Source organism: Balearica regulorum, chromosome 24 (genome assembly GCF_011004875.1).
Source record: "Balearica regulorum gibbericeps isolate bBalReg1 chromosome 24, bBalReg1.pri, whole genome shotgun sequence".
Classification (NCBI taxonomy): Eukaryota; Metazoa; Chordata; class Aves; order Gruiformes; family Gruidae; genus Balearica; species Balearica regulorum.
Genome location: NC_046207.1, coordinates 5,451,424 through 5,695,216, shown reverse-complemented (window position 1 = coordinate 5,695,216; position 243,793 = coordinate 5,451,424). Strand labels below are relative to the sequence as shown.

Here is a 243,793-nt window from a genome sequence, read left to right as displayed (position 1 = left end):
GCGCCGGTTCCATCACTACGTACGACCGACAAATTGACAAAATGAAGTTAATGAAGGAACTCGGTTTGGAGCTAAAATTTCAGGATTGCATTAATGGGCATGTTTAGAGATTAAATTCCCCCCCTGCCCTTGCACTGAGAAATTAGTTTGGAAGGGCAGGACCCCCGGTGCCAGAGCGGAGCCGTCGCAGCCCTGCCAGGCAGCCGCACGCCTCCGGCAGCACCGAATCTCCGGCAGCACCGAATCTCTGCCGAGCGATGCCCAGCCCAGGCTGCCGGCTTGGCTGCTGAGACAAGCACGTTTTGATTCTAGTGCTGAAATGGCACTTGCAAAAGAAAAAAAAAAAAAAAAAGATTTATTCAACTATTTAAATCTGCCAAACCATGAAAACAGCTTTTTTTTTTTTTTTTTTTAAAGTATATAAATATTTGGCCCTCCCTCTTCACCACTAACAGGTTCAGAGGCGCAGGGGGGTGCGGACCAGCCCCTCACCCCCCGCATCGCTCGGGTAAAGCCTGCGCCGCTGCAAGTCCTTCTGAGAACTGGTTCCCTGAAACAAAACCAAACCAGCAAAACCCAACGAAAAAGCCCCAAAACAAACAGGACAGACACAAGGTTTGTTTCCACTACTGTCTCAGTGTACTTTATTCTCCTGCTGTCTACAGCTGAACAGCCACACAGGACAGAAACAGGTAGCACTGAGGAATGATCAGATTTCTTCCCTCCACGCCCCCTCCCCAACTTCAGGAATGGCTTTTTCTTTTTTTTAATATTTTTTTTTTTTAGGAAATCCCACCCCACCTCGAGAAACAAAATAAAAAGAAAAGGCATTACTAGAAACGTGACCCAGGCCTCTCCCTAGTCCGTGCTCCGGAGCTGGCTGGCTCTCCCAGTTCACAGAGCTCCTCCTCTCCTCTAAACGCCTGGGTTTTGGTTTTTTTTTTTTATTATTTTATTAATTTTTTTTTTTGTACACTGGTTCAAAGTCGGCACTTCGACTGCAATCTGAACCCAGCACTGAAAGGCACATATCTGATACCCTGTACAAGAGCTAGTGTGGATGCTGCAGTGCAGATGGGCAACGAAAGCGGACTCCGCTGTAATGGATCCCAGGATCAGAGTGGGAAAAGGAAATTGGGGAAATAAAGCAGATCCTTGCCTGCTTTTTAGGAAAATAAAAAAGAAAAAGAAAAAAAAAAAAGAAAAAATACTGGCTAAGGTTTTCTACTCTCCCTCCCACAAGCAGCTTTTAAAAATGCCCATGTTAAACTGCAGATTCAAATGCTGGTAATATCACAGCTGCATTAATAAAAATGAAATGAAAAATAGTCTCAAAATCCTGAACCTCTTCCATTTTTTGTTTTTTGTTGTTTTTTCTTGGCTTATTGCTGACGATCCTAGGATAAGCAAGGGACTGTTCCTCAAAAGCAAAAGTCTCATTTAAGAGGAAACGAGAGATTCTGATCCTTCATGTGAAAAGATGTTGCGTGATGGGGGAAGCAGTAAACAGCCAATTCATTTCTGAGTTGCCCATCAGACTGTTACTACTCTATTGAAAAAAAAAATTAAAAATAATCATTAATGGGTTCCCCTTTTACTGGAAAGACCAAGAATACAAAAAGGAAGTATTGGGGAATGTTTGACACCATTTTATTAATCTTCAACTGCAGTGGAAAAATATAACCTTTTACAAGTGCCGTCTTGTGTAAGCTCAAGTCAGTATATATATATTTTATATAAATTTCTTTTTTTTTTTGTTTTTGAAGTGCAGCAAGAGACCAATACCACATTAAATTTGATCAAATAAAGAGCACAAAAGGCCAAGCAGTTTCCAAATGGCATTTTATCAGATTTTGTTTGAACATTGAATTTATCCTCATTTTGCAATCCAAAATATTACCTGAAGTTTTATTTTGTTTTTCAACTCTTTGGCACAATTTTTGTGGGTGTTCGGGCTGCTACAGTACAAGTCAGGAGAGATCTTTCCCTTTGCGTTCTCACTGCCAATTCGGAGCACTTAACGTTTGTAGTTTTGTTTAGGTTTTTTTGTGGTTTTTTTTTTTTTTTAAGCCTGAAATCTCATTTGACAATTTGTTTCTATTCCCTCTAACGCAAGAGTTTTGTTTTTCCCCCATTTCTACATTCACAGTTGAACAATATAAAGGAAGGAAAGGCGCTTTGATGAAACGAGATCATGAAAAGCGTCACTCAGAATGGGAGCTCTGAACATTCGTCAGTGTTTCCCTAAAATAAAAAGCCCTAAAGAGCGACTTTCCTTTTTTTTTCTTTTTTCTTTTTTTTTCTTTTTTTTCTTTTTTTTCTCCTCTTTTCTTTTTTACATCTCTTACGCTGCATCAGTAGACTGAACTTCGGTTAGTTTATGAAATGCAACAGCTAACCCTTTTTTTTTTTTCTCTTTTTTTTTGTTTTGGGAAAAGATAAACTGCAATGACTTGAAGTTGAGAATGTGGATACCGCCTCATTCACACACACTCACTCCTAGACTGAAAATCCTTCACCCCCTCCGTTTATCCCATGCACCGACAGCATCGTGCGGCAAAGGTTAGAGCAGGCGGCCGGAGACCCAGGCTCCGTCTCTCTCCAGCAGCCAAAGCCAGACCTCAGACAAAGAGCACCACAGTTGAACCCAGTTTCCTCTCCTCCAAACCGGCCGGTTTTCCCCTTCTGCGCCGGCCACGACAGAGAAGCTAGTCCTGGTCTGTCGGAAGAAGAGACTTGCTCGTTACTCGGACAGAAATCGGGTCGTTTCCTCTTCCCGAAGACGGCCGATTCCAGGTTTTCTACGCAAGTCAGTGCTCAGCTCGCTAACAGCGCTGCTGCTGTTGCTGCGGCGGGATTTTCAATGTGGTGTGTTTCAAGCCTCACTCACTCATCCTCTCATTCCCAAACATTCAGCATCCGTGCACACTCCTCACTTCCGGGTTTTTTCAAAAGATTGGAGATTTCCAGTGGGGGTCTCAGGTGTCATCCCAATGGTAACAGATCTGCAAGCAAAGAGGGTTCGTCAAAAAAAAACTAGAAAACTCTACGTTTGGGAGCTAAAACTAGCAGTAAGTGGAAAAAGATGACTAAAAGAGAAGTAATAGGGATATTAAGGAACTTGTCAAGGCGGGGCGATGAGGCTGTAACAGACTTGCTCTCCCAAATGTAGACACACCATCACGCCCCTCTCTACAATCTGCTCCTTTTAAAAGGCGCTTCAGTAGAATCGGACTATCCGTAGAGTATCTAAGTTGGAAAGGACCCATAAGCATCATCGAGTCCAACTCCCCGCTCCTCGCAGGACTCCCTAAAACTAAACCACAGGGCTAAGAGCATCGTCCAGACGCTCCCCGAACTCCGAGCAGGGTCGAGGAGTCAACGGGCTTCAGTTACGCCGCGTTTGGAGGAGCGCAGGATCGTCCCCCTGTGAGCAAGGGCGAGGCATTTTGCCAAGCAAGAAGCCCTCAAGTCTGCGCCCGGTCTTCCGAAAGCCAAGCAGTTCACCGTGTTTCTGGGTTTGTATTTGTTCTGATATACAAGACCACAGATGGGGCTTGTTTAGAGAAAAATAAATGCGAAACAACCTTCCAGAGAACAAGGCTTTTGTGAAGCTTCTCTCTCAGACTCAGGAGTTTAGCCAATTTCATAATTATGCAACATGAAAAGGAGGTGGGTGTAATCCCTTACCAAGCTTGATTCTTCAGTTTTCTCAGTTCTTTAGTCGCCCAGGTAGCGAGGGTTTTTGTTTTGTTCGTCTTGGATCTTCTTCCTTCAGTTAGCAGTTCATGTATCATGGGTCTAGCTTCTACTAATTTCAGTACATCTTTTCCAAACGCTGTACACAAATCCCTGAAGAAGAAAGAGAGGCTGTGAGGCTCAGTGCCACAAACAGATGTGCCAGTACCACTCTTGATCAGCTCTCGCTAGCAAAAAGAAATCTGACTCACAGCTAATGTCCTTTTTAAAATGCTGCATATGGTCACTAATTTCAGCAGGAGAAGAGCTGAGCAGTTTTCTGATATTGTGACTAACTGGAGACATCCAATCTCCCGTCCAAAGACGGATCTCCCTGATGTTCCCATCAGCTCTCCCTAAGTTCAACAGAAAAGATTATAACACCCTGACCCGAGCTCCTCCATACCCAAGGAACTGAAGGTGAGGTGTTTTGTTTTTAAGCCCAGGTCATCCCTGAAAAAGAAAAAAAACCCCTATCCAGAATTTCTGTAACACACCTCCAGCTTTCACTGGTACCTACTGGTTTTCACCCTGTCAAAGGACCTCACCCACATAACCGCTTCACACCTTGGGTTAAACATCCACCGCTACACTGCAAAAACCCAGAACTGATGTTAAATACCTCAGACCGTCATGAAAACCCAGTTTCAAATATTAAGACTGTTGTACAAAGATTTCTATCTACCTAATGAGAGTGCCGTCGGCTGAAATAGGATGGGGATGCTCACCCTATCAGTCCTGCAGCACACGCCACTACTCCGTCGGTGTGATCCTCATCTCCAGCAATGTGGTCAATGTAAGACAGAATAAATTCTACTCTGGGCTGCACCAGCATCACATCGGCTGAAAGAAAACAACTTTATTATAGCAGGGGGAAACACAGTTCATGTCTAATAGTCTGCCCTTTAAAAGGGATTTCAGTGTAGCCCCAAACAGCCAGAATCTGCCCCCCCAAGAGCTCTCCAAGATAGGGAGGGCCCTAAACCCATTCCCTGCTCACAGCAGCAAAGCGTTTGCTCCCACAGGGAAGGGAACGAACAAGGATATGCCCATGGACGCGACCACAACTGTGGAACAGCTTGTCCAAGCAGAGTTCTTCCTATCTCCCTTTGCCATTTCAGGCACAGAAACACCACGGAAGGACAGAGTACTCACGGTGCACATTTTCTTGGTCTCCCTTCAATCCCTGGATGATGCCAGTGTAAGCTTCCAGGCAGCCCTCCCTCAACTCGTTCAGGTAATCCACCATGTCGTAGTCAGACTGGAAAGGCCACGGGAAAGCACGCGTTAGCAACGGCCCCGATGAGGTGTGCGCAGCCTTTACTTGTTTGGGATTTTAACGAAGGAACCGGAGCGAGCACCGCTGGCTTACCTTATCAACCTGCGCTTGGGATGCCTGCTGGAGGGTATTCAGTACAACATCTAGGTACTTCTTAAATTCTCCTCCGATGGCAAGGGCAATATCGCCAAACACCGAGAGAATCTGAGGCTTCACAGACCTATGAACGTTTTCGTTCTGGAAGAGATTTCAGCACCATTACACTCAGCTGCACTTCTTTTCAAGGGGGGTGGAGCTAATAAATTAAGACATTTACTTGAAATTAAATCCTAACCCCCAATAAATTTGGATTCCGTTCAAATAGTAAGCAAGATAGTTGTCAAACACGAGATCTTCAGAGCATGCCTAACACTTCTGCTTCTCCCACCTCCCACTATCCTCTCAGTGTGCAAGCCAACTGTTACTAACTGGCTAATGAGAAGGTAAACACTCACCCCCAAGTTCTCCAGGAGCAGCTGCATAACCTCATCACAAAAAGGCAAGATGTTGGATTGCAGGACTCTGCATAAGTCACCAACCAGGCCCACTGCAGCCAGACAAACCTGCAAATAGAACAGCAAGTAAGACACCCACCCAGCGAGTCAGTCTTCCACACTCTATCCTTACAGCTTCAGCTTATTAAAGCACTAAGTAGTGGTGAGAGTTCGCGGCCATTAAAGCATCGAGAATAACGACCCTCATATAGCAGCCGATGAGTCCCTGCTTCGTTAACCATTTCTATCACAAAGCTGCAAAGAGCTGAGCGTGCTTCACCAAGGGGGAGGGCAAGAGATCCAGGTGCCAATGAAGTGACAGGTACTCGCGCTGAACAAATGCGGCCAAATTCAGCAGCCGGGTGCTCTAAACACGCGCCCCACGGCGAGTACCGTGACTCGACCTTCTAATGGAAATTCGCAGCCAGTACCAAGCTCTTTCCTCATCAAGGCCAACTAACATGTGGCCACTGTGAAAACACGGGTGTCAAGTCAATGAAGCCTTCTGCTGAATTAAATACAAGAGAGTTGAAATTTGTGCGTGCAGCCAGTAATTAGAGAAAAAAGTCTACGGGGCTCCAATTTTGGTTTCATCACCAGAAGCTGTGGTATTTTACAGATGCACACCTGCTGAACTCAGCATCTGTGAGCAGATGAGAATTTAGAGATTGTGAACACAGGGCTGCCTGGTTCGACCTCTACCTGGTACTCAGCATAGTTCTTCAGTCCAATGCCAAGGAACGGTTTGAAGGCATCCATGTACTTCAGAAACTCTCCACCTAAGACTGTGCAGGGAAAATATTCTAGTTAGAAAAAAAATTCCAACCTACAACGTATTTGCTGGAGTTCAACAAAACAGAAACCCACCATTATATTCCACCCAAACCACCGGTAGCTGTACGTTCTGCAGCAGCACAACAAATTGATTCTCACACAAAAACTGAGCATCAGTGAACTAGGTCCATTTGGACTAAACTGAGATTCGAAAAAGCTCAATTCTTTGCAGGCCTCTGAAGACACACAAACCCTGTCTGTGCTCAGAAAGGATGCTGAGATCTCCCTGACTGAGCAGACCCGTCAGAGGGAGCGGGACGTGGCAGCACGCTTCAGACAGGGTTCGGCACTGTTACGTTGCTTTGCATCAGCTGAAAACTCTACGCCTTTTCACATCGCTTTACTGCCGTAACAGCTGTAACGTCTTCCTTTTGGAAACAGCTGCTCAACCTCTTCAGAGCTGCGCAGTTCAAGCAGGGCATTCTTCAGTATGTTTACATTTAAGCAGTATTTGATGTAAAATGTTTCTGCTCTTCTCTGCCAACCTTCTCCAAGTCACTTGCATTACTCAGACCACACACGCAGCCTTATCTATCCGAAAGTGAAAAGGCCTTTGTCCCAAGAGGATACGCACTTTCATTTTTACTTGCAGGTTAGCTTGTAATGATCCCATTCGGTCTTCTCCTTTGCTTCCCAGCTTCCTCGGGCAATCCCACTTAACGTTCCCAAGAGCAGAGGGGTACCCACTAAAGACCTGCTCTCCAAAACACACCAGCGTTGGCAGGGGCTACTCCAAAAAGCCAAAACTAACTCTGCTGCACTTACAAGGTGTCCTGTGTTCTCAGAGCCTCAGCAGTCTAGCCAGGATAACGGCCTCAGGAAAGAGGGAAGGCTCAAACGAGCCTCCTTACGGACTGACCTCCCTGAAGACTCATTTCCAAATCACGCGTGGCTTTTACCGGAGATGAGGCAGGGGCGTTAGGCAATGAGGTTACACGTAGACTTTCAACAGCACCAACTTTCACACCCCTACGTAGCATGTGACAACAGAGCATGTCCTAGAGCTCCAGGTGACGCCACAGCCACCAGCTTCTAAACCTGAACCACGAAGCTCAAATTGCCTGGAATACCACAACCCAAATTTTATTTTATTTCACCCAGTCTGACCCACTCTAACGCTGGTCTTTGCCACCATGATTTCTTTTAAAGAATAATAACTGTAAATCCACCACCGACAAAACTCCACAAAACACCCACGGGCCACAGGCAGCGGCAAGTAGAAATCATTACGATAATGTTCGATCTGTCCTGCAGCAGCACAAAGAGACCAGGTTCCCGTTGTGCTGGGCACTGTACAAAGTAGCACTAGGGTGGGTTTTTTTCTGGCAGGATTTGCATCGTAGCCAGGTTATTAACGGAAAACAAACAATTCATTCATGAAACACAGTCTAGCGTAACCGGCCAGTCTCAGAGCTTCACAGATACATGTGGTGAGATGTGTGGTCAAAACCATACCTCAAGCAAAACCAGGAACTAATGTTTTTTTGCCATATAGTCAAAAAGAGAAGGAAGCAAACCAGTTCTGTCCCAGCTTTGCCTTCCCCCACCAAATGCAACCTTGGCTCTGCAGCACAATACTGACCTTCTACCAGGGTGCTGACTGCCATCAGGGCATCCTCCTGCACGCCCCCCGAGCCCGCCGTGCTCTGGAACATTCTCAGCAGAGATGCCATCACCACGTCGGAGATTTGCAAAGCATCCTGGTGCTGGACCTTCCGGAGGACGTTCTGGGCGGGAACGGAGAAACAAATTGTAATTGCTTCCATCTATGCAAGGCTGAATCGTGCCTTTCTGTCTCCTGCGCTAGCTCCGAACACTCGTGACCATGTTGGGCTGCTAAAAAGGAAGCTGCTGTCTGAACTCTGTTGCTGCAAAAATATGCTTTGTCAGTGCAAGTGCAAAGTCCTATTCATTTTAGCTGCATTCAATGTTCCAGCTACAGAACAAGCTGAATTTACCTTTCCTGCTGCATAGGCTATTCTCTGGGCTTTCCATTTGTAAGGTGGCATTAAATGTGACCAGCCCAAATTTGGCCCTATAAAAAAAAAGCCCTTTTCTATCACAGCAATGTGATGGTAATCTCTTACTGCCAAATACGGGTTGCCTGTAAGCTTTGCTTCTAAATCACAGAATTAAACTTCAGAAACATAAGAATGTCCTTACTGCTAACTGCAGTCAAACCTCTCCTACCTGGGATGAACAGAGGATAAATTAACATACAACCAACACAAAATAGGTTTACAGGAAGACGGTTAGCACTGAGGGGTTTGAAAAGCAAAGCTGATTTCTGAATTTCTGCCTGTCGTACCAGCAGAGCAGGGTGGTGAGCACACGCGTGCTCCGTGTTATCCAGCACGTTACAGTGAGCAGAAGGGCCGAGGAAATCCCCAGGTAAATACCTGGGCTTAACCTACGCTCTGCTCCTACTGTTACGGTTCTGACCGTCGCTTTCAGCACGTGAACTACAGAACACAGCTTTGATGCATCCTTATTTAAAATAAACGTGCACTTTCTATGAAAAGGGAAAGACTGATTCCTTAACCTGTGGAGGAAAATAATTATTTCAAGTCTGATTCTGCAAACTGAGTCACTCCAAAGAGACTGACTTTGTTTAAATAATTGGGTTTGATTTTCTCATTCCATTTCAATATTAACAAATGTTTTTCTTCTGCTGGATGTTCACAACTGTATTTCCAGCAGAAGAGAAAAAGTACATAACAAAGTAGTACACTTGACTATGTCATGCTGAAAAAAATCTCCCTGCTGATTTTTACTTAGTGGTATTTAAGTATCTGCTGCAACTACTGTAAATACTTAAGGTTCAGATTTTGCAATAATGAAGAAGCAGACATTTACAAATTAAAACTAGCGGTTTAATTCCACCTGTACTACGCTTCCACAGGCAGAGGTGTCCTGAAAGATCAGCGATCGCTCTGTGCCAAAAGGAGAGATTCTGGATACCGAAGTCTCCCCATTAAAGCCCACAATAAGGACAGATTATTCCCATCTACCCATTATTTGAAAAAATTACCCTAAAAATTGGAGAGTGAAAGTAACAGCTGATGCTATGGGCTTTTGAACAAGAGGGATGAGTTAACGATTTCTCAAAACAACCTGGAGACAACACCCTGGAGACCTCCTAACCTCGCTTAAGAGAACAGGAAGCTGAAGCAGGCTGTTACCTGCGAGCGAGGAAAAGGCTCCTTTTAATGCGCTAATGGAATGGGAGAAGAAGTGCAGAGAATAGGTACCAGCACCCGACAAAGGAACACATCCGAGCAGAGACAGATACTCTGCTCTGCTCAGATTTCAGATTACATAGTACTCTGCTACACCTCCAAAGAAAATGCTCCTCTCTCCTCTGAGCCGCAGAGAGCTGTGCTGATGCTGAATCTACGTCTATGAGAGAGTTTTAAAGCAGCGCCTGGTAACTGTTAATAAACTAGGCACGACAGCACAGTACCACCCTTACTGCCATGCAAACGGGAGAGCTTCAATACCCAACACCACACATTTCAGAGGAGGCTCTGATCAATCTGCTGAGCCGTTTTGGGGGAAAAAAAAAAAACCACCAAACGGCTGTTTTCAGTGGACTTTGTAGGAGTAAGCAAGGAACTGCAACGCGCTAGTACTCCAAGTCACATGGGCTGTTCATTACCAGATGTTTAATTTCAAGGACACTCAGTGCATTTTAATTAGTGCCATTTTAAATAAGAACACCAACCACAAGAGGCAGATGAACAAATTAAAGCCCTTATGGAGTTTTTTTGTCTGTGCCAACCAAAGCGATTGTTCTGCCTGTAGCCAACATAAGAGCCAATCTGAAAGCATATACAATCTTTAACACGCGGTATACAGTGTTCTTTATTCATATTGCCCTAAATTTTTTAAGTCGTACTCTACCGAAGCCTTCTGAACCTTGTATCACCTCCCACGTGTCAGCTGGGACACAAGATCCAATTTCCTCATTCAGATCTCATCAACAGGACCAAGTCTGCATCCTTGGGGGCACAGAAATGTCTCTAAAACCGCCTCTTCCCCATAACCACAAACACAGGAGACAGGCACTTACCTGTAGAGTAGCACAAAGAAGAGACTGAAGATCATTGAACTGGATTCTGTCGGAAGTGCTCTGGATATGAGACTGAAAAAGAACAAAACCCCACACGTGAAAAGCCTGTGTGAAAAGCCTGCATCGCAGTTAGTGCAAACCCTGTGCATTTTGACAGCACTGCAAGATCCAGAGATTCAGTTTTAAACATCGGTTTCTTCAAATTTAAGACAAGAGGTACCGTTCAGAAGCTTAATATATCTACTATCTATACAAAAAATAAAATCACGATACCATAATATATGCAGTCAGCATCAAAACTCATTTTTCGACACCAGATGAAGCCACAGAACACCGAGGACATCACACCTACTTAAACCTTAAACCCCTTACCGTAACGGGGGTTTCAGACTCAGGTTTGCCTACCTCCATCTGCAGCACTTGCTGAAGTCGTTCCATGATGACCAGAGTTGTCTTTTGGACAGCAGGGTAACAGTCCTTGGCACTGTTTTTCACTATTTCCATCAGAGATTCATATGCAGAACTCCTCAAGTTATTCTGGTGTCCATCAGGTCTGTAACAGAAGGAATATATTTGCAGCTCCCAGTGCTCAGGCTTGCTTAGAAACAGCCTTTTTTTTTTTTTTTAGTAAATCAGTAACAGCTAAATTTCAGTGTTGTGACAAGCAGAAGCACTTGCATTCCTGTATTCCAAGACTTGAAAGTAAATGAAATTTGTGAAGCCACTTTTGGAACTTTTTTTTTTCATTTGCTATTAATAATGACTTCCAATATCTTCAGTCACTGGCAGCAAGTACAGGAACAGAAAAAGCCTCAAACCCACATCTTCCAGCGTGCCGTTACCCTGCCTCGAAAGAGATGGTCTCAAGAGGTGAGCAGCATACATTACTACCTCTCTGACATCCCTCCCAGACGTCGGTGAGGGTGTTAAATTTGAAATAAAGACAGCCGAGATCTGTGCTAAGATGACTGATGGGCTTCAGAGCCTTGAGCTAAACACTGCACTTCTGGTCGGATGTAAATTAGACAGGAAAAGTTTAGACTTTGAACTGTTCAGACAGGGACATCATTTAAGAAGAAGTAGTCCTGCAGCAAAGGGTTTCAACTGACGATTGAACTGATCCCAGGATTAAACTCTGAGCTGTCAAGATTTATGCGACCTTCAAGGCAGAAGATGACTTCAGCATTACCCTTATTTTTGCACCTGCAGAACTGAAAAAAATATTTTGCCTCATCTATTTATATTTCAGCTTAGTTGGGAAAAGGACGGTACCTGGCCTAACTAGGTCCTCAGCTCTTCGGGGAGCACCTGGCGCTAATGTAAATGGATGTAACACTACAACAACCGCCACGGCAGGAAACCACCACAGTAAAACGAACTGTACGACACACGCAGATTTCTAATTACGCCTTGCTGCAATCCTGATTATTCAGTGGCTTTGTAGCCAACCTTGAAGAGTCTTATGACTACTGCACAAAGATGTGCAGAGTCTTCAACTGTGCTGGGAGACTTGAAAGTAAAACATGAAAGAGGCGCTCTTGGAGGAAACCCCAGACTTACTAAAAGCAGATACGGACAAAATACTGAGAAATTATTCTGTGTGAATAAGCTTTCTTCTGGGGATTAGAATTCTGTATTCCATGTGATACCAAAAAAGCCTGGTTCTGATAAAACACCATTCAGATCTAAGCTGCAAGAGAAAGAGGACCAACAGCCTGAAGTAAAAAAAAAAAAAAAAAAAAAAAACAAAAAAAAAGAAAAAAAAAAAAAAAATAAAAAAGCACATTATAGCAGAGCTTAAGCCAGCCAGTTTAGCATTACCTATCTGCAGTCTCCAGAAGCTTCTGAACTATTAGCTCAAATGAAGAGGATAAGCAGTAGGTTGCTGGTTCTTCCTGATCATCAGCTACATCTGCAGCTTCATAGGCAGCTTCAGCAAGACTAGAGAAGGCCTGAAACACAGAACAACCATTGCTATTACTCAAATGAGTTTACCCTCACAAGTCCAGAAACATGTATTCCAACAGTTTTCATTCTAACAAAACAAGCCCCCAAAAACCCTGAACGTGCAGGATTAACAACTCCCTTCACTGAACTTTGGTCAACAGCGGTGAAAACATCAAAGACTTAAACCGTAACGTTAACAGGCACGGCAGTCACACTGTCTGCAGACAAGTGTCCACGTAGCGTTCCTGGTCTCAACAACCGGTAGCTGTCAAGAAGCAAACTGAATAAAGGCAGATTGCTTGAACCTTGCAGGATACAGACAGATTCATACCCAGCATCATCATCACAAGTTAAAATCCCGGTTTAGACAAGGCTGCGGACTGCTCAAATTCCCAACTGCAGAGCGATTGTCACTGCTCAGAGACAGGTGGATTAGAAGAGTTGAAAGCCTCCTGATTTTCATTTCAGTCTAACAACATATAGTAGTCATCATCTTCAGAAGACAAAAGCCATAGCTACATGGACTTTTGCCAGGATCAACGGATCAGGGAAAAGCTTCCGTGCTGACTAGAAGCCTTCAAACCTCTGGAATACTAAGAGAACAAATTCTGTCATTTCTGAAACTTGTTTTGACATGCAAATACTCATCTCAAGCTCAATTCTTATTGAGCAGCTCTCTTAAAAGGCAGTGAGGGACACATCCTCTTTATAGTGAAAGATCAGATATGCTACTTGGTAGCAGACATGCATCAAGACGATGATATGACTGAAGTTTGCAAACCAACCCAAGGGACTGCAGCACCGTAACTGAACAAAAAAAATCTCATGCTCCTCAATTTAGTTCTGGAATCACTGCAGCAGGCGTAGGTAACGGAAAACAAGGTCTCTCGTCCCTCCCTTAATCTTAAGGCAGCAATCCAGTTGCCCCCAAGAAAAAAACCTAAATCCCAACATGCCTTTTCTAAACAGCTATCACACCTGTGATTGAGGACAGCTTCCACAGCATTTTCAAACTGAAGGCAACTTCTACACTGTGAATACTAGCATTTTTCACCTTAAAATCCATTTCTTCCTTTACTCTTTCCTACCAGAGCCACAAAACAGACTTGAGACAACTTACAGTCAAACACAGTTGCGTTTGCTGGATGACCAAGGTGTGAGTCATCTCTGAAATCCATTTAGATGTCTAAGTATATATACGTATGCATGCATGTATATGTGTGTGCGTGTATTCACACATATGAACATGAGCTGCGTTCCCCTTGTAGATAGAAACTTATCCCATGTCCAACAGCGGAGGGGCAGCCTTACCCAGCACACGTTGGAGGCCACTCTGGGCTCGGCGCTCAGGCCCTCCATCAGACACTGCAGCAGCGGAGCGAGGTAAATGTCGTTGATGGCAGCTTCAGGAAGCATCTCACAGATCCTGCCCACGGTCCAAGCAGCTGTGTCTCGAACCACAACGCTGGGGTCCTTCATTAGTTCTATTAAAGTTGGCATTGCCTAGAACATCATTGCAGGCAGGAGAAAAGTGTGATCATATGTGATATATGGAAATAATACGAGTTTGCCACTTGTTCTGATTTTACTGTATTCCCTACAAGCTAGCAATAGATCTGAGAGGGGGAGGACAGTCTAGATCCAGTCAGGCCACGTCCTCTTATTTTAAGATTTATAAAGTTATTTCCTAGGGGAGAAGACTTGAGAACAGAATACCTGACTCTGTGTCAGAAGTCCTGCACCTCCCTGTGATTCAGAGCTACATAACCCAACTATCTGCCTGGGGCCTACCAAATCTCTCTAAAACATGATTAAAAGGTGGCATCCTTTCGCTTTTCCTCAGATTAAGAACAACGTGTAAAGCAAGCATTCTCCTCCAAATAAATCACAAAGTTTTTGCTCTACAAGCCTCTCAAGAAAACACAATGAATCTTACCTGTATGACTAGTGGTTTGAGCTGGTTCGGTTCTGGTCCTTCCAAAATGCACCCAAAAGCCATCACAGCTGCATCTCTGTATCGCCAGTCTGGATTTTTAATGTGTTCTTTAATAAAGGGCAGTACGTGAGGAACAATGTCATCTTCACAGCAGGTCGCCAGGAGCATGAGGCAGACTCCTGCTGCTTTGCAGGGGTTCCAGTCGTCGTCATCATCGTTTTCATCCTAGGAGAAGAGCACCCCTGGGTCAGTCTGGGGGAAAATATCCCTTATCACTCACAGGCAGTGCCATCCTGTTGGATCTACTGCAAGTAACGTTGCCTTATTACCAGGGGTTATATTTAGAAATTGATTCAGGTCTGGAAGCACTAGCTACATCTCTGGCAGAGAAGCAACCCAAGTTACTTGCATCATCTGTACCTTTCCACCCTGGTGCAAGGCTGCCAGCTCTTCACTGACGCACCTACAGTAGCCTCACACATCTTCCAAACTGCTTCTCTCTCATCTAGGTTGAGATTTTGTTGCTTTGATCCATGCCATCGCCTCACGGAGTGGCCTGCCATAGCAGTTAAATAGCTTCTTCCCCCCACTGTTAGCTCAGTCACTTACCGAATTCCTTTGAAGCTGTGTACCTGTGATTCTCTTAGCTGTTTTATCTTTCCTGTTTTAACAAGCACTTTAGAACCTCTTGCAATTTAACTCTCCGCATCCAAGCGGACAGCGATACAAAACAAACAGGGAAACAATTCCCCGGATTCGCTAAGAGCACCAAGCATTTTCCCAGTTCATTGCAACAAGCCAAATGAACTCCATCCTGTATGGCTTAATTAACAGTTTTATTTTATAATTAGACCTGCTGTAGCAAGTGATTCCATTAATTTTGATTAGACTGTGAAAAACAGTCCAAAAAAGTCCCTGTGAAGTGCTTAACAGGTACTAAATAAACATGGACTTCACAGTTCAAAAAGTAAAGCTCAAGAATTCCAGAAATTGGATCTCCAGTGACGCAGAGACTGTATAATGGTTTTAATTTCACAAACATTTTGTTAGGAATACAGATAACTATCAAACCCCATCAGAAACCATAAATACAAGCATGTGTTAACAGAATTCAGCATAAAAACAACACCGCATGCAGTCTCTCAGTCTCAGCCCTAAAAAACGATGCATCATTCAGTCAGAGTGGTGCATGATGTCTCATCACAGACCAAGGACCGCCACGACACAGTAAGGACTACCCGAGGGGACCTAAACCCTCTCTGGGACCACCAAGCACATCAAGAAGTCACCTACGCAAGGGAGCAATGACCACCGCTGACAGTTTGCTCCTCCACGCCTCAGCAGCAGCGCTGTCCCAGAACTTGAAAGCAGACACGGTACGTATTTTCTGACACGCAGCAGGGATTTCTGCAACTCACCTGTTTTGTTAATGTTTGTGTAAGAATTGGGACCAAATACTGTAGTGCTCCCTTCGCATAAAATTTGCTAGTGTGCTCTGGAGGCCTTCCTTGCTCTGCTGCCTGGAAAAAAGAAAAGGTTACAAAATGATTTTCAGCGGCTATACAGGCATGAGGTCTGAATTACGAAGCCCAGTGGATACAAATTCTCTTTTGCGTGCTTCCCTCTCCTTCCCAACACAAACTTTAAGTTACCATAACACACAGGAACCTCAAGGACACCCTGCACCAATCTCAGTTAAACATTCAATAAGCAAGTTCAATTTGCCATTCCATACACGTACAGAGCCCCTCCTCACATGGTACAAATATAAATATTTTCAGTTTGCAGTTATGTATAATTAACAAGTGACCCCAAGCAGAAGCAGCAAAAGGTCTTCAGTGTATAAACTAAACCTACGTGCTGCTGCCTGTCCTTTTATCCTTGCTTTTTTGGGCATTCAACATAAATATATATTTAGCTACTTTTAAAGATGGATATGATTCATCTTCAAACTTTAAGCTATTATTGATCTGTACAGCTAATTTATGCAAACAGCATCCGCATGCAGAACAATACCCCAAATTCATCTCCAGCCCCATCCATTTTAAAGGATAACGATTATTTTTATTTCACCCCATAACTTTATACTTAACTCAGAGATAATGTATTACGTAGAACGGAACCAATCTTTTTGCGCACTGGGGTAGGGCTAAGTCGCTCACGCCCGTAGCAGACCCCAGAAACCTTACGTGTCAGTGTAAGAGAGTCCACTAGGCCTCCAAGACAGCAGGTAATTCAAGAAAGGCTTTCCCTTCAACGTGGCACGTTTATCTCAACAATTCGAGATGCCATCTTAACGAAGCGACAGCTCAAAGATCTTCACGATACTGAGAATTTTCTGGTATTATACTGTGCCTAGTATGCATGCTTAATGTGCATTTAGGTTAACCTTACAGGAGTAGCTTGAGCTGACTTTGGAATGCTAAAAAGAAATCAGGTAGCTGTCACGTACCATTTGCAGAAAACTAGCGCTTGTATGTCACAGCGTGTTCTCGTCAAACCTGTCAGAGAATCTTTATCTCAAGTAGTTTCAATTCCCAGCCAGGCTGGCGTTAAACCATTTTGCTCACCTAAACGGTAGTTCATCCTCATCTAATCTAGTAAGCGAAACGGATTATATTCAAGCTATGCTAAGAACTGTACATTAGGCCACAGAGCCTAGAAAACAACCCAAAGAGTCACTAAAGGGAATTCCAGCTGGTGACCCCTGTGCAATCTTAGCTACAACCTTTGCATTTACCTCGAACGGCACAACAAATTAATCGTAGCTGGGTAAGGCGGCTGCTAGTGCCCAGGCCAGCAGCTGAAAACTAAGCCGGGTACCACACCTCGTGTCGAGGTAACAAGCCTCGCGGGCTTCATGCAGCCTCAGCTTCCGTCACAGACACGCATCGCATCAGAGCGGCACGCGATGTCTCAGCACGGGGCCAGGACTGCCGCGCGAGGGGCTCAGACGGGCTCCTCTATGCTATTCCGCTTGGGAGAATAGAAGGACTTTCAGACGGGGTTCAAAGACGTGATTTCAGCAGTTTCACATAGATGATCACAAGCATTCGCTGCTTTTCAACAGTCATTTGCCAGCTCACCTCAGATGCCTCTATAGCCAGGTCCATCTCCTCATCGCAGACGTTTGACCAAAACTCTATCCCCTGTAGAGCCACCTCGTCTATGTCACTTTTCATTGCTTCAATAGTTATCTTCAGAAACAGGAAAGAAAGGAGGGGAGAGAAGGACATTTTAGCAAGTTATTTCTCCTAAAATACATGCCCCAAATTTTGGCCAACTGGTACGAGATTGAAGACTGTCTGAAATTGGATGCCACATTAGAGTTACTGTTCTTGAAGACAATCTCCTCATTTAGAAGTTTATCAGCCATCAGCGCCTCGGGAGCGCTGCAGAGCAAGCCAAGCGATCTGCACTGTCCTGACTTTTGGAGTCTCAAGTCTGAAACACCCGATGCCAGTTTTACGGATTTTACTAGGAGAAAGGGATTCACAGCACAGTCACAGCCAAAGAAAAACAAATCGGGAATGCAGGGACACTTTTCCTCTTGGATTAAGACAAAGGAGTACAGGAAGATTAGACAACTCCACATGAGAAACCTGAGTACTCACAGCAAAAAGCGCAGGACCCATGTATGTCTCCATATACTGATAATAAAGGGACATTATCTTCACCAAATTCTGTAAGGCAGCCACTCGTACCTGTCAAGAGTAGAAAATGGATCAAAGACGTGACCTTCCCGAGCGCTCCGAAAACCAAGCACAGTTGCAGCCTACCACAGATGAATATCCCAGCCTTTCTGCCAATTTCGTTTACTCCATGCCCAATAAGGTCACAACAAGCGGCGTAAATCCCCCTAGTAGTTTACTGTTTCTAACTTTAGGTAGAAACCACATTTTGTTAAGAGTACTTACACGCGCACCAATCATTTAACAGAATACTGGTTATTTCATGTAACACTTTTCAACTGTTTTTTGATGCTAGAGGTTCTAGCCAGCTTCCCCAGAAAGGCGCAGTGACAAATCAGGGCATTTATTTTCACCCACCCTCATATCATTTTCACTCACCCTTGTATCTGGACACTGTGTTGCTTCACAGACTACTTGCATAATAAAGTGCCTTTCAGACTAGAAGAAGAAAGAAAAGAACATTAGAACTGTATTACAAAAGCACTGAAGTCTCCGCAAGCCTTCCTACGGAGGATGTATTTTGAGTCTGGACTAGTACAATCGCTCATAGAGCACTTCTAAAGATCAAGGAATAGTACAGGTTACTATTCACTACTGTATTTTAAATAATTTCTATGGGAATCCCAGGCTTCCATTTTAAAAAGAAAAAACAAAAAAGGAAATCCTACTGTTTCTTGAACTATTTCAGCAATTGCTTCAAGAAAACCTCAAAACTCAGTCAGAACATAATTTTCTTGAAGGGCAGTACCTGGATATTCTCGCATTTCAGTAGGAACAGACTCGTGCCCAGGCTATTTACAGTACTGAAGCCCAACAGAAATACGGTCTGAATGGGTCACGCACCTCCAGTCTCAAATTTTGAAAGACTCTAGTTGATCCCAACCAACTCCCCTGCACTAGGCAAAGTTTTCATTAAAAGACCTTCTAAGCTGAAGGCTCAGTATTAATTCCATCTTCCCCATGCTCTCCCTGGTAGGATAGACTTAATCTGAGAAGGAAAAGAAAAAATCAACAGATTTTTCTGTACTGAAAAGACTCTGATTCCGAGGCCCCTATTCTGAAGGCTCTTACAGGCCTTCCTCCCCCACCAATTTTCAGAGGCAAAGTTAAATCTGGATTGCTGCCACACCACTTGAAAGAAAGTGCTGATCCAAGCTTGTACTCTTACAGCAGCATTAGAGAGTAGAGTTTGATTAGGAAGCAGAGCATCGAATAGGCTAAACTCTAAGGTCAGTTCAAATTTATCCAAAAAAAGTCAATGACGCTTCCTTTCCATTGATGATTCTCTGAAGATTTCCACAGTATTTCTGCACTACAACGAGAACGTAACGGGTTTACAGAAATGAATCCAAGTCTCAGTTGCAACAGAATTATGCATCAAAATTCAGCGTGGTGCATGATTTCTCATCACAGACCGTGGATTCAGCCCTTGCATTTTAGGCCAAGAATTGTTACTGCTTCCCCCTCACCTCTTTGTCGAAGTTTGCTTTGGTGAATTCCAAAGAGTTCAGGAGTGCATTAGTAGCTGCTAGCTTCACATTGTTGCTGGGCTCTTCCTTTCTCATTCCCTGGATGATGGCTGTCAGGATCTCATTGGATTTGTCCTGAAGCTGCTCTGGATCCTAAAAGGAGTGTTGATAAAGTTATTTGGCAGCCAAACAGCTTTCTCTGTATTTTAAAGTACCCTCAAAGTTTGATCCTGAAATCTCAAGCAGAAGTTTTAGGACCTTAAGGCCAAGAAGCTCTTTGTTTCCTGGGAGCACCAGAAGGCAAATACAAGGAATTCATACACCGTTATGTCTTTACGGCCTCTGGGACAGAGAAGACTGAACTGGGCGCAGGTATTCCAGATATTCAAGTCATACTTGCCAAATAAACTCCACTGTTTGAAATAATAGGTCAACAAACTTCAGACTACTTGACTTCATTCAACTAGCAAGTTAAAACCCACTGTTTTCCAGTTCCTTTAGATACTGGGCGGAGGTTTACACCAGCACTTGCGGTTGATACTTTTATTGGTAAAGTTACAAATTTTTTTTAGATATAGGGCAAAAATATATTGCCTGGACCCGTAGCAAGGACAGGTAACTGTTAAGCACTCAAGGCTTAAAGAATAAAGCTATGAACGTAGACTAAAGATTTAAATTTAAGACCGCAAGATCCCCAAATAACTGTATTAATTGCTACAGCAGAATTTATCCAGCAGTAGATTCCCAAACTATGGCCACAAACTGTGTCACAACACGACTGACACAAACTACAAAACTCTAAGAGGGATCTTGGTTACAAAATACCCAACCAGCAAGCCAGGGCATCCAAAATCCAAAGGCCACTGACACACGCCATCCGAGGAAACAATGAACATGTGCTCAAGTCTTGCACGGACTTGTAACGGACAACGCTGGACCTGGAGCACTCCCCTGTGCAGCTGTAGATTTCCTCTTTTATTTCATTGACCCTCCGCGAAGCAAACGACCTCCTCACTGAAACTAATCCCCTGCAGCCTGATGGAAGCACCAAACACAAGATTTCTCCTTCTACTCCACTACACCGAGGTTCAAGCCGCGATATGCCACGCACGCATTCTCTATGGCATTCAGTGGCACCAGAAAAGCAGCAGCTAATTTTGTTAGACAGCACACAGGGTTTTTGGAAGCAATTCAGATCAGATACTTGATGCAACACATCGCAATATTGCAAACTACACTGATAAAACCGTGACACTTTTGCAGAAGGTGCCTCAAAGAGCTACATATTCTTGCCCATGCATCAAAAATTCCTATATTAAGAATAAAGGGACTCCTCACGCGGGATGAGGGTAGTTGTCAGGTTTCCCCAACACAGAAAGGGATCAAACACTTATCGCTCATCTGTAACATTTTTTACACAATGGATGCTCAGCCCAAGTTTTATAGCAGCACCTCTCACCACCATACAAGCGCAGCGACATATAGACTTAAATCTGCACCTTACGAAAGGCGACCTGGATTTGTGCTGGGAAAGCAGGTCAGTCCTTTCAGCCACTGTCCTCGCGTGTTTACTGCCCATCCTCCTGTCAGCACAGAGACATCCTCCGGACAAGTATTAAACCACCACTTAAAATATACTCACGATATCCTGACAGATGTATCCAATGGCCTCCAACGTCGACTCTTTCATGTGCTCTGTACTGTGCTGATTCGTAACGTTCGTTACCAGCTGGGGAATGAGTTCGGGCCACTGGTTCATGGGGATCTCCGCACACGCGATGCCGGCCACGCACTGAGAGGCTGAGCTGGGCCGGTACGTTTCTGTACCCAACGTCTGCAAAACCTGCGGGACAGAGATCAGCAGGCAATGGTTTGATGGCAGTGACCAAAGAGAGACGGGCGCTGGCTTGGCACCGAAGCCATCGCTTGATGTTATTCCAAACACACCCCCTCCCCAATAAAGCAGTTTTCTCGTTCTGCTGTAAACGACCACGGACAAATAACATTTGAAATGAACTTGGCCGTGGCTGCCCCTTTGAGGAAGTGAGATACAGCTGTGCGATTACACGTACTGCTACCACATCCTTTAAATCCCATACACAATGCTACGCGCCATAACGTGCAACAATGACTCACTGAACAATTCCTCCCGGCTCGTATTATAAAGCAAAATTGCGAAAGCTAAACAAATTGTGGTTTAACCCCCCCAAAAATACTGGACTGTTTATGCCAAGATAATCTGAATAGGACTGAATAATTTTCTTCCATTTTAATTGCCATCAGATGAATTATTTTTTTGTATACTTCAATAACTGTTCCTAAAAAAATGAAGGGGCATGCGTTTGTTTCAGCATTTCCAGTTGTACGTCTTCGTTTTCCATATATCCACTTAACAAACGCTGTACTTCTAATGGTTCCTTACAGAAAACTGCAATAACCTGGGTTTGTAAGCTTCAGTACACAACACTGACAGCTCCTGTTAACAGCATATAGCTATCATCAATGTAAACAACAGACTGAAGCTGTATCACCATCACTCGCCCAACCTTAATTTTGCTACGTATGGATTCTATTAACACAAAAATGTCATAGAAAGCATACGGCCAACTTGCATCAATTGCACAACTCTTGTATATCCGAGCACACCTTTGTTCCCATCAGCCAAAACACACTAAATCCACTGGTTCTGCCATTGCAAGTCCTGAACTTTAACTACCAAAAAGCACAGGAGTCCTCAGGCAAATTCCCCACCTGCGTGAAAATTTGAGAATATCATTTTCTATTTGGAACTTGCAAATTTTTGACTATACTCTACTCTGAAAATTTGCTAGGCCCCGTGGAAATACGTGTGTTCAGACACAGAGTGTGCTTCAAAGATGTTAATATGGATTGTAAAACAGTTGAGGAAGCTGTTCAAGTAGAAGAAAAAGCGAACATCAACCCAGTTTCAATCACCCAGCGGGGAAGCTGTGCCCATTAGTTCCTGCAGTCGCATGAGACTATTCAACGACTATTTCCTTGTAAAAGTATTAACAGGTGTGATTTCAAGGCAGCAGCCTCATACCTGCTTCTTTGTATTTACCCAAATACTTCTATCGATTAAACATGCTACGAGCAACAAAGCAAGTGCAGAAGACATCGCCTGTCTCATCAAAGGGAGCAGCCAGCCAACAGAAGAGTCCTCAGGTGGAAAAGGATGGACAAGGCATTCACCACTCATCCCCCCCGCCCCCCGCAGGAAAACAACAGGCGGAGAACCAAAAGTCACCGAACTTACGTAGTTCTTGACTTCCCTGCGGGCGTTGGCGTCGATCGCGAGCCATCTCTGTTGGTACTGGGCCTTGATGTCGGGGTCCTTGGACGTCAGGGAGTTCTTGATCTGCAAGCCGGCTGCCACGCGGGCAACTTGGCTGTTGCCGGGGTTTGCCAGCACTCTGGACAGTTCCACCAGGAAGGTCGGCTGGGGAGAGAGGAGGGCTCAGCACCCCGCCGGCCCCCTCCCCACTAACAAGGGGAAAGAAAAACCCACCCCAACCACCCAGCAAAACGAGACCACGACCCACCGAAGCTCCTTCTCTACCAGGCCAACGGCAAACGGCCGCCACCGCGCAACGACGGTGGCTCTAGCCCGAGATTACGGGCGTTAAGCTCCTAATTAGAACCGCTGGAAAGCGACGTAAGTAGGCATTGACTTTGCTGGATTTTTTTTTTTTTTTAGCTCACTTGAGAGGCTGTTACCTTCCGTGCTCCTGCCGGCTCTAAGTATTCCTTTAAATAAACTACTCAGGTCGTATGCCAAGATATGTATTTTCTGGAAGGATATCAAACATGGCGAAGAGTAACTCACTGCTACTTATTCCCTTGCTTCGAGGCAAACACCCAAACTATAATCTAACACGAGAATTGTTAAAATGTGAAATCAGATGCTTCTCTGGTGCATTACAAATAGGTTTGTAAGATTACAAACTTCCTCCTCTGCAATCAAAGGTGCACAGACACAGATGAAATTACCCCCCACAAAAAGCGCGTACGTGCGGATAAAAATACCTGACATTTGTGCCACTTGCTTTTGGTGAGAGCTAGGGAGAAATGCCTCCGCACTTAAATCCTTCCCTGATTTGACAGCTTTACATTTCAGAGACTTCCGCTGTGTACGAGATACAGCTAAAGTTTCAGCAGCAAAGCTTTCTCATTTTGCCGACCCCGTGAAGCATTTTGCCTACTAAGAAAACCTTTCTAGGAAATAGTGGAAACAGCTGCACCGTGTTCAAACCCGTTTCACACCAAGCAGGAACATGGTTTGCCTGAAAATATTTACCACACGGTTATAAGTAACCCCCTTCTATAATCTCTGTAACAGACCTTAAGATGCATACAAAGATTTTAGGGCACCAAAATCAGCCACTTTTAAAACAAACTTTCAAAAGTTCAACAGAAACACAGAGTAAGTCCAGTACCTCGGACTCCACGTTTTCAATGACCAAGCGCTGCTCTTCAAACTAATTTTAGTTGGGCTATTCAGTACTCTTCAGCATTCAAATTGCAGAATTTGGAAACAAAAATGTGGGACAACTTAAACCAATGAGCATAAACCACCAGAAATACTCTGAAATTTTAATGGACTCGACAAAACCTGAACAAATATACCACACTAAACCACGTCCCAACCATCAAGATTGCTCACGTTTTATACACTGGTTTTATTAAAAGTGAGGAACCATTCAAAAAAGTTCACAGGACAAAATAAGTGTGTTGCTGCCACCTTTGAGAAGAAAACCATACTGAAATTCAAAGGTGAAGAAGCATGCTTGGATTTCTCACTCATAAATTAGCAAAAAAAAAAAGTCTTTTCATGGAGCTTTAAGAATAATTCTAGCTAAAAATGAGAAGCGTTACATTAAGTCTCTCAAACTTGAGACTCAAAGCACATGCAGATGCGTACGACCTCAGCTCTCACACCTACAGAAGTGTCAATGAAAAAAATCTCAGAGAAGGGTCTAAATTAACTACAGGGAGGAGGAGGGGATGACGAAGAACAATTCGCTCTGCGGCTGCATCTCAGTCTACTAACTAGGAGATCACTTCCAGCTCCGGGTGCAGCCCCGCACCTCCTAACCCTTCCCTCTCCGGGGGTCAGCCGGAGCTCTTCCCACCCCTCCCCAGCACATACTGCGATGGGAACGGCCCCGAGCCCCTCATCCTCATCCTCCTGCGAAGCCGAGCCCCTAACCGCCCTCGCAGCCTACCTGGAGCTCCTCAACCCCTGCCCTTCCCAAGGCTGGGCCGTTCCGCGTCCCCATCCCACAGCGGGGCACCAATTCTTAGCCCCAGCATAAGCTCCGCTTCCTCCACTCGCTGCCTCATCCCTGGCTCTCACAAGGCAGCAACTATAAATGAAACCCTGAAAAACTGGCGCGTCCCTCAGCCTGAAACCCAGGACAATGAGCAGCTTGAGTACATTGCCCTGAAATGCTTCACGTAACACAGCCCAGGAAGCTTCAGTCTAACCGGGGGGATCCTAAGACTTAATAAACAGCAATTCAGAGAATTTTAACTCAAAACTGCCATTTAGCGCAAAAGCTGCATCGATTCTGATTGAGGGAATGCTTCGCACACCTTACAACAGAGCAACATAAAGAGTCTGCCACTTTCCCACTTTACATCACCAGCATACGTAACCGCTTCAAAAATGAAGGATGCCAGTTTTGTACGCGACGATAACGCGTGGGTGATGCTGCTGCCGTGCCAGGAGCCACCGACCCCCCCCAGCCCCCCCAGGAGGGCCCGGTGCTGCCGCAGACCCTTCCCCTCCCCTCCCCGGACCGCGCAGCGGCTGCAGCACCGCACCTTGACTAAGCAAAAAATCCTACTCGGCCACCCAGGAGTTCAAGTTCCCCGCGCCGCCCCCGCTCCAGCGCACGGATGAGACCTGCTATTTTTTATTTTTCTTCTTTTTTTTTTTTCCCCCCTCCCCCTCTTTTTTTGCCTTTTTTTTTTTTTCTTAAGAAGGTCACAGGGACAACTCCAGGCCCAGCTTCCCGGCTGCCCAACGGTGCTCCCCTCCTTTTGCTCGGGGTGAAGCCACAAGGCCCTGACCTGCCCTGACCCCCCCCCCCTCCGGCCCGGCCCTCCCCTCCCCGGGCAGGCGGGGCTCCGGTGCTCCCCCGGTGCTCCCATCCCGCCGCCCGCCTGCGCGGAGGGGCGGAATAGCCGGATGCCGGTGCGGGGAGGAGGAAGAGGAGGAGGAGGAGGGAGCCGGGCGGCTCACGGGGCCGGGCGGGCTGGGGGTCGGGGGGGGGCAGGCGGGGAAGGCCGCAGGGCCGGGCGGCGCCCGGGGCAGCGATGGCCGCGGCCGCACATGGCCCGCGGCCGCTCCCGCAGCCGGTGCGGCCCCCTCGCCCGGCTCTGCGTTCTTATTGGCTGTCAGAGGTAAAGGACGCGCTGCTATTGGCCAGGCGCGGCGGCCGGGCGCGGGCAGGGTAGGCTGCGCTCCATGGCGGTTCGGCCTGGCCGGGCGGGGCGGCGGAGGGGGGGGGGGGGGAGGGGAGCACCCGCCGCCGTCCCCGCCGCCACCCCCCGGCCCGTCCCCGCCGCCCCCGCGCGCTCACCAGGTTCTCGATGGCCGCCTGCTCCAGGAACTTCTGCGCCGCCTCGAGCTCGGAGCGGTCTGCGGGGTGGGGGAAGGAGGGAAGCCGGGGGGGGGGGAAACCGGTGTCAGTCAGCGGGCGCGCGGGGCCCAACCACCCGGCCCTCAGGCGCCACCGGCGGACACCGCGGCCGAGCCTCCCTCCCTCCCTCCCCGCCCCGGTTCCCACCCTCGGCCCGGTCGCCCCGCGGCCTTTCCCGCCGCCGCCCACGCCCTCCCGGGGCCGGGGCCGCCGCCTACAGCCGCCCCAGGGGCCCGCGGCCCCCGCCCCGCCCGGCCCCGCCGGGCCTACCCGCCGCCCTCCCTCAGGCCGCCGCCGCCCGCGCCCTACCCGGCGAGACCGTCTTCTCCAGGATGGTGATGAGCTCCATGGCGGCGGCGTGGCGGCTCCGGCGCCGGCGGGAGGAGGGGGGGGAGGGGGGGGGGAAGCGGGACGGGCCGGGGCCGGAGGAGGGGAGGGAGGGGAAGGGAAGAAAGACGGGGCCTGCCCCGCGGACGCGGCCGAGGGAGCGGTCCCGCGCGGAGGCCTGGCGGGGCGGGGGCGGCGGGAAGCGGCGGCGGCTCCTGCTGCTGCGGGCGGCGGAGGGAGAAAAGGGCCGCGCGAGCGGGGCGGGCGCGCGCGCGCACACCGAGCGGGGCGGGCGGCGGAGGGATACCAACAGCGACCCGCCGCCCCGCGCCGCCGCTCTCATTGGCCCTCGGGTCCCGGCGGCGCAGGCTCTAATTGGCGGCGTCGGCCGAGGCGCGGCTATTGGCGGGCAGCGGAGAGGAAGGCCGGGGGCGGAGCTTCCGGCGGCGCGCGCGGGGATGGGGCGGGGCCGGGAAGGGCGCCCCGGCGGTGCTGGGGGGGGGGGAGAGGCGGCCACGTGGGGGCCGCGCCGCGGGCACCGGCACCGGCCCCGGCCCCAACCGCGGCCCCGGCCCCGCACGGCCGCTCCCAGCGCCTCCTGCTGGGCCCCGACCGGACAGCGGGAGCCCCGGGAGGAAACCGGCCTTGGCGTCGCTGCCGCCCCCGCCGAGGGTCGAACGCTGCGCAGCGTAAAGGGCGGGGGGACGGACGGAGACACGACGGGAGGCAAGGCTGCGCTGCCACGGCACCGGATACCCCGCGGGAACCGGCGGTGCCCGGGCTGCTGCTGCACAGCACCGCTGCGGGGGGCACCGGGGCCCGCGCTGCTTTAGGTGCTTAACTGGGTTATACATTTATTTTATATATATATATAAAATACAGTACCGGGATGCGCCCGTCGGGGGATGCAGCCGCACACCCGCGGGAAGGCTGGAGGGGGGGGGGGGGAAGGAAAAATGAATATCTGAGAAAGGGAAGGGCGGAACAAAGGTGCAGCTGAATAATTAACGGCAGGTAAAGGCCTCTCGGTGACTGGCAGGGCTGTAGCTTGCTCACCGGGAGAGCAATTAGGAACTCAATCAGGCTGCAGTGCGGGACTAAACACAAAGGCCAGAGGGAGAAGGGACAATTACCTGGGACCCAGCCCCGGCCTCTCCCGCAGGACACGGGCAAGAGACGAGCTCCGCTCGGGGCAGAGGCGTGTTGGCTCTGCCCTGCCCGGGCAGGCGTACTTCTTCGATTAATCATTCTTTGCTCTGAATATATTTTGGTTTCCTGGGAAAGGGACGCTCTCCAGAAACAGGATCTGATCGAACGCAGCCGTCCCTGAGCGGGTAAACAAGGGGAAGTTTATCTGACAGCAGCGGGGGAGAACTCTTGAGTTACAAATACTTGGGAATAGTTGACATCATCAGCGTGACAGACTGTCCCGACAGTCACGTTCCTGCAGCATACGGAGTCCCCTGCAGCTAAAGGCACGCTTTCATTTTAGCTGCAAACTGCGTTTCTCAGCTAGCTGCAAGAACAGTCGGTCACGCGTGAGCACCGCAGCACCTTCTGTGACGCCCAGCCCAGGACGCGGTGGTGGAGCAGCTTCCAGAGGCCAGCGTCACCACCGCTGCTCCCTCCCCTGGAAGACGGGGAAAAGCACTCTCACCCATCCCTGATGTCTCAGGCCTTCCTGTCCCACTCTACCACTGTTCTTCCCCGCCACGCGCAAGCTGTTGACTCGGGAAAGTCTTACGCTGCAGAGCAAAGACCCGAGGAACGGTCTTATTCATTGCTGAGGAAGCGGACTCCTGCCCGTGGCTGCAAAACACAAGAAAGAGTCATTCCCCTAAAGAAATTCAGGTTACAGGGACGGACCGGTACTCTGGGGCTCAGGAGACCCAGATACTGTCCTTACCTCTGCCAGGAGAGGATTGGGAAACTTAATTTTGTCTACCTATGCCTCGAGTCTCAGATTTTAAAATGGGGACGAATCTCGATCAGCTTTTGTAAAATGCTCTGAGATCTCTGGATGAGGAGTACTTAAACATACACACTGGCAGGTTTAATGCAGTTACGAGCAAGGAAGAAGGGGCTAAAAAAATGTCCAGACGTCAGGATTTGAATTCTGTTTGTCCTGCTGCTGTCATCTCGTCATGTGTTCGTATGGTGTCTCACCTACATCTGCCTCAGCCCCTCCAGCTGGGAGAAAAAAAGCTGAGACTAACCTCCAGAAGGTGGCTGGGGACTGCAAAGCTTTGAGATCTCCGAGATAAGACAGCGAGGGAGCGCAGGATGCGGAGGCACGGACGGCGTGACCATGGCCCACGGCATGAGGATGAGAGAGGGGTGCTGCTCCCTGGTAAATCCGCACCAGCGGAGGAGCCTGGATGGGCAGAGTTGTAAACGGTTCACATCACTGACTTGTTAAAGAGCAATTACTATTTACAGCTTGACTCACGGAACAGAACGGACACGTTATTCAGCCTGAAGGAATGGAGCTCACTTGGTGTACTCCTCGCCACTCTGAGGTACGCCTCTGCTAGCAGATCAAAGTCAACTCACTGAGCAGCATTTGGGTTGAAATCGGGTGAAATTCCCTCTCTTGCAGCTGTTCCCCAGAGGGAAGGCGGGACAAGGCAGGAACGGAGGAGCCTCACAGAGCTGCGGTTTGCTGCTGGGGTTAGCAGAATGCTGTCCTGCTCCAAACCGCTTCTCTACCCCCCTCCCCACCCCTGAGCTCTAGGACACAACCCAGAAGCGCACAGGGCGTCAAGTGCCGTTTCACTGACCCTCACCACCCCTCCGTGCTGCTGACCAGGATGACTTTCCTTAGGGACTGCTCCCATAGGAAAGCCAGGGGGAGAGAGAGGGAGAGAAGGATTAAAGAATTCTGTACAAATCTGGCCTTAGTAGCAATGAAAGCCCGAAAACCCAGTGTAAAACTCAGGGTAAGTGAGATTGCGGAGTCAGCTGTCCCCAGTAGTGCTTGGGCTGGAGCTGTAAACTTGAGCTAGATGCACCGTTTTTCTCCTCATTGCCATAAATGGCACTCTCAGCATTCACATTACAGAGGCTTATATCATCTCCCGCTTTCATAAACTGACTACAGAAACTGGGAGAGAAGTGCTGAAAAGCTGCTGACTCCAGAGACGGGGTACTTGGCGTTATTTTGGCAACTGGAATAGTTAGAACAAGAACTAGGTGACCAGGTTCCCCTTCCCGAGTCTGTCGAGGCTGCTCAGTACCTTCAGGTTTCTCAGAAAATCCTACCTAAGCTCCAAAGGAACAGGAACCATCCATGATTTTTATATATCCAGAGCTTGGAGTTCAGTGGAAACCTCTAAGAAACCACTTTAGATGATGCCAGGTTTAAGAAGTTAACACAGGAATCCAGAATAAGATTATTTACACTGAAAGGACGACACAGACACCAGGTGCGGCCTTTCCTCTGTGGGAAGCAAAACGTTAAAGGCTGCTTAACGCTCAGCATTTCTCTAACCCTGAATTGCAGCAACATGGTGGATTTCTGCGCGCTCCATCTCACCTTGCTGGAGCAGCGCGAAAGCTGAGTTATGCGCTGCACAGAGATGATGTATTTTCCTAACAGTCAGGTGATGAAATCCAGTTTTGAAAAAAAGAAAAACCTGGATGAAATCCAGCCAGCACAGATGACTGAATTACACAAGGCTGAGGAGAGACACTCACCTGGTCTTCCTTGCTTAGAGGAATGATTTCCAAGCACTTTGGTTATGTTCAGTCTTAAAATAACCTCACTTTTCTTTCCTGGTTTGGGTCCCTGTAAAAGAAAAGTTAATGAGTCCACAACATCAGCCTGGTGAAAAAGATGACAGTGGAGCACAGCACACTATCCTCTTTGGCTCTCAGTTTTGGCACATACGTGTAATTTTCCCCACACGTTTTTCACTTGAACATGAATAATTTTAACCTTAACCCACAAATTTAGCACAGCAAATTGAGCTCTCCTGGAATGAAAGTTGGAAAGAGCCCAAATGGAGCTGAGCCACTGATCTGCCTGAGGTTTGATCGCTTGTTACTGCTTGGTCCTTCCCTCTCTGATCCTCCTTCACTAACCACAATCCGCTCGGCAATAGAAGAGGGCTTCCCTCAAGCTGCTGTCGCCCCTACGGCTGCCGCGAGCCTTGTCCTGGTGGCCAAGACTCGTTGGTCCATTGCCTCTCACAGAGCGTTTTCGCTCATACAGGTATTTTGCAGGGGTTCAGGTTCCTTTAGCAGAACGCGGGTGGAAAGTCTCTGAACCACAGCGCTACAGCGGCTAATCCAGGGGCAGTCGGTGGTGGGTAACACCGAGACCTCGCTGCATCTCATGGCCCTGTACAGAAACAAGTGGGTATGGGTTAGAGGAGGATTTGGGAAGTCAAGTTTAGGGGTTTGCTTTTTTATTATTATTTTTCAAAGGGTTCACAAGCTTATTTGTTTGCTCTACACTATTTAATGTTATTACACTTAGTTTTACTATAATTTAAAATACGGAGCACATTCTTAATGTACGTTTAGGGAAAGACCCTGGCCTTTGGGGAAGCAAATACGCCTTTCCAGGTGCTGCAGTTCCCCTTATGCTAGAGAAAATTTTGGTCCAAAATCTGGGTATTTTTGGAGACTAAAGCGGATTCTGAAATTTTCTTTCCCAGCTAATTCCACATCCCCCTGGCAAGCTTGTGCCTGTTTCCCTGACAGATTAAATATTATTCTATCCCACGTGTAAGAGTCTTGCAAATATCGGCGCAATGACTACATATAGGAATGTATATTTTTGTTACTACAAAACTCGCCTTTTCCAAATTGCTTTGGAGAGTTCACACGTGCAATTATTATTTTTTAAATGGAGGGGACACTTTCCGAGCAAACCTGGCTGTGTGTCAGCAGCAGGACTGGATCTGCGTCAGCCACGGCAGGGCAGGAGGCCACCAGTCCTCCACCCACCATAACCATTCCCAAAAACAATTTAAAAAAATTCCATTTCCAGCTTATTTGAAGCTCAGCATTTCGGTGTCATGGGGCCAAACGCAGTGCAGGTGCCTGACCATTCCATAATGGCTCAGTATCAAACTGGCTTCCTATCAGCTTCCAGTCACAACCAACGCCAACTAGATTTCACCTGCTTTCATTATTTTTATTGCCCCTGCTAAGAAAAGTGATCAAATGAACACATTGAGATTTCCTTAAGCCTCAGATTCAATTACCTAAAGCTGATGGGGTAGAAGAAAAGGGAATATCTCAAACTGAAGATCCTCCTAGCCGAGGCTGCTACACCTAATGATTAGGGAGACAGTAAGGTAAAAACCAAAACTATCCCCCAAGCGTGCCCCCTTCCTCCAAGTCCCCACCAATCTAAGCATGGAGTTGTTTTAAATGGTTTAAAAATATGAATTAACCCTTTAAGCCCAAGACTAGAAGAACATTGCACAAACACCTCGTGCATCCTGTGCTCAAGACCAAGTAATTTACATTGCTTGGATATATTTTTCTTCATAAACCGCTGCCTTGGTTCACGGGTGAGCAGGAAGCAGCCCCTGCGGCGAGGGCAGCAGCCATCCCAAGCCCGATCACCTGATATTCAAGCGAGCAGCTTTGGCACAGCAGTAAGACTGCTCGCTAGGCAAAAGCCTGACCTGCAGCCTGGCTGTATCAACCTGTGTTTTATCAGACCAATGTTCCACCTTAGGAATCGAGCTCCTACTTTAAAGGGGCATCTTTACGGCAAGGCAGTACCTTGGGCACAGCACGGCCAACCTGTTTGCAACAGAAACCAAAAACGAGGTCTGCAAGGACTGTTTTCCTAAGTTTACCTGAAACTGAAGAGCGGGAGAAGGGCGAGGTTACAGCAACACACATCGTTTATTTTGGAACAACTCTGCTGCCTCCTAGGCAGGGGGTGCTCGCTACAGAAAGCTTTCTGTGGTTTTGTTGGAGGGGCAACAGGGGGGCAAACAGAAGGCAAAAGGACAAGGTGACTTGCTTGTAAATACCAAGATTAAAGCCAGGTACTAGCGCTGTATCAAAAAAGTTAAAGGAGGAATAAACCACAGACTCCTAGAATATCTCCAGTTGGAAGGGACCCATAAGGATCGAGTCCTCGCAGGACTCCCTGAAGCTAAACCGTATGGCCACGAGCATCCTACCAACACTCCCTGATCTCCGGCAGACTTGGGGCCCTCACCGCTCCCCCAGAAGCCCGTTCCAGTGACCGACCACCCTCTCAGCAAAGAGGTGGGTGCATGCAGTAAGTTTAATCGTTAAGAAAACCTTTCTGTTCCCAGACGTTCACCCCGATGTCTCCGTGAGGAAGTATCAGTGCAGAGTTTTGTCATCCCTCGATCACCAGGACTCACCCAGGCAGGACTACCTCATTACGCCTGACAGTGACAGAAGAGACTCAGAGGCAAACTCCTCCTGCTGCTGCCAGGAAAACTTGTGTCGCTTTTATTTCCGTTATAAGCCTGTACTAGGAATAAAGGACCCCACTACTACCTACCTAGTTTAGGTCTTTATCTAAGATTTGACACAGAAACTGGCAAAACTGCCTGAGAGAGAGGGAAGAAAGAACGTATCAAGGTTCCTTCAAACGTGTTTAACTGGAATAGATACAGCAGAGCCCTTGTTAAAAGCTAGCTTCTGTACCATTTGGCTATCCCTGACATGTGCTGGGACGCTGCACCCGGAACAGCCCTAGCAAACACACTCAATTCATACGGGTAATATCCTCACAGACCATCACATGAGCCCCATGTCATCTCTTTCCTCTTGCTGTTCTTGTCCTGCCCCTCTTCTGAGGATCAATTTGTCTCAAATGAAACAAACAAACAAATCTCATATTAAGTGGACACATCCCAAACTTGCTTTCATGAAGAATTAAAATCTACTTTCTTTGCATGCAGAAGAGACCAGGACTAATCAGTCTGCTGAGAGTATTCAGTTTGCTCACTGACCACAAGCTTGTTATTTTTGTCACTCTCCTTCAACTGCTTGCATGTCATTTGCATTGTTTAAAGTCAAAACAAGATCACCTCAACTTGCAGCTACAGTACTTCTCATTTCATACATCACCAGTCATGCTGGAATCACAACTTTGCTTGTTATTTTGTCAATGTGCAAGAAGCAGAAGAGAAACCAGCTTACTCTTCTGAAATGACATTGGCTCTGCAGTGCTGACAGCAGGAAAAAACATCAGTCAGGTTAACAGATACGACTCAGGACAAACAGAATTCCTATTTCAGTCTCATTTCTGACCATGCAGCCACACCAACCCCTGCGACACTGTTGGATAGCACTGTGCCTCCACCAACTATAAACTTGCCTGTTTCTAGTGCATATCCCCGCCCTGGCTCATCCTGGTTGGCATCAGCAGCCTTTGCACAATACTGTTCCCTCTTGCAGAGCCCCTCAACTTTTCAGGTGTTTGTTTAACAGAGATCTGCTTACTCACAATTATTTTCCCTTTCCTTCCCCTTCCAAATTCTGTCCTGGTTAGTTCTTTAGTGCTTGACTACAATCTTTATTCAGATTACACAAGATCTACTTACGATCAGTACGGTATGTGCTCACTCAGCTGCCCTAAGACCTAGCACTGATAGCAGGAGAGGAGAAGGATGAGAACAAGGGTTTCCTTGGGCCCGTTAAAGCCACCATCGACGTGCGACCTCCGCTGTTCCCTTGGAGGTTTAGGTCCTTTGAAAGCAGCAACACTCTTTCAGGCTTCAAACAGAACACAAGATCAGGATGTGAATTTCACATTGACATTTTTATTAACGCCAACTGTTTTAATTTTTTTTTTTTTTTAAACAATAGCACAAAAATGTTTCAGGGAAGCAGTCTGACAGTTAGTCTGATGACCTTCTGAAATACAGTTAAGCCACACCAAATATGAATTCCTGTTAAAGAAAAAAAATAAATATGGAACTCCAACCTTTGTATTAGAGGGTGTCGTGCCTGGTTAGTAGACCACGCTGCTTTGTGAAGTAAATGATGGCACACAGCTTAGACTTCATCATCACGCCAGTCATCACTAATTTAAGGCTTCTGAATCAAATTACCATCAACATCACAGAAAGGAATGAAAAGCTAGTGTTGCTACGGCCATGAGGAGATTGAACAAGCTGGATCTTTTAGACAAGTAGCGGTGTCTTGAATAGAAGAGACCTGCCCTAACAGCAGCCAGGAGAACCAGTCACATAGTAGTTATCTCCTCATTTGCATGCATTTTGAGGGTGCAATTTAGTAAGAAAAAAAAATAAATTGCATGAATCTTTCTCTTATTTAATGTGGCTATGAAAGATGTTTCCTTACAATTCCGTTATCTCTAAGAAGGACATCAGCAAGTGGAACCAAGGAGAAAAACCGAAGAGCAACAGAACATTTTTCTTTTTGCTGAGAGGTAACACAAAAGGGAGGGAACCTACTATCCTTGGATTGGGGGGGGTTGCAGGAACATCTCCCCAAAACCTTGCGCTTAGAATGATGCACAGACTCTATGTTATACCAGCTACCTGCCTTTCCGAGTGACCTGTTCCACACGACGCTTAGAGGCATTAACCCAGTCCTGCCCCAGACTCTCCACAAAATTCCACTGACCTAGGAACCACTGGTTTGTTTTTTTGGGGAGGGCTGGGGGAGGGTGTAAAAAACAGAACATCTGTCAATAAGAGTGTCAGGAGGGGGTTGTTAAATATTTTAACCACTGACAAGGCTTGAGGAAGTTTCACAGTTTTGTTATGCTCTATTTTATTACTATCATATTTACAGATTTTTCTCTCTCTTTTTTTTTTTTTTGCTGAATTGCTGATAATTTTAATAGAATTTAAATCTGGAGTGTGAGCAGGAACCAGTTAACTACATTCATTGTCCAATCCCCATTGGTTTGAGAAAAAGACTCCAAATTCTTGGCATATGAATCAGCTGTTGGGTAGCTCCTCCCTCTCCCCATGAGGCGGCAGCAGGACTGCAGCGGTGGCATGCACAGATTCACACCATGGCTGGTGGGGCCTTGCGCTGCAGAAAATATTGGTGGATGTTCTCGGCGTCCCGCTTCAGCCAAGCTGCATTCAGCAGAATATTTTCACAGCACTGCTGGACAGTGCGTTCTGCCGATGGAGCTGGGTGACTCTCAAAGAAGGCCTGTATAAAAAGCACACAACCATCCATAAGGGTATAAACAGGCATAGACAAGATCATATTTTTAAGTCGCCACATTCCCTAGGTTATATAGAAATGCTTTTGTGAACTATGTTCCTCGTGCTATCTGCTCCCACCAACGTCACAGACTCTTGACAAATTTGCAGCGTACTTGCAGAGTTTGCAGGATGTGTAAACCCCAAGTACAGAGTGGGAAGAGCAAATGCCATCATTTCTCTGCTAAAGGAAAGCCACGGTAGGATTTCTATGAACTAACCCAAACGCTGCCTCCTGTCCCGTCTTGTCCTTGCTCCCAGGGACAGCAAGTGGCACAAAAAGATTAATTCAGTCCCTCATCAGGAGGCAAGAAACGAGCAGCAAATCAAGTGTGTATTTCTGGATACTTGGAAGAAGACACTAAGGGAAGCCTAAGGCCATTTTGCAAAAGCATTTGCTTGGTATCAGATTTCTTAGCGCTCTACCTAGGCCTCTTTCCAAGCTGCATAATGACCTCCAAGCACCAGCAGCACTCGAGTTTTGCTGAATATTCTCACGTTTCTTTCTCCAGAATCAACAATATCGATCCCCTGCGAATAGCTGAAGCTGAAAAAACTACACCAGAGGCTGCTGTGACTTTACAATGGGTGAAGGGGTAGAGTAAGCTGGTACAGCCGGGAGTCACCCCCCTCGTCACTCAAGCAAGCTTTTCCCAGTACCTGGCGGATCACCTCACGCTAACGTACCCTACAAGGTGACGTGGAAACTCAGACGCAGCTAAAAGCTAGGCATACTTTCTCAGGAAGTTCTCTTGGTAGGTAGTTATGATTTAGTTATGGATGATTGTTCTGGTAAGTGTTTTGCAAAGCGTTCTTTAAGAAAAAAATTAACTGCAGTGCAAGATTTCTCTGTAAAATCACTTGTGCTACTAAATCTTTTCTAAGAAGAGATCACTAGGTGGTAAAAAAAGGATAGACGGAGCTCATGGCTCAGCATATCTTTGAAATAAGAATTCCTCCTGAGCATTTTCCTCACAGGAAAGTGATAATTAAGAGCCATATTTTTAAAGTTTCTTATTCCAAGAAAGAGTCCCTGTAAAAGCGCAGGCAAAGAGTAAAGAATAAAACCCACACACATTCTCAAAATGCCACAGAGACCTGCGCCTCCACTCTCAGGTCAGAGGGGATGCTCGGGTAATGAAATCACATCACCTTGAGCCACCAACTTCAAGACAGATTCTCTGCAAACACATTAATCTGCCTTGTGTCAAAGCCTTGCTCTTAGCATGCAGCACAAATGTCCACATAAAACTTGGGCCTATAGTATAGAATTTAGCCAATTTCTGCCATGTTAATTCCCCTGGGAGTCCCTGGATGCTAGCGCAGCCAGCCCCAAGTGTGCCATGTCGGTCTGGAGAGGAACAAAGTGGTGGTGTAAGCCTCAGCTTACTGTGGAGGTTGTAACAACTACGAATTTTGCTACGATTATCTTTAAAGTTTGTCTTTTGGGGAGTCTCAAAACCACTGTCACAAACTGCACAGGGGTTTATAATAGTTTATATTATAAACTAGTGAAACAGAAATCACTAGAAGTTGGACATTACTTTGTGAAAATGCTAATTTAAGACATTTCAATAAAATAACTCAGCCTAAAGCAGTGCAATTCAGGAACTATGCAACAGTCAAACTAGTTAGAGGTAGAGCTGCAGTTCAAAACCAAAAAACCACAGAAACTCATGGCTCTTCCACCAGGTGCTTACAGTCTAAAGCACACAATGGTCGTCACGTGAAGTTAATCACTTCTTTAATTAAAATTTCTTACCTTAACTTCTGTGGCCATTTTATCATTTGCAAATCCATCCACTGTTAGCTGAAGGAAAAAAATATTAACCAAGGGTGAGCTTTTAGCATTTCAAATATAACGGCTTAGTTTTGGTCATGTGTGTGAACAGGCCTTTTCTCACAGCCACACATACCTTTATTAGTCTGGATATTAAGAATCCACCTTGGTATCGATTATAAAGTTCCTCCCAATTGTCCCTTACAAATTTCCAAGCAGCTTTTCTTCCCTGCTTGCTGCCTCCAGCTACTCCACCAATAACAGATACCGTGTCCTGGGGACGTACCTCTTCCTGAAGATGAAAAAGTAGACAAATATTCAAGACTGTTTCAACAAATACAACACGTTGGCTTTATGCATTTCTACGCTGAATCTGCCAACGAGAGCTTTCCGCCTTCCCACTATTCCTCCTATTTTAGTGCATTATACACACACAGTGCTCTATCACCAAGTGCTCTGAACACACTTGTCCTTCTCACGAGGTAAGGAAGCGGCAGCTTCTCCAATGACTTACTGAAAGTGCAAAGGTGAGAACTTTTTGAATCAGTTCTGGTTGAGAGATGGCTCCAAGAACTCGTTCAATTCGGTTCTTCTCCTCCTGCATGTCTGCTTGCTTGTGAAGCTTCAAAGCCAAAGTGAATAATATTAGCGCCTGCTATTAAATGCCGAGTTCTTACCTAACACTGCCGAACTTGCTGTATATACTAGAGCAGCTAGATTAGTCCTCAAGCCTAATATGCGACAAATTGAACTTGTTCATGAATCATCCCGCAGCTATCCACGTTACGGACCTCGTTACATGTACATCAGCAGAAAGTGCCATTAGTAATAAACTGATCTTCACCACTGTTTATATAAGGTCAAGTAGGACCGTGCCTCCGAGTGATGAAAAATAATCCTACATTGAGAGATGCAGCAATCCACTAGGTGGCAATTTCCTACTGCACAGGGACCAGGGAGCACCACAACGAAGCCCTAGTGTTCACATCACACTGAGCTTGTCTGCAGATAAACTATGTCTTAGAGGAACTTGGAGGGTAGAATATTTAGCTTTTCGCTGCATAAGCTGGTGGTGTTAACAGAGTACGCACTCACCTTCAGCATAGTGTCTAAAGTAGTACTATCTCCGTGCTTCAAAATAGTTACATATACCTAAGATAGAGCATAAACAAGGAAGGTCCTTCAAAAACCACACTTTTAGAAACGCAACAATCAATTTCTATACATTTGGGTTAGATTTCAGACAAGTGAACAGATCTGGAAGATACCGGCACTGATCCTTTGTGTGTTTTAAGACTGGCTTTTAAAGGTGCATCAACTCCTTTACCTCTTCCTCAATTTCAGCATAATTTTGGTCATTTCAACCACAGCAAAACACCAGAACAAGAAATCTTTGTACCACACAACACCTAGCTAGTAAGCAATTCGCATACACCTGATCCATATTCACCATAGTTATACTTTGTGCTTTGCAGGGCCAAGCTGACACCCGCAGAGCTCTTCCACAATCCCTGCAGTTCACCACAGTACTTCTAAACCCGGAAGGTGTAGGCTAGTCACGGATGGATGTCAACGAATAGAAGTCAGCTCAGGTTCGGCACTGCACTTGAATAGTTTTCAAAACCCAAAAAGCAACACAACCTAGAGAGCAGTGTCATACTGCGGCAGTTAAATGTGGGTACAGCTAAGCTCATTAGTTATCACTAAGTATTTGCCACAACAGATGAGGCTTACTTGATTCAAGAAACACAGGGATGGTTGTACCATGCTCTCCAGTATCGTTTTCTTCATAACTGGACTTACCCAAGCTCCCACCACCTCTGCCAAAATCAGTTGGTCTCATACCTTGACACTGGTTTCCTCTAGCTTCCCTACTCTTGGAAATACAAGAGTTCAGCGTGTGCAGTGCTAAGCGAGTGGGGACAGTCTTTGGGGAACCAAAATTTACAATAACCTACAGGACTCCTCAGATCAGCTGACAGCATATGTTTTCCTTCCACATGGTCCTTAAATCGGCGTCGGGCTTCTTCTAATGTTGCCTTGTGCCCAGCTTTTCCTAGTTTGCCCAAGACCAGACCTCTCAGAAGGGCATCTAGATGACCTAGTGAGTGAGTAGGAGGGGAAAAAAAAAATAATTACTTGGAGATACAATTCAACAATTAAAATAATGAAGTGTTCTTCCACCTCAAGTAACTGGGGCAGAGCTGTATAACAATCCTTCCACATCCTTGAGGATACCTAAAGAAACTAGGCCTCTTCCCACTCTCCTTGGTGCCAACTGGAGAATGCATTCATTTTTTTTTAATTTTTTTTTGTTATGGCAAGAGGGTCAGGAGAAGATTATTCCAGACCAAACAAAACAGGCTAAGCTAAGTAACCTAAGTCAGTAATATTAACCATTTGCGTCTACAACAGGACTAACTAGGACAAGTAAACCTGCACATATGTGGCTTTCCATCCCTGTAGTCTTAATAAGTTTCATGCACTCCAATAGATGCAAAGCTAAGGCAGAGAATTTTTATCAATCGGTGACCAGGTAGGGAGAAGTTTTACCATTTTAACTTGTGCTTGATCCCAGAGGGTTGTTTTGGAGTTTTGTGTTTAAGTATAGAAATCACCGTGAATGCCTACTTCATAATTTCTTCTTCCTCCCTTCTCTCTCCTTTCACTAAATCTTGACATTTATTTACACAGTTTTCCAAAACCACTACTGGATTTCACAGCAGAAGTTTCCTACCCTCTCCAGGTTTGGGGTCCCATCCCAGTCTCTCCCCTATTGGTGAAAAGACATCTTTCACGAACACCTGGATTTCCTCATAGAAGTCTGTGTGGGACAGGAGAGTTGAGAGGATCCCCAGGTTACAGCTGAGGTCGCTCCACACAGTATAATTGGGCTCATTCACAAAAGCTTCCATGACTTTTAGAACCTCTACAGTGCTAATGATTCCAGCTCGGGCCTGGGAGAGGAAAAGACAGAGATTAATCTTACTTCCAAACAGAATTAAGACTTTTAATAACTCATCGCATTATTTTACATTCTTCCCTGTTCAGTTTGCACAGCCTGCATAAAAACCTCTATTTTTCTCCGTTGTGGGGTTCTGCCAAGATGAGTTAACACTAGTCAAAGCACCTTCGCTGTCTGCTCACGGTACACAATGCTTTTATACACAGGTAAGCACTTTACAAGGAGACAGCTATATAATTATAAGCACATTTTGCAAACAAGAAACAGACAAGGAGATTGAGTGACTTTACAAAATTGCAGCAATGCTGGCAAGAAAAAGCAAACCCCCAGAGTTATTCTCAGCTAGATACTACACCCACCAAAATCTTATTTTAACTAAAAACTGTAAAGATTTAGAGATTTAATTTTTGCTTTTCATTAAATTGAGAGTGTAAAACTGCAGAAGTAATTTTTCCTTCCTGCTTCCCGTGAACTAGTGCAAGTACCACCGCCTTTCCACCTCTGCCAGAAAAATTTTGTATTAACTGCTTCACAGCATCATCAAAACACTTCTGTGCTTAGTGCAGTTGATAATACCTACAGTCGGCATAGCCAACCAGGTTGCTCAGATTTCTGTTAATCTGAGACCAGACCAGTAATTTATGGTACCAGAGAAGAAGTGAAGCTGAATTTTTATTATCTAAGCTATATTCACCTACAATAAAAACATGATTAAAATGGAAAACAAAATAGGAGTCTAACAAATGTTTCTACGTGTATTATTTGCTCATTTTTTTTGCCCATTAGTCTTGCAGTATTTGGGAAATGACTCAGACTACAGTTTCAAACCCCTTCAACTAAGCTGTGACAAGAGTTACAAGCTTTGAAGCTGGAGAGGCAGGGTAGCAAACCCACATTTTTAAAAGTTACAGAAGTTACAGACAGACTGCTTCCATAGGGTTTAAGTCTTATAATACAAGTTAGAACTTGTCGAGCTAATTAATAGCTAGATGTATGCAGTAATCCCAAAGGCACTTTGCCTCCAGAAACTGAGAGTGACTCTTCAGCCACCGACTTCTGCAGTTACTGTAGCTCTCACTATCAGACAGAATAGCAAAGAGTTGCTTACCAGAGAGAAAAGATCGTTCTGCAAGCCAAGCCTGTCCACAGGGGGTAGGGAGAGGTCTTTGATCGCTGGTATTAAACTCTCCAGCATGTCAGGGCTATACTGAGTACGGTAAAACCCTACCGTTCCAAGGTTCAACTGAAATGCACCAAAAGAGTCAAAAATTAAAAGTAAGGAACAAATAAGGAAATTCTTTTTTTTTAGATTTTTGAACCACTAGAAATTCCTCAAAGCATCACAGCTCAGAGAATTTAGTCACCATAATTTAAATAAAAAGAAAAAACAAATTGTAAGTTAGGGAGAAAGACTTAAGATTTCAAAGAAGAAATGCTCACTAAGAGGTACAGAAGATGAGAGCGAGCTGACACAAAGAAACAGAGGCTAGAGTTAAAACTAGGAGCAAAGAGAAAAGAGAAACTTCTCTTCCAGGGGTAACTCCTAACTGAAGGAATGCATCGAGAACATAAAACGCAGGAGACTGCAGGTGCTAGAATCTTCACTTTTGTAACCTCTCTCTCACAACCTGTTTCATTCAATTTTGATAGAAAGAAACATTTTCTTAGGAAAGGAGAGCAAGCACCTCTGCCCAGCATAAAAGCAAGTCATGGTCAGTAAGCTTGATGAACTGCACTGGCTACACGCTGCTACCTACTAGCATTTTGGTGTAGGTGGTCAAATATTGCGGTTGGTTGAACAACAGTACCTAGCATAAACCAAAACCATTACTGAGCTCATCAGGAAGTCACGCCCTTTGCTGCCCCTATGATTTGGTCAGTCCAATCACCAGTCCTCAGGACTACAGCACCAAGTGAAAACCTCACAGACTGACAACCTTTGCAGCCAGCAGTTCCACAAATTCACCTTCGACTGAGCCAGCAGAAACATCTCATTTAGACAGGGCATTTTCAGAATTGGTCATTTCAGATTCAAGACCCATATCTGGGTCAGATTGGTCAATTCAGATTCAATCTTGGTGATTCAAGAGAATACGCAGGCCTGACAGCTGGAATGCCCATGTCAGTTAAACAGGAAGATTTGATTAATATTAAAAAAAAGAGACTAACCCTTAATGTTAATTTCCTGGAGCCGCCTCTCAGAGTATAGCTCCAGCTTAGAAACAATTACCCTATAACCTCAGTAGTTCATACAGCAACAGTCCCAGCCAGTTGCTGTCTTTCATTTTTTAAATTCAGTTTGACTGGTGCCTGCAGGAAACCGCAACAGTGAATTTTTTCACTTGCAGATTTGTACTTCTCTGGCAATAGCCAGTAGAAAACCTTCACACTAATGAAAGATAAACAGGACTATTTTTGCTCGGGACGGACTTTAACTAAACTGTGGTTGCCATGGGATACCAAGAAAGCCACCACATTTCAACTCAAAAGCTGCCTCTAATTGCACACTGTTTTTCCGGGCTTGGACTCCTGAAAGGTTCAAGTTTACATTGTCTAGACTCCTCTTGGAAGGCAAAGGACTACACTAAGCAAGCATTATAAAGAGGAGCCAACGTTCAATAGCAGCACAGAGGCCCCTCCATAAGAAATACAAGATTGCAAAGGGAAGGAAAAAAAAGAAAAAGAAAAAAGAGAAGAGGAAAACGAAATGCAAGGGAACATTACAGCGACAATCAAACTTATTCCCGGTAATATGTTCTCCTTTGTGACAACTCACCTTCACCCACTGGTCTGGTTTGATGTCTTTCAAAACCAAGGTGAGCTCTGGTTTGTCCATCAATATTTGGATTTTGGCACAGGTGGGGTCATCACTTGTACAAATACTTATGGGGACCATCCACATGGGGAAATCCTCCCCTGAAAGAAGAAACAATATAAAGGAAGGCCTAAGGAATAAAAAAGTATGCACTCAACACTGGGAAACTCTGCCTGATGTTTAAACAAGTTTCTGCAGCAGTTTAAGCAAGCTACTTTGATTTGAATCTGACAAGGCACAAATCTGAAGGAAAACAGCAGTTCAAGAGGTAAAAACCAAGAATCCCTAAATCACCTTTCAAGCCAAACATTTTAATTTCTAGAAGCATGGAAGATGGGTGCAATCTGTATCTTAAGATAGAGCTGGCTTCCACATGAGGCATTTTTATTTCAGTGGCACTATAAAACCAGCAGCTTACAGAGCTCCTCAGATGGCAGCACTGGCCTAAACCAGGCATCAGAAAAGAATGAATGAAAACTGAACCAAAGGCTGCAGATGAATGCTGTTCTCCATGCAAGGAGGACGTGGAAACCACATGTGTGAGAGTGTTCAACCTTAGATTTTTCTAAAGTTTTAACAAATACTTAGACACCTGAATCCAAGCAGAGCACCTGCCTGCTCTGCAGTGCAGCTGTTTCATCTCTCAACGTTGCTGCCATTGCATGAAAAGCAACAAATACTCCATTCCTACTCTTAGTACTCATCTTACCAGTATAGGGTCCACTGGCACAGAATTTCTTCTGGACTAACTTCAACACCTTGTCATCTTCTTGCTGAGGGGAAAAAAAAAAATGAAAAGAAAAAGAGAGAAAGGAATTATCAGAACATCTAATCTCAGCTTCTGTATATCACAATACATTCATGTGCCCTGTGTTAAACAGAATAACTTGTATTTGCCTCCAGAAAAAGGAACTACCTCAAGAATCATTCCAGCACATTAATCACTGTTACTGTTAAAACACACATGCCCTATTTCTCATTTGAATTTGTTGTCTGACTTCAGCTTCCAGTCAGTAATCTTCACTCACCCTGCAATCTTGTAGAATAAGCATAATTGAACTGGAGTGAAAAGCAAAACATGTGGCAAGGGGAGCTAAGTCAGATATTCCCTCCCCCCAACACACGTTTCGCACACAAAGAGCGAGCGAGCTATGTCAGCAAACTCCAAGCACATGATCTAGAGCGCTTGTGGAATAACTCCGTATCACTTTGCACTAGGTTCCTCAAGTGGGCTGCACTTCCCCTCCCTTCAGAAACAGAACTGTCACTAAGCAACCCACTGCACTGCCTCCTGATCAAAGAGAAGGTTTTAAATAATTGGATACTACTAAATTTGATCCTAAACCACATTTAAAGGCAAAACTCTTGATCTGAAGTTCTGAAAAATGCAAAATTATATTTACCTGTTCAGCCTCCACATAAATGAGCGGAAATCCCATTTGCTTGGTCCATGTATTCATCACAGCAGCAATAGGTTTACCACTAGCTTTTTCCAGGCTTTCCCAGAGGTCCTCTGCAGAAGAGAAGTCTGACTAAGCACTCCCGGAGTCTTCACACATCAGACATTATTAAGGACACTATATAGGCACTGGAGGGTGGGAGGCTGTATTATCACTCCAGTTTGCCCTTCATGTTTTGGGTTGTGTTTTTATCAACTCATAATAGATGATAGGCAAGAAAAAATAAATAGTTTAAACCACTCATGGGGGAGAGAGGGAAGAAGAAAGCTTCTTTTTACTAAAAAAATGCAATCAATACACATTGTGATAAAGTGTAATAAAAGTGAGCATTAAATATTCAAAATGGTAAATATAAGAATCTTTTCCTTCAGTTTTTCATATATTACGCCCAAAGAGCTGACCAAACATGGATTGGTTTTAGCTGCTAGAGCATTATGTTCCACTTCCACATTTATGCCTAATATACAAAAAACGTTTAAGTAAAGAAAGCGCTGTGAGATGTTATACAAGACTTTGAAGTGTTTAATCACACATGCAATCAATACTGCAAAAGGAAGCTTGCAAAAGGCTTACAGGGCAAATCAACATACTCTATTTCTAAATTAGATTACCACGCAGATGTGGTTATCAACGGTAAATGCGGACCTTTCAGATTACCTCAGCCGCATACTCCTGAGATAGAGAACCCCTACAGGATCTTGAATTCAGGCTGTGCAGGGGACACATTGCATGAAATGGGAAAAAAGCTGATTATTTCCTTGCATTTCCGTCATCTCAGGTGGAAAAAACAGCTGTTTAAGAATCCATCGCTTCAGCACTAAAAATTCTGTCTCCAGAAATCACTCTTCTTAAGCATATAACAACCACCCATTACCTGTAGCGGCATTCTTCTGCTGGAACTTCGTTAAATATAAATTCATTCCTTTCCGAAAGTCCTGGGAACATAAAATTGAACATGTAATGTGTCCTGGTTTCAGCTGGGATAGAGTTAATTTTCTTCCTAGCAGCGGGTATAGAGCTGTGTTTTGGATTTAGGATGAGAATAACGTTGATAACACACTGATGTTTTGGTTGTTGCTGGGCAATGTTTACACCAAGTCAAGGACTTTTCAGCTTCTCACCCTGCCCAGCAGGGAGGCTCGGGGTGCAACAGAAGCTGGCAGGGGACACGGCCAGGACAGCTGACCCTGACTGGCCAAAGGGATATTCCATACCATATGGTGTCATGCTCAGTATAGAACTGGGGGGAAGCTGGCCAGGGGCTGGACCACAGCTTGGGAACTGGCTGGGCATCGGTGGTCAGCAGGTGGTGAGCAATTGTGCTGTGCATCACTTGTTTTGTATATTCTTTTATCATCACCATTGTTGTTATTCTCTCCCTTTTCTGTCCTATTCAACTGCCCTTATCTCAACCCACAAGTTTTACCTTTTTTTTCTTTTCAGTTCTCTCCCCCATCCTCCTGGGGGAACAGAGTGAGCAAACGCTCTGTGGTTGTTTTAGCTGCTGGCCGGGTTAGACCACGACAAATGGCACCAGAACGGAGTCCCTTCTAGCCTCCCTCCGAGCTGCATTTATATTCAAGAATCGGCCAAGGAATCTTAGGATCAGTACATACATCTGTAACTCCTTCCATATTTTCCCACTATCTTATTTCTCCTAGGTGAGTTCAAATAGATCCCAAGTACAAATTGGAGAAAAGTTTTCAAAATACAGACTAAGCAGATTTATTATTATTTTTTAATTCTATTTTTAACTGTAAAAAGATTTGACAATCTACATTTGGCTTTTTAACAACAATCTTTTTACCTCATCACCAATGTAGTCATGTAGCATTCGGATTACAGATGCTCCCTTGCTGTAAGAAATAGCATCGAATATTTCATCTACTTCAGATGGATGGCCAACACTAACCTATAGTAAACAGGATAATTAAGAGTGAGAACAATTTTGACTGCCATAAAATATTGTGATTTTGCTTGTTCTAGTGTTTAAGGAGCTGACTTCTCACTGAAGAAAGCGCACGTGTATCCATCACTAAATTGTCTTAGTGGAATCTCTGCACCCAGTCAATTAAACTTATTCACATATGGCTGGGTTAGGATTGGTTTACAGGTTAAACATAGTTTAACTAAGCTTTTGGTATTTAATCAAATAGACTTGGGGATCTTGCTTCAATCCTTTGGTTCAACACTTACCCAAAAGGAAAAAAAAAAAACAAACCAAAAAAACCAACAAAAAACCCCAACAAAACAAAACAGTGGAAGTTGTTTAATTCTGGGACAGTGAACAATACATACTCAGGAAATGCACTCAGTGAGTAAGTCACTCTAAAATGACCCGTCGTACAAAGCAAGGTCGTCTCCCAACATCTATTACATCAAACATGGCCTAAGCCACCTGAAAACTCGTCCTTGGTGATCTCTAGGAATTAGAAGGGAGTCTTCTTTTAGCACAGCTCCCAGTTTTGCTGTAATTTAGCTTGCTGCTAATTACTGCCTTCTCTTCATCACCAAACTGCTGCCTTGTTTCCAAAGCAGCAAGCCTAGCTAGATCCTACTTATTTCAAGACTGTCTGCATCACGCTCACAGTTCTGGGAGTACAACACAGAAACACCTATGGTGCCCTCAGAGGGAAACCAGTACAAGCCCAGCAAAGTTGTAGCTTGGGCTCTGGGCTATGCTGCACTTTGGTTTATGTTGTTGAGCACCCGAGTAAGTCAGTAGCTACTGCACTGTGCTCAAGGGCCAGAAAACCACTCACTTTGATGAGAAACCAAACCCAACCACACATAACGATGAGTTTTGATCACAACTTTGCCATTTCAAGTCAGTAGAGCAGAAAATCTCTAGAAGAAGGCATCTTCACACCCTCAAACCTCACTTCTGAAATACTAACTCAAGCAGAGGAACATCCACAAAGTGTAAATGCAACCTTAGATTTTCCTTTGCATCGTGAATGCCTGCAAAGTTCCTTTTCTTCTTAATAGGAAAAAAAAAGCTTACATGCAGCTGACAAGAAAAAAAAAAAAAGGGGGGAGACAATCAATGGCAAAGACAGAACTTACTTCAATAGGGTGACTGTTGTCTAAGGCATCAAGCTCTTGAGCTCGTGTGTAATCAGCAGAAACAAACTGAGTCCAGATATCGTACTCTGGGAAACAGTGATCTACACATAGGTACTCAATCCAGGAGGCGAATCCTTCATTCAGCCAGAGATGGGTCCACCATTCCTGGAAAGATAAGGAGACAGAATAAAGAACAAAATTCCAAGAGCTTCATTTAATCAACAAGAAGTTTCAAGGAAAGATAAGCTGTTAATGGCCTGGTTTAATACAAATCAGAGAAATAAGTAACACTTGTAAGCACAAATTCCTCTCTATAAAGAAGTTGTCAGCCCAAGAAGAGTAATCAGCACCCAGTAACTTGCCTTCCCCTCTGTCTTAAGTTTTAGAAACTCTGCATGGAGGAGAACTGCATCAGGTACAAATGAAATTCCTGGAGACTAGACTAGAGGTCAGAGCAGAGCTGCCGAGGGAACAGCGAAGACGTTAGCTAGACTAGGGAAGAGTCGGCGACGTGCATGGTTCAGTAAAGCACCAGATTTGTGGGCAACACAATGACAATGTCTTTTTCAAACTGAATAGCAGCAGCAGCAGACCGATTTTGTTTGTGTTTGGTTTTTTTTGCAAAAGAGTATGCTTACATAAAGAAGAAAACCTGGAATTTGAAAAACTGTTCTAGACGACGGAAACCTGAAATCTAGTAAACAGTTAAAAGTTGTTTCTCACCACCCAAAGTTGGGCTTTGTTTTTTTTAAGATAAGAATGTTACACTGACATTTTCAAATTCTTCCCTTCATTTCTAATATTTAACCGAAGTAGGCAAGATAAGGAAGCAAGCTACGGATGCTGAGGAAGAAAACACCCTTTTCCATAACTGCACCTACCAACCATTCTTTAAATGTAAATGGGGAGGTTAACTCAGATGAGCATGGCTGTGATGATATGGACCGTTAAGTAAAAGAAACCGAACAGGATGTAGAATCAGCCCAGTAAGCCATTCTACAAAGAACTAGTGCTTCTACTATGAATGAAACATTTACCCCAGGGAGGGTGGAATTTCAATAAGGAAAGCTGTTACTGAAACTCTACACAGATAAGCCCCGCTTTATTTTTAGAGTGGAGACTATCCAATTTTCTTTTACATTTCTGATCGCATCTGTTTCCAAGTCAAGGTTCCAATACACACAGATTGGTGCCAAAGGATTAATGCAACTGCAAAACAGATTCCTGGGCAATTAGGTTGGACTTCTAAATCTTTTCACCTCTCTGTTTTTCTCCTTATCGTACTGGAACCTAACTGCTCACAAATCTATTTCTTCCCCTGGAAGTATTCTGATTTCATATATTTTTGCTACAGAAGATCTGGCATATTGTGCTGGCCAATAAGATCTTGTACTGGGAAACTAAACCAGTGATGCTGCTGAAGGTTTTGGATGTGCTGTATGCACCTCAGATTAGAGAGGAGAAAAAGCTGACTTTCTGGAAATTGAGAAGTAACACTGGAATGTCTTTTCATATTCCACAGTTGCATCACAGAATATAAAATGAGAAAAAATTCTTCAAGAAAAATTTTTGAAAACCTAGAGCTTCAAAAGGAAAATAAAAAGCTAATTTGATATAAATTCTAGAGATTCTTGTAAATGATACTTTCTCAAGCTTACTGCCACAGTTCTCAATGGTCAGAAGGACCACAAACGGTTCGGGGGTCACTAATGGTCCCCAAGGCACTTGCTGGCACCCTACAGTGGTGTCTAGTCACATGATGCTGGCTCTCCTTGCTTCCAGCTGCTCAACTGTACTAAAAGCTAAAAATATATTACTTCAATATTACTTTTCCATTTGAGTATTGTGTTGCTCTCACATGGAAGCTACCTGTGCTACCACAAACAGGAACGGACACAGTTGACTAGATTTTAAGAGGCACGGCGCTGTAGAAAAGTTCGACAAACTTGCTTAGTGTTATAATTAATATTTATACCAAGCTCTTCCCTCCATCCACTCACACTTCATTTAAGCAGCCTAAAAGCCAGAACAATGCAGATCTGGGGCTCCAGAAGCCATGCTTTTTTATGAAACTCGTTTCTTACAACACAAGAAACTTCCTAACTCAGGAAATACTTGGATTCATGCATCTGTTTGCAGGGTTTAGGGAAAAGGAATGTCAGATCTAATTAACAGAGTAAGCTGAAGCCATTTTTTAGGAGCAGAAGCTCTGACAGATACCGGTTTCAGTTTTTAGCACTAAATGGAATTTATTTACAGATTTCAGTCTTGCTGTCTCAGGTATGCTTTTATTCCCATCAACATGACTCCAACATCAAACCATTCAGTCAGACAGCTCCTCATATATCCCGAGTAATTCACATGAGTTACTACTGAGCAACTCTTCAGCTACTGGACTAGAACAATTTGCAATGCTGAGCTGGTACTGCTATGCCTGCTTGGTATGAAAGCCTGATGAGTGAATCATGCCTACCTGAAAGGAAAACAGTGGATTCTTGCTCCTAAGTAACCTGACTGGCCAAAATGATTTCCATGGAACACCTGCTCAACTCTAACTAGGACTATACTCAAACAATTGAACGCTACTTCACATAGAAAAGATCTAGGAATACTTTTAAAGAACACGCTAGTAAAGAAGAAAGTGGTAATAAAGTGCTACCTGAATTTTTTTTTTATTTTATTTTAAAGATACCATGCCTGCTATTAAGGGGCACTAGAACACACACATGATACGAAGCACATGTCAAAGAAAAACAGAAGAACTTGTAACTGTTAGATACCATGGTCACAAGGTTTCCAAACCACTGATGAGCAAGTTCATGTCCTACAACCAGAGCAACCCACTGGCGAGATGAAGAACAGGAATTTTTGGGGTCAATGAGCAATGCAGTCTCCCTGTATTTAAGAGAGAAAGATAACTGAACAGAGTGGTACATGCCTAGGGAAAAAACACAATCAAAAGTAGGTTAAATTACCTAAGCAAGCTAAAACGTGACCAGTACAACTGAAAAAACCAAAAGCTATTTCAGTTTAGACATTAAATTATTTTGGTAAGTTCCACAGTGGTTGGAATGCTTTGGAACAATAATTCCTTATGGCATGCAAGAAGATAAGTGCAAAAACTCAGGCAGGAACAGAAAGTTTATCCTTTATTTATAAAATAGCTCACCTACATAATCTAGGAACCTTAACTGTAACTCCCTTTGCACTGCATGATATATGCACAGCAAGTCTTCTCTGCCTCCCCCATCCCCAAAGGAATTCCAACTCTTCCAAGTGCACAACCAGCCGTGTTACACTCGCCACTGCAGAAGCACAAGATTCTCCACACAGGGCACACGTGCACACACACATACACACGCAAGTGCTCCCTAGGGCAGGCACACAACCTTCTGCTATAAACACCCCCATCATGATCAGGACTTAGTGGGTCAGTCCAAGACTTCTGGACTGCTGCAACCCAAAGGGGGAAAACGTGCATCTCAAAACATAGATGGTGCCTGCAGGTTATGCCAGCCTTCTGTCCCCAAAGGGATAAAGCAAGCGTGCCAAACTGACCATAAAGGGACAGGTGAAATTAACAGCACAATTAAGAAAGGCTTCCAAAAATTCTACTCATCCAGGACAAATATTTTTTTTTCCCCACAGGGAGTAAAATACCAGATTTTATCAGAATTGTGATAAGCAGACAAGTAGAGTTTAAACCTGGGCTCAAATTTCCATTTCAATTTTTTAAGGCCAAATTAAAAGCTTAGCAGAAGAAATTCAAACCATTTCAGGATTTAAAGTCTAAAGCTTACAAGACCAATGTTGTACAAAAAGAAGGAAAATAATTCTAACAATGAGCACAGATAATGTAATAATATCAAGCAAAAGTACAAAAGCTTGATCAGGTGAACAAAAAAAAAACTGAAAAGGAAGGCAAGTTAATATTTTTTATTTATTCGTATCCACATGGTTATACTGTGGTTGCTAAATTTACCAACTTGCCTACAACATAAAATAAGAAACTCTTCCAGCTGTGTCAGTAAGTATGTAACTTTTACATACTTAAAACTTTTACATACAAACTTTTTGGGGAAAAAGCGGCCAAGAAAGCTCTCTTGTAGAACAGGCAGTGCTGCCAGACACTTAAAAATCTCACACCCTTGGACAGTAGTTGTAATAGCTCATTCTTGCCTTCCTAAGCCTTGTACAATAATGCACGCTGCTGCAGAAGTCAAAATTATCCAAACTGAAGCAAGAGTTGAAGGTATTTACTCAGTCTTATTTGGGATGATACCCAATAATTACAGCTCCCTAAAACTAATCCAATTACTTCCAAGAATTAGTGAACAAAGAGGGGGAAAGACAGTATTTTAACAGCATACCTATAAGTAACAAGGCCCCAGTTCTCCATGGCACCTTTATAAAATAAATACAAAGGTTTATTGATATTGATACACACCTCTTCCTAAATGTTTAAAATTCAAATAAAACACAGTTCATCAATAAAGTGAGTTACTTTACCAGCAGCAAAGTCTGCAATAGCTATGAGATCAATTTTAGGAAGAGGGTAAGGAACATTGAAGTAGTCCTTATAAAAAGGCAGAGTTTTAGCAGCAACCTGTAAGAAACAACAGGAGAAATGTTATGTTAACTTGGAAAAATTAGTGAAACTTGAAAATTTATGCCTGAAACTAGCCTAAGAAAGCAGCATACATGAGATTTCTTCCAGAAGTCCCATTCCCAGCTTCCAGAGCACAATGGTTTGGAAGACTCCCATCCTCTTTTTCTCCCAGGCTGCAGCCTACCCTTCAGTACTTCCCGTCGTCTCACCAAATCAGAACTGAATTAAACCGTATGTTTTCATCATTATGGACATTAGCTTGTCCACAACTGAAATTCTGTTTAATATCAAGCCCAGTCTCTCCAAGCCATTAAAGTGAAAAACCACCCTCATGAGCTTTGCATGGAATTAGGTGATGAACAGAGGAGAGCGCTATGTCCAGCCTGTCAGAGATTGCTACAGCGATAACGAAGTCACTGTGGGTACATTTACCTCTAATGCAAACTTTCCTTGTTCCGCTTTGCCAACAGGCGTGTAAACACGCACTAAGACGCCATCAAGGGACCTGGCCTCTACGAAGTCATACTCTCCCACCACAAACGCTACAAGATACGTTGACATTATAGGGGTGCGAGCAAACTTCACCTCCACCAGATTTTCATCATCTGGGTACGGCTTCCGGTCGATGACATTCTTTCAACATGAAAGGGAATCAGTTAGTTTCATGGAAGTGAAACTGGATTACACAATACATTTGACTAACTATTCCATCACTATGAGTCATGCACTTAAAATAAAAGGACTACTTTTATGATTTTAAAATACAGACCACAGTGTAGTTCCCCTCCAAACTAAAAATGCCCTCTCACACATGGAGAGGTACTTTTATAATATGTAAGTTCTACTCCATACTGAGCATATCAGCTATCAGCTGCTGTCCTTTAAAGAGAGTATTACCCAGATCCCAACAAGGCATCGGGCTTTCACTTCAAATTCTGAAACAGAAACCGTAACCATGTGGTCAGTGGGCAAGGCAAGACTTTACAGGTAACTATGAAAGTCAGATACTGGGATTAAAAAAGTCTATTTTTAAACTGACTTGCTCTACTCCAACAACATAATCTAGAAATACATGCACCATATTTAAAGGAGCAACCTGAAAATGCCCACTTGTATTTGTGACAGAAGTACTTCTACTTGTACATTTTATCCCAGTTCCTAGTCAGAAATTCTCTAGAGCAGAAAACATGCTTATTTATCTCAAGTGCTTATGTAGCTATAACAGCTATACAAACACACAAAGGCTTAGTTTTTTTCCAGTCACTCTTAATCAAGCAGCACGTGGCTTGACATATGCTAAGACTTTATTTTTTTTAAGCCACCACCACTGTGGTTTGTACAACCTGTTTAGGTTTTGTGCTAGCATCTGACATCACACTAGCACCTTTTTAAAAGCGCTCTCAATTTTTTTACTGCTTAGTAATAGCTAGCAAGACAACCTATATTCCTAATTCTGTCTGTTAAACACTATTTAACTATCAAATAATCAGCTGCCATTATTACAGCTTTATTTAAAGCACTGTTTACTTGCACATCAAGAACTTACCATATTTGACAGAGCTACTCTGTCTTTAGGAACCACCAAAGAAATATCAAATGTTGCCTTAATAGCAGGCTCATCCCAGCAAGGGAAAGCTCTGCGAGCATCAGTAGCCTGAAGGAAATAAGAGCATTAAACAAATAAATCACAAGAGATTGTGGCGATAAAACACACACAAAAATTCAGCATATTTTACAGGCAAGATGTTGGGTGAGTGATGGCCAGTCATTGGTGTAAAGTCTCATCATAGACACTCTTGACCTCTGTCTTAGAGCATTTTATTCTTTCTTATTTCACTTGGTTTAAAAAAAAAAAAAAAAGCAGCTGAAAAGCACTCTGTGCTCCAATGGAATTCTACAGTCTGAGCAAAATTTAGCAGAGTCATGACAGGAGCAAAGCTCAGTCATGTGAAAGCAGAGAGGGCACCCAGGCGTTCACAGACCGTACACACAAGACCACCTATTTATATTCCATCAGTAGACTGCACCCAAGAAATGTTCTATTTGTACAAGGTAAGTACTCCATGTTTTTATGTAACCAGGCAGATAACTATGAAATTACAATATGGTATAAAATTCTGTCATTATGTCCAGGGTTTATGTAATACTTGAGACACAATCTGGCTCGCATTTTGGATGTCATTAAGCTACTGAGATAAAGACAGAGTGTCCTATTAAAAAAATTAATATACTTCATAAAGGAAAGCTATATAGAGGTATTTGGACATATCTAAATAAATAGCTATTCTTAAACATTGCAGCTATTGTATATATACGATGCATCACACATCAGCCTGATCGTTGGCAGGGGAATTTGCCAAATCTGGAGTTTGTTGACCTTGAAGTCACAATATAAAGGCTGCTTTTAGTATTACGCATCCACACTAAGAGCAAGAAGCAAAAAAAATAGAGATTTTTGAAATTTACCCGGAGGGTATAGCTAACGCTAGGAAATTGCGTCTTTGCTTCTTCTAAACAGAAATCCAATATAAAGAATGACATTCCCTCAAAACAAAAATATAGCCCATACCTCAAACTGAGTGACAGCAGCATAGCGTGTGTCTCCAGTAGGGGTGGTATATTTACTTCGGTAAAAACCTTTCATTTTATCATTCAGCTCCCCTACAAAGTCTATCTTTAGTGTCCCTGTCCCTGTAACAGAAACAGATGGGGCATTGTTATTTCCATGTGCCAAACAGAACGTTTATTTGGTCTGGACCTTCAGGCCAGGCTACTCAGTTGGCCCCCTGCCCTTCTGAAATAAGACGTCCCTTCAACTCATCTCCACCCATCACTTTTTTTGCCAGCCTCCCTCAAACCCTTCATTCTCCTTACACAAAATAAGCTCCAGCAGAGCAACGCAGGCAAAGTCGGACTCACCACAGCATTTTAGCACTTGATCAGCAAAGGCTGTTCCAGTATTCATTCTCATCTTCTGAACACAATACAATAACCAGGAGAGACCTACCTTAAGGCACCTGAGAAGTCCAATCCTACAATCCTTACCTTGGAGTAAGGTTTGAAAAAGTATAGGATGGCTACGAAGTAATAATAGCATCCTATGAAATCTACTACAAAAGCCAAGACGGAGCATTGGCTGTGTTCAAGCTTGTAAGTCAATTAGTCTCAGGATTTATTCTGCCCTCGATGTCTCAGTGCAAAAGGGGAAACCTGATCTTGATCAGAGAGGCAGCATGCCAATATCCCACAGAATCACACACTAAAGTTTTATCACCCTAGAATCTTTATATTTGTATTTGTCAAGATGAAATAAAACTGCTTTTTCAAATTGAAGAGCTGAGTTTCAATTGACAAACTCCTCATAGCAAAAAACCTGTGGTAGTTTCAAAAGAATTAGTACATTCATGCCTAGGAAAATACTGCAGTAATTCAGATTAGCTCAGTCTCAGTAAGAGGAAAACAGATCATCAGTAGTTAACATAAATAGCTTCTCGGCCTAACTCCCAATAGCAGGTAAATAATTAGAGTCACCTCAGGTGTTGGAAGCAAACATCACCATTAGTGAAACATTTTCAATTCCAGAGGCTCACAAAGTGACTTACAGTGGACAGACTCCTTAGGGAGCACTATCGTTGCAGTCAGAAACTTCAGGGAAAACAGAGCTGTCCTGCTCTGGCTTTTTCAAGTTCAAATATCTTAAACACAGGTTGAAACAAGCAGAAAGCATGAAAATAGCTCTTACCTTTTTGAAGAGTACTGGGAAAGGAGAGAGTAACCTTTTCATCCTCATTTTGATAGTTGAACCCTGTGGCATGTACCTCTGAAACAGAAAAACAGACTACTTTGAAATAAGCCCCAGAGGTGTTTGCAACTCATGAACATTTAAAATTAACTGAATCAGCTGAATCCAACAACATGCTGTAGTTACTGAACAGATCAATGAAGGTTTTGAATAATTCAAAGTGATATAAATGCAAGCAACCAAAGAAACACCACCCATTGTCGGAGTTCCACGTTACATTATCTTGTTTCAGACAGCTAAATCTACCACATTTACATCAGACTCAAAGCACCACCTCCATGCTCCTTCCACCTCTACCATACATCCCGTCCATCAGAACGCTGCACTCATACATGGCGGGGAAGTCTTCTGCTATGCAGAGTAATGAAAGCTGTACTGTTAAATTGTAAACTTGCAGTAAGAACTATATCCCGTAGAATGCCGGTAAAGCTGGTAATGACTACTACAATCCTGACAAACGGTAAAATATCGCACAAAACTTCCCCTCAATATTAAATGCTTACATCAGTGCAGCAGGCTTCTTATTAATTATTCCAAACAGGATGCTTATGATTTATTTAACTAGTTTGTGGCTCTCACTTTGAAAAGCACACTAATATCGACAGCAAGGTGGTTTTGTTTGGTTTTAACCACAAAGAAAAACACAATGTTGGTTTTATTTAAAAATTGTCTTCAGAACCAGGGCATCCAAAATCAACCAGAATATTAAGCAGAATGGCATTTGCACAGCATTGGATCTATTTGTGGATGCAAACATCTGAACTACGAGGCCAAGCTGGATAGATGGGGGAGGGAATCGGTACACAGGAATTAAACTGTCCTGCAGCTTAGACTTAGCAGAGCCCAGGGAGAATACCTGGTGTTGCTTCTTCCTTCCTAATTCATTGAGTCTCACTCGTTGCATCCAAGGTGATGTACATCTCTGCTCCTTCAACCAAAAACCTAAAATAGCTATGTAGGACCTCACTGTGCAAGTTCTGCTACCTATGTCGCTCCATACTCAACCACCACAGTAACCAGCTATCTTTAAGGAATGTAAATCTGCACCAAAATAAATGAGCAATGCTTTCTACCGCACATCAGCATCTTGAACTACCAAACTTGGTAAGCCTGGACACAACAATACATCCTTCTATGCAGATACACTGACGTATAATTCTAGATTTATAAATACAGTAAACATCTGGCAGTCCAGCACAGTTTTGGAAGGTTCAGGAAACGCACAGACCAGTTTAAAGAAGCAGCATTCCTAGTACAAGCTGCCTGTCCCATCCCACTTCTATCACTCAAATTGAAGTGAAAACACACTTAGGATATTGAAATGCTAGTGAGGGTCTAGCAATCTTTTCCAGGTATTTTCAAAATTGACCAAGGAAGAAAGATTCAGTAAATAGCTTCAATTATCTACTGAAATAGATACTAGTTTTGAATGGTTATAGAAAAAAGGACAAAAAAGAATACTGGAAAGTACTGTGACACAGAGAAGTGAACACCCCAAAAGAAAAACCTACCACTATATCAACTGCTTCGTTACATGAAATTCTGAATGACAAAGCTTGTTTGAAACAACAATTTACTTTACAGAATGAAGTGTTCCACACTCAAGTATCATTACAAGAATCCAGGTACTCTGTTTCAGAGGCAGCCTAAGCACATTCGCAAGATGTTCAGCTAAGTTGTTCCATATGTGACAGAAGTAACTGGAAACATGTTTTTATTTTTATAAAATTTAAAGAGCTATTTATTCTGGAATAGTATGATTTCAGCCTTAAGTCAGAGTTAATACCAACCTCTGCTCACAGAGAACATAAATGCAGAAACTGCATGAATGCATTAGTCTTAACTACTGGTTTCACAGTGCTCTGCTCAGCGTTTAATCAGAGTTAACCATCATGCTAGGGTAAAAAATTCTAGCTGTAAAACAATTCTAGCTGTAAAAAACAATTCTAGCTGTAAAAAAAAAATACAGTACAGAAACTAATTCAAGAAAAAAAAACTCTTTACAGGATCAAGTAGAAGAACTTTAGACTACTAGTCTAAAACAGTTAGAAGAAGAGTTCCAAGAGTTTTAAGATCAAGTGTAAGAGGGATGAGATAGACCATTTAAACAGAAGATATGCCAAGGACATCACAATGCCAGCAAGCATTGGACAATGAGCAACAAAAAGTAAAGGTTTAGCTTCTCTTGTGATACCTCTGTGGAATACTGAGGCAGAAAGGAGACATTATAAGAGAGCTGGAGAGAAGATATTCAGGGGAACAACGCTAGCATACAACACACTAGTCTGGAAGTGGGCTTCCAAGTAACAGAGAGTGGAGCTGATTGCTGACTACATCGTTTTGATCCAATGAATTTTGACCCCGGCTATCTTTAGAGTCCAACAGACAACAAATCTGTTGTTCTGCGATAGCATGTTAGTGACCTCGGTCAGACGGGCTGAATACCTGTTGGAAATTTATGTTAGCCTGCCTGGGAGGAATCCTGCTGCTGGACAACCTGCAGATGCTGAGCTGTCAGCCTGTGGTCAAGAGGCTAAAGGAAAACCTGAGAAACCTCTGATAAAGATCAGTACAAGAATGCAGAAACACTCCACTCATTTATTTTAAAATGACCACAGCAAACCAAAAACATTTGTATCTTTTTACAACTTCTAATGGAAACAATCTGATACTGAAGACAAACAATACCATGACTTCAGGATCATAGTTCCAACCTACTGAAACTGAGAAATACAGAAGAATGCATGTTATGCAGATCTTCTGCCAAAAGTTGACAATGAATATCAAGTTTCCCCCTCCTCCCCTCCCAAATGTGAAGTCCTCCTAAGTGTATTTGAATTTGTAGCTCCACTACTTTATAACCTTTTTAACCTCTACTAGGAAAGCCATAGGAAAGACAATTAACATTACCGGTGCTAGAAAAAGGTGAAGACCTGCAGGTTTTTTCCCCCCTGCAACAGGCTGGAAAAGCATATTAACACTTGCAGAAAGCAACCTTGTTTCAAAGAACTTCTCAACCTTATTTTACAGTGTTAGATCCCAATACCCTAAGGTTAGAAACAATGTTTAAACAAGTTATAGTTTAAATGGACTGGAAGCTGCCACCTCAGGAGCATACTGATGGCAATCTCCACTAAAGGAGTCTTGTGATACCCCAGGACTGCCCCACTTGCCATGACAACCAGCCTCTGATGAACACTAAAAAGCAACAGCAAGAGTACATCTGGAACAAAAGGTAACCCTCATTTACAGTTTCACAAGATGTGTAGTCATTGAGGAGTTGGTGTCTAGAACAGTATCTTTCCATGTTCAACTCCAGCAACTTTTTTTAATTATTAAAGCTGCTGCTTATATATCAACTTCTGAAACAGCAGAATATAAATGAAAGATTCAAAGTTGTTTGTTTTTTTTTTAAACTATTCAGTGCCAATAATTTAATCCAGAGCAAAAGAACCAAGGAAAACCATCAACAATACTTTTTGTTAGAGTTTAAGAGAACTGCTTATAACAAAGATGTAATTGCAGTAAAAGGCTGTCTGAATTCCTAACAGTGTTGAATACAAAAGCTCCTGAAGAGAACAACACAATTTTGGCAGCCTACTAACTTTGGAGAGTTTGGCACTGCAAGGTTGCAAGTTAATCACTAGCACATTAGTACACAGTCTGGACCAAGTCGCATGAGAAAATGAAAAGCTGCTAGTGCTCCACGTCTTTGGAAAAAATGCATAAAAATCAGATCGAGCCACCCTCCCAAACTCGGAGCACTACATATCAAATTTTACAACGGCATTTTAAATAAATTACAGTCCTTTTACAGAGTACTTCCTGAAATTGCACAGTAACCAGATGGATACATCAATTAATGATCCCAATTTCTGTATTACATGCTTATAAATGTGGATCCTAGCCAAACGTTTTAAGCAATGTCAAATGTGCACGTATTTCAAAGTGTACACAAAGCCAAGTGCAGTAGCCCTCCTTCCATGGCATAGAGAAGTCACAGGCAATTAAGGTATGGTAGCTTAATGAACTTGCATTCATCAACTGAGCTGCAGTGACTGTGTGCACTCTGCCTACTCTACCCGCAAATTAAACACGTTAGCTTAAAACATCTATGTGTTGACATAGCATACACAGTCCTCCTTCAGCATTAGCCACTGAACTATGGCGATGCAATTCCCGAGAATGCTAACGCTTTCGAGCCCTTTCACATCTTTTCACGTTTCAAACCAGTGGTTGTAAAATCCTTTAAAGGAGTCAGAAGTATTCTCACTTATCAGATATTCCCAAACTGCCCATCCCAACGCATCCCAGGCCTCCTTAAAAAACCCACCATTAAAAATTCTGTCACATCAAGTCCTCTCCAGAAGAAAGGATGAAGACAAGCTTTTCTACAACAAAGAAAGATTTCACAACTGGCTTAAACAAATCTAGCCTGCTACAGGCAGAGACAGTAGTCTCATTTTTCCCACCTGGCCCCAGATGCACGTTCCCATTCCCTTCCTTCCACTGGCATTCACATACAATCACCAGGAGCAGGAAGATGATCTGTCTCCAAGCTGCCTTTTTTTCTTTTTTTCTTTCCTCCTTGTAGAGGCAGTTTTCAGCCAGTGCTGTTTCCTGATCCACACGGCTGCTCAGCAGCACAAACACGAATGCCAACAGGAGTGGGCCAGTGCCATTGCCCCTTTCCACAGCAGCATGCTATGAGGCTGCCTTACGATCATAGTGAAATGGTAGTGCTCCCAGGCCAAGGGAAAGCATTGCTTAGAGACACTGGGGTCACATTGCTTAGCTTTCCAGAAGCGCTAGTCATCTTTTGTTAAACATCAGCTGAGGGTTTGCCTTAACCCCAGCATCCAAGCATGTTCCTACTATACTGGGAAGGAAAAGACTAAAATAATGAGTACTGGCCTTAAAACCTTTTGAAGGTTGAAGTACAAATCAAAGTTCACTTGATTATTTCTGCTAAACAAACATCACTGTGGTTGCTGGCTGTTTTCTACGCAAAACTGGCAACTGCTACCCTCCATGCATCTCTAAATTTAAAGAAGATGCTTTAGATCCCCCAGTATCTGGAAAACTTTCCAAGCTAAACAAAGGCAACGTGATTCACTGATTATTACTTCAGCACAATTTCACAGCTCCTTAAAAGAGAGATTAACAGGAAGCTCAAACTACTCGGCATTCAGTAGTATGAAACTCAATTCCCTAAAATTTAACTTAAGAACCAGCTTGCTTAGGAATGCCTTTTTAGTTCTTCATTTAGCTGAGCAAAGTCAACCATTTGGACAAAGGCAGTAAAGCACGCACGCACCTAAACACTAAGGCTGCACTATAAACGTTGGACTACAAATGCTAAAAACTAGCTTCTGGAAAAAACACCACAAAAATTGCTCCTTATGATTAGTGGGAGGAGCCAGTCACAACATCAGCAATGGAAAACTCAGTCTTTTTAGCAGCTTTGTTCCATTACAGCATACCTGGCACAAATGGCAAATCCACAATCTCCAGTTCCAATGACTAGACTAGTTTTATGATGAAACAGAGAATTTTTCTACTCCAAAGTACTGCGTAAGCAATCTTTCCTGGTTTATTATTCCCTATCACCCAATTGTGAATTATGCAGCAAAATTTTTTACTTTGACTTTAAGGCTTCAGAGATCCTCCCTCAGCTTCCTGTCAAATATTGGGCAATAATCTGATTTCCCTGCAAATCTGCATTAAAATTCCAAAGGCTAAATTCTACTCTCTGCTGTATCCACCTCCAGAAGAATGAATATGAGGGGAGGGAAAACACAGCCCACAGTTCCAGCTAAGATTTCTGTTGTTGTACAGCCACAGTGTAATAGGCACTCACGACTACCAAGAATTATTAGCAAAATAATAAACTATTCTGCAGGAAAGTCAACAGATCACCTCCATAAACAAGGGAAAGGTATCTGTCGAACAAGAAGGTCTCTTTCACACAGCTACTTTTCAGAACAGAACCACACTTGAAAGAAGATAAGTGACCGATTATCTTTTGTCTCACATTTACAGACAAGCATGAGACATTCTTCCCCACTGAGGTACAGAACCAAAAGAGGTAACGATTCTTCACTAAAGCCTCTAAAGGAGAAAACGTCACCAACTTCTCGCTCATTTTCAAACATACTATATAGGCAATTGGTGCGAGGCTCACCTAAGTAACTAAATCCAAATGATCTGGCTGATATTTCTGTTGGTTCATTGGACTATATTTCATACTCTGTTTTTGAGACCAGTTATACAATTACCAGGCAAAAGCTGTGCACAATAGAAGCATTAGCAAGACTGACGTGATCTGTATCAACAGGTGCCAGCAAAGAGTCTGCCAATTTCATGCAATTTTACTTCCAAAGCCATTATACTAGTTGGCAGTTTACCAAACTGAAAGATATGTTTTAACCCCGTGAAGCCTGAGTATAATTATAGTAAACACACAACAAAGCTGCACCTCAAATATTTATGATACAACAGTTTGAGAGGGGAGTGCCTATACCATAGCCAGAGTGCTGTACTCGTACTGCTGTGTGTCCAGAGCACCACATTCAAGGCTATCTGAAAAATCAAAACAAAGGAATTTAAGCCACAGAAACTCACTTCCAGTGTACTTGGTTTTAAGTCTCCATTAAGCTCTACTATTAATACTTTGAAGTTACAAGGAGAGTATATCACTGTTAAAGAACAGAAAAATAGATCCCTACAAGAAGGAAATCAGCTCTGAAAACAACAGAGATAATACATAAAATAGAGAGGATCTCTATTTTAGTGTATTTTTCATGATTTGACTGGAAAGAGACTTTATTCCTAGGTACCTTTCCCATTTATTTTCATTTTCTCAATGACAAAAATAAAAAATTAATAGGTGGTTTGGGCCCATGGCACAGTGGTACGTGGAACAGACTCCATACATACCCTGCTATTACTACCACTCTTGTTATCGCCTCATAACTCAGTACAAGAAATAGCTCCAGGAATGCTTAGCAACCCAGTGCATCCAATCAACTAAAGATCACTAACGGCAGCACGTGAAAGGCACGCAGGAATGGAGCGCCAGGGTACAACCCGGGAGTCCAAATCGAGCACGTAGGAAAGAGCGCTCTATTCTTTCTCTATCAAAATTCAGTGGCCAGGGTCCAGGCTCTTTGGTAATATTCTTCTCTGCCGCCCTCTCTCGCTGCGACTGCGCTTCCTGCAGTGAGCTCTACTTTTCCACAACACACCCACTGAACGCTACTTCCTCAGGACAGAGTTCCCCATCTACTTAAGCGCTGCTCAGCTGCTCTCAACTGACTTAAGAGTTCCTCTGGCTTCTTTAATACTATATTAAAAACAAAAAAAGTCAAACCAATTTAAATGCAAAGACTCATTGCAGATAATCCACCTGTCACATATAAATCTATCAGTCATAGGATAACATCACTACAACAAGAACTGAAATTGTCCCAAATCCAGTCCAGAAAATTAAGATTTCTTTTCTTCTTTGGGTGTTCAAACACAGCTCTTCTCTCCAACTTCCTTCAGCTGTTGCATAAGCATACTAGAGAAGTTTAAACCTAATCAAAGGAACACCTTTCTCCTATCCATCACCAAGATGATACCTTGAATTCACAATCATGGTTTCAACAAAGTGTTTCATGACATCATTGTGGCATTTTCCTTATAGAAACAGAAGCTCCGCAGAGCCTTTGTCTTCTGAATGACTTAAGAAACAGTTGTACACAGTGGATCAAATAGCTACTGTGTTTGAAACAGCAAAGGTCCATAAGAAATTCAGAAAGGCTTTGAACACTGTTAGATCATCACTCTGTTTCAAGGAGCTTATTTTCCACACCTTAATCACTTCATGTTTCAATTACTAAAACTTTTTTTGTGTCTGCTAAATCTCCTCAAAATATAACTGGGGAAGATATCAACTACTATAACTGTGTGTTACAAACAGGTAACGCTTCTTCGATTTCACCGGTAAATTCCAGCCTTTCACTGAACCAGACCCCAAACATTGTCGTCTCCACACAATCACTTTTTTCCATGTTACCCTTACACCCGGAACATCCTGCTAAATGTCAATTAACTGTCTTCTGTGCTTTTCCATATCCTTCCCCATGAGTATTTCCTACTGCAGACCATTATTGAAGCATTCCTTATCTAAGCCCTTGTCACAGATTTTGTCAGTATTGTGAAGTCCATAGGTACAGATCACGTTCATACACAGGTATCCAGTATAAAGACAAATAATCATGTCAAAACAGTCAGACATCCTTTTGTCTACAACACTCAGACATGATGGAGTAGAACACAGATTTTATGGAAGTTTGAGCTAAGTTTTTTTAAACATAATGCAAATGGTAGTGATGAGAAAAGAATAAAGGTTAGCTAATTAATTTGGGGCTTCTAGGGGTAGGTTAGTTTATAAAACTATTACATAATTTTGCAATCAAATTTGTTGGCAACAGCACCTCACATCAGAAATGAAATAGATCAACATGTAAAAACTCCAGCAAAAAAGAATTCCTACCTTCGTCTCCTTCTGGCGCATAGGAAGCTGTAATAATGTCAATGTCAGCACAGTTCATCACAATTTGGTTGGTTGCCTGTTTCACCTGGAAGAGAAATTTTATGAGCATCAGGAAGAAATTGTGTTCCCTGCTCTCTTAGGTAGGCATTCCCACCTCTCTTTAATCAAAAGCCCCCTCCATCATCAAGAGTTTGAAATAAAATTTAGTGCCTGAGACTGGTAAAAAAGATATTCCACTGACTGCTCTCATTTGTTCCAGAACACGCGTACTTGAATCGTGTTCAAGCCATTCAGGCCTACTTATCAACACTAAATTATTTAAGGGAATGAACTGCCTGTTAAAAATCAGTATGTAAGCTTGACAACAGGGCCCTTGTACATGCCTGGGAATCCAAGACCAATAAAAATAGATAGAAGAGCCTGTAAGCTTCCTTTTAGAGATGACCTACAGGAGACTATAGTAAAAGCCTTTGAACACAAACTTACATCTTTCAGAGATGATCAGAAAGAGAACCTACGGTACTGTGTTCTAAACTGTCGACACTGTAAGAACTTCTTAGGTTAAAAACATCTGCCAAGAAATTCGCCTTTACATTTTCCTGAAAGCTTTCCTTCTGCCAACTCTTGGCTACGCGCACTTTGCTTTATTTAACAAGTGGCCAGCTCCCAGCGTAGTAATGAACTGTCTCACTGTGCCAGCTTTCTATTTGGATGCAAGAGCTCAAATACAGAGAAATTAAAATTAAATATCAATTAATTACAAAGGGGTAAAATATTTGGGAATTAAACTAGAAATTATTTTAAAACTTATGGTTGAAACCACTAGAATCATCGCACTGGATTGAGCTGGTAGTCCTGCTAGTCCAGGATACAGTTTCTAGCAGTAGATAACGCCAGTACTTTAAATAAAGGAGAAACAATTTCTGTAACAGCCAACTAGAGTTTAACATATGCACAAATGAACTGCTTCCTACCCCAGAGAGTAAGCTCCTTAAAGCATAAGGACTTGTATCCTTTGGGTTTTCAATCTTATAACCTTAAAATGCCCTATTAACACCTGTACCCACCACTCTAGCTATCCATGCTTGAACACACAGCAGAGCCCAACTTCGTGATGGAAACTGGTTCCCATGAATCCAGAGCTCCTTTGCCCCTGTAGCAAAATCAGCAAAGTGCTCTCACCATTCAGGCATCTGAATGTAAACGCGTTTATTACAAGGAAAGCCAAAATAATAATCCATGAAGTTTTACAGCTGAAACAGATACTTATCACTCTGCCATAAAGGAGCTGGTGTCTACACAAGATGAGTACATGGAAGCAGATATTCAGTCTGAAGCTGTTCTACCTAGGCTCGCTACCTAAGGAATGGTTCCTTAGTCATTGTGTACATAAAAACCAAATTCAAGTCTAGTCAGTGATAAGAGAGGCTTAAGAAATTTAAATGTATAACTTAATAGGCGTACCCACATTCTAAGAACGGTCCATCTAGTCTGATAATCTGTGAACCGAAGGGCCAATACCAGATACTCCAAGGAAAGCCAACCCCCGCAGTGGATGGTTAACACAAGACAAACCTACCTCAGAAGTTTCTTTCTAACCTCAGCAAATGTCTTTGGCTTATTTGCTTCTGAAGCAAATGTCTATGGCTTATTCCTATTAACAGAATTGTTTGTCTAATAAACAGTACATAAGGGCTTATACTTTTTTTACAAGAGTAACTATTAGTGCATCTTTCCAAATCCTGCTTGTCAGTCCTCCTGCAATGGTGGGTCCTACAGAACTGTGCAGAACAGCTGTGGTGGTTTCACCATGTTGCCTCTTTATGGTAATAAAATCAAAACAATGTTACCTAATAAACTTAACCTGATTCTAAAACCAACATGCTTGCAAAGCATAAAACAAGCAAATGTAACAGCTGAAGTGACACAGGTTAGATCTGATGGTTCTAGTAGATTTACAATCTGGGCTTTTTTTAGGTTTTTTTTCCAATTTGGTGTGCATCAAACTAAAGGATTACAACACTTCCCAAAACCTAAGATCAAAGCCCAACAATTTTCATCACAATATTAGGGATTGAGGTTTTTCAAGGTCTTCTAAAACACAGAAAAACCAGAACGAGAAAAGCTTTTTATAAATGTCTAGCAGAGACCTTTATTCAATCTACAAATCCAAATCTCTCCGGATTAAGAATTCAAGATGCATAAAGAGCTGTCCAAATTGGAGACAATACTGGGTTTAACAATAGGCTTGATCTTTAAAAAACAACCTCTTCTGAGGACAGAAGAATTTTCAGTGTAGCACTGTGCCTGCAAAATAAGAAAGTTTAGGTTTAAGCAGAGGCAACTTCAGAAGCTCCTTAGAAAGGCAATTACCTATTTTAGATTTTTTTCTTACCTCCTACAAATACTGAGCCAGTTTTACAAAAGAGTGCAACATACTAGAAAACATTTAAAGGGACTGAGTGAACCAGTGAAAAAATGTTAGCCCTCCAACTCCCAAAAAATGAAGGGCAAAATTCAGCATGCAGATATGAATATCGACAGTGTACTGTACAGCACACTTCTGAGGCTCTCATAATTTAATTCAGTGAGGAAAAAAAGAGTTTTCATGTTGACACACAGGCTCTAGCATGACAGCCTCCTCCCTCTGATCCACTAAAAATAATGAAGTACAGACACACCTCTAAGAACAAAAGCAAAACAGAACTATAAACCGCCCAGCATACTTAACTTATGACCACTTTATCTTACAAGAACCTATAGCCTAATGCTTACATACACCATGTATATCATGAAGATGAATGAATGTGTTTTACTGTAACTGATACCTTGAAACTGCTTTTACATTTCTGCTAATACTATGTTTTGGAAGACAGATATTCTGCTCATGCAGTGCTTTTCATGAATGCAATCACATTAAAAGGCAAAAAAGCATCTCACTGCATAAGGTGTAACCAATTACAAAGCTGTATATATGCGAACTGTCACCCTGCTTCACCTTGCTCTATAATACAATAAATTTACTCTTCAACAGGAAGAGGCTAATCAAGGCAAGAGCAAGCTACAAATGTCCACAACGAAAGTAATTTTGCCATAAGGCTGACATGCTTAGAAGCAGCAGATGAACTAAGACCAGTATCTGGAATGAAGAAATGTTTCAAAGCTTTAAACCTGTTGCTTTGGATGAAATTCTAGTAACACCAATCAGAATTCAAATATCTACTGAGATTAGCCAGGCATGGATACCACGAGCAGGTCTGCCCTGCAATAAAACTGCAGACCTTTAAGACTTTGTAACCGTGTCAGTAAACTGCTGTTAGAGTAAGATGAAACGCTCTTCCCAACCCCCTACACATCCACATTCATGCTCAGCAGTCGTTTCTGGGAAGGAAAATCTCACCCAATAGGAGATAACCGCTAAAGTTCCCCCCAAACGTTTTCCAAGGTAGCATCATTTGAGAGAAGAAGAGCTAAAAAGGCTAATTATTTGGCCAAATAGGACTTAAAGATGCTGTAAAGCTTTTGATTTTCACCAGTTATCAGAGCAGGAAAGGACTTGGTGGAAAAACCTTTTTAGGACATAAGAAATGAGAATTTGAATGGCTTCAGTTGAACGACAGCCTACCTGAAATACAGGATCAGCTGCACCAGAAGACATCTTCTATAGTCAAAACTAATTCTCTAGAGCCATTTATAAGACTAGATAATTAAAATCTTGTCACTTGGCTTCACAGTCCTTTTCTGAATGTAGCATTATAACAAGCATGTATGTTTTTAGCATTTTACTCTCTAAAAATAGACAACTAAAATTACCTCAGTTCTGTTCCAGGATGTATCTTTTTAAGACTTTCAAACTTCAATGAGAAAATGAATAAAATGTTTTATTCATCTGCATCTCAAGCAAATTATGGTAGCCAAGTAGTAAAATTACCAATGTCACGACTAATTGGCCCACTGGAAAAATTCACTTCATTCCAAAGAGCATCCAACTACGTTCATCTGTAGCAGTCACACATACTTCAGAAGTGTCAAATTCACACAGACAAGAAAAATCCCTTTGCAACTGCGATCAATGCAATCACCTTAGCCTGATGAATTACAGAACCGAGAGAGGCCTTTCTGCGGGGAGAAGAGCAAAGGCGTTCCTATTTGTGAAGCTTGAACACTCAGCATGGTACCTTTAACACCCAAACTCAGATCCAGTTCTACGTGCCGGTGATGCAAGTTACAACGCTGGATAACACGGCTGTATATTTATACTAGACAACATCCCCCCCCCAGGAGATACTGAGCACAAATACTACACCCATTTAGCTTAATTTTTCAAGGTTTACATACAAGAGTGTCACAATTAATCTTTAACTGGCATGCAGCAGGATCAGAAGACTACACATTCTTTAGTCTAGCAGATACTGCATAATTAACCTATAAAAAGCAACAGATACAGGTTAAACATTGCTAAATATAACAGAGTATCCTTAAGACATATTAAGGGGACTGCGAAAGATATTTAAAAGGGCCATCTACCTCAGGTTGTAAATTCTTTAAAGATAGGTTGCTTTGCAACCAAGAAACACCTCACTGTAGTTTCCCATCAAGAAATGAATCACCACACAATACTCTCCAAAGAGGGTAATTTATATAGAGGTAAATACCAGGAAGTCAGAAGACAACCATGCACCTTTCTGAAGCTCTGCACCGCTGCACCCTGTGCCGGACAGGTGATCGTTTGGAGTCGTGACAGCGTTAAGAACTTCCATTTAGAAGCTTAAAACAACCGTTGAACTTTACCAGCCAGATGTTTGTTTCTGTTGCTAGTTACTCACATTTGCCTTTTCAGCACGATGCTGAAGAACAGAACGGCCACACATCCCCTCTTTGTTCCAGCCCTCGGTTAGGCCTCCCAGGAGTCAACGCAGAATGGAAAAAAGTTGACCTAGACACTGAGTAATATGAGTGCACTGCACTGATAACTAGACCCTGAGAATCAGGGTTATAATAATTAAATCTCAAGCTAACAGATGAATAAAGTAGATGAACTATTTAAAAAAAAAAAAAATCCTAATTGTGCTCATTCAGAAACATCCACACACACCCAACAAATCAACTGTTTAAAATGCTAAAAGATGACATAATTGACAGAGCAACCATAGGATTGTGAGCAGGCGACTATTTCAGCTCCAGATCTGCTACCGACACGCAGTGTCCAATGCTCCCACAATCACGTTTTGTCCTAACTGCGATAAGGGTTCCTTGTGAAATAGTTCATTTAAGGATTTTTGCTTTTTAACTGTGATAAATGGCAATTATATACTGTCAGTTTATATAATTGGTACACAATTCTACAGACTTCAAAAATATTCATATGACCACAAATTACATTCTTTAAAAAATCTTGAGTAACCGGACAAAACTTAATATATAGGTTACCAGATACTTAACAAGCACAGCTTCAAAAGGCTACGAAATTAAACTATCAAGAGACAGATTTCAGTATCATTCCTTTGTCAAGAACAAATACTAGCTGGAAGGCTAATTCCCTAACCTGAAAACTAGCAGTGCCACAATAAACTACAAACGCATATTATTTCTTTTTAAGGCTTTGAAATCAACCTGGTCACTGCTGACACTGAAGCGACAGCCTTATCTTTTGAATCATAAAAGGCTTTATCCTCTGACACTTATTTGAAGGAGCCATGTAAGCGTAACATTTATTATTGAGGCACAAAGACAAAATGTGTTGTTAAGTTACGTATATGTGCAAAAGCCAACAGAAGTGTACTGCCCCAAAGCCAAGACTGGAAGGTTATTTAACATTTCTTTAGGGCTTGGTGCTCAAGTCGAAAGACTTACCAAAATTCTACACAGAGGGCTGCCAAATCCTACTTAATGGCTGTGAGTGAGAAACACAAACTGACTGATCAAGTGTTTACTTGTAATATCTTGACTAAATATCACAGCCTTCACTAATTCCAGTTTGCTATTCAAAATGCAAAATAACAAAGCAAACAAACACTTCTGATGTACATAATGAAAAGTTTTCCTAATTTTGTGATTAATCACAATTGATTCTGGTGTCAAAGTTTCTGTACTCACCCCGCAGGTCAGAAAGCATCTCTGGTTTAAATACTTGATGTGGATTATCGCTTGTCCAGTCATTATCATATTGGAATGGAGCAGTGGGACTAGTAATTATTCTTGATTGGTTATAAAAAACGATACCTGGATCTTCAAGAGGAGGCAGTATATATTTCCCTACACAAAATCTGGAAAATTCCAAGTTTGTGTCCTAAGATAAAATCACTTTTAGCTCAACAACTGTACAATGTATGCCAAAGCTCTCAAGTATGCTGGAAACAGAATGTTTCTGATGAGCTCCATTCCACCTCGTTACAAGGTGTTAGCAGAAATGGCCAACAGGTCCTTAACTGAACCAATTAAATCCAAAATTTTTTATTTTCTAGATTCATTCCCAGCTCAGTAACAACCAACTAGTAAATGTTAGCATATTCTTAAGTAAACCATTCCCAAAAAGTATCCTGTCCACCTAGTTGTGTAGGTGAGCTGGTTGTTCTTCTTTCCATTAAGATGCTGAAGAGTTACCCTCTAATTTTCTGGAACGTGTCTTTACCATGCTTTGGACACTGGCAGCCACAGCAAACTTCTCCAGATTTCTAACTCGAGACAAGCATGCGAACACTCACCCCGTACACCTTCCTGCACCTCTCCTGTACTTGTTTGCATGCAGCTGGGACATGGCCTCACGATTCTTCGGTTCTTATGGTTGTTAAAAGGTATTTAAAAATAAAGATATATACACTTTAGATATGTTTTTAGAACCTTGCCCTGTATTTTTTTAATTCTCTTTACAGTGGGAGTATCAGATCAGCTCACCATGATGTGAACAAGAGCTTTTTAGAACCTTGAACCCGCCAGATCAGTGTTCTTCCTTAACACATGCCCTCAGCTGGTAGGAAAGTCCAGGATTTTGCATTGTCAGGTGGTATCCATTGGTCTAGGAATTCATTGAGCAATCCTCAGAACAGCAAACAATATTAAAAACATCTCAACAGGACTAAAATCTGCAAACCAGCTCCACAAGAAGCCTCCAAATCTTCGTTACTCCTGGATTTAAACTAAGTTTCCAAGGCTGCTGTTCAATACCACTCTCTCCTCAGTAGCAATGCTGGCTTAAAAAGGCACTACTCCCCTCCCCCCGAGTGTTATTTTTAACCTGGATGATTTCAGTGATCCCATTTACAGCACAGCCCCACAGCTGTAAGAGGACTGAGAAGCAGCAACTTGGGTGCGAAGACAGGAATAGGTGGCTAGGATTAAGACGGAAGAGATTGGGAATTTCTCAAGCTAGCATTTTCACCCAGGCTGACGCACCATCAAACTGAGACCCCAAAGACAGCAGCAGCCTGAGGACTTGAGCTACAACAAAATCCACAAGGCTGTTTACATTTTCAGTATTTCTTCCACATGACACAAACTTACTCATCTCTAGTTGTCTTCCTCCAGGTCCCAAAAGTCACAAGATTCACTATCATCCACAGGCTTTTGCCCTCCCCAACTTCCACAGACACCAGACACTTGCCCAGCAAGGCACTTGCTCTCTTCCGTACCTGCGCTTCAGATTCAGCAGCTTTGTTACCCTAATGCTATCTCATTTTAAAACAAGGTTTTAACCACCTCTTTAGACCAAGATTTAAGTCTGTACACATCTCAGGATTGAAAATCTCACTCAAATATTTTTGAGCTCTCAATACAGTCATGCCATTTTAAGAAAAAGTCCAGTAAGCCCTTACAATTCTATATCTATTTCAAATCATTGCACAAGGAAAGACGTGAAAGCAAATTTAGGAAATCTTGGCACAGCAGCCTGAGAATGACTATGAGACTTCAGGGCTTTCATCGAGCATTCTGGCTTTGAAGCACAAACACGGGGAAGCTTTTGTGTTTCAGAAGGGGCAGAAGACCCAGTGTTTTTAGTTTGCACACCCCTTGCCACTGTGAACCGAGCCTCTCCCTCCACTGACTTCAAGCTTTTCATGACACTGAGGCCTACCAGCTCACTGTACTACACCAGGGGAGTTCTTATTTAATTGCCTATCTGGTAGTTTGTCTTTCCAGCAAAATCCCGAGCCATCTGAATGGCTGGATGTAGGTAAAAGCGGCACGCTGGAGGCTGAAAACAGGAACAGGGTGCTCAACTACGGGATTTGGGGGAAGCCGGGGATACCAGTGAGGCAAATAGCCGTGGCTCCGACCGCTCCACGCCTAACCTACATAGAGACTTTTGCTAGCGGGGCCATTCCGGCAGCGGGCAAGCGGGAGAGAAGCCGGGGACGGTCCGAGCCGAGGGGCAGGGAGCGGGCCGGGCACCCCCCTGCGCAGCCCGAGGGGGAACCCCGGGGCCCGGGGGGAGGCCCCCAGCCCTTCCCAGGCCGCTCCCGCTCCTCTCGGGGGACGGAACGGGGCAGGGCGGAGCGGGGCAGGGCGGGGCGGGGCCCGCGGGCTGCCCTCTCCCCTTCCCCGCCGCCTGGCCCCGGCGTGGGGGGGTATATAGACATATATACGTATAGGCTGAATGGCAAGGGAGGGCGGAGACCGCGGGGGGGGGGGGGGGGGGGGGGGCAGTTCCGAGCGGCCTCCCTGCACCTGCCTGGCCGGCTCCACCGCACCGAGGGCCGGGCCCCGGCCGGGTGACGGGGCGGGGGAAGGCGCTCAGGGCTCGGCGGCGAAGGTGAAAGGGGGGGGATCGGGCCCCCGCGGGCTGACGGGGCTCCCCTAGGGCCCGGCTGAGGAAGGGGAGGGAGGGAGGGAGGGAGGGAGGGAGGGAGGGAGGGGGAGGCCGGGCCCGGCGGGCTGACGGGGCTCCCTCAGGGCCCGGCGGCGGGAGGAGCGGGCTGAGGGAAGGGGTCTCCTCAGGGCCCGGCGGGGGGAGCGGGAGGGAGGGGCCGGGCCGGGCCAGGGCCCTACCTGCACGGCGGCCTCCAGCTTGCCTTCGAAGGTGAAGTCGATGAGGTCGGGCTTGAGGCAGAGTCCGTAGTTGAGGGGGGACACGTCGGCGGGCAGCCGCTCGAAGGGCCGCTTCTCCGGCATGGCGGGGCGGCGGCAGGGGGTGCCGGGCTGCGCGCCCCCCCGCGGCGGGGCGGCGGGGGAGGGGGCGGCGGAGCCGGCGGCGGGGGGCGGGAGCGGGGAGGCTTCCTGCCGGCGACGCGGCGGCCCCGCACCGACACACCGAGAGAGCAGGCGGGCGAGCGGCGGCGACGGAGGAGGAGGAGGAGGAGGAGGGAGAGAGGGGCGGGGGCGCGCGCGCGCTCCCGGCACGAGGCGGCCGGTGACGGGGGGCGGAGGGGGGAGAGAGAGAGCGCGACAGAGAGACAGGAGGAGGAGGAACAGCGCGTGCGCGCGGCAGCGCCACGCGGCCGCGCACGTAGAGTGGCGGGAGCGCGTTGCGTAAGCGGCGCGGGCAGTGCGCGTGCGTCCCGCCTGGCTCCGCTCCACCCCCCCCGACCCCCCCCCCCTCCCCCGCGTGCCGGGCGGTGCGGGGTGCGGGTTAGCGGGGCTCGTGCGGCGCCCGGCGCGTGCGTCGTAACGGGGCGGGGGGGGGGGGGGCTGGCACGGTGCACCCCGTTAACGGGTCACCCGGCCCGGTGTCAGGGGGGCTGGCACGGTGCACCCCGTTAACGGGTCACCCGGCCCGGTGTGTGTGGGGGGCTGGCACGGTGCACCCCGTTAACGGGTCACCCGGCCCGGTGTGTGGGGGGGCTGGCACGGTGCACCCCGTTAACGGGTCACCCGGCCCGGTGTCAGGGGGGCTGGCACGGTGCACCCCGTTAACGGGTCACCCGGCCCGGTGTGTGGGGGGGCTGGCACGGTGCACCCCGTTAAGGTGCTCCGAGGCGGCTGAGGTTGCGGGGGGGGGGGGGGCCCGGCGCGCCCGGTCTGGCAGCCCCGGGGGAGGGAGCGGGGTTGCACCGGGGCTCAGGGTTCCCGGGGGGGGGGGGGGTGGTGCCCTGCGGGGGTGGGCTCCTGCACGGTGCTCCCGAGCGGAGGGGGCTGGGGGGTGCACCCTGGGGCCAAGGCCATGGCGTTGCGTGACAGCTCTGTCCCCCAGCAGCGGGGCAGGGCCCGGGCTCCTCGTGGCACCCATGGGTGCCCCCCGGGCTCCGAGGCCATTGGGAGCCTGTTCGGCCCCACGTCTCCCGGGAACGCATCCTGCCCCGCTTTGCCCCGCCACAGACCTGGCCCCAACCTGGGATTTGTCACTGCTGCTCCGTGGCGCCGTGCTGGTGGCAGCGCCCGGCCGGCCGCAGCAGCCCAGATCCGAACTGGGATTCACCTCTGCAAATGTTTGACGAGCTCCGATACGTCGTGTCCTGTGTTTTCCTGTTAGTTCTCCTCTATGGAGTAATTTTGTATGGATTATTTTTTCCTAGCACCGAGCGGCTGGCACGTCCCGCGCTCTGCACACCGGCCGGGTTTGGGTTTCTCCCGGGCTGCTCGTCACCCTCCCCAATCCTCCGAGCACCCGCTCAGCTCCACGCAGCGTCCGGCCCTTGTATCTGGAGGACGCAGGTCCCTTTCTCCCCGGGTCTGGTCATCTCTGTGCTCCCCAGGTCCAGATAAGGCGATGGGTGCTGGTCACGGACCTCGGGGTACAACTCTATTGCTAACCTCCAGCGTTAAAAAAAATGGTGAGATCGCGTTAAAACCTCTTGGACTTTGCAGCAAAAGTACAGCAATGTGTACGTGTGGAGCAGAGAGAAGGTGTTCTGTCCTCCAGGCTTGCTTTACCTGTCCGGACAGCTCTGTGGGGTTGCTTTTCTCCCCACCCTGAGCTAGCAGCCGCTCTCCTCCACCTCCCCGTGCTTGAACCGCAGCATCGAGGTGAAACCTGAGTGTTGCAGGGCTCCCGGTAAAACCCCAGGGCTGTCGCCGCGCGTGCAGCCCGTCGTGGCCAGGCTCACGTCCTCAAAAGTAAAAAAAAAAAAAAAACCAACAAAAAAACCCCCAAAACTTTTGAGCTCTTGAGCAGAAAGGGGTTTCTCTGCCTTTTCCCGTGGCCGGGCGGCTGCTGCTGCCTGCCCCGGGGTACCGCAGCCCTTCGGGGTTTTCCCGGCTCGCCCCGGGGGTCAGCAGCGCTGCGGAGCATCGCTGGGGCTTGTGGAAGATGCTATGTGAGGAATCCATCTTAAAAAGCTATGTACACAACCCAGCGAACAGTATTTACAGGGTAATAAATGTCCCAAGTGGGTGATGTTGGATGGCTGTTTGGGTTTTTGACAAACACCAGCAGGAAGTTTAAAAATTCTTAATAAAGACTTTATATGGGAAAAAAGAAGGGTGAAAATTTGAATTCCTCTGGAAGAGGAGAATGGCTTTCCCCACACCCGGTTTGCAGGGTGAGAGCCGCAGCCCAACCCTGCTCTCGGCCCCGGGACCTGCCACGCTCCGTATGGCGTTCAACGCGGACCCGATGAGGTCTCAGCCCCCCGAAAGGAAGCGTGCTGCGTCTTTGTGGGTGCCACAACCTCCCTCGTTTTAAGAAGGAAGCACGGCTCGCAGAGGCAGGAAATCATTAATTGCCTTCCACCGCTAGAAACTGCAATCGCTCCTTTTTTTTCCTCCCTCCCCTCCCCAAAGAGATTTATTTTTGCTAAGAGTGGTACCTCGCTGTTTAAAATATAAGTTAGCGCCGAGCGGGAGCGGGGGGTTCGCTGAGACCTGGAGGAGCCGGCAAGCACGAACTGGGGCACGGAGAAAGTACAGACAGCTCTCAGCACGTCGTTATAAAAACCAAACGGCTGATGAGCCTGGGTTCATCTGGGGCTTCTGCGGGGGCCGCATTGTGCTGCAGAGCCCCGAGGAGGGGAAGGGAGACAAGGAAACAGCTGGAGTCGCCGGGGGTTCGGGCAACCGCCGCCCTCCCCTTGCTCCTGCACCCATCCGTCCCGCCCCGCTGCCTCGGTGGGGTGCGAAGCCCCATCGGACGCAGGGATGGTGTCGGCGGGGACGCGTCGGTGGGGATGTCTCGGTGCGTGAGACCTGGGGAACGGGGAAAGTGGCATCGTTGTTCTTACGAGCCAGGTCACGCTTGCAACGGCAGCGGGGTGCTGGGGAGAAAGTCCCGTCTCGCGAGGGAAGGGCTGGAGCGACGACCCCGCGGTTCGTGGGTTGGGCGGGGGGAAGTCTCCGTGCGTGGTTTGCAGCCAGGTTGGACCGAGGAAGACTCAGCCCAGCCGTGCCACGGTCGCGCCGAGAGACCTCGCTGGAGCAAAACGCCCTTCTCCTCCGCCTCACCTCCGCTTTCAGTGCCGTGGCCACGGGTGACTCTTCCCCAGGCGGAGCCGTGGCCGGGCAGGCAGCGAGGTCAGGGGCAGGATAAACCTATTCCTGGAGCAGAGCCGCTGGCCGCTGCGGGAAGCAGGCGGGGGGGGGGTGGGGGGGGTGTGTGGAATTGTCTCCTCTGAGCTTTAATTCCTGCCCCCGATGGCTACGCGGGTCGCTGGGTGCCCTCCCGGTGTGCGCTGGGGGCAGCGAGGGGGCTCGGTGGCCACACCGGCCGCAGGGCTCGTACTCGGCAAAGGGCTCCGAGTGCCTTCTGCGGCTGCTGGTCCGTGCGGGAGATATTGTTAGATGATAGATGCTGCTGTCAGCAAGAATCCAGAAAGAAAGAAAGGAAGAAAGAAAAATCCTCTGCCCAGAAAGCCGGGGGGTGGGGGGGGGGGGAAGCCGCCTCCTCTGCCATGTCCTGACCAAACCAGGTTCTCCCGCAGCGCCAGACTGGGGAGGGCCGGGAACAAACGGACGGGGTGGAAGCCAGGAGCTGTAATTAGCCCAGAGTCTCTGTAGCCACCAACCGCTGTCAGTGCACCATTTTAATTAGGAAAACAAGGGAAAAAAGACGGGAAGAAAAGAAAAAGAAAGATCCCAAGAGAGGCTTTTCTTTTCTTCTCTCTTTTGCCGGAGTTTTTGCCATTCCTGCCGAGAGCGGGAGCAGCCGGAGGGCACCGGCTAATCCTGCCTCGCAGGTCTGGGCCGGCGGCTTAGGGCAGGAATCTCTGGTATTTGCGAGCAGAGGGACAAAACCGGCGTGCTGGAAGCTGCAAAGTGGCTCCCGGGGCCTCTTGCTCCTCTGGCTGTTCCCAGGGGCTGGGAGGCATTTTGCATCACTTCCCCCTCTCGCTGCGTGGCGGCGGGGCTGCGTGCACGCAGATCTGCCCTCCTGCCTCGCCGCGTACCTGGGGCGAGTTGCACAAGGATGGAGGCGAACGTGGCCGAGCACCTGCCTGGGGCTGCCGGGGACGGCTCAGTTTTGGGTGGGCGCTGAGCGTGTCCCGCTTCTGTTCATGCTCAGGTCCCTCCAAATCCCAGCCCTGGTCCCGTTCTCCGATGGGGCAAATCCCAGTTGTGGTGGTTTTGCAAAGGGAAGGTCACACGTGGGCTGGTGGCATCGTCAAGTGGCGTCTCCAGAGGCCACCGCTGCTGGGGCGAGCCCCGGCCCGAACCGCGGCAGTCGGGGATGCTCCCGGGCCGTGCTCCCCAGCAGCCCCCCACGGCGAGGACGTGGCCCCAGGGGGCTACCAGAGCCCTGAAATGGCTGCCCACGGTGGTAAAACCGGCTGAGGTGGCATCGCAGGGCAGCTCTGCAGCCGGGAAAGCCAGCGGGGCTGGGAAAATCCAGCTCCGTGAGTCCCGAGCCGTGGGAAAGCGCTGGGGCCATGGGGCGCTGGGGCCGGTGACTAAACCCCAGCTGCTCCGGGACCAGCTCCGCAGCCCTGTTTTCCGGAGGGGAAACCAGCTCCAGTTTTCCAGCCAGGGGCGCAGTGGGGAGGATCCCCCCTCTCCTAATTTTGAGCTCCCGTGAGCATCATGCCAGACTTTCGGAGCCGCTGCCGGGATGCAGATGCAATCTCCCCACCCATGGGTGCCTGGCTCCCCCCGTACCCCCTGGCACAGCCCCACGGGGCCGCTCCCGGCCTGTCCCGCTCACGCCGGCACAGATAACAGCGCAGGCTGGGATCAACGGTCTCGGGTACGGTGGAACCGTCACTACACATTAACCAGCTGTCGGATGGAGCAACGCTTCCTCGTAGCCAAGATCAACAGTCCCCAAAGCAAACTGGGAGCACGGCCAGGCGGAGCGAGCGCGGCCCGGAGCCTCCCAACGAGCCCCCCGCTCCTGCGGGGCCACCCCGGGGCTTCGCACCCCCACGCTGCGTTTGCCCTTGGGTCTGCAGGAGGGACCAAGGCCTCACCCTGCAGCTGTGGGTGGGTGCTGAGCATTCCCCGGCTGTCCCTGGGGCTGGAATTTCAAGGGAAAAGGGGTTTTGGGAGAAGCCTGGTTTGCTTCAGGGCTGGGGTGCTGCTGCACCCCGGCGGGACGTGCGGGGGGGGGACCCTGGCCCCTGACACCCCCCCCACCCGCCCCGGCACTCCCGAGCGTTGCAGCGATCCGAAATGCCGAGCGGAGCCGAGCTGCTGGGGCCGGGGGGGGTGCACAGGTCCCCCGAGAGGCCGGGGGGGGTTCTGGGGGGTCCGACACCCCCAGAGTGCGTGGGGAGGGGGGGTCCCTCGCCTGTCGCACGTGGCAGGGGGGGTCCCCGCAGCCCCTCTCCCGGTGCACCGGAGCAGCCTGCCGGACCCCCCCCGCACGGCACCAGCCCCCGGGGTCCGTCCCCGTTCCCGTTCCCGCATCCCCCCGCCGCGCGCTCGGGGCGGAGCCTCCCCCGGCCCCCGCCCCTCCCCCGCAGCCGATGGAATTTTCCACTCGCCGCCCCGGCGCGAGCTCCCACTGAGCCCCGCCCCCTCCGCGCGCTGCCCCCCTCGGCCCCGCCCCTTCCCCACCTCGATCCCGCCCACGTCCCGGCGTGCTGCGCGGCGGGAAGATGGCGGCCGCCATGAAGGCAGGCTTGGGGCGGCTGGGCCTGCGGGTCTGCTGGCAGGTGGGGCCCGGCGGGGAGGGACGGAGGGGAACGGGCTGAGGGGCCGCGGAGCCACGGGGAGACTGAGGAGCCACCGGGAGACTGAGGAGCCACCGGATGAAGGGATCCGGGGAGTCAGGGCCGAGGGCAGATGGGGAGGGCCGTGGGACAAGGCGGGGTACAAGTAGTGGTACAGGTAGTGGTGTTGGGTGTGTTTGCAGCCGCTCTGTGTTGGGGAGGTGTGAAGGGAAATAAATCAGTATGTTGGGGGTGTTTCTTGGCCGTTGGGCTAACTCTATGGCTTTGTTATTTTTCCTCCTTAGACTGCGAGGTCTGCGCTCCATCCTGCCGGAGCGGCTCCAGCCTGTCTTGTTGTCCCAGTGAGAACAAAGAAGAGGTTTTCTGTCCCCGAATGGGCCAGAGAACTGTCCCCTGAAGAGAAGGAGAAGAGACTCAAGTCTTCGGGGGCAGTGTTTCCCGATCAACGTATAGAACGGACTTTCTACTTGGCCTGCACAGGTGGTAGAAAGCCTGCTTTGTTCTCTTCTCAAGGGCAAAACTAATACAAAGTAGCAGCATGGAGCAGTTAGCGTAAGCGGCGTGACCGTGCTGACAGCGTCACCGAATTAGGCACTCTGCCTCCTGGTGCGGGATAGCAGCTGCCCCGCTTTACCTCAGAGGTGTGTCAGGCTGTTGGCCCCTTTGTGCCTCGGGACAAGGAATAGCCGGGGAGGTCGAGTTCCCTGCTGTCGAATGTGGCTGCCGCTCCTATCCTGGGGCTGTGTGGAAGAGGAGAGCAGAGAGCAGGCTCCCGTCGCTGCTGACAAGCTGTGTTAGACTAGTAATTCTCTGAGTTCTCATAATTCATCTTACAATGTTATCAGGGCAGAATCCTGCTTCTCCAGCCACTGGAAGCCAGGGTGCTGCCTCTTTGTTTCCTTCATTTTGCTGTTTTTTGAGCCTCCTCCTGGCCTTTCTTTTCTGTCCTGCAGCTGATATTATAGACCCTTACGTCCCTCCTGAGGGCGATGCCCGCTTGACTTCCCTATCCAAAGATGGGCTGAAGCAAAAGATGGAGAAGCTAAAGCAGACTGCCGCCTCCCAACTAGCGTACGTTCCTCCTTTTTGATTAATCTGTGGTGCACAAGTTTTGCTTGCTTCTGTCTCGCAGTGGTGAGATGGTGCGTTTTGTTTTCTACCCGTTTCTTCCATTGTTGGTATTGTACCACTTAACCAGGAGTCCCTGGTGTGAACACAAGGCCTCTATCCTGGTGTGAATGGATGCAGTGTGCACTCATTTTTTTGAGGATTCTTTGGGTTTGCAGCAGTATGATTGTCTTATGAACACCTAGAGGTTATGTCTCAGTGGGGAGTCTCCAGTTCCCAGTTGTTCCCTGGTAAAAACTGGGCTTGTACTGGGTAAGATCACCGTCATCCTCTGAAACACGTGAGGCACTTCCAAGTCGTTCTGTACTTACCGTAGACCTTTTCTTGTCTTTTCAGTCTGCGAAAGGTAAAAGATCACGATCCGGATTTCAGCACTAAAACCTTCCCAGAGAAGGCGCAGGAGATATTTATTGAAGCTCACAATTGCCTGGCAAAGTAAGACCCATTCTGTGACTGGTCTTATGTGGGACCGGCTTCTCTTTGCTTATACCCTCTGTTTTTCTACTTTGTCTTTCTAATCCTCGTACCTCATCTGCAACAAGTGCTTTATCTTTTTTTGCCCCCATCTCTGTGAAGAGTAGAGCGTTGGCGCCTTGATCAGTACCCACTCACTTTTGATAATGAAAAGCAGGTTGCAGAAAATTCATCTTGACCTGACCCGCAAAGGAGATGAGCTGTTGCACCACCAGTGCAATCAGCAGATGAGGGGGTGGTTGGTGCTGTTCAGAATCACGCTGCAGGGAATTGTTTGGATATGAAACGATGTTCCACTGGCTTGCTCCACGTTCCAGTAATAGAAAGGATTTCAAAACTGCATCATTCTTGGTTACGATGCCAAACATCAGTAAAACATTTAGGTCATAACTGGCTTCCAAAGGATGTTGTGTCTTTCCCTGAAGTCTCGTCAACTAACTTGCGTTCATGTTCTGATTGTGTGCTGAGATCACAGCTGAGAATTTTGCTTTTTTCTGTTTTGCCAGTAGATTGTGTGTCTTCTGGGGAGGGAGGAATTTGTGAGTGAGCCTCTTTACACTCACTATGTGTGTTCAAGTAACTGGGTGTGTTTCACTTGCAGTTTTAACAAGCAGAAACTTCACTCCCTGGTGACAGAGCGCTGCTACCCAGTAAGTGTTTATCTGGATGTAGCATGTCCTTGATCTCTTCCATGGTCTTTAAAGCTCTTTAAACCTGATCATCTGTCTCATTTTTTTTCTGGATAGGGTAAAGACAGAGCTGGGAGGGGAAGCACAAGTCTAAGTAGTAGCTAATGAATAAATGCTTCGTTGTATATAGTAGTTTGCTTGTCATTCAATTCACATCCTAATTAAGCTGGTGCTTATTTTTTTCCTTTATAGGAAATGGTCCGTGGGAACAGGTACAAGACCATCCGGTGGAGTTTTGTGGAGTCGCTGGAGCCTCCAAGAGTGGTTCATGTTCGATGCGACAGCATTATGAATCGAGGCAACCTGTACGGCCAGGTGACAGTGCGCATGCACACGCGGCAGGTACATCCCCTTGTGCTCCTTGCGTTTCCCAACTGACTCCAACCTGCTGCCAGCCCAGCATCAGTTTCTCGGCTCTGTTTACAGATTCTGGCAATCTATGACCGCTTTGGGCGGCTGATGTATGGCGGGGAGCAGGTGCCCAAGGACGTTTTGGAGTATGTCGTATTTGAGAGGTACTTGGTGAACCCATATGGCACGTGGAGGATGCACGGCAAGATCGTTCCACAGTGGGCTCCACCGAAGGACCCCATTGTTAAGGTAATGCTACCAGGAGAAGGCACCAGCATGACCCATGCCTGTGAAACGTAGGTTCCTAGTTAATTCTGGACAAAACCAAAGTTGAACTTCCTGTAACGGGAAGGTGGTACGTTCATCTACAAGCAGACCTATTTATTAACGTGGGATTATCAGCCTCTAGCACCTGGAAGCTGCAGTAGGAGGCTGCTGGCACTTGACACGTATGTGATAATTTAGGGGGTTACTGCTCCCTCTGCATAGCCCGCACAGCGGTGCAGGTGCTCTGTCTTCTTGTGTTACTAAAAACGGGTCCTAGAGAGGAAGGAGGTGAGGACTCTAGCGTAGTACAGGGCATGGCATCCCCTTCCCCCTCTGCGTCCTCCCCTGTGCTGCTGCCATCTGGTCATTGTCCTGTGCATGGCCTTTGCCTTGCCAGAACCCCCTGCCCACCCTTTCTCACGCTCTGTATCATGAACAATTCCTGTTCCAGCAGTTCAGAGCTGCTCTTTATTGTGCTGATTTATTTTCCTTGCTTTTTCAGACTGTGATGATTCCTGGGCCAACCTTGGATCCCTCACAGGAGTACGAAGAAACAAAGTAGGAAGTTCCAGAGCCTGTATAGACAGCAGTGCGAATAACCCTGGAGGGAAGAAGTGGAGAATGTCTGTGGAAGATATGGCCGTGCCTTTCCAGTGAGCAGTCAACAAAGCAGCTTCACAAATGGACTCCGGTCGCTAAGAAGTTGTCTTTAAAGGAGCGAGAGGGGACTGGGAGGGGAATTCTGATGAGCTCTAAGAAGAGCTTTACTCTGTCCAAGTAGACTTAATGTGCTGCAGCTTAGCTCTCTCTGTGTTTCTGTGAAGATGAGAAGTCTGTTCTCTTCAGGACTGCTCCCTAGGCTAACCTCTGTCCTGAACGTGCATCGTGAGAGCCCTTGGCAGCAGAAGTCTGTCCAGATGTGGGATATTTGGGAAATATCATAGACCTGGTGGCCTTTCATTAAAACTTGCAGCAATGGATGTTGACCTTTTCTTTTCCCATCTTCTCTCCCTCTTTGTACTGATTCCCAGGCTTCTTTTTTTAACAGAAAACAGGGAAGAGCGGCAAGCGCATTTCAAAACAGATTCTGCTGGGTGGGTGCTGCAGGTGGGCTCCTGAGTGGGTGCCTGTTAGTGGCCAAGCTTCCCAAAGGGGCTGCAGCGCAGCACTGGTAATTTAATAAAATTTTTTGACTCCTAAGGTCAGCGTTTGCGTCAACCAGCGTCTTCTTGAACGGCAGCGTTTCTCAGAACTGATGGGTTTTGGTGCGTTTGTTACAGATGCTGATGAATTCAGCGACAGGGTGTTGTTAGTGAGTGGCTGGCACCATCCTGTGGACGTGATGACACCCGCATCAGGTCCCCTGGTTTTGTGGGCTGTGTAGGTGAGGAAAACGCTTTTTCCGTGGCTGGGAGTAAACCAGTGCGCTCTGCTAATCTCTTCTTGTTCTGCTTTGCTGAGACAAGTTCCATTTGCTGCTAGTCACAGAGCAAAATATTCACTAGTCATCAAACAACAAAACATTTTTCTTATTCAACCTTGTCTTGCTTTTTAACTTGGCCATTTTCCAGAGTTTCTGAGGGTGAAGTGCGTTTTTTCTTCTTCCTTGAAAGAGATTTTACAGAGTATGCAGTGAAAGAATTATGGCTCTTTATACTTACAGAGTTGTTCAGTGTTTCCTGTGAAAGATGTTATTTTGAAAGGGCAGAATATCATCTTTATGCTCTGTTAGGAGAGGAGCCAGCGATGGAATCCCTTTCATCTTTTCGGAAATCGAAGGGGTGTCACAATCTGTCTGCCTTTCCTGAAAGAACCTACTATATTGAAGCGTCTGCCTACGCTTCATTCATGAGCTGAAGAGAGATTCAGTGCTCCAGCATATGCGAGCTGGGCTAGATCCTAAAATAAATCAGTGTGAGCTGCCTGGTTTGTGTCTGGTGTGACTCAGGCAGCGTATAAGCAGGTACGGACGTGACTCCTCACCTGAGACCTACAGACAAGGTTCTTCAGCTCTGGCTCTGAAGGAAGAGAGCGTAGAGAGCGTGTTTTCTGGCTTTTCTGGGAGAATGGCCTTTCCTTCTGGTCTAGCAGTGCGTGGCTCCTCATGTCCTTTGTCAAAATTCAAACCTCAGCAAGCAAACCACTTCTGTTCCTGGGCTTCCTTCACAACCTTGCTGCTCTCTGTTGTACCTCTTCCTTGAGCGTATTTAGTACCTTACCCACACCCCATAAATCAGCCACTAAGTGTGCGCTCTGTAGATAATACTTTTTATTTTCTGTATGTACACTTACTTACACAACCGGAGGATCGTTTGACGTTCAGCGCTGAAGACCACGGACAGCACGCTACAGCAACGTGAAGCAAATGACAAAGGAACGGCAGGACGAGCCCTGAGCCCCGGCCTGGCGTGGAGATCCGAGAACCGAAACCTTCACTTCTGCTGTCTCTGGGTTGTTTTTTCATTTCCTTCCATCTAAGTGGAGCAGAGGGACAAATCTGGGAGACTGGAGGCTTTGTTGGTTCCAGCTGCTGCTTTTCTGACCCTGCGGCTTCTCCCTGCGTTTTTGGCTGTGTCCCTTCCCTTGTGCATTTGTGGGCGGTGGGCTGGAGTAACGGTAAACCTGGGAGCCCCGTCTGATGATCTAAAGATCGTAGATCTGATCTAGAGATCGTAGTGCCTCCGTGGTTTCAGCATCTTCTCTGTCACACAGGAGTCTTTTCATCTCTGCCCCAAAGGGATGGGTCTTGCCAACACAGGGAGACGTTGAAACGGGGGGATGACAAAAGGCATCCAGCGCTTCTACAGATGGGCTGTAAAAGTGAAGGCTTGCTAGTGCCACTGGAAATGTCGATGGGGGAAAAACCCCTCTCCTGTTGATGGGAAGGCGTGTTTGCACACCTGGTGAACGTACACACATGCACACACCGTATGGGTGAAGAAGAAACCAGTCACGACAAAGTGCTTGGAAAAGTTAGCGGCATTGTTAGTTAAGACAAACGCCTTTACAGCTGAGTCGCTGCAAGAATTAGAAGCGTAGCAGTGCCGTAAAGTTAGAGAGGAGGTTAGAAGCAGAAAAAGCCATCTCAGCCTTCATGGATGCGGAGGTTTCTAAAAGCAGAGCGGCGGAGTGGCCTGAAGGTTGGTTTTATCCCTCCCAGGGTGAGTGATGGGCAAAGGCATCTGGGAACGGAGATGGTGGTGGGCATCGCCAAGCGCGATGTTCGAGCACTGGGCTGGTGTCGCTGGACCGGAGCAGAGCAGAAAGGTTTGCTTGGCACACGTGGAAGGTCTGTGGCTGGTTTGGGGACTTCAGAGGATGATTAAAAATAAATGACTTTGTGTCAAGGAAGCAAAATGTGTCGTGGGGCTGGCTGGGAACAGCAGCTCCTGCTCCCAGGCTTCAGAACCTGCCTGGTCCCAGCAGTGCTTATGGAAACCACCCCGGCCTAAAATGGAGGCGACAGCAGCGCTGGGGGAGATTGGCCGGGCTGCAGGAGCTCTGGAACGCTGTTTTCCTCCCAGCCGCATCGTTGCTGCCCGTGGTTTGCCTCTCCCCTCGTTTCAGTGCCTGTCTTGCTGAGGCTGTGCGTTTCGGGGTGCCAGGCAAGCCGTGTCTCGCTGTGCTGGAGGCACAAACCTCCCCACGATGGGGCGGGAGGACGTTCAGCTGCTGGAGAGCTTGTGGGCGAGCGTCTCTAGCTGGCAAGCCGCAGCTTTGTGTCCGCTGCCTTGGTGGAAGCGAGCGAGGCTGGCACCCATGGGTGTTTTACCGTATTCGGGTGCTCGGACCCAGGGGACCCAGCGCTGGGTAAATGACGGGCGGCGGTGGTGGGCTGCTATCAGGCTCGAGTGCTTCGATGAAGGCAGGAGATGTTAACTGTCCCCTCGCTGCGCTGGTCCCCAAGCCTGGCTGGCTGATGGCCGCCTCCGGAGCCGTTGGCTTTGGTGGACGTTTCTGTCCCCGTCCGGGAGGTGAGGGTAGGCAGCAGCCTTCAGCTCGAGATGTTCCGTTCGTGAAATCCATGTCTGCACCCAGCTGGCGGCTGGACGGAGGGAGCTACTCGTGGTCCCAGGGGCAAACGTCGGGTTTAGTTTCACCCGCACCCCTGCCTCTGTCCTGGGGGCTCCCCCCAGCTCTGCCCTCCCCGCCGAGGGTCGGGTTGGGATCCGCGCTCTCCACATCCCACGGACACACCTCGGAGGTTTTCCTTGGGTCTGTGCAGGTCTTGTCAGATGCTGGCGGAGCTTCTTCTGTTTCCCAGGGACAAACCTCGGCTATGCTGGTGCCTGGGCTGGGGCTGCTGCCCGCCGTGGGAGCCGTGCTTGCTCCCCCAGGCTCTGCCCCGGGGCTCCGCGGGGGCTGGATGCCCGGCAGGATGCGGCACAGGGGCTTGTGCTCAGCGTTGCCGTCAGATCTGCCCTTGGATGTTTTCAGCAGGGCTGCTGGACACATGGCGCTGGCTCCTGCCTCCGGCTTTGGCTTTCCCGTCCTCGTGGGGGATGCTCTGTCAGCTCCCGGTGGGTGCACGCCTGGTTTGAAGCTTTCCTTCTCCAAGCCGGTGGGCTCTGCTGCTTCCCAGGGACAAATAGCAGATCTCCTGCTCTCCGTGCTGTCGGACTTCTTGGACGGCTCTTTCCCCACTGCGGTCTTCAGGGAGAGCTCCTCTGTGCCCAGGCTCTCCCAGGGGCAGATGGCCTCACGCTCGCTGCTCCTCTTCTCCAGTGCTTTGGAGGAACCTGCTTTTTTCGGTGGGAGGCTCGTCTTACCCAGGGCTGCTCCCTTCTCCGGCAGAGCTGCAGCCGCCTCCCAGGGGCAGATTTCTGCTTTATCGGTGGGTTTGAGCTCCCAAGGACAGACCTCTGCCTTCAGGCTCTCTGTGCTCTGGGATTTCTTGGAAGGTGATTTGGGCAGCGCTGGGCTCCTGGCACGAGGTTGTTCTGGGGGCTGCTCCGTGCCCAGGCTCTCCCAGGGACAGACGGCCTCTCGCTCGCTGCTGCCCTTCTCCAGGGATCTCACCGGGCTGGCCAATGCTGCCTGGCGCGTGATGTGCTTGTCCCCCTTTGCAGCCCCCCGAGGACCCTGCTTTGCCTTTGGCTGATCGGAGGGAGCTGCAGCCGCCTCCCAGGGACAGATTTCTGCTTTATCGGTGGGTTCGAGCTCCCAAGGACAGACCTCTGCCTTCAGGCTCTCTGTGCTCTGGGATTTCTTGGAAGGTGATTTGGGCAGCGCTGGGCTCCTGGCACGAGGTTGTTCTGGGGGCTGCTCCGTGCCCAGACTCTCCCAGGGACAGACCTCAGCCTTTGTGCTCCCTATGGTCACCACGTTCTTGGCCGTGGCTTTCAGCAGCTCTGCACTCCTTGTGCCGTACCCCATGGAGGGGCCCCCTGTGTCCAGGCTCTCCCAAGGACAGATGGACTCACGGTCTCCGCTTGCTTTCTCCTTCTTTGCAGACTTTGTCTCTCCAATCTCTTTGCAGAGACCTTGACTTGTGGAAGGGCTTCTGCTCGCCATGGTCAGACCATCTTTGTCCGGTCTTGGTTTCTCTTTACTTGATGGTGGAGCAGCTGCCTCCCAGGGGCAGATTTCTGCTTTGTTGGTGGACTCGACCTCCGGAGCCTCCCAAGGACAGACCTCTGCCTTCAGGCTCTCTGTGCTCTGGGATTTCTTGGAAGGCGATTTGGGCAGCACTGGGCTCCTGGCACGAGGTTGTTCTGGGGGCTGCTCCGTGCCCAGGCTCTCCCAGGGACAGACCTCAGCCTTTGTGCTCTCTACGCTCTGAGATTTTTTGGATTCTGCTTTTGAGCACTCCAGGCTTTTCCTAATGAGCTTTGCAAAGATCCCGGTGTCCCTGCGCTCTGGCTGATGGCCACCCATCTCTGCCAGCTTGGCTTTGATATCTTCAAGTCCTCCAGATCCTGGTTTGTTTTCCCTTTTGGAAGTCCCACACGTGTCCTGACTCCTTCTCTCCTTCCCCGATGGAGCTGCAGGCTCTTCCCAAGGGCAGATTTCTGTTTTAGGAAGCGGCTGATCCTCCACTTCCCATGGACAAATGTCGGCCTTTTTGCTATCGATGATTCCTGCTTGCTTAGATGATGTTTTGGGCAGAGCCGGGTGTTCTGCTGCGAGCCCCGTGCCGGGCTGCTCCGCACCTTCCCCGGGGCTGGGGGATCCTCGCTGGCCGCTCCCCTTGGCTGCAGCCGGAGCCGTCTCTCCTGCGCCCCTCGGGGCCGCTCTCTGCGGGGAAATCCCGTTTTTCACTTGGGAAACTTCACCATCATCTAATTTTCCTGCATCGGATGAGCCTGCTCCCCTTTCCCCAGGGCAAACAACTTCTGCATCGCTGTCAGCTCCAGCCGCTTCCCAGGGACAAACCGAAGCCCGTGTGCTCGTTGGGCTCCTCGAGGTCACTTCTGGCAGCTCAGGGCTGCTGGGAGCAGGTTTTGGGGGGGGTCCCTCACTGCCGGTGCTGCCCCAGGACCAGCCGGGCGCTCGCGGGCTGGTCCCGCTCTCCTGTGCTCTCAGCAAACCCAGCGATTTCGGTCTGATGCTCCTGACCCACTTGGCCAGCCGCCTCCTCTCTCCTTCCTGCCTCTCTTGCTCCGGCGGAGCCCCCTCCACGTCCCAGGGGCAGATTTCTGCTCTCACGGTCCTTCCCTCTTCCGCGATCTCCCACGGACCAACCTCAGCCGTCCTGCCCTCCGCCCTGCCTGCTGTCTCTGCTTTGAGCAGCTCTGGGGTTTTTGCTGGTGGTTTCTCCGTGCCTGCTTCTTTCCCAGGACGGCCGGGATCCCCCTCGCTGCTGCCCTTCCCCACGGCTCTGCCTGGCCCCCAGCGCTCACCCTCGCTCCCCTCCCAGGGGCAAATTTCTATTTTAATGCTGGAATCTGCCTGGGTTTCCCCAGCACAGACCTCTGCCCGCCTGCCTGCCGCGCTGCCGGCTTTCCCCGCTGTAGCTGGGGCCGCCTCCGTGCTCCGGCTCTTTGCAGGGACCTTTTCGGCGCTGGGGCCGAGGGGCTCGGGCTGGTTGTCCCCCTTCTCTGGTGCCTTGGCCAGGCTCTCCCCGCCCGGTGGGACCCCGCTGTCCTCATGGGAAGCAATCGCCTCCTGGCGCAGCAAGGCTCCTCTTCCTCCTGGGACGCCCGGGGCTCCCCAGGGACAAACCTCAGCCCCCGGCTTCTCGGCAGCTGCTCTCCACGCACCGGGGGTGGACGGGTGGGGGCTGCCGGCGACAGGTTTTGCGCGTGGTTGCTCCGTTTCCGTGCGGTCCCGGGGGCGGATGGACCTGCTGTCCCCCTCGAGCCCTTCGGTCAGCCCGGCCACCTCTTCCTTCGGTGCCATCAGCCTCGCCACGGCCGCGGGAGCATCCTTCCCCGGCTCTGCCAAGGGAGCCTCGGCCCCTTGCTGGGGACGTGTCTCTGCTTTCCTGCCGCTGGCCACCACGGGGCTTTCACGGGGATGTTCAGCTCCTTCTTGGTGGCCAACACTGGGTGGGATCCCGTGCACCCCCGAAGGTGGCTCTGGGCCCCCACCACCATCCGTGTCCCCCCGGGGAGCACTGGGCTCCTCTGCCAGTTTCTCGCTGTCGCCTGTCCCCGGGGCTGGGCTGTCCCGCTGTCCTTCTGCCTCTTCCCGGCCGTACCCCCAGCCTGCGGCTTCCCGGGCCGTGCCGGCGTTGTTGTTGTGCTGGCAGGGGACCATTTCCCCCTGCCACGGGTGGGCAGTGGGCTCGCTGCCGGGCCTCTGCCTGCCCCACTCGGGGCTTTTGGCAGTGGGGTCTCGGCCGATCCCCCCGAGGGACACGGCCGATGTCTCTGCCAGGCTGGTCCTCTCCCTCCTGCTGCCCGCCTCCCGCTCGTGCCCCCTCTTCCCGAGGCTCCCCTCGCCCTCTCTCTTGCCCTTCAGGATGCTTTTCCCCCTGGAGCGGTTGAAGGCTTTGAGGGCGAGTCCCAGGCCCCGGAGGGAAGTCTTCTGGGAGGATGGCTTCAGGCTCGGGGGGGTGGCCGCTGCGTCACCGGGGGTCCCTGAGTCTGCCACTTCAGCGGCTTTTTGCTTCTGGCTCAGGATCTCCTCCTGGACCAGCTCCCAGGGACAGACCTGCGCCGGGATGGAGACTGCGGTCAGCAGCCTGCCCCTCCCTGCCAGGGGGGATGCACACCCCAAATCTTCCTCTGCTGTCCCCATCGGTGTCCCCTCCGGCTTTCCCGCCTGTGCCGGGGGCTCCGCTGGCTCCGGGCTGTCCCCGGCCGGCGCCGCACGCTGCACCAGGCTCTGGTAGCGGACAGGGGGTGGCGGTGGGGTCCTCCTCACTGCCACCCGCACCCGCCCCGGGACGTGGGAGCTGTCGATGCTGATGCTCTTGATGGGCGCGTAAGTGACGTGTTTCTGCACCTTGCCATCGCCCGGGGGGAACGTGTCCTCCTGGGAGCACCCCTCGGCGGGGCTGGAGCCGTCTGGCGGGAGGGCATCGGCCGCACCGGGGCTTTGGGGTCCCCCGGCTTCCTTGGGGGGTCCCTGGCCCGTGGGGTGCTCCGAGGATGGGGCAAACGCGTGCCGGTTGGCATGCCGCTTCTCCCGCGCGGCTCGGCAGGCGGCGAGCAGGGCCTCTTCCCGTGCACCGGCGACGACGCTGAGTGACTTCTGCAAGGGGGCTGCGCGGGGCAGGGGGGGCTGCCCGTGCCCCGCCAGGTTGTGGGCGCTGGCCGACTTGCACACGAGTGGGGCGGCATCAAGGGATTCGCTGTCGGATGGCTCCGAGGCCGCCGCCACCATCGTCTTTCTCCCCGGCGCAGGCTCCCCGGGGGTGGGCGAGCCTCTCCGGGGCTCCCGCGCGGGACTCTCGGTGCTGTGGGATTTGCGCAGGGCCGCGGTGCGGCGCCGGGAGCCGTTATCCCTCATCCGCAGGCTGGTGCCGCTGGCATCGGGGAGTCGCTTGGCCGAGGAGCCGCGGCGTGCCGGGGTGCCCACCCGCTCCCCGCCGCTGCTCCGGCGTGCCACGGCCTCGGGCAGCTCGGCGACGCGGCGCACGATGGAGCGGCCCAGGCTGCGACGGGAGCTGCGCTTCTTGGGGAGGTGGGGGTTGTTGGCCGCCATCCTCCGCGTCTTGTGCACCTCCAGCTGCGTGTAAAGCTTCTTCAGCTCCTCCTGGTGCCGCGGGCGGGGGGATGCGGTGGGGAGAGAGGAGAGCACGTACGATGGGACTGCACAGGGGCCGCGGCTGGGACAGCCCCGCGAAAGCCCCGGTTGGCCCCTAGGACCGGGCTGTCCCCGTGTCCCCAAGCCCCTGCGCTGCCCGTCCCTCCGACCCAGGGGACGCAGCAGGTTTCCCCACCCGTGGCCAGGGGCGATTCACCCTGCACCCCCCTTCTCCCCCCCCCTCCCTTTTGCTTTGCATCAGGAGAAAGATTGCAAAAGGCACCTCTTACTCTGCGCGGGGCTGCATAGCTAGCGTCAAAAGAAGGTCCTGAGTGTGCCACCCACCCGAATGTCATCGGGGTCGAGACTGTGCTCGCTCCAGGCGGACGCGATGCTGCTGTTCAGGCAGGAGCCCGAGCGCCTCATGTCCAGCTCATCCTCGTAGACCTCGGCCGCGATCTCCTCCCGCAGCGGCGAGCCGGCGTGCAAGAACTGGGGGTGGCGAGTGGCGAGCTCGCCGAGGGGTCCCTGAAACGCCGGGGAACCCCAACGCCACCTCCCCTCCAATCCCGGGGCCGAGCGTTACCTTCGGGATGAAGAGCAGCGCCAGGGTCATGGTGATGGTGCCGTGGGTGTGAGCAAAGAAGAGCAGCAGGGTCCAGTCGGGGTGCAGCGAGGGGACCATGATGAACCTGGAAGGGGCGAGGAGGGCAGCGCCGGGTCCCACCGAGGTGCCCACAGCCCCCTCCCCACCTCCGGACCCCGCAGCCTCCACCCTGCCTGGGGACCCATGCAGGGGACCCACAGGCTTTAGGGATCTGCCGCCGGTTCCTCCGCATCACCGGGGTCGGGAATCTCGGTTCCCAGCCCCCTCGCGTCCCCACATCCTACCTGACCACGTGGAAGGCGGCCGAGATCAGGAGCTCGTTGTGGAGCGCGATGCCCATGTAGCGGGGCTCGTGGAAGGCGGAGGGCACGGCACGCGTGGCGTAGCACAGGAAGCTGCCCCACAGCAGGAACAGCGTTTCGGCTGTGGGAGAGAGCGGGGCAGCGACGCTGAGCGTCCAGCCCCATCACCCTGCTGCCGTCCGCGTGTTTTCCTGGGTGGCACCGATGGGTCCTGAGCTGCGGGGTGGGTGCTGCTGCCCACCGGGACCTCCTTGCCTCGGGCCGCATCCAGCCCAGCACCCCGGCTGCTGTCGGCACATGCCGTGGTCGGAGCCGGGTCCAGTACGGAGCATCACCGGGTGATGCACCCTGTGCCGGGGCGAGTCCCGGGGATGCTCCCAGGAGAGGGTGGGAGGCAGCTCGGGCGCCCCAGCCCTACTTGCAGGCTCCAGGCAGATTAAACGGACAAGGAAATGAAACCCCCACATGGTGCATTTAGGGGATGGGGTCCTGGGGCCGCAGGGACCCCCGGGATGCCTCGGGGGCTGGTCTCACCAATCACCATCATGTAGTCCCAGCGGTCGTGGCCGCAGATGTAGAAGTGGAGGCCACGGGCGGTCTGGGTGCGGATCACCAGCGGGATGTTCTTGTCAACGTTCTCCAGCATCCCGATGGTCCAGGCTGCCAGGAACCACAGCACCAGGAGCAGGATCAGCCCCAGCATCTTCAGCACCCGCCCGCTCGACACGTAGGGCACCCGCTGGGCCGTGCGGGACAGGAACACCTTCAGCACCCTGCGAGGCGCGGAGGGGTGAGCCCCCAGCCGGTCCCCGCTGCGGGGGGGTCCCAAGCGCCCGGACCCCCCGTCCCCCCCGTCCCGGTTACCTGTACAGCTTGAGGGTGATGGTGCCGTAGACGATGGCGAAGCCGAGCATGCGCACCCAGCGCAGGACGATGCAGCGGAAGATGCTGGGCTTGAAGTACAGGATGAACACCTGGGGCGGTGGGACAGGGGGACTGGCGGGCGGCACGGGGCCGGATCCCCCCTGCCGGGGGGGCAACAAATGCCGGAGACTGGGAAACCACCCGCTTTCGGGCCAGCCCCGCTGCCGCCCTTCCCCCTTGGCTCTGCAGCATCCGCCAGAGCTCTTGCGGGAAGGAGAGGAGATTTGGGCAGGGATTAATTCCCGCGGCTAGCGGGAGAAAAGGGATTTGGTTTCCTGAGAAGGTTTACGCTGCAGCCGCTGGCGGCCATGCCAGCAGAATTGACAATTAGGTGGAGTTGTGCCCGTGTCCTGCTCGGGGTCAGCCTGACGCCCTCGCCCGGAGGGCAGCCGGCCAGGCTGCAAACGCTCTTAAACCCCAGCCCAGAGGTTTTCAGCCCCGGTGACGGCTGAATACTCACGGGGAAGTAGAGGAGGAGGGACCCGAAGAGGATCGTCTCCAGCAGGATGACTCCCGACGCCCGGATCCTCTGCAGGGACAGAGCCGTGAGGGTGCAGCCAGGAGCCTCGGCCGGTGCCCGGAGGGGATGGAGCCCGGGCAGGGAGATCCCACCGAGCGTGCCAGGCTGTGACATCCTTCCCACTGCTGTGACATCCCCCCACACACCCTGAGAAGCCCCCCTGAGACCGCGGGGTTTAGGGGTGGGAGGGGAGCAGGGCAGGGGGTGACGGGCAGAGGGGGAGGACCCGGGGACGCCTTGCCTTGCTCCGTCGGAAGTGGTAGGAGACGAGCATGCTGAGGAAGACGGCCAGCATGCAGCAGGCCTGGCAGGAGAGGACGGCCGCCCGCAGCGCCTGGTCCTCCTGGATCAGGCAGGGCGCGTCGTCCTCGCAGGTGGCACATCCGGGGTGGCAGGGCCGGCACGCCAGCCGGGACCCCCCGTCTGCCCCCGCCACGCCTGGGGACAGAGCGACGGCCGGGTGAGGTCACCGCATCGCGGATGCGGCGCTTTCCTTACCAGGGCTCGGGCTTCCCAAAGCCCCCCCCAGGACCCCACTGCTGTAGCCACGTGCCACAGGGCGAGACGGGGACCCCGGGGCCGGGTACGGCACCCACCTGCCCGGGCACCGCCGGCCGCTCCGCCGACCCTGTAAAACCCCGGCTTGCACCGGCACAGGTACCTCCCGAGGACGAAGCCGCGGCTCTCCTGGGGGACACACTGAAGGAGACAGACTGAGACTCACGGAAGGGCGAGGGCTCATCCCGCACCCCGTATGCTCCCCCCCGGCCCCGCATCCCCCCCCCTGCACCGGGGGCTCCAGCAGCCCCTGGCTCGCGGGTACCCGACCCCATGGCATCGTCCCCCACGCCCAGGAGGAATCAGTGGTTAAACATTTAAGAATTAAAAGCCAAAGCCTGGTCCCCAAATCCCTCCCTAAAACCTAAATGGACACCTAATGCAGCAGAGCGCACTAATCCTGCCCGGCCGTGACGGCAGCAGCAGGCAGGGCACTGCCGCCCTAATCCCCAGGGCCGCATCCTGCCCCGAATGGGCCGGGCTGGCGGCTTTTCTGGGTATTGTTGTTTTCTGGAGAGATGCCCGGCGGCAGAGCCGGTCACTCCAGAGGGCATCACCCCCGGGGCACTGGCAGGAAGGAGCCGGTGACGCCTTTCCCACTCGGGGACAGCTTTTTGTCTTTGGGGTGCGACCCCGATCTGCCCTGAGCTGGGGACCCACGGGGTTTGTCCCGGCTGGGGATGCTGCCGGTCGTGCTGAGCCCTGAAACACGTTCAGGCATTACCGGATCTCCCGGGTGGGCACCACCGGAGGGGGTTGGGGGCTGCTGGTCGGGGGGCTTTGCCCATGGGCTGCTGACCCCCGGAGCCTGGCCGTCCCCGCAGTGCCCGGGTAGGGAGCAGCCGGGTCACCCGCTGCCACTGGCAGTGGGGAAGGAAGATTTGCACAATAAACCCCTCGGCTGCGGTGCCGAGAGCAGCTGAGCGAAGCAGATGGATCGGCCAGGAGAGGATAAAGCTCAGCCTGGAGGAAGGGACACACGGCGGGGACAGCTCGGCCGGGGGGACAGGGAGGGTTCGGTGCGGGGGACCCCCAGCCCTGCCGCGCATGGGGATGGGGTGCAGGGTGCCGGGTGCTGGCAGCTGATACCTGGGTGCTGTTGAGGTCGCAGCTGTGTGTGTCCGCGAACCAGCCCGGCCCGCTGGCGCACTGGTTGATGGCCACGTCCCGCAGCTCGATGTCCACCCGCACGACGCCCCTGCGCAGAGGGACGGGGTCAGCCCCGGGGGGCTGCATGGGACCTCCCCGTGCCCACCCCGTGCCCCTCGCCCGGCGTGGCTGTCCCCACCGCTGCCCTGGGGCAGGGGCAGCAGCTCCCAGGTGCAAATTCTGCCCCTGGAGAGGGGCTTTAATCAACGGGTTGGGAACGGGAGCTGCTGGGGTGGCCCCTGCGGGACCGACCCTCTGCCCTGGGTGCTCCGAGGGGGACGGAGCTTCCCTTTGGAAAGGGGCTGTTTCCCCTGAGGCTGAACCCAGCTGCCCCCTTCCCTCCCCAGCGCCTCCCGCGGTGGGTGCTGGGGTGCAAGAGGGACCCACCAGCCCGGGGATGCCCCCCCCAGCTCCCAGGAGGGGCCCCCACCCAGCTCACCCACCCCCCAGTGTGGCTGTGGCAGGGGTTTGGGGGGTGGCAGCCCGAGGTGGGCAGCGTGGGGGGAACTGAGGGGGCAGCTCCATGCCTGGGGACGTGCAAATACCCTGCACGCACGCATGCACGCACACACACACGTCCACGAGCACTCACACACGCGTGGGGGGGCAGGCGGGGGGCTGGCACGCTGCGAGGATGGCTGGCACACACCTCGCACCCCCCAGCATGCACACAGGGCACCCCCCCCAGCCCCCTTCCACCCCCCCAGCCCCTCCGGGTACCACTTACTTGAACTCGGGGCTGAGGTCCGGCTTGAGTCCGTAGAAAGCGGAGGAGAGCGTGACCGCCCAGGCGGGCAGGAACCTGCCGTCCCGGCACTCGAGGAACGGCGGGGACCACCGCACGTGGCCGGGCTCCCCCACGTAGCTGTCGCCCCGCTGCCATTTGGGGGTCTCCATGCTGCGCAGGTCATTGCTGAGCACCCGCTTGCGGAGAAGGGGGGTCCGCTGGGACTTGAGGGCGTTGAACCACTCGTTGTCCCAGCTGAGGTTGCCGAGGCTGGGGGCGGCGGCGGAGACGTCCTGCAGCAGGATCTCGCTGTCCCCCTTGGTGGCCTGCAGCATCAGCCGGGGCTTGGCGGCCAGTGGGTGGGCATCGAGGGCGAGCACCGCCCGGCGCACCCATGGGTGCCCCTCCGTCAGGCTGCGGACCAGCGCCTGGTACCACTCCACGTCCTCGGCCACGCTGGCTTCACGGATGTCGTTGGTCTGGAAGAGCATGTTGAGGAAGTTGGCGGCGTGGGCCAGCGCCTCCGGGGCGGCACGCAGGGCGGCACGCAGCGCTGGGGGGGGGCCAAGGCCGGGCGCCCCCGCCACGACGCCCCGGCTGCAGTTGGCCCGGGCCAGCCGCTGTGCATCGCCCGTCTGCAGGAACGCCAGTGCCGCCACCGAGCCCTCGAGGTCCCCCGACGTTCCCGGCTCCGGCGTGGGCGCCCAGGAGGACGACGGGGCCGGGGACCATCCTGCTGGCTGGGGGGGTCTCTCCTGCGGGCGCTGACCCCCCGTGAGGAAGGTGCTGCGGACCAGCACTGCGTGCAAGCACCAGAGCAGCGGCCACCGCCATGGCCCCATGGCCGGGGCTCAGCGAAGCCCCTCGGCCCCCTGCGGCCCCGCTGGCCGGCCCGGGGGGGTCATGGTGGGCACGGTGCTTGAGCGGGCAGGGAGCCCGCTCTGCTCCGCGGGGCCGGACTCGCGCTCTGCTGCCTGTTTTCCTCCCTCGGCGATGCCGGAGCAGACGTCACCGGCTCCAAAACGTGTTCATCTGCTGGCGCTGCCTGCCTGGAGCCCCCCCCCGCTTGCCCCCGCGCTCCCGCTCGGGCAGGCCGCGCTGCTGGGGAGCCCCCGGCCTTGAGCCCCGTGGGGACCCCCCCGCACCCTGGGCCCCTCGCGCTGGCCATGATGCAAGCGCATCCTGATGGGAAGCCATGGCAACCGGGCCGGGAATTTTCCTCCTGGCATCCCCTCCCCGCGGCCCCCTCGGCAGCCGGGGTGAGGGGGGAGAAGGTCTCCTGCTGGTTCCCCGTATGGCCCCGGGCTTCAATCCCGCGGTGCCCGGCCCCCCCCCCCGGCCAAGGGATGGAAATGGGGAGGGGGTGCCACGTACACGGGGTGTCCCTGTGGGGCCGAGGGTGGCGAGTGCGGTATGGGGGGGGTGGGCGTGAGCACGGTCCCCGCGGCAGGACCTGACATCCACCCCCCCTCCCAAGCTGCGGGATGATTTCCTGGGTCCCACGCAGCACCGCCCTGGTTGCGGTGGGGAAACTGAGGCACGGGAGGCTGCTCAGCGCCCTCCCCTGCCTGAAGCAACGGTGACTTCCCTTTCCTCCAGCCTCCAGGCCGGTGTGGAGAGAGCTGGTCCCCATCCCCTCACCTCCAATGGGGCATGCTTGCCGTGCAAGAAGTGTGCAAGAAGTGTGCTGCATCAGTGCAAGAGCTATGCAAGGGCTGTGCAAGGACCGTGCAAGAACCGTGCAAGAGCTGTGCAAGAGGTGTCCAAGAGCTGTGCAAGAGCTGTGCAAGAGATGTGCAAGAACCGTGCAAGAGCTGTGGAAGAGCTATGCAAGAGGTGTCCAAGAACCGTGCAAGAGCTGTGCAAGAACCGTGCAAGAACCGTGCAAGAGCTGTGCAAGAGCTTTGCAAGGGCTGTGCTACATCCGTGCAAGAGCTGTGCAAGAACCGTGCAAGAGCTGTGCAAGAGGTGTGCAAGAGGTGTCCAAGAACCGTGCAAGAGCTGTGGAAGAGCTATGCAAGGGCTGTGCTACATCTGTGCAAGAGCTGTGCAAGAACCGTGCAAGAGCTGTGCAAGAGCTTTGCAAGGGCTGTGCTACATCCGTGCAAGAGCTGTGCAAGAACCGTGCAAGAGCCGTGCAAGAACCGTGCAAGAGCCATGCAGGGCTCGCAATACGAAGGTGCCGGGCGCCCGTGCCTCAGCGTACCGTACCCCACCCCGCTGTCCCGGGGGAGGACAGTGCCCTGGCGCCCCGGCCGTCCCCGCTCCCCCCCGGCCGTGCCCCCCCCCCCCCCCCCCCCGCCGGTGCCGCCCGGGGGTGCCGGGGCCTCGGAGCTGCACGTGGAGGGGGAAGGGGGCGTGGCCTCGGCACTGGGCGTGGCTACAGCCAGCGGAGAGGCGTGGCTAAGGGCAGGGGGCGTGGCCTGGGGCGGTGGCGGAAGTGGGGGGGCGTGGCGGCGTGCGGCCGTCGCCGCGGAGGAGGGAGGGGGCCGTGGCGGCGGCTCGGTCCGGTCCGGCCCGGTCCCGGCGAGCCATGCGGCGGTCGTAGCCATGCAGCGCGCCGAGCTGCGGGACGGGGAGGCGGCGGCGGCCGCCGCGGCTTCCTACCGGGTGCTCAGCCGCCTGCTGGGCTATGGGGCCGGGCCGGAGGCGGGCGCGGCGGGCGGTGCCGTTACCGGCGCGGCGGGCGCGGGGCCGGGCGGCGGGCGGCTGCCGACGGCGGGGTTACCGGGCGGCGGGGCGCTGCGGAGCCCGCGGCCGCCGCCGCAGCTGATGGTGTTCCGCAACGCGGCGGAGGGGCGGCCCGGTGAGGAGGGCGGCCCGGCGGCGGGAGGCGGGGGCCCGGCGGGCGGCGGCGGCGGCGGGGAGCTGCTCTGCCCGCGGCACCGCTGCGCCCTGGAGCCCAAGGCGGCGGCGAGGTGGGGGGCCGCCCCGCCGGGCGGGCTGGAGCTGCAGCTGGCGGCGCTGGGGCTGCGGCCGCCCGGGCTGGGCGCGAAGGGGCCGGCGGGCTGCCCCTGCCCCTGCCTCGGCCCGCCGCCGCCCGCCGGGCCCGCCGCCGAGGAGACCAGCGACGCGCTGCTGGTGCTGGAGGCGTTGGAGCCCGACGAGGCCGGGAGCTGCTCCGAGGAGGAGCCCGGTTCACCCGGCCGCGGAGCCGCCCGAGCCGCCGGGAGAGGAGGCCCCGGCCCCGGCTCCGCGCCGCCGCCCGCCGCCCCCGGGGGAGCCGGCCCCGGCGCCAGGAAGGGCTCGTTGAAGATCCGCCTCAGCCGCCTCTTCCGCACCAAGAGCTGCAGCGGCGGCTCGGCCACCGGGGACGCCGCCGCCACCGAGGCCCGGCGCACCGGGGAGCTGCCCGCCTCGGCCGGCAGCCTGACCGACGTCTGCGGGGCCCGCGGCCGAGAGCAGGAGGCCGGCAGGTACGGGGAGGCGGGGGGGGGGGGGATCCCCGGGGGCTGCACCCCGGCCTGGGGGTGGGTGCGGTGGGTTTGGGCTGCAGGACGGGGGGTGCGGGGAGCAGCCGCCTGCGTTGATGGCAGCTGGGAGACCTTGGGGTTGGTGCCAGGCACGGTGTGAAAGCCGGCGTGCGACGGCACGGCCCCGGGGTGCAGGGGGAGAAAGGGGTGCCGGGGCTGTGGCACCTTGCTGGAGGGTGGAGGGTGACCGGGAGGCGCGGGTGCCGTCCCACCGATGGGTGCCGTGGCCGTCCGCGGGCTCCGAGCTGCGCTCAGGCCTCTTCTGAGCAGCTGCCGAGGCCTCGTCTTTCGCGTGGGGTCGGTGAGCGCAGCTGGAGGAGCCCAGGAGAGGCAGGTGGAGGAGGAACACGCTGCTCTGCATCCGCAAAGGACGTGGTGGAAAAATGTCCGGGAGCAGGACCGGCGAGGTGGCGGGCGGCTTGGCGGATCGCTGGAGCCCCGGGATGCTGCAGGCACCGGCGGAGCGAGGAAGTGGTGTTCTCCGGGAGTGGCCTTTGGTGACACCACACTGAGACCCAAGGGCTGGCGTTTCCTCTCGCCCTCCCGTCTCTCACAGAATGATTTCCTGGGGCTCGCGAGTGTCGTGGTTGGGCTCCGGCCTCGGTGGTGGTGGGTGCTGCTGTGGGGGCTTCGCTCTCCTGCGCCTGGAGGGAGTGTTGGCAGCCGGAGGTTGGCTGGGTCGTGGGTTAGAAAGGCTGGAGGGACAAATCCCGGGACGTGTTACGTGGGACCCGCACACCCCCCTGTTCCTCAGCCCCGGTCCTCGGCTGCTCGCCCTGCTCCAGCCTCGTGTTTCAGCAGGAGACACGACCCGGTCGATACCCGCTGGGGAGGGTAAAGGGCTGATCTGTACCCGCTGCCCAGCTCCGGTCAGGGTGGGCCTCCTGCGCGCCCAAAATCCCTTTCTGTAGCATTTCCAGCAGTAGAACTGAAATTCCTCATGGAGGAGGCAGGGAGAGCCGGCCCGAGGCCTGTGCAGCCAGCCCGGGAGCAGCATTAAATAATGGAATGGGCTGAGTATTACAGCACGGCCCTTTCCCCGCGGGGTTAATTAACCTCGTGTAAGGCTTTTGGGGTGCGCTGCCTCCTCGGCGTGGCTGAAGACGTGTTGATGGGTGAGCAGGAAACTTTCTCCAGGCTTGCTGTGAAGATGCTGACCTTGGGTCAGGCGTGAGCCGCAGCACTGGCTTGTGGTGACTGGGCGCTTGGGCAGCCCAAAAGGCAGCCGGGCTGTAGCGGAGGCCAAAATTACCTCCCTTTTGAAGCGGAGGATGGTTTTTGAGATGGGGCAGCCTCAGCTCTTGTGTCAGCTCCCAGCCCTGCAGCTGGTCGAGGTGTTTGAGTCCTCCCTAGAGCTCCTGTGCCCGCGAGGAGCTTTGCTTTTGCACGTGGGGTGGTGAAGCAGTTTTATAGGGCGCCTTCATTCCCCACAAATGACTAAATGGGCCTCAAACGGGAGCAAGGCGAGTTGCCTGTAATGACATAATGTTTTGCTAATGGGCTTGTGGTTTATGCAGTCCTTGTGCTTGACGAGAACGAGGAGTCCTCGGGACCTCCCAGTGCTGGGATCGGGCGGTGGGCAGTCGCGCCTTAGCAGGTTGGGAGCGGAGAAGCGCCGTACCGCTGCCCGGGTCTTCCCTCTGCTCAGGGACTTTAGTGGTCACTTCTCATGCTCTGGCGTCGTGCAACTCTGCCGCACTAATTAGGCAGTATTTTAACAAAGGTTACTTCAAGGTGCCTGATGCAGCAACTCCTGTGGTTCAGGGACGACTTTGCTGCTTCCAGTTCCAGAAGTCGCCTCCTGCTGACAAGGGCTGGATTATTTGAACGATGCTTTTTGGTGCCAGGAGGCTGCACGGTGGTGGGATGGTCCCTGCTGACCCTGATCTCATCAGTGAGGATGTGTGGTTCGGGATGCCCATACCTTCACGAGCAGGTTAGACCCAGTTTAGCTAAGCTGGGCTTGCTGGGAAGTGAATATTTGGCTTCAGCAGATGTCGCTTTTCTTTTCCTCTCCTCCCGGTTGCCCTGGTCTCTCAGTTTGGAGATGCGTACTCTATTTTCTGCCATGGTCTTTGCTAAACTTAACACCATGCTAGCGAATGCTGTCTCCTACTTTGCACCCATCTTCCTTAGTTGACTGGGACGACGACCTTTTCTTGGCTCTGGTAAGAGCTGGAGGCTGTCGTTTCCCAACACGTGGCCCCCATTAATATGGGATGGAGCTGGCATTCGCCACAAGTCCCTGCCACAGTCCCTCGTGGCTGACAAGGTGAGCTCAGAGCAACTTTTGGGTTAATTCACAGCTCTGCTTGCTATCGAGCTCTTGTTCCTGACTTGCAAGTCTCCCCACGGGCTGGTGGTGAAGGGTTCTCCCTTGGTCTGCTGTGGGTGTTATCTAGTCCGGCTCTCTTTTTTTTAAGCATCCACAAGAAACAGAATTCCTGGTATTTGGAGTTGCTGCCCAAGCTTCCCATCGTGCTGCCGGCGCACGGGGCTTTCCCTCCCGCCTGCAGCAGCAGTTAGGAAGGAAACCAGCCCCGTTGCCTAAATCAATAGTTGGGCTGTGCTCAGCTGCAAGAGGCTAACACACTAAATGTGGAGATACCAGCGTGCGGCTTTCCACCCAGGGCCTGGGTGTTGATATTAAAAAGTTGTATCGGTGGAACTGTTCTTTTTTGGAAGCAATGTGTAGTGCAGAGGTAATCAGAGGGAAAGGGGACAGGGTTAGGCACCGGTTCTGCAGATGGGTGGGTGCAGGCATGCCTGAGCTGCAGCCGGCATCTCCTGCAGATCGCTTGCTGGGTTGGTCCCCGAGCCCTGCAGGTTAGCTGTGTTGGTGACCTTGGGTTTTTAACATGTCTCCCTGTTATTACATGCATAAAGTCGCACGTAGCCAGCCTGGGTGGCTGGGTAAGGCTGGCCTTAGTGTTAACCGGACAGTGCCATGGGATGAGGGAAGGCAGCACGGTGGGAAGTGCTGGCTGCCGAGGCAGCAGCCGTAGCTATTGCAGAACTGGTGGGTAGCTGATCCTGAACCCCCTTATTTGCCGGAGCTCGAGGGCTTTTCCTGTTCGTGTGCATGAATCCATGCAGAATCTGTCCACGGTGTTCCTGAACGGCAATGTCCACCTTTGGCTTTCTCCAGTTCTGCAGAGCTGTGCTGATCCGATGCAGCAGTGTTCAGGTACCGGTCAGGCGTAATTACTTTTCCGTGGGTCGCGGCGTCGTTTGGAGATGGCTGCAGAACCTGAGGGCAGGAGGAGGAAGTATGGAAGTATGTTGTTTTGGTGGAGACTGAGCTGGGAAGTGGAGGATTCGGTCCATGAATCATTTCTTGCTGCTGATGTGAGCTTGCTAGAAATGAGAAATCTCCGAAATCAATGGCTGTAAAATGTTGGCAGAAAATGTAGCTGTTTTGGTAGCAGCAAAATGCCAGCAGTGCTCCTTTCTGTCTGGCTTAGTGGGTGGGAACAGAGCTGTTACTATATTATAAAGTTAGTTGATATTAGTCCAGAAGTGTAATATTTTGTGTGTCTGATAATTAGTGAATTGTTCTTCAGGGGGGAAAAATCCAACCCTCAAGTAGGTGTGAGAGGGTTAAAATGAAAACACTTCCAAACATTTTAAGGGAGTTTTGTATATCAGGACAATGAGTGTTCTTAGTATTTTTATTTGCAAACTTACAGTATTAAATGTTTATTCCCAGCTGTGTGACCCGGTGCCGTGACACAAACGAGAGGAGCATTTTCTGCCCTGTGAGGAGATGAGGGTGCACCCATCCGCTCTGCGCTCCCGGGGCTCTTCAGTGCCCGACATGAGACTGGAGCTTGGGTTTCTTCTCCCATGCACCTGAGTTGCATCTGCTCAGCGCAATCCTTCCTGAAGGACGGCAGTCCTTGCTCAGAGCTGGTTTTAGCTGCAGCTTTGTCCAGGTTTTGCTGGCTGCGAGCGGAAGCTGGGGTCTGAAGCACAAGACAGGCTTAAGGTTCAGGGTCAGGAGGTTGGAGAGCGAGGAAGACGTTCAAGAGGACCGGTGCCTGCCCTGTAACAGCCTGCTTGCAGTGGAAGTGGGGTGTTCTGGCTGGCAAGTAGAGCTGGGCTCTGAGCTCCCGTAGATCTCGGTGGTGCAGTCGCTTGCCTGGATGCAACGGGACCAGTTTCTCTGACCAGCGCAACGAAGTCGCGCTGTTTAACTTGGAGTAACCTTGCCTGTCCCAGTACAGCCCGACAGATTGATAGTGACTGCCCAGTGCTGGGATGGGCATTGTACGACGCTGGAAAGACCTTTGTCAAAGCTGTGGTTCTGCTCAGCTTTGTTCTTGTGCTCCTCTCCTAGGTGGGAGTGAGTTTCTGCCACCAGGGATGCGTTTCTCTACTCACCTAAACCATGGATTCGAGTCCTGGGGGTGCCATACGCTGTGCCTCAGTTTACCAGCATTTTCTCTGCCTAGTTCTGGATAAAGGCCTTTAGCATTGCAGTAGGGAAGGTGCTGGAAGGAGTGGTTTTGTGTGGGGAGAGCGCAGGGCTGGCTACAGTGGTGTTATAAAATGGCTGGTTTGGAAAGCGAGCTTCACGGGAATTGCTCGTATTCCTGGGTCCTCATCAGAGGTGTGGTTTTTTTTAGCTGTTTCCATCTATCTCGACGGCTCTGGGTTTAAACTCGCCTACCCTTCACCTGCATTTGGAAACCCTTTGGGGAGATGGTGTCCTCCAAACGCAGCACGAGGGCATTCGATGCGCTTGCTCTCGGCACAACCCCTAATTGCGCAGGGACCCAACCTGTTTGTCGAAGGCGTTTGGCAATGCCTGATCCAGAGAAATAGCATGACGTCTGTTGTGAAACAGCTTCTTGGCTCTGCTTACCATACTTGCTTGGGGTTTTTCTTTCCAAAGACTTTATTAATTACCTAGTTAGAGATTTGCTTAGTAGCAGGACGGAGACCTAGCTTTACTGGTTGACTGCCCTACTTAAGCCAGAGCACTGCTCTAGGAGTCGAATAAACATGCAGCATGGAGCTGTCTCGAGCTCCGTAAAGAACAATGAAGACTTTCCTGGTTTGAGAAGTTCAAATGGTGTTTTGTTCTGGTGGGATGCACCAGGTCTCCCCACCTCTACTAACAATATTTTTTTTGTTCTGATTTCCCATAGGAAACACAGACTGACAAGAACTCAAAGTGCCTTTTCCCCGGTTGTGTTCAGCCCCCTCTTCACAGGTAAGGATTTGAAAGATTTACAGCATGGCATTTCATTTCATTTTCCTATAAAGAGAGCAGCGTGTCCTTAACAGTAGATGCTGAACGTTGCCTCCATGTGCAAACCAGGATCTCTGTGAAGAGTCCCTCTGTCCTGCTTGGCCTCAAACCCTGAACAAGAGGAGCTGTAAAGAACATGGCTATTGCATGCCAGCGTTTTGCAATTCCTCCTGTTGAAACGCAAGTTTGAGTTGTGCTCTAGGAGGCGAAGGCCCTTCATTTGCACAGGGCTGTTTGCATCCAAGTGGTTTGGAAAAATCCTCCGTAGATCAAGTGCAGTTTGGTGCTCCCCTCCTGTGGTTTGCGAGGAGCTGAGACCAAACTGCTTCCCACCTGGATCACACACCAATGTCAGCGGCTCTGTTGCATGACAGCTATGGGAATTGAAACCTCTTTGGTGGAGCACTCCCTTCTTCTGCGTGCTTCCCCCCCTCTCCTCGTGTTCTGCTGCTTTCTGACCTTCCCTTTTCTGCCGGGGAGCTGGGGGGGAAGTTGGCCGGTTTATAAATGGTGCGAGGGGGAAGTCCTGCTCTGCTGGCAGCTGAAAGCTGTAGTACTGAAAAGCTCCTGGTCGTGGTCATGTGTCTCTTGTGGTGTGGGCTCGTAGTCGAAACAGTCGTAGCCACAGGGCTTGGGGCTTCCTTGGGAGAATCCTGACTCGGGACCTCTGTGAGTAGGATTCTAGGGTCTCAAGTGAGTATTTATCAGCTGTGTGGCTTACGTGGCTTCTTATGAAGGTCAGATTGAAAAGAAATTCATGTTGAGGGTCTTACTGCAGAGCAAAGGAATCAGAATGTGATTGTGGAGTGATAACCGCCTTAGGAAAAGGCGGTGGGTAGAGCTGAAAGCAGCTTGCTGCTGGTGTAGGTGTTTGATAGCAGAGCTCGGCGCAGGAGCTGGTGCGTGCCTTGGGTTTGAGTAGGGTGAAGCCGTCTTTGGAGAGCAGTGCTGAACTCTTCCTGAGAACTGGTCTAAATTTCAGAGAAGTGACCTTCAAGGCAGAGCATTCGTTTGACTTGCCTGAAACCAGTAACTGGGAGCTGCTGCTCCGCTCCTGCGGTTTCTTGTAGCTCATTCGGCTCTTGCAGAAGTGGAATCACTTGGGGGTAATTCAGCTGTGGCGGTGCTTGTTCTCATCTCCATTCCCACATCCCTTCAGCTGATGTCCTGATAGTGGGGCAGCGTGCAGAGAACATGCTCCTTGTGTGAGCAGACTGGCTTCCTCTAAGCGTCTTTGTGCATTTATTTAGCAAATCAAGGCTGGCGAAAGCAAAAGCTGCTTCTGCTGCTTTGTCAGCTGTTGCTAGGGGAAGTTGTAGTATAAAATCTGTAATTCTGTGTGCTGGGGGTATGGGGATGTGTGTGCAGAGCTGCTTTTCTTCAAAAGAAACTAGAGACGAGAAGCTGGAATCGACAAGTTTTTGCTTTAAATTTGGGAGGTGATTAATTGTTAGTTTATCCTTTTACCTATTTTTAAAATGACTTATGTTAATTTTTGCTGGACAGTAGAATAGTGGCAATGCCTTCGTAGGAGTTTTCCCTTTGCAGAAGACCATGGAAGCATCCCCAAAGTGAATTTCTGGATTTTAATCGCTTTGGTTTGTTGTTGACTTCTCCATCCTTACCCAGCTGAGGTTTCTTTAATGGCTGCTGCATAGGGGATTTCCTGAGACTGTGCACCACCAAAATGGGACAGAATTCAAATACCTGGCCCAACTTGCCTGAGCTTCTTGGGGATTTGCTTTCAGGTTAGTGTGTGGGGTGAGCAGAGGTCTTTGGGAAGGGTGTCCTCGCCTTTCCTGAGCTCTCCTTGGGTGCTGGCTCCGTCAGTACACCGCAGCCTGGCACTGCAGCTCCTGCTGCCTTGGGAAGGGTTTGAAAACTGAGTTACTGCACCCCCTCTTAGCCTGGGTGTCTTTTTGGTTTTGTTTGTGGCACGTGAATGCAGCCCAGCCACTTTATTTTTAGGGTGTGGGAATGAAAGAGTGGCTGTGTGTGTGCGTGTGTGCTCACACCCATAAGTCCCCCAGGGAGAAGGTACCTCGGATAATAACCGACCCTAAATACTTCTCTTAACGTGGCTTATTAATAGATAGGGCTTTTAAAAGCAGAAGGAAGCTGAGTCAATATTGTCCTGTGTAATGCACGGTAAATACATCGCCGGGCTCTTACCAAGAGGTGGGTGATGCTGTGTGTGGTGTCTGGGAATCGAAATCGAAGGCAGCCAGATTTCATTGTCCTTGAGCCCGTGGTTCGGGATGATTTGGTTTGTGGTGGTTCATCAGAGCATGGTTAGACTGATTTTATTTTTTTTTTTTTTGGGGGTGGCTGGGGGGAGGCGGGAAGCCTTGGTGGTGGTAACACCCCTTAGGGTCTCTCTTTGGGGTTTAGGTCTGTTCCTTCTCATTCTGTATCTGTCCAATACTGAGGCTGATGCTTTGACCTTGAGTGGATGGCTTAATTTCTCTCCCATTTCCTCTCTGAAAATCTAAAATCTCTAAAATCTCTCTGATTTTAAGTTAGACATCTTAGTTTGTGTCATTATTTTCCCCAAGCAGTATTCTGGATTCAAAGCCTTTAGGCTTCAGTGAATTCCAGTTATTTAATGTAAAAGCCTGTCCAGCTCCCTCTTATTAATTTTAAGAGCTGGTATCCTCATGGCAAAAGCTATTTCTGTTTGATCTAAGGCATTGGCGCGCAAACTCAGACTGGCATTAATAGGAGTATTATACGAGTTGTGTGCCGGTGGGTGCCACGCAGACCTGTGAAACCATTTCCCAAGCATTATACAAAGTGCCAGCGCTGTGCACTATTGATGAGCTCTGGTTGTTACGTGAACTCGGTGCTGAAAAGGTCTCGCAGTGCCTTCTCATCGCGTCCGCCTGGTGCTGGGCTCACGCCGGGCTCAGGCACGCATACCGGTATGCGTCGTTCCCTTCTGCCTGACCTTTGGGCTGCGGTAGCCGAGCTGATCGATGTCTCAGAAAGGGTGCAGCAGAGCAACTTGATTTGAAAACAGCTAATGAGATCGTCCTCCAAACCCTGCAGAGGTTACTGCCCCTTCCCCTCTCCCCCTGCCTCCCTGCGCTCGGCGTCTGCACGCTCCAGAGAAGGTGCGATACTAACAGTCTTGCTCCACCAACCTTCAGGTGAAACAGTGTCACTAGTGGACGTGGACATCTCTCAGCGAGGACTGACCTCCCCTCACCCTCCAACTCCACCACCTCCACCACGAAGAAGCCTCAGCCTGCTAGGTACCGTCCCGGAGAGCGTCCTTGGCCGCGCATCCCCGCGGGAGCGTAGGAACTGCCCGTCTGCCCATGCGGGGACCGAGGAGGAGCGTCCCAAGAGTGCCTGGCGGCGTGTTCGCTGCCGGCTCATCTGACCCCATAGCACGCCGGCTCGCCTTTCCCCGGCAGAGGATTTCTTGCTGTTCATTGGGGGCTTCAGCGTTCCTCTTAGATCAGCCAGGAGGGGAGGGCGGTGGTGGAGCAGTGCGAGGTAGGACGTAACGTGTTGGTTTCGTAGCGTTTCTGCTGCCTTGGGAAACTTCCCCCCTTCCTACCCATCGCTCAGCAAGGCTGATTCCCTTCTCTGCTCTCTAGTCGGTGGAAGTGGAGGCTCCCTGGGAGGCTGCCGCACCAGGAGCCCGGCTTAGCTGCTCTATGTCCTCCTCTGGAGGCGGCTCCTCTGAGCAGGAGCAGCTTAGGATGGGTAAAGTCAGCCTTAGCAAGCAGCATCTTAAACTGCACGTCCCGTGTGCTGGGTCTGTGAAATCTCCTCTAAATGCCTGTCTTGTGCTGCAAGCTGCATGCATGGAGCTAGCCGGGCTGGAAAACTGACTCCTTCGCTCTAGGAGCGTGTGTGTGTGTGTGTGCGTGCATGGGAGGCTCCGAGCTGGTGTGAAGCGGCAGCAGCCACCCGCACTCGGAAGCGAGAGGAGGATGCAGAGGTGCCGCTGGGAAGCTCCATCTTCGCTTCTCCAGGCAGCGCCGAGCGCCGGTTTGCTCGGGCCGTGTTGTCAGGCGCTCGCCGGCGCAGAGCTTGCTCGCTTTCCTGTTTTCTGAATCTCTCTTCCCTCTGTTCTCTCCTAGATGATATCAGTGGGACGCTGCCTACATCTGTCCTAGTGGGTCCAATGGGCTCTTCCCTGCAGTCTTTCCCTCTGCCTCCGCCTCCTCCGCCCCACGCCCCAGGTCAGCTTAGCTTTAGCAGCAAGGCTCTGGCTTTCCCTTCAGGCTCTGGACTTTGGGGGTTTTCTTGGTAAACTTGAAGGCTGCACGTTGGGCTTTAATAGCAACGGTGCTGCCTGCATTGCCCGCTCGGGGACGTGCGGTCCTGCGCTGCCGAGCGCTCAGGCACTGTCGTGTCAAGGCTCTGGTTTCCCTGTGCTGTGGCTCTTGTTGCCTCGCAGGAGTTTTGCTGAAGCTTGTGATTGCACCGGCTTTATCCTCAGTTCAGCATCTCCCGTTTTCTCTGGTTCCTCCCGGGTTCGGCAGAGGAACACACCCCGATTTACACTGTGTCAGATAATGTGTTAATGAGTGCCAGCGATGCTGGAAAAGCACCGTGGGAGCAGGGTTCAGCGCAGGAGCCCCAGCGTTGACAGCCAGCCTGCTGTGCAGTCCAACTGAACGGCACACGAGGATGTTTCCTGTGCATTTACCCTTTTGCTTTTGGTTTCCTTCAGGACCCAGAGGGTTTTAACTGCCCCTTTTTCAGGATGCACGTTCATTCCTTCCAGTCTGTGCCGCTTGGCACTTCCCTTGCCTTCCCTCTGAGCTAGCATAAGGAAATAGCAGGTGAAGGCACCGAGTTAGTCACCTTGGAAGAGCCAGGTAGTGACTCCCGCTGTGTCCTTAACGAGGACGTTGTCCTTCCATCATTCAGCCCGGCTTCCTCCTCCACGCTGCAGCTCTGCCCCTCCTGCCCTGACCTCTAGAGCTGTGCGAGGGGGACGGAGCGACTCGTCCTTGGGGTCAGCTCCCCGCGGGTGACAGTGGCCTGGGCTGTCTCTCCCTCTGCAGACGCCTTCACACGGATTGTCCCACTGAGGCCGATGGAGGCGATGCCCGGCCAGCCCGCCTCGCACCTACAGTGTCCGCTTTACCGCCCGGACTCCAGCAGCTTCGCAGCCAGCTTGCGAGAGCTGGAGAAGGTAACGGTAACGTGTGGGGGGGTGGTGGTAGCCAGGAGGAAAAGATTGCGGGTCTAGGCTCTGGTTTTAGGGATTGATCATCCCTTTTACAGAGCTGGGAGAGTAAGATTAGGGTAGGGCTGAAAAAAAACCTCCTGCCTTTCTCCCAGTGAGGTCTTTGAGTCTAGAAAAGCGTTTTGTTGTGCATGGAAGGGGTGTCGTAGTCTCATCTGTTCTTTTGCCGCTTCTGGGTGGTACGGGATGTGATGGTGCGCTCTCATCCAGGAACAGCGAATCCCAACCATCCGTACTCCTGGGTGGATACAACCAGGCACTTCCATTTTGGCATTTAAAGGGCATTAACAGCAAGAGCAAATTGTATTGTGTTCGGTTGCTGATAAAGTCTTTCTTGCTAGCATCTGCTGACGTTCTGGCTGTCTCTTTTCCTAGTGCGGGTGGTACTGGGGACCGATGAACTGGGAGGACGCAGAGATGAAGCTGAAGGGGAAGCCGGATGGGTCCTTTCTGGTCCGAGACAGTTCTGACCCCCGTTACATCCTGAGCCTCAGCTTTCGGTCACAGGGCATCACCCATCACACCAGGATGGAGCACTACAGAGGTAAGAGCCATGGGTGGTTCCGAGGATGCTGCTGACAGCGGAGGCCCGTGGCTGGGGACCAGTCTGATCGCAAGGTCCCAAAACTTTGGGCACAGTGCTGGCAGAAAAGGAGGAGCAGGAGCAATGTGTCCTCGCTCTTGTGCTGAGTTTCTGCAAGACGCCTTAGAAGCTGCATTTGACTTTGCTGCTTGTATCTCAAACAGCATCTCTCCATATAACTCTGAAAAATTGGGGAATACGGGACTTCCCTGTGCCTGTCCTAAGGTCTTGCTTTGGGAAACTGGACTTGAAGAAAACGATGATGGTGAGGTTTTTGGGATCCCATGTCACTGAGATGTGACGTACAGCATGAGCCATCATTCGTAGCTGTCGGTGCTTCCCAAAATGAAGTTGTGAAATGAGAAGCCCTCTCTTGACGTTGCAGCTCGTCGCCTTGCCTTGTTCTCCCACCACCTGAGGGAAGCTCGGCACGGTACCAGCTGCCCTTGGTCCCACGCTGAGGCTTTAGCTCTACCGGGGTGGGTTTTTTTTTTATTCTGAGAACTCCTGGCACGTTGTTTGTGCCCTTTCTTCCTGCTGCGCTTGCTCTCCTGCTTGGGCTGTTTCTCACCTCGCCCACACGCTTTGCTCATCTTCACGTGTGGTTTTTCTCTATTGAACCCTCGCGCAGACAGCTGTCCTCAGGCCGAGAGAAATGCCCGAGAGGCTCAATGCACGGGGGGGCAGCTGCCCTGTAACCTGTGGGCAAGCTTTAATAACAGCTGCCTGTAGAGCCTTGTCATTAAATTTGTCTGCAAATAATGGGTTCAGCGGCTTCCCAGCCAACCTGCTGCAGAAAATAGTGGTTTGCAACCTTTCAGAGCAAAGCTCATCTTTTTCACCCTTTTGCCCTTGTCCCAGGGATGCTGCTGTTGTTATCTTTTACCTTGGCTAGCGAAACCTGGCAGCACTTCTGGTCTTGAGCCCCTCTGACGGAAAGATGCCCCAGCATTCGTTCTGGCCCACCTAGAGCTGGTTTCCCTGTCCCTGATCATTGCGTAAGAAGGAAGGAATTTCATCACCCTGTCCTTATAAAAATTACAAGAAGCTCTGGCAGCTGGAGGAGCTGTGAGGCTGCCGGTAGAGAGGATACTTTTTCATAATTGAGTTTTGGAGCAAAAGTCACTTGCTGCTGGTCTGGTTTCCTATTTTTGGAGCCGGGATACATCTGTTCTCGGAGCTACCTTAGCCAGGTGTCCTTCCCTTTCCTCAAGCTGTCCTCGCTGCATGGATGAAGGTTGGTGCTGCCACCTTCCCTAGAGCAGCGCTCCCAGCCCTGGCACCGCATTCAAGGACTTTGTTTGTGGGTGCAGAGCTTTGCTCTGCGTCAGCAGCCCCGTGCCCCCCCCCCCGTCCCCCGGCCAGGACTGGCCGCCTTGTGCTGAATGTGCTGCGGCAGTGTGGAAAACTGCAGAGCTGAGCACTTTGATAAACCAATGAAGATGACAAATGGTGAGGCTGGGGGAATGGTAAAGAGATAAATGCTTGACCTTCAGGTTTCAGGTAGATGAGAGGAAGAAAACAGAATTTCTTTGTCTTTTTAGGTAAGCTGAGTAGGTGCGTTGGGGAGGCTGGTGTTTGTGCTTTGTCCTTTGCAGCTTCTGGCCACTTTTAAGAGTTCATTCAGATCTGAGATTGCTAGTTCCTGAGAATTCCCCTTATTTTTGTGCTTGCTGGTCCCAGATGTCTCCCAGACATTGCTCCCAGCCTGGCCCATGGCGGGGATGAGGTATCTTTTCCCCTGGGTACCTCTGGCTACCTGGTCTCCTTAGCATGAGGAGAAGGTGGAACCAAATACATCCATGGATGCAGGGCATTTGCAAAGTCTCTCCGCTGGCTCTGGGTTATGGTGTCACACATCTCCCACTGGAATCTCCCCTCTCCGCAGGCGTGAGCCTGGGTCTGGCTCCTGACGGGCTCTGTCCTGTGCTGAGCCCTTCTTTTCCCGTCTTGCTGCTCCTGGTGAAGCTCCGTGCTGGGCTGGCTCTTGCTGGAGCACTGAAAAATCTGCAGCTAGAAAGGGAGATGGCAGCGGGGGGGGCGGGGTAGACAGCGTTTTGGCGAGTAGGGGATGACCAGGGCTGCGTTCTGGTGGAACCAGGGGGGTGTCTGGTTGCAGCACGAAGATCGTAAGACTGGTCTGACTTGAGGCTTGAACTATTCAGAGATCTGTAAACAGGTTAGAGGGCCTGCTTTCCCTCTGTTGCCCATCTCCAGTTTCTTTGTTCGTCACTCGAGCTCGATGCATACGCCGTGTCGGATAGCAGTATGGGGGGGGGGGCCGTGTCGGTGTATCTTGACCCTGGTTCTAGCTTGGCAGTAATTTGAATTAAGGTGTTTGAAACAGCTGGCAAGAACACGGAGCTGCTCCTGTGCCTGCTCTGGAATAAGTGATCCTCGCCAGCCGTAGGGCGGGCAGAAGAAGACTTCAGCACCTGGATCGCTGTTTTGACGCACTTCTGTGTGTGGGCTTAACAGCTCTGGTGTGCTGGCTCTCTTCGGGAGTGCTGTTGATGGGATGCTGCAGAGGAGCAGGGGTATCTGCTAATGCTCTGCATGCTTTGATTGTTTTAGACCCAGCAGTCGTTGCAGGCTGTTTGCAAGTGACTTGTGGCCATGCTTGGGTTACGGTGGTCACGTCATCACGTCTTTCTGCGTATCCCCGGCTCTTGGTGAGCGTTGGTTCCAGCGGGACAGCGTCCTCGCAAGCTGGTGCCACTGCTGTTTCCTCTTAGCCCTGCCTCATCCCAGCTCTACGAGAAGTAGTCAGGCTGGGGCATTCCCCTGCTCTCTGAGAACATCAGACTCCTGACTAAACGTCTCCTCTTGCCACCAGTGCTCCTATAACGTGAAACCTTTTCTGTTCTGTTGGAAGGGACCTTTAGCCTGTGGTGCCATCCCAAGTTTGAAGACCGCTGCCAGTCTGTGGTGGAGTTCATAAAGAGAGCAATCATGCACTCCAAAAATGGGAAGTTTCTCTACTTCCTCCGATCCAGGGTTCCAGGTGAGTCTCCCACTTAGTCCGGGGGATGTGTTGCTCTGTGATTTAGCTGCTGGTCTGTCCTAGAGAGCCAGTTTAATGTGGCTTTGGTCTGCTGCGCTCAGTGCCCTGCTCTGCGTCCTTGCCCACTGACTCCTCAGAAGGATCCTGAGAAGCAGATCTCTCACTCAGCACCTGCACCCCTTACTCATAGTGGTAAGGAGAATCCCCAAACCTTCCTTTCTAGGAGTATGGAAACGTGCTACCATCTCACACAATGACAAACAGAGCTGGAGACTGGAAGGCTACTCCCTCAACAAGCAATTATTTGGCTACTAAAACTCCGCTTTCCTCCCTCCCCCAGTCTCAGTGCCGCTGTTCTTACGAACCGCTCCGTGCTTTGTAGTTTCCCAGTTCTCCCGTAGCTGAGACCCACCTGGGGCTGTCGAGAGGAGAGACATTAAGCTGAGCGTGTGGGAGCGTTTCCAAGTGTGAGCTCAAAGTGAGCCTCAAGCGATAGATACTGTAGATTCAGAGTCCCTGGGGGTGACCGTGATGCCAGAGCCCATCAGCAGGCAGGTGCTTGCAAGCAAGGAGGGAGTGTTAGTGTTGGTGAAGCTTTGTTGAAGCATGTTTGATTGCATGCTGTTGGGATTGTGGAGTGCTTGTTTCCCCATCCATCAGCCTCTGGTTCTTTAAATGGGCTCACATCTCCCTCCTGCTAAATCTGGGCAGGCAACTGGACCAGTATCTTCTATATCTTTTTTTTTTTTTTTCCTGGTTTTTACTCATCTGTCCTGGTGTACCAGAAAGCTAGCAAAAAAAAATCTGACGGGAAGGGAAGAGCCTGCCAGACAGGCAAATATGCCCCTTACTTGTGAGAGAGCAACAGTGGGGGACAGAATTTGAAGGGTGGGTGAGCAGCGATGCTTTGAACAAAAGAGCAGGGATGGGAACGCTGCTGTGGTGAGATGGGTGGCGGCAGCGAAGCAGAGAGGGACAGGCCTGAGAAAAACGTGAGGATTGCTGCAGTAAATCTGCAAGGGAAATGATAGTAAATTTGCTCCCTATCCACATTGCCATCGTGCCTGCAGGCGCTGGTGGTGACAGCGACCTCTCCCTGGCACTGCAGCATGGAGAGGATTTGGCCCAAAGAGTTTCTGGTCTAGAAGAGGCTGGAGGGGAGGAGGGATGGGATGTTCCTCCCTCTCCAGGGCTCCTGGCAGCCTGGAGTCACAGCCCAGATCTGTTCAGTGTTGCCCTCTGCTGCATTCACGGCCGATAACTGGAAAGCTGATTTATAACGTGGCCGTGCTTTGGGGAGGAGAGGGATGGAAAGCTGGCGTTGCAATGTACCCTACCTTCAAAAAATCCTTTCATCTTAAAGATACTTTACTTTCCTGATTCTGAGATCTCTTCCCCTTGAGAATAGGGCTTTGAGGGCTTAGGACTCCAGGCAAATACTGTAGAAAGGACTTGCTGTAGAAAAATATCATTGAAAAAGAAAACACCCTCCCCAAACAGTGCTGTGCACCTGCTGAGGAGTCCCTTGCTGCCTGGTCCCCCCCTGAGCCACCAGCCAGCTGTGCTGCTGGCTCTGGGTCTTGCACCTCTCCGTCTGGGTGCAGCGTTGGGCCCGGGTGCTTCTTAGAGCCGCTCTGCCTTCATCCTTGAAAAACAAAGTCCCGCACTGATGCCTGATTATTTTTTTTTTTTTTTTTTTTTTTTTAGTGGGATAATATTTAGGATCTGCATCTCCCCAGTGTGCTCGTTAGTGCTGTTCTCCTGCTGAAATGTTAACTGCTGCTCAGAGGAGGGGGCTGTTTCCAGCTCGCATCTGGCTCCTGGCAGCGAGGCATGTGGCGAGCACAGCGTGCGGAGCTCGTGCTGCGTCCCTGTAGTCGCTGGCTGGGCTCCCAGAGGCTGATTCTTTTTTGGTAGGAGAATAAGGACGGGGAGGAAGAATCCAGCCTTCAATTGATTGGTGTTTTTTGCTTTCTCAAAAGCTGGCTCACAGCTTCCTGAGCTGCCTGGAGCAGTTTTGAGCTCATCTTAGTGTGAAGAGCTTTCCCTTTTCTCCTTTCACTCCGTTGCCCTGAGAGACAAGCCAGCAGGAGGGGGTTAGAGTGTAACTAGCTTTGAACCCTTCTGTAAAGACAGATAAAACCTTGTGCTGTGAATGAGCCCAGCTCCCACAGATCCTTCCTGGTGCTCCTGCCGACCTCTCGGTTCTGTGGGCTCGATTGTTGCTCTTAACTTTGGAGGAGGAGGAGGTTGTGGGGTGGGGGAACGGCTGGATGCAACTCGCTTTCAGCCCTGCGCGGTTGCTCCCTGCGTGGGGAGCTGGCTCGGGTGAAGCTGCCTTTGTGCCCAGCCTCGTGACCCCAAGAATGAGCGACTTTGGCGCAGCTTGAGCTGACCAAATCCCCCAGCTTTTTAACGCCTCGCTAGAACTACCCAAAGGGTTATGCAGAGCAAAGCCTACGTGCCCGTCATGCTGCCTGCCTTCTTCTTTGGCTTTCTTCTGCACCCTTTCAAAAGCCTGTTGCTTCTCAGTATAAATTGATGCTGCTTCTACTAGTCCTGGGAGAGGGAGGTGGTTAGGAGCTTGCAGCATCCCGGGATCTGCTTTTCTGCAGTCACCCTATGACATCAGAACTGTTGTTGCCTTGTGAGGAAGGCTGGAGATATTTTGCAGCCCCTGGAAGGTTTGGCTCCCCAGTCCCAAGCGACTCTGAAGCAGCAGGCTCCTGGGAAGACATGCTATCGACCTCAGCCTTGCAGAGAGCTCCGGTTCCCGAGAGCCAGCTTTTCCTTTTTGCATCAGTAGTGGTTCCTTTCTAATATAACACTTGTCTCCAATATTACTTTTTCTTTTTTCCCAAAGGTCTCCCTCCAACGCCTGTCCAGCTCCTGTATCCAGTCTCCAGGTTCAGCAATGTCAAATCCCTCCAGCACCTTTGCCGCTTTCGGATCAGGCAGTTGGTCCGAATAGACCACATCCCCGAGCTCCCGCTGCCCAAGTGAGTCTCGAGGACGGGCCTGGGGATGCGCCTCTCTGGTTTCCTCTCCGCTGCAGGCAGCGAAAAGGCGTCTCTGTCTGCAGCAGGGGTTCTGGGAGAGCGTAGTTGACTTCTCCAACCTTGGGACAGCCAGATAAATGTCCTGGGGTGTGTCGGGGTGCGTGCACAGCCTTGGGGCGCAGGCTCCTCTTTCTGCTGGAGGTGACTGTGCTGGGTGGGCCGGGGGAGAGGTTCTGGTTGTCCTTTGCGGAGGTTGGTGTGGTTGTGGCTCAGGGTTAAAGCTTCTGCCTGTTCCTTCCCCAGGCCCTTGATCTCCTACATCCGCAAGTTCTACTACTACGACCCGCAGGAGGAGGTGTATCTGTCGCTGAAGGAAGCTCAGCTCATCTCCAAACAGAAGCAGGAGACCGAATCCTCCACGTAGCGAGGCTGCCTCGCCCGTCTTGTTGCTGTCACTGATGGTACGTGTGTGCCGCTGGTCTGTGTCCCGTCCCGCGGGGTCAAACGTAAATCGCTCTGTTCCCTCTGCAAAGAAGACACAAAACTTTGCCAAAGAAGTCGCGGCTATTCACTGCTCGGTCTTTTACCGTTGTCCAGCTTTCCTTGGGGAGGGGAACAAGGCTCCTGCTGCTTTCTCGTGCGTATTTGTGCCCGCACAAGCCTGTGCTCGCTCTCATGCCAAACCGGCTGCAGTCTGGGGCAAATCCTGCCGCATCAAGCGGGTTGTTTGATCCCTCTCCCGTCTCTGTTCCCCACTAGGAATTTGATTGTTGCCATCCTGTAGCCCAAGCCAGGCTGTGGTGGGAAGGAGGCACGCAACGGTGAAGCCTGCTTCTGCGGTGCCGCTCCTGCTCTCAAGCTCTTTTGTACAGAGAAGAGGGTTCAAGACTCCTAAGAAGCACAGCGGAACGGGAACAAGAGCCTCGGCTCCTGCCTGAGGGAGAGGGGTCTCGGAGACAGCTGAGCCCAGCTCGCGGACTCCTTGCAGAACAAAGAATGTCATGGCACTATTTACAATTTTTTGAAAGTTTTATTTTTTATGTCTTCTTTTTTTTTTTTTTTTAATTTTCAGCATGAGAAATACTGTCTTATGATCAGCTGAATTTTATTATCCTCCCTTGGAAACTTCAAGGTGGGGAGAGGTAGAGAAGGGGACTCTCTAGGAATATTGTTTGCTCCAGGCATTATGGCAAGACTGTTCTTTGGTCCTCACTGAGAGGGGATGCAGCCGGGGAGCTGCAGACTGAGCCAGAATGACGCGCAGCTACGTGGAATAACCTCTGGGGAGCACGGAGCTCTGAACAGTGGGCAGCTGCACAGCTCGCCTACTTTCTAGGATTTGGGAGAGGAGGACCAAACCTAGTCTTGGGCAGCTGAGCTTTGCAACTGGATTTGCAGGGTGGTCCTAGATGCTTTTAACTTGGGCCCAAGGAAGAGCGTGTGAGCCATTTGGATGTTGTGGAGCCTTCTGCCAAAGGGAATGGTTGCTGCTGCACTGGGGAGCAAGGGCTGCTCCGCTGAGGAGGCATCCTTCCCTTAGCAAACACTGGAAGATATCGCTGAGCCCCTCTAAGCGGAAGGAAGGTGGCAAAGCTGTTGCTGTAAGTGTTGCAGCAGTCCACGGACCAAAGGTACTTGCTACAGTGATCTCTGTCTTGCAGAGCTGCGGGACGTGCACTTTTAGCCTTTCTCTGGCTGTCTCCAGAAGCTGTGAACGAAGGGGCTTTCTGCTGAGCTGCGAAGGATCCTGATCAGGAGTTGCTGGGGCATTAAGATGCATCTTCGGGGTGACTTGAAGCAAGAAACAGATAACTGAGGGTTCTTCCGGAATGGCATCTGGTCTCTTCGAGCTTGCTTGTTGCTTCCTTCTCTCCCTGGGATGTCCGTGGAACCACAGCAGTTGAGAAATAGTAAAGCCAAGAGAGGTGGTAGCTCTTGCTGTGTTTCTGGGCTTGGCACTGGCTGAAATACCCCTCCACCCCTTCAAATCCTGGTCTGCTGTCTCATCTGCAACCGCAAAGAGTTTGCATTCATGGTGAAATTTAAAGTTTGCCGAGAAGTCTGGAGAAGCATCTTTTCTCCTGTATTTAAATGAACAAGTGTTCCTGTGCTCTCAGCTCCGTCCTGCAACGATGTGGTCTGAAAACACGATGCTGTGTGTGGCCTTCGTCCTCGGATCGGGCTGTCGATCTGAAGTCGGTGCCCTGTGAGCTGGCTGCAGTCACTCGGGAGCCGCTAGGATTTTGGTCTTGCCCTGCAGAGAATGATCTATGTCCTTGAATTAGACACAGTCGTGTGGATCTTAAAGCGGCCTGGAAAAATTCTGATTGTCTGCCTCTGCCAAGCGTTGCTACAAAGGGTGCTAACAAATCCCACCCTCCCTCTCTTCACCATCATCTCTGGCCTCAGTTTTGGTCTTGGAGAAAAAGTATGTTTTTTTTAAAAAAGGATTTGGCTTCCAGATGAAAGTAATAACTAAGCTTCAAAATCTGCAGAAATACCTCATCGGACACTACTCACTACTGACTTTGTGTTACGGGGAAGGGGGAGCTGCCCCAAGATGTGCTGAACTGCATATCCTGACCCTCGGTGAAACTGGAGCTAACCCAGCCTACAGCTACTGCGTCCCCTCCGTGCGGGGACCGGCGTTCGTCCCTCCGCAGCCGCTGCTGCGTTCCGTCCCCTCGGCTGCAGACCCACAGCTCGCGCCAAGTTATTAGCGGAGCCCGCAAGGAAACGCGACTGCTTCGACTAAAACGCACAGCACGTTGGGCGAATGTCGGGGCGGCGGGGGCGGAAGGCAGGCGAAACTCGAATATCCACACGCCTGGTCCTGCCGCATCTCGGCTGTCCACGTGCTGAAGATTTGAATCTTCCAATTTATCCGTATGCTGGAAAGGAAAAACTTCCCGAGAGCCAAGCCCCGTCTGATGCCTGAAGTGTCCAACTCCGTGCCAGCGAAGAACAGCGTGCCCAGTGCATGTGCCTCCTGTCAAGCTTCTCTCCAAAAACAGACCCTGGAGGCAGGGATGCGATGGCGTGCGGATGGGTGATGGCCCGCGGGACGCGTGAAATGGGGGAGCTGTGAGTCTCCCCTTGCCGAAGCTGGGGAGAAGCCGGTTCTCTCCCTGGTGTGATGGTAGTGACAGCATTTTCAGTCCTTCCTTCCCTGTTCCTGGCTGGAGAGGCGCAGGCTGGGTTTGGGGAGGGAAGGCAGCTGACCTGGAGAGCAGACCAGGGAAAACTGGTGCTGGCTGGGCACTGGGCATCGGAGCAGAGCCTGTCCTGCTGACACTGGGCTTGCCCAGGGTGAAAACGCACAACCCTGCTCCACGGTGGGTCAGGAGAACCGTCCTGCACCGCTCCATCCCCTGCCCTCCGGGGAGCTCCCCGTATACCCCCCGAGCTCCCCGGCAGGGTGATGGGGGACGCTCGGTGTTGAAGGAGCAGCCAGACTTTAGGGGCAATACTTGAATTACGTGTATTTGGTCGGCTGTCGCTGTCCTTGGGAGCACTTCTCCCAACAGCCTGCCGGTGCTTCTGCTGTTACTTGAACCCGGTGCACGGTGGGCGCAGCCCTCCCCACCCTGAGGCCAGCAGCAAGGCTGGGGGGGGCTCTGTCTTCAGCAGCCGAAACGACGGAGGAAACGTTCTCTGGGGCGTTGGATAGGGGATGGTGGGACACCGACGTGTCACCTTGATGTGCTTGGTGCCAGCTGTAGCCGCACAAGACACCCCCCCCCCCCCCGTCAATCCGCACCCGCAGGAGCGGTGGGCTCGGTGCTGCCATGAAGGTGGCAGATGCTCTTCAGCCTTCCCGGGGTCCTGCTCCACCTCTCCTTGCTCCGAGCCAGGCAGGGGAGCTGGAGCGTGGTCAGTGCCAGCCCCTGGCTGACAGTGCTGGATGGGATCCCGAGGTTAACTGTAGTTAACAGCCTTCTCTTGAAATCCATTGAAAATAAAGCTGTTCCTGGAGTTCCTTCGCATCTAGGTGTGAGGGGAGGGAGGGATTTGATCTGCTTTTGGGCCTGGAAAAGGTCCAGAGCTTTTGTTTTCGCTAAGGCTGGAGGTGAGCGGAGCAGCGTGGTCTCTGCCGAGGGGGTGGTGGTGTTCGTGGACACGGGTGACATCCCAGGGGCGGCTCAGTCCGTTCTTGCCAATGAATCCCATCCCTCTGTGGGCAGGAACGCCTAATGTTTATATCCTGCCGGGAATGGTTTTGTAGGTTGGTTCTGGAGGGTGCTGCCATCCTGCTGATTTGGAAAAAAATTTTATAGCCTCCTTTGTCCAACCTTGAATTCTGCAGCGGTTATTGCCGTCCTCCTCCCTCTGTCAGGGACCGGAGGCAGGTGAACAATGAAATGGGCCATAAAAACCTACCAAAGCGCAGAAAGTACCCCTGGAAAAGCTCCTTTTTCAGCTGGATGGGTGCAGCCTTCAGCCCTGTGTTGTACCTGGTTATCAGGTTGGCAAGATCCCCTGGCACGGTTTGCTCGAGCCGGGCCCCCGCTCCTCTCCCCGCAGCCCGTTTAAAGGTGGGGAGTGACCTGGCTCGCTCCTGCAGCTTGAAATTCAGATAAGCCAGGACAGTTTTCTGGCATGGAACTTTTCAGCTCAGCATCGACCTCCCTGGGGCCAAAAGAAGGGCGGGAAAAGAAAAAAAATTCATTCCTTAGCTTGGTTTGGGTGGGACCTGCTGCGGGCAGGGTGGGAACCACCTGAGCCGCTCATGCGAGAGGGAAGCGATGGTTTTGAAAGCACCGGGCACGTGGTGTTTACATATCTGGCCAGTTTTTAAACCCTAAAAGTGTTTTCAATAGGGACCTGCGTTATCGTGCGTGTGCCGTGGGTGCGGGGAGATGCGCGGGGCTGTGCCCCCAGCCGGGCAGGCTCTGCCGCGCGTGAGGGTTGGGGCTGAAGTCTTGTCCGGGAGCATTTTTGGGGAGGAAACCGCTGGAAAGCAGGGTTTGCAAAAGGACGGATCTTCCTGCTTCCAGGAGGAGGGGGCCTGGCTCTTGTCCTTTGTTCTCGGCAGCGAAGATCTGCCCTTGGGATGATTTTTTACCCTTAACGTTGACCATCGGGTCTGAGCCTGCTCGTGGGGGGCCCAGCCACCCACCCAAGCCCCCTGGTCTTTAGGGGACGGAGGGATTTATCGGCCCCCGCAGCGCTCCCCTCGCTCCTCATCCAGTGTCTTCCAGGTGAGATGGGGCAGGTGGGACCCCCCCCCCCCCGACATCCCCCCGGGATTAACGGGGTCCCAGCAGCGCTGCCTCCGACCGTGCCTCCAGCTGAAAAAAGCACAACCCGTGCCCAGAAACACAGCGGCCTCCCCGGGGCGAGTTCCCAGTGCCCCCCCCACCCACCCCAGGGTGCTCCCCCACCCACCCAGGGCTTTACCCCAAAAATCGCTGGTGGGCAGCGAGTAACACTGGATCCGGACTTGCCTTTAGAGAAGGAACGAGCGGATAGCGGCAGCTCCGAGTGCGGGACCTCGCGCTGCTCATCGCCAGGATTGCTGAACCACCCTTTGGTAGAAATGCAGCTTTGCTTAATTTTATTTTTTTTTTTTTTCCTGGTGTGCTTAATTTATTAAAATAGTTGCTGTATAATTTATTTTCATAAACTATATTAAAAAGTTACTAAATGGTAAAAACAGACTTGCAGGCCAATCTTTCAGAAGAAAAAAAAAATGTTTTTGATATAAACATAACAAATGCACTTTTGGGTGTGTTTGGTTATTTTTGGGGGTGGGGAGGGGGAGCCTGGCTGTACCTGTGGGTTTGTCTGTATATATTGTATTAATAGGCATGTTTGGCCTCTCGTGTGGAGACGTTAGTAACTGCTGCAGGTCCTGGGGGGAAGCTGGCGTGAAGTTCCCAGGTTTTTTTTGGTTTATTTTGGTTTTTTGGGGTTGGTTTTTTGGTTTTTTTTTAAGTCGTCAGTGAGGGAGAGCTGACTTCTGTGTAACTCATTTCTCTCGTCGTTTTGACTGATGGGTTTGGTTGGGTTTTTGGTTTTTTTGGGGTTTTTTTTTTTGGTTGGGGGGGTGGGAAGGGAAGAGAGCGGGGGTTTGAAATAAAATCATTGGAAATTGTTTTATGTGGTGTGTGGTGTCTTGAGTTTGGAGCTGCTGGACCCCCCCCAGGCCCTCAGGGTGCTTTGCCCCCCCGCCCCCCCCCCACTTGCAGCATCCCTGTAAGGAAATGGGGACCAAAGGGATGGGGGGGGGGGCTGAAGGGATGGAGACCCCGGGTCCAGCTCCTGCTCCCCGACTTCACTTTGTGCCCTTCCCCGGCTGCGGGAGCCGCGTTTCGTGCTCCCCCCGCCCCGCGCTGAGGCGCTTTGAACGCCCCCGAGTTTGGCAGATCAAAGACTGCGGAGCGACAGAATGGGGCTGAGGCGGGACGTACGTGGTTCCCCCCCGGCTGCTGTGTGCGTGGGGGGGCTCCCAGCCTCCTCCTCCATCACTGGGTGGGGGGCAGCAAGGGGGGTGTTGGGGTGCAGTGGGGCTGGGCACCCCCATTCCTCCCGCCGTGGTCCTGGCCCCAGGGTTGGTGAGGAGCCTGTGCCGCGCTCTGCCCCAGTGCCCTGGCCGTGGGCACGGTCCCGGGGGGGGGCTGTGCTCTGCGTGGGGACAAAGGCCCCATTGATGGGGCCAGACGGCCTCTCCAGGCGGGATCCGACATCTGGGGCCTCCTCGTGAATTTTTTTCTCGGCTGGTCCGAGCCAAGATGCCGAGGGCCCCCTCCATCGCCTGGAGCCCAGCGGGCAGGATGCTCCCGGCAGAGGAGGGGAGCGGGGAGGTTTTGGGGTTCACCCAGCCCTGGGGAGGGTTATGCTGGGAGGTGCCACGGGCAGGGACGGCTGCACCCCGGGACTCGCCCTCGACAGGGAGGGTGCCCCAGGGCTGTGGGGAGCCACGTGCCCGGGGCAGGGATGGGGCACCCCCTCGGTGCCCCCCGCAGCCCCATAAAGCCCCTTTGTCCGGCCGCCTCCGAGCCGCCCTGGAAAAGCCCCAACATGGCTGCGCTGCGCAGAGCTTATTTTTAACATCTCATTAGCATCAGAAAGCAGCAAATTTCCCCCGGTCCCCGGCGAGGTTCGGAGCCCCCAGACAAAAGCCGCTTTTCTTCCCGCCCGCGCTCCCTGCTCGCCTCCCCCCCCCCCGGCCCCTGGGGTGCTGCTGCAGTATGGGGGGCCCCCGGGACCCCCACGCACCCCCCAGCCTGGCAGGGTCCCCAGCTGACAGAAGCCCGTTGGGGTGTCACTGCGCGGCTCCCCTACCCCTGTCCCCCTCCGCTCGGCCAGCCCTGCCCGAACCGTGAGGTTGGACTGACCTGGGAGTGGGGTACGGGGGCATCCTGTCACCCCCCAGCGTGGCACCAGCTCTGGGCTGGACCGTGTCGAGGGGATGGGGTGGGTGCTGTGCCCATCCTCATCCTCGCTCACCCCGATGCGCTGGGGCAGGCGTGGGAACACGCAAGGGAAACTGAGGCACAGCCTGGGGCCACGTCAGGGAAACTGAGGCACGGAGCAGGGCCACGCAAAGCGAGTCGAGGCAGAGTGTGGGGCCGTGCCCGGGGAGCCGAGGCCGGGCATGGGGCCGGGTGCTCCTGGCCGAAGCACGCAGGGTGCTGGCAGTGCCCCAGCGGGTCACCGGGCCGCGCTGGGCCTGGCACCGGCGCTGCCTCCGAGCTAATATTTACCCAGGCTGGAGGGCTTGGCCGCCGCGCTGGGAAATGCCGCAGCTGGGCCAGGGGCCACGAACGCGCCGCTCGCAGCGAGAGGGGGGGCAGCCAGTGCCACCCACCAGTGCCACCCCACCCTGGGCACAGCCACCAGCCCTGGCACCCGTGGGAACTCTGCAGCCCCCGGGGGCCTCCGGGAGGAAGGAGGTGGGTGATGAGGAGGGGGTGGGATGGGGGGGAGGGAGGGTGGACAGACGGGTGGATGGGTAAAGGTGTGGGGGGACAGGGGAGGGAGGGAGGGATGACATGTGGATGGGCTGGAGGAAGGAAGGATGAACGGGGATGGATGGAAAGATGGAGGGAGGAAGGATGGATGGAGGAGAGGAGAGGAGAGGAGAGGAGAGGAGAGGAGAGGAGAGGAGAGGAGAGGAGAGGAGAGGAGAGGAGAGGAGAGGAGAGGAGAGGAGAGGAGAGGAGAGGAGAGGAGAGGAGAGAGGATGGTCGGCGGCTGGATGGAAGGATGAAGGGCTGAGGAGGGGTGGAGGGATGGATGGAGGGAAGGAGGAGGATGATGTGTGGAAGGGGTGTGAGGGAAAGGTGGGCGGCAGGATGCAGGGGTGTGGTGGAAGGATGGAGGGAGGGAGGGAGGGAGGGAGGGGGGATGGAGGGGGATTGGGGTGGAGGGGCGAGGCCGGGGGGGGCCGGGCGGAGGGGAGGGCGGCGGTGGGGTCCCGGGTGGGGCCGGGTGCGGCCCCCTCCCGCCGCCGCTCACATGACGCCGCTCCCGGGATGCGCCGGGCGGCGCCGGGCGTGGGCGGTGGCGGCGAGAGGCGGCAGCGGCGGCGGCGGCAGCGGGGCCGCACCGGGGCGCGCCGGGACCGGCACCGGGACCGACACCGGGACCGACACCGGGACCGGCCCATGGCCCGCGGCCCGCCCGCCGCGCCGGCGCCCTGAGCGGCCCCATGGAGCAGGTAGGAGCGGGCGGGACCGGGACCGGCACCGGGACCGGGACGGGGCCGGCACCCACGGGCGCGGCGCCGCTCGGGGGCCCGAGGCTGTGGAAAGCCCCTCACCAGGACCCCCGGCCGCCCCCCCCCGGGGGCTGTGCCTGCTGCCGGGGGACCCATCCTGCCACCCCTGTGCTCCCCACCTGCTGCTCGGGGACCCCTTTTTGCCTTCCCGGGTCCCCACCCACCCACCCACCTTCCCCAGGTCCCCCCCGGGTGCTGCCCTGGCATCACCCCCCCCCAGCACCTCTGCATCTCCCACCTGCTTCCTGGGATCGCCTGCGCCCCACCCCAGCATCACCCACCAGCTGCCCTCAGATCACCAACCTGGGACCCCCAGCAGCACCCCAGCTTCAACCAGGACACCCCCCACCCCCCCCCGACACCTGCCTGCTGCTGGGACGTGCAGCGCCCGCCCTGGTCCCCTGTGTCCCATCCCTGCCCCACCGACACCGGTGCTCCTACTGGCTGTGGCACGTGTGTGAGCTCCCTGTGTGAGCACCCATGGGTGCTCACCCTGCCCGGGTGCCCACCACAGGGGTGATTCCTGGCCCCTCACCCAACATGGAGGGGACGGGTGGCCAGGAGGGGATGGTCCCCGCTCTGCCACAGGTTTCCGTTGCAGCCCGAGGTGTGTCTCGCCCCGCTTGCTGCCAGCAGCGTGATTTGGGGAGGGGATTTCTGCTCGGGGAAGGGGCTGAGCGGCTGTGGGGTGTCTGCTGTGGGGTGTGGAAAAAGCTCGGGGGGGGGGCTCAGATGAGTCCGTGTCTCTTGGTCTTTCCTCCTTCTCCCCATCCTGTTATTCACCCCCCAACGCTTCCAGAAGCCGTCCTGGCCGCTGTGCCCAGGCTGTCCTGTTCCCACCGCCAGCCCCATCCTTCTGGCTCAGCCCAGATCCGAGCACGGATTTAATGCCTCGTGTGTGTGTGTGTCCCCCCCTGGGAGGGGGGTCAGGGTCTGCACCAGGGCCCAGGGCAGAGTCGCTGCTTCGGGCGTGACACGTCCCCAGCACGCGGAGGGGTTTCGCTGCACGTTGGGGGCCGCGTGCTTGCAAAGCCCCCCCCCCCCCCCCCCCCCCCCCCAGCCAGCCCGGGGACGGGCCATGGCTGTGGCAGGGAAGCGTGCGGGCGTGCGCGCAGCGTGGGTGAGCGCACGCTGGTGCCTTCGCCAGCCCCGCCGGACCCCTGGGAGCTCGTGTGCATCCACCCCGCTGGAGTGGCGAAAGCCAAAGCGGGGGCTGCACGTGACGTGCTGATATCCCCGACCGTGGGCTGCAACCCGGGTGCAGCATCCTCCCTGGGGCACCATCCCCTCTGCACCCAAAGCCCCCCTGCCTGCCCGCTGCCTGCCCGCTGCCTGGCGTGTCTCGAGGCTTGCTTTCCCGCGGGGAAAAATCCCCCCTCGTGCACATCCAGCTGCAATGCAGAGGAGCTCCGGAGCAGCCCGCGCGCCTTCCCCGCCGCCCTGATTGGCGGCGACGCCTTTGGAGGAGCCGTGGTAATTTTAGGCCGTGAGCGGCAGCAGGTTGGCATGTGCCTGCCGGCACCCGGGCAGGGCAGGCAGGATCCGGCAGCGGGGGCAGCCCTGGCCAGCCGCCCTCCCGTTTCCCGCTGCCGGCTGCGAAGGGCCGCGGCAGCCGGGGATGCACAGACCGAGCGATCCCTGGGGTACCCCAATTCCCAGCGGGATTTCAGCCCCTCCCTGATGTGGGATGAGCATGTAAGTCTGCGCCGGCCCCCCGCGCCCCCCCGCCGTGCTGCCCGGCTTTGCTCTGATCGGCGGGTTTCCTCGCCGATCCCATCCCGGATCTCCCTGGCCTTGCTCTTGTTTATCCCCAGACCCACTGGCGGGCAGGGGAAGGAGGGGTTGGGGCCGTAACCCTTTCGTCTCTCCGCCGCCGGCTCAAAATGGCTTCGCGCCGCGGTGGCTGCCGAGAGGGGAGAGGAGCTCTTGGCTGAAAGGCGTCTGCCTGGGGCTGGAAGGGTGCTGAGTGCCGGGGCACGCACCCGGCTTTGCCACCCGTGCTGCGGGGAGCCGGGTCTGCGTGAGCCCCCACCCCGATGGGGCACCCAACGCCGGCGTCCCCGTCCCCAGCCCCGCTGCCATGGGCAGGGCACGGTCCCGCTCCGGCCTCGGGGAAGGTGCTGCCGCCGTGCCCTGCCCCGACGCCGCTGCCTCTCCGGCCGCGCCAGCCCCGCTCCGGTGCCCTGCTTTTGCTTTTCTTAATTTTAATTTGCAGGATTAGGTTAAAACCCATCGCCAGGCGGGATTCCCCTCTCCTTCCCTTTGTCTGCAGCACGGAAGCGGCTCCACAGGGAGCGGCAGCCCAGGCGGGCGGGGGGCTCGCGCTCCCCCCAGCTCCGCTTCTCCGGTGGCTGGGATTTGGGCTGGGGTGGAGGCCGGGGGGGGGTTGAACCGTGATGGATCTGCTCTGCTAAACCGGGCAGGGCAGGCAGCGAGGGGGGGGCGGCTGCCTTGGCAGCGGGAGCCAGGATGGTGATTTTCAGGTGGATGGTTATGGAATGGGGTGTGGGGTGAGCGGCGATGGCAGCTCCGGGCTCGGGGATGCCCTGCCAGGGCGGTGTGTGCCGTCCCATCCCTGCACGTGGGGACAGAGGAGCTGGGTGTCCCCGGGGGGGCTGCAAATGGAGTCTTGGTGCTGGGGTGGGGCCAGGGCAGACAAAGAGGGCTGGGAGGAGGGAGGGAGCATCAGCGGGCTGGGTGCGTGGCAGCACCCTGCTCCTTGGGGACCCCTGTGGAAGAGCTGCCCCAGGAGTGGGGCTGGGCTTTGGGGGCTCTCCTTGAGCTCTTCCCCCCAGACTGGGGGTCACCCCTAGCTGGGGGTGGCTGCATCTCCCTGACCTCGCTCGAGGGTCCATCCCTGTCTCTGCACCTCGCACAGAGCAGGGGTCAGGGCCACCACAGCCACCTCGGGTCATGTCACCTCCTCGATGAGGGTGGCACTGGGGAGACCATGGGGGGACCCAGGAGTCCTGGGGTCCGTGACCGGGTCCTGCAGTGACTCTTCTGCACCAGGCTCCTGCCTGGCCCACGGGGGCTGCTGGGGAGGTTGCAGGCAGGACGTGACCATGCGTCCCTTTGCGAGGGGACGTCACAAGAAGGACACCCAGGAGCGATGCTGCCAGGTGGAGAACGGGAGAAGGTCTCCGCTCCTTCCCGTTGACCGGCCGCCGGGAAAGGCTGGATGTTGGTCGGGTCAGCCCTCGGTGCCAGACCCGGCTGGAGGGGACGTTTCCTGGAAAGTCTCTCTGGAGGGCGGCTGCGGTGGAGCCAGCTGGGCTGGCAGGTCCCGCTGCGGCCGGGCAGGGCGCAGGCAGCCGGGCAGGCAGAGGGCAGCTGTCCAGTGCATCCCGGCGGGACCTGGCGCTGCTCCGCTCCACCGCAGACGGGAGGTGGCCAATGCAGGGGGGCTGGGGATGGAGGGACCCGCCGGGGGGTGATGAGCGTGGGCGGAGGGCGGCCGGAGACGGGGTGCGGGCGTCCGGCTGCGCCCTCACAGGGAGGAAACGTCCCGTCACTCACATCCGACTGTTTGTTCCCTCCAGCTGCTGGGACGCTTCCCAGGGCAGGGGACAGCGGTGATGGCAGCGCTCCCGCGGGTCCCCCTTGGACGTTGGCACCCACGTGTTTCCAGAGCGCAGAATCCCCCATCCCACCACCTGCCCTGTTGCTGTGGGTGCTGTACCCCAGGGCGGTGGGTGCTGTACCCCAGGGCAGCTGTTTCATCATCCCGGGGTGGCCGACTGTACCGTGCCTGTGGTTGTGTGTCTGCGGCTGTGTGTGAGGTGTGCGGTGGTGAGCAGCGCTGCGGGAGCTGGCAGGCAGGACATGCCCATAAGCAGGATCAGGCCCCACGGCTTCTCTCCAGCCCCAAGTTCTCGGCACTTCCGCAGCGGCAGCTGACGGCTGGGTCATTTATTTTTTCTGGTGGTGCTGAGGTTTCTCCAGGCGCCCGGAGGAAGTCGTTGTTGACACAGACTTTCTTAATTGTGTCATGGAAAACTCGTGCTCGGCGGCTGGGTCTGCGTGGCGCGGTGCAGGCTGGCATCCCCGGGGTGTGCGGGGCAGCACGGGCAAACCTTGGGTGCGGGCAGGGAAACGGCGGCTCAGGAGGGGCTCGGCGAGTGGGTGGGGGCCAGCACCATCCTGGGCGCAGGGTCATTGCGTGGATGTGTCGAAGCCCTTGGCGCAAGCCCGGGCTGCACCTTTCGTTTGGCGTTGGCCTGGCACGAGCGGGAGGTTGTGTGTCCCCAGCATCCTCCCTGTGTCCCGGGGCGCTCTGCGGATTTACGCCTGCAAGCGGCCAGCCCCCACAGCTCACCCCGCTGCCCGGCCCATGGAGCCCTGTCCCTGCTGCGGACCGGGGTGAGGATGGTGATGCCCACTGGCAGCGGAGGAGCCTCCTCAGGGTGCCACAGTGGGAGACTGGGAGACCATCCTGCTGTGTCCCCGGCTCCAGCCCTGGTGCTGCCGCGGCTGTCCATCCTCCCCACCCCGCGTCCCCGTGGGCCGTGGCCGTCATTCCTCCCTGGTTTCCTGCGCCTCCTCCCACTTTCGCGTCGCATGTGGCTCCATTTCCCCTCCAGCGTTGCCCCCCACTGCCCCAGGGCCGGCACTGGGTCCCGGCCATGCCCGCCCCATGGCGCGTCCCTCGGCCGAGCCCGCGGTGACTCAAGGCTTGTGCCACGGCGTCGTGGCCACCTGCCACCACCAAAGTGCCTTTGAGGTGCCGTTTTGCACCTCGAGATCAGGTATGGGAGTTAATTTACTCGGTGGCTGCTTAATGACGCCTTTGGGATGCTCTTCTGTGGTCCGAGAGGTCTGAGCCGGGCCAGGCCCTGTCCGGCTGTCCCCGTCCCTCTGTCCGCCAGGCCAGGCTCCGTCTGGCTGTCCTGCTGTTTCCCGTCTTCGCTGTTTCCTTTCCCCGTGGGTCTGTGTCAGCCTTTGTCCCTCCGTCAGCCCCAACCCGGGTGTTTCCGTCCCCGTGTCTGCCTGTGCCAGTCTCCGTCAGTCCTGTCCCCCCGTCCTGCCGTTTCCTGTCCGTGTGTCCTTCCGTGCTCCTCCTCCCGCATCGCCTGGCCTCAGCCTCGCCCTGTGGGTGTCCGTCCCGCTGTCCCCATCCCGTTGTCCCCGCCATCCCTCTGCCCACTCCCTCTGTGCCCGTCCTGGGTGGTTCTGCTCCTGGTCCGTGTCCTTCTGTCCTGGCTTACCCTGTCCTGGGTGTCCCCTGTCCATCCCTGGCTGTCCCTTGCCTGGTCCCGCTCCCCGGGTGTCCCCATCCCGCTCCCCGGGTGTCCCCTGTCCATCCCTGGCTGTCCCTTGCCTGGTCCCGCTCCCCGGGTGTCCCCATCCCGCTCCCCGGGTGTCCCCTGCCCATCCCGCCCCCCGGGTGTCCCCCGCTCTGGTCCCCGTCCCGCTGCTCCATCGGTGCCAGCTCCAGTCCCGCTGTCCCGGTGCCCGCCCCGCTCCGGTGGCCGCGGTCCCTCCCGCCGTGCCGTGCCGTGCCGTGCCGTGCCGTGCCGTGCCGTGCCCCGCCCGCCGCCGCGGGCGCCCGGAGGAGGCGGAGCCGTAACCGGGGCCGGCCCAGCCCGAACCGAGCCGTGCCGTGCCGAGCCCAGCCGGACGGGATCGTGCCTTACTGAGCTGAGCCAGGCAGGTCCGGGCTGAGCTGAGCCGGGCCGTGCTGAGCTGAGCCTTGCTAAGCCGGGCCGGACCGAGCCGAGCCCGGCCGCCGCGCCCCGATGAATGGGATCGCCTTCTGCCTGGTCGGGATCCCGCCGCCCGCCCCCGCGGTGAGCGGCACTGGGTGGACTGGGGAGGCTGTGGGTGCGGGGACTGGGGGAACTGGGAGATACCGGGGGCGCTGGCAGCGCGGGGCTGTGCGTGGCGCTGGGGTCTGGCAGCGGGGCTGGGTGCTGGGCGATGCCCGGGCTCCTCGGGGCCCACGGGCACCCCTGGGACGGGACCGGGGCAGAGCCGGTGCCCAGGGGTCGGGGGCAGCAGAGCCGGAGGGGTCTGACCGCCTAGGCAGGGCTGCGTGCCGCGGGCAAGGCCGGCTGCGGTGGCTCGTCGCCGGTGCCCAGCCAGGGTGACGTCGTGGCAGGACGGTGGGGTGAAGCGCCTGGATCTGTGGGGTGGAGACCCTGGGGCTGCTGTTCCCCTTCTCCAGGACCAGACCTGCAAACACCCACGCGTGTTTCCTCCGAAACTCTCGGCTGGGCTGTCTCCGTGTGGGTCCGGCTGCTCCATCCCTGCCGGCTCCATCCCTGCCAGCTCCCGGCACTGTGCAGGCAGCAAACTCCCCCCCCCCCCAATGTGCCTGTAGCCCCTCAAGGTCATGTCGTGTCATGCCCCTACGTCTTGGTCCCCCCGCTCTGAGCAGCCCCCCGGCCTCGAAGCAGCGCGGGTATTTGCAGCACCGCTGACCCGTCCTGCGGGTGCTCCTCCCGTGGCGTGGGCACCGGCAGCGCCGGACTGGAGGGTGCTGGGGCGATTCCTGTCTCCCCTGGGAGCAGCGTGGTGCCAAGGACGGCCAGCCTGGCCGCCAGCTAAACCCCTATTTCCTGCCCATTTTGTGCCAAATCCCAGCGAAGGCTTTGGGTGGGGATGGGGATGGCACTGGGGGACCTGGGGCCGGTGGCGGGGGGCACGCCGGGGTTGTGCCTGGGCAGGGATGCGGGCCACGGTGTCGGACTGGCACAACGCCTGCTAATTTGAGCCGAGGTTGCACGTCCTCGCCCCAGAGCTGAATTTGGCCTCTGTTCCTCAGTTCCTGGTTATTTGAACTCGGCTTCCCTGGCCCGGCAATGGGGCTAATAACCAGCCTCAAAGGATTAATTGGGGTGTGCGAAATGGTTCAGATATGAGGAGTGCTGCTCGTTGCAGCGGCTGAGCATTAATCATGGTTTCTCTTAAGATTCCTCCCTGCTTACTCCGTACCGCTGAGTGCTGGCGTTCGGATTTTCGGGAGGGGGGGGGGGTTCAAGTCTCGAAATCTGCTCCTCCGCTGCATTGTGGAGTGCAATGTGCCCTCCTGGGAGGCAGCACCTGGAGCGTGGCGGCTTTGCTCGGTGCCCACCTCTGCCCCCCACTAGCTGGGTGACTTGGGGTGCTGGGTGACTTGGGGAGGGGGGGTTTATTTAACCACCGCTGCCTCCCCCTGCGCATCCGGGGAGGATGGTGGTGAGGAAGGCGCTTTGCAATCCTCCGGCGAGGATTTTGTGCTGCGTAAGCAGAAATCCCGCCCGACGGCCGCCCCCGGGGCTGCGTGGCAGGGGCTGTGCCCCACCGTCCCCAGGCCTTCGGCCAGCGGCTGCTGCCCTTTGTCCCTGCCTGCCTCTGCCTCCGTCCCTATTTACGGTCGCTGCTCGGCAAATTGAGTTTCTTAATGCCATTTTTTTTTTTTTTTTCTCCTTTCTTTCTGAACCGTGAACTTGAAAGACAGGAAAAGCCTGTGCTCGGGGCTGCTGCCGCAATCCCGCCTTGCAAGCGCGAAACCTGGCACCGGCGCCAGGTCGGGGCACACGGTGTGATGTCGTGCCGGGGTCCGGCTGGTGGCATCGGGGTTTTCGGAGCCGCGGGTCCCTGGCCACGTGGAGGGCTCTGACCTCACCGCCACTGTGGTTTTAACCTTGACGTGTATCACGCGCTGTGCCCGGCCGGGAGCTCTGGCACCCGTCTTTCGCGCCGCTGGGGGACTGCTGGGTGATGTGTAGTGTCCTAAACCCCCCCGGGGCTGGCAGCGCTACCCGGGTGCCGTCACCAGCAGCGTCAAATGCCAAGGAACCACCGCCCGGCGTTATTTCGGGCTCGGGGACCATGGGCTTCAGGGGTTTGACGTTGCAAATCTGGCAGGGGTGACGTGGGGTGACAGCTCTCGGTTTGGGGTCAGAGCGTGGGGGTTGGCTCGCGTGCCCCCCGTGGGGTGTGGGTGCTGTATGACCGGCTCCCGGGAATGCTCGGAGCTGGCGGCCGGGGCTTCTCCCCGGTTTGTGCGGAGCTGCTCGCTGGGAGAAAACACGGAGGGATGGGGGTTGTGCTGGGAAGCCACTGAGCCCCAGGGATGGCCCTTTATTCTCATTAAAGGGAAAAAAAAAGATTAGGTTTCAAGTCGGTGCCGTCCCATTAATAAACCAAGTTTGTCTTCAGCAGGCAGCAAGACCTGATTTAAAAAGGAATGGAGATAGATGACCTATTTTAAGCTCTCAAGTTGGAAAATATCGACCTGGCTGCCTCTAGGCCGCGAGCGGCGGGGCCGGCTGCGCGAGCTGTGCCGTGCCGCGCCGCCTGCTCCCAAAACCCGTCCGGCTTTCCAGGAGCCGGCCTGGCTTGGGATGCCGCAGGTTGCAAACCACGGTGGCTGCTTTAAACCTGCCGCCGACCTCCTGGCCACGTCCCAAACGTCTCCGGCGCTGGCTCAGAGCACCCGAAGCGGCTGACTCCTTTTCCGCGGCTGCTTATCCCCAGGATTTCATTAAGTCTTCCCTAATTGACTTCTCGGGCCGCGCCGCAGCGTGCACACCTCCGCCGACGCGGCCGCGTGTTGCAAGACCCGCGGCGTCGCGGTCCGGCAGGTCGGTGCCGCCGCCTTGGTGGGAACCGGCCGGATGCCCGGCGGGTTTGGTCCGTGCCGTGCGAAGCCGCGGGGTCCCGTGGAGCTGATTTCGCAGGGGGGGAGGATGCCAGGGTGGGGGGTCGGTCCCACTCCCCAGCCACGCTGGGAAAATGGGAGCTAGAGGGCAAAGCTGGAGCTGGGCTCCCCCCAGGGAAAGGAGGTGGAAACCTGGGTCGAGAGTCACTGCAAAGCGGCTGAAATGAAACGCCGGTGACCGTGGGGACCGATCCTGCTCTTGCCCTGGGACCCAGCGGGGTCCCCTGCCCTGCACCTGCAAGTGCTGCGCTTGCTCGAGACCCCGGTGGAGCAGGAGGGAGCCGGGGCTGCAGGGAGCCGTGCCGGAGCCGTGCCGGAGCCGGGGTACGGTGTAGGTTCCTGCCCCAATCCCTGAGCCCAGCCGCTGGCGCACCCCGGGGCGGGGGGCCGGGTCTCCCCAGGACGGGCAGCCAGGCAGGTCCCGGGGCTCTGGGGCTCCCCCCCTGCCCTGCCACCCACGGGGCAGAACCGGCTCTGCCTTCAAATACCCACCATCGGTGGCACCCCCAGGGCAGCACCCGCAGACCTGCACCGCGCACCGTGGGGTGCCCGCAGCCCCCCCTTCCCCGCCCCCCCCAACCGCTCCGATGGCAACAGTGGGTCCCTTGATGGGGCCGAGCGCGTGGGGCGGCCCCGGGGCGGGTGGGACGGAGCCCGGTGGCTCCAGGGGACAATCGCGCTATTGTGGCACATAGTGGGCTCTTTTTCTGCCGTGCGAGGCGGGGGGCCGGCCTGCGGTGCCAGCGCTTTCGGGGTGAAGCGTGGTCCCCGCCGGGGCTGGCGGTGACTGGTGTGGGTGTGGCACTGGCAGCGGGACGCTGATGTCCCCGGGTTGGGGGGCAGCGATGGGGTGGGGAGGTGATGGAAGGGGAGACGGGCTGGCCGTTTGGCTTACGGGTGCCTGTGGGCTGCGGGAAAAATGTTGTGAAAAGCCATCGGGTGTTGGGGCTGTCCCCAAAGCCGTGTCCCCAAAGCCGCCTCCTGTCCTCGCTGCGGCCAGAGGGAGGCTCAGGACCTTGCTCAGCTGTTTATTTTTACCATCCAGCGAGGGATGCAGGATTTGGCACCTCTGTGCATCCCCCCTATCCGAGCATCGCCCACCTCTGCGCTCCCTCCCAGCCCTCAGGCTGGCCCTTGTCCGTGGGCAGCACCCCATGCAGGTTCCCAGGGGGTCCCCGACATGTGCCAGGGGGTCCCCCACGTGTGAGAGGGGTGCACGGCTACGGCCCCCACCCTGGGCCCCCAGCCATCAGCAGGGCAGGGGCTGGAAGGAGCAGGCAGCCTTCCCCTGACCTCCCCGGGTAGGATTTTCCGCCGTGGAGAAGCGGGAGCAGAGCGCAAGGTGCCTCTCGGAGCCACCGGAGGAAATGGCTCATTGTTAGTCCTGCTGAAAAAAAAAGAGACCCAAAAAATTGCAATAATGAGGCCAGCTTCTATTTGAGGGTTTCCATGGGAAAAACAGGAAACGGAATCCTGTTACTTTTCTAGGGCTTGCTGCCGATAACGCTGTTTTTAGGACAGGGTAGAGAATGAGGAGGAGGAGCTGGGGATGAAGGCAGCCCCGTCAGCAAGCCCTCGTCCCCCCTGCTCGGGGGCTCGATCTCACTTCCTCGTGGGCTGGGAGATGAAACCCCTCCTCGGCGTGTCTCCGCGTTGGTGTTTCCCAGCCTCTCCGGTGAGCCAGCGCGGGGCCACCAGGCACATCCCCGCTGAGCGCGGTCCTGGTGTGGCTCCGGCGTGTGTCCCCAGCCCTTGTGTCCTCCTCAGAGCCACCTTCCCCACCGGCACCGTGTGTTAAGGACCAGCCGTGTGGGTGACCCGTGGCACCCGGCACGGAGGGGGCTGGCGCGGGGGACACCCTGGAGGAAGAGGCCACGGGGCTTTGCTGCAGGACGGTGGCACCATCAGCGCCATAGGGAGCCGCTGAGTTAACGGGGGACGCAGCGTCCCCAAAACTGCCTCCGGCTGGCAGAGCTGCCCCGGGATGCGGTCCTGGGAAGCCACGAGCATCCCCTGACCCTGCAGGTCTGTCCCCTGCGGGTGCCTCCGCTCCGGGGCCGGAGGTGCTGCGGTGGGCTCTCGCAGGCAGACCGTGGCACTGGACATTCGGGAGGGCCGAGCAAGAGCCACATCCTGCCCTGGTGTCGTGACGCGGGGCCGCGAGCGGAGGTGGCACATGAGCCGGCAGCGTGGGCAGGCTCCACGCGTACACGCTCGCATCGTTGCGGTGGCGTCAACCTGCGTCGCGGCTGCGAGTGGGGACGATCCGGCCCCAGGAACTCGACCAGGGATGCCGGCAGCGCGGGGGTCCAGCAGAGCCACGCGGCCAGAGAGTCACGGTGGGCACTGGGGCTGGCGGGAGAGGTTCGGAAAGGGGACGAGGCTCTCTGGCTGCATTCCCAAATTTCTCTCAATGTGGCACCAGGGACCCCGTGGCCGGGCGAGCCGGAGCCGTGTGGAGCTGCCGCTTTGAGGAGCCCTGCGGAGCCGGGGCTGGCGTCCTCGGTGCGGAGGGAGCTCGGTTTGGTCACGGTGCACCGGGAGGGGATGGAGCCAAGCAGGGACGTGGCACGGGCTGGCGACGAGGCTGCGAAGGAGACGCTGTCAAGATAAAAGTTTGCATTGGGAAGGAACAAGGCGATTTCCTTCCCTGCGTTAACACCCAAACTGGAGCGGGAGGAATGTCAGAGAGCCAGTTTGCGGCTCCTCTGGCCTTCTTGCTGGGCCGCTTCTCTTTGGCACTTGGCTGGGTGTCACCTGGGCAGTGTCACCCCCCCGCCCGGCTGCTTCGGGTGATGGGGACGTGGGTGGGGGTCCCTGGCCGGGCAGGTGGCTCCGGTGCGGGGTGGGATTTGGCTGCGGGTCAAGCCGTGGCAGTGATGGGTGCTGCCAGCCCAGCTTCTCCCGCAGGACCCCTGTCCTGTGCCATCCCTGCAACCCCACCCCCTTGCTCAGGCTGTGGGTCCCAGCGGCTGTCTCCGGTTCCCCCATGAGGTCCGTGGGGTTTGCCTGGGTGCAGCGGTGCTGTGAGCGGCTCGGTGGGTGCTTGGGTGCTGCTGACAGCCGGGCGGTGGGAAGAGAGGAGACCGTTGGGCATCTTAGTGGATGCTCAGAGCAAACCCTCCTGTCCTGACAGCCAAAAGCAGGATTCCCACCCTGCCTACGGATGGTGCATCCATCCCGGTAAGTCCCTGCTGGGGCCGGGATGTGGCATGGGGGCTGCCGGCAGCCCGGGGAGTTACTGGGAGCTGCCTGGGAGGTTTCTCTCCATCACCGAGGTGTTGCTGCCTCCTGTTCCCAGTGCTGGTGCTCCTACGTGGGATGTGTATCCGCTCCCCAGTGGCTCCCAGCCCACCTCCCTCCCGCTCCGTGGGGGATGCAGCCGTGCCAGCCTGGGTTAGGGGCATCCCAGGGGAGGGGGGGGGCACATGCCGGCTGTGTGCCGGTAAGCAAGCACGCCCCCAAATCCCCACTGAGCTGCAAAGCTCCTCAGCCCTGGTTTGGGTTAAAGAGAATTAAAATGCTTTCTCCTGCGGGGCGATAATCCCGGAGGCTGGGGCACGGCCAGGCGGGCTGCTCCTGGCGTGGTCACCTGGGTGCTGCCCCCCGTTCTCCTGCCATCGTGTCCCCTGGGCCAGGTCCCGCTGCCGGAGCATCCCCGCTCTGCCCGGGGTGCGCGGGTGGGTGCAGGCAGCCCCTGCCCGCAGGGAGTGTCGGTCTCGGCTCCCTTCAGGGGTGCTGCCTCCCCAAATGCTGCCTGAGCTGACCTGGACCGAGGGGCACGGGTGGGATCCTCGTCACCCCGGTGGGATCCCCGTCACCCCTTCCCTGCTGGGACCCGCCGCAGGTGGGAGCAGGCAGCGGCTTTGCCATATAAGGGCTGGAAATCGGTTATTGTCTCAACATGGCTTTCTCCTCTCCGAAAATCCTATTAAAACCTCATTTTTCTGACCCTAATCTCAGCTCGCTGTTCAGGAGGGATTAGTTTTGTGGCCCCCCCAGCCCTGCACGCTGCCGGCTCCGTGCAGGACAAACCTCCTTCCCGCACAGAAAGCGGTGCCGGAGGAGGGAGGTTGGGGCCGAGCCCAGCACGCCGTGGTGGCGGCAGGACCGGCAGCTGCCTGTCCCTCTGTCCTCTGTTCCTGCCCGAAGCATGACGTGATCCTCGCTGCATGCCAGGGGTTGCGATGGCCCCGCTGGCAGGGACCCACGGCCGCAGCTGGTGGGGTCAGGACATGGCGGCCGGGGGGGGGTGTGGGGGGGTGTGTGACACCCCCCCCCCCCCCAAGCTGGGACCACTGGGTCCATCCTGGGGGTGTCACCAGGGTCTGGGCAGGGTGGGAGAGCGCCGGGAGCAGCAGCCATGGGGCAGGTGGGGGGCATCGGTGGAAACTGCAGACAGCCCCCTGGTAAAGGCAGCGGGGTGCTCCCTGCCGCAGGGGAGGGCAGAGGCAGGCAGGGAGCGGGCAGCGCTGCCTTTGCACAGCTCCTCCGTGCCTCAGTTTCCCAGCAGGTTTGGCTGGGGGTGCAGGCAGGAGGGCGATGCCGGTAGATGGCCCTGCAGCCCGCCGGCAGCGTGGGTGCGTGCACGCGTGGGCGCACATCCCCACGCCTGCGCGCCTGCCCCGGCGTGCCGGCAGCGGTGCATGCCGGGAGCGCGCTGCCTTCCCCCTTGCTCCTGTTTGGCCGCGTATTTAGGACACTCCTGTGCAAAACACAAGTATTTTGGAAGGCGTCCAGGCGCGCTCGCATTCCTCGGGGTGGAATCTGCCCCCGCGAACGCCGCCTGACCTTTCCCACTTTGGGCTGCGGGAACAATCCTGGGGCCCGTCCTCCCCTCGATCTCCCCCCTCGGGGGGCCGGAGACCCCTTCCCCAGCCGGCCCCTGCACCCCCGGGCTGCTGGGGCAGCTCCTGCCTGCTGGGACACGCCGGCAGCTCTGCAGGCTGCCTGTCCCCAGGCGCGGGTGCGGGGACACCCCCCGGCAGACGCAGCGGGTGATGTCAGGGTGGCCCAGGGAGGAAGGCGATGACGGGGGGTTTGGGTCCCACATTTCCCCGTCCCAATTTCTCCCTGGGCTGTCAGTGCGGAGGCACTGGGACGGTGTCGTGGGGTGTGCTCGGGGTGTGCAGCCGTGTCCCTGGGGACACAGCTGCCGCCAAGTCACTCGAGCCAGCCGCCCGGCAGCGCTCGGGGTGGGCGCTGGGGCTGTTAACGGGGCAGAGCCGCGGCACCTTGGCCAAGGTGGACACTGGGGCCGTGCTGGATGCCGAAGCACTGCCAGCACGCAGGGGTCCGTGGGGCATGGCATCCCAGGGACCGTCCCTTCACTGTGTCCGGTGCCAGCCCGGCTGATGGCTGCGGGAAGCGGGTGCATGGCATCGTACCGGCAGGCTGGTCCTGCTGGTGGGGTGCAGGGGGGCAGAGGAGAGGAGGGGGCTGCGGTGAGTGGGGCAGCCGGCCCCGAGGCTGCGGGCTGCAATCCCAGCAATGCCCGGCATTTCCCCGGCGCGGCCGCACGTGCCTCTCCTCGGCCTCCGGCACGGCAGGAATGCGGTGCGGGACCCCCTCGTGCAGGGATGGGGACAGGCAGCGTGGGGGAGGCAGGGCAGGGGGACGCTGCCCACCCACAGCCCCTGCCTGGGTCCGGTCTCTGCAGGCACCGGGCTTACCAAGGTGCTGCCGTTTTCCTTATTCCTCCCATGTTTTGGCCGCCGTGGTGGAGGGTGGCTCAGGGGGCACGAAGGGGGTGCGGGGTGGGCTGGGGAAGGGTGATTTGTCCCCCTGGAGCAGCGGGAGCCCCTGGGTACCAGTGACGAGGGCAGTTTGCCGTCCCCGCCTGTGGCCTCGACGCTGGGGAGCTGGGATTAAACCACGGGGGGGCTGGTGGCTCTGTACCCGGGGGACAACAGGGACCTGCCGTGCCTGCAGCCCAGGGCATCCCCCAAAATGGGAGATGGGGCTCGGGGGGGGGGGTGCTCTTGGTTTGGCTTCTGGTGGGAAGTGTCCTTGAAGCCACCGCCCTTTGCCACAGGCACTGAGCAGGGGGGTCGGGGGGCTGTGTCGGTCCCCGGGGGGCTGTGCTAGCAGAGCCTGGGGCTGGCTATGTGTCCCCACTGCATGGGCTCTGCTGGGCAAGGGGGACAGAGAGGGGACCACGGGGGTCTCAGAGCCCCCACTGGCTCCCCCCTTGCAGAGCCCCACAGTGGCTCGTCTCCTGGCTGAGCAGGGGTGACACTTGCTGCACCCCCAGGCTGTCCCCCTCCCTGTCCCCGGCATCGCCTGATGCCCTGCAGAGAGCAAGCGGAGGAAGGAAGGAAGGAAGGGGCTGGGAGGAGGGAAAGGAGGAAGCGGGGAGGGTGGGATACTGCCCGGGGTGATGGAGAAAGAAGGGGGCGGATTAAAAAAAAAAAAAAAGAAAGGAAAAAAAAAGGGAAAGTCCAGGCAAAGTGACACTGCAGGCGGTGGGGGCTGGCTCGACGCAGGGGACGGTGGGCTGGGCACGCTGATCCCTGCCAGCAGCTGGAGCCCCAGCCTGCCAGCCCAGCCGGGGCGTGTGGCCGCCCGCCCTCCGTCCATCCCACCCTCCATCCATCCATCCATCCATCCATCCCACCCTCCATCCTGGGTGGACGCGGTGCCTGGGTGGGGGCCAGCTGCCGCCCGTCGCGCCGCGGCTGTGTTGCTCGCAGGGGGGGGTGTGAGCGAGCGAGTGTGCGAGCGTGTGTGTGCAGCATCACCGGGCTGGGAGCACCGCACGTCGCCCGAGCCATGCGAGACGTTGCAGCCGGCCCCGCGCCGCCCCCGGCAGCCGCCCCCCACCGCCGTGCTGCCCACCCCGACGGCTGCAGCCAGTGACGGAGGCGGTGAGCCCATGGCTGTGCCGGCAGCCAGCTGAGAGCCCGCGCCGCCGCGCCTCGCCTGCCGAAGCCGGGCCTGGACCGCGGCCGCATGGTGGAGGAGAGCGCGGGCAGAGGGGAGCGGGGGTCCCGGTGGGTGCTGCGGGGTCCCCCCCGGCCCCCACCAGCCCCCAGCCCCGTGGCGGTGGTGAGCAAGGGGCTGTGGAGCGTGGAACGAGCCGGCAAGGGCTGGCGCTTGGAGCGTGCCGTCGGGGTGGACTGCAGCTCGCCTGAGCCCCGCTGCATCTGGCTGAGCAGCCTGCGCCGGCACGCTGCCGCTCTGGACCACCGCTGGCCCCCAGCCCCCCGGCACGGCCACGCACCCCCCTGCACCGACAAGCGCCGCCGGGTGAGAACCGCGTGCCGGAGATGCCGGGTGTCGCTCCTCGTTTGGAGGGTGGGATGTTGTGTGGGGGATGGCAGGGGACGGGGGGCTTCCCCCGGTGCAGGGAGGGGGGGGGCTGGTGGGGCTGGGTGGGGGGGTGGTCTGCGGCAGTGCTGGGGCTGTCACAGCTCCCGGGCAGCGGTGCGTCCCCTTCGTCCCCTGCCCTGCTCGCCGTGCCCGGGAGGGGGACGGATCCTGCCCCCCCCCAGGAGGGCTCTGCGGGATGCAGGGAAAACACTCCTTCGTTCTGCAGGAGTGGGACAGTGGCGGGGGCGGCGGAGGGGCGAGGTGGCACGGTGACATGGGGTACAGGGACCCGGTGACACTTGTGCTGGGGGGCAAGGGACCATCCTCGCTGCCTGCAGCCCCTGTGGGACGGGAGTTTGGGGGAGCCGGACGCAGGTGGTGGGAGCACAGCAGAAACCGCCAGGTTGGGGGTAAAATAAAGCCAAAAAGCCGGGAGGGAACTGACCCCCTGCGGGGAGGGGGGACGGGGAGCTGAGGACAAATGGCTGAGGTGACAAATCAGGTGTCAACCCCACTGCTGGGGGAGCCGAAGCATCTGTGGGGCCGTGAGCCTGCGTGGGGGATGGCCAAGCCCAAAGCTGGGCGCTTTGCAGCTCAAAAAACCTCCAAGCCAGGGTGGGTGAAGAGGGAAACTGAGGCACGGTGGTCCAGGATGGTTTGCTCTGCCCACCCCCTTGCAGGGCGCTTTGCAGGGTCTCTGCAGCCGGTGACTTCCCCCCATCAGGCTTTTGCTCGGCTGAAAGGCCGAATTCAGGCTCACGGGACCAGGTCCGGGGGACCAGCGGTGCTGTAATGGGTACACCACAGCTGGGGACGCGGCCACGGCTCCGGCACACCCGTGACAGGGACACGTCCCCATCCCTGCGGGTCGGTGCTGCCATGGGTGTCTCCACCGATCCGACCCTCTCCGAGGCTTGTCTGTGCCGGTTAAAATCAGCAGGGCACATTCAGCTGTCAGCTTAAAAATAATCCGGCGAGCCGGCGGCCGACACAATGGAGGGCGCAGATGGGGACAGGCGCCGGGCTGGGATGTTCGTGTCCCCGGGGTGAAGAGATGGGGATCCCCATGGGAGTGTGGGGTGCCCGTTGCCATCTGGTTTTGGGTCACTTGGGGCACGTGAGGTGCTGGGAGGGCTTGGGGGCTCATGGGGAGCTTTGCCCCCCGCATGGTGCTGGTGACGGGGTTTTCTGGCTCTCCTGTGCCGGCGTTTGGAGCACCGCAGCTCTCTTTATGTTTTGGGGTATCTGTGGTGTCCGCAAGCACCCCGAAGCCCTTGTACCCCCCCCTCCCACCCCGGCTTTGCTCCAGTGGTGACGGAGTGTCCGTGGGTGCTGTGCCAGAGCCGGAGCTGTGCCCTCAGCCTGGGGACCCTGTTCCCGGGGGGACGGGACCCCCAGCCCCACCTGCAGCCAGGCCCCGTGCGGGACGTGCCGGCACAGGGAGCGCAGCGCGGCCCCGCTGAGCTGCCGTCACGTTTCCCCGCCGGCAGCGAAAAGGCCCACTCAGCACAGGCACAGACAAAGGCTTTTTGTGCCTCGTCCCTTTGTGTGTCCCTCTCCCTCCCCACTCCCCGTCCATCGCTTCAACCGAAACGGCGCCTGAATTTTAACACCCTCGCCCCGGGATGGGCTGGCTCCGGCTGCTGCAGTGGGGAAGCAGACGGCACCCGGGCAGGACCCCGGTGGATCCCCCCACAAACCCGGCTGCCGCTGCCCTGCCTGGCCCTACCCGCTCCCCGATTACAAATTTCTCTGTTTTTAGCAGAGCTCGGTGCTGCCGGGGCATTGGGCAGGGCCCTCTGCTCCCTTCGGCTGCGGGGCTGCTCCCACCTCAGCAGAGCTGGTGGATGCAGCAGATGTGCAGCCAGATGTGCAACCAGATGTGCAGCCACGGAGAGCAGCAACATCCCTCAGCCGGGGCTGTGCTAAACCCTCCCAAACCCCACCAAGGTGTCAGGACTCCTGCTGCCCCTCCGAGCTCCCTATCGCCAGGATAGACGCCTGCGGCTGCTCTGGCTCTGCCGCAGCCCCGTTCCCCCTCCTGACACCGGCACCGGGGGGCTGCGGCCTGGACCCGTGTCCCTCTTGGCCCGATCTGCTGCTCCAGGCAGCGTCCCCTTGCCAGAGCCCAACATGGTGCCGGGTCCCTGCCCCGTCTCGGGAAGCATCACTCATCCAGCCGCCTCCCGGGCAGCTCTTTCCGGCTTGCCCGAGGTTATTACCGCAGCGTCATCGGAAGGGGACCTTTTGTCCCTGACCCCCCCCACCCACCCCATCTCTCCTCCTGCTGCGCTGGCTCCTGGGTCCCATCCAGACCCCCAGGCACAGCTCATTTCCACCCCCCACCCCCCCCCCCCCCGCCCTTTTGGTTTTTTAATCCTTTTCCATGTACTTTCCCCAAAAAAGGTCCCATGCGAGGAGTCTTGGGGGATGCTGGCGGGGTGGTCTGTGGGGGCTGGAATTTCTGCCGCGAGGCCGGGAGTAGGGAGGGGGTTCCTAGGAATGGAGCAGCTTTTTGGGTAAATCTCAGCTCCCCAGTGCGGAGCTTTGGGGGGGGGCAGATGGGGGGGGCTGACTGCCTGTACCACCCCCCCACCCCCCAGAAAGTGACATCTTCCTCCTCGTCCCCAGCAGCCGACGGTGGGCCGGAGAGATGGGGCGTCCCCGAATGCCAATGCACCCCTGGAGGGGTCCTTCCCCTGGGTGGGCCCGAAGACGGTGGTGCTGCGGAAGAGCTCGCAGGGGGGATTCGGCTTCACCCTCCGGCACTTCATCGTCTACCCCCCGGAGTCGGCGGTGCACTCCACCGCCAAGGTAGGGCTGGGACCTGGGGGGGGGCTGGTTTGGGCTTGGGGGGGGGAAGGGGCTGTGCGGACCCCCAGGGCTGCCGAGCGGGGTCCGAGGTGCCGTGGTTGGGTGCAGGGTGCTTGTGTACGGGCTGGGGGCTGGGCAGGGGTGTCTGGGGAACCATGGAGTGAACCATCCGTTGCCTGCTTTGTTGGGGTGCCTGGGCACGTCCCCACCCATGGGTGGCCCCGGGATGGAGGAGCCCACGGAGCTGCTGGGAGACGTGCTCTGAGCCTCCGGAGCTGTCCCAGAGCCTTTCGGTGCGGGACACAGCTGTCTGCAGGAATGGAGAGAATCCTTCGGCTCCGAACGATGGCTCTGGCGTTCCTGGGAATGGCAGGAAAAGGCACTTCAGAGCCCCCGAGGCTTGGCACGACAGGACATCGCTCGAGCCGAAGTGAACCGCACACGGCCGCTGTGAAGCTGAGCCTGGGAGCGGGCGATTCCAAGGATGCTGTTCAAGCCCTTCATTGCAACCCTCCTCCTCCTCCTCTGACCAGCATCATCAGCTCGTCCCCTCGAAGCGCTGGGAGGTCCTCGCCCAGGGAGGGGCACATGCCCGGCCCCACCAGTACACCTCCAGTGCAGCAGCTTTACGGCTCCCAGTTGGGCTGTCAGCAGGAGGCTTCGGGCTGGATCTGCCCCAGGACCCAGCAACCGTGATCGTGTCTTGGCTCAGCTGCAGCCTGGACCCTTCCCCCCGCGCTGCTTTTTGCGGGGGGGAACCAACCCCCCAGGTTGGCCATCGCTTCCTGCACCCTCAGCCGTCGAGAAGCCCCGATCTGGGCAGCACTTTCTCCCCTCAGGGATGGAGGGACCCTGCGAAACCACCCAGCGGCTTCCAGCATGTCCTCTGCGCCCGAAGGCGATGAGCCAGCTCTCCTGCCGTGCCAGCTCCAAGCCCCCGGGGTTTGAAATCCCCCTCTCGCCCTGTTTTCTGCAGCGGCAGCTTCATGCAGATGAAGGGAGAAGCGTCTGGGAGCTGCACGGTCTGTCACAGCCCTTTCCCTGCTCCGGGGTGGGCAGATTTGGGTGCTCCCATCACCCCCAGAGCTTTTTAGCTGCCCACAGTCCCACGGCTCTGGCTGCCCCACGGCTCTGGCTGCCCCACGGCTCCGGCTGCCCCACGGCCCGGCGCTCGCTGCCTCCTCCCCACGGGCAAGGAACTGCAGTGGGAAGTGAGTCACAGGGTGGGGAGAAGCAACTCGCTGGAGTCCCCGCTCAGCATCCTCCGTCACAGCGCTTTTCCCAGGCTCCTTATTCTGCTTCCCCAAATCCTTCCTGCCTGCACTTTCCTGCCTGCACCAGGAACACGGACCTGACCCGTCTCCACAGCGTGACTCTGCAAAGGAGCTTTCGTCATGGGGATGATCCGAACCTGCTCCGAACCGACCTGCTCGCTTCCACCTCTCCATCCTCCTCCTAAGGCAGCTTCCAAAAGCGAGGGACTGATCCTGCCCCGTGGCACTGGGGACCAGGGCTGAGCCCCGCCAGGGCGGGAGCACACGGTGCCGCGTGGGAAGGAGCCAGATCAGCGCCGGAAGGCGGAGATGTTCTTGGAAAGGGGCTGGGAATAGCTCCCGGCACCTGTCTGAGCCGAAGCCGGCGTTCCTGGGCCGGTGGGGCAGGGTGCGGTGCGGCTGGCTCAGCACCCGTGGGTGCCGGCGGGCAGCCAGGTCCGGGGGCTGAGTTTCGGTGGGGTTGACTCAGCAGGGAGGGTGACGGCAGAGCTGCCTTCACCGCACCGTGCTTTGGCATCGCTGCGCCCAGCCTTGGCCCCAGCCCTGGGAGCGGGGCTGCCGGGCTGCCCTCGGGGCTGGGAAGGGCTCCGGGGTGCTGCAGGGTGAGGAGGGGCAGGGAGACGGGCGAGTCCGTGCCTCCAGGGGCCCTCGGTGGCCCCACGCTCCTGCCGTGGCACCGCGGCAGTCGTTCGGTGCGTGGGCAATGGTGCCGGATGTGTGCCGAGGCCGCGGGACCGGGCTATTCCTTCCCACGGTGCAATGGAGGCCATGGAGAGATGCCTCCAGCCCCCTCCTCCTCCTCACTGGGAATGTCCCTCCGTCACGCTGGGATGGAGACCGGTCCCTTCCCAGCACCCTGGAGGGACCTGCCCACCCTGGGGACGTCGGGGCTGTGTCCCCACTGCCCTGCACCGGCTGGGGGCTGGGGAGGGAGCTGTGGCTGCTGAAACCTCTTGGCTGGAGCCAAGCTCCTGCCTCCCCGGGAGACGACAGGCACTTGTGGAGTGAGAAATCCCCTTCCGGGTGCCTGGGTCCCTCCACGGGACCCACACGTGGGGCTGAGCACCCCAGGGTGCCGGGGGATCGGCAGTGTGGGTGCCAGCACCCCATGCCCTGCCGCAGCCTCCCAGGGCTGTCCCCTGCCCGTGGCAGCCCCGGCAGCCCGTCCCGTGCAGGAGGCTGCGGAGATGACCCACCCCCGGGAGACACGCTCCCCCCGCCGAATAATTGCAGGGCTAAATATAGCCCCGCTGGCGGCCGGTGCCCCTCTGAGGACGTCTCCGCAAAGCCTTCCCGGGGGTCCCTGCACAGGGACCCGCTGCCCGGGTGCTGCGGTGGCATGGGTGCCAGTGGGCACCTCCGTCCCTCCCCCAGGACCCCACTGCGGGGGCTCGGGCTCTCCCCGGCCAGGCTCGGTGGCCCGGGAGAAGGGTGAGATGTCCCCACGGGGCTGGCTGGGCCCCTTCGTGCTCCCCGGCCCCAAAACCGGCCCCTTCCCCGGCAGCTGGGTACGGGGGGCTGCGGCGGGTCCCGCTCCCTGCCCGCCGGTGGGGCTGTGCGGGCGGCCCGGCCGGATCCGGTGTCAGGAGGTAATTTTAGCCGTGGGTGGCACAGGGCAGAGGGACGCGCAGGTCCTGCGAGGGGCTTCATGGGGCTGGCACCCCTCCGGTCCGCTTCCGGTCCCCCTGCCACCGCGGCTGCCCTGGCCCGGCCACCAAGTAAGTGTTTTTCTCTTCTCTCGACAGGAGGAGGAGAACGGGAACCGAGCAGGTGAGCACCGGCGCTGTGCCGCCACGGGGACCCCGGGGACCCCCCGCTCAGGGGGACGTCGCGACCCGGATCGGTGGGCGCCGGGGTGCGGGGGGCAGGCGGCTGTCACAGTCACAGTGGGTGTTGTGGCTGGGGGACACAGCCAGCCGTCTCCGCTGGCTGGCACCGCGGCCCGAAATACCGGCTGGCGGTGAAGCGGTGCGGTGCTTCAGTGGCAGCTCGGTGGCACTCGGTGCGGCAGACGGGCTCAGTGTCCCCAAAGCCCTTGGGAGGTTCGCCGGACCTCGTGCCCAGAGGGGTCTGTCTCAAAGCCGGAGGGGCTGCGGTGTGGCCAGCACCGGTCCCCCAGCGGGTTGCTCGGCCGAGTACGGGGTGTTTGGGGACAGGGACATGGCCCCGCTCTCCTCCCCGAGGCTGACGGTGACGTGAGCGAATGTGAAGGTGTCAGAACGGATCGGCACACCGGCAGCGTGACGAGGCGCCGGGGCTGCGGTCCCCGGGGGCCGGGATGGATGCGGGCGACAGCAGCCAGACCTGGCACCCAGCGCCAGTCGGGGCTGGGGGGACACTGGCCTCGCTGCAGGAGGTCCCCGGGGGATTCAGCATCCCTTGTCGTCACCATCCCCCTGCCATCCTTCCACCACCCCCCCTGCCCGCCCGCCCTCTGGTTTCTTGCAGCACCCAACGGCTTTTGCTCTTGCAAAGGACCGTGGCTGCGGCCACGCCGGGGAACAGCCGCGGCGGGGGGAGATGGGTGTCGGGCCGGGGGGGAGCTGCCCCGAGAGGGGGGTTTGCCCAGGGCAGGACCTTTGGTCCGCAGGTCCTGGCAGGGCTGGCACGCGTGGGCTGGGGGAGGCGAGGAGGGTACCGCGAGGGGCCAAGTGTGCTTCTTGCCGTGGGACGGGCCCGGCCGTGCCGGCGGCTCCCTGACGCTGTGTCCCTGGGCAGCAGGTCCCCCCCGGAGCCGTCTGGAGCCCATGGACACCATCTTCGTGAAGAACGTGCGGGAGGATGGGCCGGCGCACCAGGCTGGGCTGCGCACCGGTGAGCGGGGGCATGCGGGGCAGACGGGCTGGCAGGGTTCGGAGCCGGAGATGGCTCCAGGCTGCTCGCAGGATGTGTGCGACGCCCTGCCTCCTCTACTGCAGGCTTTATTACTTGTTTTGCTCTTTTTCTTTCATTCTCTCTTTTTTCCCCCCCCTTCTCTCTGCTCCCTGGTGCTGCGGGGGCTCTGCTCTCTCGTCCCTGGCCTGGGGTGCTCGGAGCAGCATTGGGTTAGGCTGGTTTTGGGGTCCCCACGGCTCCCCTCGCTGCACGGGACCTGGCTCTGCCCCTGGCAGAAGCCGTGGCCGTGTTCAGACCTTGCTGTGAGTGACCGTGGGGACAGCCAAGTGCCACCACCACCCCACTGACCTGTGCTGACACTGTCTTCTTCTCCTGCTCTGCAGGGGACCGGCTGGTCAAGGTGAACGGGGAGAGCATCATCGGGAAAACCTACTCGCAGGTCATCGCCCTGATCCAGAACAGGTCGGTACCCTTCCCTGGGGGGGGACGGGCAGAGCTGGAGAGGTGACGGGAAGGGGACACATCGCAGCAGGCACCGTGGGGCTGGCAGGAGCCGTGAGTCACTCGGGCGCCCGCAGGCAGCGATGCTGCAGGGGACCAGGGACAGGCAGCGGCGTGCTGTGACCATCACGTGGGGATGGGGACATTCGTCCTCTCGTGGGGGATTCGGATGAGCATGAGATTGGCCTCCCTGGGGGCAGGCGGGGACCCATCCTGGCCACCCTGACCCCTCCGTGCCCTGTCCCTGCAGTGACGATGTGCTGGAGCTCTCCATCATGCCCAAGGACGAGGACATCCTCCAGCTGGTGAGTTTGCCGGGCGGGTGCCAGGGACCGGGCTCAGGTTCTCCGGCGTGGCTTTCCCAGGCTGTGCCAGCGTTCCCGCCCCACCAAACCTGAGGGGCTGCTCTGTCGCTGCCCACACTCCTCCTGCACCTTGGGTGGGGGTGGCCAAGTGCCCCTATCTCGCTGGGGACACTTGGGGACACTTGGGGACAGGGCCCCACCAGCATCCCTGGAGCAGCAATGGGTGCAGAAACAGAGGTGCCAGGGGGCCCAGGGCAGGAAGGATGAGGGACGTGGCCCCTGGGGGTTTTTTTGGGGGGGGAATCCTCAGGCATAGCTGGAAGGCAAGTTCCTCTGGGTCTTGGGGTCTGGCTTATCCTCGGAGCACCCCAAGTGTCCCTGCTGTCGGTGAGCTGGGGTCCGGGGGCAGTGGTGGCCCCGGAAGGGTGGCCCAAGCCAACGGGCGTGTGTGGGGCTTTGCCTGGTGCTCCTCCGGTGCCGGCCGCCTCGCGGGGCTCTCCCGGCAGTACCGCTGGCACCAACCCCAGGGGTGGCTCTTAGGTGACACCGCAGCTTGGCCCCAGCCCGGGGGACCCGCTCCCATTGGGCTCGGGGGGGGGGGGGTGTCTTACAGCCCTGGCAAGGGGGGGGGAACTCACATCTGTGCCTGCCCCGGGGCTCCGAGGATCCCCCGGGTGTGAAGTTGGAGGTGCCTGTGAAAAGTGAGAAGGGAGAGCCGGGCCCCGCCAGCCGTGCCGGGGTATTTTGGGAAGGAGGGAAGGGGAAGGGAGGGCGGCCGGGCGGCGGCGGGGGGAGCGGAAGGGCTGGTGGTGGTGGCAGCCCCGCTCAGCGCCAGAGGGGCCCCGTGGCAAAGAGGGGCCGGGGGGGCTGCAGCCAGCCCTGCCCAGCTCGCCCCGACAGGGAGGTTTGCTTGCAGGTTGGGGAGGAGCAGAGAGCATCCCCGAGGCACCCTGCCCGTGGTGGGAGCGGGGTGTTGCAGACCCCACCCTGACCCCCCCCCCGTCCCCCCGCAGGCGTATTCGCAGGATGCCTACCTGAAGGGCAACGAGCCGTACTCTGGTGGGGCGCAGAGCATCCCCGAGCCCCCCCCCATCTGCTACCCGCGGAAGACGTACCCCTTCCAGGCACGGGGTGCCGAGCCCCCCCCGGGCCAGCCGCCGGATGCCCGTGCCCACCACCCCGCTGCCGCGGGCCCCTCGTCCCCACTTGGCACGGCCACGCTCGCCAGCACCTGGAGAGAGGCGGGTGGCAGCCCCGCACACCGCCCCGACGAGCTGCAGCCTGGGGGTCCCCCCCCACGCCCCACCGCACCCCACGGACACCCCAGCTCCTTCTCCCGCACCGGCTGCCCCAGCAACGTCGCATCCTCTCTGCCTGACCGCTACGGGATGCCCCCCACCACCTCCTCCTGCTACGGGGTCCCCAAGCACGTCATGGAGCACCAGACTCACTGCGGCTTCAAGGAGGGCATCGGGGGGCTGGCGGGGGCCGGGCGGCCCCCCCGGGAGGCAGCGGGCAGCCAGCGTGTCCCCGGCCGGCAGGAGTGCCAGCAGGCTCTGTCCCGCTGGTTTTGCAGCCAGGAGCCACGGCGGAGTGCCTCGGAGGAGCGGCGGCACGCCATGCCGCCCCGCTACCGCAGCGTGTCCCAGGACCGGTTGGGGGGGTCGGCGGCAAACGCCCGGGGCTGGCCACACAGCGCCTCGCACGACACCCTGCTGCAGCCCTCCCGCGAGGGCTGGGCGCCCCGTGCCCGCTCCGACCACTACCTGGGCAGGTACGGGCGCTCCATGGAGGCCCTGGAGCCCGGCGCCCTGCTCTCCCCTCGCCTCGACCGCTCCGCGTGGCCGCCCCAGAGGGTCTGCCGGGCCACCGTCACCACTGCCGCACAGCCCATCCCGCACAGCTCCTTCACGCCTTCCTCCTCCTCCTCCTCCTCACGGGAGCCGGCGCCTGTGCAGAAGCACCCGTCGCAGCCCAACCTGCAGAGTGTGGATGATTCGGGCTACATCGGCTACCGGAGCTACAGCCCATCCTTCCAGCGCCGCACCGGGCTGCTGCACGCCCTCTCCTTCCGCGACCCGGCTTTCGGCGGCCTGCCCACCTTCAGCATCTCGCAGCGGCCGGCCGCCCCGCTCCCGGAGAGGGTGATCCCCGCCGTCCCGCCACCCACCGGCCCCCCGCCGATGCCTACCGCACCCAGGGAGCAGCGGCCGGAGAGCAGCCGGGTGCCCGAGCAGCCGGAGGAGCGGAGGGAAGAGGTGGTTTTGCGGCAGAAGCCGCCCACGGGCCGCAAGATGCCACCCCCCCTGCGGCAGATGAACTTTGTCTTCCCCGAGGGGGTGAAGGAGACGGACATTTGTGACCCCCCGCCGGCTGGCAGCAAAGGGGAGAGGCCGGCGGCCGAGCGGCAAGGCCGGCGTGTGGCTCCCTTGGCAGCCCCCGAGGACTCGCTGGCGTCCATCCCCTTCATCGGTGGGTTGGGGCGGCGCGGCGGAGCCGGGGGGTGGCTGCCTCCAGGAGGGGGGGTTAGCAAGTCCCGTGCTGGGGAGGGCACGTTTTGCTGGGACAGGGCACGGTTTCAGAGCACCCATCCGTGGCTGGTGTGGGGACGGGAAGGGGCGGTGCCAGCAGCACCCACAGCGCCCAGCACCCCTCTGGGCACGCCGTCCCCGAGCAGGGCGGCAGGCACCGGCTGTGGGGTGCCAGGGTTTGGGCTCGAGCAGCCTCACCCCTTCCTCTGTTGTCCTGCACCTCCTGCCAGCCCCTGGTACCTCTCACCTGCATGTTCCTGCTGGTCCCAAAGTGGGGACAGGGACACATCCGGGATGACCCGCTCCCCACCCCACTCGGGACCTCCCTGCCCAGCCACCTCTGCCCGGGGGGACCCAAATGGGTCTGGGGGAGCCGCCGGCTCTGCCCCTTCCCGCACTGCAGAGGGACCCCGGGGCTGGACGGGGAGGGAGGGAGGGGATGGGGGGGGTTGGGGGTCCGTGGGTTGCTCTGTGCAAGGTTCTGGGTGCGCCGGTGGCTCCTGGTTTTGCGGGGGGTGGGAGTGTGTCCCCCAGCCCAGCCCAGACCCCTGCAAACCCACGACCTACCAGAAGCGCCGGGTGGTCCCAGCACAGACTTGCCCACCCCAGTCCTGCCCTGACCCCTCCTGCAATGCTGCCCACCCCTCTCGCAGACGAACCCACCAGCCCCAGCATTGACCTGAAGGCCAAGCACATCCCCGCCTCCTCGGTGGTCTCCAGCGCCATGAACTCCGCACCCGCCGTCGCCACCAGCCCCTCCTCGCCCACCTTCGCCTTTGCGCTGAGCCGGCACTACTCCCAGGACTGCAGTAAGTGCTGCGGGGGCTCTGACCGGGGTCCGGGGTGGGGGGTAGGATGGGGAGGAGCAGCCCCCAGCCCCGGAGCTCTGCCCCGCACCCACTGGGCTGAGCAGCGTGTGCTTTGCCCTTCTCCCCCGCGCAGGCAGCATCAAGGCTGGCCGCCGCTCGTCCTACCTCCTGGCCATCACCACCGAGCGCTCGAAGTCCTGTGACGATGGTCTGAACGCATTTCGGGACGAGGGGAAGATCCTAAGGTAGGGCTGGATCCCCCCTCCCAATCCCACCACCGCACGGCTCCGGTCCCCTCCCCACCGTCCCGCTCACGGGGGCTGCTCTCACCCCCCAGGAGGATGCCCAGCCGGGTGCCCAGCCTCCGCATGCTGAGGAGCTTCTTCACCGATGGGGTGAGTGTCGGGTGGTGGCGAGGGCTGGGGGGTCCTGGGGATGCCCCCCGCCCGGGTACCCCTACAGGAGGGTAGCCCGGGGTCGCTCTGCCTGGCTGGCGGAGCAGGAGGTGCCAATGGCATCACCCCAACGGTGCCCGCCGGTCCCCCCCCGCAGTCTCTGGACAGCCTTGGCACGTCCGAAGACGCCCGCTCCAAAAGACACTCAACCTCCGACCTCTCGGACGTCCCGTTCAGCGCCGTGAGGAAGGAGGGCTGGCTCCACTGCAAGCAGATCCTCACCAAAAAGGGGAAGGTAGGCGGGTGCCTCCCCGAGCCCGGCCGGCGATGCGGGGGGGGACGCACCCCGCCGTGAGCATCCCTGAGGTCCGTGCCCCATCCCTTCTCCCCGCAGAAGGTCGGTGGAGGCATCCGGCAGTGGAAGCGCGTCTTCGCCGTGCTGCGCACCCACTCGCTGTACCTGTGCAAGGACAGGCGGGAGGCGGTGACCTGCGCCCCGGCCCCAGGTGAGGAGGAGCCGCCGATCAGCATCCGAGCGTGCCTGGTGGACATCTCCTACAGCGAGACCAAGAGGAAGCACGTCTTCCGGCTGACGACCGCTGACTTCTGTGAATATCTCTTTCAGGCAGAGGATCGGGAAGACATGCTGGCCTGGATCAAAGTCATCAGGGAGAACAGCAAGGCTGAGGGCGAGGTGAGAGCCACATGGGGCTCCCGGCTGCCTCTGGCTCTCCCGGCACTAACCGCCTCGGCTCTCTCCGGCTCTTTGCCTTGTGCTGCTTCCCCAGGCCACGGCCAGCCCCTGCGCGGCCGGCTGGCGTGGGGCTCGCCCGGCCCGTGCCGTGCTCCCAGGGGTGCACGGGGGCTCGCGGGTGCCGCGGCGTCCAAGAAGACCTCAGCCAGGGCAGGGTGCGCCGGGGCACTTGGCAGAAGCGGCGTGGCTTTCCGCGTGCCGCAGCGGCGCTTCCAGGCAGGGTCGGCGCCGGATCTGCCGGCGGCATTTGGTCGTGCGGTGGGAGAGGAGCGTGCATGGCTCTGCCGTGGTGTGTTGTGTCTCCTTTGGTGGAGAGAGATCTGGCAGGGAGCTGCCTGCCGGCGCTGGGCATGGTGCCCACGTCGTGCTGCCGGCTGCCGGGGCTGGCGCCGGGGTCGGGGCTGTGAGCCCGTTCCGGCAGCCGTGGTCTGTGCAAAGGGTCACTCGGGTCTGAGATGGGGAGAGCTGCTCCCCGGGGCCGCGGGCTCCAGTGGAAGATCCGCAGGGCTGGATGTGCCAGCGCTGGGCTGGCTGCGTGCCGTCTCCCCGTGGTGCCGGGATGGCCTCGTTTGGTTGCAGCGTTCGTGCCGGGGTCATGGCAGGCTCCGGCCCTTGAGGGTGCGTTGAGCTCGGAGCGGTCTCTGGTTCTCTGCGGCACAGCCCCGCTCCGGAGGGCGCAGGGTGCTTGGCGGTGCTGGCAGTGCCGGCATAGAGAAGGTCCTGCCGGATCGGAGCACGCAGAGCCATCTGGGTACCTGCCGGGGCTGTGGTGCCGCCGGGCGGGCGGCATCCCGCAGGGATGGGTGCGCGTCTTTGGATGCTGCGCGGTGCAGCGGGTGCGCCTGGCGCGGGCAGACGGAGGTGTGCGTGCTGCCGAGGGACGCGCCTGTCCCCGAGCCTCTGCGGCCGGCTCGGAGTCCGCGTGCCGCCCCGCGCCGTGGCAAGGAGTGCCGCAGACCGCAGCGGGGCAGCGAGCGCTGGCGGGCACCGGCCGTTTCGGGTCAGCGGGGACCCGGTCCTGCCGTCGCCTGGTCCTGCCTGGCCCTGTGCGGCACCCGGCAGAGCGTGGACTTGCCTGGGGCCTCCGTCGGCCGTGCTGCTCAAGCTCTCCCTTCCCCTCTTCTCTCTGCCTCTCCAGGACCCCGGTTTTGCCAGCCAAGCGCTTATCAACAAGAAGTTAAACGACTACCGGAAAGTGAGGTACGGACCCGGGAGCGGTGGGCACCGAGACCCCCGAGCGCTTTATTCACCTCAATTTTAAAGCGGTGGAGCAAAACCAGTGCCCCCCTTGATGGGACAGCACCAGAGGTGCTGGCTGCACCCATCTTCTCTCGGGGTGCCAACGGGGTCCGGTTCAGCCGAACTGGCACCGAGCGAAGGGTTAAAGCGGTTCAGTGCTCCCAGGGGTGCCCGTTACCCGGTGTGGGGTGCAGCCGGGTAGGATGCCGGGCAGCCCGGGAGAGATGCCAGCGTTTGCCAGGAGTGTGCCCCGCCTGAGCCCCCCCGCTCTCCCCGCAGCCCCGCAGGTGCCAAACCCGATTCCTCACCCAAGGGCTCTCGTGGGCTGGGGATCCGAGCCGAGTTCCTGAAGCAGACGGGAACCAGCACGCCCCGGTCCCCCAGGCAGGATGCGGCCGTCACAAAAGGTAGGTCCCACCCCCGCGGCGTGGGGCATCGTGGTACAGCAAACCTGGGGGCTTTGCAAGGACCCCGAGCCTCCCATCATGCTCATCCCCGTGGGGCAGCAGGGATGCTCTTCCCATTTGTCCTGACTCCTCAGCAAACAGTTCTGCGGGTTTTTCTCCCCAGATGAGAGCGGCTCCCAAAAAGCCCCGTGGGGCATCAACATCATGAAGAAGAACAAGAAATCTGTCCCCCGGGCCTTTGGCGTGAGGCTGGAGGACTGCCAGCCTGCCCCGGACAACAAGGTACGGCCGTGCCAGCGGTGCCAGCCCCTGGGGAGCCCGCAGAGCCCTGGCACCTCCATCACCCCCTCCTTGTCCCTGCAGAACGTCCCCCTGATCGTCGAAGCTTGCTGCAAGGTGGTGGAAGACCGAGGGCTGGAGTACATGGGCATCTACCGCGTGCCCGGGAACAACGCGGTGGTGTCCAGCCTGCAGGAACAGCTCAACAAGGGAGCCACCGAGATCAACCTGCAGGACGAGGTGAGGGCAGGGCGGGCTGCGCGTCCCTGTCCCCATCCCTGTCCCCATCCTTATCACCATCCCCGTCCCCATGCCTCTGGGATGCTCTTGGCACTGTTGTCCTGGTCCGTGGCTGTGTCACCATCCCCGTCTCCATCCCCATCCCCGTCTCCATCGCCGTGACCGTCCCTGGAGTGGCAGGGCCGCCTGGCGGTTGGTGGCAGCAGTGTAGGTGGCAGCTTGGGGACACGTTTGTCCCCTCGCATCTCATCACGGCACTGCAGTAGCACAGGGCTTTCCTTGCCAGATGCAGGGTAGGGACAGCCGTCCTGCCTTCCTCACAGCCATGGTGGTCCTGGCTGGTGTCCCCCTCGGCGTCGGTGGCCTGGGACTCCCCCCAGCTTGGGGACTGTCTCCCGCTGGTGCCTCGGTTTGCCCAGCACGGTCCCTCTTCTCTCCCCCGCAGCGGTGGCAGGATCTGAACGTCATTAGCAGTTTGTTGAAATCCTTCTTTCGAAAGCTGCCGGAGCCCCTCTTCACTGACGGTGAGTCGCTGCGCCCTGGCCGTGCGCCTCCCCCGGGGCCATCGGGACCCCCAAAGCGGCCGCAGTGTCGATTGGCCGTGTGTCGATGGCTGATACTGGGCTGACCGGCAGCCCCAGAGCCCGTCCCACCCGTCCCTGTGTTGGGGACAGGTCCCCAGGCCCTGTGAGAGCCAGCGCTCACCCAAGGTGGGGGGCTCTGCAGACCCCCTCCTCACTGAGTCCCCTGGGCCAGCCCTTGTCCCTCCCTCTCTGTGCCCCGTCCCAGTGGGACCTGAGCAGCACCCCCAGCCCCCTCCCCAGCATCTCTAGCCGGCGCATCCGGGGGTCCCTGGCCCTGGGGTGTTCCCTTTCCCCTCCACCCAGCTGTGACCCCCCCACCTCTCGCTTTCAGATAAGTACAACGACTTCATCGAGGCCAACCGGATAGAGGACGCCAGCGAGAGGATGAGGACGCTGCGGAAGCTGGTAGGGAGATGGGGCAGGGGCTGGGGCGAGCGGGCACAGCCTGGAGCCCCCCTGAGGGGCTGGTGCGGGCGGGAAGGGCAGGGGTGGTGAGCCCAGAGGTGACCCCGTGCCTCCCCGCAGATCCGGGACCTGCCGGGTCACTACTACGAGACACTCAAGTTCCTGGTGGGTCACCTGAAGACCATCGCTGACCACTCGGAGAAGAACAAGGTACCGCCCACCCACCCTGGGCACCCGGGCACCATCCCAGGGCCAGGCAGGCTCTCCCGGACCCCTGTCCCACCTCGAGCCCCCCCCAGCTCAGGCTGAGCCACAGCTTGTGGCAGGGTGGGAAGGGAGACGGTGCCTGATGGAGCGGCAAACACCGAGGGGCGGCCGTGGGCATGCACTAACCCCAGCTTCGGTTACAGATGGAGCCCCGAAACCTGGCCCTGGTGTTCGGCCCCACACTGGTGCGGACGTCCGAGGACAACATGACCGACATGGTGACGCACATGCCCGACCGCTACAAAATTGTGGAGACCCTCATCCAGCACGTAAGTGGCGTCGGTGGGCGGGCGGGCATTGGCGTGGCTGGAGGAGGGGGCTGATCCGCACCCCAGGCATGGGGGACAAGGGTCGCCGGCTGCACCGAGCTCCCACCGCTCCTCGCCGGTCTGTAACGCCTCTCCCCTCTCCCCCTGCAGTCAGACTGGTTCTTCAGCGACAAGGAGGACAAGGGTGAGAAGGTGAGTCCTGCCCCCCGCCCCCCCCGCCCCGGGGGTCTCGCTGTGGGGCAGGAGGGGTGCAGAGCCCCGGTTGGGAACCAGGGTGCTGTCGGCAGCCACCCGACCGCCGTACCCCCTCCTCTTGCAGACCCCCGTGGATGAGAAGGAGGCTCAGTCCGTGCCCAACATCGAGTACCTGCTCCCCAACATCGGCAGGACCGCGGCGCCCGGCGATGCCGCAGGTGAGGAGCAGTGCCCGCGGCACCGGCCCCTCCAGTCCTGGCACCGAGGCACCCCGGGGCGCCTCTCCAGCTGCTCCCTCCCCCCACGCTCACACCGCCACGGACAGCCAGTCCGGCTCGCCGTGGCCATGGCAAAAAACCCGTGCGTGCCGGAGCGGGACGTCCCGGCACCCTCCTCACCGGCAAGCGGGGACATCTCCCCTGGGGGTGCTGGCAGAGCCCCCTCCCCACCCTCTCCTGTCACCCTTCTCTCCGGTGGCTGCTCCTCGTCCCTCTGCAAACCCGGCCGGCCACGGCGCCCTGGCAGCCTGCGGGACCCCTGCCCGTGGCCGCTCCCCCACGCCAGCCCACGCTGCCAACACAGAGACCGGGAGACTTTGATGTCCGACTGATTTCTTACATTCTTTCCTTGAACTTCTCTGTGCTGTCCTCTTCCTCCTCCTCCTCCTCTTCCTCCTCCAGCGGACCTCCTCGAGAGCTAGAGCGGGTACAGTGTTGATCCTGGGTGCATTGCTCACGCACTAACTCCTCTGCGTGACCACGAGAGAGTGGGAGTGGGGGGGGCAGCGGGAGGGGAGGGGGCCCTATCCTGCCCACCCACTGTCCCCAGGGTCCTCAGCATCACAGGGGGTGGCCGAGCCCCTGGGGAGCCCCAAATCCTTTAACGCTGCTTCTCCCCCCATTGTTGGCCGGTGCCTGCAGTGGCGCGGGGGCTGCGGTTGGCATCCCCTGGCAGGGATGGTGCTGGGTGTCCCGGGACCGGCACACTCAAATGCCGGGGTATGGGGGTCCCGATGCCCCGGGGAGGGTCAGCACCCCCTTTCTGCCTCCCCCTCTCTCGTCGTCAGCAGCTGCTAACCCCATCCCGGGGCGTGCGGGGTGGGAGAGGGTGTCTGTCGTCTTGTCCTCGTCCTTCACACCACGGCAGTGGAGCCAGGGCTGCCTGTCACCCCTGTGTCCCCGCCTGTCCCCTGTCCCCCCGGGGAGCCAGGACAGCCCCATGGCCTGGCACAGCCCCTCCGGCACAGCCCGTCCCAGACCCCGCTCCGAGGCTGGACGTGGTATCGAGCGGGTTCCCCGTGCCCTGTCCCGGTGACGTGGCGGTGGCAGCACCGTGCCCCGTCCCGGTCTCCTCTGTGCCCCGTGGCCGTGGGAGGGTTGGGGTCCTGGTGCTGGGGTCCCGGCTGTGTGTCCCGGCTGTGTGTGCCTGTGTGTGTCGTCCCCCCTCCCCCCTTATCCCCACTCCTCACCTTGGGGCTCTGCAGTGGGTGAGCAGTGCCGGGGACCCCCGTGCACCACTGGAGCCCCCCCCCCGAACCTCCCGGCATCTTCTGCACCTCCCGACACACAAAACCGCTTGGCGCTGGCATCCCTGCCAGAGGCCAGCCGGTCCGGTGGCCCTGGCATGTCCCCATCCCAGTTTGGGGGGGGGGGGTGAATGGAGCAGCATCCCCCAGCTCTACCCACCGCACCCCCTCCCCAGGACGTGCCCGCTCCCCCGGCACCTGCCTAACCCCCCCTCTCTGCTCTGCTTTACAGGCTCGACCCGCAGCGGCTCCGCCAAACCGAAGGTAAGAGGGTCCCGGGCTGGGGGCTGGCAGGGAGGGAGGCGATGGCTGGGGCACAGAGCCCGTCCCTGACCCTGGCACCGCCATCCCTAACCCCGGCGTCGCCGCTTTCCCAGGGCACATGGCCGTCGCGGAAGGCGCCGCCGCACCGGGAGCTCCTCGCCATCCCCTTCGTCTCGGCCGCTGCCCGCAAGAGGAAGAAGAAGAGAGAGGCCGAGGGCGTCGGGAGCAGCACTGACGATGACATGGAGCGCAGGGACACCCCGGGCCGGGAGCGGGAGGTCGAGGGGACCGCGGCCACCCTGCCAGCACCCGGCAAAGCCCCCTGCAGCACCGGTGCCGAGGCAGCGGCCCCCAGCCCGGCTGGGATGGAGCAGGAGAGCTCCCTGGAGCCTGGGGGTGCCGGGTCCGATCCGGCACCGGACGCCCACTCCATCGTGTCAGGCTACTCCACCCTGTCCACCATGGACCGCAGCCTGTGCTCCGAGGTGCAGTCGGTGGCCGGGAGCCGCGGGGAGGAAGCGGATGACGAGCGCAGCGAGCTCAGCCACATGGAGACGGACACGGAGAGCCGGGAGGGCGCCCGGCCCCGGCCAGGACAGGCAGACGGGGGGACTGGGGACGAGGACAAGGAGCCCCCCGGCCGCCCCTCCTTCAACTCCCACCGCCTGATCCAGTGCGACACGCTGGCCCGCAGGAAGCTGGGGCGGCCCCGGCCGGTCGGCGAGACCCCGGCGCCCACCGCGGAGGACCAAGGCTGGATCCCCCCAGGACGGCCCTCGCTGCGGGAGCAGCTCCGGCAGCGCCTGCGAGCCTCGGCTGACGACATGGGGGTCCGCCTGCGCCGAGCCCACTCCCCTGAGACACGCCGCAAGAAGAGCAGCTGGCGTCGGCACACCGTGGTGGTGCCCGGCGGCATCAAGGACCTCAACTTCAACGAGTGGAAGGAGCCGCGGGGGATGGAGGTGGCCCCGGGACCCTGCCACGACAAGGACTCGGGGCTCAGCAGCCTGGAGTCCACCAAAGCCCGGCCCCCGGCCCCCACCCCGGCACAGCCCGGCACTGCCAGCGAGGTGCCGGGCACCAAGAGCCCCCCGGGCAGCCCCGGCCCCCCGGCCCCCCTGCGCTTCCCCCAGTGTCTCTGACCTCCCGAGATGCCCCCGCCGTGGCTCCCCCCGCCCCCCCAGCCAGTGTTTAATTTAAGGACTCGCCTTCGTTCGTGTATTTAATTGTGCTCTGGACAAGCTGCTGTTATTTAATGAGTCTCCGTGGTCCCCGCGCCACGTGTGGGACGAAGCCACCTTGTCCCTCTCGCCTTGGGGACCGGCAGGGTCCCATGGTGGTCCCGTGCCGCAGCCTGGTGCCCCGGCCCCCGGGCAGTGCCGGGCGGGTTGGAGGGGGCTCATGGGGACTGTGTCGTGGTGGCCCTGCTGTCCCCGGCCGCAGCGGTGTGAAGTGCGGGCGCTTCCCTGGGTGCTGCGGCCGCCCGCGCCGGACACTTTCCCCATGCCGGGGACCCTGGGGACCCCTGACCGGGACCCTTTGCCGGGGTGCGGCTGAGCCGGGGTGGCCCTTGGCGTGACGGACGGGGTCCCCACGGGCTGGGTGTTTGCGTGGGAGCGGGGGGGGCTGGCACAGAGGGGCACCCTGCTTGGGGGGGGGGGAACGACACGCTGCACCCCCACGAGCCGCAGCCACGATCCGGCAGCAGCTTGGGACCCCCAGCGTGCGGCACGGCACGGCACGGCACGGCACAGCCCCCCTGCCCAGCCCCGCGCCCCTTCCTACAGCCCCCCAGGCCAGAAGCACTTTAGGAAGGGGGTGCAGTGCGGCCGCCCCGGGGTGGGGGGACGTGGCTGGCGGGGGGCGCAGGGACCCCCAGCCTCGCCATGCGGGCACACACGTGCCACGGGCTCGGGCGGCCGCTGCCAGGGCCATGGAGGGGGGGGGGGGTGTCAAGTCACGTCACTGTTTCTCCGTGTCGTTCTCATACGTTATGCAAATATTTGCTGTAAAGTTGTTTTTTTCTTTTGTTTTTTTTTTTTTTTCTTTTTTTGTAAATATTGTCTCTGACTGTGTAACATATTACAAAGGATTTATAAGGATTTTTTAAGAAGTTTTGCTCAGCTGACAGGCCACCCCTGACCAGGGGACGTGCTGGACCAGTGTTGACTTTTTAAACCCTCCTGCATGTTCCCCCCCCCTCCCCGCCCGGCGTGTTGTACGAGTCGGCTGCTGAGCCGCTATATGCAAAACTCCAAAAAAAAAAACCCAACAACAAAAAAAAAAAAAACCCCAACCAAACCCCAACCAAACCCACCCCGCTTCGGACGCTGCCCCCCAGTCCCAGTCTATATATTGGAAATAAACTGGTTATTCGAGGAGGTGGTTTCTTGCTGTTATTGCTTCCCCTGCTTGGGGGGGGGTCAGTACACGGACCCCCCCGTTTCCCTGTGCCGCGGGTCCTGGAGCTCCGGCAGCATCTGGGGCAGGATTTATCCCGGCTTTTCTATCAGCCTGGGGGGGGGAAGGAGATGGAAACCCCCCCCCCCACCACCCACCCACTGACCCATCCCCAGGGGACGCGGGACCAGGGCCGGGGCTGTCGCACCCCATCAACAGCACAGCGACACAACGAGAGACCAAACCTGGGGGGAAAAAAGTGCCAGAGAGAAAAAAAAAAAAAAGTAATTTTATTAAAGCCAGACACTCTGATAGAAAAGAAAAGTAATAAAGGGAAAAGAAAAAAAATAAAAAGCAACCCTTTGTCATCGGAGTTTGCAAGTTACAATGGTCACGTTGCGCACAGAACTACCCATGGCATCCACAGCGACACAGGGACAGCGATGGGCACAGGGCGGGGGCGGCGGGGGGCCAGCCCCCCCCCGGCCCCCGCCTCCGCCCTGTGCAAGGCCTTTTTTTTTTTTTCTTTTTTTTTAAATTATTTTTTTTCTTTTAAAACAGTTCACAAGAAAATTCATGCTAAGAGACACACGACGTTGTAGAAACCCCAAAACAGCCTCTAAAGAGTATTAGGAAGGGTTTGGGTTTTTTTTTTCCTTTTTTTTTTTTTTTTTTCCTTTTGTCCTTTTAAAAGTTGTAGCCTTTTTTAAACAACATCCAGACGAGTAAAGCAGGGTGCGCATGCAGCGGGCGCCTCCGACACATGCACAATGCAGGCAGCGCTTTTTTTTTTTTTTTTTTGGGTCGTTTTTGCAACATTTTCCTTTTTTTGTCCTTTTTTTTTTTTTTTTTCTCCTGGTTTAAAACCAGAATCAAGTTTTGTTTTTTTGTTTTGTTTTTTTTTTTCCTCTTGCTTCAGCAAAGGCACCAGGGTCGGTGCTCACGGACAGTTTGCACGATGCCATGAAAGGACGGACGCACACGCACGCAGAGACACACGCTCACGGAGAAACCAGCCTGATGGGTAGAGGGGAGGGTGGTGGGGGGGGGGGGGGGGAGAAATGGGTGCAAGCCAGCGCCGTGCACCCCCTCGCCCAGGGCTGTGCACCCCCTCGCCCAGGGCTGTGCACCCCATCGCCCATCACCGCCCTCCTGGTCTGGAGGTGGTGGTGGTGGGGGGGGTGTCCCACAGTGGCACCCACCAGTGGCGATGTCGGGAGGGGGCTCCCGGGACAAAGCTGGGGTGCAGCAAAGGGAATGGGACACCCCCCCGCGCCAGCGACAGCCGGAGCTTGCTTCCAGCGGGATGGGTGTCCCGGCACACCCATGGGTGCCACCGGGATGGGGCTGCACTAACTACAGCCCCCCCCCGACCCCTTTGCACCCACGTGTCCGTGTCCCTGGGGGCTGGTGGCACTTGTCCCTGTCACACACCCCCCGGACAGCAAGGTGGGGTGGGGGGGGGGTGTCTGCGGGTCCCCTCCATGGGTGCTGGCAGGACGGAGGGCGGCACGTCCAGCCCCACGGGAGCCCCGGGTCAGGTGTGGGTCTGGGGGGGGCTGCGGAGGGGGGGGACGGGGCTGGGGGAGAGGGGAGGACACCCCCCCCGTCCCCCCGTCCCGGCCATACGAAGCTGCGGCTTTGCTACAGTATTTTACTTTGGTACCAAGAAAAATAATTAAAAATTAACTAAAAACGCATCAAGTGACTGCTATTGCTGCCGGGAAGTGGGTGCTGTCCCGGCCCCGGGGATGTCACCCATGGGCGTCAGCTTTCCCGGGGGGGGGGGGGGGCACCCGGCCCCTTCTACCCCCTGCTCCGGCGAGGGACGGGGCCGGGGCCGGGACAAGGAAGGTGCTGGACGGAGGATGCGAACTCAGCACGAGGGCTAACAAGCCGCTAGGAACCGACCCTCTCAAAATCACAAGGAGCTCTAGTCTAACCAGGGAAGAAAATCCACCCCCTAATATACCAGACGTGAAGAGATTTATTTCTTTTTTCTTTTTAAATATTTATATATATATTTATATTACGTATATTATATATATATAATATGTAAATATATTTTTTAAAACAATATAAAATGTTAAGACACTTCACTTAAATGTAAAGAGTTGCTTTTTGCAATCCAAAGAAATTGCATCATGATTTTTTTCTGATTTTTTTTTTTTGGTTTTTTTTTTTCTCTTTGTTATTCAAAAAAGGCTCGTTCTTCTGTACAAAAATGATTGATATACAAAAAAAGAGAGGGGGGGAAAAGAAGAAAAATAATTAAAAAAACCAACCCAAGGACGAACTAGCCAACGAAAGGAGTGATTCGATCTCGGCTGCGCTGGCGGCAGCGTTGGGTACAGGCGCACGCAGCGCACACGCATGCACACACACACACGCACACCCCGTGCACACCCGCTGCGCACCCGGCTCGGCCGTGCTGATGGGTGCTGGGCACGGGCAGGCGTCGCCTGGCCACGCGCCCCGGGGACCCCCCCCGGGTCCCCCCCGCTTGGCGGGGCTGGGGCTGCTCCCCCGGGGAAGGACGGACCGCGGGGTCACCGGCTGCGGCGTGGGGTCCCCATCCGGCACCTCCAGCCTGCTTGTCCCCAAGGGTGTTTGGTGCTCGGGAAGGGGACAGAGGTCCAGCGGGGTGTCCCCGTGCGGTCGGAGCCCCCCCCCCCGAGCATCACAGCATCCCTCCGCCCCGGCCGCCGCGCCCACCCAGGAGACCTTTAAAGTGCTACGTTAGGAACGGAGGGAGACGGGCAGCCCGACCCGACCCGTTTCCATCCCCCCCATGTTACAACCTCAGCCTTCCGCCCCTCCGGCACATCCGGGCACCCCGAGGTGCCGCTCCCGGCTCCCTCCTCCCCAGCTCTCCCACCGCCCCCCGTTCCCGGGGACAGCCGGGGCTGGCGGGCAGCCGGTGACGGCGACACCCCCTCGGGACGACACCGACCCCTCGGCCGGCGAAGGCCGCGGCCCGGCCGCGACGCTGCCCGTCACCCACCGCCGAGACCTGGCCGGAGAGCCGAGCATCCTCTCCGGGATCCTGTCCGGGATGCTCGGCGGCAGCGGGGGGGCGAGCGGTCGGGTCGGGGGGTGTACGGGGCGTCTTCGGCAGCCGCTGTTTCCCACCTTTCCGCGGTGGGACGGGTGCCGCCCGGGCGGGCGGCGGGGTCGGGGGCTGCCCGGCGTCCTCCTTGCTTGAAGCTGGTGAAACTGGTGGAGCGAAGCTCTGAGAGCTCTTAAATAAACAGAAAACGGCGGGGTGGGGAGAGGGAGGGAGAAAAAACAAACCAACAGCAACCCAAACGAAAAGGAAAAAGAAAAGAAAAAGGGAGGAGAAAGAGAGAGAGAAACAGAAAGTGGCTGGTTGGCCATTGCGGAGCGAGATGGGAGACAGAAGTCGGGCCGTGGCGGAGCAGAGGCGAGACACAAGTCGGGCCGTGGCGGAGCAGAGGCGAGACACGAGGTCGGCCACATTGGAGCAAGACATTGAAAAAAGAAAAAAAAACAGAAAGAGAGGGACGGGTGGCGATCCCTCCAGGTGCCTCAAGAAGACAAGTCCCAGGGAGGAGGAGCCCAAGGAAGAGAGAAGCCCGGCCCCAGGAGCAGGAGAGCGGTTGGGTGGAGCTGGCAAGGATGCTCAGAATGAGATGGAGGAGTTCCTTGCCCCAAAGGAAGTCAATACGGGGATGGATGTTCTGCCAGATGCGGGTTTTTCTGAGACCGCGGGGGAAGTCTCACTAGCCTCTTTAGATGGTCTAGCGGCCTAGAAAGAAAAGCAAGATTCAAGGAGGAGGAGGAGAAGGAGGAGAAAGGGGAGGAAAGTCAAACAGTTTCTTAAAAAAAAGACAAAAGAAAGGAAAAAAGAAAAAAGAAAAAAAAAAAGGAAAGGGGGGAAAAAAAAAAACAACCGAGAACCAAACAGGACTTTGTTCAGAAGCAGCATTGAGTTAGGCCTGAGGTCAAGCAGCTGGAAAAGGTCCACCACAAACAGAGCACGAGATGAGCCGGTCCCACGCGTTACTGGATGGGAAGGGGACGTCCCCGAGAGGAGGAGGAGAGAGACGAGCGAGAGGCAGACGGACAGACGGACACGTGGACAGACAGGCACAGACAGAGGTGGGCGGGTGGAGGGGAGAAAGGCGGGAGGGGGGACAAGAAGGGCAGCGTTAGACCGGGCGTGCACGCCACGCGGCACGGCGCCCAGCTCCGTCGGCCGGCACCGGGGCTGCCGCGGAGATGCTGTTCAGCCACGCAGGACAGAGCCGCGACAGCCCCACGCCAGCCCCGGCTCCTCCGGGAGGGGACGGTGCCCACCCCAGCCCCCTGCGCCCGCCGCGCTGGTGTGATCACCACCGGCAGTGGCGTGACCCAACCCTGCTCGTGCAAAAGCCGGTCCAAAGGCAGACGGGGCGCCAGGGAGGAAGGATGCTCGTAAACCGGGGGGGGGGGGCTCCTCCAGTCCAGCCCCTCCTCGCCCCCGCTGCTGGGTGAGGGGGGAACGGCCAAATCCTGCACGGGGAGGGCAGCAAGGACAAAAGTGCTGCAGAAAACTCTTGGTCCGGCCACCCCAAGCAGTGACACACCGGTGGGTGCCATGGGGTGCCCCGGTGACAGCCGGGTCTGTGCTGGCATGTGGCCCCCAGGGAAGGGGACGTGGTGGCCTCCCTGGGGCCAGGAGATTCTTCCCAGCGCCTCGGGGCTCCCGGCACAGCCCTTTTGGCCAGCATTTCGCTGCTCCCCAGCCCATGGGGCAGCCCTGGATTGGGGGGGGGGGGGCAGAGGGAACCCCCCGGTCTCTCCCTGATTCTGCAGGGGGTGGTGGGGGGTGGTGGTGAAAACCCACATGCAACTGCGTATGCTGGGGGTGGCTGGCACGGAGACCCCGACCTCGAGGACGGATCCTGCCCGGGGACGTCTCGCCACTGCCCTGGGACCGTCGCGGTTGCGGTCACGACAAACAGCACCTGCGCGGCTCCGATCTGGTGACGGAGCAGTGGGGGGGCAGGGGGGGGGTGTTTGACCCCTCTTGCCGAAGCTGGGGTGGGGGGGGGGGAGGGCGAGGTGCCCGTTTTGCTCATGTGACGTTTGCCCAAATTGCATGAACCCCCCCACACCCCCAAACCCAGCTCCAGGCAGCTGGGAAAAAACCTTCGGTTTATCCGACAGGGTTTATGGATCCAACAGAATGAGCAAAATCGGGTTTATTGGGCGGTTTGTTAAGGCCGGGCCCAGGGAAGGGGATTGAGACACAGAGCAGGGAGGGGAGCAGGGGGTGAACCCACTCGTGGTGCTGCTGCCCCCCACCACGGGGGCAGGAGGCGGGAGGGGAGGGCTGGGAGGGGGGGGAGGAGAGGCAGGGGGGGACGGACGGCAGCGAACTGGCTGTGGTTTCCTTGCCCCTGGCCTGAGCAGGCTGGAGAGCCACCGCCAGCACGGGGGTGTCAGCAAGAACAGAGGGGAGTGAGCCCCGCTGCCCGCGGCAGGAACGGTCCCCAGGGATGGGAGAGGGGTGGGTGCCGGGCTGGGGCTGGGGGGGGACGACACACCATCCCATCCCAAAGCGCTCCTCTTCCAGCTGCTGTGGCCCCCCCGCACCCTCTCCCCAAGCTGCGGGGTGCCCTGGTACCATCACACTGCCCGCAACACCCCCCTCCCGGGATGAGCTGCTTCTGCGGACGCGGCGTCGTGGTGCACGGAGGCTCCCGGCTCTCCAAAAGCTCCCGGGATGGGTTCGGCAGCCCCAGCCCCAGGTAAGGGAAGCCCCTTGGAGCCCCTGTGCTGAGCACACGGCTCTGCAGCGCTCATCGCCGTGCCCAGGATGCTCTGCAAGGAGGTCTCGGGGTCCCTCAGGATGAGGGGACCAAGGCTGGGGCTCAGCCCCGTCCGTCAGGGCAGCGGTGGCACACAAGGCTGGGGGACAAGTGACTCCGGCTTCAGCCTCGCGCCACACTGGTAATGAGTTTGCCACTCTCAGCACAAAGTCACGTCCCTGTCCCCAGCAGCCAGCTATGGAAACCACCGTGCCAAGCACAGACCGGTGCGAGAGCCCCTCGCGCACCCCGACAGCCGGGTCCCTGCACCCCCAGCCCCACCGGGCTGAGCCGAGGCAAAGGGAGGCACCGAGTGAGCCCAATCCCCAAAAGCAGCACCCGCAGGGTCTCCCCCGTTCCCCCTGCCCACCACCCACACCCTCGCCCTGTACGAGGCAGCGAGGGAGATGCCGGGGCCGTGGGCTGCCCGTGGCTCGCCCTGCTGCCAGGAGAGCCGGCCGGGACGGTGCTAGAGATAGACTACCTGCTGCTGGCCCTGGATCCGCATGTACTCCATCCGCTGCTTTATGTGCTTGCTTTTGTCGGGGCTGCCCTGCTGGCTCTGCTTCAGCCGGGACGCCGGGTTTACCACCTTCATGGCCGGGATGGACACGCCACCGCTCTGTCGGGACAGAGAATTTAGGGAAGGGGGTTAAAACCGATAGGTGAAAGCCCACACCGGCACCGTTGGCAGCCGGGCACTGCCAGCATCGGGCGTCAGACGCCTGGAGCTGTGCCGAGCCCCTGCGGCACCGCCGTGCCATCCCTGCCCGGACAGCCCGTGGCGGCAAACCCAGGCAAGGACGAGGTCACCGGCTCCACGGGCCAAAGGAGCCCGTCACCGGGCAGCGCTTTGGCAAGCTCAGAAACCAGCCGGGACTTACCGACAGCCACGGCTGCAACGCAAAATGGGGAGTCAGGGGCAGACACGGCAAACACCGGGAGACCGAGGGCAGGAGGAGAGCATCCCCGCCGGGGCAGGGGCGCACGGCCAAGAGAAGGGAAAAGAGGCGACGGCAGGCAGAAGCAGATTCCAGGTGGAAACGGCGGCAGTGGGAACACAGAGGATTTTATTAACTAGCTGTGCACAGATGGCGATACAGACTTGCAAGAGCAGCAGCGAGGGAAGCGGTACCTGTACGCACGTGCCCTGGCACTGCAGGTCCCTACAGCGGTGCCCGCACGGGAGCCTGGGCAATGCCACACGCCGCAGGCTCGCCACGCGTCCCCCCACTGCCTGGGGCACCCCAGATCCTCTCCTTGCCATCACGGCTGCCTCCTGCCTGCCCCATGCCAAGTCCGGACCAGCTGCTGCAGGCAGCAACACTGGCAGTGCCGATGCTGCCCCCGAGATGTACGATTGCTGCCCAGATGGCACCTCCGACGGGAGAGGGCCAACAGGTTATCGCAGCGAGGCCAGGTTACTAAAACACCGCAGGCACGGCTCTCTGCGCTGCCTGCCCTGCTCTGGGACCCCCAGTGGTCCCCTGGATGGGACACGGGGACCCCTGCACCCCACAGCAGAAGGAAATCCAGTTCCTGCCTGCACCGCACCTTCCCGAGTGCCCCAGCATCCCGGGCACGAGCAGGCACCGGCTCTTCGTGTTCACAACCAACTCGCAGCGTCCTCGGAAGGTGCCACAAGACCTGCCCTCTCCCGCTCTGCTTTCGGGACCGACCGAGCCAGCCCCGGCCGTGCAGCCTCTCCTGCCGAACCCTGAGCTGAGCTTTGCTTTGCGCGTACCCGTGCACGTGCCAGCCAGAGCGTAAAACCGTCCCGCAGCTCCGTTTCTAGTTTGCCAGGCTCCAGCGGTGCAGCAGGAGCTGACAACAGGAGAAACTGCAGCTACACCCACTCGATGGCCCATTCACCCAGCGAGAGCACCGCAACGGGGCCGCGGCGGCACTGAGAACCGGGGCTGAGATAATTGCTGCAAATGAAAAAGGAGATTTATTCCCCAGCGCTGACTGTTAATAAAGGAGCAGGCTGACGTCAGAGCGGCTGAGGGCGTTTTCTCTCCTCTTTTCCCAGCTATTCAGCTGCCGCGGATTCCAGCAGAAACCAATTTGGATGGCTTCGGGGAGCCCGCGCTGTGATTTAATTAGGAGAAACAGCTGCTGCTTTGCAGCCACACTCAAACTGCCGCTCGGTAGAAAAGTGCTTACGCCAAATGGCAAAACGAGGAGCGCTGCTTCCTCGCCCAGCGCACCCAGCCCTCGCCGGCCCCGCGGGATGCTCGTCACCAGCCCCGCGACCCACCCAGCAGCGTGCTCAGCCCCAAAACCTGCCAGGGCAGAAGATACCAGCTTAGCCAGGGTCTAATTCAGTGCCAGTGCACAGCGCGGGATGGGCACCAGGCGGCACCGGCACCAGCGAGGGGCAGACGGCAGCACCGCCTGGCCCCACCTGCCTTTACGCTGCCGTCCCTGCTGCCTGCAGTCTCGCTCCTGCTTGCCTGCGCTTCCCAAACCCGTTCAAGTGCCAGGGAGAAAAGGAGATTGGTTTTTCCACCTTGGCTCTGCCTGGAGGTAGTCACAGAGAGGGAGCAGGTAGAGGTGGAGGAAGAGAAACATCAGAGTGAGTCCGGGGCAGAGCACAGCAAGAGGGATAACAGAAAATAAACCTGCGGAGTGTTGAGGGGGAGCTGCGGCTTGGGTAGCAGAGGTGGCTTGGTCTTGCTTGGAGATGGACTCTTGGGAGCATCATCTTTGGCCTGACTGAGATCCAGGACAGTCCCATCGTCGCAGCTACTCTGTTTGAGATCCCCCAGACCTTCCCCGGTCTCCTCGCCGGCATCCTTGGATCCCGCTTGTCCCAGCCGTTCTTTAGGCAATACAAATTCAACCGAGGGATGGCTGCTGATCTCACTGATGGTTATTTCCAGCTCACGGATAGTTTCTTCCAGGCTGTCCAGTCTCTGGTACGTGCCTTCATAAATCTCCTTGCTGCGCAGAGTCATGGAGCAGCGAGGGGAGGACTGCCCTGCGCAGAGCCCCTCTGCCTTCCCCCCTGCCCTGGCATCCTCCTGCCCTTTGTCCCCGGCAGCTGGAGCCCCACCGCCCCATCCCGGCGACGCGGCGCAATGGCTTGGCCTTGAGAAAGCAGCGACCTGCTCCTGGGGATGCTCAGCCCGGGAGTGTTCGCTTCCCCGCGGGGCTGGATCCCCACCTGGGAAAGCTGCGGGATTTGGCACTGGGCAGGCTGGGGCTGGCGAGCCCTCCTCCCTCCGTGCTGGTTTGCAAGCCCCAGCAGAGTCTCCAGGAGGGAGTGATGCCTCCCACACGCTCTGCCTGGCTCCTCCTTGGGGGTCCCCATTACCGGGAAGCCGGGGGACAGTGCCAGGCCCTCCGCCGCCTGTGCCAGAGGAGGGGAGCACCGCCTCGCCAGCTCCAGGAGCCGTGGCTTCCCCCCGGGAACGAGGAGCCTGTGCAGCCAAGGGACCTCCATGAGAAGTCTTGCTGCTGCCTTCTTGCCTGCCGGCAGCGTTCAGAGCAGCGTCCCCTCCTTTTTCCCCCGTGGGACAGCTCGTTTTATGCTTTGAGAGAGACGGGACCTTGCTGGCTGCTAGAGGGAACCTCCAAGTCTCTCCTGCTGCACGGGCACGGCCCCGGGACGGGCTGCTCGGGGGCTGCGGGGCGGAGGCTGGAGGGTACCCACGTGTGGACAGAGACTTTTTGGAGATGCCAGGAGACACACGGCATTTCCTTCCCCCCTCAGGTGTAAGCTCCCCTCCTGCTCCTCCGCTGCCGGCCGGGTCCCCGTGCTCCGAGCAGCCCGTTTCCACCCACGCCTCCGGTTCGGCTTCGGGGGACGGCGGTTCAGACACCCACTCGGTGAGCACAATCTGCGGGAGGGAGAAAGCCCTGCTCCCCGGGGCTGCCAGGGCCAACGGCTCCTAGGTAGAGAATTCAGACAGATTAAGAGCCGGGGGAGAGCGGTGGGAGGAAGTGGGGAGCTGCCGGGGAGGACTACGTGTCCGCGCACACTACTTGGGTCGCCCATCACCGGTGCCTCTGGGCATCGTAGCGCTGCAGGGAGGTGTTTGGCCAGGAAGGGAGATGCTCGGATCTCTCCTGCCCAGCCCTGAGGTCCCATCGGTACCCACAGCAGGGACAGGGACTGGCTTTCTGCTGTGCTTAAGGCAACCTGGGTCTGCGATTTTGGCAATGACTTGCCTGGAGTTTTATAGCAAAGATGAGCAGGTGTTGCTGCACCTCTCGAATGCCTCTGGAAACCTGACTGCCGCAGTCTGGCTCGGGTAACTCCCACGCTGGTATAAACTGGTGCGGCACTGGTGCAAGAGCACAGCCCCGCAGGACGCCGCTGCTCCCAGCGGAGCTGAAGGCAGGGCACCAGCCGTTGCAAATGAGCTGCAAGGGGCAGCAGACCTTTAAAACCCTGAGCAGCGAGAAGTCACCTAGCAAACGCTGTCCTTCCTCCCCAACCTCTCTGTTCCCAGCCCGAGGGAGACGCAACGAGCCGTGCAATGCCCGGGGGACTAGAGCCGGCCGTGTCCTCCACGGAGGCGAGGGAAGGTGAGCTGGAGAGATGCTCTGGCAGAAGAGGTGCCCACTGCAGCCACCCCCGCACCCTGCCCTGGCCGGGGGGGCTGCTGCCTCCGTGGGGGCTCTGCGTGCAACCGGCACCGTGGCCTGACGGCACAGCAGGGTAATACAGCGGTTACGCCACGCAGCCGGGTGGCACAGGACGGGCAGCGGGGACGCGTGCCTTGGCATGACATGTGTCACTCGTGCCCCAGCCCTGGGGGGTCTGAGTAGCAGCCGGGGCCGAGAGGGAAGGCGACACGAGGGCTGGGATGGCTACGGAACTCTGGGTCCGGAGCTGGACCCGTCCGAGCTCTGGGGAGAGGGGTCCTTGTCCCCAGGGACAGGAGATGCTGCTGGGTGTCCCAGGGACAGGAGGGGCCCAGCAGGACCCCTGCAACGTACCCAGACCCCCCCCAGCAGCTGAGCCGCCCCGGATGAGGCAGAGCTCTGCTCACTAGATGCTTTCCAGCGAGGGGTTCAGCAGCCACTCTGTCCTGCTCTCTGGCCTCCTGTTCTCCATCTTCATCCCCTGCTCCATCCCATCTGCTCTCCGGGCACCTTGCTTTCCTCCCGCTCTCTCCTCCCCGGGCAGGATGGAAGGCGGGTGGGCCGGGAGGGAGCCAGGCTGATCCTGCCCGCTCAGCAGCCCAGCAGCCAGGAGGGGCGATGGGGCCAAGCCCAAGTGGGTCCAGCCTCCGGCCCAGCCCTTCCCCTTCCGCCCAATATCACCACGCGCGTGGAGCGGGATCCCTACGCAGGGCACGACATGCACCGCCTGCCACAGCCCCCCTCCAGTGACACCCTCCCTGGGTGGTGGCAAACCACCCAGGCGCCAAATGCGGCGTGAGAGCGGCGAGCCCTCCCCGTGCCCTGCCCGGTGCGGTGCTGGGGTGGTCCCTTCCTTCCTCCCATCCGCGTGGCTGCAGGATCGGGCCCTCACGGGAGTTGCAGCAGCCCCGTGCTGCTGTTGCATGGGTTAGTGCTCGGTCCTGTGCCGTGTCAGTGCCGTACACGCGGTGGCGGTGAGCGAGGGAGTGGAGAAGAAGCCATTAGTTTGTTAAATCAAGAGAAGGAAGCAGAAGTGAGTTAAAAAGAGGCGGGAGAGGAGGTGGTTAAAGTGCAGCCCGTCAGCAGGAGAAGGGATCGTCGCTCGGAGCGAGCTGTTACCTTCCATCCTTCGGCTGCAACGGAGGCTCCGTTGGGCCACATGTCTGCGTGCCCAGGGGAGACGGCAGCCGCGAGCGGATCGTAACGGAGCTTGGGGAGGAAAGGGGAGGCAGAGCTTCTCTGAAACACCTGGGGAGTCAAACACGGGGGGTTGGAGGAGGGAGGCTTGAGGATAACGACGACACAGCCCGTGCTTGCAGGGATGCTTGCCAGGGTCACGCCAGGACCGGGGCTCGGCAGCCATCGGCAGCGAGCGAAACGTCGGCTGTTCTCATCAGCCGCGGAGGCAACCCGGTCCCTCTGCCGCCAGCAGCATCGCCGGTGCCCCCGCCCCCGGGGGCAAACCAGCCAGGGGAAACCATCCACGAGCCACTTGGGCACCTCGACTGCAGCAAACCGGGGGGAGGACATGGGGCACAGCCAGCCTGGGGGGGTCAGAGCCTCAGGGCGGCATCTCGGGTGGGATCTCTGCAGGGTGCCCTGTGCACAAACCCCGCTGAACCTCCAACTGAAGCTGCAGAGTGTTAAAAAACACGAGTGTGACCAAAGAGACAACGAACCAGGCACGCAGCACTGGGACCCAGCGAGGGGTCCGGCAGGGTACAACTGCTCCGTGCTGCCCATCCCCGCGGCACCGCGCTCCTGCTGGGACACAGGCGAGGAGGGGGAAGCCCGCTGCTGTGCCACTGCTTGGGATGTCATTCCCTGGACCTGATCCCAAGGTGTTCCCCGTAGGTGCCCGGAGCCGGGCGCAGCCACGCGTGAACGGACGGGGCAGGGTGGGCATCGCCTCCGGTGCGGGTAAGCTGGGGCATCCCGCAGCCCCTCCCGCGCTCACCTCCAGCTCCGCAATGATGCGGTCCTCGTCGTCGTCGTCTTTGATGGCAGAGGCGATGATGGGAGGGGTGGACGCCGGCCTGACCACCTCCGACACCGTCCGTCTCAGCTTCACCTGCGGCTTCTGGGTCTCCAGCTCCTCCGACTCGGCCTTCTGCAAGGGGGGATCGGGGCGGTGAGGGGTGGGGGGCACCAGGAGCCGGGGCTGGTCTTGCCGACGGTGACCCGCTCAGCCCAGCGCAGCAGCCACCCCACGGCCCCGCTCCCTACCTTCATAAAACCGGGCTCCTTCTTGCTGGTGACGATGACTTCGCCGCTGCGGGTTGTGGTCAGTCCGTGAGACGAGGGGAAGCTCCGGCGTGGAGGAGGTGGTGGCGGCGATTTGGAGGGTTTCTCGGTCCGGTACCGCGGCACCGTCAGTTCGTCTGGGCACAAACGATGCTGTGAGGGCACGAGACCTTTCCCTGCCCCTCTAATACAGCACCCGAGGCTCTCCCACTGCCTCCCCGAGCACAAACCTCCGGTCGGGGCAGCACGGCTCAGCCCAGGGAGACCCAGCGGTGCTGGCGCGGCCAGGGCACACGCAGGATCAGGGACCCCCAGCCCCAGGATGCGGAGGTGGACCCCTGTCCTCCCCACGCCGTACCTGAGCCCCTGCGGCCGTTGGGGTCCCCCTTGCCCCCCGACTTAGGTGCGTGCTGCGGCTTGGAGGGTTTGTGCTCAGGCGTGGAGGCGGTGCTGCCGCTGCCCGTGGCTTGCTTGTGCTTGGCGGCGAACTCCAGGTCGGGGATGGCCTTCATCAGCTCGGCTTGCGTCTCCTCGAGGAGGCGGTTGATGTCCTTGGCGCTGTACTGGGTCAGCGCCGCCCGCTTCTCCTCCCAGTCCCGCTCGGCAGCCTGCGGACGGCAGGCAGAGCTCGCTGCAGCAGCTTCTCCTGCCCTTGCAGGCAGGATGTGACCCGCTGCCCCCCCAACCTGCTGCTGAGCCCGGGAGGAATTGGGGGGCAGCGCTGTCCCCTTCCTTAAGCTGCACACCCCCCGATGTGCAATTGGGGGTGCTCCCAAGGCTGCCAGCATCACCGGGGGCTCCCCACCCTCCAGCCACCCCATCGGCTACAAACCCAGCAAGGAGGAGGACGGACCCAGTTCTTGTTCCTAGTTTCAACTGGGAGACATAGGGATAGACCCTCTAGAAGAGCCCCCCCCCCAAGCTGAGGAACCCATCCCAGGCTCTCACCTCCACGGATACGGCTTTGTCCGCACTCTTCTTGCTGGGGGTCTCCGGGCCCGTCTGGGTCTTGGCAGGTACCATCTCCGGAGCTCGGGAAGGGTTATTGCTCTTGGAGGGGTGGGTCTGGGTCTGGGGGGGGCTGTGCCCAAAGCTGGGCATGCCCAGCGTCTCGGTGGCGGCCGTCAGGTGGTGGAGGCTCACTGGGGGGCTGGTGGGCATCTCCAAATCCAGCCCTTTGCTGAAGTCTGTCTCGGGGGCCACCTTCTTGGGGGACTGGCTGAGGTTGCTGGGGGAGGTCCACACCCCCTCGTCCACTTGCCTGCCAGGGACAGAGCGAAGGCGCTGGGTGGCTGCGTGGCACGGGGGGGGGCGGTTACTGCACCCTCTCCAAGCCACGCCACAAAAAAACTTGCTCTCCTGCAACTCTGCATCACGGGGCTGAAAGGTTTAGGTTCTCTGACGTCTAGGAAGGGGTTGGAATTGATGTACAGCCTCTCTTGGGGGAGCACACGAATGAGCTCCTCTACCTGGATGTCCGTTTTCATGAACCTTGTAGGAAATTGGATCTCTCCGAATCCTGCCCCTCTGTCAGATCTGCTTGAAATTGCCTTTGGAGTCAGGAGTTATTAGGGCCGGGGAATGACAGGGAGGCAGATTCAGACACTGCGTGATGATACAAGCTCATTTCCGCAGAAAACCAGGCTAGCAATGAGCCCGAGGCGAGCCCGGCGCCGCGGCTCTGCTCCTGCAGCGTGGCCGAGCTGCGAGCCATCCCGAAAGGTCTCCTAATGGGAAGAGGCAGGTGGGCTCGGCCACGGCGCACGGCCCAGCCTGCCACCACCATTTCATCTGCAAGATGATTTGTCTCCAGCAGAACATTTTTCTGCTCCTCAGGAAAGAGATTTCTGATCACGCCGAGGGCTGCCTTTCTATCTGGATATACGACCACGTTTTTTTTCAAGGTGATAAGAGAAAGTCGGTTTAGGAAGAGGGGTTCCCATAGACACACTGGAAAGGACCGAGGGCGTTTTTAAGTTCCTTAGCAGAAGAAGAACGGGCCTTTTTTTCCAACAGCCCTGGGGATTTGCATGGTAACGCAGAGCGGACACCGGCACACACGTGGGGGGCACAGGGACCACTGAAGGGACCGGCTGTGTCCTCCAAGGTGCTCAAGGGCTTGGTGCTCACCTGCGGATCTGGGCGAGCGTGTCCGTCACCGTCTGGCAGCGCTTGAGCAGACCATCCAGACGGTTCGGCTCCTCCTTGAGGAACTTGACGGCTTCCACCTCCACCCGCAGCACCACCCGCATCTTGCTCTGCAGGCTGGGGAACTGGGCTGGGGTGGGAGAGTTGGGGGGTCACCAGGGCCCTGCTGTGCCGGGGAGCCAGGGCACCCCCCCACCACCAAAACCACCATGGCCATCATACCCACGATGGTACGGTGCAGGATGAATCCTGGGGAGTCTGGGCTGGTGTCTCTCCTGCTCCCCATGCCCACCGTCCCTCCACCCGCAGGCACCAATCTTAGCCCCGACGGTGCCCCCTCCCCATCCATCGGCACCAAACACCTCCCCGGAGCCGGGGGCTTGGCAGTCCGGACCCTGGGACTTGGTGGCAGGGACTGACATGGAGCAGGTTGCTCCTGGCTCCCTGCCTGGTCCTCTGCTCGCCATCCCGGCTGCTCAGCATCAGCCTGACCTTACGGAAAGGCTGCAGGAAAGCAGAGCAGCTCCTACCTCTGCCCTGCGGCCCCCAGCCCTTCTCACGGCCACCCGTGGGCCCCCTTCTCACAATCTCAGTGGCTGCTGCCAAATCATCGTTTATTGTCTGCCTTGGCTCTGGCAGGCAGGAGCTCTGCCACTTTGAATCGAGGCGCTGCGTGTCTGTTTGTGAAAGGCAGGATGGGGACAGCCCGGGGATGGGGATGGGGATGGGGACAGCCCGGGGATGGGGATGGCCCGGGGATGGGGATGGCCCGGGGATGGGGATGGGGACAGCCCGGGGATGGGGATGGGGACAGCCCGGGGATGGGGATGGCCCGGGGATGGGGATGGGGACAGCCCGGGGATGGGGATGGGGACAGCCCGGGGATGGGGATGGCCCGGGGATGGGGATGGGGACAGCCCGGGGATGGGGATGGGGACAGCCCAGGGATGGGAGGCTGCAGGAGTAGGAAAATCAAGGGCAGCATGCACAGGGGTGGGCAAGCACAAGGTCCCGCAGGACAGGGACAGGCAGCAGCTCTGAGCAACCCTGAGCTGTTGGAGGAACTCAGGCAGAGCCCTCAGGACACACTTGGACAGCTAGCAGAGCAAAGAGGGGCGCGCAGCAGCAGCAGCAGCAGCGTGGGGTGCAGCCCTCACCCCTGCAGCAGCCCAAAGCCTGCAGCACACACACAACGCCGACGGGCGCCAGGGTACCTGCCCTGGGGATGCAGGCAAACGCACGGCAGCTGCAAAGGCGCAAACCCAGAGGCAACAGGCAACCTGGAGCATCCCGCGCGTGAGGATGGAGCAGGGAGGTGCAGGTGAGCACCACTCGCCACCCAGCCCTGGACCCAGCCACGTCCTCACCCTTGAGGTCTGTCAGCGTCTCCCCCAGCTGCTTGAGCACCACCGCCTTCTCCTCCAGCTCCTGCACGGGGATGAGCCGGTGGTTGTGGGCCAAATCCTTCTGGATCTTCTCCACCGACTTCTCCAGGTCACTGTGAGCACGGAGGCAGGGCAGGGGTGTCAGGGACGATTGAGACCCCCGGGGGTGGTCAGCCTGGCACGTCCCCGCGCAGCAGAGGGGAGCTGGGGTGGGGACCCCTCCGTGCCGGGCATGCGGTCAGGGATGTAGCCTGGCACCGTGCAGAGCTGCTGATTTACACCCACAGAGGGTCTGGCCCATCGAGGTCAGCGTGCAGGGACCCCCTCCCCACACGCACGTCCAGCCCCGCCGACAGCCCCGGCTCACTTGAGCTGCTGGGTGATCAGCTCCTCCTCGTTGAGGTAGCGGAGCCGCTCCTCTTCCACCAAGCTGCGCTGGCGCTGCAGGGGGTCCTCGTGCTTGCGCATGGTGTCCGTCACCCGCACGCTGATCTCCGTCTCCGTCCGCCGCAGCATCGTCTTCACCGTCTCCTGGTTCTGCAGCTGCAGGGAGGAGGAGGGGGGGGGATTCAGGCTGGGCAAGATCCCCCCGCCCCCGATGGGGACTGCTGTGTGCGCAGGGTTGGCCACCTCGCTCTCCCACACCCAGCCCCAGGCAAAGTCACCAGGAAAGGGGGATTTTCCTGCTCCGCGGCTGGATCCACCCCAGTAAGAGCTGGGCCGGGTTGGGGTCCGTCCCCCCCCTCCCTCCCCGGTACCCACCTGCAGCTTCTTGAGCTGCTGCAGCTGGTTGCGGAGGTCGCTGGCGTTCTGCTGCAGGTCGTGGAGGTGCAGCTGCATGTGCAAGCGGGTGATGGCAGTGGGCTGCCCCGCCGGCGTGCTGGTGACGGAGGGCGGCGGGGGCGCAGGCACCGGTGTCCCCATGCCGCTGCGGCTGGTCGCTGTGGGGAGGGAGCGGAGGCTGCTGAGGGAAGGCTGCAGACCACTCCTCTGCTTTCCTGGGAAAACCCTCCGCTTCCCCACCCTCTGCTTCGGTCCAGCAGTTCTGGGTGGTCTACCTGCCGCCCCCCCCGCTGGCTCCAAGGAGGGGCCGTCCTGGAGCAGCCCCTCAGAGGGATGGGGGGGTCCTGCTGGTTGCCAGCATGTGGTGGGGGCTGCAGAGCCCCCCGCTCCCGCCCCCACCCTGGGACTCCCAGGAGACGTGGGCAGAGGGAGGGGGTGCTGCAGGGTGAGGGGCTGGCTCTCCAGTCACTTACACGCAGACGGGGGGGTCCCGCCGTTGGTGGCTTCTGTCTTCTCGCTGCAATGGAAGAGAGGAGAGGAACGAGTGTGGACCAGGCACCTCCGTCCTCACCGGCACAGGGGACCGCGGGGGCACGGCAGGGGCTGGCATCCCCCGGGACGGGGGGACGGGAGCCCCCAGCCTCGGCAGCTAACAGCCCAGCCGGAGGTGTCCCCCCTCCCCACAGCAGACCCCGTGGTCCCACGCCTGCCCTCCTGCTCCTTACCTGGGGGTCTCGGCCTCGGAGCCACGGAGCAGCGCGCTCTGCACCAGCCCCGTCAGGCTGGCGATCTGCTTCTCCATCGCCTCCATCCGCTCCCTGCCAGCGGGAAGGGAGAGGGGCCGGGTGAGGGGCCGGCTCTGCACCACGGACACCCTCCGGCTTGTCCTGGCCTCCCCCGCACCCACCCAGGGTGGACCCGCGCCCACCCAGGAGGGACGTCGGGGAGGCGGCAGCGCTGCTGTCACCAGCACCTTCACTCCCTCTCTCTTCCTGCTTCCTTCTTCCCAGTCGCTCCCCTCAGCCCGGCACAATTTGGTGCTTCGTTACCCATCCCGGCACCTCTGCTGCGGTGGCGACGGGGCAAAGCCTTCCTCCCCTCTTCCTCTACCTCCCCAGCTGCACCGATGTCACCCGAGCAAAGCTTGTATCTGCAGGAGGGGGGTTCTCCCGCACCCCGTCTCACCTCGTTTCCGTGTCCTTGGCTGGTCCCGGGGAGCCGAACCCCGAGAGCGGGCGATCGCCGGGGCCAGGAAACAGCTCCGGAGGGCCGGAGGAGCTGGCGTTGCGCGGTTTGTTGACCGGGCTTTCCATGAAGACGGAGGAGCAGGAGTCCTTGCGGAAGGACTGACGGACAGGCGAGGAGCGGCTGGGGGGTCCCGAGTAGGGGCTGTGCGGGCTCTGCCCCGGCTCCACCAGCCGGCCATCAGCCATCTTCTGTGGGGAGGAGGGGGGCATGCGGAAACCCAAGCCGGGTCCGTACGTGTCGCTGTAAATGGGCGCGTTGGGCTTGTACAGGCTGTCCTCCAGCTCTGTCTGCAAGGCGGCCGCCGAGTAGGTGCTGAGAGAGCGAACGGAGCCCCGCTTGTACAGCCCCCCCGAGTAGCCGAAAGGGTCTCCCATGCCAGCCAGGGACTGGGTGGAGGTGATGCTGAGCCGGCCCTCGTGCACCATGCCGTAGGGATCGGCGTAAAGCCCCTCGTTCTTCACCAGCACCACATTCTTCCCGGCCAGGTCCTCATCCGGCTTCACGTCCCGGCGCTCCAGGATGGCGCTGGGGCTGGGCGAGACCCCCTGGGCGGGCGGCAGGTTGGAGAGACGCTCGCTGTGATGGACGGGGCTGCCGGCGTAGGAGGGCGGGCGGCCCCCGCTGTAGGACATGCGGGAGCGGGACGGGGAGGAGGACTGGAGCACCGGCGGAGGGGAGCCGGAGGTGAGGTGGGAAGCCGGGGACATGTTGTTCAGCCGGCGGGTGGGAGACGACTCCCTGGAGGTGTACACCATCTCCCTCTGCGGAAAGGGGCAGGGCTCATCAGCACCGCGTCCCTGCGGGCTGGCCCCCCGCCCTTGCTCTGCCTGGCTGGGACCCTGCCCCGCTGCACCCCTCCTCCAAGGACCAAGATCTGCAGCTCCTGCGCCTTCACCCGGCCTTGGCAAACGGCAGCTCCCTCATCCCCATCCAGAAGCGGGATGATTTATTCTGATGAATCCCCTAATTATCATGTTTATTACCCTGCTGTCAGGCTCCAAACATCCATTCTCTTAAAGTAACACTTAACAACGCTGGAACCGGGCAAGACGAATCGCAGTCATTACTCCATCCGCAAACACACGTGATTACCACCCCATCTCCATCGCTTTCTCTCTTTACCGGTCCCGGCCCCTCGGGTGCACCCACGCCGCAGGCTCTCCCCATGACACCCTGTCCCCTCTTACCCTCAGGTCGCCGTTGGTGATGTGCGAGGCTGGGAACGAGGCGTAGAGTGGTTCTTTCCGGTAGATTTTAATGATACTTCTGTCCTGGATGTCGCTGAAAGGAGAGGCGGAGCAGTGAGCATCCCCGACCCGACAGGCAGCCGGCCGAGCCCCCAGCAAGTCCCAGCTGCAGGATTGCACCCACGCACCCCCCTCTGCTTTCATCCCGCTAATTTCCTCGTTTGTGATGCCCTGAAAGAAAGGAAAAATCAATCTGTGGTGGATTTCTGAACTCCCCCAGCCTCACCGGACATCCTCCAGCTCGTAGAAGACATTGCGCGACTCATCCTTGATGAGGATGGCGGTGTTGGGAGACTTCAGCATCCCCATGGTGAGCTTCTGGGGGAACATGTGGACAATGAGGGCGTGCAGGGTGTCCATGCTGCTGATCTCGTGGGTGATGTGGACGCGTCTCGTCTCATCCCCAAACTGCAGGAAAAGGACCCCTGGAAGCAGAGGGAGCAGAGAGCGGTGAGATGTGCCCGCACCGCTTCTCCATGCGACACCGAAGACGTGCCAAAGCCGGCGATGCAGGTTTGCCCACCCGCTTGGAGATCTCTGTGCGTGCCCGAACGAAGGCTCGGGGTCCTCCGTGCCACCCAACCTCACCCTGGAGCACTGAGGCCGAAGGCAGCTAGTCCACCTCGGCCACCCCACGCAGCGTGCAGTGGTCCCCGCTCCTCCTGGGGTTATTTGGGCAGATACAAACCAATCTCACGCCCGTAGAGGCGGGCAGAGATGGTTTTGGCGGTGGCCCAGGCAGGGGGATGCTGCCCATCCCGGGGGATGCTGAGCCCCGAGGGTACCTGGCGATCGCAGCTTCGTCTGGCTGGTGGACCGGGACAAGGGCAAGCTCTGCCGGAACCGGTTCATCCTGTTGAACCCCAAGGGCAGCTCCGCTTCCGACATGGTTTCCAAGGATTCGGCCGAGGCGAAGGAGAGTTTGGCTTGATCGGCCAAGCCGGGCTGGGAGCCCTGGGAGTGTCGGGAGCTCCTCGTCTGGAAGGGGAGAGGGGAGAGGTGAGAGGAGAGCTGCGCTGGGTACCCCGGCCCCGGTCTGCTCCCCTGCACGCAGCGGGGTGCTGCTCCTGCCTTTCCTCTGGAGCCCGGTGCCAGGACAGAGCAGCTCGGGTGAGGCTGAGCCGCATCCAGGGGTGCTCAGCGCCGGCTCCCCAGCTGAGTCAGCACACCGATGTGGTCCGGACACAGTGCCAGCTCGAGACCTCCTCCATCTCCTGCTCTGAGCATCTACAGCCAGTTACCGTCCCCTTGTCTCCTGCAATTGCTCGCTCACGTTTTCCGCTCCAGGCTCGCAGCACTCTGCATTTCAAAGCCTCCCGGTGCCGTTCCAGGCGCCTTTGAGTTCCCCCACCAGCAACCCACTCGAAATAAAACCAGCGCTAGCTAGCTGGTGACAGAGCCAGGGCTCGCACGCAAGCGCTGGAATAACCTTAGCAATTACAGGAGGTTACACATCCATTACACCAATGAACCAGCTCCCGGGAAACATAAATGCCCGGCTTATTCTGGAAGCAAAGCAGCGGCGAGGTTTATGGCTGCCTGAGCCAGGGGAAAGTAATGGGTTTGGGTTTATAGCAGTAAAAATTGAATATGCCAGGAGTCCAATTTCACGTGGCCAAGTGTATATTCATTGCATAAAAGTTCAGGCTTACAGACACGGGCTTTCTGCACAAACATCCCCAAACACGCAGCCGGGTTCTCGTGCCACAGGTACCCGCCCGGCAGCAGAGCGAACGCTGCCTGTCAATACCCCGAAATACAAGGCTTGATTTTCCAGACACATGTTTAACGTTGGCAAATCAAACAGAGAGAACAAACAGCTCCTGGGGTGTGGAAAAGGCGGCATGGGAGGGACAACAGCTCTATTTTAAGACCGAAAAGAAAAATCAATATGAAATGATAACAGCCATCATCATCATTTAAATTAGACATTAATTGGAGGATTTAATTAATCTGGCGGGGCGGGGTTTTCTAGGACTTGAAATGTTCTCTCTGTAGCTAATTGCTGGAAAATTGACTGCTTAGTTTTGTTGTTGTTTTAGCACAAAGCACGCTGGCAGCGCAGATGCTTTAAGTCTTACATCAAGAAAGGGAAGGGGGGCTGGACCGAACCTGGGCAGCGCATCCGCCAGGCCCGTCCGTGGGGGCCGTGGGGGGCTTTGCAGCGGGTAAGGAAGCTGTGGTGAGCAGGAGGTGATGGAGGGACCCAGGCTCCTCTCCCCCAGGTTCATGGCATGCAGGTCTTTGGGCTGTAGCAGCTGGTTTTTGGGGCTCCCCGCCCTCGTACAGCCCTGGGAAACCTTGAGGGCTTGTGGTCCCCCATCTCCGGCTGTCTTGCTCTGGGTTTGCGGTGCTGTCCCCCAGCTCCCGACCCAGGACGGGTCCTTGGCCAGGGGGAAGCGCAGGGATGGGGCAGGCAGCACGTGGCCAGGATGTGACCCATGGTGCCTGGCTGTGCCCTCCTGGCAGCCCCGGCCCCTCTGCTCCTTCCCCTGCTTCGGGCCAGCGGGGTCTCACTCTGCCCCGTCTCCATCCATCCATCCATCCATCCATCCATCCATCCATCCCTGCTTCCCCCGCCCAAACCTGAGCCCACAGCTGAGCTGGACTTTAAAAGCTGTCGAGCTTTCACTCGAGATGACAAAAGGCCGTTGGCTCACACCCCCCTCCCCGGGACGTGTTTTGTCTGGAGAAAATAATCACAAGAAAGAATTGATTTAGCTGAGGGGGGATCGCTGCCTCCCCTTCCCCGTGGCACGACAGGTCGGCGGAGAGCGTGTTGCCACGTGGCATCCTTGTTGCTAAGGGCTGTCGTGGTGCGTGCGCCTCGGCACGACACCCTACCGTGGTCCCTATAGCCCCTATAGACCAACACCCCAACACACAGCAGTCCCTATAGCCCTACAGCCCAACACCCCAATGCACAGCGGTCCCTATAGCCCCTATAGCACAACACCCCAATGCACAGCAGTCCCTATAGCCCAACACCCCAACACACAGCAGTCCCTATAGCCCCACACCCCAATGCACAGCGGTCCCTATAGCCTCTATAGCCCCACACCCCAATGCACACCAGTCCCTATAGCCCCACACCCCATGGCCCCCACAGCCCCTATAGTGCAACAAGTGGGGAGGTGAGGAGAACCGCCCTGCTCCAGGTGATCCTGGACCCCTCCTGCCTTCTGCCTCTGCCCTGGGGTTGCAGCTGACCTCAAGTAATTAAGCTCATCTGATGGAGCTAATTATGGCATCAGTCAAAAAAAAAAAAAAAAAAAAAAGAAAAAAAGAGCAAGATGGAAATTAATGGATTTTTAGCCCAGAAGGGACCGTTCTGACCTGATGCTCAGCACAGTGTGCTCAGGGAACGGCTCTCCCGGCCGAGCAGGGACCCCGCGGCCCCCCAGAGCCCTCGCTGGCACAAGGGCGAGAGCCGCACGCCCCCCCCCCCCCCCCAGCACCCCTCGCTGCTGGGCACCTCCGCGGGCACGGGCCCCCCCGCTGTGGGTGCGGGACGCCCACCTACCCCGGGCCAAGGCGGGATGCTGGCGAAACAGAAAGGGCAGACCCTGCGGTGTGAGGGGGGGACCCCAAGTACTATGGGGGGGGGTCTCTACCGTTTCTTGCCTGCGGCCATTTCGGCCGCACCGGCTTTGCCGGGGGGTGCAGGCGTGGGAGCCGTGCGGATCCTTGCAGCCACAGCGGGGAGCCGAGATGCCCAGCGAGGGGGGAGCGAGGGGGGAGCACGGTGGCTGCTCCGTCCTTGGCCTCCAGCGGACCGTTAATGAGCCAACTCCGAGGGAATTGTTTTTTATTGCTCTGCTTCACTAATGACTTATCCTGCTATAAGATAATACGTTAACTGACAACTCAGCCCCCACACATCCTGCCTCCCGCCCCTGCCACCGGCTGGTGCCGACGTGGCCCGGCAGCCCCCCCGGGGCAGCCCCGCTCCCCCCCCAGCCCCATCCACAACCCTCGCAGCCCTCCCGGAGTAGATGGGACCCGACTGCAGTCACCGAGGCTCACCCCGAGCGTGTCAGGACCTGACACCCTCATGCAGCTTCGCCCATCAGTAAAATGGGTGCCCAGATCCCTGCGTCTGCTGGAGATGCTTTGGGGGGCCCGATCCTGCCCTGCAGGGACGAGCAGTGCCCGAGACCCGTCTGTACCATCCTGCACCGACAGGACGGATGTCCCCCACTGTCACGGGGAACGTGTCACCCCACCGAGTGCTGCCCCGCTGCCTGTCCGGAGCAGGGGGGAGATGTGGGGCTGCGGGTGCTGCCCCGGGCCTGCGGACACGCAAGTCTCCGGCTCCCTGGGCTCCTGCCCCGTGGGCTGAGCTTTCAACGCAGGGTGAGAATAAACATCAAACCCTTGCCACCGTCTCCGGAAGGGAAAAGGTATTCTCCGTCTGGCCCAGACCGTATCCCCCACCGCAGCCGAGGAGGAGATACCAAAGGCTGCAGCAGTCAATGCTGAGCACACAATAACGACCCTAATACCCTCCTGCATCCGGAGCACCTTCCATCCCAAAGGCCTCACCTTCCCACCTGCCTGCTGTGCACCAGACCGTGGCGAGGATGGATGGTGGCACCCCCCGCCCCGACCCAGGACCCTGCTCTGCACGCTGCCGGCTGCGGCCGCGCAGGATCCCACCCCACGCAGCTCCCAGCTAGGCAAGGCTCTAGGGGTGCAGGATAAATCCCAGCTGCTGCAGCAGCGCTTTGCAAGGAGGTGACCAAAACCCACCCTGGACTTCCAGCGAAGGCGTTTTGCCCCCCGCCCCTCAGTTATCCCCCCCCTCCAGGGGCAATTTTGCCTGAGCCCAGACCCCCACGCAAAGGGCTCGATCTCCTGCAGCTTCAGAAGAGCCCAACGTCCCCCGTGGGCACCAAGATCTTTCCCTGCGGCGTCTGAAACCCACCCATGGCGGCAGCGAGGGGCTGGACGGGAGGGGACACAGCTCTCCCGCCTGCTGTCCCTGCGCCGCAGCGATGCCACGCTGGGAGATGACCCATTTCTTGCTGAACCAGCGTCGCAGCGCAGGGTTAACACAGCGCCGGGCTGATTTCTGCCACGGCATCGGGTGCTGGGAGCCATCGGGCTCGGCCCCCAGCTCAGCAGAAGCAGCAGCAGCATCTCCCCCGAGCCCGGGGTCCCGGTCCCTGCCCCGCACCGTGGCTCGGAGCGTGGGAAGCAGCAGGCAGAGCGTGAAGGGAAGACGAAGGAGTGCAGCTGCCCAAAAACAAAACAAAAGCCGCCCAAGGCCGTGGGGCAGCGGTTTGGGAGCTCCGGCCCTGGCTGGCACTGCGGGCAGAGAAAAGCGTCGAGCAGCTCGCTTTTGGGAAGGCAGAGCTGCGATGGCCGGGGTGATGGGCACCAAGGTCAGGGCGACCGCAGCCCCCCGCCCCGGGGAAGAAACCTGCTTGCTGGTTAAAGCTCCCGGGAGCCTCCTGCATGCTAGAGCAGAGGAAATCTCGCTGGTGCGGAAGCATCAGCAAAGCCTTTGCACCCTGGGAGTGCACCACGGGTGCTATTTTGGTGGTTCTCCCAGTGAAAACCCACTCGCAAAGCAGCCGGCTCCCCCGCGGGCCCCTCCGGGGGAAGGCAGCAGGAGCACCCCCCACGCTGGCGGGGACAGGAGCATCCCCAGCCCCTCCGTGCCTCCCCGGGAGTCTTATATAAAAGAGGTGGGATGGGGAACAGGGGGAGACTTGGGGGCTTTTGTCTTTTATCTCCCCAGAGCTAAAAAAAGATACAATTAGCAATTCTTTTAGCTCCTAAAACTCCCAACAATCCCTTTACTGTCAGCGTAGAAGCAGCTTCATTATATCTGCCTGGCTAGATAAGGATGCTTCTCTCCTCCTTCTCTCCCCTGCCTTCTTCTTGTCCCCATCCCTCCTTCCCTTCTTCCACACTCCTCTCCAACAATAAAAAACCCCCAAGAAAAAAATGTATGAGGAAAGGATCCTGCCCTGGGACGGAGCAGGGCGCTCTGCAGCTATTCCCATGCAAAACTCAAAGCCACCGGAGCTGGTCGCACACATTAATATTCCCGCTCGCTTCCTAAGACAGGCAGCAAGCCTGACCTGCAAAGGGACCCTCGGAGACGGAGCAGAGGGACCCTCGGAGACGGAGCAGAGGGTTTGTCACAGCGGAGACGGTCGAGCCTCCACCAGCACCTCGCTGCTGCCCACGGCGGGCTCCGAGGGCAGTGTCGGACTCGACCCCAGAAGCAAGCAGCCATTTCAGGCCCCGTCTCTGCCCGACCCCTCTGTACATCACACACCAGCGCTCAGCAACCTGCGGTGCTCGGCGGCGTTTCAGCCACGGCAAGAATAGGATTTACAACAAGGAGAGCGGGCAGTAGAAGGGGGGTCCCTGAGCACCCCGCTGAGACGTGCCCAGGGCACACGGCTCCTCTTCCCTCGATCTAGCCCCCAGCTCGGCTCTGCAGCCTGTCCTGGCAGAGAGGCAACCCCCTTTCCCCCCCCCAAAAACCAGCTGGACAGCCAGAACACAGCCCGCAAGCACCGATACAGACCTGTACTCGCAGCTGGGAAGGATAAGCCCTCGCTGTGCTAATGCCACAGGCAGCGCCGGACCCCGAGCTCAGCCTCTCCCCAGGACCCCGCCGTCACCAGGAGAAGCAGCCCGGGCTGCGCTGGGCAGCTGCTGCGGGGCTGGGGCCGGCGGCAGCCCCCGGCCCCCCCAAGCTCACGCTCCATCCTGCCCCGTGGGCAGGGACGATGCACCGCAGCGGGGCCGGGCCGGGTGGGCATCGCCCTTGCGCGGGTGGATGGAGCTCCTTGCAAAGGTCCCGGGCAGCCGTACTGCTCTGCCACGCTGCCGCCTTCCCAGCTCCCGCCTGTTTACCGATCCTCTGCCGCACCACATGATGGGGATAAATGTGAGGGCCCCCTAAAATCCACTCCGGCCAGCTTGGGAAACAGCTGGCACGGAGCTGGCAAGCCCAGCCCTGGGCAAAGCAATGCAACCAGTTATTTACCAAGTACATAAACCCCCGGCTCCAGCCCCTGGTTGGACACTGATCTGGATTAATTCCTCGTAATCCCCCTCTCATCATTTAATCCAGCATCCGACTGCAGGTCCCATCTGGTGGTGTGCTGAGCTCTCGGGTCTCAGCACCAGAGATGCTAAAGACGAGGAGACCCCGCCGGCCTCCAGCTGCGATGCTGGGAGGGAGGAAGGACATTTCGGCAACGCTGCTGTGCGGATGCTCGAGCCATCGCGGAGCTGTGCTGGCAGTCACCCTGGGCTCTCGTTGTGGGACCCAGGTGAGCCACTGCACCTCTCTGTGCCACCTCCTGGCACAGCGTCCCTTGGAGCTGGCACCGGGAGGACCTATGGGACCCCATGGAGGGGTAATGGGACCCCTGACGTGGGGCTCCTGCCTGATGCTTCTTGGACCCTTGCTCTCCATCACTCTTCTCCGTCCCTTCCTGTCTATCTAAAAAAGAAGTAATAAACACTAAAATAGCTATTTTAAAAAAAAATAAATCTATTTCTCTGAGGCATTAGCTGCATCCCTACCCCTGCCTGTGTGCACGTCCCCTCGGGCTGGTGCTCGAGGCCTCCTGCCCTGAATTCCCAGACTTTGGCTCACTCCAGCTAGACGGGACCACCCCTCCGGGCAGCGCGGGCACTGTGACACCACAGGACACCCTCCACGGGGCAGGGCCATCGTGCCCCGAGCTGGACCGGCAGGTCAGTATTGACAAGCCAGAGCATCTCTGAAAGCCTGACCCAGACCGCTGCTCCCAGCCTGCACCATTCCCTGGGAAAATGGATCTCAAAACCAAAGGGATGGGGAAAAAACCCAGCGAACGTGGGCCCTCCACCCTCCGGAGCCTTTCCGTGGGCATCGCGGGTGTAACGCCCATCCCCAAACACACAGGCTCAGCGCTGCTTCGCTCTTCCATCTCATCCTTTAGAACAATGTGTCCGCACCAGGGGAGCTCGATGGGGAAAGCCTCTCCCTGCGGTGTGGGGAGATGCTCTCGATGCCCAGGGGTAGGGGCTGGGGACCCTGGCCCCGCTGGGACCCCACCTGGGTGAGTGGTCCCTTAGGGTGCGCAGGGGAGAGGGGCCGGAGCCTCGGCCAGTCGCCTCTGCGCCGCCAGCGAGGGTCAGCGGCGAATAAAGCTGTTAGCAAAGCTGGGAGAAAAACAACATCTGTCCCTCCCGCAGCTCTGCTTCTGTCAACATTTCCAAGGAAAATTTTAATTGAAGTTTGAAACTCTGAGAGCTGTTAAAGAAACAAAGGCAGGGGAGGGAGGGGGGGATTTCCAGATACGTGTCCTGCAATGTCTCCCCCATTTCTCTGCCTGCCTGACCCCGTCACAACATCACTGGGGGGTTTCAGCCCAGGTCTCAGCAAGGTGGTACCGGCCCTTCCCTCCCTCCGAGATGCTGGGATGAAAGCCCAACGCCTCGGTCACCCCCTGGGCCCCGGTAATGGCTGGAGTGGCTCCCGGCTGGGAGGAGGGCTGTGCCGTTACTGCCCCAGGGTGTGGGGCAGCGGAGCCTTGCAAAACGAACTCCAGTGGGTGCCTGAAGGACTCCTTTGAGACTGCCCAGCCTGCCCAGCTCACCCTGCCAGGAGTCTTGTCACCACCCGAAGCAGCTCTGACCCCTCTGCAAACAAACCGACGCCAGCGCATCACAAACCGCTCCATCCATTCATTCATTCCTAACGAACTCCGCTCATCCTTAATTATTGATGCTCCCGGAGAGTGAGTCAGCGAAGAGCTGCCGTCTGTTTGGTAAGAGGAGCGGAGCCCAGGTAACGGGACACTTCCCCAGCAGACGCTTCCTCACCTCGAGTTTGGCTGCAAATCCCTCCTGGGGAGCATCCCCGACCGGGACGCAGCATCCCCGGCACCTCGGCATCCCCTTGCTGCTCCCCCCCAGCCTGGGCACCAACTCTTGAGTTTCAAACCAGTTTCAGACAGGGCAGCCCAGCCATCCCAGTACCGCACGCACCGAGCTGTGCTGTCACCCCTCCTCCCGTACGTCCCAGCTCGGGCGCTTGCTCCCAGCGAGCGAGGACCGAGTGGATGCTACTGAATCCCCCCGCCACGTCCTTGTGCAGTGTTTCGCAGCAGCTTCACCAGGCAGGAACGCTGAACACCAGCAAAGCCGCGGTCCAGGGAGGGACTTCAGCAGCCCAGCTCCTGCCTCCAGAGATGGAGGAGCCAGGAGGTGCCCAACGTGGGAGAAAAGGAGCAAGAACCGGAGGTAACCGCGGCTGCAGCAGCAAAGGTGGAAGAAGTAAGAAGCCCGGGGTGGTCTGACCATCATACAAAGGGATATACCATGAGTGTCCCCCATCCAAAGGGGTTGTGGACCCTCCATCCCTCTCCACCGGCCCCCACCCCTCTCACCCCGCCTGGGTCTCGCCACCGAATTAAAAGCGTACCGCTCACGGCAGCAATAATTCATCCAACGTCTAATGCTCAACATTTTGTCAGGATTATCCCGATTAACCCAGAATTAATCCTGATCTCAATGTTAACAGGATTAGCGTTAAAATCGGATTAGTTTTTTAAACCGGACCCCTTGACTAAAGAAAGGGGCCTTCCCCACCAGATGTGCACAGCCTGCTACCGGCAGCCAGATGTGAGCGGGAGGCGGGCAGGAGCTCGCTACCCTGCGACGGGCCCCACGCCCGGGTGAAACGGGGTACCCCCACAGCACGCAGCTCCGTGACACCAGCATCCATCGCGCCTGCCCTGCACGGCACACGAGCTGCCCGGCCGTCTGAAGGTGATGAGCAGGAGCCCGACGCTTGGATGTCGTGTTTCCAAGCTGAAAACACCCTTTTGCCCTTGGACACGGCCCGGCCAGCTCCACGGGGGACACGGGTGGCTGCGTCCCCCCCCCCCCCCGGCCCCCCCACCCCCGACCTCTGCATTTTTTTCCCCTTCCTGCTGGCACCGACAGCCTCCCGCCTTCATCTGCCTGATGAATATTTAAAAGCCTGGATCCTCTGCAGCCTCATGAATATTGACGGCGGCTGGTTGCCCGCCATGGTGGCGGTCCCTCTCGGTCCCTCTCTGGGTACGGGCAGCGAGGTTGGCAGCGGCAGGGTGGGTGGCAGCACCGGCCCGGCGGAGGGAAGCAGGATGCTTGCACAAGGGCTGGCTGGCTGTCCCTGCTGCAGCACGCCATCCAGCCACGCTGAGGACTCTGCGTTCGACCCCCAAAACACTCGCTTTCTTCCCAAAAGCGCAGGGGTGGAACAGCCTCGGGGCAGCGGTGGGGCAGCAGAAGGTCCTGGTGCCCAGGGCAGGGCTGGCAGGAGGCTGGAGCTGGGACCAGCCCCCGGGTGAGGGGACACGCCGTGCCCGCTCATCCTCATCTCCCCGTGCTGGGTGCGACCTTGGCTCCTGCAGGTAATCATTAACCTCCCAGCAAAGGCAGCCACCCTTTTGTTCCTGGAGTCGTTTTCCCAACGCCTCGCCCAGGCACGGCCAGCCTGGCATCCGCGGGGAGAGGAGCATCCCTGCCATGAGACCCCGGACAAATGGGCAGTGGGGGGGCAGAAACGGGCCTGATCCAGCACCTCCCCTGAGGCCGAGGTGCTCCCGGGGGATGGATTAGGGAGAGGAATGTGGCAGGAGATACTTTTGGGGGTGAGGGTGCCTGTCCTGCCTCCATCCCTGCTACCTCGACCCTGCGTGGATGTTCAACCCAGCCATCCCCTTCCTCGCTGGGGCTGAGCAGCGGCCGCGTTCAATCCCTGCTCTCTGGCGATGCTGCCTTGTGTGACAGCATCTTCCAAAAATAAGCAAATTACTGCATCCTTCAGGGAGGCTGGCGGATGGGAAGCAAAGCCAAGTGCGAGAAAGCAGCAGAAAGGGGATGGGGGAAGAAGGGACAAGCCCTTGCCGGGGATCGCAGGGCTGCAGCCACCGAGGACGAGGAGCCGGTACAGGCTGCAAACCGGCGGGGACACTCGGGTTAGCAGCATTAGTGACGGGGACTTCACAGTGACAGGTGACAAGGCTCAGCTCTTTGGCATCTGAGGCATGATTTGCTTTAACAGCTGTATACAGAGAGGCCGGGCTCTGGTTAACATGTGCGGGTGCCCCTTGGGAAAAAGGCTGAGGGGCTGGTTTGAAGTGCAAAAAAAAAAAAAAAACCAAAAAAAAGAAAACCAACTTCAGCAGCAACAGCTGTAGGTAAACAGAGCCCCAAATGTGGGACACGGGCCCAGACACTGGTGCAGGTCGTGCTGATGCATCGCCCCTGGGTACTCTCAGGCAAGTCACCCAGTCCCCACCGTGCCTCAGTTTCCCTATTCCTACACTCAGGACGCTACTCTCATCCCTTCTGCGACAGTAAATAGTGACAACACCCAGGATCAACAGATAACCGAGCGCTGGAGAGCGGCTCCCGTGGACAGCTCAGAAAACCAGCGATTGCCCCAAAAGCAGAGAGCAAGGAGGAGGTGGGAGCTCAGCAGCTGCTCTCCCCTCCTGGGTACACCCCAACGCTCTCCTCCTGCAGGCAATAAAACATTACGCAGTAAATGCCGGTCCCTGCGGAGCGCGGCGGACGCCAAGGCCACCGGGAGGGCGCGGGGAGGAGGGCTGGTGCAGGAGCGGCAGGATTACAGGAGCTAAGCCTGCCTGGTGCTTGCTCATCTCCTGCAAGTAAATACTGCTGCCTGCCTGTAATACCGGCTCGGTAAACGCCTCGAGTCCCCGGCCTGCCGGTGAGATGGAAATGGCTTCCCGCTAACGAGACAAGGCGTTCCCGGTAAGCCCCGTGCCCTGGCCACGCTGCCACAGCCCGAAACCCCGATCGAGCCCCTGACTGCTGCTGGAGCAGGAGCTGCGCGGTCACAGCACAACGCGGGTGACGCAACCCCAGACACTTGTTTTAAAGAGAAACACGTCCTGTGTGTCCCCCCCCCGTTTTCTCCCTTCCACATCCTAGCCCTTTTTTTCCCCACTAGCTTTTGCTTTAGTCCCTTTGATGTTCTTTTAAAGCCCTGGCACCAAAGGAGCTCTTCCGAGGATCTGCCTTTGGTTCTTCCCGTTCCTTCTCCAGCCCATAATGAGAGCAAGGAGCCAGCCCACCCCCTGCGTTAGCACAGCGGGAGCCCCCAGCCCTCGGTACTGCCTCGCAGCTCTCTGCGGCAGAGCCCCCTCCCCGCTGCATCCCTGCGGAGCGATTTGCTCCCCCCCTCCCCGGCCCAGGCCAGATCCAGGGATGCGTCCCCGGAGCCCCCTGCAAACCACAGGGCTGAGATGCTCCTGTCCAGGAGAGGCGGACACCCAGAACAGGGGCAGTAACCCCAAAACGGCAGGGACGGAGGCTGCGAGCTGGGATGCGGGTTAGGTGATGGAAAGGGGGGTGGGTACCAGCCTGCCCGGCCGAGGGACTCGCTCATCTGCCTGGGGACTCGGGGACTGGCAGCAGCGTGACAATGGCCACCACCCCGCAGCTGGATCGATGGCTCCGTGCGAGCACACGGCCCGACCCAGCTGGCAGGAAGGGACATTCGTGAGACAAGCGGGGCTGGCTCAGTCTCGAAGCGAGTGCAGAAATCCCGGGGACGCGCTGGGGCAGGAGGACGGGGCAGGGCAGAGGCCGCAAAACCCGCGGGCACGAGGAGATGCGGAGGATGGAACGGCTGGGGACAGCGCGATCTCCTGGACCCCTCTCTGCAACGACGGCACCGCCATCCACGTACGAGAGCACCTGCTCATCTCCAGCACCGCGGCCAACAAACGCAGCATTGCAGGGCCCCCCTTCCCCCTGAGCCCGTGCCCGGAGAGCCCCAAATCGCAGCCAGCACCTGCCACCGCCTGTCCCCAGGCAGATGGGGAGCAGGTCCTGCCCTGGGCGCCCGTCAGCAGCAGCGTGCCGCGTCCCTGGGAATTCGGCACAGCCCTTCCCACCATCCGATCCCTTCCGTCCCCCATCAGCTGGGGCTCTGGCCGCAGCCCCCCCCTCTTTGGCCGAGGGGCAGAGAAGAGCTGGCTCCGCACCCCCAGCAGCGGAGGGTGGCAGCTAGACGCAACCAGGGAACCTAAAGGGTCATGAAAGTTTTATTTTGGGGAGAGAACAGGGGTGGGAAAGACAGCTTTCCCAGCTGAAGGCCAAGCCTGCAGCTACAGAAGACCCCAGGGGACACAGGTGCCTCGAGGAAGCCCCCCGGCACCTGCTTGCCGGGATCAGCCCCCCCGCAGGGCTCCCCCCCCATGACAAGCCGTCCCCAGCTGCCTCTGGCTCGTGCCCCACTTGGTAGCGGGGTCAGGCAGCTGGGGACCTCCCTGGGCCGGGAAGCGGAGGGTGATTTAACCCGTTAACGCATTTCCACAACGGATACAGCTGGGGAAGGTGCTCCGATAGCAACGTAAAGTACTTCCAGGCTTGGGTGGAAAAACAGGGAGGTATTGAAAACGCACCCTCTGTGGCCGCAAACCCCCAGCCGCTGCCGAGGAGGACCCCTCTGGGGGGATGGACCCCTAAAGTTTATCCCCATTTTAATTTTTGCTCACAAAAACATGAGGAAAAAAAAAAATGAGGCTTTTGTGCCTCCCCCTCCCAGTCCCAGGAATGTCCCCGAGAGCACGTGGCTGAAACCGGCCGGTGAGAACTCAGCTGAATATTCGGGGAGCTGCTGCTCACACGCCTTTTACGCTGCAAGTACTTCAAGAATGAAAACTCGGAACAAGTGCACATATTATGCATTTTACGACTCCTCCGCTCTCCGCTGCCAACCAAGGAAAGCCGCTGTTTTTTCCACAGGAAGAGCAAATCCACCGGGGACAACACGCCAAGGTCATCCGGCAACATGCCTGACCTTGAAGTGTTGCCACCGCATCCCCGGGGCGAGGAGGAGGGAGGAAGGGGAGCTGTGATGACATGCGTACTTCACCCTGCCAGACAATAGGGCAACTGTTTGCAAGGTGCTGGCAGGAATCACCAGGCGGGCACAGACCCTCGGCGCTGCCAGGAGACTCCCTTCAGGGTCTCCTTTGCGTAGCCTGGAAAAGGTGGGTTTAGGCATGAAGATCCCGGTGCAATAAAGCAAACATTAATGTTTTTCTCCATTCTGCCGCTCCTGCAGCGGCCTCCTGACGAACAGGCTGGCACCGTAACGCCCAAGCGACAGAGCAGAGGATGGAGACAGAGATGCAACGGCCAACGCAGGACAGAGCTGCCCCTTCCCCTCCCGCAGGGTCCAGCACCATCAGCCGAACAAATAACTTTGCTGTCTGGTCTAGAAGTCTCTCGACACGCCAAACGCAAGCCGGTCTCTGGGGTCTGGCACGGCAGTTGCGTTGGAAAGCCCGTTCTTCCTCCCTCTCCGCCAACCCCACCTCCTGCAAGGTGCAGGCACAGCTTTAGGGAGCAGCACGCCAGCACCCCCCTGTCCTGAGACACCCCCCCCCCATCGAGCATGTCTCCTGCCCATCAGCGCGGGATCGGCCTGGGGGGATCTCTCCGGGGAACCAGGGGCTCGGGAGAGGGAGATGAGGAGCCCAAAGGGGGATGCGGTGCTGGGCAAACGGTCAAGCGCAGGTGAGCGACCGACACGCCGTGCGATGGGAAGCGCGGCAGGTCCCGGCGCTCGGCAGGGCCACCGACGGGAGGGACAGGCTCTGCTCGGCAGCTCTGCTCCTCTGACGATGAGGAGGCTGGAAATCAGAGGAACCCTCGTATCTCTGCCTGGGAGCAGGCACCAGGACGGAGCTCCGCAGGTGGATCGCTGAGCTCATCTAGAACAGGCTCTTTTCTGTCCTTTTCCACGGAATTAAGGTCTCTGCTGCTGCAATGAAATAACGCTAAAGCAGCAGGATTTGACTATGGGGTGATAATGGTCTAAACAAGGGCAGGACACGGATTCATCCCTCTCAGAGAAGGGGTTTGTCTCTGCACAACTCAACCCAAAAGCATAAGATCCTTCTCACGAGCTTAAACTGCTGCTGAGCTGAGAACAAACTACTCTGGCACAGGAATCCTCAACAAAAAACCCGAGTTCCCACCCCCCTACACGGACACAGAGATGAGGCAAGGGTGGAAAAGTGCATGCATTTCAAACAGAAGCATGAAAAATCAGAAATACTGACCTTAAAGCTCCAGTAGTTGGGTTGCTAACAAAAAATAAAAACAACAAAACAAAAGAAAACAAAAAAATACCATTAAGATTCTGGTTTGACTTTTGTTTTCCTTTTGAGAATTGTTGACTTTTAACTGCAACATTAAACCTGCTCTCGTTTCTGCTTAAAGTCCCACCCCAAGGAGTTGCTTAAAGTTTCATGCTGCTAAGGGCTGGCGAAGGGGAAGCGGGATCATGCAGGCGGGCGGGAGGGACGGCGATGGATACCGACTGCAGACCGACCGGCGTGCGAGGTAACTGAAGCAGAGCGAAGCGGGGAGCAGGATGGCAGCCCAGCATCGCTGCTGGAGTCACCGGCATGCCCACACCATCCTGGCATGGGTTGGTCAGGCTGCTGCCCTGGGAGTCAGTGCTGGAAGCCAGAATAATTCTCATTTTTAAAGGGATCTTCCAATCCCCCCCTCTTTGCCCCTGCTACCCCCCTCTGTAGCTTCTTCACAGCATTTCCACCGGTGTCAAGCCAATGTGCTACAGCAAATGACAGGAGCTGGCATCGTTTACAGCCCAGCAAGCTGGAGAGCTTGGGAGCTTTCATCTCCCAAGCCACCCACCGATAATCACCAGCGGGAGATGGCACCGAAAGTCCTGAGGATGCTCGGACCTGCGGCTCATTGCAACTCCCACCGTCGGGCAGCGGAGCGGCACGTGGGTTAGACACTCGGGACCCCCTTCCAGGGCAGCACCGGGCTCGCACGGGGCTGCAGGAGCCCCGCAAGTCCTCAGAGGAGAACGGGGGGACTGAGAGCATCCCCAGCACGCCGTGCCGCCGAACGGGGACAGGCGAGCTCCCCGCTGCTGCAGGCAAAGCGAAGCGCTTCAGAGCGGGACATGCACTTGGCACAGCAGCATCGCAAGCAGCTTCGTCCCACCCCGGGGCTGGTCCCCGCACGTCCACGCAGCCCAGCCCAGCCCGGGCGGCAGCAGCCCGGCTCCGGCGATACCCCGAGACGGTGCTCGAGGCGGCAGCGTACCCAGCAGGAGGGAAGTTAGATCTGGTGACGAGAGGCGTGAGCACCTTGCTGGAAGGGGAAGCATTCGATATCACCGAGATGTGCAGCTGATGGGCGGGGTAGGAGGAAAGGGTCCCAACAATCTTTTTATTGGGATCAAAGTTCTTGACTTCTCTTTTCTCCCCTCTCACACCCACCTATCGCCTGGCTTCTTTACAGCATTTATTTCCCCATCACAATCACGGTGGCTGCAAACCTAGTTTGTTACTTAGAGAATGATTATTTTATCATCATCGTTACTATTTTAAACAGAAAGCCAGCTCCTGCACCAAGCTCCCAGTCCCCATCAGTCCCTGCAATGCCCCGTGGCTGCCAAGGAGTCCTCTATCGCAAAGCTCTGGGAGCAGAGAGAGAAGTTGCAATAACGTTAGACCATCACGGAGTGTTTATCCAAGGACTTTAACAATCCACTAGCAGATTTGCTGCTAGGGTATTAACCCTTCCGCCGACAAGGTAAATAGAGGTCTGGTCTACGCGTGTAAACACAAATTCACTTGTTAGACTCATCTCAAGCAGCAGCGGGATGCTCTTATTCCAATTCAAGATGCAGTTCACATTAATATTCCATGAGACATCAGTAGACCCAAACCAAGTTCTGCCTCAACCAAACCAAAACTGGTTTAAAAGCGATTTAAGCCAAACGAGTGCAGTGTTTTCATGCAGACAAACCTCAAGGCACAAAGGTCTTTTCCAAGGGCACACCGTGACTCAGAAGCAGAACCAGAAATAGAAGTCCGGAGCTGTGATTACCAGGCACTGTTAGATAACAACCAGCAGGATCCAAGCCTATCCCAGGCACATAAAGCTTTTCCAAAACACCAGGAGCTTGAAATCGAGAAACTGCCTCAGAACGCCTTTCGGTACTAAACGAAGCCATCCATCGTATCTAGCAATTAACCCACCAGCTGCATCAGCAGCTCTTTGCAGCCTGAGCTCCCGGTACAAGATGCCGGGCTCAAGGCAAGGCTGGGGACCAACAGCCCATCTCGCTGTCTCCGAGAGGTGAGCAGGATTGCATCAGCTCCTGAAGGATCTGACACGCCGTGCCTTGATTCGGAAACGTCTCGAGTCAAGCTGCGCAGGGCAGCAGTTTTGTAACTGCCTCTGCTTGGCAGCCCTCACCCCGGCTCCCCAAGGCCAGATTCGGATGCCGCCTCCGAAGTCTGCGCGAGGGACCCTTAATACATCACAGCCGATTTCAAATGGACAGGGAGTGAATCCTTCATCCCCTTCCCCTGCCAGACTCGCCCCCTCTAGCAGGTGGTTCTCCCCACCAGTACACCCAGGCAAAGGAAGGGGGTGAGAGACCCCGAACCCCGGGAGGGCAGCGCCAGAGACGCCCGCTCCCTGGAGGCATGGATATTCAATGAGGGGATGGATGCTCGCCCCCCTCTTAACTCCTTTGTGCCTTGAATGGCTGCAGTGGGCCTCCACAATGGGATCGGATATTTTGGCCAAATGCTCCAAGCACTGCCCGGAAAAGTTGTAGCCAAACCAGTCTGTCCCAGTCCCTGAAGGGCCCGGACCCAGTCTGTGGTGGGAGACGATGCTCCTGACTTCTTCCTTCTGCAACTCTTTTTTCCCCCCCTCCGCACTCTCTATTTTGCTGTTGAAGAGTCTCAGTAATTTTCCTCAGACCCTGATATTACTGATCCTATCTCATGGCAGCCCTTGGTATGTATTTTATTTATTATTTTAGGATGACTGGACAGGCTTATCACAAAGTCCATAAATTACATCCCCACCGCACACAGCCACTCCACATCAAACCGGCGATGAGCTTGTCTGAACCCCAAGTGCCGTGGGAGGGAATCAGGAATGTTCTGGAAGAGATCTGGGCTGGTTGGCGTGACCCGGAGCACACGCCAGGATGGCACAGCACCCACCCTCTCCCAGCTCCCTGGATCCGGCCCCAGAAAAGCCCCTTTGCTGGCAGCCCCCCGAGCACGCAGGACCCCCAAGAGCAGAGCTCTGCCTGCAGCGGGGCCGCTGCCGCCGGCCAGGCTACGGGCTGGATGGGGGATAGGGGACGTGCTGCCTGCCCTGCCCGTACCCTGCCGAGAGGCAGGACTGTCCAGAGCCGACAATCTGGTGCTGTCTGCCAGGGCCAAGCGGGCGACGGACACGGCCACGCAGACCTTTCGGGGGCTCCATCTGTCCTTGCAGGCGCTGCTGCAGCACTGGGCTCGGCAGGAGCAAGGCTCAGCGCCGGCGCTTTGCCCAGCCCGTCCTGCCGTTAGCTCATCTTCCGCCCACCCCGATTCTCCCAAAGCAAAGAGGACGCGTTCCCCCGGCACAGGTACCCCGCTCCGGGCACGGGCTGTGCCCAAGGGGGTGGCAGTGACCAGGGTGGCACCAGCAGCCGCAGCCACCTCCCACCAGCTCCCCCAAAGCCGGGGGGACGGAGCAGGGACAGCCCGAGCGCTGCGCCCAGCTCCCCTGCGAGCATCGCGGCAGCCGGCCAGGCTGGCAAGGGTGGATTTGTACAAAGAGAAGGGAAGAGGAGAGGGCCAAGGTAGAATTAACATATCGCTGGCTCTTCAAAAGCAGCAAAGGGAGATAATGGTCTGAGAGAGGATTTGAAGCGACAGCCTTGTTACAACCAATAAAACAGGCAGCTCGCTTGCAGCAGAGCTGTGCAGAAGGTATGAAGAATTACAAAGGCTGAGATTATAATTACAATGAAAGTCATGTCCATGATGCTGCAAAATGATGGACTAACTAGAACCGGGCCCCCCACCCCCCCCAAAGCAGGGATACGCGCACGTGTGTGCTTAGGTGCTAGAGCACGCGTGCAAGTGCAAAATGGGGGTTGAGATGCTCCTGTGAGCCCACGGCCAGGAGGGAACCCATGCACACACAAATGCTCAGAGACGCGCCCGCGTACGCACACGTGCACGCTGCAGAAGAGAGGAAAAGCAGAGCTGGGGGAACGAATGTGGCTAAGAACATTTTGTAGTTAAGTTTTTTTTTTTAAAAAATAGTCTTTGTGATCGTCCCAGGAGAAGACCAGGAGGTAAATGAAATCCAAGTGAGTCACTGCCTTGACCAAGGCAGACTTCCCCTGGTTAGCAATTATAACACAAATCTGTTAACGATTAACAAGGCAGGACCGAATGCGTCCCTCCAAAATGGACAGCAGCAGCATCCCCAGCACGCTCCACCAAAGGGAGGGACAGAGGCAGCTTCATCGGCTTTTTAATTAACTCATTTTCAGGAGTTCCAGTTTCTGATAGAGTCCCCCTCAGGCACAATGTCTTGACAAACAAAAAGTCTCCTTGAAAAATAACATTAAAGTGAATTTAATCTGTTTCTCCTTAAAGTTTTTTTAATGCTTTTTAGCACAAGAGAAACTGAATTAAAGTGGAAATAGCAAAATGACAAGATAGAGTCTCGAATGCGAACAGTAACCAGAGTGAAGAGCAGCACCGACGCTGTGCGTTGCAGATACTGTCATCCGAGGTCTCGCAATTATTGCAAAAGGACCTCTCAAACCCGAGCATCCCAGCACGCGGGGGAGAGGCCAGCGCGAGACAGGACGGGATGCAGGAGCTCTGGGTCTACGTCCCATCAGACCTGGGCTCCTAAGGGGCATCGGCGAGTCACCCAACCCGGACCCCACCAGGAAAAGGGCACCGAGGCGCTGGATTTGCCGCTTCTCTTTCAGGTGCGGGCATCTTTAGGCAGAGGTTTGGCTTTTCCTACGCCTCTCTCCGGTCTCTAGCCCAAAGAGGCTCTGATGGCCGTCAGGAGACGTCACCGGAGATGCCATAGCAGGTTGTCACAGCGACCCGGTGGCAGGTATCACCAACAGGCCCCTGGCCCGGCTGCGCTGCCCAGCTTTCCTGCAGGACCGCACCGTCCCTCCGTCCGCCCACGCACCAGCCTCCTCTCCCAGAGGGGTCCGTCAGGTCTCCAGCAGCCGTTAGAGCCTTGACCTGCAGGGCAGCATCTCTGAGGCAGCCCAGGTGCTGTCAGAGCACAAATGCCCTTGGGCACCAGTGGATTTGCACTCCTGACCCTTACTCAAACCCGCTCTTTTCCTGACGCCAATACAAAGCGAATCAGCACCGACGGCCGTTTACAGCAACGCACCCCGGAGTGGTGATGCATCCGGACGAACGCTCTGCCAAGGATCAGCCGTGCAACTGCTTGCTTGGGCTTTAAAATCTCCCTTCTGTGGCCTCCGCGTCCCAGGTCAGGGACCCCTCTTGTGCTGCAGGTTCCCTGGGGTGCTCAGCACATCCTCAGCCTGCTCACGGCAGGGAGCTGGGGGGGTCTCTGCCCCATCACTGCCTGTCCCCCATGCCGGCAGAAGCAGGCAGCGGCTGTGCACCCCAACACAGGGGCCAAGGTCTCCTCCACCCTCCATCCCGCTCCCGGGGCGTGGGGACCGCAGCCAGGCAGCAGGGCCAAAGGGTTTTGGGGGGAAGGCAGGAAAAACAGGCAGGAGTCGGGCAGATCAGATTGCAGAGTCACTATGGCAACGGCAAGGCGTAGGTGGACCAACACAATAGGGAGGTGCAAGGTAAACCCGGCAGCGAGCAGGCAGCGAGCAGGCAGCGAGCAGGCACCCACCCGCTCACCGCTGCACGCCACTGGGGACAGCATCAGGGTCCGACCTCCGGCAGTTTTGGGGTGACTTTCGCCCTCCGTCAGGTGCCCCCAAACCCAGGGAAGCGCATCCCTGCGGACAAATCCCTGGGAAACCCCTGGCCAAGGGCGAGCAAGGCCGGATCCTCACAGGGTCCCCTGCCCCTCCCGCCCCGGGACCTGCAGATCTGTCAGCGCGGCAAACCTCTCCCCGTGGGGCTACGGCACCCGCACCCCCCCGTGCCACGGGCCCTGCCTCCCACCGCAGGGTCCGTGGCGGGTACCAACACCGCGGGGTGCAGCGGAGGGTGCTGCCCCCCCCCGCCCAGCCAGCAGCAAAGCTGGGGGGGGGGCAGAGGGCACCCACACACGGCTGCTGATGGAGAGCAACCCGGCCTTCTCCGCTCCCTGCCTAACGCTGCCGGAGCCAGCTCGGCATTAGCAGCAGGGACAGAAGAGCTGCCTTTCTGGCTGCTGCAGCTTTTTGGCGCTCTCTCTCCTAACCCTGCTCAGCACCAGCCCAGCGCCGTGACACCGGGGGGAGGCAGCAGCCCGAGGCCGTCACACAAGGACCCCCGAGGCCGCCGGGAGAAGGAGCCAAATTCGGGTTAGGAATAGCAGGAAACTTTCAGTGGCGGCAGGGCAGGGATGGATGTACGCGTTCACGTCGTCGCATTTGTGTGTGCCAGAGAGGCAGGAATACGCACGCCCCTTCCAGGCTGGCAGCCCCGGCATCGCACCCCCTCTGAACCGCGGTGAGGAACAGGGGAGCGCTGGGAGCCCACAAACACCGAGGGGAGCGTGCCAGGCGCATCCCGCCTGCCGCTGGGACGGAGTCGGATCCGGTTCCTGATGGGCAGCCACTGGGTATCTCCCTGCTGCCGTGGGCTCGTTAATGCCCTCCCCAGGGCTGCCATCGATGTCACCAACACGGCCGTATTTATTACCTACTTCTCAGGGACTTCAAGACCCGCTTCCTCCCTGCTCTGTGCATAACGCCCAAGAAGTGGGGTGACCCACAGACTCTTCCATGACTCCTGGGGACTTCATTCCCAGCAAAACCGTGGGCCAGGTTTCTTTTAATCAGCCAGAAATTGCTTCCAGTGGGGGAGAAATAAGAAAATCAATAGAGACAGCTCTGGCTGCAGTCACAGGGACAGACACACACACACACCCGCTCGTTCATGTTAGTCCCGACAGCCAGGCACGCTCTGCTCCACCATTACAGCAGTTTGCAACGGTTCACAACACGCTCCACCTCTGGAGAGCAAGATCAGACCCCGGGAAGAGCAACGACGGGGCCCCGCTTCTCGCTCCCAACGCCCCAGCGAGCTCCTGCCATCCAGCTCACTGCGGGCAGCGGTCGCAAGCCACCGTCACCACCCGTTGTGCAAAAGCAACGTGTCCAGGTACCCCCATGTCCTGCCTCTGCGGGGGCACCCCCAGCCCGGCCAGGCACCCCACAAGGACAAGACGATGCCAACCTCACGCCAAGGCCACGGGCACCTCTCCGTGTGCCCAGCTCCACCGCCTCTCCGGGGGGTCGGAGCGAGATGCTGTCAAGCCGCTCCTCCCGTCACGGAGGTCCTGCTCCCCGGCCAGGGTGGGTACGTGTCTGGGGGGGCCTTCGCGGTGCTGACAGGTCCCCCGCGGGAAGGATGCTCGGCCAAGCGAGTTGGAGGCGAGACAAGCCCCCACATGGCGCAGGGATGCTGCATGCCCAGACCACCATCTGCCCCTCTCCGGCTGCCCCCACCGCAGCCCCAGAAGGGCAGAGGGGAGCAGAGTCCCCTGCAGAGGGACAGGGACACGGGTGACAATGCGGGGCTGCCCCGGGGAAGATGGGGGCTGCACCACCGGGGGCTTTGCACGGCCCCACGTGCAGCCGGGGGGGAGTGTGTGTCCCCCCCAAGCTGCTGCACCAAAGGGCAACGCAGGGACGATGGTCACCCCCTCCCCGGGGAGGGCCTGGGGGGCACCTTCAGGAAAGGGGAACGTGGGGGGGGCTGAGCCCCGCGGCCGGGGGAAAGGCACGATCGGATCGGGGCCATCGGTTGGCGATGGGGGTGGGAGAGGGGGACCGGGACGTTTGGGGAGGGGGATGCGGGGGTGGGAGGAACACCAGGGTATCTGGGGAAGGGGAGGTCGGGCGACTGCAGTAGTGGGGAGGCGGACACCGGGATAGAGGAGGGAACCGCGACACCGGACCCGCACCCCCCCCGCCGACTCCCCTCGCCCCGGTACCTGCGGCAGGTGAGCGCAGCCTGGGATCCGCAGCGCCGACGATCCCCGCTCGGCTCCGCTCGGCAGCGGGGACCGGGGCGGGGGGGGGCGGGGGGGGACCGGGGCGGGCGGGGCCGGGGCCGCTGCGCGCGGAGCGGAGCCGCCACCTCCCGCCGCTGCGGCCGCCGCCGGCCCCGCGCGCCCGCCCTTATAGGGGCGCGGTCGCTATGGCAACCGCGACTCCACCTGCCGCCGCGCCGGGCCGGGCCGCCAGGCGGGGGCGCGCGCTCCCGGAGGGGGCGGGGCGACGGAGGAGTACGGGGGTGCTGGGGGGGAATTGGGGTGCAATGGGGCAGGGGGGGTGCAATGGGGCAGGGGTGGGTGCCGGGGGGGTATTGGGGTGCAATGGGGCAGGGGGGGTGCTGGGGGTGCAATGGGGCAGGGGTGGGTGCCGGGGGGGTATTGGGGTGCAATGGGGCAGGGGTGGGTGCAATGGGGCAGGGGGGGTGCTGGGGGTGCAATGGGGCAGGGGTGGGTGCTGGGGGGGAATTGGGGTGCAATGGGGCAGGAGGGTGCTGGGGGTGCAATGGGACGGGGGGGGTGCTGGGGGGGAATTGGGGTGCAATGGGGCAGGGGGGGTGCAATGGGGCAGGGGGGGGTGCCGGGGGGGTATTGGGGTGCAATGGGGCAGGGGGGGTGCTGGGGGGGAATTGGGGTGCAATGGGGCAGGGGGGGTGCAATGGGGCAGGGGGGGTGCTGGGGGTGCAATGGGGCGGGGGGGGTGCTGGGGGGGAATTGGGGTGCAATGGGGCAGGGGGGGTGCAATGGGACAGGGGTGGGTGCTGGGGGGGAATTGGGGTGCAATGGGGCAGGGGGGGTGCTGGGGGTGCAATGGGGCGGGGGGGGTGCTGGGGGGGAATTGGGGTGCAATGGGGCAGGGGGGGTGCTGGGGGGGAATTGGGGTGCAATGGGGCAGGGGTGGGTGCAATGGGGCAGGGGGGTGCTGGGGGTGCAATGGGGCAGGGGTGGGTGCCGGGGGGGTATTGGGGTGCAATGGGGCAGGGGTGGGTGCTGGGGGGGTATTGGGGTGCAATGGGGCAGGGGTGGGTGCCGGGGGGGTATTGGGGTGCAATGGGGCAGGGGTGGGTGCTGGGGGGGTATTGGGGTGCAATGGGGCAGGGGGGGTGCTGGGGGTGCAATGGGGCAGGGGTGGGTGCCGCGGGGGGTATTGGGGTGCAATGGGGCAGGGGTGGGTGCCAGGGGGGAATTGGGGTGCAATGGGGCATTGGAGCCGGGGTGGGTGCTGGAGGCCAGGGGGTGCAGGGGTGGGACAGGCCACCCAGCCCTCCAGACCCAGCAGCTTTGCAGCGTTGCCCCCCGCCCACCCCCCCCATGCACCCTGTCAGGGCCAGAGCAGGGGGCTCAGGCCGTGGGCACAGGCAGCATGGTGCACGCACGCACACACCCACACCCACACCCCCCCCCCATAAGACACTGCTGCAGCACAGGGTGCTGCCGGGCTCCCCCCACCCCACCCCAGCACCCTCGGGGGCTTTGCAGCCCATGCAGGAGCTGTGCGAGTCCGGGGGCCACCCTGCACCCAGCACCCAGGCTGCCCACCCATGGGGGCTTGGCACGGCCTCCATCACCCCCCCCCGGCTCCCCAGGACCCCGAGTTCCGCAGGAGTTTTTCCCTTCCTACAGTCACACAGAAACACATCAGCACGTGCTCCCCAAAAAGGCTGGAAAACTTCAAGGCCGATAAAAATAACTGGGATTTTGAAACAGTTTTTTTAATCGGAGGGAGCTGGGTCTGAGCATCTGCGGGCGGGCGCGGGGGGCTGCAGCAGCCCCGTCATGCCAGACCCAGGCGTCCTGCCTGTCCCCCCGGCCCCCGCTGCTCCCCCTGCCCTGCCCGCACACCCAGCCACATCCCCCCCAGCCCCGAATTTCAGCCCCCCCAGCTCCCCGATGCGGCAGCGCACCTTGCTGCAGAGTGGGGAAGCAGCCAAGACCCCCACTTTATTCAGGGAAACTGAGGCACGAAGCCAGCTGCAGCAAACCAGCAGCTCCCTAGCCTGCCTGCACCCCTGCCTGCACCCCTGCCTGCACCCCTGCCTGCAGGATTGCTCCTGCCCCACACGACACCAACGCACCCCACGGCGGGGCAGACGCCGGCGATGCCGGGGGGACCCTTGGGGAGGCAGGAAAGAGCGAGGGCCTGGCTTCATGGGTATGTACATCTGTGCTGGCTGTTATTTATTTGTTCCAAAGTCGGATTTTTTCTGGGCAGCTGCAAATCTGCTGCTGTCAGGCAGCCACCGACACGTTAACACTCAGCTCGAGCCTTTTCCTTTTTTTTTTTTTCCTTTTTTTTTTTTCCCCTTTTTTTTTTTCCCCCCTCTCCTGCAGCAGAACTGGACAAGCTTAAATCCAAGCTTTTATATACTTTTATTTAGACCTGTTTCTGCTCCAGCTCCGCTGCGGTATTTAACCCCGTGCTGCAGCTTACGAGCTGCGAGGCGCCCGAGTGGACAGGGCTGAATTGCGATACAGCTGGCGTGCACGCGTTTAACCGCTTACGGGCAAGGGAGGGTTTGTAATCCCTTCTTTTCTGGGGTTTATAATTTGTCTGTGTAAAAACACGCGCTCCTCGTTGGTTCGCACCCTCTGACCCCGTGCAGAAAAGCGCATCCGAAAGCAACGCGGGTATTAGAAACAGGGAGGGGTGAAGAGGTGAGGGGGTCACACCCCACCCCCCCCAAACTATCATAATGTTATTTTTCTAAACGTTCCGAACTTTCTATACGTTCGACGTCGGCCGCCACGGAGGTGGCCCCAGCCGAACCGCACGTCCCAGAGCACCGATGCACAGGGAGACAAGAAACCCGGCCACGCCATCGCCGTCCCGCCGGCTTTACCCGCCCCGGGGCAGGATTTACCCCCGATGCAGCCCCAAAGCCCAGCAGCCGTCTCGTCCCCATTCCCACTCCTCCCTTTGCTGTTAACGTGCCCATTTAACGTGTTCTCCCATCTGGGTTTTAAATTAGCTAGCTGCCGCCTTGGACTTCTCCGCAGATTTGCTAGCAGTCTGTTGGGTGTTGCTACAATTATTTGCCTGGGTTTTTTTTCTTCTCTGTTATATATACATATGATTAAAATTAATATTGCACTCGCTTTCCAATTCCTATGCATGAGTACAATGGCGTTTTGCTGCAGGCTTTGCCACGCTGAAAGGGATGTTGACATTTATGGAATGTTTCTATTCACCTCTGATTTTTGTAAACTCTCTCATATATAATTTTTTTTTTTTTTTTTTTTAAAAACAAAATAGCAAAGCCTGTGATCTGAAATACCTGCCAGGCTCCCTTAGAATAGCAAAGCAAGTTTCAAACATTTCAGGCAGGCCCAGAGTGTTGGATCCCAATGTCATTTAAAGGTTGGCACCCGGGGTTTCCAGTGTTTCTAGTTTTATTTTCTGCCCGTTATTATTTACCGCCTCCAGGGAAAATGAAGAAAAAAAAGAAAAAATAAAAGAAAAAGACAAAAAACCCAGGATTTGGGTGGTTGGTTTTTTTCTTTCCCCACCAGTTGCAAACAGGCGATGCTTGCGGCTGGGCTGATGGATGGAGCTGTGCCCTGGCCAGCACCCTGCCCGAGGTGGGGAGGGACGGAGCCAGCCCGGGGCCACGGCCCTGCACGGCCGCGTCGGGGAGCCCTCACCCCTCTGCAACCCAGCCCCAAAAAGCCAGGCTGGGTTTAACTGGTGCCAGTAGATTCCCAGACACCCCCTGCCCTGGTCCCACTGGGCACCCACAGCCCTGAGCGAGGGGGTGCAGAAATAAAGAAGATAATTCCAGAATCCAGATCATCTGTCTTTCACCTTATAAAAATCCTCCTGTTGACCCTGAGTCAACACGAGCCAGATTTTTTTATAGCTACTGCTTAACCAAAAAAAAAAAAAAAAAGTCTTTAAATCATTGCAATAACAAGGGAAAGATTCCTAATTATTTACTGAGAAATATCACTCTGCGGCTAGAAATGTCACCGCTCCGTCTCGCAAGCGGCGGCGCAGATACGGACCCTGCACCGTGTGCGGCGCCTGGCCCCGCTCACACCGATGATGGCGAAGCCGCCAACAATAATTAGCCCTTAGCCAAAATCTGGATGCTCGGCTGGTGCAAATCACCACACCTGTGCAGGATTTGGCCCCTCTCCTTTGCATCCAGCCACGAGCTTTTTGCAAAGAGAGGGGCTGCAGAGCGGGGACCCCCCCCCCTGGTGCTCCCCGAAGCAGCCCCCCCAGGCGAGGGAGGGTGCAAGACGGCTCAGAGGAGGCAGCGACGCTGCTGCCGCCGTCTCAGCACGGGCGGCACGCCGGGGCCCCGCCAGTTTTCCTTACAAAGCTGGATTTCTTTCCGCCGCGCTAGCTCTGGGAACCGTCACCCCCGTCCCTCGGGGAGGCGTCTAGTTGGAGATGATATAAGATTTCTTTCCAGGCAGTTCCTCCAGCTGCTCTGCGCTCGCCCTCCCCTGCGCCTTTCTATAAAAGCGCCGCTTTCGGTGGGGATTTATTGCCGCCCCGACAGCATCGCTGGGGCACCACTTACCCAGACAAGGAGTGGTCTGGGCTCCGCAGCACCCTGGGGTGCTGTCTGGCCTGGGGGGCACCCCCGGGTGTGAGGGATGGGTGCTGTCCCCAGGGATACCCAGACGTGTCACCCGCTGTCCTGCTCCAAGGAGGATGGAGTCCCCGGGGAACAGGCAACCAAGGGGCATCCCCGCGCGGACGTGGGTACCAAACCCCCGGTGCCCCTTGCCCATCCGCATCCCCCCCCGCACAGCACAGCGGCACATGCCGGGACAGAGCTGCTGCCCCTCCCTGCCTCTGCTCGTCCTGCCCCGCAGCCCCCCCCGAGCTCACCAGCCTCCCTGGCAGCCTGCGGGGCAACCAGGGGGAGATATCTGCCCCAGGAGCTGCACCGAACCGCCCTGGCTCAGAGAGCATCCCCGTCCCGGCGCTCGTGCTGCTCGGGTCAGGGCTGGCCACGGTTTTGCACCAACATCTTTAACCGGGGGGTCCGTAACACAGAGGAGCACTGGGGCTCGGCAGCCGGGCTCAGATTTAAGCCGGGCTCAGATTTAAGCCGATGCTCAGAGCAACAGCCTGCCCAAACAACAATTAACGCTAAATCCTCGCCCCCAGCACTACTCTTCAGACATTTTGTACCATGCGAGCTGAGGCAAGGAGTAACTGCTTCAGGGCTGGGGGGCTGCAGGGGCACGGGGAGCCCAGCGGAGGCTTGCGGGGCCGTGCAGCACCAGGGTCGCAGCAGGGTTTGCAGACACCAGCCTGTGGGTCAGGCTGCCCCTTCCCCGGCAAGGTTGGGGTTTGCAGCCCAGCCGAAACCCACAGAGACCTGGGCTGGGTGTCACCCCTCTGCGGGGCAAATCCTCACGGCCATCACACCCACCCTGCACGGAGAAATGTCCCTCTCCTCCCCACGGCTGCCGACAGCCAGCAGGATCGAATCCACCCATAGGGCAGGGTAAATCTGCCCGGGACCCCCCCTCAGTCCCAGGGACCCCCAGGGCTGGGGGATGCTTTTCCCCCGGGGCTGCTGCAAGCAGTCCCCCCATTTTGTGCACCATCCAAGCCCCCCAGTGAGCCTCTTCTCCTCTGGACAGCCCCAAAAGGCAACATGGGGTCCCCGTCCCCCCCCCTCACCCCGAGAAGACGCCCCTTACCTGGTCCCGCATGCGTTCCTGCTGCCCCCGGAGCGCCAGCGCGTGCTGCGGGTACTTGTTCTTCAGGTGGTCCATGAAGGCGTCCCGCTTGCGCTCCATCTCCGACTTCTGGAGGCCGGTGAGAGCCTCCAGGCTCTGGGCGGCGATGACGGTGTGCCGGCGCTCCGAGGTGTGCACCAGCCCTACGTTGGAGAAGCGCCGGGTGCCGTTGCCCAAGGTCCGGTATTCCCGTGGGTACTCGGCATCGTCCGCCGAGATCATGTGGGTGCTCGTCCTCTCGGGATCTGCACGGGGCAGGGGGAGAGCAGAGCGGGGTCAGGGCCAACCCCGGGGCGGTCCCGCTGCTACGGGGAAGATGTGGGGTGCTAAGATTTGGGGACGGGGAGAGGGTTTTAAGCTAGAAGTGACAGGGGAGCTGGGAGCGGGGTCATCCCTTCAAGGGATACAGCCATCGGGCTGGTGGGTGCAGGGTTTGTCCCCCCTGCGATGGCAGCGGTGTCCCCGCACCCGGGCAGGGGGCTGGTGGGGGCAGGAGATGGATGGGGCAGGGGGCAGCAGGAGGGATGGAGGGGCTGGGATGCCACCGACACCGTGATGTTCAGACTGAAACATGAATAAAACAGCGTTGGGTCATTAAAACAGCACAGACAAGACACAGGAGCCGGGCACCGCTCCGGAGCACAGACAGACAGAGGGACACGGACACACGGACGAACCAAAAAGAAAAGTAAACGTGGGCCGGGGCAGGGGGAGGCTCATGTCTGCCCGTCAGCGCCTGCACTGTGCTGCTGCCCGTGGGGGCGGGCAGGACCCCCCATGCCCTGCCTGAGACCCCCGCCGGAGGTCAGATCCTGCACCCGCTGCTCCCCGGGGCCAGCCCAGCCCGTGGGCACCAAACCCGGCATCCCCACGGGGCATCGCAGGGATGCTCCGCCGGCCGGCGCAGGCAGGGGGGCAGGCAGGCGGTCACCCGTGCAGCGAGGCGAAAGGGACTCATCCCTTCGCTAATAATTCATTAGCTGCACATCGTGAGTTTAATTTCCAGGGAAGTTGTGCCGAGCACATACAATGCGAGCGGTAACGAATGCCTGGAAGTCCCCGCACGCTGCCAGCGCTTGGCACCTCCTCGCTGGCTGCAGGATGAGGCCGTTCTGCAGCCCCCAGCCCCTGCCCGGCCCCGTGCCCGCTGCAGAACGGCCCCGGGGACACAGGCCCCCGCCCCAAAAAGCCACTTTTGAGGGTCTCGTGCTGTCTGAGCCGGTGTCACGCAGCCCCGGGCTCGTCCTGGCCACCACCGCTGTGCCCGTGCCGAGGCCACGAGCTGTCTTTGCCGCCACTAACTCCTTTGGCAACCTGCAGCATGTGTGTTGCAGGGACTCACCACGTTAAGGCTTTCCTTTTTCGCTCACCATTTAACCTTGATCCATTATTCATCTCCCTCCTTGTCCTTTTTTTCCCCTCCCTTCCTTCCCAAGCTCCTGTTAAGCAAATCATAGAGGGCATAGAGGATTTTTTTCCCCCCTTAATTATTTATCAGACCAACATATTAGCTTTATATCAACTGATTGTGTTATTAATGTAGGACAGCACTCCAGCGTGTGCTACAGACGTAACTCCTCTGCTCAAGGTCATACAAGGCGGGAACATCAGCGCTCTCAGCAAGCGCATGGAGACATCCTTACTCCCCAAAGCTTGATCCTCCTGTTCCTCCTCCAAAAAAACAACCGGTCCAGCTCCCTTCCCCAACGGCTCCGTCACCAAGCGTGACCTCGGCCAGGGGACCGTCACCCCCGTACGCAGAAGGCAGCAGCAGATTTTGAGCGAGAGCTGAAGCTCCCGGTCCCTCCCCATCTCGCCGCTTTGCTCAGCCGGGTCCCCGCGTCACCGCTGCGCAGGGGAGGTCGCGGTGGCGCATCCGTCGCGTGCAGAACACCCCGAGACTCCCCAGGGAAAGTGGCACGGCAGAGGGGTCAGAGGGGACGCCTCGGTCCTTCTGCTGGCAGAGGAGAAGGCGGCGCGGTGCGGGGCTGAGAGCATCGTCCCAGGGGCGCCGGGCACCAGCGCCTGAGGAGCCTCTGCTAAACCCCCGCGCTGATGGGAAACGCAGCCGGAGCCATTTCTCCTGCATCACCCTGCTGAGCCCCAGGAGCCGCCTTCCCGCCTCTCCTTTCGCGTAACAGCCCCCGTAACACACGCTTCTCTGTGCTACCCGGCACAGAACTCCTTCCTGCCCTCGGCCGCTTGCTCTATGGTGGCAAAGTAATGAAGACGTGCTGGGGGGCCGCATCCAGCACCCAGCTCAGCCCCAGCACTGGGTGCCCGTTGGCGGTGCCTGGACACATCCTTGGAGCTCTCAGCTCTAGGGTGGAGGAGAGGGGGAGTGGGACCCCGGCATCCCCCCGGCACGGGCAGGGTGCCCGGCGTGGCCCGTTCCCACCAAACCAGCCCCTCTGCAGTGCCGGAGCCCGAGTGCCACCAGGACCCCAGCCTCATTGCATCCCGTGGGAATCACGAAGCCAGGAAGGCTGCAAAAGAGGGGTGACGGGGCACCCTGAAAGCCCCCCGCCAGAGCAGTGACAGGGCTGGGAGGAAGGAGCTGCAGCTCCTCTCCCTCTCCGGGGAAAGCGGCAGCACGGCAGCGAGGAGGCCTGAGCCGAAGGACGGGGGCTCGGGGGGTGCGAGAGGGGCTGGTTCCCTGCAGCTGCCTCCCCGGTGCCTCCACCAGCCCCGGGGTTTAGCAGCCCTGGCTCCTTCCCACCCTCCTCCTCCTCCTCCTCTCGCTGCCGAGCCGAGTATCAGCATGCAGCTCCCCGCTCCCTAATTACATGCTCCGAGAGCGGAACGTGCCAGCTCGCTGTCTCTCTGCCGACTACTAAAAAGGATGATTTGAAAAGCCCTGCACAATCTGCACAGGGGTCAGAGCAAAGCTGGATGCTGTCAGGGGCTCTTCCACCCTCCGGCTACGCCACATCCGCTCCCCCATCCCTCGCCCGGGCTCCAGAGCCAGCGACGTGGAGGGAACCTCAGCACCACGAACCCTGTGATCCACGAACCCCGCTCAGGTGGGAGGAGGAAAAGCCACCACAGACGCAGTGTACCTGTCCCCACATCGGCCACCTTCCCCTCCAGATCCCAGCCTGGAGCCGGCAGAGACCATTTGATAAGGGAACGGCCAACAACTGGGGTACGGGGGCTCCCTCAGAAAGGGACTTTAAACCACCCGCTCTCTTTCACGCTTCCCTGACGCTATGCGTGGAAAGAGGGTGTTAATCCTTCCCTCCTGGCCTCACCCCAAGGGGATAATTACATCCTGCCACCTGAAATCCCCCCACCAAGTTGTTTCTCTTCCTCCCGCGCCGGGACCGTGCACGGATGCTGGAGCAGCGGTCCCCACGCACGGGCTGCCCCGCTGCCAGCGACGGCAGCCCCAGATCCCTGGAAAGTGCTTCCCGGGGCTGCTTCCAACCGGGTCACTGCGGTGGGAGAGCCGCTGGCCGGAGCCTGCCCAGGGTCCCCATCTCACCGCTGCCCCAGCCCGGCCAAGCAGGGTACCCCCCCCCCCGGGACATGTCCCCCAAACAGGGACCATCCCATCGCTTACCCACGGGCGCAGGACAGCTTCCACGCCGGCCGGCAAACCGCTTCTGCGGGACGGGGGAGGCAGCCCCGGGGTCTCCAGGGGCTGAAGGCGCCTCCTTGGCCAGGCGCAGGGCTCTCACGACAGCCAAAATCCCACAGTAAATCCTGGCGAGCCCCTCTCCGAGCAGCGGAGGGTTAAGGGAGCGCGGCTCTCCCTGCCGATTCATCCATCCATCTGCCTTACCTGCCTGCAGAGGTGTCACCCGTGCCCACAGCCCGGGCTCCTAGCAGGATGCGGCCATCGCCTCCTTCCCAGGCGATCGGCAGCACCAGAGGCACCGGAGCCCAACTGTGCTTTGGGTGATGCTCTTCAGGACCGGTGCTTTGCAACCCAAACAGCAGCTCTCCACCAGCTCCCTGCTCCCTCGCTGGGAAATCGGGTGGGGAGAGGCCCCCAAAATCCTGCCCCGTGCTGCGGGTACCCTCCCGCGAGAGCTACGCCAGGCCAGAGTGGCTGCAGGGTCGGCAGCACGGTCCGCTCGGATCCCCCCGCCAGCAGCTTGGCAGGGGTTTATCATAAAGAGGATCTTTCAAACACAGTTTATTACTGCAGTTTCATAAATCTTCATGAGGCAGCAAGGCTCACGCGGGCCGTGAAAGCAATGGCAGTTAGCGGAGCATGAAAAATAGTCCAAGAAAGCAATTGTACAAAAAGAGGAGAGGGGAGGGGAAGGAGAGAGTACATTTGGGGAGAAAGGGAGGCGAAAGAATAGAAGCCCCTCGGAGCGATGCGGCTCCCCCGCACCCGGCCATTAAGGCAGCGGGAAGAGTGGGATGCACTCGCCTTCCTCCCAAAGGCTGCGGCTGCCGCGCTGCCAGCCGGCTGCCTGCGCAGCACCCGAGGAGACTGCCCAGCACCCAGAGCCCCGCTCGGCGCTAACCCCTTCCCCGCCACGCTGCTGCCAGGCCCCCGGGAGAGGAGCGATGGCAGGAAGGACAGGGAGAGCCTGCGCAGCTCCTGCTCCGGCTGCACTTAACTCCTGTTGTGCTGCGCAGCCCACCTCGAGGGGGGACCCCAGAAACACCCCCCTGCCCAAGGCAGGACCCGCTGGGGTAATGAGATGGGCAGAGGCGTTGCTGCCTGGGGGGGGGTCCCTGTCCCTGAGCCCCTGGCTCAGCCGAGCTCTGTTTAAACTCATTTCAGGATGGGCACACGGTGGTCAAGCACCGTCCAGGACCTGCCCCAGGTTCCCATCTCACCCCCACGACGGGGCCAGCAAACACAGCCAAAAAGTGCCGGGAGCTGCACAGCCACCCGCCTTCTCCCGCCAAAGCCGTGCCCGGGAGCAGTGACAAGTCCGCTGACACGCCGGGGGGGACACACAAGCACCCTTCACCCACGCCACCACCGCGTCCCAAACGGGTCCAGCCATCACCAGTGCTTTTCACAGCCAGATTTGTTCGTTTAAAATCAATCTGCAAAGAAATGCATCCCCGTTTCGGGCCAAGCCCCTGGGCTGGGGATGTCCCTGTCCCATGGGGATGCCGGGAGCGGGACAGACCCGGTGTCCACCCCAGCACCCAGTGTTGAGGTGAGCGTCCGCACGCCCTCCGTGTGCCTCGCGCAGCACCGGGCGAGCAACGCGGGGAGCAAAAGCCGGCAGACGGCTGGGCTGAGGCGTCCCTGCCATCCTCTTGCTCCCAGGCTGACGGAGACCCAGCACCGAACTGCCTGGGAAAAGCCGGGCGATGCCAAAGCCGCCCACGAGGGACCATTAACATCCGTCCCGGCACAAACCTCCCGCCCTCCATGCCCGGCAGCCCCCCGAGAGGTGGGGGATGCGGCTCTCCCATCTCCTCTCCCCATCCCTCGGGGTCCCTCCCCGCAGCACCGAGCTGCGGCTTAGCCCAGGCTCAGCACCAGGCAGCGGGCTCCCCGCCGTGCCTTTCACTCCCAAATTCAAGTGGAACCAAGGAAAATAAAACACCACCCGCCGACCGTTTCATCGGGAACTTCCCAGCCGGGTTAGTGCAGACCCCACGGCCCCACTCCACTGGCACCGCGGCCAGGACATCGCTTGGCTCCCCGAAGGCGGGCAGGGGCACGGTGCCCATGCACAGTGGCAGTCCGGATGCGACCCTGCAGACCCGGCCCTGCCTGTTCCCAACCACTACGTGCCCTGGATGCTGCCTGCACCCTGCCTGCACCCTGCTAGTGCCAGCCCTGCTGACGTTGCTGTGATGAGGAGCCGGTCCGAAGCCGTGCGCTGCGTTGGTGCGCGGTGGTCGCTGCCCAGCTGGAGCTCGGGGCAGCCCAGCAGACATCTCTCCGTGACGCTGCCCTGACAAGCAGCTCCTTTACTTCAGAAGCAGAGAAACCACCAGATAAATTCCCGTGTCATTGTCAAAACCCAAACCGAAGGAGAAATCCCATCTGGCCAGCCCTGTAAAAAGCGGCAGCTACTTCCCACCTCGCTGGGTGTTATCACACCCACACGCGCACATGGAAATGGGAGATGAGTTCACCTCCTGACTCGCATGGACGCGGCGCCAAGCACAGGGTCAGCGCGCCTCGCTGCTCACTTTGTGCTCAGGACCAGGTCCAGCACCCACCTGCCCGGACCCCGTCCCTACATCCCTCCTTCGAGCTGGGGTAGATGAGCCAGGCTGGCCTCCGTGCTACCACCCGGGGAAGGGGACCCGACCCCCGAGGAGCCCTCCAGCCTTGCCCACCTGCAGCTCCCCGGGGGTTGCTTTTGCAGGAAGGACCCCCCCGCCATCCCCTCGCGGCATGGACATCTCTCTGCAGCAGCAGCAGCTGAAAAGCACGTGCCGGGTCCTGTCCTTCCTCACCTCCTTCCTCCTCCTCGCACTGTCTCCTCAGCTCAGCATCTCCCCAGGATCCCCTGCCAGCTCCAAGCTGGAGGCCATTCCCACCCTCGCCTGGGCGGGCTGTGTGGGTCAGGAGGTGTCTGTGATGCTGAAAAGCAGGAGCCCGGCGGGGGTGGGCTCTGCTGCCGAGGCGGTCGGGGGTCTGTACGTGGATAAGCCCTGTGGGACTGAGCATACGGTGGCCGAGTGGCTCCACTTTCACCTTGCAGCACCGAGCTCAGCAGCTGGTAGAGCTGCAAATGCCGGGGTGAGCTCCGGGGGGTCCCAGCCGGAGCAGACGTCCCTTCTCCGGTGGCAGGGGTCAGGTCGCTCCGGACGCCTGCGGCAGCACAGACGTGACCCAATGTGTGGCACGGGCCCGGTAAGCAGAACTCGGTAGAATTGGGGGATGCCCCCATTGCCCTGCAGGAAGGGCAGCATCCGAGCGAGGGTTTGTCCCCACCTGTCCCGTCCCCCCGTGGACACCCCGGCGGTGGGAAGCATCGACCCGCACTGCAGCGGGAGGCAGAGAGGAGCTGCCCTGCTTAGGCAAAGGAGAACAAGATGGATGGAGGACGAGCCCGTGGAACGCAAGGCGGCGCAGGAGGGATGGCTCACAGCTGGGAGAGCCTGGGCAAATCTTTCCCCTGCCATCAGCTTCCTCCCTGACGTTGGCAGGAGGTTGAAGCCGGTGGCATCCTCTGTGCATGGAGAGCATCCCTGCCCGGGGCAGAGCCTTCCCCACCAGGGACCGGAGGAGAAAGGAGCCCAGCGTGCCCTGGCAAGAGGCCGCGTCCTCAGCTGGCGGGGATGGCACGGTGGCTGGGGAGATGCCAGCAGCTCGTGGATGACAGATAAAAATAAAGGAGAGGAGAGGATGGAAGGGGCCAGGCTCTCCACAGCAGAAACACAAGCCACATTGTGGTCTCATGTCCCACAATTTGAGGATGCGCAGCCGGCGGCCTGGCAACTGGGATGGGAACAGCTCGAGTGGCGCCAGCCAGGTCCGAGCCTGGGGATCCCCCCGGCCCCAGATGGGAGAGGGAAACTGAGGCACGGGGCTGGAGGAGTACAGGGTCTGCCCCTGAGTGCATGATGGGGATGCTGAGATGTGAGGGGGTGGAAACCAGTGTTGGAGCAGGGGGAAAGCACAGGCAGAGCCACGTGCCACCTTCGTGCCCTGGCTGGATCAGTATTTAGCATCTCCCGAAAGGACCCGGAGTTTTCCCAGCATCTTGGCAGCGCCCACGGACTCCCACCACCACGCTGAGACAGGCGAGCGCAGCCGCTGCCTCCGTGCAGGGCGTGCATGGACGCGGGGCAGTGACTCACCCGCAGTCGTGCAGCGAAGCGGAGCCAAGTCTCCCTGCGAAGCCAGATCCCCCCTTGTGCTCGGTCCGGGGGGAGCAGAAGCCTTCGGGATGAGCCTGGGATGGCAACGGGACCTGGGGCCCCGGAGCCCCCCATCACCTGCAAGGCTGTCTTCTCCATCAGCCCTTCCCCTGCGGGCAGGTAAATTTGTGCTGCTCTGAGAACCCACCCTGCCCTGCGTGTCTCCCGTCCCGATGGAGGGTTTCCAGCGCTGACCAGCGCCGCAATTCAGGAGAAGAGCCCCAGAGACGCAGCCACCCCCACCGCGCTCCCGCAAAGCCGAGTTGCAGTACGGGTCCTGGGCGCTGCCGCCTTGAGCTGCTCAAGCAAACTGCTCTGGAAATCAATTCCAATCTATCAGGCATCAGGAAAGTGATAAACTGCCCCTCAAGACACCAAATCGATGGTTCCTCTTAGCCCAGAGCAGAGGGAGGGAGGTGGGGAGAGGGGTCGTGTGGGAGGACAGGGAGCATGGGGGGGGGGGTGATGGCGGGGGGCTGGGGTCCCACTGCGAGAGCTGGGTCTGGCTGGAAGGAAACAGCCCCAAAACCAGCTCTCAGTGTGGCGGAGGGCAGGGAAGATGCGTGTCCGCACGCTGTGTAAAACCACTCCAGGGATGGATGGGTGGGTGGATGGATGGATGGAAGGGGAAAGCTTGGGAGAGAGGCTGCCAGCCCCCTGGGAGCGGGAGGCTCGGGCTCCAGCCTTCCCCGATAACCTGCGGCTGCGTGTATTTTCTCGGTTGGAGGTAGGACCTCATCCGAGCCAGCAATCAGGGCTTTGGATTCGTTTCTTATTCTCATGTCTCTGCAAGCGAAGCAGGAGGGCAGAGGTGTGGGGATGCCAGCAGAGAGGAGGAGGAGGAGGGTGGGCTGGAGGAGACACACAGAGATCAAAAATCGATTCCCGGCAGGACCATTTCTTCCCCAAATGAGACACTGAGGGAAGTCACTAAACAGAGCAAGGCCACGGCGATCCCTTCCGTGACGGGAGGAATACGAAGGAGCAGTGCGCTCCGGCAGCGGGAGGCGGGTTTCGTCGGCAGGACCCTCCAGCCCAGCCCACGGCCACAGCAACCGCGAGGCCATCGCAGGCTGCGTCCTGCTCTTGGGGACGACCGCGAAGGACGCGCGCCGGCAACCCCGGCATTGCCACACCAGCCTGGGAACGCGGGCGAGCTTTGCTTCAGAGAGCTTGCAATCCAAGGCAGAGACAAAACGCAACAAGTCGAGGAGAGGAAGGCGAAAGGATGAAACAAAAAGCTCCCGTGCAGGGGAAAACGCGTGGGCAGAGCGGGCGATGGCCCTGCCCGGCACGCAGCGATGTACCGCGCCAGCGCTGTGGTTCTGCTCAATGCGCCGGGTGCAATTTTTCAAGCAAGCTAATCACTTCCTCTCATCTCCTGCCATTAGTGCAGTCATGCTAACCGCTCGCTCGCCGGTGGGAGGCCGAAGCCGCCTGACAGGAGCTTCCCCTGCGCGCTGCACCTCATCAAAAGCAAATTCATCTGAAAGAGCACGGCAGGGCTGAGGGGGGGAACGTCCCCTTCGGCATCCCTGTCGGGAGGGGGGCTCGCAAGAATGCCGCTAAGGGAAGGAGCCAAACCAAACCCGTGGCTTCTCCAGCCCTTGCCCTGCAGCCTGGGATTACAGCCTCCGGCTGGAGTCACCAAAGAGCTCAGCTCCATGACAAAGCACCCGGGAGGGGGATTTTTCCCCGGCTCAGCGTGTCAGGGACCGCGACGACGCAGGGAGAGCCGCGCCGTGCTCAGCCCGGCACAACACTTGGCCCGTCTCTGCCTTGGCACAGGACGATCCAACTCTTTCGAAGACTTGGCTCCCGCCGCCATCGCGACGTGCTTGGACACGCAGCCCAGAGCTCGGCAGGTCCGGCGGTCACGGCACCAAGCCCTGCTCCCGCAGCCTCCGGGCAGGAGCTGGGGGGAACACTGTCTGTTTGGGTGGCTCCTGCCAGGAGATGGGGCGATGCTACGCTCTGACGGCTGCGGGGGAGAGGTTGGGAGAAGCTGTTTTGGTGTTACAGAAGGGCTCAGGAGCCCAGGAACACTCCAAACGGGGTGTGATCAGACCCTATTTATAAGCGCACAGGTAGCACGTAGGTGGTTGGTCACAGCCTGCTGTGCCAGCCTGGTTAGTCACAGCTAGTTAAAAAAAATCAAAAATGCTGAAAAAAAAAATGCTCAGAGCGATGTCTAAAGCCTCTTAGATGCAGGAAAGCACACTCACAATTTGAAAACGTGGGGTAAGATCTGACAGGGCTTCACTGTCAGCCTGATCAGAAACCCCGCACACAGACCACGGCACAGGGACGCTGCTGGGACGTGCGTCCCCCCCATCTGCAGGGCACGAGGACTCCAAGGACCCACACAGGGCTCCCTGCCTGGCACCGCATCCCCCAACACATCCCACCTCGGCGCGGGATGCTGCGGGTGACACCAGGACAAGGGCACCATGCCGTTCCCAAAGGCAGATGCCATCCCTCCCATCCCTCCCATCCCTCCCATCCCTGCCGGCGCTGAGCAAACCCTGGTGCTGCCTCCCGCCCTTCCTAACCCCCGCCGGGGCCCGTCGCAGGGAGAGCTGGAGCCCTTCCACCCCGCAGCCCTTCCACCAGCGCCAGTCAGAAGCCGTCCAGGCAGCGAGGTTTAGTCAAGCAAAAGGAGGGCAGCAGCAGCTGCCTGCAGCCCTGCCTGCCTCCTCCCACCAGTGCCGGGCATCCAGCCCAGCCATCGCCATCGCCTCCCCGGGGCAGAGCCCACCTGCGTGGGGCTGGGACCGTCCCCGCGGGGCCAGCATCGCCCGGTGCCTCCGCAACCCGCGTCCCCCAGGGATGTCGTACCCGCGTCCCCCAGGGATGTCGTTCCCGTTCCCCCCCCTCCCCAAGTCCGTACCCACGAGCAACGGAGTCAGCCTGTAGTCCCCGGGCTCGGTGGGTCTCTCCTGCTCCCGCAGCCTTGGCGCAGCTCTGGGGGAAGCGCCAAAGGGATGCTTTGCCCAGCGAGGAAGCATGGTCGCACCCAGGCAGCCGAGAGGAACCAGGAGACTGCTCGGAGCACGGCTCCAAAATCTGTGCGACAAACACATGCATCTTATCGCATATGTTTAAACCCAATGAAATATGGTTTTACTAATCACTTGGTATTTAAAGCAACACGCCGTCTCTGTCAAGTTAAATCTAAGGAGACGTATCGAGTTGCATTAGCTGTTTACGTTAATTAAATACAGAATCGGTTCATTATTAAACATGTATGCAGCGAAAGGGAGCAGCTGGGTGGATTGTTACCGACCTTATTACACGACGCTGACCTCGAGGAAGCCTGCGCGCAGCAATCGGTCGGCGCTCGACCGTGCGGCAACTGTCGCCTTACGTCCAGAGCCGAATCCTCCGCACGGGGAAAGGAAGCCGGAGCGGTGCCGGTGCACGGGGCGGATGGATGCAGGAGCTCCCGAGCCTGTGGTCTGCTGTCACCCGGCTCCCGTCGGTCCCCCCTCCTGTCCCCAAGCTAGCGAGGGGCACGCGGCCGGCGGGCGGGCGGTGGGGCTGTCTCCATGGCTGACAGTGGCTGTCCCAGTTTCTCTGCCAGCGGCCATCGCATCCTCCCGGCTCCAAGCCAGCACTGTTGCTCACATCCTTTCCCTACCCCGGCAACTTTTCCCCCCTGCCCGGTTTTATTCCTCCGCTCCGCGCGGATGTCTGTCTCTCTTGCTCTCTTTTCTGGCTCAAGCGTTTCAGAGCTCCCCGTGGGTCTCTGGGTATTTTTTTTTTTTTTTCTTCCTCTTGAAATGTCAGTGTGCCCCCTCAAACACATCACATGGGCCGGGCGCCAGGAGCCAGTGCACAGCCGTGCACAGCCATCGGCGCCTGCAGATTGCCGCGCTGCCCCCTCCCTGCCCTGCCAAAGCAAGGGCCCGTCGGCAGCGTGCCACGGGCTGCCGGCGTGCCGCGGGCTGCCGGCGCTGCTCACGGAGCCCTTCTCACGCTGCCACCCACCCCCCTGGCCCCGGGTGCAAGCCTGGAGGGTGCACACGTACAGGGGACCAGGCTGCTCGGTGCTGGGGACACGAGAGCCCCTTTGTCTCCCCGATGCCGCCGAGCTGCTCACCGAGCTTCTGCAAAGGTCTTGTCCCTGGGACACGATGCTGGATTTGGCCCTTGAGCCAAGTCGGGTCACAACCTGCTGCCGGATGGGTTTGGTACCGGTTGGAGTGACCCTTCCTGAAGCTGCCCAGAAACGTCCCTGCCCGGCGACGGGGTTGATGAGGTTACTCCAGAGGAAGGGGGGACGGGCAGCAAAGACCTGAGAGACACTGGAGGCACAAGCCAGCTCCTCTTGGTCCAGCCGAGCTCAGCAAGACCATCGTTGCGCCCATATTTCAGGGGGCGTTTGCATGCCTCTTCCCCCAAGGTCCTGGGGGAGATGCTGACCCAGCCACAGGTACCCCAAAATTCAGTCTTACCCCGATCCAAAGCAGTTCTGCAGGACCACGACCCCCCAGCAGAGCCCTGACCTGTCCCACAAGGATTCCCTCCGGCAGCACCCAAACGCTGACGCAATGAAATTAAGAGCAAACCCCAGCAGCCCTCCAAGCAGCGGCAATGCCAGCAGCACCCCAAAACCACCTACACGTGTACTTACAGGGATGCTTGCACCCTGGCCCCCAGCTACAGTTACGGGAGAGCCAAGAGCTGCATTTCTACCTGCCAGAAGTATTAAATACTCAGCTGAAAGCACCGTGGCCTCAGCATTGCTTTGAGAAACCCAATTTGCTTAGATTTAAAAACCCACCAAAGGACACTTTGCTGATCAACTAGATGGAAGCCAATTAAACCACCTTGCTTCGAGAAAAACAGCTCACCTGCTCAGGAGACAGCTCTCTGCTGCCTGTACGCTGCCTGCACGCTGCCTGCACTCTACCTGCCTGCATGGGGAGTTTCTCCCGACATTTGTGGCAGAGCAATCCCAGCTAAGGGCAGCGTGTGCTCTGCCCTGCTCCGGTCTCTCGTGCCGTAGAGCCCCACCTGCCTCAGTCCTTCCCACCTTTCTGGGTCTCTCCCCTCTTTTCCAGTGCTGGGGAGATGATTTGCAAACTCACTGAATTTTCTTCCATCCTCCATTCCTGGTGCTTCTCCCCAGCCAGCCTGCCCTGCTGCATCAGCTCATTTTCGTATCCTAAAGGTTATCTCGTGGACCACTCGAGTCTTGAAACCGCCACGCAGACGCCCGGGGTGGGAAGGGCTGTAAAGCCCAGGAAACCTCACGCCGAAGACCCACAGGTAGGCTTTAGCTCCATTTTGCAGATGGGGAAACTGAGGCGTAGATGTTGGGGGGCGGATAGGGTGGGGACAGGAGCGCTCCTGGCTGAGAGCACAGGGAGAAACTCGGGAGCGCTGAGCTCCTGGCTGAAGCCCTTCCAGGTTCTCAAACAGCCGCAGCCGTGAGTCACGGCTGGCGCAGGCAGGCAGGATTCACTGCACGCTCTGCCACGACGACCCCCCCGAAAAAATCCAGCTCCTCTTTGCTGAGCGAGGAGGCTGGGCTGGCTCCCGCACTCCACACACACAGGGTGGGCTCCTTCCCCCCCGCTCTTAGCCTGGGGCCAAGGGCATCTCTCCCTTCGCATTTATACCACGACTATATTGTCTGTAGCTGTGCGTTATTTGTACTGGCGCACCAGCCGTGCTTACCGCGCTGGGCCAATGCCCTGGGGAAGAGGTAGGACTGGCTCCAAAGAGCTTTGAGTCAATATGGGCAATGCAGATATGAGGCGCGAGGCAAGGAGACATGACCAAGGGCAAACGGTAGGTCAGTGGCAGGGCTGGGACGCTTGCCCAGCCCCGCTGCGTGCCAGAACCCAGAGCGGCAGGGAATATGCGCTGTGCTCCCTGCCACAGGGACAGCACGGGGATGCTAGAGCCAAAGCTGGAGGTTTGGGGGCGTGAGGAGCATGTAGCGATGGGAGGATGCCATGCTGGAAAAGCAAACACGATTACGGCTGGCAGCAAGGATTAATTGTCCTTCCTGCTGATCCCTGAAACCTGGCTCACTCCCGCAGTCCCGCTGCAGGGAGGGCCAGAGGATATGGTGACCTTTTAATTCTGATTGCTCTGCGGATGAGGAGTAAATAAGCATTATTGCAGTTTGAGAGCTGCTTCCGAAGGGCCTGCCTCAGATCTATTGCTGTCTCACATCCACCGCACCAGTGGTCCCCACGCTCCCGGGCAGTAGAGCAGCACCCGTCCCCCATTTCACAGGGACTGAGCTGCCACGGAGCGGCGGGGGGGACAGGCAGGAGCAGAGGGCAGCACCAAGCACTCAGGTTTGCCCCAGGACCCTTCCACCACCTCCCTCGCCACAGGGTCGGTGGGTTCCAGGCACCATCCCAGGTCCCACCAGCATCACCGGTGCCTGGCACTGCTGCACCAACACCAAGGGGACGGTCCCCAGGAGGGTCCTGCCGTCTCCGTGGGAAGGGGCACCACTACCCGCGCCCTGAAAGCCCAGCTAGACTTGCTCAGCAACGGAGGCAGATGCCTGTTCTTAAATCCAAAGGTGGATCTTCCCACTTTGGGGCTTTCAAAGGCTGTGACTTCTCCTGCAGCGTAAACCTGAACCGGCAGCACGGCGACAAGAGCCACTTGCGGGCGCAAAAAGCCCATTGCGAGGTGACACCTCACCCTCACCAGGGCTGGGATCGGCCGGGCAGAGCAACTGCGTGTCAGCAAGGCAATTCCCAGCGAGAAGCTGTAAAAGCAGCTAACGTGTCGGGGTAAGACACCTGCATTTACACCTGCAACGCCAGACAAGGTTTTGCTCTCAGCAGCCACCCAAGGAGCCGTTTCCAGACAGCACCAGCACCTGATGTGCCCGCGAGGGAGAGGGACGCCCGATGCCCCGCTCCGTGCCCCTTCCCCAGTTCTGGGGCTGGCTCCGGGCGGGAGCGTTGGTGTCTGCACCGAGCAGCGCTCGTCCCTCCACACACCAGCCGATCCCTCCGCGCTACCTCTCCGTGCTCCTAGTTAATCTGTAAGCTCTTCAGAAACGCGATTGCTTCTCACAATGCCTGCGTACAGCCCCGAGCACAATGAAGCCGCGCTCTGCCCCGGCGCCGCTCGTTGCGGTTGCGATCCCAACAGTAAGACAGTCATCGGGCGGGAATACAGCCGCCTTCCCCCCGAGCCGAGACAGACAGCACGGCTTTGTGTCTGCTCACAACGGGGCTCAGCACACGCAGTCTATACAGCAATATTCACTCATGCGGTGCCCTAACACGCCGCGCACAGTAGGTCTATTGTACATCATCCGAACGACAAGATATCGGGGACTAACCGAGCACTCTGCTCCCGGGGCGGGCGATGCTGCTTGGCAGCGATGCTGAGCTCCGGCGCTGGAGGAGGAGCGGGGACCTGCAGCGCCAAGCAGCCAAGGATGCTCGGAGGAGCAAAGAGGAGTTCGTCAGGAGTGGAGCGACACTGAAGGTCTTGAAAAAAAACCCCAAGCGTGCTGCGGGCAGTTAGGTCTGCCTGTGCGGCCAAGGCTCAGCATCATCTGCGTGCTCGGGGCTGGGGTTCCGGATCCAGGCCCGCCCCATGGGAATGGATGTGCCCCATTCCCGGTGGCTGGGGAGAACGAGATGCTGGACTGGAGCTTTTCCTGCAGCAGCCGATCTGCCCGGCCTCACGAGCCTGGGCGCAGCCAGCCAGCCTTTCCTTGCTTGGATCAAGGTGTTGGAAGCTTCGGGTGGCCGGAGAAGGAGCATCCGCTCACAGCACCCACCCAAGCACAACACTGAGCTTCTGATGGGAAATCAGTGTCTCATTGGGAAACAATTTCCCAGGCCCCTGAATGCCCATTACGGGGCCAGAAAAGGCCGGATCAGGACGGGAGCTCTGCCTTGAACCAGACAGGGCGGATGGCCGGTGGCTGCGGGGACTGTGGCTGCAGGTCAGGCTGTTTAGTCCAGACCTTGTCCCACTCCTCGGGATGTCACAACCAGGAAAAAGACCCTCGCCCAGGCGCGATGGAGCACTGGCCTTGGGACAGCTTAGAGCTCAGTAAAGAGAAATGCCTTTTCCATTTCATAGGCTGGTGATTGCACCGTACCAGCAGATGTATCGTATCTGCTACTATCAGAGACAGGGAGGAAGCCAGATTAAGAAAAAAAAAAAAAAGGAAAAAAAAAAAAATCCATTGGAGACCTTTTGACATCACAGGGCTAAATGCATTTCACAGTTGAAGGGCCAGGGAACGTAATTTCTTATTAAACTCAGACAACTGATGGCTGATAAGTTCTCGAGCAATAAAAACTCCTTAAACCCCAGCAAGAACCAGGAGGCGTCAAGGCAGCTCTGAAAATGGCTCAGCCTCCTCGGAGGAGCGAAGGGAACAGATCTGCGGGAGAGAAACCAGGGCCACGTGGCTGCTTCGCCTGCCGAGGCTGCAGGCAACATCTGCCGAGGCTGGCATCGCCCGGGAGCGCTGGCAGGACCCGTCGCAGATCCGAGCTGGGACCTGCCAAGTGGTGGCAGGTGGAGCCGAGGGGAGGTCTTGGCACCGGGAGGGCCCCGGCGCACACTCCCCTCCCACGGGGACCGGTGCCGCCGTGCATCGGGGCTCGGCTCCGTTCGCAGCCCAAGCTGTTCCCGCGGCAGCCCCGGCACCCACTCGGCGAGTCCGTGGGGCTGGGGCTTTGCTCCCCAGCTGGTGAGGAAGCCGAAACCCACCTGGAGAAGCGACAAGCGAGAATTTGTTCCCCAAACGGCACAACCCGAACGATGCCTGGCAGCGCAGCCCGGTCCCGAGCTGCGGCAGCAACACCTCCTGGGCCAGGCTGGCACCCGCAGCACCCAGCTCCCACCCGGCGCCGTGGCACAGCACCAAATCCTTCTGCGCTCGCAGTACTTCAGCACCCTTCTCCCTTTGCTCACTTGCTGAGCGCAGATGCGGCAAATCCCGCTCCCCGAGACCGGATTCAGAGCTGAGCCTTGTCCCACCCCAGGCCGGGGCGGGGGTTACAGGGGATGTGCCCTGTTCCACATTAAAATAGCCTCCGACCTGAACCATGAAATATGAAGGAACATACGTCAGGACCAGCTGCAGCAGCAGTTTATGCAGGTCCAGATCCTGGTCGAGGTCCCTGGAATGAGCTTTCGCTTTCAGCTCTGCAGAGAGAAAACAATCACCTCCTGCGTGCTGAAAGCCTCGGCAAGGGCAGCACCGGGTTTTGGGGGGGCCACAAGCTCCCTCCTCCCCGGTGCTTTAAGGGGGGGACAGATTTCCTAAGTGCCACGGATGCAGTTCACAACTCCCAAAATCTTTTGGATTGACGAGCTGTGTCACTGCCAAAGCATTCGTGTTTGTGCTTTGGGTGCCTGGGGGCAAATCTGCAGGATGGGGTGAATCAGGGTGGTCACACCAACGCCTGGGATCTGCACCCATCCAGACCAGCCGACGATGGTGCTGCTGCTGCCAGACCTCCCCAGGACAGCCGCACCGGAGGGGAAGCAGTGACCTGGCTTAAACCCAGAGGAAAGATATAGGGGTTTTTTAACAATTACTTTGCCCAGTATAGAAAAAAATGCAACTGAGCATCCCTGTCACAGGGGGTCAGGGATCCTGGAGCTGCCCAGGCATTTTGGGAGCGCTGGGCTCCTCGTCCCGTGGCAGCATCACGTCCTCGCCACCCCCACACAGGGTCCCCCATCACCTGGGGACCGCTGATCCCTGGTCAATCTTTGCTTTAAAGAAGGCCCTGGTTTACTCTGATTTAAATCAAAGCACTGTTAGCTACAGTGCTATTACCACTGCCGAAAACGGTAACTAAATGGCATTTCCCCACCGCTCCATTTATATTTCTGTGCTCTTTACCCATTTGTAAACTGCAGGAGGGAACAATTTAAGGCATCTGAGTGAAATGCTTAAATTAACAATTTACAAATAGCTTAATTGAGGTCCTGGTCTCTCTCTTCCTGAGCAGAAGCTGCTAAATGATTCTGAATCATTCCCATTTATTGGTTCTTGTGCTGTGAATTACATGCCCTGGACTACGATAAAGGCTTTAATACCTCGGCGCAGGCTGGGGGTACCCGTCACTTACGCCGAGCGTGGCTGGCGACAGACGGCCGGAGCCACGGACGGGAGCTGAGAAACCAGAAACCGCGGCGAGAAACAGGTGAGCGATGCAGGAGCCGAGGGCCGTCGATCGAGCTGCCTGGAGCTGAGGGATGCTACAGGGCGTGCGGCCGGCCCGGGGGGCTTTACATGGCTCCGAACACGGGGCTGAGGCTCAGCCAGCACCCAGCACGGTGGGGAGTCGGGGTTTCGCACACCACCCCATGCAACAGCTGGTCGAATGCGACAGCCGGTCGAACGCAACAGTCTCAAGCCGTCCCACCCGCACCGCAAACCCCGGCCGGGGGGCTGCGCCCTGCTCCTCGCCCATCCCTCCCAAAAACTGGCTCCCGCCAGGGGAGGAGAGCAGCCGGGGACGGGTGGAAGCGATCTGCTCTGCCCGCAGCCTCGCACTTGTTAAACCTCTCGCTGGCAGCCAAGGACACTCACGTCTCCATCAAACTACTCAGCTCCCAGTCTAATTCCGGCACATCAGACAGTAATTATAGGTACATCACCGGCGCTGACAAGTCTGGAGCTCGTCAGCCCGGCACCTGTCAGTGCGACGCTGCAGACACCCCGCAGGGAGCCCAGGGGGGCCGCGTCCTCTCCCACCCGCTCCCAGCTCTATTTTGGGGATCACCCTGCACTGCCTGGCCCCCAGGCACCCCCCTTTACACCAGGGCTCATCCTGCTGCCACCAGCCCCATCCCTCTCCGGGTGCTGTTTGGAACCCCATCGCCCGTGGGTTTCCGCAGCCCCAGACCGTGCTCGGGAGGCTGCTCCTGCCTCTGCCGGGTTTGACACCGGGATTTCACTGGCACTGGGTGAAGAACAGGCATCCGCTACCTGTCCCCAGCATCTCGGAAAATGCTGCCTGTGGTCCACGCACGGATCCTGGCAACACCACCCAACCATGGGTGCAACAAGCCAGACCTCTGCCCGGTGTAAATCACCGCAGCTCTGTGTACTGCAGTAGATCAGCCCTGATTTACACCAGTGAAGGGTATTGGTGCATCTATTTCCATTGCCTTTTTTTTTTTTTTTTTTTTAAATAAAGCAGGCAGGAAACCAAAGGCAAGAACATCCCTGACGTTTGCCCCTTGTTGCCATGCGGCAAAGCCGATAAGGCTCCGGCCCAGGAGCAGCCTGTGGTTGGGAAGCTCAGACAGCACCAGTGAGGAGGAGGAAGGGGAGGCAGGCTGGCTGTTTGCTGATTTTAAGAGAGGGGAGGAAGATGCATGTGGGGTAAGAAGCCATAATTTTAATTAAAAGGCAAACGACTGCACTGAAAATTGACTTAAAGCACAGAGATATTAAAAAGCCGTTGACTCGGTGAATTATTCCTCCCTGGATTGCTTGACAGGGAAAAGCATTTAGACAGCATGGGCTGGTTCAGCATCCCGACTGGGGGAGCCCCGGCAAGGGCAGAGGCGAGCGGGAACCGCGGGGCAGGGGATGGGGAGAGCCCCTTCTCCCATCCCAGGGGGACACCGTGGCAGCCGGAGCCGCTGCCCTCTGGTCTGCACGAGCCAGCATCGTTCCTGCCCGTAGCCTGGGCGAGCAGCAAGGCGAGCATCCCCCCCGACCCGGGCTGCACGGACCTTCCTGGCTCAGCCCCATCACAGATGAGCCCTTACTTCCCCCTCACTCAGTCCCAGGGCTCAGCTCCATCTAACGAATCCCTGTTGCAACGAGACTCTGGAAACAAAAGCCAAGCCTCCACGCCGCCGAGACACCTCGAAACCCTCCCTGGCTGCCTCCGGGGTTACGCCGAGCCACGTCGCTGCCGGAACCCGGGGTGGCATAAAAGAACGGTGCTGATTTCTGTCGCCGAGCTGCAGGTCTGTCAGTCTAAGCAGGTGCTAGCAACCCTTCAGAAGGGGTCAAAAACACCTTTTTTCCACAGGAGACAAGCTCATTAACTGGCATCGTTACACGGCTGCCGGATGACCTTATAACTGTCTATATGTTCACCTCCGCAAGGATGCGGCTTCTGAGAGCGGGGGCTCTTTAATCTTGTTCAGACAAAGGCAGAACAAGATCTGATAGCTGGAAGCTGAAGCATCGCAAACACAGACGAGGGAGAAGGCAGATGTGCTGAACGGGGCCGGGGAGAGCCTGCGCTGAGCAGGGTGGCTTCTCCATCATTTCCCACCTTTGACATAGCAGGGCGTCCTTCTGACAGACAGACGCCCGCTCAGCCAGAAGTTGTGGTCTTGATGCAGGACGTACTGCCGAGACTTTACGGCCTCTGTCATGCGGCGGGGGTCAAACGGGGTGATCAGAAGGGCCCTTTCTGGTTTTGAAAAGCCCCCACAAACCCAACAAATCCCACCAATCCTGCCTATTACCCTCACCCCCTCCCCTCAGCCTTGTTGAGCCGGTTTTAACACCTCCAGGCACTGCTCAATCCATTCAAGAACTTGAATCCCAACAGAGCATCCCCGTTACGTACTTCCCCCCACCCCAGTACACCGAGGTTCAGCATCACCAGGACCTGCAGCCTTCCCAAGTGGAGACCACAAACACCAGTGACGAAACTACCAGGGCTGGCTGTGCCTCCGGTCCGGAGAGCCAACTCCCAGCTCCTGCAAAGGGCGACAGAAGCCACGGCCACGAGCACAGCCTCCAAGCCTTCCTTCCCGCACGGCCCCAAGGAAGCAGCCGTGCAATCTGCTCTCCAGCTGAGGGGCAAGCGTGCACGCCGTTTGGAGCCAGGAACTTAATTGCATGTGTAATTCTGGGATGGCAAACGAGCTAGAACAGCCTTCGGCGCCCAGGGCAGATCCCCATACGGATGCATGGCCCGGCCGCGAGCTGCTGTCTTCATCCTACTTCCCCACTCCCATTTCGGGATAATGTGTTCATTACAACTCAACAAGGCGTTTGCAGGAAACGCAATTAAATTACAGCGCGCTGTTCCAGCGCCTTGGTTTTACACCGAGAAGGCTCTCGTGTCGGGAGGCCTGGCACACCCCACGTATTACAAGCTTGATTTCCTCCACCTCCAGGCTGTCCTCCCCGGCACAGCCCTGCCTGTGCTGGGACTCCCGCTGCCTGACAGCCATGCACATCCCTTAAGACAGACAGACATGTCGGCGCAGCTCCCCTTACCTTCAAGCTGGCACCGGCACAGAAAAGCCACCTGCTCCAGGGCAGGAGGCCACCAAAGTCCCAGATAAATAAGCCTAAAGCAGAAGGAAATGGGGATGCCGTGGGCTGGTGTCCCCCCGGGATGCCACATGATGCCTGCAGCTCTCAGCCCGGGGGAACGGCTACGGAACGGGCTCTCAGAGAGCTTAGATGTTGTTGGATGAAAAGGAGTTTTTTTCTGAAGGCAAGTGTTTTCCTGATCACCTGGATCAGGACTGACTGGTGCTGCTGCTGCTTGTGGGATTAGTTTAGCTCGGAGCTGCTGCCCTGACTGACAGGGCTCTGGTGCACTTCTCAGCCCCCCCAAAAAAGAAACGGCAATCTATGCCGAGATGCTGGAACCATCTCTGGCAACACGAACACCCAGCCCATTAGAGGCCGACAGATGCCACAGAAATAAAATCTATTATTATGACAGACCCAGCAGGGGTTGCTACTGAACAGATTCCACCACATTTCCCCTCTTACAGCTTTTCTAAACCAGCCACGCTTCCACAGCCAGCTCCTAGACAAGGCACCTGCCTCTCCACCTAACCCAGAGAGCATCTTCCTCACGTTCTCCTTTGAAAGCTTTCCCCTCCCATTCCCAACAAGGAAAACACCAAATCTTGCAAGCCTTAGTGGAGAGAAAACTGGGCAACAGTGATGCCTCCAGCTGCAAACACCATCCCCAGCTTCAAAACACACACCCCCACCCACCCCCCTTCCCCTGCAAAGAGGGTGGGAGCCGATGCCTTAATCATCGATGCAAACCAAAAACCAGGCAGCACCCTCCTATAAACACCCAGAAAAACGAGCTACAGGTGCTGCCCTCACCCACCACGGTCCCTGCACCCGGGAGAGGGTTGGGGAAGGAGCGAACATCAAACATGAAACGAGCAGGGTGGGGAGGAGCACGCTGCTGGCCCCCGACCCCGGTACTAACCTGGAGACTTTAAACAAAGGGAACAGAGTCCTGGCTTCTTCCCTCCTGCAATTCGATCGAGCCCTGGTTAGGGACAGGAAAGGAGGAGATTCATGAATGAACGCGATCCAGGCGGGAAAGTTCGCCAGGGGATGGAGGGGAATAAACAAATAAATCAGAGCAAGCAAACACATAATAAATCTGAAACAAAAGAGCAGCAGCAGAAAGCATCTGAGAATGCAACACAGCATGGAGAGCGATGGGGAGCCAGGCTGCGCCCCGCCGGGGGGACCAAGAGTGGCAGACCCCCTCTGCCCCACGTCCACGGTGCCAGACACAGCCCCCCCCGCGCACGGGGGGGTTTGCTCCCACACGTAGGGAGGCAAACACGCACGCCCGGGCTGCCAACGGACCCTGAGATGCCCCGCTCTGCAGGGGTCTCGCCCTGCCCAGCTCAGCCTCCCAGCCCGAGCGCTGGACACTTGTTGGGAAGAGGAGTTAAGGGCATGGAAGAGCAGGGGAGCCTCCGAGTAGATGGGCTTATTGTGGGGGGGTTTTTCTGGCAAATGCTCAGGTTGGACCTTTCTACTGTAAGTGAAGCCGTACAGCATCGTCGTGCCCCAATGTGGGGAGCAGCACAGCCTCTCCTGGGGACCTGCCAGCTCCCCGCCTGGGCAACGTCGGCTCCAAAATCCCAGCACCCAAAAGCACCTTACGGCCCTGGCTCAAACCTGCTTGTGGGTACAGGCTGGCGTCACGCTGACGTGCTCCCTATAAGCGAGCACGATGCCGGTGACTGAGATGGATGAGTACGGGGAGGGGAAAGGAGCTGAGCAGGGTTCCCCCACCCTCCACCCCATGGGTCCGGACCCCTCCAGCATCCTGCCCGCAGGCAGCTGAGCCCGGGCAGCGCCTGGCTCCCAGCAAAACAGCCCAGAGCTGCTTTGTTTTTAGGGACATGGGTGGTTTTCTCCTCCCCCCCTGCAAGCCCCTGTGCCTGGAGGAGCGGGGTGACAAGGGCAGGGGCGGGCAGGGGACAGCCGAGCTGGCGAGATCTCGGCACCCACAAGGACCTCTTTCTTTGCCTGCGAGCGGGCAAAGCTGCACCCGGCGCCGGGAGGCAACTCAGCTCATCCATCACGCCCACGGCCGCGGGACATCTGTCCCCTCGCCCAAGCCTGGCTCCGCTCCGCGCGTCCTCGCTCGGGTGTCAGTGCTTCCATCGCTGCCCTCTGGGTTCAGCTACGGGGCGAGACCAGGCGGCTCAGGGGCTCTGTGGGCCCCCCCCTTGCCCAGCGAGGAGGAGGAGGGTAGCAGGGTGATGAATGCTGTTCCTACCCCCTCAAAGGCTGCAACCCCAATAAAATGCACTGAAGGACTCGGCAACCCCGCGAACGCTGCTGGAGCCCTGCCGCGCCAGGCTCGGGATGCTCCCAGGGCAGCCTGGGGCTCAGTCAAGCCCCGGTGTCCCTGGCTTTGCGGTGGGTTTTCACCCTCAGACCCGAGCGGGGGGATTTCGGTTGTGATAACGCAGCTCCTCACTGCCGGGACTGGCCGTGGCCGCACGCATCCCTGTGGATCAGGGTGCGGATTCAAAGGCTCGTGGTTCGGGAATGGATTTCATGCCTGGAGTGAGTAAATAATCTTAAAGGCATAATGGGAGAGAAACAAGAAGAATGAAATAAAAGTGGAAAATCCTTCCTAAATGCGCTTTATTCATTTGTTTTGATAATTGCAGTTCAGGTTTAATTATTTATGCCGTGTTTTGTAATATGCCAGGAAACACTCTGGAGTGAATTTGCTGCTGTCGGTGGCTGCGGTAGCCAGCAGCCCTCAGCGAGGGCAGGCTGCTCGGCCATGGGTGCCCGGAGGGACCCAGGGACCCCATCCAGCCCCGCCAGCCTGCCCAGACACGGGCAGCAGAGCCTGGAGGCAGGAGGTGACCTGCCTAACCTGGTGGAAGGGGCGATGCTCCCGCTCCCAAAGGTAGGTCTTACCTGCAAGAACATCCTTCCTCTCCCCAGCTTGCAACAAGACCTGGGTGACAAAATACAGCTTTTCTAGTGGAAATCAGAAGACAGACAAACGTGGCTCCTCTTATCTGTTTTCCAGGGAGGAATACCGAGCTCTCCAATCCCATCCTCAGGATTTTCTTGGTGTTCGGGGGAGGAAAAGGCTGGGGGTGTTTCCAGCAGGCAGCGCTGCCCCTGTGGCCGAGCCTCCTAAGCTGAGACCCCGGCAGCAGGTCCCAGCTCCTGGTTTTGGTCTCCGCTTCCCCCTATGTGACCTTGGGCCAAGGACTTGCCCTAAGAGCACCTTGGCTTCCACACGTGTGGAAGGAAGATAACAGACTTGCTCTCATGACAGCTGAAAAGAGCTAATTATTATCTGTGGAGCACCACAACCTCCCCAGAGTTATTTTGGCTAAGATACCGAGTCACGGGGCAGCCGAGCAATTCGCTCAAGGTCCTGCCGCATCCTGGGGACGGGGACCCTGGCAGTTCCCAGACCAAAGCCATCCTGTCCCGAGCCACCCATGTGTGCTGGTTCCCCGGGGCTCAGCAGGAGCAGGGACCCTTATTTGCTTTTGCACCCTCGTGCAAGCCTCGCGGGAGCAGCACAGGTCCCTGGCCAAGAGCTCTAGTGGCCACCTGGCCCTGAGGGACCTCACGCACGGAGAAGATGCTGCTTCACACCGCTCAGCCTGGGCAGCTCGCACGGGGGGAACAAAACGGAGCCACGGATGGAGCCAGGAGCCGCGGCAGAGCAGCCCGGCCAAGCCCCGGCTGTGCCGCGGGTCGTTCCCTGGAGCAGGTTCGTCAGGGCAGGAGCAGGGAATTGCTTTCTGCAGGGGAGGAAGAGGAGGAGGGCAGGGAGAGGAGTAAGGAAGGCACCATCATAGTGTCCTTGAGTGTCCTTTAGAGGCTTTGCTTTTCACGCAGTGCAGCGGATGAGGAAGGACTAAAAAATCCCAAACTGCTCTCCTCTTTGATTCCCACCACCACAGAGAGAGTTGAAAGGAAGCAGCGAAGGCGAGAGAAAGGAGGAGGCGTGCGGGAAGGGAGGAGGGAGAAACAGAGCGGGTACGGTGGAAAGGAGAAGCTGCTGGTCCCCTTCGCCCTGCCGAGCCCTGGAAATCAGGTCCCCTTCGAGGCAACAAGGGCTCCCAGGAACCTTCCGCACTCGCCCAGGGCTTGGCAGCTCCACGTGCCATGGAGGAGAGGTGAGGGCAGAGGATGCTCCAAACAGCCGTGCACTGATGTCTTTTCCCCAAAGCACACCCACACCTCAGCATCGCCAAAAAATCCCAAGGGGACACCATACCCGAGCTGGCTGGCTACCCCCGAGTGCTCCCAGAGCAACTGGAGGAGAAAGGAAAGGCGGACAGCCACCCCACACGCGCTCGGCCAGGTAAACTCCGCACGTGGCCAGCACAGCCTTCGGCCTCGTCATTGTCCCCTGCAGCCTAGCGGGCAGAGGGCGATGCCACAGGCTGGCACGGGGAGGTGAGCTGGCAGGGCTGGAAACACGCAACTACTCTGTGTTTGGTCTGGGCAATGTGTTTTTAATGAGCCATATAATGTTTTTCAAATTATGCTGGAATCATTAATCCTCCTGAAATGAGACAGATTCTGCAGCCCGCAGGCAGAGCCGGAGCTGCCTGTTGCACGGCCGAGCAGGCAGGCGCTGCCTCTGCTCCGCTGCTTGCTGGTGGCATCGGGGCCGTTGAGATGGGACCCCCATCGCCCTGTGCCCCACTGCTACAAGGGACCCAGCGCGGGGCTGGCCGGACCCCGGTGCTGCGGGCACTCGGCTGCAGCAGGCGTGCACGGCGCGGTCGACCGGAGGAGGACCACAGCTCTGCAGCTCTCACTCCGCTTCACGCTCCTGGGTGATACCCACTGATCCGAGCCGGATCCGGCCAGCACCAGGCTCATGCTCCTCCTCATCCCCCCAACACACCCACCGTCCCTCGCAGACGTGGGCTGCTGGTCCCCAGGGCTCCCTACTGGAGATGCTCCACAACGGCGAAAATTATCTGGGAAGCAAAAAATGAACAAAACCAGCCCCACAGCACCTGGGATGAGGTTCGGTAATGCAAAATCACCCTGCCCTCCTGTCTCCTGAAAGTATCACGGTATCCCGTGGTGGGGAGCTGCCAAGATCCAGCGCTGCCCTTTCAGCCCTCTGGAGAGGCAGAACAGTTTGGGATGGTCTCATCCAGGTGATGCGGGAAGAGGAACAAACGTGGGCTCTTTGGGCCTCCCCCCACAGCTGGGTCTAGCGGGACGTTGAAGCCAGAAAAAGGCACGTGCTGGCCAAAGCAGGGCAAGAGACGGCTGCAGCGGGCTCAGCCGACGGCTGCCTCGGCAGAGGTGGACGCCCGCGTCTCCAGCCCTGCCTGCCTCCCCATGCACTTTCCCGGAGATCCAACTCTAATTGCAGGAGGGAGGTGCTGTATTTTTCCATGCATGAAGATCCAAAGTGACACTTTTTCCCCTTCTCTTTTCAGAGCGCGAGAGAGCTGGTTCATTAACATAAAACCACCGAGCCAAATAAAAACCCTGAGTGCCGTGACAGCATCCCTCCAAATAACACGGGAGAGGAGAATCTATTCGTCTCCAGCTCTGCCCTTGCCAAGCGCCATGGCAGCCGCAGAAGGAAAGTCAACTGACAGGTGGTTGTTTCACACCCTATTACTGTGCCACTCAGCTCGGCCGAGCCGCCTCCGAGCCGCTGACAGATGGATGGGATTTCGAGCCCCAGCTCCACCCCACGGAGCTGGCAGCAAGAGAGGGGATGCTCGGGAAGAGCAGCGCGACTCGAGCCCCCTGGTAAGGCTGGGAGAGGGGTCGCCAAGGCCAGATGTTGGGCAGCTGGAGCAGGGATTTCTTTCTAAGGCAGCCTTGTCTTCAGGTACCCAAAAAATATTGGGAACCTGGTGCCCACAGGGTCACCGAGGGGCTTCCAGGCAGAGCAGGACACGGGCACGGCAGTGCCGTGAGGCTGACTTCAGGCTTGCAAGGTGCATATGCTTTATGCACACCAATTCTGTAGGAATTTGGCTTCTGAAACATGCCAGCGCTTTAGAAACATGCGTGGCCTGCGGTGCCTGCCTGGTATCCAGCTGGAGATCCGTGTCAGGGCAAGAGATGGAACCCAGGGCACCCTGGCTGCCCCGAGCACCCAGCGCCGCAGCCCCCGGGCCGGGACCCTGCGCAGCCCTTTCCTCCCTGCATGTCGTTGGAGTCACCTCTCCATTTTCATCCCTTTCCCCTACTTCCTCCCCTGCCTGCACCACAGGGTTTGCAGAGGACCAGGGAATCCTACACTGGGCAATGCATCCCCCTAAATCCCATCCCAGCGCTCCATCTCCCGCAGCAAGCTGCTGGTTCCCTCCGAGCTCAGCCGGGTACAGGATCCGAGCCTCTGCTGATCTGCACTTGGTCCCGTTTCAACTCAAAATACCCCATTAAAAAGAAAACCACAAAACCCAGACCAGATGCCACAACGACTTTTCAAAACCATTTCTCTGGGAGTCAAGCTACTGGGCTGGGAGTTACAGCATCCCTTCCCCACTACGGGTATCCCTGCCTCCCACAGGTAATTAAGCCAATTAATGAAAGCCACTGACCATAAGATTTTGATGCCCATAATCCCAGGATGCTCACAAGGAAAACGCCAGGCACTTTGGGAAAGGGAAGATGGGGAGAAATTCTGGCAGGTCAGGACCCAAATGCTGGTTCCCATCATGGTGGCTGCAGTGAGGTGGGTGAGAGCTCGTGGGGCAGCGAGAGGTGGGCAGGGTCTGACCCACGGCCCCACGGCGCTCTGTGGGGCTGCAGCCCCAGAGCTGCAGCTCAGGGAAAGGCAGGAGGATGCCCGGGCTGGCTGCAGGACAGGAGCCATAGATCTGGGCAGGTCCTGAAACATGGAAGCTTTTAACAGGCTGGAATTGAAATATATAAACTTGAGGTGGAGGAGATCCAACAACGCCAGCCAAAGCAGCGGTTCGCAGGCTCAGCTGGAGCAGAGAAGCACCCACGGGTGAGGAGGAGCGGTGCCGGCAGCCCGGGGAGCCCTCGCCCCCACCCACAGCCCATCCTTTTTCGGATGTCCCCTTCCAAGGTCTGAGCACTGAGACAGTATGGGGTGACCTGAGCGAGGGGCTGTGGGGGAGGACTGGAAGGGAACCTGCTCTTTGATTCTCCTTTCCCAGTTATGGTGAAACGCTGGTTCCCAGTTTGGGGCTGGAGTGCAGATGCTACATTTCCCAGCCTGGAGCTATTAGCTGTGCTGGAAGCCCAAATGCATCATCTTCCTTCGCCCTCCTCCCTTTGCAATCAGAACATTTCAGCATAGGAGGGGAAAAAAACAAACAAACCATAAGTGTTTGGTCCCCCCCTTCCTCTTCCTCCCACCCCTCTCCATCAGCCCTTCTGTTGGAGATGAATTTTAAAAAAAAAAAAAATTTCTTCATTTGCATTTATTCTGAAAGTGGAAACCATGCAGGGGGAGGGAAAAAATAAAAACAGCTGACAGCAAAGTTTTATTATCCCCATTGGGTGGCTAGGAGCAAATCAGTAATTTTTTAACAAGCATTTAAGCTCCTTTGCCAAGTGCCTCTTTGAGCCTTGGTGCACCTGCAGCCCGGCACAGCCAGGAGGGGGGTTAATGAGGACCTTTGATGGGGAGCAAGCACAGCTGATGGGTAACGGCACACACTCTCCCATCTCAAACTGAAGATCCTTGCGGTGATGAGCTGGGACCTCCCCAGATCCACACGCGTTGCTGCGGCTGCAGGAGATGAAGCCTCTCTGGTGGGTAAGACCCACTCGCATGGACCCGTCGTTGGGCTCCAGACGACGCTAACGGGATTGCTCGCTGCTTTTTGAACCCAATAATTCTGTAAAGCTTGGCCAAGCAGCCTCTACACTCCAACCCAGGGACCTCAGACCAGGCATCTCTCACCTGACCCACCTAGAGGTGTTTTAATAATAATAATAATAATTAGTTACAAAGCTTGACTACAGCTGCTGGGAAAGAGCCAACTGAGCAAAGTGCTGGAGATGGAAGAACTTCACAGCCACAGAGCTGGCACGAAAGCGTGTCTCCGTCCTTCTCATACCTCCCCACCAGCCCCACGCCAGTGCTGCCCCTTCCCGAGTGCAGGTCCCCAGGACTGTGGGTGCCAGCCCCCACCACACGGCTTTGCTGGAGCTCCAGCACCTCCAAGCCAAGAGCTGCAGGGCTGGAGCAAGTGGCAATTTGTGCTTCACAGATCCCCAAGCGGTAGGAAACCAGGGACGTTCCCCCAGCACCAGGGGCAGAGCAAAATGCTGGAGAAGCAACTCCCCTCAGGTAGGGACCGCAGCACAGCACCCTCCCTCCTCCCCATTTGCGCACCACAGCTTCCCAATGCCCAGCTCGAACCCCACTCCGCTGCACCCTCGAGCCTCTCCAAAACACCTCGCCAACCTGCAGCCTCCCTCTGTCCTCCCCAACACGCTTGGAAATAAAAATCTTAACAGCAGGAGCCCCAACGGACTCATCCATGCACGCAGCACCCTGGGGACACCCGCACCCGTTCACCTCTTCTCCTGACCCCGAGACAGACCGCAGCCAGCCCAGCCCCGTTCCCCTCCCTGGGCACCGAGCCCCAAACGCATGGGGATGCTCCCCACAGCCCCGGGCCACGCTCCGTGCCGTGGGACATCGCTCACACGTGGCCGTGCGTGCCAGGCGCGTCCCTGGGGAGCAGAGGCAGCCACCGCGCACCCCGGCTGGGATCGATGCGTGGCAACGAGGAGAATCAATCTCTATAATTAAACATTGCACTGCTGGGCTCTGTCCCTACCACCCTGCTCCCCCCACCCCAGCAGAACCGGCAGCGGGGGCTTTCAGCCCCACGGCAGTGGCCCGTGGGGGACTGCTGCTCCCGGCCGGTGCCAAGGCAGCACCCACCTGGGTCCCTGCAGCAGCAAAGGGCACCCCAGGGCCTCCCAGCTCGCACGGCAAGGCAGCGGTACAGAGAATTTCTTGGTGGAAAAGAAAGCAGAGGCAGGCATGGGTGGGTGTTTCCCACCCGGCTGGGCCTTTGCTGCGAGGCTGATGCTGTGAGCACCAGGGGAAGGGGAGGAGGACGATGTGGGGGGGACAGACGTGCTCTCCCCACAGGGGTGGGATGTCCAGCCAGGATGGAGCAGGTTCGTGGCCTGGGCTCACACCCACCCCAACCCAGCAGAGAAGGGCCTTTATCCCCCTTTCCCTGAGGGGAAAAAACACATTTTGGGGGAGCTATGCAGCTTTCCTGCATGGGGAACCAGGGCCGAGCCTGGCACCAACACCCCCACTGGCACTAACCCCACCACCCCCCAGTCCAGTGCAATCGCCACGCCAGTTCTCAGCATCTCACCCCTGGGCAGAGCCACCCATGCCCCCCCACCCCATTCCAGCCCCCCTCCCCAGGAGGGGTACGAGCATCTCCCAGACCACGAGAAGGATATTCCAGACAAAACAGCCAGGGCGAGCATCCCTTCTTGCCCATCCTGCTGGGAGGGGAGGGACGGCTCCTGACAAAGAATAAAGCTCCCTTTGCACAAAGACACCAGCTCTTCGGCAGCCCTGCCAGGGCCTGTGGGTCCCCACACCCTCCCAGCCCTCCCCGGGGAGGATCGCAGCCCACCAGCAGCATCCTGGGGGCACAGGGTGACTGTCAGAAGGCGCACGGAGCCATTTCCACTGGCGTGGGAACGCTGGCAGCTTCGGGGGGGGGGCGGGGGGCAGTCTGGTGGGAAATAATTAGCACATTGGAAATGTATTCCTCATTAAAATGAGGGAAGAGCCACCGCTGGGGCTGGAGCAACCACGTGGCTTCGGGCAGCTTTGATGGGGGCACTGCCCTGAACCCCAGGCTGGGTTTACTGGGAGGGGGGGGGATCCCGCACAGCAGCCCCCACACCGGCAGTGGTATAAAAGCCATGGAGGAACTAGAAGGACTGAAAAGCATCTGCATCACCAAGATCAGGGCGCTGGCAGACCTTGAGCAAGTTTGGGGTCCCTGGGCCTGACCCAGCTGTAGGGAAGGGCCGAATTCCCCGCCTGATGTCAGGGTGTGGGACACCCACCCCTTGCCTGGACCAGCTGAGCAGGGGGACCCCTTCCATCTCCATCCTTAAGCCAGAGCTAGCTGGATGTGACCCCCCCCTTCCACCCCCCCCCCCAAAACACCTGCGAAGGGTCACAGCTCCCGAGGGCCCCACGGCCGGGTGCCGGGCACATTCCCGGGGGCCAAGCACAGACAAAACCAACTTCCCCGCAAGTTGGGTGCCAGCACCCAGGCAGCAGCGGGTGGGTGGGCGCAGGGGCTGAAGCATCGCCACTCCCCAACCCGTCTCACCACAGCCAGGGCGAAAACGGAGAGAACAAAGAGGGGAGAGGCTGCGGGGCGAAGGCTGGGCGCTCCCCGCGGCGAGGACAGACAAAGGGACCCCCAACCCATGGGCAGCGCAGCCCTGACACGTGTCCCTGTCACCCACCGGAGCTGGCACAGGGCAGGGCAGCGCTGGCGGGCACAGCACACCGCGCACACCCACCCACACACCCACCCATCCCTGCTCCTGCATGCACACGCAGCGGGGGGGTGGGGGGAGCAGACCCCGCCGTGGCTCCCTTACCCCCCCCCCCCCCCAAACACACGGGGAGCAGCCGGGCACAGCACAGGGCAGGAGGAGGGCACGCAGCCTTTGGAGTTATTTTAAGTTTCCCTCCCCATTACCTCCCCCCACGCCCAAGCCCAGCCCGGGATGCACCAGATTTTTCTTCCTCCTGCAAGGATGCTGAAAATATCTCAAAAGGGGTGACCTGCAGCCCCGCTGCTCGTCCTGCCCTTTTGTCTCAGCAGCGGCTGGGGGGGAAGGAAAAAGGGGAGAGAGCAGGTAGGAGAGCAGCCCGCAGCCTCCCTCCTTCTCGCCCATCTGTCTCCCCAGGCTCGCAGAGAAAGGAAATCCAGAGCCCGGCAGCCCCCCAGCCTGGCTTGGTCAGCAAAACATCACGTTTAATGCACAACGCTGCAACAACGGAGCTGAAACAGCCATAGGCACAATAACAGATTTCTTCGAGCATCTCCCATGAGCCCCCGCCCCCAAACACCCCACAGCTCCAGCTCCCCACGCCGGTGTTTCTAGGACAGCGGCTCTCCAGCTACTTTATCCCTTCGGAGCAAGGCAGCCCTGACAGCAAACCACCCCAAGAAGCAGCATCACCGCCGGCACCGGCTCAGCATCCCCCCAGCCCATCAGTCCCCTGTGCAGGGAGGCACCGCATCCCCTGTCCAGGCAGCCGAGCCCCACGCACACCCCTCACGGAGCATCACAACCCCGCGCACACCCTTCCTGGGTGTCAGTTCACAGCCAGCAAACTCCAGTGCCGGGAGCAGCGATTTTCCCCCCCCCTCCCCGGGCATCAGCAACACTGCCCCGGCAACATGGAAAGAGGAGGAAAAAAAACCACACAAATAAAAAAAATACCTGCTACTTAAGAATGGATGCACATAGTGAGAGTGACATGCCTTGAGAGGGTGTATTCCCCATTTCTGCTCTGCTTGCTCGCTTTCTTTTCTTTCCTTTCTCTCCGCGAGGGGCTCAGGCCCAGCCAACCATGGGAGACGGAGGCAGGAGTGCGAGCGAGCGGGCGTGCGGGTGCGAGCGCGCGCCGGGGTGTGTGCGCGTGGGAGCGCGCAGCTCGGCGATGTACAAAGGAACAAATGGGAAAAACACATTAGCTCATGATAGATTAATGTGCGGGGAGACGGCTCCCCCTCTCCGCTCCCTCTTAAAGGCCCCGACGTTTTATTCGGCGATAGGTGGCTAGCCCGAATGCCAGGAGCAATCAGGGTGGCACGCAGTTGCCACCGTGTGCCATCACCCACTGACAGCGGGAGAGGCAGCCGGACCCGCGGGGGACGCACAGGAGAGGCAGCTCGGGGCGATGCACAGGAGCGGCGTTCACAAGACGTTATATTCCTCGAAAGGGGACAGCAAAATAGCAGTTGTACACCTCAGAGAGAGAGGGGCGGGGTGGGCAGCATCCTGCCGCGGTCCTGTGCGGGCAGCAGTATGGCCGCTGCCGTAAAGGTGGGTCCGAGGAAACGAGGGGAAAAGGGTGGTGGAAATGCTGCCAGCAGAGGTGGGACCGGACCTGACCCCACGGGACCGGCAGCTCCCAGCTAACGCAGCAACGTGGCTTGGCCATCGTTTGGCAGCTGCAAACTCCCTGCAGAGCTGCCAGCGAAGACCCTCTGTAGCAGGGCACCGGTGGCATCATCAGGGCACCGGTGGCATCATCAGGGCACCGGTGGCATCAGGCTCAGTCTCCGCCTGGCAGTGCCCACCATGGTGGGGACCCAGCCGTGGGCTCTGAGCACTCGTGGTCCCCCACAGCGTGACGGGTACACGAAGGTGCCCCACTGGCACCTCACCCTGGCTGGCATCTCCTTGCCAAAGGAAACAACCCCAAAGTCCACCAGGGAGCAAAG

General features: G+C 56.7%; 7 protein-coding genes across 20 annotated transcripts; 3 read left to right on the top strand and 4 right to left on the bottom strand.

Annotated features, from left to right (window-relative positions):
• Positions 1 to 1,633: 1,633 nt before the first annotated feature.
• KPNB1 (karyopherin subunit beta 1) lies at positions 1,634 to 26,839 on the bottom strand. Its single transcript, XM_075775175.1, has 22 exons — positions 26,478 to 26,839; positions 26,109 to 26,167; positions 22,778 to 22,960; positions 21,143 to 21,343; positions 19,501 to 19,653; positions 18,410 to 18,469; positions 17,954 to 18,043; positions 17,426 to 17,536; positions 15,758 to 15,859; positions 14,340 to 14,564; positions 13,715 to 13,906; positions 12,278 to 12,408; positions 10,862 to 11,009; positions 10,457 to 10,528; positions 7,967 to 8,111; positions 6,253 to 6,335; positions 5,512 to 5,619; positions 5,111 to 5,254; positions 4,894 to 4,999; positions 4,467 to 4,581; positions 3,691 to 3,852; positions 1,634 to 3,005 (listed from the first exon to the last, which is right to left on the bottom strand). Coding segments are annotated over exons 1-22 (2,952 nt in total). The 5' UTR covers position 26,839; the 3' UTR covers positions 1,634 to 3,004.
• Positions 26,840 to 34,247: 7,408 nt separating this feature from the next.
• Positions 34,248 to 74,165, bottom strand: NPEPPS (aminopeptidase puromycin sensitive). The gene is made up of 23 exons (XM_075775174.1): positions 73,717 to 74,165; positions 64,732 to 64,816; positions 56,130 to 56,207; positions 54,957 to 55,078; positions 53,934 to 54,041; positions 52,820 to 53,020; positions 52,288 to 52,384; positions 52,149 to 52,182; positions 50,559 to 50,673; positions 47,779 to 47,943; positions 46,520 to 46,624; positions 45,587 to 45,647; positions 44,656 to 44,765; positions 43,962 to 44,025; positions 43,214 to 43,353; positions 41,546 to 41,680; positions 40,210 to 40,429; positions 39,431 to 39,573; positions 38,568 to 38,624; positions 37,987 to 38,094; positions 37,609 to 37,764; positions 37,455 to 37,502; positions 34,248 to 35,639 (listed from the first exon to the last, which is right to left on the bottom strand). The coding sequence occupies exons 1-23, from the start codon at positions 73,837 to 73,839 to the stop codon at positions 35,487 to 35,489; spliced, it is 2,628 nt and encodes an 875-aa protein (XP_075631289.1). The 5' UTR covers positions 73,840 to 74,165; the 3' UTR covers positions 34,248 to 35,486.
• Positions 74,166 to 79,583: 5,418 nt separating this feature from the next.
• MRPL45 (mitochondrial ribosomal protein L45) lies at positions 79,584 to 83,592 on the top strand. Of its 2 annotated transcripts, none has more exons than XM_075774854.1 (8): positions 79,584 to 79,676; positions 79,991 to 80,186; positions 80,660 to 80,777; positions 81,171 to 81,269; positions 81,910 to 81,958; positions 82,190 to 82,339; positions 82,424 to 82,597; positions 83,118 to 83,592. In XM_075774854.1, the coding sequence occupies exons 1-8, from the start codon at positions 79,632 to 79,634 to the stop codon at positions 83,175 to 83,177; spliced, it is 891 nt and encodes a 296-aa protein (XP_075630969.1). In that variant the 5' UTR covers positions 79,584 to 79,631; the 3' UTR covers positions 83,178 to 83,592. The 2 variants fall into 2 exon arrangements, with proteins under 2 accessions (XP_075630969.1, XP_075630968.1); XM_075774853.1 differs by having other exon boundaries at positions 79,611 to 79,688.
• Positions 83,593 to 84,903: 1,311 nt separating this feature from the next.
• On the bottom strand, positions 84,904 to 97,645 carry GPR179 (G protein-coupled receptor 179). The gene is made up of 11 exons (XM_075774855.1): positions 96,538 to 97,645; positions 95,751 to 95,859; positions 94,700 to 94,802; positions 94,345 to 94,541; positions 94,044 to 94,112; positions 93,524 to 93,633; positions 93,194 to 93,432; positions 92,642 to 92,780; positions 92,337 to 92,442; positions 92,096 to 92,242; positions 84,904 to 91,759 (listed from the first exon to the last, which is right to left on the bottom strand). Exons 1-11 carry the CDS (start codon positions 97,377 to 97,379, stop codon positions 86,675 to 86,677), a joined length of 7,146 nt encoding a protein of 2,381 aa, XP_075630970.1. The 5' UTR covers positions 97,380 to 97,645; the 3' UTR covers positions 84,904 to 86,674.
• Positions 97,646 to 98,992: 1,347 nt separating this feature from the next.
• On the top strand, positions 98,993 to 123,080 carry SOCS7 (suppressor of cytokine signaling 7). Of its 3 annotated transcripts, XM_075774850.1 has the most exons (10): positions 98,993 to 99,953; positions 105,164 to 105,228; positions 108,417 to 108,521; positions 109,362 to 109,463; positions 110,295 to 110,425; positions 110,855 to 111,023; positions 113,938 to 114,066; positions 116,930 to 117,065; positions 117,369 to 117,526; positions 117,825 to 123,080. In XM_075774850.1, exons 1-9 carry the CDS (start codon positions 99,088 to 99,090, stop codon positions 117,487 to 117,489), a joined length of 1,824 nt encoding a protein of 607 aa, XP_075630965.1. In that variant the 5' UTR covers positions 98,993 to 99,087; the 3' UTR covers positions 117,490 to 117,526; positions 117,825 to 123,080. The 3 variants fall into 3 exon arrangements, with proteins under 3 accessions (XP_075630965.1, XP_075630966.1, XP_075630967.1); XM_075774851.1 differs by lacking the exon at positions 109,362 to 109,463; XM_075774852.1 differs by lacking the exons at positions 108,417 to 108,521; positions 109,362 to 109,463.
• A 2,461-nt stretch (positions 123,081 to 125,541) lies between these two features.
• On the top strand, positions 125,542 to 161,685 carry ARHGAP23 (Rho GTPase activating protein 23). Of its 8 annotated transcripts, none has more exons than XM_075775123.1 (24): positions 125,542 to 125,730; positions 144,383 to 144,562; positions 147,582 to 147,606; positions 148,558 to 148,650; positions 149,055 to 149,133; positions 149,423 to 149,477; positions 150,491 to 151,949; positions 152,662 to 152,817; positions 152,951 to 153,062; positions 153,155 to 153,212; positions 153,370 to 153,507; positions 153,607 to 153,906; positions 155,105 to 155,166; positions 155,485 to 155,612; positions 155,776 to 155,894; positions 155,976 to 156,131; positions 156,577 to 156,655; positions 157,047 to 157,120; positions 157,241 to 157,330; positions 157,531 to 157,656; positions 157,807 to 157,848; positions 157,976 to 158,069; positions 159,609 to 159,640; positions 159,754 to 161,685. In XM_075775123.1, exons 1-24 carry the CDS (start codon positions 125,722 to 125,724, stop codon positions 160,780 to 160,782), a joined length of 4,695 nt encoding a protein of 1,564 aa, XP_075631238.1. In that variant the 5' UTR covers positions 125,542 to 125,721; the 3' UTR covers positions 160,783 to 161,685. The 8 variants fall into 8 exon arrangements, with proteins under 8 accessions (XP_075631238.1, XP_075631237.1, XP_075631235.1 ...); XM_075775122.1 differs by having other exon boundaries at positions 144,380 to 144,562; XM_075775120.1 differs by lacking the exon at positions 125,542 to 125,730 and adding an exon at positions 127,374 to 127,485 and having other exon boundaries at positions 144,380 to 144,562.
• Positions 161,686 to 162,928: 1,243 nt separating this feature from the next.
• SRCIN1 (SRC kinase signaling inhibitor 1) lies at positions 162,929 to 232,335 on the bottom strand. 4 transcript variants are annotated; one of them, XM_075775201.1, is made up of 21 exons: positions 213,849 to 214,053; positions 210,248 to 210,531; positions 196,624 to 196,647; positions 182,293 to 182,485; positions 181,734 to 181,932; positions 181,448 to 181,541; positions 180,198 to 181,021; positions 179,738 to 179,830; positions 179,486 to 179,529; positions 178,992 to 179,170; positions 178,597 to 178,772; positions 178,212 to 178,342; positions 176,827 to 176,974; positions 175,645 to 175,957; positions 175,055 to 175,304; positions 174,679 to 174,833; positions 174,410 to 174,562; positions 173,572 to 173,700; positions 170,481 to 171,752; positions 168,341 to 168,478; positions 164,655 to 165,809 (listed from the first exon to the last, which is right to left on the bottom strand). In XM_075775201.1, the coding sequence occupies exons 1-21, from the start codon at positions 214,051 to 214,053 to the stop codon at positions 165,684 to 165,686; spliced, it is 5,130 nt and encodes a 1,709-aa protein (XP_075631316.1). In that variant the 3' UTR covers positions 164,655 to 165,683. The 4 variants fall into 4 exon arrangements, with proteins under 4 accessions (XP_075631318.1, XP_075631319.1, XP_075631316.1 ...); XM_075775203.1 differs by lacking the exons at positions 170,481 to 171,752; positions 173,572 to 173,700; positions 213,849 to 214,053 and adding exons at positions 220,980 to 221,155; positions 221,376 to 221,843 and having other exon boundaries at positions 162,929 to 166,066; XM_075775204.1 differs by lacking the exons at positions 170,481 to 171,752; positions 173,572 to 173,700; positions 213,849 to 214,053 and adding an exon at positions 232,279 to 232,335 and having other exon boundaries at positions 162,929 to 165,809.
• Positions 232,336 to 243,793: the final 11,458 nt, after the last annotated feature.

What these genes read in the sequence shown, in the direction of transcription:
- KPNB1 (XM_075775175.1), bottom strand. Translation starts at nt 26,838, where the DNA reads ATGAGAGCGGCGGCGCGGGGCGGCGGGTCGCTGTTGGTATCCCTCCGC. An exon ending in GGAGAAGACGGTCTCGCCGG is followed by an intron (nt 26,168 to 26,477) that starts GTAGGGCGCGGG and finishes CCCACCCCGCAG; the next exon opens with ACCGCTCCGAGCTCGAGGCG. An exon ending in CACAAACATTAACAAAACAG is followed by an intron (nt 14,565 to 15,757) that starts GTGAGTTGCAGA and finishes CTCTTCTCCTAG; the next exon opens with GATGAAAACGATGATGACGA.
- NPEPPS (XM_075775174.1), bottom strand. Translation starts at nt 73,839, where the DNA reads ATGCCGGAGAAGCGGCCCTTCGAGCGGCTGCCCGCCGACGTGTCCCCC. An exon ending in CTGCTGTCACTCAGTTTGAG is followed by an intron (nt 54,042 to 54,956) that starts GTATGGGCTATA and finishes TATTTCCTTCAG; the next exon opens with GCTACTGATGCTCGCAGAGC. An exon ending in ATGACTACATTGGTGATGAG is followed by an intron (nt 45,648 to 46,519) that starts GTAAAAAGATTG and finishes TTATGTTCCCAG; the next exon opens with GACTTTCGGAAAGGAATGAA.
- MRPL45 (XM_075774853.1), top strand. Translation starts at nt 79,632, where the DNA reads ATGGCGGCCGCCATGAAGGCAGGCTTGGGGCGGCTGGGCCTGCGGGTC. An exon ending in TTTCTACTTGGCCTGCACAG is followed by an intron (nt 80,187 to 80,659) that starts GTGGTAGAAAGC and finishes TCTGTCCTGCAG; the next exon opens with CTGATATTATAGACCCTTAC. An exon ending in ACTGCCGCCTCCCAACTAGC is followed by an intron (nt 80,778 to 81,170) that starts GTACGTTCCTCC and finishes TTGTCTTTTCAG; the next exon opens with TCTGCGAAAGGTAAAAGATC.
- GPR179 (XM_075774855.1), bottom strand. Translation starts at nt 97,379, where the DNA reads ATGGGGCCATGGCGGTGGCCGCTGCTCTGGTGCTTGCACGCAGTGCTG. An exon ending in GCGACCTCAACAGCACCCAG is followed by an intron (nt 94,803 to 95,750) that starts GTATCAGCTGCC and finishes TGTCTCCTTCAG; the next exon opens with TGTGTCCCCCAGGAGAGCCG. An exon ending in GGCCGGCGGTGCCCGGGCAG is followed by an intron (nt 94,542 to 94,699) that starts GTGGGTGCCGTA and finishes CTCTGTCCCCAG; the next exon opens with GCGTGGCGGGGGCAGACGGG.
- SOCS7 (XM_075774850.1), top strand. Translation starts at nt 99,088, where the DNA reads ATGCAGCGCGCCGAGCTGCGGGACGGGGAGGCGGCGGCGGCCGCCGCG. An exon ending in CGAGAGCAGGAGGCCGGCAG is followed by an intron (nt 99,954 to 105,163) that starts GTACGGGGAGGC and finishes GATTTCCCATAG; the next exon opens with GAAACACAGACTGACAAGAA. An exon ending in CCCGAGCTCCCGCTGCCCAA is followed by an intron (nt 117,066 to 117,368) that starts GTGAGTCTCGAG and finishes TTCCTTCCCCAG; the next exon opens with GCCCTTGATCTCCTACATCC.
- ARHGAP23 (XM_075775116.1), top strand. Translation starts at nt 141,389, where the DNA reads ATGGTGGAGGAGAGCGCGGGCAGAGGGGAGCGGGGGTCCCGGTGGGTG. An exon ending in CGGTGCACTCCACCGCCAAG is followed by an intron (nt 144,563 to 147,581) that starts GTAGGGCTGGGA and finishes TTCTCTCGACAG; the next exon opens with GAGGAGGAGAACGGGAACCG. An exon ending in TGGAGACCCTCATCCAGCAC is followed by an intron (nt 157,657 to 157,806) that starts GTAAGTGGCGTC and finishes CTCCCCCTGCAG; the next exon opens with TCAGACTGGTTCTTCAGCGA.
- SRCIN1 (XM_075775201.1), bottom strand. Translation starts at nt 214,053, where the DNA reads ATGAATCGGCAGGGAGAGCCGCGCTCCCTTAACCCTCCGCTGCTCGGA. An exon ending in TACGAGCTGGAGGATGTCCG is followed by an intron (nt 181,542 to 181,733) that starts GTGAGGCTGGGG and finishes CTCTCCTTTCAG; the next exon opens with CGACATCCAGGACAGAAGTA. An exon ending in ACAAAGCCGTATCCGTGGAG is followed by an intron (nt 175,305 to 175,644) that starts GTGAGAGCCTGG and finishes TGCCGTCCGCAG; the next exon opens with GCTGCCGAGCGGGACTGGGA.